Raw genomic sequence first — 288,358 nt, 5'->3', positions numbered from 1 at the left:
CTTGAACAATTTTTTTTATATACAGGAATATGGTAATCTTATTAGGCGCAGACTGAAACTTGACTATGGAGTGGTACAGACAAATGTAGACTGTTACAGACTGGTGCAGACAAATGCAGACTGACTAATCGGAGGTCTGTACACTCGTTATAATACCTCGCGCGTTCAGGTATCACTGCATGAGTGTGATCCGCGAGGAGAAAAAGATCTACTTTAGCAGCAATCTCATTGGCTGCATTACATATTAATACGCGGATCGGCAGAAGCAGAATTTGGTCCGTCTCTATTGCAGCGCCATCTCGTAGTGCGGAGACGGACGAGCGCTGTGCCTGCGCTGTTGTGCTTAGCGGGACGCACTCTATTGGGAAAGTCGTGTACACGCTGACTACGCGGAACTATGTACACAACACTAAGTCTTTGGGGTGAAGTATGAGGAGGGCGTATGACAGAACTTCAGACGTATTGTGGAGGATCTGCTGAATTCTCAGTTCTCTTGGGAGATAGCGAGGGATGGCAAACCCCGCCAAGGTTCAGTAACAATATCAGAAACGTACTGGGAAACCGGAGGCATCTGAATACGAGATTCAGACGAAGCCGAGTCCTAACTAGGAAACAAAAGCTAAACGATCAAAACAGGACAGCTATAATAAAAGCATTCACTGAATTCGAAAGTTAGAGTTTACGTGCTTACTTGTCGAAAAGCTAAAACAGTTTTGCTCCTACGTAAAATCAGTCAGTGGAAGAAATTCGTCCGGCCGAGCGGTTCTAGGGGCTTCAGTCTGAAACCGAGCGACCGCTACTGTCGCAGGTTCGAATCCTGACTCGGGGATGGATGTGTGTGATGTCCTTAGGTTAGTTAGGTTTAAGTAGTTCTAAGTTCTATGGGACTGATGACCTCAGATGTTAAGTCCCGCAGTGCTCAGAGCCATTTGAACCATTTGAAGGAAGTCGCTTCCCCAAATGTACGTTGACCACGGTGGAACCGAAATCATAGATGTTGAAATAGATGCGAAAAGGATAAAATTTTGTCTTCCGAAACTGCTTGAGCGAAGAAGACGCAACGCAGTTTCTGCGTTCGACTATCGCATGCGTGCGAAAGTGACAGATATATAAAAATGAAAAACAGCTCAAATCGATCGACGGAGGATAGGGCACACAAGCTGACTCGGGGATCAGTAAGATTGTGAACTTTTTACCTGTAGGAGCTGATGCCACTTCTATCAGCGTACCGTATGCCTCTGGAACGGCGCAGTGTGCATTCCTCGCGACTGGAGAAGCCGTTGCTGTCTCATGGAAGCCAGTTCTCCTTATGTCCGCCATGACGACTATTCTAGAGACCCAACAATTCCTGTGTAGTGATCAACGTGTGTTCCGCAAGCACCAGTGGCGTCAAAGCCAGGCTGCTCCGTTCGCTCATGAACCCAAAAGGCAACAGACAGCGGTGGTCGGGTTAATGCCGTGTCTGTTGACTTATTGATGACCTTCGCTGCAGTTCCACACCATTGCCTACTAAACAAAAGACGTTCATACCGCACATTCGAACAGATATGCGACTAGACCGACAGCTTCCTAACAGACAGACCTCGGTATCTGTTGTTGGTGATGGCGAGGCGTCAGCAGGACCGTGCACCTCACGGCTCGACATACATTTCGTATAAATGACTGGCCCTGAACTCCGAAGGTCAGCTCCCGGTGTGTGGCGGTGGGGACTTCTGGTCCCGGTGCCATTGTCCCCTTCACCTAATCCATTCAGGTGATGGTTCTTCGCTAGAACTTCCCTGTTTAATTTCTCTGATTTTCTCGCCACGGCCGTATCGTGAGACACACTTGGGAAGAAGTAATATGTTGCCCAACTCTTGTTGGAGCATAGGCTCTCGCCACACCGACATGCCAAACGGCTGTAGAGTTTGTTCAGCATCTTCAAAACGATCTCTCCCTTATGAAACGCTGGCCGGAGTGGCCGTGCGGTTCTGGGCGCTACAGTACGGAGCCGAGCGACCGCTGCGGTCGTAGGTTCATATCCTGCCTCGGGCATGGATGTGTGTGATGTCCTTAGGTTAGTTAGGTTTAAGTAGTTCTAAGTTCTACGGTACTGATGACCTCAGAAGCTAAGTCGCATAGTGCCCAGAGCCATTTGAACCTTATGAAACGGTCGTCTCACTCTTCACTGGATCTTCTCTATCTCTGCTATTTTACAGCAATAAGGATCCCAGGTTAATGAGCAGTAATAAAAATTAGGTCCAAGATATGGTATTTACGCCACGTCTATCGTGCATGAATTACATTTCTTTAAGATTCATCCAATGGTTCTTAGCCTGACACCTGCTTTCCTACAATCTGTTTTACGTAGGTCGCTCCGGACGGTTAGTTCTAGCTTTTTAGAGTTGTGACTTACCGCCTGTTGTGTACCTGCACCTGCTACGATCACCGATCCCCTGCAGTTCGCTGAAATGTTCCGGCGTTCCAGTCTTGTTACTTTTCTCATAATCTGCGAACTGAATCACGGTGATTATCCAATAGATAATTTTGTAACTAGTAATGCTCCCGTCACACTGTCTGAAGGTCGGGACACACATGTCCGGACCGTGTCCGTGCCGAGACACGTCCGAGTATCGGCCGTCACCCGGACAACGAAATACGTCATTAAAACAAATGCAGCGCGGCGGGCCCCACTTGACCGGGCCGTGCACGGGGAACGTCAACGGGCCGGGCGGGATCCGCCGTGTTTAATTTATCACGTGATGGACACGGCCTGACGGCAGAATTGTCTTGTGAGCTGTGCAACTGCGCAAGACTGTTCTGTGTACAAAACATGGATGTGGAACGACTAATAGAAGAAGTTCGTAAGTTTCCTGTTCTTTACGATCAGGGAAGTGAAAACTACAGGAGTATCGAGTACAAATACAGAGTTTGGAAGACAATTGCAACAGATCTACAAGCCAAATGTAAGATAAAAACTATACAAGTTTTAATACCCGAAAGATATTTATTTACTTTTTATTTTACAAACAGGTGTTTGGTTTATGTCATCGTTACATCGCCAAGGCGATCTTGCCATTCCACAGCCCCTTGTGGAGAATTCAGGAATTTTTTGAGTTGTTGTCGTACAGCAAATGCAGCATCTGTTGATCTCCCACGAATTCGAGGTAGGTTTCGAAGATTTGATGATCTTCCAGATCCCTCAGCAGTTTCCTTTTGATCCATCCTCTGTTAGGGCACTCTATAACCTTCCATTTTTAGAATAAAGTTGTACAGTACACACGCAGCCGTCACAATCATTGTAAGGTTATTAGGATCTTCCTGAAGGATTCTTCTAAATATTTGAAATTTCTGTTGCAATATACCGAATGCATTTTCGGATATTCTTATTGCCCGACCCAAACGATAACTAAATATAGCCTTGTCATTTGTTAAGTTCCTGCCAGGATATGGTTGCATCAAGTATTTTTCGAGAGGAAAACCTTCATCGCCTACAATTAGGAAGTTCAACATCAGTTCCGGGTAAAGTTTTACTCTTTGGGACGCTAAGCGTATTGTTTTCCAATGACTTTCCAAGGTCTGAATTTACTAGAATGCCTCCATCAGAGTTTTTTCCGTACGGTCCCACATCTATTGCAGCAAAATTATAACAAGGGTCAACCAGAGCAAGAAGCACAATGGAATGTTTTTTTGTAATTCCAATAGAGACTTCCTGAGTTGTTTGGAGCCTGTATTGTTACGTGGTTTCCATCTAAAGATCCAATGCAGTTTGGAAACTGCCATTTTGTCCAAAACTCCTCAGCTATAGCATTCCATTTTTCTTCATTCGGCACAGGCATCACCTCTTCTAACAATAAATCAATAACTGCTCTAGAGGTGTCATGGATGATAGCTCCAACTGTGGATTTTCCCAACCTGTAGGTGAAGGAAATAGTTTTAAAGGAATCTCCTGTAGCAAGGAACCTGAAAAAAATTGAACTGTATAAGATGAGAAATACTGTATAATCTATAAAATATTTGCAGCATTTTAAACCTTGTAATATAAATACGCGATTTAAAATATTTTTGCTACAGGTGGAATAGAGGAATGCAAAAAAAAAAAAAACAGTTTCCAATGATCCTTACACGCAAGACAATAATGAGCATAAACAAGAATCAAATACAGATTCCCAAGAGGAGTAGTCTATTGTTGAAAACGAAAAAGAGTCTAAACAAGAAGACATTGCAGATGAAGAATGGATCATTAAAACCCAGCGTAGTGAAACAGAGAATTTGATAGAGCACACTCGGCATTCCCAGACGTCCTCAGCTCATTCGTCCGTCATTTCAAATAAGAACACGTTTATGAAACCACCACTGAAACGAAAATTTCAGCGTACAGTTAAACCACAAGAATCTGCATCAAGCCGGCTCATGGTATTACATGTTGGCAGAAAAAAAGCTGAAAAACCGAGAGAAATATAACACCCAGTTGATGCTTTTTTGGCTGGTATAGCACCAGCCCTAAAATCGTTGCATCCACTACTTTTTCATCAAGCTAAAAGTAGGATGTTTTCAATTGTACAAGACTTTGAACTGAAGCAACTCATGAATGACGTATCAGTCCATCAATTCACTCCATCATCCTCCAATTCCTCAGCAAAATCTGTTTCAAAACCATATCCTTCACCTGTGGAAAACGAGTCAACAGAACCTACACAGCAACATTTGGATATGCAAAGGGATTCCCACAATTCGCATATAAATAACCAAAGCCACCATCCTCCAAGTTCCCCTACATCCTCATCAGCTTCAGAAACCAATTCACTGAATAGTCCTCATTTGTTTTTCTTAGGGTAGTAGAACTTTAACTGTATTATTTACTAACTTATGTATTTATCTTTCAATTACTGAAGTAATAAAATAAAAATGCTGTCCTTAAAACTTCTTATTTATTTGTGTTCTGTGTACTTTTCTTTAACCTATCTTAAAAAAACAGCCAGTCGTTCTTTGGGTGAAACTGATACTCTCCAGAAAGTGTCGTTTTTTCTCAGTCTTGGTTCTAGTTTCTTTAAAAGTTCACAGAAGGTGTACTGCGTCATCCTAAAATATTCATAAAACTTAGTCTCATGATCTATGAGATGAGAAAATATTTTCGAAACTCTCCCTGTACTGGTCTTGCTTTCCAGGCACTGTGGATCCATAATTTTCTTCTTCTTGTTTGCCTTCGTTCTTTTTCCTCTTCGTCTAAATCAAGTGCTATAAGTCTTAATTCACTATTACGAAAATTAGTGAACATGTTTTACAGCTTTCACAAACAGAAACACAGATCACCGCGTCCGAGTCACTACAAGGAACGACAAAGACACGGACGTGCCCCGGTCATGTATGGCCCCTGCAGGAACGGACCGGAGTACGGCCGTCACTCGTTCGACGCTCGGCCCTGACACGGCCCGGACGTGTGTGTCCCGACCTTTAGAGAGTTCCCGACGTTACTATTACATCTGTCGATGTCGATTTCGCTCCTTCGAGAACGAAGGATGACTTGAATTCTGTCTGCAAGAAAGTCCTGAATATAGCCATATGTAGGCCTACGGTCCGATCGCTGCTAAACTTGTATTTTGTTGATTTAACTACAACGAATGCCTCCCGGAAGTCAAGGTACGACGTATGATGGCGGTCACCGATGACTGTGGCCGTCGGCGTCTCTTGGACGAACAGAAACTTCGCAGGATATCATTTTTGGAATGCGATTAGATTTTTTCAGAGCAGAGCAGTTACCAAAAAGGTCATCATGCTCGAGCAACATGTTAGATGACGTCTGTAGTCTCATGAAGCAATTCGTACACGAAGCAGCTGAGTCCTACGCGGAGCGAACTTTGTAAACTTACATAGGTTAACAGCGCTTTATTATACATTTGGAACGCAATACAGCAGCGATTCTGCGTGGTACGCATTGGACAGTCTCCTGGAAGGCTTCCGGAGGCGTGTGGCACCAGATGTCTCCGCGCAGTGCTCGTAAATTATGGGACGAAGGCTAGTGGGCGCAGGGCTGCCGCTCCGTAGCGTTGTGGGTGCGCCCTTTCGCTTTCAGGTCAGGCGAATTTCGTGGCCGAAACATCAGCGTGAGTTCACTATCATGCTTCTCAAAACACTGCAGCACCATTCTAGCCTTGATACACGGACATCTATGCTGTTGGAAGATGCTATCTGCGTCGGGGAAGACATCGAGGATAAGGGTTTCTACGATAATGTTCACGTAGTCCACACGTGTGAGGGCACCTTCACAGGTCCTGTGGAAGGCCACGTGAATGTTCGTCCAGTAAACGAAGGCAAATTAGGGAGAAAATTCAAGTAGTAGCAAAGTTTTCTCCAGCCGTATGCAGGCCAGGAACAGCATACTAAAAACCCTGACTGGTGGGAGCGTGTACATGGGGGGCGTTTAGAATGTCACTTACCAGTTTTTCTTCAGTACCTCGAAAACCAGTATTTTCCAGTATAACATTAAGCCGCTTTCCTACAAAGAAGTAGGTATTCATTTTTTCTGCAGAACAATAAACATTAACTGTATACCAGTAACAGACTACTTTTAATAATTGCGATTTTTCTATAGCGTCCAACGCGGAAACTATTAGTTCTAGCGCAAAAATGAATATATTGTATTTTTGTAGGAAACTTGATATAGTTTAATTTTGTCCTGGGAAATATTTTCGCTAGAGGATGCGGTTTCCGACTTACTACAGAAAAATTTAAAACAGTGACATTCGGACGGCTTTCCACTTCAATGCTCCCATCACACCAGTCAGGACTTCTAGTACGTTGTTCTTGGCGCTCCCGTCTACCACTCACTAAAACTTATGACTACACGAGTTTTTTCGCTAGTTAGACGTGTTTTTGGTCTTCGTTGATTGGGCTATGTACCCCACAGCATAACACTGCCCCGCGGGTCCACGAACTTGACACGGTGCTTGTTTCGTGTAGCCGTCGCCTAGATGACATCTACATCTACATTTATACTCCGCAAGCCACCCAACGGTGTGTGGCGGAGGGCACTTTACGTGCCACTGTCATTACCTCCCTTTCCTGTTCCAGTCGCGTATGGTTCGCGGGAAGAACGACTGTCTGAAAACCTCCGTGCGCGCTCTAATCTCTCTAATTTTACATTCGTGATCTCCTCGGGAGATATAAGTAGGGGGAAGCATTATATTCGATACCTCATCCAGAAACGCACCCTCTCGAAACCTGGCGAGCAAGTTACATCGCGATGCAGAGCGCCTCTCTTGCAGAGTCTGCCACTTGAGTTTGTTAAACATCTCCGTAACGCTATCACGGTTACCAAATAACCCTGTGACGAAACGCGCCGCTCTTCTTTGGATCTTCTCTATCTCCTCCGTCAACCCGATCTGGTACGGATCCCACACTGATGAGCAATACTCAAGTATAGGTCGAACGAGTGTTTTGTAAGCCACCTCCTTTGTTGATGGATTACATTTTCTAAGGACCCTCCCAATGAATCTCAACCTGGTACCCGCCTTACCAACAATTAATTTTATATGATCGTTCCACTTCAAATCGTTCTGCACGCATACTCCCAGATATTTTACAGAAGTAACTGCTACCAGTGTTTGTTCCGCTATCATATAATCATACAATAAAGGATCCTTCTTTCTATGTATTCGCAATACATTACATTTGTCTATGTTAAGGGTCAGTTGCCACTCCCTGCACCAAGTGCCTATCCGCTGCAGATCTTCCTGCATTTCGCTACAATTTTCTAATGCTGTAACTTCTCTGTATACTACAGCATCATCCGCGAAAAGCCGTATGGGACTTCCGACACTATCTACTAGGTCATTTATATATATTGTGAAAAGCAATGGTTCCATGACAATCCCCTGTGGCACGACAGAGGTTACTTTAACGTCTGTAGACGTCTCTCCATTGAGAACAACATGCTGTGTTTTGTTTGCTAAAAACTCTTCAATCCAGCCACACAGCTGGTCTGATATTCCGTAGGCTCTTACTTTGTTTATCAGGCGACAGTGCGGAACTGTATCGAACGCCTTCCGGAAGTCAAGAAAAATAGCATCTACCTGGGAGCCTGTATCTAATATTTTCTGGGTCTCATGAACAAATGAAGCGAGTTGGGTCTCGCACGATTCGACCTGATGTAACAAGATACGTGATTTATCGCTCCACAAGGAGCTGTTGTATCATGCACGGTCCAGTCTCGGTGACCCTGAGCCCACTATAATCGGAACGGACGGTGTCGTTGGGCCAGCGTTGGAACATGTAGGGTTGTCTTCTTCGGAGCCCGATGTTAGACGCCCGCTGCACCAGCATCGCCAGCTACCCTGCTTTACAGAGCATCTAAGCGCGAATCCTGCACGCTCTGTCACATGAACGTCCGAAGTATTGTCCGTACTTCTGCATTCACCCTCCTTCAGTCACTTTCTGTAGGTGGTGACACAGTAGGACGCCAACAGCTTCCCAGCGTTGCGGTTACCGACCTGCTCGTCCCCGGGCGCTGGGTCGATACAGTGTGCTGAGGCGCTTCTGTTCCCATTTGCAGCTCGGATCGCCACTATATAGAATGATTCGCCATTCTTCTCTGCTCCGCTTACATAGATGTTGGGCAAAGCAAAACTCGCCTGCAAAGTCTGTGAAGACTGACGCGGAATTAACTCTTGTTGATGAACGGGAGAACTGCCCATCGCACAAAACGCTATAAACCTTGGTTTCGCTGCATCATCGAGTTAATGCCACATTGCGCATGCGCACCTCCCACATACTCTGTCCTGAATACTTGGATGAGTCATTACGTCTGAGTGAGTAAGCGGAGCAGAGGTGTCAACTGACGGATCGAGGAAACACTGACTGGATGGTGCTCGCGATAAAAGAGCGCGTGTTCGCTGTCCAGTGTTACGCGAAGCGCTGTATGTGAATTGTTTGTGCAATAGATTAACACTGCAAGTTTATTCTTAAAGTCTTCAGCAAAGTCTGCCATGCAAAATGGTGCGGATTGGGCTCTTGAGGAAATAAAAACCAAAATTATCCGAAAAGAGTTGTAACACGAGAAAATGTTTCTCGAGTGAAAGAAAGGCCGGAACAAAGTACGAAGAAATGTAAACCCCGTATATCTGCGCGAATGCGAATTATGAGGTCTTTCTGTCGATACGTTATCAAAAACGAGCTGCATCTGCATCCTTACAAATTCGGTACTGTCCACGAGTTACGCATTCGCAAACTTTGGCGTATTGAGTGCTGAAAATGGTTTTTCAGTGAATTGGAATCGGGACATTTGGATCCACAGTGTCCCATTTCTTTATATGTGGTCGGGTTCAGCCTGTATCACAAAATTGTCATAGTACTTTGAGTAATTGCTGCATAATCTGCAGAGTGGCGCTTCGTATCGTAACACGGCTCTTGCAGCAAAGTGTTAATGCCAACTGGTCTGTCCGCAAACCGTTCCGTCCGTATTTGGATCAACTCAGGGAAGATGGACGACTGACGGGACACTAGCACACACCGCCTTCACGACCTAGTCTCGAGCACGCGACGTGTCCGGTGAGGAGAGGACTTTAATCAGAGGCAGTCCAATCTGCTGGCCGCCTCGCTCGCCTGGTTTTTATCTGGCGCTAAATATAAAAATGCAGTAAATGAAGCAGGCAAAAAGGAATACAAATGTCTCAAAAATCCACAGGAAGTGCAAAATGGCTAAGCAGGGATGGCTAGAGGACAATTGTAAGGATTTAAGGGCTTATCTCACTAGGGGTAAGATAGATACTGCCTACAGGAAAATTAAAGAGACCTTTGGAGAAATGAGAACCACTTGTATGAACATCAAGAGCTCAGATGGAAACCCAGTTCTAAGCATAGAAGGGAAAGCAGAAAGGTGGAAGGAGTATATACAAGGGCGATGTACTTGAGGACAATATTATGGAAATGGAAGAGGATGTAGATGAAGATGAAATGGGAGATATGATACTGCGTGAAGAGTTTGACAGAGCACTGAAAGACCTGAGTCGAAGCGAGGCCCCGGGAGTAGACAACATTCCATTAGAACTACTGACAGCCTTGGGAGAGCCAGTCCTGACAAAACTCTACCATCTGGTGAGCAAGATGTTCGAGACAGGCGAAATACCCTCAGACTTCAAGAAGAATATAATAATTCCAGTCCCAAAGAAAGCAGGTGTTGACAGATGTCAAAATTACCGAACTATCAGTTTAATAACTCGCAGCTGCAAAATACTAACACGAATTCTTTACAGATGAATGGAAAAACTGGTAGAATCCGACCTCGGGGAAGATTCGTTTGGATTCCGTAGAAATGTTGCAACACGTGAGGCAATACTGACCTTACGACTTATCTTAGAAGCCAGATTAAGGAAAGGCAAACCTACGTTTCTAGCATTTGTAGACTTAGAGAAAGCTTTTGACAATGTTGACCGGAATACTCTCTTTCAAATTCTAAAGGTGGCAGGGGTAAAATACAGGGAGCGAAAGGCTGTTTACAATTTGTACAGAAAGCAGATGGCAGTTATAAGAGTCGAGGGGCATGAAAGGGAAGCAGTGGTTGGGAAGGGAGTGAGACAGGGCTGTAGCCTCTCCCCGACGTTATTCAATCTGTATACTGAGCAAGCAGTAAAGGAAACAAAGGAAAAATTCGTAGTAGGAATTAAAATCCATGGAGAAGAAATAAAGACTTTGAGGTTCGCTGATAACATTGTAATTCTGTCAGAGACAGCAAAGGACTTGGAAGAGCAGTTGAACGGAATGGACAGTGTCTTGAAAGGAGGATATAAGATGGACATCAACAAAAGCAAAACGAGGATAATGAAATGTAGTTGAATTAAATCAGATGATGCTGAAGGGATTAGCTTAGGAAATAAGACATTTAAAGTAGTAGACGAGTTTGCTATTTGGGGAGCAAAATAACTGATGATGGTCGAAGCAGAGAGGATATAAAATGTAGACTGGCAATGGCAAGGAAAGTGTTTCTGAAGAAGAGAAATTTGTTAACATCGAGTATTGATTTAAGTGTCAGAAGTTGTTTCTGAAAGTATTTGTATGGAGTGTAGCCATGTATGGAAGTGAAACATGGACGATAAATAGTTTGGACAAGAAGAGAATAGAAGCTTTCGAAATGTGGTGCTACAGAAGAATGCTGAAGATTAGATGGGTAGATCACTTAACTAATGAGGAGGTATTGCATAGAATTAGGGAGAAGAGAAATTTGTGGCACAATTTGACAAGAAGAAGGGACCGGTTGGTAGGACATGTTTTGAGGCATCAAGGGATCACAACTTTAGCATTGGAGGGCAGCGTGGAGGGTAAAAATCGTAGAGGGAGGCCAAGAGATGAATACAGTAAACAGATTCAGAAGGATGTAGGTTGCAGTAGGTACCGGGAGATGAAGAAGCTTGCACAGGATAGAGTAGCATGGAGAGCTGCATCGAACCAGTCTCTGGACTGAAGACCACAATAACAACAACAAATCGAAGAGTCACGCGTGCTCAAATAATCCTCACACACTGGAACACCTGGAGTAGAGCACCGAAAATGCGGTTCTCACTACCTCTCACGCAGAGCTGCTACGTGTGTGTCACCGTTCCAAAAATCGATGACGGTGCTGCATCGAGGTCAGCAGTGGCCATTTCCAACATGTTCTGTGATGTTCATTAACGAACGCGAAACACGTGTCAGACTCATTAAAAATAAGTTTTATTTCGCTCTCCGTGTACAGTGATTACGGTGTTACGCGGCCGCGACGGCAGCAGGCGCCGTCCACTGCGGCGGGTCGGTGGCTGTACACTTTGGGAGAACTCGTCCAGAGGCGGTGGCGGCGCTCGCCGCTGGTGGCCGTGGTGAACGGCGTCGTGGCGGAGGCGGGAGGCGGCCGCGCCTGCCCAAAGCCGGTGCGTGGGCGGAGGAGGCCACTGTGCCCCTCACGCGGCAGCGGTCCGCCCACCGCGGCCCGGGCCCGGGCCACCAGCCGACCTTGACGCTCTCTTTCTCCGTCCGCAGCCCGCAGCGGCAGCGGAACTGTTTGTCGGAGCGATAGCGCCGCCACCGCCCACTGGAACGGCGGACTCGCACGCACCGCTCAGCGCCCTCCAGCGGCCCGCTATTGGTGGCTGACGTGTGGGAGCGCGCCGATGTAGTATTTTCACTCAAAGACTGGCTCGTTCCCCTCTCTTCTCTAACTGTCGGTACTGACGATGTGTGTCGCCCTGCGTCGGAAGAGATTCTCTCTAATTCCTACATCTACATCTATACTCCGCAAGCCACCTGACGGTGTGTGCCGGAGGGTACCTTGAGTACCTCTATCGGTTATCCCTTATATTCCATTCTCGTACTGTTCGTGGAAAGATTGTTGCTGTGCCTCTGTGTGGCCTCTAATCTCTCTGATTTTATCCTCGTGGTCTCTTCGCGAGATATACGTAGGAGGGAGCAATATACTGCCTGACTCCTCGGTGAAGGTATATTCTCAAGACTTCAACAGAAGCCCGTACCGAGCTACTGAGCGTCTCTCCTGCAGAGTCTTCCACTGGAGTTTATCTGTCATCTCCGTAACGCTTTCGCGATTACTAAATGATCCTGTAACAAAGCGCGCTGCTCTTCGTTGGATCTTCTCTATCTCTCCCTTAACAACCCCATCTGGTACGGATCGCACACCGGTCAGCAGTATTCAAGTTGTCAGTGCACAAATGTACTGCAACCTACTTCCTTTGTTTTCGGACTGCATTTACTTAGGATTCTTCCAATGAATCTGAGTCTGGCATCTGCTTTACCGACGATAAATTTTATATGGTCATTCCATTTTAGATCACTCGTAAAGCCTAATCCCAGATAATTTATGGAATTAACTGCTTCCAGTTGCTGACCTGCTATATTGTAGCTAAATGATAAAGGATCTTTCTTTCTATGTATTCGCAGCACATTGCTCTTGTCTACATTGAGATTCAATTGCCATTCCCTGCACCATGCGTCAATTCGTTGCAGATCCTCCTGAATTACAGTAGAATTTTACATTGTTATAACCTCTCGATATACTACAACATAATCCGCAAAAAGCCTCAGTGCACTTCTGATGTTATCCCCAACGTCATTTATATATCGTGAACAGCAACGATCCTACGACACTCCTCTGCGGCACACCTGAAATCACTCTTACTTCGGAAGACTTCACTCCATTGAGAATGACATGCTGCGTTCTGTTATCTAGGAACTCTTCAATCCAATCACACAATTGGTCTGATAGTCCATATGCTCGTACTTTGTTCATTAAACGACTGTGGGGAACTCTATCAAACGCCTTGCGGAAGTCAAGAAACACAGCATCTCTCTGGGAACCCGTGTCTATGGCCCTCTGAGTCTCGAGGACGAATAGCGCAAATTGGGTTTCAGACGATCGTCTTTTTCGAAACCCATGCTGATTTCTACAGAGTAGATTTCTAGTGTCCAGAAAAGTCATTACACTCGAACATAATACGTGTTCCAAAATTCTACAACTGATTGACGTTAGAGATATAGGTCTATAGTTCTGCACATCTGTTCGACGTCCCTTCTTTAAAACGGGGATCACCTGTGTCCTTTTCCAATCTTTTGGAACGCTACGCTCTTCTAGAGACCTACGGTACACCGCTGCAAGAAGTGGGGCAAGTTCCTTCGCGTACTCTGTGTAAAATCGAACTGGTATCCCATCAGGTCCAGCGGACTTGCCTTTTGAGAGATTTTAATTGTTTTTCTATCCCTCTGTCATCTATTTCGATCTCTACCATTTTGTCATCTACGCGACAATCTAGAGAAAGAACTACAGTGCAGTCTTCCTCTGTGAATCAGCTTTGGAAAAAGACATTTAGTATTCACGGAGGATATCTGCCATAAAGACAGCCGGTCTTCCTTGCCGTATAAAGGCAGAGCTCAGCATCTGTAGCATCATCGACAGGACCGACTGTGGTCCTTCGGTACACAACCGAGTAGGCTGCAGATCCTCAACTTCCCTTTAATAGGTCAGCGGTCCATCAGACACAGGACACGGCTACATGGGTTGTGCGGAATGGACTGGGTGGGTCCTTAGGTTAGGTCGTCGGGAAAGTACAAAATCAGCTTCACAGTCTCGAACAGTGCACGGCAAACAGGACGAGATTAGACAAGCAACAATCGGTATTATAATTGTAAGTTGTCGTGGATGCGTAGGCGAAGAACCAGAGATTCAACCGCTCACGGAAAGCGCTGAAGCAGAAATCGTTACATGCACCGAAAGCCTTCAAATCGTGTTCATCAAGGACCTGAGGGTGTACAGAAAGAATAAATTAAATATAATTGGTGGTGTTGCTTCTGTTGCTGTTAGAACTAGTTTTATCTTCCAGTGAAATTGAAGTAGATAGTTCCTGTGAGTTAGTACGGGTAGAAGCTGTAAGCACGAATTTCCACAAAGTTTTGTCTGTCGTCCTTTGTGCGTTCTGTTTTGAATCGAGACCGCAACAGTCTCTGATTCCTCAGCAATTTCCGCATTTCGCATTAAAAGACGGTGAGTCTTTTCCGTACTTAATTCACTTATTCGGCACTTGCTTCTCAGGAGCACCATTTATAATCAGTTTACACTTCCCACTTAACTCCTCTACATCCGTCATATTGGATCTAAATCAAGTCCGTTCATTGTCTACGTGGAATGTTAACACTGTTTTTCTGCTCTTTCTTACAGTAATCTCTAGCCTTCTACATGAATTGATTTAACCCTAGTAACCATCGCCGCTATGACTGCACCACTCTCACTAACCCTTGTCTCTATAATGACACTGTCGATGATGTCGTCCCTCTTTGTAGCCACCAGGCCTAAAATATTTCTACTGCGTGTGAGTAGATAAACACTGGGAGATGCATCACAACCAGTGATAAGTTAAGGGTGGTGTCATTTTACATAAGGGGCAATTGGGCTTACCATCTCCTAGGTGCCCTCGTCCCCCACTCCAGCCGGCCCACGCAACCGAAGCATTAGTGTGACATAAGAATGAGGAGAGAACCCTTCACTTCCCCCGGACCAATAAGAATCGAATTCCTCCTCCCCCTATTCCTTATATTACACTGTTGGCCATTAAAATTGCTACACCAAAAAGAAATGCAGCTGATAAACGGGTATTCATTGCACAAATATATTATACTAGAACTGACATGTGATTACATTTTCACGCAATTTGGGTGCACAGATCCTGAGAAATCAGTACCCAGAACAACCACCTCTGGCCGTAATAACGCCTTGATACGCCTGGGCATTGAGTCAGAGCTTGGATGGCGTGTACAGGTACAGCTGTCCACGCACCTTCAACACGATACCACAGTTCATCAGGAATAGTGACTGGCGTATTGTGACGAGCCATTTGCTAGGTCACCATTGACCAGACGTTTTCAATTGGTGAGAGATCTGGAGAAAGTGCTGGCCAGGGCAGCAGTCGAACATTTTCTGTATCCAGAAAGGCCCGTACAGGACCTGCAACATGCGGTCGTGCATTATCCTGCTGAAATGTAGGGTTTCGCAGGGATCGAGTGAAGGGTAGAGCCACGGGTCGTAACACATCTGAAATGTAACGTCCACTGTTCAAACTGCCGTCAATGTGAACAAGAGGTGACCGAGACGTGTAACCAATGGCACCCCATTGTCAAATGTTATCCCCAGTGCAGTTCCAGGTTGTCGTGAATGCAGATGGCCATCAGGTTGAACAGCATTTGTATTATGGAACGTAAACATGGTACACTGTGAACAAATGCATCCCTGCAATTATTTTACTACACTACTGGCCATTAAAATTGCTGCACCACGAAGATGACGTGCTACAGACGCGATATTTAACCGACAGGAAGAAGATGCTGTGATATGCAAATGATTAGCTTTTCAGAGCATTCACACAAGGTTGGCAAACCTACAACGTGCTGACATGAGCAAAGTTTCCAACCGATTTCTCATACACAAACAGCAGTTGACCGGCGTTGCCTAGAAACGTTGTTGTGATGCCTCGTGTAAGGAGGAGAAATGCGTACCATCACGTTTCCGACTTTGATAAAGGTCGGATTGTAGCCTATCGCGATTGCGGTTTATCGTATCGCGACATTGCTGCTCGCGTTGGTCGAGATCCGATGACTGTTGGGAGAAAATGGAATCGGTGGGTTCAGGAGGGTAATACGGAACGCCGTGCTGGATCCCAACGGCCTCGTATCACTAGCAGTCGAGATGACAGGCATCTTATCCACATGGCTGTAACGGATCGTACAGCCACGTCTCGATCCCTGAGTCAACAGATGGGGACGTTTGCAAGACGACAACCATCTGCTCGAACAGTTTCTCCGACGTTTGCAGTATCATGGACTGTCAGCTCGGAGACCATGACTGCGGCTACCCTAGACGCTGCATCACAGACAGGAGCGCCTGCGATGGTGTACTCAACGACGAACCTGGATGCACGAATGGCAAAACGTCATTTTTTCGGATGAATCCAGGTTCCGTTTACAGCATCATGATGGTCGCATCCGTGTTTGGCGACATCACGGTGAACGCACATTGGAAGCGTGTATTCGTCATCCCCATACTGGCGTATCACTCGGCGTGATGGTATGGGGTGCCACTGGTTACACGTCTCGGTCACCTCTTGTTCGCATTGACGGCACTTTGAAGAGTGGACGTTACATTTCAGATGTATTACGACCCGTGGCTCTAACCTTCATTCGATCCCGGCGAAACCCTACATTTCAGCAGGATAATGCACGACCGCATCTTGTAGGTCCTGTACGGGCCTTTCTGGATACAGAGAATGTTCGACTGCTGCCCTGGCCAGCACATTCTCCAGATCTCTCACCAATTTGACAACGTCTGATCAATGGTGGCCGAGCAACTGGCTCGTCACAATAGGCCAGTCACTACTCTTTATGAGCTGTGGTACCTTGTTGAAGCTGCATGGGCAGCTGTACCTGTACACGCCATCCAAGCTGTGTTTGACTCAATGCGCAGGCGTATCAAGGCCGTTATTACGGCCAGAGGTGGTTGTTCTGGGTACTGATTTATGAGGATCCATGCACCCCAGTTGCGTGAAAATGTAATCACATGTCAGTTCTAGTATAATATATTTGTCCAATGAATACCCGTGTACCATCTGCATTTCTTCTTGTTGTAGCAATTTTAATGGCCAGTAGTGCAAGAAGGATAAAACAACGGACCAATATCGCTAACTTGTATTTGTTGCAGAATCCTTATACATATTCTCAGTACGAATATAATAAATTTTCTTGAGAGTGAGAAGCTTATGTCCATCAATCAGCATGGTTCTAGAAGTCATCGCTAGTGCTATACTCAGCTTGCCCATTTCTCGCATTTACACTGAGAACTATTGATGAAGGGCATCGGGCAGATTCCATATTTCAATATTTCCAGAAAGCATTTGATATGGTAATCCATTGCAGGCTGTTAATGAAAGTACGAGCATATGGAATAAGTCCACAGATATGTGAGTGGTTCGAAGACTTCTTAAATAGTAGAATCCAGTATGTTGTACTCGACGCCGAGTGTCCATCAGAGGCAAGGGTACCGTCAGCTGTGCCCCAGGGAAGTGTGACAGGACGCTACGGTAAGGAGTTGAAGTTGAGTGACTGTAGAAAGATACAAGACGAGTTAGACAAAACTTTCAGTTGGTGTGATGAATGGCAGCTAGTCCTAAATGCGGAAAAGTAGGAAGAACAAACCTCTAATGTTCGGATACAGTATTATTAGTGTCCCGTTTGACACAGCCAAGTCGTTTAAATATCTGAGCGTATCGTTGTAAAGCGATATGAGGTGGAACGAGCGTGTGAAAACTGTGTTACAGAAGGCAAATGGTCGACTTCGGTTTATTGGGCGAGTTTTTTTTAGGAAAGAGTGGTTCACCTGTAAAGGAGACCGCATGTAGGACGCTGTTCCGACCTATTCTTAAGTACTGCTCGAGTGTTTGGGATCCGTACCAGGTCGGATTGCAGGAAGACATCGAAGAAATTCAGAGGAGGTCTGCTAGGTTTAGTACCGGTAAGTTCGAACAAAACGTAAGTGTTACAGAGATGCTTTGGGAACTCAAATGGGAATCCCTGGAAGGAAGGCGGCGTTCCTTTCGGGAAACATTATTGAGAAAATTTAGAGAACCGGCATTTGATGCTGACTACCTAACGATTCTGTTGCCGCCAACATACATCGCGCATAAGGACGACGAAGATAAGATACGAGAAATTAGGGCTACCGCGGATGTGTACAGACAGTGTTTTTTCCCTCGCTCTGTTTGCGAGTGGAAATGTGGAAATGACAAGTAGTTGTACAGAATACCCTCCGCCACGCACCTCACGGGAGCTTAGTTGCTGTGTGGTGTTTGACAACGTTCTGCTGTTTGTCGGCTGAGGTAATAAGAATACTCGTAAAAAGACGTGTACAAGTAAGTCTGCCAGATTCTCAGCATGGATAAAAAGCTTACAAGTTGTGTTATGTCTGCATACAGTTTTAATTGTCTAACTGTAAACTATGTGGAGAGTCTTAACACTCACTTCAACAAAGATGATATAAGTGTTACACTGAAGTGTTATATGAAAACAGGAGAAACTTATGTCCCAAAATCTAGAACATTTTTTTCCACACTACCATCAAATATAGACCTTGCCGAATTGGCTCTGGCTCCCACAGACAATGTTATTTCATAGGTTTTAAGGAAAAGACCCAACGTGTCAAACAGATTTAAGGCATTCCCTATGAAGGAAATCACTACCCTAAGTGCAGTCAAATGGCTCTGAGAACTATGGGACTTAACATCTGAGGTCATCAGTCCCCTAGAACTTAGAACTACTTAAACCTAACCTAACCTAAGGACATCACACACATCCATGCGCGAGGCAGGATTCGAGCCTGCGACCGTAGCGGTTTTGCGGTTCCAGACTGAAGCGCCTAGAACCGCTCGGCCACTCCGGCCGGCTGAGTGCAGTCAACGTGCTGTGTGCATGAAAACGAAAATAGAGAATAGAGGACATCAATGTCAAGAAACAAAAACTGAAGTATAAGGTGAAGACTACCGTCATAAAAGAAGAATATAAACTGCAACTGGAAAAATAAACAGCTATTGCAGGTATGCAAGCAAGGTTTAAACAAAGTGTATGGAGAAATCTGGCTATGACTGGGGAATATAAAGTATCTGCATTTACAGTAAACAGAAGTGGAAATTGGCTATGTGTTGGAATGCTACCCGAAATCTGTGGAATCGAGAATGTTTACTACATTAAAAGATAGACGAAATTTTGCTTATAAACCTCTATTCCCACTTGGACTGGCTTAAAAAAAAGTGGTTATGTTATAGCTAAATGTGGCAGACTGTATGTTGTGCATCTATCAAGATAACAGCCACTTACGGATCTAAGACCGATGGAATATTTACATTTAATGAACACACATTTGCAAAAGTTATAAACCTTAAGTTTCATATAGAAACTCAGCAATAATGTGTAGGAGAACAGCTGTTCATGTACACATAGGAAGATGTAGACTGCTCTAACAATAGTGCCATGAAGGAAATAAGAAGTAAAGGTAAAATCCCTACATTCTTTCGTCTAGAACAACTGCAAAAGGAACGGAGGTAACTGTTAAAGCCACAAAAGAAATATTTTACAGGAACAAAAATAGGTATGTATTAGAAGTTGAGAACAAACATTCCTTGTACCTGTCAAATTAATGGCTGGAGGAATAAATACCTGCTTCAGATGTGGATTTTAGTTGTAAGTTAAAAATTAAGCTAGATTTTATTAAGACTACAACCAAGAGACTTAAGGAAAGGGTTGTCTTCCGTGTATAAATGTATATGTCGAAATTGCTCTAGATTTCGTACAGGAGTATCTGCGTGTCTTATTCATTAACCTGCCAAAAATTCTAAGGTATCGACCCCCTTTTCTTACCTAGAATTGAACTGAGGAGGGGTGGCAGAAAAGAAGTGTCATTTTCCCAGGGAGGCGGGTGAGGAAGAGGGGGGGGGGGTTGTTCTCAGAAGGATTGATTGTCCCCAGGGCGTCATGAATCAACCCTCAGAGGGTTGTATGCAAATTGTCCACGCAAACCATGCCTGTAAAAAAAGTTTTTACACTTCTCACACACAGTATTGTTACTTACGGAGTGTACGATGAGATGGGTTCACGTGTGCTGCCTCATGGCATACTACTACTGTCTCGTGTATGCAGATGTGAGATCTTGCTCCCACCACATTGTAGCACAGCGAGATGATATCTCTAAATTTATCCGCAATGTCAGGGGACTCCCCTCCATGGCTTGGCTTTATAACACAGAAGTTAAATGTCCGCTAGAGGAAGAGAATGCAAGCTGTATTAAACACTCTAAAATGTTTTATTACATTTCTCTCTAATTCTTGAGAATATTTTCCAGGAATGAATAGTTCTTAACATTCCGTGTATTGGCAAATTTCACCTGTCCAGTAACAATATTTTTATTTAATTCAACTATATTAAAAATCTTCTGGGACTTGAGCAAGGGCAATTACACAGTGAGGTATTTCATGGTGAAAGGCTGTTTACCGTGAAGTGGCCATTAAATTTGAGATTTTTATGTATCGGTGGTGACCTATGTACAAGAAACTAAAACACTATCGAAAGTTAAAGGTAGATAAGAATGGTTTCTTATTCAGTGTCACTATGTATTTGCATATTGTTTTGCGTGACAAACGAATAGACGCCTTCATATTAATACGACAGTGCTAGAACTCAGTCATAGATGTCTGAAGTAACATTCCATTTTATTAATTTCAGCATTTTGTCAAATAACAGAGAGGGAAGAGAAAAATGTCTGAATCATTGTATGAACACTGACATTGGGTGCTGTTTGGAGGGGTAAATAAAAAAAGAAGGAAGGAAGGCTTTAGGATAATGTCCATGCATGAGAGTGTCACTAAAGACAAAGCACAAATCAACTAATACGCTTGTTGTAGGGACGAAACTAAATCTATTCAGTGCATTACATCATTTTCTTAAAAACTGTGGAATAACGAGATGCACATTCAGATTAATACTTTCCGCCAATTTTTGCAGATTATGTAACGAGGTCATTAAATTAGAGTAATTCAGCCTCACACTGTCACGTCAAAAGATCTTACCTCTTAAATTACGTTAATATTAAAGGCCTTGTACAACATATGCCGAAAGTGTGCATCACTTTGCTGCTAATTATATTAATTAAGATACAATACTTGAAGACAGTCGCTGTGGACCGTTCATTACACTAATATTATCTACCATTTTAAGCAGTATAACATCTGTCAGACAATTCGCCAAGTGGACTTATATTTTCCGTCATTTTTGCAGAATATGCTGTAATGTCACTAATTGTAGTAATTTAGCCACACACTGTTACGTGAAAGTGCCTTGCCTCGTAAATTATGGTAATATTTGCCGCCATTTTTCAATAATATAATTCTACTGCTGCTTATTCTCTCACTATAGTGCACAGACCTCAAATGATTAGTTCCATGGTATTGCTCCAGTAATAGAAAGAGGAGGAGTAGGAGCTTGAATCTTACTGGTACTCGGGGAGGCGTGGGTTTCCCAGCATTTTTACACCACGCTCTTGTCTCCGGTGCGAGGACAGGGCAGGGGTTCCTCGAGGGGAGGGGGTGGGAGTGACGTTGGCGGTAACAGGCTCAATTGCGTCGAATGTAACATGACACCACTGTTACCTTATCACTGGAAGTGATGCGTTGCCTAGTGTTATCTTGCTCTGAACTGGCACAGCTACTTTACTCGTGTGGGCTGTCAAACTACACGACTGGCCAGTAAAATTGCTACACCAAGAAGAAATGCAAGTGATAAAGGGGTATTCATTGGACAAATATAGTATACTAGAACTGCCATGTGATTGCATTTTCACGCAACTTGGGTGCATAGATCCTGAGAAAATCAGTACCCAGAACAACCACCTCTGGCCGTAATAACGGCCTTGATACGTCTGGGCATTGAGTCAAACAGAGCTTGGATGGCGTGTACAGGTACAGCTGCCCATGCAGCTTCAACACGATACCACGGTTCATCACGAGTAGTGACTGGCGTAATGTGACGAGCCATTTGCTAGGTCACCATTGACCAGACGTTTTCAATTGGTGAGAGATCTGGAGAATATGCTGGCCAGGGCAGCAGTCGAACATTTTCTGTATCCAGAAAGGCCCGTACAGGACCTGCAACATGCGGTCGTGCATTATCCTGCTGATATGTAGGGTTTCGCAGGGATCGAATGAGGGGTAGAGCCACGGGTCGTAACACATCTGAAATGTAACGTCCACTGTTCGACGTGCTGTCAATGCGAATGTGACCGAGACGTGTAATCAATGGCACCCCATATCATCAAATGGCTCTGAGCACTATGGGACTCAACTTCTAAGGTCATTAGTCCCCTAGAACTTAGAACTAGTTAAACCTAACTAACCTAAGGACATCACACAGATCCATGCCCAAGGCAGGATTCGAACCTGCGACCGTAGCGGTCTCGCGGTTCCAGACAGCAGCGCCTAGAACCGCACGGCCACTTCGGCCGGCCCCATATCATCACGCAGGGCGATACGCCAGTATGGCGATGACGAATACACGCTTCCGATGTGCGTTCACCGCGATGTCGCCAAACACGGATGCGACCATCATGATGCTGTAAACAGAACCTGGATTGATCCGAAAAAATGACGTTTTGCCATTCGTGCACCCAGGTTCGTCGTTGAGTACACCATCGCAGGCGCTGCTGTCTGTGATGCAGCCATGGTCTTCGAGCTGATAGTCCATGCTGCTGCGAACGCCGTCGAACTGTTCGTGCAAATGGTTGCTGTCTTGCAAACGTCCCCATCTGTTGACTAAGGGATGGAGACGTGGCTGCACGATCCGTTACAGCCATGCGGATAAGATGCCTGTCATCTCGACTGGTAGTGATACGAGGCCGTTAGTATCCAGCACGGCGTTCCGTATTACCCTCCTGAACCCACCGTTTCCGTATTCTGCTAACAGTCATTGGATCTCGACCAGCGCGAGCAGCAATGTTGCGATTCGATAAACCGCAATCGCGATAGGCTACAATCCGACCTTTATCAAAGTCGGAAACGTGATGGTACGTGTATTTCCTCCTTACACGAGTCATTACAACAACGTTTCACCGGGCAACGCGGGTCAACTGCTGTTTGTGTATGAGAAATCGGTTGGAAACTCCTCACGTCAGCACGTTGTAGGTGTCGCCACCGGCGCCGACCTTGTGTGAATGCTTTGAAAAGCCAATCATTTGCATATCACAGCATCTTGTTCCTGTCAGTTAAATTTCGCGTCTGTAGCATGTCATCTTCGTGGTGTAGCAATTTTAATGGCCAGTAGTGTACTTCACAAGATGGTCTGTCCGTATTATGTGCAATCAATTCATAGACGTGCCTTAATGTCCCCTCCATATAATACTGGATGCACTGGGTATTTCCGTGTTAATCAGAATAGACTTTGTTTGACTGATTCTAAAACTGTCATGGCAGAATCAGGTGGCCGCTAAAAACATGCGATAATTAACGTGACCACACCTAGACCTGTTGCTCACTTCCAGATAACTTCGCAGTTCTACTCAATTTTAATCTCCACAAACACAATACTCTTGTCGACTCCAATGAGCATTCCCTCTCCCGTGGCATCTTTTCTGTCTGTTCGGCATACATTCCATGCCTCATGAATATTTCTGCTTCAAGTTACAGCGGGCTCGCAGTTCTGAGAACAATATGAGTGCGAGAAATTTCCAAAAGGGTAGAAAATTCAGTACTTTGTTTGTTAAAAATACTTTGACAGTTAACTGTTAAAATTTTGAGAGTCGAAGTGTGTCTACTTTGTACACGGTCTGATTTCACTCTCCATATATTGACTGGAGAGTGTGCATTAGAGGATTTCAAACAACTGCCCAGCCTAAAAAAAGGCACTTCACAAGTACACTGATACTCAAGCATCTGCTTCCTTTGTGTAGTGCACCTCTGACCTACTAAGATGAATCCTATAATTCTTCACGCCAACAACGGGAGTCCAGAAATCTGCAGCCAAGACTATGACAGAATCGGTGAATCCTTTGTCTGAGACCCTCCATTCAGCTCCAAACCCAGCGACTACAGTCAGTTCTGTGAACGTTGCTGCAAACTGTGAACTCTGCTTGCACCCTGTTTGTGAGGCCAGCACTCCTCACCACTTCCGGCAGTTGCCTGTACAAACTGAGGATGGCCTCAGAACCCAAGCAATAGACGTCACTGGGGCCGATGTGGGCCACAGCTTGCAGACGACTGCGCCATGCACACTTGACAGCTACAGCCAAAGCCTCTTTCACATCTTGGCTGAGGCATCCCAGCAGACACATCCAGCACACACTGAATTTCTTTCCATCCCTGGACGCTACTTCCCAGAGGGGTTCCATAATATGCCTACCGTTGGAGTTCCCAATAACTCTTAAACTCCTCCCTGTGCCTGATCAGACCCTGCTGAAGCAGTGGCCATCTGTCCACTCACAGGATGAATGGGAGAGGTCAGACGTCCAGCCTCCATTTTGACTCTCCAACTCGAGTTACATGAACGCATTACCACTCACCACTCACCGTGCGGTGAGGGCAGGCCACCTGCATTGGGTTCGCTGCAAGGTGCCTTGGAAGAAGGGCCTGTAGCCGAAACAAACGACATCTGAGGTGTGGCATGTGACGCATCAGATTTTCCCACGCCGCTACATTCTCAAGCAGCACCATGAAGATAGTTGAAAACGGCCAAAATCTTCGACTGGGGAACTGCGTCCAGCTCCTGTGTCCACACACAGCAAGCACACACAGTATCTACCGTTGTAAAATTTTTTTTTATCGCATGGCTAGGGCCCCCCATCGGGCAGGCCGTTCGCCGGGTACCTGTCTTTCAATTTGACGCCACTTCTTGGACCTGCAGTCGATGGAGGATGAAAGGATGATGATGAGGAGAAAATTCCCCGACCCAGCTGGGAATCGAACGCAGGCCCAGAGAATTCACAATCCGTCACGCTGACCATTCAGCTACCGGGGGCGGACGCTTGTAAATTAAGAATTAACTATAAAAACACACTGAAAAAGCTAAATATGTAACTTGCTATTGCCTTTGTGTGTCATCAACAGTGGATCATGCCTTCCTGAGCTGTGCAGCTGACCATTCAAAAGAAGTGATAATTACATGAATCTATACTTTAAAGTTATTAAAATGTAAGACTACCATTCTTAAGTACAAATCATGCAAAGAATTTAAGAACTGAACTATGAAAACACACAGAAAAAGCTAACATCATTTTCACGGGTCATTTTAATACCACAGAAAAAGTTAATGTCATTTTTAAACATCATTTTACAGGGTGTTTATATAAATGAATATCGGGGTCTTAACGCTTTATAATATTTATTATATTAAACTCTCAGTTATAAATGATATGTCAAATGAAAGAGCAACTCAAACAGTTTTAGCAAGAACCTTATAAATGTTCAATGTGAGCACCATTTGTCACTCATCAAGTCTATAGCCGAGTTCCTCCCAAATGTTGATAAGTGTGTCTTCAGTGAATGTAGCAACAGCTGCTTCAAACTGGTTTTTTAATTCAGGGAGGTGTAGCATATACCATCGTAACAAGTATCCAAATTGCTCACGTACTGACGCCATAAACGTGCCGGGCCGAGACAGTACTCTTTGAACTCCTAGCACCTTGCTGTCCAAACTGCAGCACTCTGTAGGACAACGAATCTCCTTCCTATAGTAAGAAGTAGCTTAACAGGGAAGTCAACAGAGCCTCCACACTTTACACAGCGATAAACTCTGTGTGCGCAACGATAAGAGGAAACGTGTGACGCTTGGAGGACGGTCTTCGTGCTGCGACGTGCCCTAGAAACGCTACTGAAAATGTAGCGTTGACGACGATATTGCCACCGCCAACTTCTAGGAGTCTTTGTTCAGTAGAAGCAGGTAGCCTGGAAAATGTTCAACTGACGTTTATGCAGTCATCAGCCTTCAACTCGTGTTCATTTGGCTATGTTTTCCGTATTCAAGACCTGATCTCCCTCTACAACTTTTGAACCACACACTTCCCTTCATTACCAAATTAAATGTCTACCTGAAAGTCTTTTCTAGCAGCCTATCCCTTCTTTTAGTCACGTTTTACGTGAAGCTCTTCACTTGTGCTGTTCTTTCGTATGTTCAGGTTCGACTGCCAACTTCTGCAAGAAACGTCGATCCTGTACAGGTCTTCCTGCATTTCGCCACAGTTCCCCAGCGTTGCGATTTCTCTGCAAACAACAGCGTCAGTCGGCAAAAGCGTCTTGGAGCTTCTGACGTTAACAATTTGTCTTTTAAACACGGCGCGAAAAATAAAACTGGCCCGTATATTACTGATAACACTGACGCAAAATTTACCATCGGTAATGAACAGCAGAACTGCCCATCACGAAAAACCGGCCAGAGTGGCCGAGCGGTTCTAGGCGCTACAGTCTGGAACCGCGCGACCGCTACGGTCGCAGGTTCGAATCCTGCCTCGGGCATGGATGTGTGTGATATCCTTAGGTTAGTTAGGTTTAAGTAGTTCTAAGTTCTAGGGGACTGATGACCTCAGCAGTTAAGTCCCATAGTGCTCAGAGCCATTTTTTGAACCATCACGGAAAATGCTGGAAAGCACGATTTCGAGGCATCAATCGGTTGGTGTCACGTGCCTGCACAAGCTGACCTCTGCCGATTGCTCTCTGAGTGGGCGAGGGACGAAGCTCTTCAGTGACTAGTCGAATCGAACACAATGGCGGTTACGATACAACTGCGTGTTCACTGCCGAGTGTTATGCAATAAAAATTCGTGAGAAACGTGTGCGTAACTGTTTTCACAAGACTTCAACACTGGAAGCATTTTGGTGAAGCCTCCACCAAAGTCAGCTGTGCAAAACGTAACATAAATTGGCACTAAACGGGCTCTGCAGCGAATAAAAACCAAAAGAGTTGTAACACCAGAGAATAACGCTCGCGTGAAGGAACACCTAGAAGAAAGTACGACAAAATGTTAACGCCGCTAATCTGCATGAGTGGGAGTGGAGAGCTCTTCGTGTCGAAACGTCGTCAAAGAGGACCTGCGTCAGCTTCCGAACGAATAACAGAGTAGGACTGTTCTTGCGCCATAGTCTAGATGATGCTACAGGCAAATACAGCAGCACAGGTGCTTATAAAATAACGTGCGCGTCTTGTAACAGTTTCTACACTACTGGCCATTAAAATTGCTACACCAAGAAAAAGGCAGATGATAAACGGGTATTCATTGGACAAATACATTATACTAGAACTGACAAGTGATTACATTTTCACGCAATTTGGGTGCATAGATCCGAGAAATCAAGACCCAGAACAACCACCTCTGGCCGTAATAAGGGCCTTGATACGCCTGGGCATTGGATGGCGTGTACAGGTACAGCTGCCCATGCAGCTTCAACACGATACCACAGTTCGTCAAGAGTAGTGACTGGCGTATTGTGACGAGCCAGTTGATCGACCACCATTGACCATACGTTTTCAATAGGTGAGAGATCTGGAGAACGTGCTGGCCAGGGCAGCAGTCGAACGTTTTCTGTATCCAGAAAGGCCCGCACAGGACGCGCAACATGCGGTCGTGCATTATCCTGCTGAAATGTAGGGTTTCGCAGGTATCGAATGAAGGGTAGAGCCACGGGTCGTAATACATCTGAAATGTAACGTCCACTCTTCAAAGTGGCGTCAATGCGAACAAGAGGTAATAGAGACGTGTTACCAATGGCACCCCATACCATCACCCCGAGTGATACGCCAGTATGGCGATGACGAATACACGGTTCCAATGTGTGTTCACCGCGATGTCGCCAAACACGGATGCGACCATCATGATGCTGTAAACAGAACCTGGATTCATCCGAAAAAAAAATGTCGTTTTGCCATTCGTGCACCCAGGTTCGTCGTTGAGTACACCATCGCAGGCGCTCCTGTCTGTGACGCAGCGTCAAGGGTAACCGCAGCCATGGTCTCCGAGCTGATAGTCCATGCTGCAGCAAACGTCGTCGAACTGTTCGTGCAGATGGTTGTTGTCTTGCAAACGTCCCCATCTGTTGACTCAGGGATCGAGACGTGTCTGCACGATCCGTTACAGCCATGCGGATAAGATGCCTGTCATCTGGACTGCTAGTGACACGAGGCCGTTGGGATCCAGCACGGCGTTCCGCATTACCCTCCTGAACCCACCGATTCCATATTCTGCTAACAGTCATTGGATCTCGACCAACGCGAGCAGCAATGTGGCGATACGATAAACCGCAATCGCGATAGGCTACAATCCGACCTTTATCAAAGTCGGAAACGTGATGGTACGCATTTCTCCTCGTTACACGAGGCATCACAACAATGTTTCACCAGGCAACGCCGGTCAACTGCTGTTTGTGTATGAGAAATCGGTTGGAAACTTTCCTCATGTCAGCACGTTGTAGGTGTCGCCACCGGCGCCAACCTTGTGTGAATTCTCTGAAAAGCTAATCATTTTCATATCACAGCATCTTGTTCTTGTCGGTTAAATTTCGCGTCTGTAGCAGCAACAACAGCGCCGTTGGTTGTCACCTGAGAGAACAAAATCATTGTTTACAGTCAATCGAAGATATCCTAAGTATTGTACATTCGAAACGAAAACGGTAGAACGCTAGATATCCTGGAAGAGATTGTAATTTACACCAACAGCCGTTCAACCCCAAATCTAATAATTAGTGTACAGATCACCAGCAGCAGACAATGTTCTTTACTATTTTTTGACGAGGCGTTGCTGAACAACTAAAACTCGGGATGTCTTTTAAATTTGTCTTTGGCTGAGGTTGGCCTTAACTTTTATCTACAGTGTAAGAAAAAATATGCATAAATTTTTTGATAATAGATAAAGTTACTACGACTTGCATTCACGCACATGCAGTGGTCGGCACGCCGGACTCACATTCGGGTGGACGACGGCTCAATCCCGCGTCCGGCCATCCTGATTTAGGTTTTCCGCGATTCCTCTAAATCGCTCCAGGCAAAGGCCGGGTTCCTTTGAAAGGGCACGGCCGACTTCTCCATCCTTCCACAGTCCGATGGGACCGATCAACCCGCTGTTCGGCCCTCTCTCCCAGAATCAACCAACTGGTCATTTGCGGCGGCTCCACAGAACCCCCGCCATCCAGCGTCAACAAGCTCTTTCTAAGCGGGACTGTCAGCCTGCCACACCACTACTCAGATAGCAGCGCACATGTTAAGCCAAACACTTATTTGCTGATTGGACTGGGAAACTTTTATGTTTCTTTCGATGTTAATTGATATTCTTATTCAAGTTGCATTTTGATTCTGTACTAAATGGTATTCATTTTGCTTTAAATGTGTGTTATTCAGTCACGTTTTACAACAAGTCCTCTTTTAAGACACTTGTGTAGATTTGCAAAAGTGAAAAAAAAATCTGTTACTAATTTGTCACCAGCTCATCTGAAGACGGGTAGAGCCCGAAACGTGTCATAAATAATAAATGGGTCCAGAAACATACTGTGACTATTATTTTGCACAGTAGACGGCCAGGGGGAAAGTTCCCACTGGGCCGTTTGTGACAAATTCCGACGCACCTCTCCGATTTCCCCAGCCCACTAGCTGTGGTTACGTGGACCGTGCCAAAAGGTGCGGTTTCTCTTATGTAAATGTTTCCTTCGATTGCCGAGCACTTATGAGTGGGCGGTGAAAACTCGGAACGCTTCCCCTCTGGGACGTGACGCTGGGAAGAGTTTCTCTTGGCTCGTAAACGACCACGAATACCATAGACTTCGCTTCGAAAGCCGGTGCAACCGCAGTGTATTGTCAGAGCGGAAAGCCTCTAGTAAGCGTTGCCGAACTACGCAAAAGCACTCATATTGTGAAGTCATACCCTCAAAGGATGACCATAAAACTTTAGAGGTAATCAAAGAAAATAAATCACTTGAAGCTAAAATCTAGTTGAGAAACATGAGTAGACGAATCTTCGTATCGGTTTTTATATGTGGTGCGAGGGCAGCGGACAAATGTAAATGGCTAATGATGATAGATACATATAGACGTCTTTTCCCAGTTTCGTGAGTCTCATAACCTAGTTACATTAAAAAGTTACTAATTATCGGCAAGATGACGATATCGGTAAAAAAAAAAAAATCTTTTACTCTTCCCCACCTGTAAGATGAAATTGGCTGTCACGGGGACGCTACTGCATGACAACTTAACGTCTCAGAGTCGTCCAAGTGATGCAAAAGACACAGTTAGGTTGCCCATAAAAACTAGTTCCACTTTGTCTACTGTTTTCAAAAAAAATGGTTCAAATGGCTCTGAGCACTATGGGACTCAACTGCTGTGGTCATAAGTCCCCTAGAACTTAGAACTACTTAAACCTAACTAACCTAAGGACAGCACACAACACCCAGCCATCACGAGGCAGAGAAAATCCCTGACCCCGCCGGGAATCGAACCCGGGAACCCGGGCGTGGGAAGCGAGAACGCTACCGCACGACCACGAGATGCGGGCTGTCTACTGTTTTCCTTGGGAGCCAGTGCGTAGAGCAAGCAGTGGATCTCATTTATCAGTTTCTGGGCCGTTATGAAGCAGTCGACACGTGTTTCCATGACAGGTATGGTCGGCCTTCGAGCCACACGGATCTGCAATGTGGCCATTTCCAGAGGGCCAAAGCCTCAGATTTTTTTTTTTTTTTTTTTTTTTTTTTTACACGTCTAGTTCCATAGGACGAAATTGAGGAGCAAATCCCCAAACGTCATGGAACGTGTCAGTACACGAAATTACAACATAAGAGTAATAACAGATAAAATAGAATGTTTATGAACTCAGAAAAAGCCATAAGCTTAGGTAAATGCAGTCAACAATATAACGAAGGAAACAGCTTAATTGTTTAACGAACTCCTCGACAGAATAGAAGGAGTGGTCCGTGAGGGAACTCTTCAGTTTCTATTTGAAAGCGCGTGAGTTACTACTAAGAATTGCTGTGGTAGCTTATTGAAAATGGATACAATAATATACTGCACGCCTTTCTGCACAAGGGTCAAGGAAGTGCGATCAAAATGCAGATCGGTTTTCTGCCTAGCAACTGAGTGAAAGCTGCTAACTCTTGGGAATAAGCTGATAGTTTTGACAGAAACGACAGTAAAGAATATGTATATTGAGAGGCTGTACCAGAACACCCAGGCTAACGAAAAAGAGTCGACAAGAGGATCGCGAACTTACACCGCTTATTGCCCGAACCGCCCGTTTCTTAGCCAAAAATATCCTTTGAGAATGGGAAGAGTTACTCCAAAATGTAGTAACACACGTCATAAACGAATGAAAATAAGCAAATTAGGCTACTTTTCGTGTCGAACTACCACTTACTTCAGATACCGGTCGAATAGAAAAAATGGCAGCATTGTGTCTTTGAACAATATCCTGAACGTGGGCTTTCCATGACAGTTTACTATCTCTCTGGACACCTAGAAACTTGAGCTGTTCAGTTTTACTAATCATAAGCCCATTCTATGACATTAAAACGTCGAATTTTGTTCAATTGTGTGTTAGAAACTGTAAAAACTGAGTCTTTCTATGATATAGCGTTAGTTTATTTCCTACAACCCATGAGCTTACATATTCCACTGCACTATTTGAAACACTGCCAACGTTGGACACGACATTCTTTACTATCAAACTAGTTTCGCATCAGCAGACAGAAATATTTTAGAATCACCTATAATACTAGAGGGAATATCATTCACATCAATAAGGAACAGGAGTGGCCCCAGCAATTATCCATTAGGCACCACCCATTTAACTGCGCCCCACTCAGACCTCATACCATAGCCATTCTCAACGCTGTGGAGAAAGACCTTTTGCTGTCTGTTATTAAAGTAAGAGGTGAACAAATTGTGAGCTACTCCCCGTATTACGTAATAGTCCAACTTCTGGAGCAATATTTTGTGATCAGCACAATCAAACGCCTTAGTTAAATAAAAAATATGCCTAGCGTTCGAAACCTTTTGTGTACCCCACCCAGTACCAAACAGGGGAAAGAGAATATAGCATTTTCAGTTGTTAAACGACTTCTAAAGCCTAACTGTACATTTGATAGCAAATCGTGTGATATCAAATGATCAATTATCTTTACGTACACAGCCTTTATAACTTTAGCAAACACTGATGGTATAGGAATAGGTCTAAATTGTCTAAATTATCCCTTTCTTCCTTTTTATAAAGCGGTTTACTACTACTTTAATTGACTCAATCTCCCCCTTGTTAGTATCACAGAGGAGTATCTAGACATAAGTCTCGGAAAGCCTTTCTTCCTAGAGAGTTATATGATTCTCTGTAGAAACTAAGCTTTTATTTAATTCACCAGCAATGCTCAGAAAATGATTGTTAAATACTGCACACGTATCTGGCCTATCAGTAAAAGAAACATTCTTACTTCAAACTGACTTTATATCGTCGACCTTGTGCTGCTGACCAGACACTTCCTTCACGACTGACCATATAATTTTAATTTTATCCTGTGAATCAGCAATTCTATTTGCGTACCACATACTCTTTGCCTTTCTAATAACATTTTTATGCACCTTACGATACTGTTAGTAATGGACTACTGTAGGTGGATTGTGACTACTTCTAACATTTTGATGGAAAGCAGCTTTCAAAGAGCATGAGAAATGTGTTAAGGAAAGCATTATGTTCGTCATCTTTGCTATCGGCACTACAAACATCCTGCCACTCTTGTTCCTTAACGAGATTTAAAAAACTCTCTACTGCTGTTGGATTAGCTTTTCTACATAGTTTGTAAGTATATACAGGGTGAGGCAACTAAGTCATAACACCCCTTGTATCTCCCCAACCGTTATAGATACCAAGATGCCGTTTGGACAGTGAATTGCAAGGACAAGGGCTACTTGAATGCATTACATTTCATGTTTGTACTATTTTTATTACAGAGATATGAGGCCATCTTTGTTTCTTTTAAATGGAATCCTATGTTAAATTTTAGCTAACATGATGGGCTTAAATATGTTTATATCATAATATTTAGGCGCATAGTTTTTGAGGCACAGATATGTTCTCGTATCGTGTTGTCCTTCAAAGCGGCGTTGTCCAATGCGACTTCCTGTTGACCACTGAGGAACTTAACAGGGAATGCGTTGTTTTCCTGATTCTCGATAACGCCACAAGGTGACGCATGAGGTAGCTGGAGAAAGGGGTATAAATCTGCTGCTGGGGTAATGAGACATCGCATTTCTGTCACAGTTTCTTGGGGCAGACAAGTACACCAACGAAGAACAGTTAGATATGCTTCTACTGTATGCTGAAAGCAGAAGAAATGCTGTTAGAGCAATAAAGCGATATGGAGAGCTGTATCCTGATCGTGAGCGTCCTACGCGCCAGCTTCTTGCACGTATTTGCAAGAAACTGCTTGAATCGGGATCATGGAACGCCATACAGAGGACAAGGCAGAAAACTGCATCTGGCGAGGTACATGCAGAGGGCGTTCTAGCGTTGGCGCATAACGACTCTACGCCGGCCATTGTGGCCGAGCGGTTCTAGGAACTTCAGTCCGGAACCGCGCTGCTGGAACGGTCGCAGGTTCGAATCTTGCCTCGGGCATGGATGTGTGTGATGTGCTTAGGTTAGTTAGGTTTAAATAGTTCTAAGTCTAGGGGACTGACGACATCAGATGTTAAGTCCCACAGTGCTTAGAGCAATTTGGACCATAACGACCCTACTGTTTCGTCGCGACGTAACGCCTCGGAATGTGGCATAAGTCAGAGAAGTGTTCTACGCATATTGCACCGGCGTAGATTTCACCCGTTTCACCTCTTATTACATCAAGCACTCTCCGGTGTGGATTTCGAACGGCGTCAGGAATTTTGCCGGTTTGCTCTGCAGCGCCTACAAGATGATCCAACGTTTTTTCAACGGGTGCTTTTTACTGATGAAGCGACTTTCACCAAACACGGTAATGTGAATTTGGATAATATGCATTACTGGTCAATAGAGAACGCTCATTGGCTTCGGCAGGCACAGCGTCAGCAACTGTGGAGTGTTAACGTGTGGTGCGGCATCGTCGGAAATGTCATTGTGGAGCCGTACGTCATTCCGGGTATAATAAATAGCAATAACTATGCACAGTTACTGCGAAACGGTCCTCCCATTTTCCTGGAAGGGGTACCAATAACTACGCGTCTGTGCATGTGGTTCCAACACGACAGCTGTCCCGCTCACTCTTCCCGCGTGGCTACAGAGCTGTTAAATGGAAAGTTCCCGGATTGTTGGAAAGGACGACGTGCTGAAGTGAAGTGGCTAGCCCGGTCTCCTGATTTGACCCCTCTTGATTTTTTTCTGTGGGGACCAATCAAACATAAAGCGTATGCTCAAATACCAACGACGCCAAGCGTGCGCTGATATCTCACGTGAAACTCTCGCAGCCGTTCACAAATTATTCGAACGGCGACTATAAATGTGCAATGCAGCAGAGGGGAAGCATTTTGAGCACATGCTTTAGTAATGGTTCAAATGGCTCTGAGCACTATGGGACTTAACATCTGAGGTCATCAGTCCCTTAGAACTTAGAACTACTTAAACCTAACTAACCTAAGGACATCACACACATCCATGACCGAGGCAGGATTCGAACCTGCGATCGTAGCAGTCGCGCGGTTCCCGACTGAAGCGCCTACAACCGCTTGGCCACCGCGGCCGGCTGCTTTAGTAATGTTTTCTATCATGTACAGTTACGTATTTTGCATCTTTGCGTGTATTTGCTTCGCATTGTGATCAATAGTTAATATTTTCAAATAAAAAAAATAAAAAACAAATACATACGAAATAGTTGTAACCAATAAGGGCCTCCTCATTTACATTTGTATTTCTGTTACTTAAAATATATTAACATCTTGTAGTATTTTAATACTGTATGTTGTCTACTATTTTGGTATCACATTTGTCAAATAACTGAATAATATTTGCGTGACATCATCAGTTAATTTTTGCGCAGAATATCGCAGTATGTATTACTATTGTCGGGTAAATGGGCGTGTTTGTGTAAGGACGGACGTTTACTATGTACTCTTCACAACAGGAAAGGTCGCATTGGACAACGCCGCTTCGAAGGACGGACACGATACGAGAACATATCTGTGTCTCAAAAACTATTCACCTAAATATTATGATATACACATATTTGAAACTGTCTTTTTAAACCCATCATTTTACGCTAAAATTTAACATAGGGTTCCATTTAAAAAAACCAAAGATGGTCTCATATCTCTAAAATAAAAAATAGCACAAACATGAGATGTGATGTATTCAAGTAGCCCTTGTCCCTGCAATTTACTGTCCAAACGGCATCTTTGTATCTGTTACGGTTGCGTAGATACAAGGGGTGTTATGACTTAGCTGCGTCACCCTGTATAACATGTTTGTTTGTTTAAAAAAACCTTTCAGTGCTAAAATTTTTGCATCATCGTCTGAAAGGCCTTTCACCATTTTATTGACAGAATACCCACCTAGTAATGAAGAATGGATGAAAATGTTGTCTATGGTTGTGCTACTGTTCTCCTGCTCGCTGGTTAGAAAAAACACAGTTTGCATCACATCATATGAATTTACGAGATTTCCAACATTCTTTTTCTTGCACAGCCACATACAAAATGAATACTGAAGTCACCACATAAAACTAATTTTTGGTACTTGCTATAAAGTGAACCAAGAACCCTCTCTAGTTTGAGTAGGAATGCTCTGAAGTCAGAGTTAGGGGTCCTACAAATAACAACAATTAAAAATTTCGTTTCACTAAATTCAATTCCCCTTGCACAACATTCGAATACCTGTTCAATGCAGTCTCCTGATACGTCTACGGACTCAAACGAAATACTTTTTTTTTTTTTTTTTTTTTTTTTTTCGCAACCGAAACTCGGTGCCGCGCTGCCGCATATATGATGCTGAACTTTGTATTGTCGCCGTAGCATCATTAGACTGAATCTCTGTCTCTCTCGCCCTTATTTCTCGTAACTTCATCCTGTACTGTGTACGTTAATTTTTCCTGTTGATGGAGTTGTGATCGCTGGTCAGATAAGCTGTGCAAGCTGTACCGTCTGAGCACACTTTGCCAGTTCAGTACCGTCACGTCAACTAAGATTCTTGTTCGACCCGCCGCTTTGTAATCTCCCGACCTGTCCGTAGTTTTTGTAGGCAAATATAAGCATGTGCATTTTCAACTTCTCGCGGCGTAATAAATAACCCATTAAATTTCGGGCATGCAGCCGCGCAAATAAAATTTCCTCCACTGATATTTCGGCCGCGTATCGTCAGGCCATCCTCAGAGTGGCTGCATGCCCGAAATTTAATGGATTAAATATAAGCATGTTTGCTTGAATCTTATTCTCTCGATCTTGTCTAGAAGTGCCCAGTTAATTCTCTAGCGCCCTTCAAAATAGTAAGGAGTTGCTTGGTGGAAGTATTTGAGGATTTCTGAATTCGAGCCTGAGAGAATTTTTATTTGTAGAGTTTTTAGATACATCTGTTGGACGAGAATGAGATTTTCACTCTGCAGCGAAGTGTGCGCCGATATGAAACTTCCTTGCAGCTTAAAACTGTGTGCCGTACCGAGACTCGAACTCGGGACCTATGCCTTTCGCGGGCAAGTGCTCTACCATCTGAGCTACCCAAGCACGACTTACGACCTGTCCTCACGGCTTCAATTCTGCCAGTACCTCGTCTCCTACCTTCCAAGCCTCACAAAAGATCCTCTGCGAACCTTGCAAAACTGTCAGCGCACACTCCGTTGCAGAGTGAAAATCTCATTCTGAAAATATCCGCCAGGCTGTGGCTATGCCGAGTCTCCACAATATCCTTTCTTCCAGGAGTGCTAGTTCTGCAAGGTTCGCAGAAGAGCTCCTGTGGGGCTTGGAAGGCAGGAGACGAGGTACTGGCAGAATTGAAGCTGTGACGACGGGTCGTGAGTTGTGCTTGGGTAGCTCAGATGGTAGAGCAGTTGCTCGCAGAAGGCAAAGGTCCCGAGTTCGAGTCTCGGTCAGGCACACAGTTTTAATCTGCCAGGAAGTTTCACATGCTCTCTCTCTCTCTTTCACGTGGGCACGTCCTGTCGTGAACCACAGCCAGATCTGCGATCAGTCGCAATTAGACCGAACCACAAACAAAGCAACGTATACCTGGTAAACTCCAGCTGTTGATGTCTTGGAAGTATTCCCTCGCCCTATCAGATTGACTGACTAATTAGTTAAATCGATAACCTTTGTGTGGAACAATTTTTCCTTGCCTCCTATTGGTGAGTACCAGGACTGGTATACTTGGTGGGATTTGATCCTGCAACCTGCCGGTTTTCAAAAGGTACTTCATTTCCCACCCCTCCATCCTACTGGTCGATACTTACACATTTAGGTCATTTGGTAAGAAATCCATGACGTTGGTCCGGCAGACAGTTTTAATCTGCCAGGTAGTTTCATCTGTTGGACGTCGTGCTCTATTCTTTGACTACTGCCCGTAATCATCTTACATCGAGCGTTGTATTTGGTATGACGCGGAGTTGCAGAAGCGACAGAAGTGCTTCTAGATCATACGGGAGCGCGGTAAGCCTCAACAGTACACTCATCCGATTGTGGTGTCGTACGGAAGTTGTTTGTTGCGCTCCCCAGCTTGTTCCAGACCGCTTTCTGATAATGTAGTTTCTCCTTTTAGCTCATCCTCTTCTCTTCGGGTATTTCCTGAATAGAATATAAGAAAGCGATCGAATATTACTTGTAGTTAAAATGCGAGCCGCGGTTTAAGTGTGCTGTAGTTCTCCTTACGGGCTGCAGTACCATACAGATTGGTCCGTAGATAGCCTCATCCGACAAACTGCGACTGTTCATCAGCTGGCGACAGCAGGACAAACTAGGACTAACTGAAACGTCACCCATTGGGAAGTGCTCGCTGCTTGCTACAAGAACCGTCTCGAGAGAGAGACAGAGCGAGAGCTGGAGATTTCTGGCGGGGCCCCTGCTCAGAGGCAGCAGACTTGCTCGTTTCGCGAGCAGCCACTCCCTCACCCTGAGGCCGCCCCAGCAGTGGTCTGGCCCGAACCGGGCCCTCCAGCGTGCCCCACCCTTACATGCGAAGTCTCTCCCATCAATGGAGTAGCGCCGGTGCAACGGAACGGAGCGGTCACGGTGTGCTCAGACAGTCTAATGGTAATGCGACTGCTAGTGCGAAGCAGGAGATCCAAAACGGAAGTACTAAGTAATCCAGTTTTTCCGTCCCGTCGACGAGGAGATCTTTAGAGGTGGAGAAGAAATTCGGCAAATCCAAAGCTAGATCAACAGGCGGGGATCTGGACATCCGTCCTCCCAAATGCAAATCCGGGGTGAGTTACAACCACCTCGCTCGGTGCCGGCCACGAATTTTCACTTCACGCTTCAAATATCAACGCGGATACTGTGGCCAAAAAAACGGAATTCACACACACACAGAACCGTTCGAACTAAACTTATTTGAAGCACCTTGGAGCATTTTATTCTTCTGCCGTGGTTCTGCAATAGTATGAGCTACTAATAAATTTCCAGAATGAGATTTTCACTCTGCAGCGGAGCGTGCGCTGATATGAAACTTCCTGGCAGATTAAAACTATGTGCCGGACCGAGACTCGAACTCGGGACCTTTGCCTTTCGCGGGCAAGTGCACTACCAACTGAGCTACCCAAGCACGAGTCACGCCCCGTCCTCACAGGTTTACTTCTGCCAGTACCTCGTCTCCTACCTTCCAAACTTTACAGAAGCTCTCCTGCGAAACTTGCAGAACTAGCACTCCTGAAAGAAAGGATATTGCGGAGACATGGCTTAGCCACAGCCTGGGGGATGTTTCCAGAACGAGATTTTCACTCTGCAGCGGAGTGTGCGCTGATATGAAACTTCCTGCAAGTTTCGCAGGAGAGCTTCTGTTAAGTTTGGAAGGTAGGAGATAGGGACTGGCAGAAGTAAAGTTGTGAGGACAGGGCGTGAGTCGTGCTTGGGTAGCTCAGTTGGTAGAGCACTTGCCCGCGAAAAGCAAAGTTCCCGAGTTCGAGTCTCGGTCCGGCACACAGTTTTAATCTGCCAGGAAGTTTTTTACTAATAAATTGTATTTGTTAAATACAATTCATTCAATCTGAGCCATATTAAAAGAACGACAACAACTGGCTAATGACTATGCGATATGATATCAAGTACAACAATCAGACAAGAACTAGAACTGAAAAGCACAAAAGAACAGATGAAGGAATATAAAAATAAACGGAAAGATAATGTCAAAAGAATGTATGAAAGCAGAATGCCTAAAATAGGAATGAATTATCGACCGATAGGAAGATCAACAAGTAGAGCGAGAAAGATATGTAGAGATCAAATAATAACTAACGAAAGACGACAGAGGCACTGGGCAAGATGACTTTACGGCAATTGCCGCAGACTTTAGGAGAGGAGGAGGAGAAAAAGAGAAGGGAGAAGATAAACGTATTGCACACGCGCTACCAAAATATCAAACGTTACACAGGGTGATTCAAATGACCCTACCGCTGTCACTTTATGCAGCCCGAAGTGTTACAGCTGGCATTCATAAACCACGCGCGAGTTTTTCATATTCTCTCGCTCGCTACGCTCAAACTATTAGTCCGACAGAAAAAATGAACAGGACCTCTGTGTTGGAAATTTAATGAAGTTAAGTTTTTCATTAGGATACGTTTTTGCTACAGGCCGTAGTTTTCCAGTTTTTTAAGTACAAACGTGACCTTCAGACGCACTCCTATTCCCACACTCAGCCCGCACCAGTCAAGGTTCCTTAGTATGTTGTTCATAGTACTCCCGACTTCCACTGTACAAAAATCTCTGACTGCACTAGTTATTCGACCTTTTTGGTTTTCGATGTCTGGCCTTTTTACGCCATTCGCTTACTCGCACACTTAGAAATTGTAAAATCGACGTTTGTGTAAACATTACTTAGCAAATTTGTGAATTTTAACAGCATAAAATAAAAAATCACATCATTCTGTTCGACAGGCCTTCTGACGACAAAAGTACTGTGCTTGTAGGGATTAATTTTGGATAGAACTGTTACCGTAATTAGTCCTAGCGTAACGTTTACAAAATCGTTTTTCGATGATTACCGTCACAGGCACGTTTAAATTAATAAAGTTAAGGAACTAGCCGACTATGCTGATGGTGTAATAGCCCAATCAATACAGACCAAAAAATGTTGAATATCGGGCATAGTTCGTGTAGTCGAAAATTTTTGTCGACTAGTAAGAAAGAGTGCCGCGATGATAGAAAGTCTGACTGGTGACGTCTGAAGATAACTTTTGTACGTTTGTTTTTTTAAAAAAAAATAACTTGACAAACGTGGCCTCCGGCGAAAATGTGTTCCAGTACAAATTTAAGTACATTAAATTTCCTACAAAAAGATCCTGCTCGTTTTCTCTGTAGGACTAACAGTTCGCACCAAGCGAGCAGGAGAGAATATGAAAATCTCGCGCGTGGCTACAGTTACCTATAAGATTGCGAACTGCATGAAACGAAACGGTTAGCACTGTACGAAGCTACAGATGGCTGAATTCCGTGTCGGTTCCGTATTTCGTCTAGAATCTTAACTAATCCTGTTAGCGTCTCTTGCTCAATCACCTTTCTTTTAGGGTCGGTAATATTCACCTTTAAAGAGCACGATGTACATGTAACTCTGAAGAGCAAGACCAACACTATGCGAGTGCAAAGAGGCACTTTACACTCGAAGCTATTCTGTGTTTATTTCGCATGCTCTGAGGTCCTTGTAACTCAATGTTTGCGTGGAGCGCTTCCCAAGCGCCTCGGACATCTCTGTGGATTGCAAATAAAACACAAACTGCAATGTCACTTTACCACTTTTATTGCTAACTTTTGGCTCCGATATTTAGTGATCCAAAAGGCTGATTGACACATCTTTCCATTCAAGCTGAAATTTGTTTTTGTTTAAATCTCCAGTCCATGACATCGATGACGTTCATCAGTCTGCAGAGACTTTTTCTTCCCACTGTATTTGAGGCTAGTCAGTTGGGAAAAGAGCAATCGGGTTTGGTTTATCCCAAGCGTACAGTATGGTTTTCTTTACACATTATTGCCAAGAAGTTATTTTACCATACAAAAACCTATTCGACGCCAATGGCCCTGCAACACTGGTAACACAATTTGCCGTCGGATCACCAAAGTTAGGCAAGTGGACTGAATCCAGACCTTGTGGGGCCAATTGAGGAGCTGATTTACTGACAAGAAGTGCCTCTGATCACGAAAACTGAGAACAGCCGAGAGAGCGGTGTGCTGACCACGTGCCCCTCCATAAGCGAATCCAGTGATGAGGGTGACACGGCGGTCGGTCGATGCCGTTGGGCCTTCCGAGGCCTGTTCGGACAGAGTTTAGTTTTAGTAACAAGCTAATCCTACACTGTTCATTTACTACTCATCACCAGCCACTGCACACACCAAACATAACACTCTCAGCTGACATCAGACCATGTCAGTGATGTTTGGTTTCCATTTTGTGTATTCAGACTTAGCAGTTACTTGCCTGGAAAACTGAAGCAGCATCTCACCATAATGAGTTGGATATCGACCTCAGAAAGAAGATAAGATGTTAGTATTATCCACTGCAGTGGTTTGTTGGAATATTCCGCAAGCAGAAAGACAATGTGCAGAAGGGTATTGTGAACAACATAAGTGTTTCATTATTACTTACTTGTGTTGCATTTTTGTTACACCTCTACTTTGTGTTGTCTCAGCAATCCTTCACTGTACAGGAAGTATCGCTTAGCTTCACTCTTTGGTAGAAAATGCTATTTTGAGCTTTTGATTATTCTTTCTTGATAAATGTAATTTCAGTCTAGATGTTGTTCCGGCCATGGCTGTGGAGTAACCTGCTTTTGCACTAATTATTAGTAATATTTTTGATGTGCTTGATTGATTGGTATATTTAATTTTTTAAGAAATAAAATTGTTACTATTTATGGTAAATGTGATTTAAAAAGAAATAAAACCAATTACTATTTACTTTTAAAAGTGGTTTTCCAAAAACTTTCATCAAAATTCATAATATACATATTTTCAGTGTTTATAGCAAAGGTGGCACTGTCTTCTTACGACAGTACTTCCACAGAACAGAAAAAAAAACATTATTGGTTGCACAAGATAGGTTTACTTAATCTTCACATGTGACGATCGTTGGTGCCTAGGACAGCCGAAACACGTTAAATGTAATGATTAAATAAACCTATTTTATGCAACCAAGACTGCTTTTTCTGTTCTAAAGACCTATTACGGTTGCTATACCAGTGCCACTGCGGCAGTTATGGAGTATATTTCCATAGCTTCTCTAGCTTCATTATTCGACTGTGTGTCTGAAATTTGATAAAACGTGTTTTTCTATTTTTTTGTTTACAGTAGCTATTGCTTCTCTGTGGCAACGATAGTGCTCTATTGTCGATGTAGGCACACAAGTGATCTTTTGAAAGATTCTCATATAATTAACAACGAAAGGTGATCTAGATCACACGCAGTTTTCCATATTAACTGTTACAATGTATTTCAGTACACTGCCGCCATCAGATTCCAGAAGAGAGGAATAACCAATGAAAGATAACTCTAGCAAAATATCTTGCCGTAATTATTTCTATCTTCTGTAAGCTGATGATGGCAGAATGCCAAAAAGCTTATAATAGCTGATGCTAAAAAATAAGTGTTGTTCAGACAGTTCTTTCGTTGAGTAAATCCGCTGTCATTGCTGATCGCGTTCCAGATATTCTGCCTCTTATAACAGTGGTAACTACATCATTTATTTTGTGTATTTCAGAATCCTTTATTATTTAAAGTTTTATTTTTGTGGGTGTCTGTAGCTTCAATGTGTTTTGAGAATGAAAACGTGGCCCAAGCAGGCTGTATTCTGTTTATTATCTGTGCAAGTGCCCAATTTCAACCGTGGGTCATTTTCAAGCACCTATTTTAAGCCTCCGCTTCATTTCACATTTTAATATATTGCTGGTACATGCGGCCAGGTAAAAGTCGTACTTCGGGGCGTATGTGGCAGATAAGAAATAGAATAGTGTACACGATTACATCAGTTCGCTAATGCATACAGAAAGGCTCTTATGGTATGACTAAAGATGTTGAGAGCCCTACAAATTACATCCTCTAAATGAAACTACTTTCCCCAAATCTGTAATTACTATTTCCATTTCACATCAGCTTGTACCTTGTACAATGCATAAGTCGGGCACAATGCACAAGACACACGCAATGGTTGAACTTGACACTAGATCTGTTCCACATGGCTTACTGTCGCAAGCAGGAGAAGAGCTCCACCAGCGGATCTCCCCTTAGGATGCATCACGCTCACCTCAGTGGCACTAGTAGGGTAAAGACAGTTCTGGGGCTCTCTTGATATCAAATTGATGTGCTAATTTTTAATTAAATTGAACAAATAGACCACGTCTCCCCCTCCCCTACCCATTAATCTGTAGCTATGCTAATTGTTTTATGACGTCCTGGGGATAATCCATTTGTCTGAGAAATCTTGCAACCCTCCCACTCCCCTCCGGCAAAAGGGACATATGTTTTTGGTATCCCTTCTAGTTCAGTTCTGAGACTCTTTTGCCCCTCCTGGGAAATCTCCCAGACCTCCCCTCCCCTCCCTCAGTCCCCTTGCCACATGGAAATTAGTGGGAAAAGGACTACCTGTGCTGAGCTGCTGGAGAGGACACAAGACTGAAATCAGTGCAATTATATTGTTCAAATCAATTTGCATATTCTTTATTTAATCAGTTTTTGGGTAACAGGGCTCCTTCTCTCCCCTCCCCCACTTCCCATGATGTAATACCTACTAAATACCACTGACAGCGGACCAGAAGTCGCCATCCTTTGGTATTTGATACCCAGGAACTACCTCTGCTCTCTCCCTCTCTCTCTCTCTCTGTTTGTCTGAAGTGGCTGCTTCCTGTTGTAACACTTACACCTCAAACCCGTAGACAAAGGTGACAACTCTACCTACCCGATGAAACTCGATTTGTTTTTGTGGCCCTGAGCAAAGCATCAGGTGGTGGCATTCCTTTGTCAGGAAATTCCAGGCCCGTTTCCTGTCTCTCTCAATTGGCTACTTCCTGTTAATGTGTGAATCAATGTGTTCAAACACATAGATATAGGTTTTCGTCCCTCCACAGAATACTGCACTCCTGTTAGCTAATGCTGGGGACAAAGGGACAGCTTGGGAAATTGCTATATCAAAAATCGCTGGAAATAGTCCATTTGCAGTATCCTATCAAATTAATTGTTTCATAATGCACAGGAGTAAAATAGAATCTATTTAATTTATGAAAAAATGAATGAGCTGTTACGTTTCACATTTTATGTTTCGAAAAAAATCAAATTTTGTAGTTAATTATCTCAATTTTTACCACAGTTTTTAATAGATTTGGAAAATTCTAGAGTATCATTCACCTGTAGGTATGGTTTGTATGCTGTGCAAAATTCATCAAAGAATCTCTCTTACTTGTGAAGAAAAATGTACCTATAGCAACCAATGTAGCCAATAGTAAGCGATAAAATAATGAAATTTCACATGTAAAAAAAATTATTTTGTTATGTTTTTGAACTTCCACTGCTATGAGTGTGAATCCCGAATCCTTCCTGGTCATACTGACAAAGTTTTATGAATTTATTTGTAAAAGTATAGACAGTGGAAATTAAAATGTCCTGTGGTGCCTCTCCTGCTCCAAGTCGCCCCGTTTGACGTCCTAACCCCCTTAAAGTTCCATCAAATAATAGGCTGAAGCACTAAATATATTTGAGATCTTGTATTCACTGACAATTGATAACAGAAACACCCTCTTCCCCCACAACGACTCCACCTTACACTAAACATATCTGATGGAAAACAAACCTGCCTGCACACACTAGTGATCCGGCAGCACACGCTGTCTGCTGACTTGTGGTTAGCAGTGCTTTCACCGTCTGGAGATGTCCGTAGCGGTGCCAGCAGGCCGGCACCCTATTCCCCAGCATCCACATGTCGGCCATATCAGACATTCAGAGGTCGGAGAGATTGTCACCATGACCACCAAGCAGCCAATCTCTTAATATACATTGGGGGGAGGGGACTGCAGGAAAAAAATTACTCACAATGCAAAGAGGCTCTCAGAATCACTTTAACTGATTAGCCAATAAATTTGGTTTCAATATCGTGCTTCCAGGCGGGTGGAAGTGAGGGCGAGAGTACGATGGATATGATTTGCTAGTTGGAGCAGTAATCAGGTGTTTTCTCGCTGTGGGAAGATGTTTCAACAAAGTTTCAATCTGCCACCTACACAGGGAGAGATGGCCATCACAATAAAATCTTACCGAATTTATAAAGTGATACATAGTATTAGCCTGATATGAAACTTTCTGGCAGATTAAAACTGCGTGCCCGACCGAGACTCGAACTCGGGACCTTTGCCTTTCGCGGGCAAGTGCTTCTTTCGGGAGTGCTATTTCTGCAAGGTTCGCAGGAGAGCTTCTGTAAAGTTTGGAAGGTAGGAGACGAGGTACTAGCAGAAGTAATGCTGTGAGTACCGGGCGTGAGTCGTGCTTCGGTAGCTGAGTTGGTAGAGCACTTGCCCGCGAAAGGCAAAGGCCCCGAGTTCGGGTCTCGGTCGGGCACACAGTTTTAATCTGCCAGAAAGTTTCATATCAGCGCACACTCCGCTGCAGAGTGAAAATCTCATTCTGGATTAGCCTGATATTTACCACTCCTCTGTGCTGGTACCTTAAGACTTTTCAGGTAATGAGCCATTGGGCTACTTCAAGTGACTTTGAAAGAGAGGAGGTTTCATGTGACAGGGATAGAACATGTTCTTAGCACTCCATCAAGATCCAAAAGTGAGTTTAACATTATAGTCATGTGATGGAAGACATAAAAAATATTAAGTTGATAAGAAGAGATTTTTTTACCTGGTGAGAAAATACTTAGAGCAAATATAGTCTAAGTCATACTGTTATATAGGATTTTCACAACAAGTAACTATACTTTAGCAATGTAAAAACGTGTCTATGTCGTGATTTCCTCCATAGTCAAAAACAACTCGCATAAAAGGGAGGAATACACATTTTGCATGAGAAATTCGAGGTGTATGGACAACAAAATCCCTGTTTCGGATTGGGTAAAATGGAATTTTTAAACTGCAGTGAGTATGTTGTGGGGCAGGGGGTAAAACTATAATTCCAAGTCGCACCTGCTGGTCTCACAATGTGCTGTGTCAGTTGCAGGAGAGGGCATGGGCACAAGGGTTCGTTCGACCAGAGGCCGCAGCTTAGCCTGTGATGACCGGTTAGCTACAAAGAATGCTCTGAGCTGTCAGCTTTTGCCCACAGACATAAGGACAAATCGCAGTGGCAGCGCCCTATACATGGGTGAATAGCTAAGTAACGAGTATGTTGAGTGAGCGGCGACTGAAACGAATGTGTGTATTGCATGAGAAGATTCAATATGACGAGTGTTTGCATTGGACAATTATTCCCCCCCCCCCCCTTGTAAATTGATTGGTTGACTGCTTGGCAGTCATTCTCTCCAACTTCTGAGTATTCAGTACAGCTGGTGGGAACAGAGGAGCAGAGGGGATGGGGGGCTTCTCAGTAGGAAGTATTGTCCTCAAGGAGTCATAAATCAATTACCATAACGATAGGTATCCCCATTAAAATCCATGGAGAAGAAATTAAAACTTTGAGGTTTGCCAATGACATTGTAATTCTGTCAGAGACAGCAAAGGACTTGGAAGAGCTGTTGAACGGAATGGACAGTGCGTTGAAAGGAGATATAAGATAAACATCAACAAAAGCAAAATGAGGATAATGGAATGTAGTCGAATTAAGTCGGGTGATTCTGAGGCAATTAGATTAGGAAATGAGACACTTAAAGAAGTAAAGGAGTTTTGCTATTTGGGGAGCAAAATAACTGATGATGGTCGAAGTAAAGAGGATATAAAATGTAGACTGGCAGTGGCAAGGAAAGCGTTTCGGAACAAGAGAAATTTGTTAACATCGAGTGTAGATTTAAGTGTCAAGAAGTCGTTTCTGAAAGTATTTGTATGGAGTGTAGCCATGTATGGAAGTGAAACAAGCACGATAAATAGTTAGGGTGCTACAGAAGAATGCTTAAGATTAGATGGGTTGATCACATAACAAATGATGAGGTATTGAATAGAATTGGGGAGAAGAGGAGTTTGTGGCACATCTTGACTAGAAGAAGGGACTGGTTGGTAGGACATATTCCGAGGCACCAAGGGCTCACCAATTTAGTATTGTAGGGCAGCGTGGAGGGTAAAAATCGTAGAGGGATACCAAGAGATGAATACACTAAGCAGATTCAGAAGGATGTAGGCTGCAGTAAGTACTGGGAGATGAAGAAGCTTGCACAGGATAGAGTAGCATGGAGATCCGCATCAAACCAGTCTCAGGACTGAAGACCACAACAACAGTAAGGATTACTGTAAGGAGTACTACCAACAATATAAGGAAGCCCACAACTTCTAACAACTTCCTCATCATCACACATTGACGCCAAATAACTCTGACTCATTATAGAAAACTGTAACACGAACAATAACGGATCGTACTTTCACTCTTATCAATATCCACTCCAAAAATCTACTACCTTTAATTACTACAAAAGTCACTACTAACATTTCAAAAAAATTATTTCTAACAGCTGATTCCAACTCTTTAATGTCAACGTCACACACCTCCCCAGGGAGGCATAAACAACTTACCAGAACAATAGGTTAATGGATGTGGGAGAGATGGTTTAATGGTTCAATTTAAATTATTAGCATATGTATGATATCATAGAAGCGCCAGGACTCTCTTTGCCCTACTACTTGTGGCAGCTGTCCTTTAGACTCCCCAAACCAGTTCATCTGCCTCTATCATGATGTCTGCTGGTGGAGCTATAAGTCTGTTCCCTCTGAAAAGGCGACGTAGGCCAAAAATGGTCAAGCTCTGGTCGTGGCATCCAACACAAAGCCAAGCAGAGCACTAGAGACTTGGGCAGCCTGACACTGCTAGCTCTGCTGGAGGGTCCAAACGCTGTGGCAACGGTCGGTCCATTGGCAGAGGCGAGGCCACAGCCACGAGCAGATGGGGATTGGAGGGATCAAAATCTATGAACCGCACATTAATGGGTGTGATAGCAGCTGGGGTCCAAGCCTGCAGGCAAAGGGACAGCAGCAACAGGGAAACAAATCGCTACAAGTGGGAGCCTGCAGCTAGACAACATCGTGATCAGCCATGCAGCCCAGTTGACTGGAAGACCACAGTGACAATGACACAATGTGGCAGGGGCACAACTGATTTGCATGACAGGTCAGCTACTCTATACCAACAACCACCACAAACAACTGCTGTACTTTTTTGCTATCATTTTACCAGCAGCCCCTACTACTGCTGGCCAAAAGACTGTGCCCAAACAGAAGTTGTTGGGGGAAAATACAGCAGGCCACAATGGTCTAGCGCAGGTGGCTCAGGGTGCAACATGTCCAAGAGACCATCCAACTGGTGCTAATACATACAGTCTACCACACTGCATCCACTGACTGGCGTTCCCCAGTAAATTACCAGAGAACTCGACCACATATGGTATGGGAAGAGGTAGACACTACTTGTTCATTTGGGTCTGGAACATACACATGAGCTGGTCCACCTCTGAGTTTGAAGCTGTTTGAAACATAATGGTAGTTAGTTGCTGCATACCACTGCAAATGCAAAAGTCGTCAAACTAGCACAATACAAACTGCCAGCTGTTATCAGACTGAGGGTCCTGGGGCATTCTTTGATTACAAAAATGACCAATCATGTGCAAATAGTGACAGCTGATGTGCAGACAGCTTGAAGATGTGCGAGGAACTTGGTAATGGCAGCGTATCCTGTTTCTGCACACAGGCTCTGAAAGCCTGCGTCTGATGTTCAAAGTTGCGATTATTTCCTGACCAGTAGAAATGACTTTGCGCCAGCTCCTTCATATGAGTCATACTGCAACATGACGTGTGGAGCACCTGGAGTATGCAGTACACAAAACTGCTAGGGAGACAACCACCCAACACTTTTGCTCCTCTGCGGCCAGCAAGACGACCCCCTGGACAATGGCGAGTTGATCAAGGGAAGAGAAAAAAGTACTGTGCCACCACGTTGGGTCAGCACCTGAAGCGAAGCGCTCTGGCCAGTGCACCTGGACAGGTGAAACGATTTTCGGGAAAAGTAGGTTGATGGCCTGGCAATCGTGGCCCCTCGCACTGTCAACAGAAAATACAAGGCTTGTTTTAAGGTATTGTCCTATGTGAACACTGGAACCACTTGATAATTGAACTCTCGATTGAGCCACACCAGCAACTGCAATACGTGATCAGCATTTGCATGCTGGATGGTAACAAATATCAAAGCAATAGCTGTTGAGAAAGAGGGCCCACATCAACATCAGTGAGCCGTCTTATATGGCACCTTGGAATGCTGGCCAAATAAGGAAACCATTGCCATGTGGTTCATGATGATGAACCTGGCCTCATACAGAAAAATGGGAAAGTTTTCAATACAGGAAACGAAAGCGAGGGGCCCCTTCACCAGCTGTGAATAATTACGCTATGCAGTGGATGCACTTTTGATGCATAAGTGATGGCTGTTAGTTGCCATCTCGGCTCTGATAGGACAGAACCACACTGTACCATACTCTGACACATCACAGACCAAGGTTAAGGGTTTAACTGATGTGCCACGCAGGGAGCAGAGCACAAACACTGCTTGAGGGGACTTATCTGAAAAGGTTCATATTGATCACACAAATTGTACATTTCACAATTACTGGTTTCGACCATTGCCATCTTCAGATTGTTACAAACAGAAAGCAGTGGTGCAACCAACTAAGTCGTTTGATAAAGGTCGGATTGTAGCCTATCGCGATTGCGGTTTATCGTATCGCGACGTTGCTGTTCGCGTTGGTCGAGAACAAGTGACTGTTAGCAGAATATGGAATCGGTGGCTTCAGGAGGGTAATAGGAACCCCGTGCTGGATCGCAACCGTCTCGAATCACTAGCAGTCGAGATGAACAGGCATCATATCCGCACGTCTGTAACGGATCGTGCAGCCACGTCTCGATCCTTGACTCAACAGATGGGGACGTTTGCAAGACAATAACAATCTGCACGAACAGTTCGACGACGTTTGCAGCAGCATGGACTATGAGCTCTGTCCTATGTTACCGTTGACGCTGCATCACAGACAGGAGCGCCTGCGATGGTGCACTCAACGACGAACCTGGGTGCACGAATGGCAAAACGTCATTTTTTCGGATGAATCCAGGTTATGTTTACAGCATCATGACGGTCGCATCCGTGTTTGGCGACATCGCGGTGAACGCACATCGGAACCGTGTATTAGTCATCGCCATACTGGCGTATCACCCGGCGTGAAGGTATGGGGTGCCATTGGTTGCACATCTCGGTCACCTCTTTTTCCAATGTCGTCACTTTGAACAGTGGACGTTGCATTTGAGATGTGTTATGACCCGTGGCTCTACCCTTCATTCAATCCCTGCGAAACCCTACATTTCAGCAGGATAATGCACGACTGGATGTTGTAGGTCCTGTACGGGCCTTTCTGGATATAGAAAATGTTCGACTGCTGCCCTGACCAGCACATTCTCCAGATCTCTCACCAACTGAAAACGTCTAGTCAATGGTGGCCGAGCAACTGGCTCGTCACAATACGCCAGTCACTACTCTTGATGAAGTGTGGTATCGTGTTGAAGCTGCATGGGCAGCTGTACCTGTACACGCCGTCCAAGCTCTGTATGACTCAATGCCCAGGCGTATGAAGGCCGTTATTACGGCCAGAGGTGCTTGTTCTGGGTACTGATTTCTCAGGATGTATGCACCCAAATTACGTAAAAATGTAATCACATGTCAGTTCTAGTATAATATATTTGTCCAATGAATACCCGTTTATCATCTGCATTTCTTCTCGGTGTAGCAATAATAATGGCCAGTAGTGTAGTTGTACTTTGAGAAAGTAGTGCTTAAGGTGATGAGATATCGTTGTATGAGCCGTGGCCCTGTGTTGCAGCGGGCGAGGCGGGCAGCGGTCAGCGGCAGGTGAGCGGCGGCGGCCCGCCGCCATGCGGCAGCGCCGGCCCCGGCGGTCGTGTCCCCGGCCATGCTGAAGCACACGGCGCAGGCGCAGGGCCCGCCCACGGCCACCAACACGACCAGCTCGGGGACGCCGGCGTCGCTGCTGCTGGCCGACCTGCCGCGCGCCGTGGGCCCGGCCGCCGGCGCCGCCGTGGCCCCGCAGCAGGCGGCCGCTGCTCTGCGCGCCGCCCACCACCACCACCACCACCAGCACCAGCACCACCACGCGCACCCGGCCGCCAACCTCAGCCTCAACCTGTCGCAGCGCCTCAACCACTCGCACCTCTCCACGCTCAGCACCTCCAAGCACTCCCTCGGCAATGCCAGCAGCGTCAGCCCCGGAGGCGGTCAGTATACCTACACTTTCAACTTTTGTCTCGCATCTCCTACTTGTGGAATCTTCCCGTCTCCTCTATATCTCTTTTGTTAAGCATTCTTCCCTTCTACAATGACCTATGAAACCTTCCCTTACGATTTCTATCTCTTGCTTAATAATAACAAATGAAATCTTCCCACTGAAACTGATTCTCTTTATCAGTAATAGTAAGTGCAATCTTCGCATACAAATTTAAATGCTGCTTATTAAAATTGATTTTCGGATTACTTCGACGAAACATAGAATGTGTCGTCGTCGTGGCCCCAGTCGTTACCTGCAATAACCCAAAACTGTTCCTCACCTTTTTTACTGTTACTGGATCCCCATCTGACTGCTACATCGAACTGCGACATGAATATACGAGGGCTATCCACAAAGTACATTACGTTTTGGAATTAAAAGTAAATAAAGTATTGGAAATTTTTTTTTTATTATATACAGATGAAAGCCACACTTAAATACTACTTTTCTGCATAGTTGCCATTTAAATTAAGGCACTTATCGTAGCGATGGACGAGCTTGGAAATTCCTTCGTCGTAAAATTCGGCCACCTGCGCCTTCAACCACGTAATGACTGTCTTTTGGGACAGAAAAGGTGTGATTTTTGTGGATTTCCTGGAAAGAGCCACTACAATAAACTCTCAAAGGTATTGCCAAACTCTGCACAACCTCAGAAGAGCAATACAAAACAAGCGCAGGGAAAAGTTGGGCTCAAAGCTCTTGCTGATTCACGACAACGCCCGGGCCCACACGGCAAATGCCACTCGTGAAGTTCTCGAACCTTTTAAGTGGGAGTTGTTTCCTCATCCGCCGTACAGTCCCGACCTGGCACCGAGCGACTTCCACTTATTCCCAACAATGAAGAAGTGGTTGGCTATGCAGCGTTTTGATGACGACGCACAGCTTCAAGAAGAGGTAACCACGTGGTTGAAGGCGCAGGCGGCCGAATTTTACGACGAAGGAATTTCCAAGGTCGTCCATCGCTACGACAAGTGCCTTAATTTAAAAGGCAACTATGTAGAAAAATAGAATTTAAGTGTGGCTTTCATCTGCATATAATAAAAAAGTTTTCCAATATTTTATTTATTTTTAATTCCAAAACGTAATGTACTTTGTGGATAGCCCTCGTACTTACTCTGTTTCACTATACTCTATTAGCTGCTGGTGGGCTGTCATAATAAGTTGCTGTATTTATTACCAAAGATGACGTTATTCTTTAATTAATTTGACTGAAGTTACGTAATTCACAGTTAAACTTTTTCTTGACAACAATAAAAACTTTCAAAGTTTTACGTTGATGGTTTTTGGGATGGATTATAATCAGTAATGCAATATTGTTGGCAAAAATTAATTATATTCTGAATGAAATGATTTTACAAACGTTCAAATGGGACTTACTTTTTACAATAATCTTACAACTAGCATTGCGCAAACATACCTTCAGTAGTCTTGAGTTTCTTAAAAAAAAATCAATAATATTAGTTCCTCTTATGATAATAGTTAGCTGACGCTTCACATCTCCCTTGCTACTGACTTCCTACGAACGCTAAAGTGCGGTCTCTCCCGCCAACAATGCTTTCTGGTGCAGAAAATCCCTGCTACCATTACAAAATGTATCAATGCGCGGTCTTTCCCGCTCGTTTCTCAACATGTATCCATACGCGATCTCTCCCGCCCTTTATAAAATTATATCAATGTGCGGTCTCTTGCGCCAACAATACCTTGGTGCAGACATTCCCTGCTACCACAATTATTTCCAAAATGGCAAATATTAATTCTTCCTACTTAATCCTATTAATAAAATATAAACATCTCTCATAAATTGGGCTTTCATAATAGACAACAGAACTATACACGTCTTACGCTTGTAACCTGCTATTCACTCGGCTCCAACTTTTCTGAAGCAGTAGTGGGAGTCGGCGCCTATCCCAATGCCTCGGCACTCGTCTGCAGAATAAGTCATCGCGGGGAGGGACGGAGGAGAGAGGTAGTTTCGCTCTGCCACTCCATTCCCCAGGTTGCATATTGCCTGAGAGTCTCCGTGAACTGACATTAACGACCGGGACACTTAGTGGTGTTTGACAATATTACCTTGCTCGACGGAACCCCTTTCTCCGTCCCCCTGCACAGGATGACGTGAGAAAGTTCCCCACCTGTTTTCTGGGCAGAAAGGAAAGCACACAAACCAGAGGTTTCATCAAACCTGACGTTTCACATGCTGCTTGGGTCACTTCCTACGTTAAACCACAGTTAAAATACAGGAAAACAAAGTGATGTCATACAAAGAAACAGATGTCTTAATCACTCCCGTCAATGTGAAAATTACATTGTCAGTGACTTTACAGAGTTTTGACAAGTGTTTATGGGAGTTCAGAAGATGATTACATGAAAACTACAAGACTTACAGAATATTAATACATATTAGTGGACAGAGCACCTCTCCAAATTTACATTCATAAGACTTATATTTGATGTAGTTGCACTAGTGGGTAGGCATGTCAGAACAGGTAGACAAATTATCCCCTTGATCTTGTCGCATCGAATTAATTTTCACCTCCAGTAGGCAAAAGAATGAACAGATTTGAAGCGGGCTGTTGTCTCGCCTTTGGGGGTGATGTGTCAGCAAATTCTGTGAATTGCATACACGTGTTGACATTTTCTGCATCACAAATGCTGCCCATACAGAGCATCTGTAATGTGAATTACAAACTTAGTGAGATGCGATATCCACTGGTATCTATCTATTTTCTGCACACTTCATAATTTTCAAGGAGACATCTTCTGTAAAATTGGATATACTTACGAATAACACCGTACAGGAGGAAGATCATGTACATAAAAGCTGATTCCCTGGTGGGCTATTCACTAATCATTCATGTTCTCTCGATATATTTCAAGAAAAATGTACACGAGGTAACTTCAATCAAAATAAATTACATGTTTTATGACTCAGATGTGATACATCTGTAATAAACAGGCACATTATGAGAAATGGTAAAATAGTATGCTAATACATTGAAACCATTTTAATTTTTTTATAAACAGAGTCTTTAAAAATTGTTGTGAAATTCTTGTTATTGTGCCACACAATAAATTATTTTCATCAAAAAGTGGATATACTGTAGACACCACACGCCTGAAGAAACGTGCTGACTTCCCTTCTCACAAAAATGTGACCATTTAGAGGGTAAAGGCAGCGGCAGTATTCGCACGATGTCTACCAGAGGTGACTGATTTTTTGTCCACTTTGCTTGGGTCTGGATGCCAGACATAGAAGCTAAATTACGAACAGCCTGATGTGGCAACAGATTGGTTGTGTTGTATGGTGTGTGTAAGCAGGTATGGATAATGTTGTGTACCTGTTGTATGCCAGCAGGTGAGAGTAGCTGACTGTACCAGTAGTGCAAGTGCTTTGCGTGGCTGCAGGTATGAGTAGCCTTGTGTTCTGCTAGTATGGGTGCACAGTGTGCATGCAGGTATGAGTAGCCTCGTATTCCCTCTGTATGAGTGCAATGAGTAGCCTGGAGTGTCAGTTGCATGGGTATGTAGTGCACCTACAGGTATGGGTAGCTTGGGGTGTCAGTGGTATGGGTGTACAGTGTGCATGCAGGTATGTATGGGTGCAATGGGTGTGCCTACAGGTATGAGTAGCCTGGAGTGTCAGTTGTATGGGTATGTAGTGCACCTACAGGTATGGGTAGTTTGGGGTGTCAGTAGTATGGGTGTACAGTGTGCATGCAGGTATGAGTAGCCTCGCATTCCCTCTGTATGGGTGCAATGGGTGTGCCTACAGGTATGAGTAGCCTGGAGTGTCAGTTGTATGGGTATGTAGTGCACCTACAGGTATGGGTAGCTTGGGGTGTCAGTAGTATGGGTGTACAGTGTGCATGCAGGTATGAGTAGCCTCGTCTTCCCTCTGTATGGGTGCAATGGGTGTCCCTACAGGTATGAGTAGCCTGGAGTGTCAGTTGTATGGGTATGTAGTGCACCTACAGGTATGGGTAGCTTGGGGTGTCAGTAGTATGGGTGTACAGTGTGCATGCAGGTATGAGTAGCCTCGTATTCCCTCTGTATGGGTGCAATGGGTGTGCCCACAGGTATGAGTAGCCTGGAGTGTCAGTTGTATGGGTATGTTGTGCACCTACAGGTATGGGTAGCTTGGGGTGTCAGTAGTATGGGTGTACAGTGTGCATGCAGGTATGAGTAGCCTCGCATTCCCTCTGTATGGGTGCAATGGGTGTGCCTACAGGTATGAGTAGCCTGGAGTGTCAGTTGTATGGGTATGTAGTGCACCTACAGGTATGGGTAGCTTGGGGTGTCAGTAGTATGGGTGTACAGTGTGCATGCAGGTATGAGTAGCCTCGTCTTCCCTCTGTATGGGTGCAATGGGTGTCCCTACAGGTATGAGTAGCCTGGAGTGTCAGTTGTATGGGTATGTAGTGCACCTACAGGTATGGGTAGCTTGGGGTGTCAGTAGTATGGGTGTACAGTGTGCATGCAGGTATGAGTAGCCTCGTATTCCCTCTGTATGGGTGCAATGGGTGTGCCCACAGGTATGAGTAGCCTGGAGTGTCAGTTGTATGGGTATGTTGTGCACCTACAGGTATGGGTAGCTTGGGGTGTCAGTAGTATGGGTGTACAGTGTGCTCGCAGGTACGAGTACACTGGGTTGCAGTGTGCTGGCAGGTTTGAGTAGTCTAGTGTGCCAATGATGTGTGTGTTGTGTGCCATCAAGTATGAGTAGCCCGGTGTACCAGTAGTGTGTGTTGCTGTGTGATGTCAGGTACGTGTAGCGTGGTGTGCCAGTAGTGTGGGTGTGCTTTGTGCCAGCAGATGAGTAGCCTCAGTTGGTTTCTGCTGGTAGGTATGAGTAGACTCGTTTGCCAACAGTATGGCTGCACCATGTGCCTGCAGGTATGAGTAGCTTGTGGTGCCAGTAGAATGAGTGCACTGTGTGCAGGCGGGTATGAGTGCCTGGGTTGCTGTGCACTGGGAGCTGTGAGTAGTTTGGTGTGACAGTAGTATAGGAGCATTGTGTGCCTGTGGTATGAGTGGCCTGATGTACCAGTAGTGTGCATGCACAGTGTGCCAGCAGGTATCAGTATGTGTGTCGTATGTTGGCAGGTGGCGGCATCGTGGTGGCCAATGGCGGGCCGGGCAGTACAGCGGCACTGCCCAAGATGGCAAATGGTGGCCTCCACATCTCACGGTCGTCGGCCCACCACACACAGGGAGCACATACTATCTCGGGCCGGCACCACACCTCCGGACATGCCTCACCCACTGGTACGTACCTCCTGCTATCTCTTGTTCTCTTATGCCCAGATCACACTTGTCCAGCAGTTGTTTATATGGTACCTACCGTGTACATAGCAGGTGTATGGAAAAGCATATAACGGCTTTCACATGTACAGGGTGCTGGCCGGTACCATCTAAATGGCAAGCAGTGGCCATGGAGCTGCTGAGCTCTCTTAATCAGTCTGGCATTAGTGTAAACACTGGCGTGTTCACAACTTTCAGAAATGACTTTGCATAGCGATCCTTGAGGCTACAATAGCGTGTAAATCATGTCATACATTCAATTATTATTTGCTTTTCTTTTTGTTTTAGTAATTTCTCCTTGTACAGCTGCAAATAGCTTGGGAAATAGATGGATGGTTAATTTCCTTTGTAGAGGACAAAAGAAAATTGAGGAAGTAGCAGCAGTTGCCAGAGGAAGATAGAGGACCAACAATGTCCTCGTGAATGTGGGCAAAGCATTGTGTGACACCTGGGAAAGTGGTGATGAGGGTGCGTACGTGGTAGCCAACACCGGCCTGCTGACAGGTGTGGGCTCAGGTCCTGCAGACCCTATGAGTACCTGGGTACAGATACTCCTTTCTCAGCTGGGAGCCCACGTACAATGAAGGTGGAGTCGGAAAGTGGCATCCAGGGCGAGCTCTGGGTGGTGCTAAGCACCTCATAGTTCAGGAATGAAGTGATGGTGCAGGTGCACCTGGAATAGTCAGCAACAACGTTGTCAATGCTGGCGACATTACATATGTCAGTAGTAAATTCAGACACGAACAACAGCTGCCCCAAAATTGACATGGGTAGCACTGGTCAGTGTCTTTCGAGTGGGAAAATGTTACAGGCTCATGATTCGTTAAGACTGTTACATGATGGGCCTCCTCTGATAGCCAAAAGTATTTCATTGCATATGTGCTCTAGCAGTCTTGTGAAACCCCAGAGGTAACTGTGAATAAACCTGTGCTCATCAACATTTATTAACACCAGTATGAACAACTACATTTTTTTAAAAGAAGGCATATAATTGAGGTTTATATTTATATGATTTCCAATTTTAAAAATAATGTTGTAGGGGCGATGTGAACTAATTTTTAGGGTTGTTTTCAGTTGGTATTACGAGGTGCATTCAAGTTCTAAGGCCTCCGATTTTTTTTCTAATTAACTACTCACCTGAAATCGATGAAACTGGCGTTACTTCTCGACGTAATCGCCCTGCAGGCGTACACAGTTTTCACAACGCTGACGCCATGATTCCATGGCAGCGGCGAAGGCTTCTTTAGGAGTCTGTTTTGACCACTGGAAAATCGATGAGGCAATAGCAGCACGGCTGGTGAATGTGCGCCCACGGAGAGTGTCTCTCATTGTTGGAAAAAGCCAAAAGTCACTAGGAGCCAGATCAGGTGAGTAGGGAGCATGATGAATCACTTCAAAGTTGTTATCACGAAGAAACTGTTGCGTAACGTTAGCTCGATGTGCGGGTGCGTTGTATTGGTGAAACAGCACACACGCAGCTCTTCCCGGTCGTTTTTGTTGCAGTGCAGGAAGGAATTTGTCCTTCAAAACATTTTCGTAGGATGCACCTGTTACCGTAGTGCCCTTTGGAACGCAATGGATAAGGATTACGCCCTCGCTGTCCCAGAACACGGACACCATCATTTTTTCAGCACTGGTGGTTACCCGAAATTTTTTTGGTGGCGGTGAATCTGTGTGCTTCCATTGAGCTGACTGGCGCTTTGTTTCTGGATTGAAAAATGGCATCCACGTCTCATCCATTGTCACAACCGACGAAAAGAAAGTCCCATTCATGCTGTTGTTGCGCATCAACATTGGTTGGCAACATGCCACACGAGTAGCCGTGTGGTCGTCCGTCAGCATTCGTGGCACCAACCTGGATGACACTTTTCGCATTTTCAGGTCGTCATGCAGGATTGTGTGCACAGAACCCACAGAAATGTTAACTCTGGAGGCGATCAGTTCAACAGTCATTCGGGGATCCCCCAAAACAATTCTCTCCACTTTCTCGATCATGTCGTCAGACCGGCTTGTGCAAGACCGAGGTTGTTTCAGCTTGTTGTCACACAATGTTCTGCCTTCATTAAACTGTCGCACCCACGAATGCACTTTTGACACATCCATAACTCCATCACCACATGTCTCCTTAAACTGTCAATGAATTTCAATTGGTTTCACACCACGCAAATTCAGAAAACGAGTGATTGCACGCTGTTCAAGTAAGGAAAACGTCGCCATTTTAAGTATTTAAAACAGTTCTCATTCTCGCCGCTGGCGGTAAAATTCCATCTGCCATACGGTGCTGCCATCTCTGGGACGTATTGACAATGAACGCGGCCTCATTTTAAAACAATGTGCATGTTTCTATCTCTTTCCAGCCCGGAGAAAAAAAAATCGGAGGCCTTAGAACTTGAATGCACCTCGTAGTTACTTACCACAACCAAAAAATATGTTTTTGCTGGAGCAGAAAGTGAGTGGCTGCCAGGAGTTGGTAACATGCTGCTGCAGGAAAGCACCAATGACCGTCTGGCTGGCATCAACCATGACAGCGAGCAGGGCAGTGGGATGGGGTGTTGCAGCATCCATGGCACCAGCTTGTTCCCCTTTATTTTGGCGCTCTGAAGGGCAGCAGTGAGCGACTCTTGCGTAGCAGTGGCATTCCTCGGTTGACGGTGGAAGAAGTTTAGGCATGCGGAGGAATCGGCAGAGATACTTGAATGTGTCGTGGTGTGTAAAATCAGACATTTCTATGCCATGCTGGATGGGAACAATAGCCAGTGACATGATGTGGTGAAGGGGCAGCTTCATTGCAGAGGTGAAAGGTCATAGAGCAGCTCTCATAGAGTCTAAACGGCATGATGTTGGTGGTCTTCTGGATGTCCTCAGGTGCAACTGGAATCTGGATGAAAGCACTGGTGCAGTCGTTCATGCTGAAGATTGTAGACTCGGCCAGCATGCTGTTTTAGCTACATAGGAGTGGCACTGGCTACCACTCAGGGGTGGTACAGGCATTTAGCTTCCAGTAATCTTGGCATGGGCGCCAGGAGCCAAACTTCTTATTAGCAAGGTGAAGGGCGGATGCCCACAGGCTCTTCAAATGAAGCAGGATTCCAGTAGCGAGCAGCTCGTCAAACTCAGCCTTTGTGATCTTGACTTTGTGCTGTGGTAAGAGAATCGCAGACATCCAGAAGTTCGCTGGACAGGTGTGAGAGAGCAGAAAATTTCGCCAGGAGGTCTACATATGGGCCAGAATATGCCACCTACTTTACATCGAAAAGAACAGCTAAACAAGTGGTGCACATTTTTGATTTCCTGGTGTCATTAAGGTGCCAGCTGGCAACATCAGATAGCAGTTGGTAATGTCTGATGTGGTCCACCCTGTTGAAGGGGTCAGTGACATCGAAGATGGTGAAGGTCAAGGAGAGGTTATGATGAAGGCTGAGGTCGAGGGCATGATGATGTATGGCAAAGGTGTCGATGGTAGAGTTATTAACTGGCCTCAGTAGGATGGCTAAGGCATTGCTAAGGCACTGTATGAGCTCCTATGGGAAGACAGAAAACTCAGAGTTGGTGTCTAGCAGGAGTGGCGTGGCAGAATGAAGGCCACAGATGAATAGGTGCTGGGAGACCGAGCAACAGGTGTTTGCCCAATCCTGATTGCCTGTGGCGTTTGGGTGCTAAGAGCAGGGCTCCCTGCGGTTCACAGTGTCCAGTATCAAAACACTTGTGGTACCAGAAGAGGCCACCCATGTCTCAAAAGGTGTTGGCAAGGTGCTACAGCTACAGCACTGGTCGCTGTCATTGCACTGGCGATTGGGGCTGCTCAGGCAGCAGTGATCGGAATCAAGGCAGGCCACTGCCGCCTGCCATGTTGGAAAGGATTCATGTATAGTCCCACCTGCTTTGTGCTTTTCTGAGGGCTGGTGAGGATAGGACTGGCCAGTGATGTCATCAGCAGCACACTGGTTGACGAGGGGGAGCTCATAGTGGGGTGGCTGGCAAAGTGATGGCCACCTGACTGCAGAGGACATGGGTGAGGTTGGCACGTCGTGGTGACAGTTGCAGGCAGTGTGGCCAGAGTCACACACACCCTGCCTGCAAGGCTGGCAGTGTCAGAGAGAGATGCTACAGGTATCAGAGGTGGGAGGCTAGCCAGCCCGATAGCACATGTGGCCCCATCAGGCTTCATAAGTGCTGTTGTAATTGCGACGATTGCCAGTTCCAACACTGCTCGAGGGAAAGGGGCGCCTGGATGTGCTGCATTTTGGGCAATGTGAGTTACATCACGAGGTGGCACTGGGAGGTCTCATAGCAGTCTGTGGCTGGGGGTGACAAGATGATGTCATGGACCATCGAGATGGCTGATCACAAGAGGGAACTTGGTGGCATTCTGGGTGATGCCACAACTGATGAAGTTGGTGTCTGCTGAGGAAAACAATGAGTGGGGGTCCCGTGGGTTGAAGGGCGGCAGGTGAGCCACAACAAGGCCAGATGGAGTGGTGGCAGGATGTAGGGGATCAGCTATCAAAGTGTTGAGAATGGGAGGAATGGCGGTATTGGGGGTGGCAAATGCAGCACTGGTGCAGACGTCGGCGTGGAGTCTGGCATCAGGGATTGGGCAGCGTCACTGCAAGTTGTGCACACAGTTCAGCATTGCAGCGTTCCAGTTCTAGGAGCCTTGTGGTCAGCTTGGTGTTGATGTTGTGTGGAATTGGAGTGGCAGTCACATTTGGCAAAGTGTTAGTTGGGCTGATGGTAGAAACCGTGGTCGCTGATGGGGTGGCAAAACACACACAAGAAAGAAAGCCCATGATGTGAACTAGTGTCTGTAGCACAAAAATGGCAGTTACTGGTGGGGTGTGCAAGAGTCAAAATGTGCACAAATAGGATGAGGCAGCCACAAACATGCCGAAAAAGAAAACAAAGTTGACTGAGTTATGATCGGGGTCACTGTTGTAGGAAGGTTTCCCTACCTAACTTGCTAAATTAATAACGAAATCAAGAACGAAGGCATGATGGTACTGCAAAAAATTCAATGTCCACCCATAATTAAGAATTAAAACATTTATTGAAATGAGTAAACTACTATAAAAACACATGAAATGTTCTCAAAAATAGCAGTCAAAGAATGTCACTTGTAGAGGTGATTCACTAGATAAAATCACGGCACGGGTGAGAATAGCGAACACCAAACAAAGTCACTTCTTCGTCCCAGAGCTTCCACCATCACCTCACTGAATTTTACTGACACAAGACGTGGAGTTAATTGTCTCTCACAGGACACAATGCCTGGGCAAGATAAGAATGGAAGGCACACGGTTAACACTCAAGCAAGACTGCAGTGAGACTTTTGAAAGAATTGTTAAAGGAGTTTTTGGAATTTTGCAGTGAGTTTGATTTCACCTTGCAGTAAATGTACGCGATATCTTAAGATGCATAGCAACCGACAGATAGGTTACTGATTGTTGATATTATGAAAGGTTGCATGATAGTGTGAATGTATTGGTGCGAAATTCAAAATTCAAATGAACAAATGAGTTTTAACAGTTACGAAAGTATTTTTATAAAAAATATACTTTTTTGGTTGTGGTAAGTAACTAATACCAACTGAAAACAACCCTAAAAATTAGTTCACATCGGCCTTACAAGATTATTTTTAAAATTGGAAATCACATAAATATAAACCTCAATTATATGCCTTTTTTAAAAAAAAAAAAACCTAGTTGCTCATACTGGTGTAAATAAATGTTGCTGAACACAGGTTTATTCACAGTTACCTCTGGGGTTTCACAAGACTGCATGAAAGCTACAAGACATACGAAAAACTGACACACATCAGTGGGCAAAGTGTTTATCTAAGTTTTGACTTGTAATGTCTGCAGTGCTGTAGTTGCACTAGTGGCATCCATTTCAGAATCATCCCTTCCATATTGCCGCATCGAATTAGTTCGCGCCTGCAGTTAGACAACCCAATGAACAATTTCCAAAGTGTGCTGTTGTCGCGCTTTCCCAGGCAGCTCAATCAGTGACCTGTGCCGTGTCACATGTTGTGCCCATATTGTGCACCTGTGATGTCAGCTAAAGGAGAGCTGCTCTATTCTCTCCTTATGTCCTGTAGCTGTCATGCAGTTATCTTCCGAAATCCATTATGTACTTATGAAAACCCCTGTACTTCGGTGATTTCATTTGTTATCTTTTTTTTTAATTTCTGTAGTTCGTTTAATCAAAATTTTATATTAAAATTCTATACAATTAAATTATAAGCTGTCTATGTTGCATTGTAGCTCAGTGGTAAAGTGGCAGGCTACAGATGCAAAGGCCTTGCATTGGATTCCTTCTTAGTTTTCGGATTTTTACCTGACATTTATCAATTCTTTAGCCTCTGTAAATGTTTGCTGAAAAGTGTTGAGCTGCACCATGGTTTGGAGACCATGTCAAACTGTAGTTAATCCTATAACTGGCTGGGTGAGTCAGTTCAAAGGTCGAAAGAAGGCAACAATACTCCACCTTCAACAGAATTACGCCTGGTAAAGGGCTATAGTGTCGAAGCCAACCGCAGATTCAATGACAGCTGTAAAATTTCTCATGGTAGCGACTGAACTGTTGCTTCAGCCTAGGAATCTATATCTATAGAGCCTAAATATGGGATTGCACTTATGGATTAGGTTCATAGTTCGAGTCCTGGTCCAACATTCAGTTTTAATCTGTCAGCAAGCGTCAAAATAGAGTGCCCACCACTAAAAAGTGAAAAATACATTCTGGGTGATTTACCTGTATTTGTACAAACATGTTAGTTTTCCATCTTCTATGACAAAACACGAAACCATGAAAAAGACAGCAGCGTCTCAGAAAGAAAAGCAGCAATATGTTTAGTTTCTTGTAGAACATAATGGTATTCCATATGGTCGGTCATTGTTTCTTCCAGGACTCCACAGTATTTTAAATTGTTTAATTATATCATCGAGTTTAGGATGATTATAGAGGTGAGACTTCTCAAAGTCCCACCAGTATGCTCTCATTCACTGCGAATGCAATGGGTGTCTCAGAGCACATGCTGTAAACTGACACACCCTCTAGTGCCCCCACCACATGATACAGAGGCACTTTACTGTGAGAGAATTCTTGCAGTAGCTTATCAGTGCCAGTTTGGGCCAAGATTCCAGGAACTAATAAAGGAGACAGTTGATAAGGAGGTGTCAGATGGCACACCCAGTGGACGACTTAAAATCAAGGACAAGCTCCCACTCTCAACACCCTCCCCCCCGCCCCCCTCTCCCAGGGAACCACTGGGAACTGATCAAGAACACACAGATCAATCTCCTCCCCTTCGCCTTTCATCTCGCTGCTCCACTGAAACTGAAGCACATTGCTCCACCTTCGTCTTGTAGCACGGGAACACAGAGTGGGTGGGATTCACTATGGAGCTGGATACAGTAATCGATTTTATGATTCTGATGCTTCCAGCAGAAGATATTATGTGTGTAAGAAATAAGATAGCACTGCAAAAATATGTCCCTATAGAGAGAGCTGACCGGTATCTGCAATCACCCCAGTGAAAAGTATGTCGCGTGGTGAGTAGCCCACCTCTCTAAAGACTATGTTTGGAATATAGTTATGAACACCGCTCCAACCCACCAGTTACCAAGAAACTTCCATTATGCATGTGTAATCGCCTCCGGCCTGGTGGCTGGGACAAAAGGACTGTGACGGAATGAGTCATACAGGGAAGGGACATCTCGCCACAGCAGACCAGTCGTAACTCGCAGATGCCTAAATGTTCAATAGTGGAAATCTGTGGACGACTTTGCGGATAACCGTTGTTGACAAGTTAAACGCCAAACACTCTCTTCCGTCCCCTCCCCCCTTCTCTCTGAAGCAATAAGAAACAAACTCTCCCTCCTCCACAGCCATCATTATTTTAAAACTGGCAGTTATGCGTGGGCGACCCCATTTTCAGACAGACTGCAATCCCAGGTCGAATGAAGACATGTAATTATAATTATATCTAAAAAATAAACTGTACAGTATTAGTAGTTCAAATGGTTCAAATGGCTCTGAACACTATGGGACTTAACTTCTAAGGTCATCAGTCCCCTAGAACTTAGAACTACTTAAACCTAACTAACCTAAGGACATCACACACATCCATGCCCGAGGCAGGATTCGAACCTGCGACCGTAGCGGCCGCGCGAGTATTAGTAGTATATACAATATTACTCGTTTATTAACTACAGGAAAATCGGAGTATGCCCATCACTATTAACGTAATTTCGACTGCTCCATACAATTTCAAAGACAGATGCCAGATAGCTAGCACACTGCACAAAAAAGAGAATACTACTAAAACTTAATATGTGCATTAATACTGAGTGACATCGCGTGCGCGTACGCACACACACACACACATACACGAGATGTATCAGGACTCCCAGGCAGAATTAAAAGACATGTAACTCTCGCAATACAAGTGTGCGACGTAGCTATAAGACTCGTAAATCGATACAGAAATAACAGAAGTACTGTGAGTAATACCCACAGAGCAGCAAAAATAAACTACACTCCTGGAAATGGAAAAAAGAACACATTGACACCGGTGTGTCAGACCCACCATACTTGCTCCGGACACTGCGAGAGGGCTGTACAAGCAATGATCACACGCACGGCACAGCAGACACACCAGGAACCGCGGTGTTGGCCGTCGAATGGCGCTAGCTGCGCAGCATTTGTGCACCGCCGCCGTCAGTGTCAGCCAGTTTGCCGTGGCATACGGAGCTCCATCGAAGTTTTTAACACTGGTAGCATGCCGCGACAGCGTGGACGTGAACCGTATGTGCAGTTGACGGACTTTGAGCGAGGGCGTATAGTGGGCATGCGGAAGGCCGGGTGGACGTACCGCCGAATTGCTCAACACGTGGGGCGTGAGGTCTCCACAGTACATCGATGTTGTCGCCAGTGGTCGGCGGAAGGTGCACGTGCCCGTCGACCTGGGACCGGACCGCAGCGACGCACGGATGCACGCCAAGACCGTAGGATCCTACGCAGTGCCGTAGGGGACCGCACCGCCACTTCCCAGCAAATTAGGGACACTGTTGCTCCTGGGGTATCGGCGAGGACCATTCGCAACCGTCTCCATGAAGCTGGGCTACGGTCCCGCACACCGTTAGGCCGTCTTCCGCTCACGCCCCAACATCGTGCAGCCCGCCTCCAGTGGTGTCGCGACAGGCGTGAATGGTGGGACGAATGGAGACGTGTCGTCTTCAGCGATGAGAGTCGCTTTTGCCTTGGTGCCAATGATGGTCGTATGCGTGTTTGGCGCCGTGCAGGTGAGCGCCACAATCAGGACTGCATATGACCGAGGCACACAGGGCCAACACCCGGCATCATGGTGTGGGGAGCGATCTCCTACACTGGCCGTACACCACTGGTGATCGTCGAGGGGACACTGAATAGTGCACGGTACATCCAAACCATCATCGAACCCATCGTTCTACCATTCCTAGACCGGCAAGGGAACTTGCTGTTCCAACAGGACAATGCACGTCCGCATGTATCCCGTGCCACCCAACGTGCTCTAGAAGGTGTAAGTCAACTACCCTGGCCAGCAAGATCTCCGGATCTGTCCCCCATTGAGCATGTTTGGGACTGGATGAAGCGTCGTCTCACGCGGTCTGCACGTCCAGCACGAACGCTGGTCCAACTGAGGCGCCAGGTGGAAATGACATGGCAAGCCGTTCCACAGGACTACATCCAGCATCTCTACGATCGTCTCCATGGGAGAATAGCAGCCTGCATTGCTGCGAAAGGTGGATATACACTGCACTAGTGCCGACATTGTGCATGCTCTGTTGCCTGTGTCTATGTGCCTGTGGTTCTGTCAGTGTGATCATGTGATGTATCTGACCCCAGGAATGTGTCAATAAAGTTTCCCCTTCCTGGGACAATGAATTCACGGTGTTCTTATTTCAATTTCCAGGAGTGTACTTCCACATACAGTCATAGACTCACAGAGGTCACAATGCCACTCTCGCTATACGATAAAATGCAACCATAGAAAGAGAGAACTGCAGGGTTCGTGCACCACCTGATAATAAGTCGATTCTCCAAAGATGAACAATTAACCTACCACCAAAATTATTCAAATTGTGAACAACATACACAGAATTACTGTTGGAAAAAATGGCAAATACCTGATAACAGCAGAATCACTGCCATTTCTTCTCGATTCCTGCAGATGCCTCCTCTGCTGCAAGCCTCCAGGTAGCTCGGAGATGTCGTCACAACAGAACTCCCCACGTAAATGAAACGCCTAGTCCCAGAGAAGAATCACCGCTGCCTCAACATGCGAATACTAGCTGATGTTAACTGATGGATAACGTCCTGCGTGTCAGAGAACCGCTGCACTGTGTGTCCATCTTGTTCTTGGTCCAGAATTCCTTTCCCCCCACCCACAATCCCCGCCTTCAGAACAGAGATGCTGTTCTGCGACCAGCAGTGAAACATATCTGAGGAAAGCCCACGCATTCTGGCGCGTCGTGCGCGCTTTGGGGCCTCTGTAGGGGACAGTTCGCTGATATGTTGCAGTCTAATGTCTTAATGATGGTTCGAAAGGATTCTTACATCCAATGGGTGTTTGTGCACTGCTTTATTTTCGGCTGTTTTAAGTGTCGTGAGCGTGTTTGCAGAGCGTTATACATGCATTATTTTTTGACAGTTTTAGTGTATTGAATGTGTCTGTGTATCAGTGTTCTGCATTATTCTGTGAACACGTCTGTAGGCTGTGCTATGCATTGTTTCGACAGTTTGCAATAAGTGAGTGTGTTTGCAGAACCTTTTAAATGCAATATTTTGACAATGTAGGAGTTGTTTGAGTGTCTGTACATCAGCGTACTGCATTATTTCAGTGATTTACGAGTAGTTTGCAGGTCTGTAGGCTGTGCAATACATTATTTCGACAGTTTACAGTTAATGGAAATGGAAATTTGTGGTAAGTTCCTATGGTACCAAACTGCTGAGGAAATCGGTGCCTAGGCTTACACACTACTTAATCTAATTTACGCTAAAGGCAATACACGCACCCATGTCTGAGGGAGGACTCGAACCTCTGGCGGGGGGAGCCACGCTAACTGTGAAGGACGTCTCAGACTGCACGACTATCCCACGCAGCTTTACAGTTAGTGAGTGTGTTTTTAGAGAGCATTTTACATGCATTATTTTGACAATTTACCAGTTGTTTGCGTGTGTATACATGAGTGTACTGCATTATTTTGGTAATTTACGAGCAGTTTGCATGTCTGTGGGCTATTTATTGTGATCCCAAGCAAGTCAGGGCGAGAGTTTTGTATCAGCGTAATCAATAAATAGACTACGTGAAATCCACCCTAAATAAATTGTTCTAGTTTCCCACTGGAAATAAATAATGTACACTCCTTCCTCTCTTCCGCAGCTGGACACAAATTGACTTCTTTTCCCCATTTTTCCCCAGACCGTTATCTCGGATTACATCATGGGAGGGAAAAGAGTGACCTGTGTTGGGAGTACTGAGTACTAGGTATATTGGACTCCAGACCTCGTGAACACATTGGTTGGAGCTACTACCTATGATGACTCAAATTGCTTAAATAAATAATGTATGCAGAATAAAGACTTATGTCCATCCTATTCAGCAGCTCAACACAGGCTGAGTCCTTTTTCCGCCAATTCGAGGGAAGAGGTGTTGGTTGGATGACTTCGGTTAGTGGGGATAGCCCAAAGGACCTATTTTCCCGCCAAAATTTTCCTACTATTTTCTTAGGTTAGTGGAGGTAGCTCGAGTGACCTATTTTCCCGCTAAAATTTTAACTTCCCACCATGGCGTCATCGTGACATTGCCATATCTACCGCCGCCATCTTGGATCCACCATTTTGAACAAATTTTATTACAATGCAGTGTGGAGTGGTGCTGTCTTTGCCCCACTACTCAGATCCCCATACTGGCAACCGACAAAAGCTCCCCTGTGTCAGACAATTTCCTGCAATTCCTTTCCTACTATTCCTCTGACTTCGCAGTCCACTTCTGCATACAATTCTATAGACCTAGTCTTATTGGGAATGTCCATAGGTGGACCTCAGGTTCCCTTTGGCGTTTAACGTCTGTGGCTTTGCCGGTCCCCTGCCTCTGGAACTACAGTGATATCTGCCTCTACTCTGACATTTCCAAGACTGGCGACGTTGCCTCCTCACATGCTCCATTTGTCCACACCTATAGCACGTTATACTGGCTGAAGACACCATCCGTCTAATCTGCACCCAGTCGACATGTCAGTTTCTTTACATTCTATTGCTAATTTGACAGCTGCATGCAGATCAGTCGGACATCCTGTCCGTACCCTTTCTGACACCTCTGAAAGGTGTCCTCTTAAAAATGTGTCATGCGCCATATGCTCAGCCTCTCGTAATATCACCTCATTCACCATGGAACTGTATCCCAACTAGTATGTACACCCATCGATCTTCCTTACTCTGTCTGCAAATTCTTCTTTCAATTCTGCGTGCTTCTTCGTTACCGTGCCCAACTGTTCGCTAAAGTTTCACAAGCTCCGTCATCGTCACGAAAAAACAGTGACCTGTATGTGTAATAAGTTTCCTTTAATCTACGTCTGTGGTCACAAACTGTTTGATAATGGATTACCAGTTTCGGTCTTTAATGACCATCATCAGATCTGTTTCATAAACACATTAGGACTTTGTTTTTATGAAATAGATCTGATGATGTTCGTTAAAGACCAAAACCAGTAATCTGTTATCAAACAGTTTGTGACCATAGACGTAAATTAAAGGGAACTTGTTCGCTAAAGTGTCTGGCAATATTCTGCTATGTATAAGACTGGACTAAACCATTCGTAAATTCCTTCAAACTTTCTGGGTCTCTTGAGAGAGTCCATATACCCCGCCAAGTTTTTGCTTCTCCTGTTAATCTCAACTTTGCTACCCTCGAAAGTTCCTTTCATCTCTGCCAAGTTTTTATGATCTTCCACAAATGCTTGCACATCCTCTGTTGATTTCCCTCAGAAGGGTGCAACTGAACTTGTTGCTAACAAATTTATACCTCGCTGTGGTGTCTGTGTCTCCACTAGACCATGTAGTTCTGTATTGCCTGTCGTCAACTGTGCTAGCTTTTCCAATAACGTACTCTATTCAGTTCTGACACACCTTGCGTCCTCTGGCTTTTCTAGAAGCCTTGTCCTTTCTGACACTCATTTTGATACATTAACAATTACAGATACACACAATAAAATATTGGGTGAAGAAAAAATGCCACACCTGCATGCAGTACCTCATCCAGATTAAAGACAAAAGTTTATGTAGCAAAATCAGATACTATGTATTTTGATAACAAATGTATGGAAACAAAGAGCTGGCAACACTGCCACATCTCACAGCGCGTCAGAATGTACAGAGGAATGCGTGTCACCTCACAGCACTGGGCCAGTCATCGCAGTTCACTGTGCAGACCGCTGGGACATCAAACCCATATACTGCAAGGAGTTGTGGTTCGATCCTTGCCAGGTTCCTTTTTTATTTTTTAGCCATCCGTTCTCATTACTCAGTTAGTTGCATGTTCCATAGATAATTTGAACGATTCTTTTATCGAAATGTTGTGGGACAAGTCAGTTTACAGGATGTGTATATGAGGTGCATTCAAGTTCTAAGGCCTCCGATTTTTTTTCTCCGGACTGGAAAGAGACAGAAACATTCACATTGTTTTAAAATGAGGCCGCGTTCATTGTCAATACATCCCAGAGATGGCAGCACCGTACGGCAGATGGAATTTTACCGCAAGCGGCGAGAATGAGAACTGTTTTAAATACCTAAAATGGCGACGTTTTCCTTACTTGAACAGCGTGCAATCATTGGTTTTCTGAATTTGCTTGGTGTGACACCAATTGAAATTCATCGACAGTCGAAGGAGACACGTGGTGATGGAGTTATGGATGTGTCGAAAGTGTGGTTGTGGGTGCGACAGTTTAATGAAGGCAGAACATCATGTGACAACAAGCTGAAAACAACCTCGGGCTCGCACAAGCCGGTCTGACGACATGATCGAGAAAGTGGAGAGAATTATTGTGGGGGATCGCCGAATGACTGTTGAACAGATCGCCTCCAGAATTGGAATTTCTGTGGGTTCTGTGCACACAATCCTGCATGACGACCTGAAAATGCGAAAAGTGTCATCCAGGTGGGTGCCACGAATGCTGATGGACGGCCACACGGCTGCCCATGTGGCATGTTGCGAAGCAATGTTGATGCGCAACAACAGCATGAATGGGACTTTCTTTTCGTCGGTTGTGACAATGGATGAGACGTGGATGCCATTTTTCAATCCAGAAACAAAGCGCCAGTCAGCTCAATGGAAGCACCATGAACACATCGATATGCTTTTGGTGTTGGGTGCAACCAATAACCAAGCTGCCACTGCAGCACATACATATGCTGCACAGCACCCTAATAGGCCCCAGCCCGATAGGAATGCTTTTCGTCACTTGAAGCAATGCCGTCACGAAACCGGTATTGCCAGTCCACAAGTAACTGACAGGGGTCGTCCAAAGGCTGGATGAACTCGACAAACAGAGGACGCGATTCTTGAAACCGTTCTTCAGTCACCTCAGTGAAGTTCGCACGACATTGCAAGGCAGTTTCAGACGTCTCAAAGACTAGCTGTTGAAGCGTTGCACGATGAACAACTGCATCAGTATCATTACACGTTAAGTCAACAGTAGGGACCAGAAGACTGCGTTTAACGAGCAGTTTCACGTCAAGTGGAAAACAACGAACATTTTATAAATAATGTCATATGGACTGACGAATCTACCTTCACTTGTGAAGGTATTTTCAACTTCTACGACAACCATACTTGGTTGGAACACAACGCACGTCAACCGTGAAAGCGACTTTCCGGCACACTTTGGTAGAAAACTATGGGCTGGACCGTGGGAGGAGAGCTTTTGGGCCCTTACCTAATGGCGGACAAGTTGAATGCGCGGCTGTGTCATACATTTCTTCCAATACGAGGTGCATTCAAGTTCTAAGGCCTCCGATTTTTTTTCTAATTAACTACTCACCCGAAATCGATGAAACTGGCGTTACTTCTCGACGTAATCGCCCTGCAGACGTACACATTTTTCACAACGCTGACGCCATGATTCCATGGCAGCGGCGAAGGCTTCTTTAGGAGTCTGTTTTGACCACTGGAAAATCGCTGAGGCAATAGCAGCACGGCTGGTGAATGTGCGGCCACGGAGAGTGTCTTTCATTGTTGAAAAAACCAAAAGTCACTAGGAGCCAGGTAAGGTGAATAGGGAGCATGAGGAATCACTTCAAAGTTGTTATCACGAAGAAACTGTTGCGTAACGTTAGCTCGATGTGCGGGTGCGTTGTCTTGGTGAAACAGAACATGCGCAGCCCTTCCCGGACGTTTTTGTTCCGGTGCAGGAAGAAATTTGTTCTTCAAAACATTTTCGTAGGATGCACCTGTTACCGTAGTGGCCTTTGGAACGCAATGGGTAAGGATTACGCCCTCGCTGTCCCAGAACATGGACACCATCACTTTTTCAGCACTGACGGTTACCCGAAATTTTCTTGGTGGCGGTGAATCTGTGTGCTTCCATTGAGCTGACTGGCGCTTTGTTTCTGGATTGAAAAATGGCATCCATGTCTCATCCATTGTCACAACCGACGAAAAGAAAGTCCCATTCATGCTGTCGTTGCTTGGCAAAATGCCACACGGGCAGCCATGTAGTCGTCCGTCAGCATTCGTGGCACCCACCTGGATGACACTTTTCGCGTTTTCAGGTCGTCATGCAGGATTGTGTGCACAGAACCCACAGAAATGCCAACTCTGGAGGCGATCTGTTCAACAGTCATTCGGCGATCCCCCAAAACAATTTTCTCCACTTTCTGGATCATGTCGTCAGACCGGCTTGTGCGAGCCCGAGGTTGCTTCGGTTTGTTGTCACACGATGTTCTGCCTTCATTAAACTGTCGCACCCACGAACGCACTTTCGACACATCCATAACTCCATCACCACATGTCTCCTTCAACTATCGATGAATTTCAATTGGGGTCACACCACGCAAATTCAGAAAACGAATGATTGCACGCTGTCCAAGTAAGGAAAACGTCGCCATTTTAAGTATTTAAAATAGTTCTCATTCTCGCCGCTGGCGGTAAAATTCCATCTGCCATACGGTGCTGCCATCTCTGGGACGTATTGACAATGAACGCGGCCTCATTTTAAAACAATGCACATGTTTCTATCTCTTTCCAGTCCGGAGAAAAAAAATCGGAAGCCTTAGAACTTGAATGCGCCTCGTACTTTGCCTGACGCATTAGAAAACGTTTCACTTGGTGTTCGGTGCCAGCTAAGGTTTCAGCATGAATGAATGTGTGTATGTATGTATCCAGAGAAATGGATTTGTCATGTTGGTCCAATATTCTGATCTACACGTTCCTGGGCCTTAACCCACTAGTGACTGGTGTCACTGCAAGGAGCAAGTTTATAGTACTCCACCAACGGATGTACACGATCTAATAGCTAGCCTGCATGCAGTCGTAGACGCAAGTATGTTGTGTAGGGTCCAGTACAAATGTACTGTCTCTTTCTTGTAACAAGAAGTGCAGTAGTCAAGCTTCTTTTCCATGACTAAACACTGGACAGCAATTAAATGACTCACTGCATCACAACCTGAAGGTTCAGATGAAGAAGGTGACGTCAGTATACTGGCACCAGTGGCAGGAGACTAGTTCTTTGCTTTTCAAATTCTTTTGTTATGGCTCTCCGCTGTGATTAATTACAAGCAGCGGCAGTATTGTTGAAGCATCCAGCTGCCTCCCATGTGTGTATGTGCGTGATGTCCCGCAATGCTGTCAGAGTGCGGTGTGGCTGATCAGGGAGCTGCTGTCGGCGACGTCCCCGGACTCGACAGATAAGGCACCAGTGGCCGAGGCAGGGTTGACGTTTCCAGCGCTCTGGGTGGCGCGCTATATTCCTCGGATACCCCCGCGGCAACGACGTTGCGTTTTGTGTCTCAGGGTGGGCTGCCCTGTCGCAAGGTCAAACTGAGGACTCCGTTCAGCACTCCGGATGATTCCCCAACCATCACAGTCCAATGGTGGTGGTATTGCTGCGATACTAACACAAGATGTTTTCAGTACAAAAGTGGCTATGTATTTATACTGCCACTGGCTGCATTCGCTTCGGATTTTCTGTGCCTTGCGGCATGTATACTAGACACTTCCACGTTTTCTGGTGTGGAAAGGCTTCCACCGTCTTCGATTAGGTCCTGTTGTGTCAACAAATTCCACGCTTCACCTGGCCGATTCGCCTTGCAATGTGCAGTGGTTGTGTAGTGGTTTGTAAGGCATAACATCTGTGCTAACCTACGGTTTATCTGGTGTAATCTATTTCCTACGTCGCGCATTTCTGACCAAATACGGGCCATGCGCTACATTGTGATAGCAATTACCACTCAGCTGGACATGCAATAATGAGTCAAAGTTACGTATTTAAAGCTATACAGGGTTATTACAAATGATTGAAGCGATTTCACAGCTCTGCAATAACTTTATTATTTGAGATATTTTCACAATGCTTTGCACACACATACAGAAACTCAAAAAGTTTTTTTAGGCATTCCCAAATGTTCGATATGTGCCCCTTTAGTGATTCGGCAGACATCAAGCCGATAATCAAGTTCCTCCCACACTCGGCGCACCATGTCCCCATCAATCAATTCGAAAGCATCGTTGATGCGAGCTCGCAGATCTGGCATGTTTCTTGGCAGAGGAGGTTTAAACACTGAATCTTTCACATAACCCCACAGAAAGAAATCGCATTGAGTTAAGTCGGGAGAGCGTGGAGGCCATGACATGAATTGCTGATCATGATCTCCACCACGACCGATCCATCGGTTTTCCAATCTCCTGTTTAAGAAATGCCGAACATCATGATGGAAGTGCGGTGGAGCACCATCCTGTTGAAAGATGAAGTCGGCGCTGTCGGTCTCCAGTTGTGGCATGAGCCAATTTTCCAGCATGTCCAGATACACGTGTCCTGTAACGTTTTTTTCGCAGAAGAAAAAGGGGCCGTAAACTTTAAACCGTGAGATTGCACAAAACACGTTAACTTTTGGTGAATTGCGAATTTGCTGCACGAATGCGTGAGGATTCTCTACCGCCCAGATTCGCACATTGTGTCTGTTCACTTCACCATTAAGGAAAAATGTTGCTTCATCACTGAAAACAAGTTTCGCACTGAACGCATCCTCTTCCATGAGCTGTTGCAACCGCGGCGAAAATTCAAAGCGTTTGACTTTGTCATCGGGTGGCATACCACACCATCGCCGAATGGAGTTAGTAGTTGGTGGATCTTTGTTGAACTTCATCCTGAAGTGTCGTTGCACTGTTATGACTGACTGATGTGAGTGCATTTCAAGCGCGACATACGCTTTCTCGGCTCCTGTCGCCATTTTGTCTCACTGCGCTCTCGAGCGCTCTGGCGGCAGAAACCTGAAGTGTGGCTTCAGCCAAACAAAACTTTATGAGTTTTTCTACGTACCTGTAGTGTGTCGTGACCATATGTCAATGAATGGAGCTACAGTGAATTTATGAAATCGCTTCAATCATTTGTAATAGCCTTGTATTTGTAGCAACCAAGGTGTGAGCAACAAATTGTAGGAGGAGAGCATGGCACACATCTGACGACACTTTTTCTCATTGCCTGCTTTTACGATTTCATAGAGTAGCTACCTTGTAAAGGGAAGTGCGTGCGAGGCCGTTAACTTCAAAGTCAGTCAAGAAGGCAAAAGTTGGTGTCATTCAAAGGCCTCACGCAGAAATTGATCTTATTAGGCAACCGCACAGTGACAGATTTCTGTGTGATTTGCGTGTTAAACTCGAGGTAGGAGCGAGCCTATAGAACTCGAAGACTTACATCGAGAAGCAAAATCACAACTCGGTGCATCACACTATAGACTTTAGGTCAGCTACTATCCAGTTTCTGTGCTATTTGGCTCATCGGAGTCATGCAGTTTAATGAGCTGCCACAAGCAACTATAATTTCTGTAGTACATGATTCCAAATGTCTATTGCACGCAGTTCCTACCATAATGTTCACTCTGAAACAAGCTAAATGGGTGTGCATTGACCGACAGCAGCAATTCGTGTTGCGTTTGAAACTGATTGTCAGGTTGCTGTCGGTTAGGATCTTTTTACAACCACTTTAGTTATACTGTGTTACATGTATGCGAGTCGTACACTATTCCTAACAGACACGCCCAAGGCCGGCCGCGGTGGTCTCGCGGTTCTAGGCGCTCAGTCCGGAACCGTGCGACTGTTACGGTCGCAGGTTCGAATGCTGCCTCGGGCATGGGTGTGTGATGTCCTTAGGTTAGTTAGGTTTAAGTAGTTCTAAGTTCTAGGGGACTGATGACCACAGATGTTGAGTCCCATAGTGCTCAGAGCCATTTGAACCATTTTTTGACACGCCCAACAATCCTGTCTGAATCAGCATCAAATCTGGCAATTTCATCCATGGTGTGGTCACAGGCAGATCAAAATCCATTGCTTTCTGCCAGTCTGTCAAGTCTCCAAGTCGTTCCATGTGATTGTGCTGGTCCCGTCAAATGTCTGGCAGATAGGGGCCACTTTACTGCCCGAGTTCATGCTAGAGGGTCACATGACCGTCTGATACCAGCTGCACACGAAGTATAGCGTTCCAAAACGACCTGTTCTAATGGCTGACTGCATTTTGTCTAGTGGGCTTATTGTGTTTAACGCGGACGTTATTCCTGCTGAGGAATCGACGAGTAATGTTAGTTTAGTTTAGTTTAGTTAGTTTTGTGTTCCATTGATCAATAGCATGGAAAATCGTTATGATGTGGAACGTGTCAAATGTACAAGAAATGCGCACAGGAAACAAGTTCTTTAATTTTTCTTTACATTATAGTGTTATACCTAAATATTTCTATTATCTATCCCATTCCCTTAAATGGCCCAAAATGCATATATTATATCTCCAGATTTATTTACTCATATTCAAGAATTCATCTATGGTATAGAAGGAGTTGTCAAGGAGGTATGATTTCAATTTATTTTTGAAACTATTACTGCTGTCTGTCAGACATTTTATTTCATCTGGTAATTTATCAGAAAGTTTTATAGCAGCATATTTTACCCCTTTCTGTGCCAAAGATAGGTTAAGTAAAGGATAGTGTAGGTCTTTCTTTTTTCTTGTATTGTATTCATGAATGTCACTGATGATTTTAAACTGGTCCATGTTCTTGAGAAAAAATTTCATTACTGAGTAACTGTACTGTAAAGCAGTTGTAAGAATTCCTAACCTTTTAAACAGATGCCTACAAGATTTGTGACTATGAACCCCACACATTATTCTAACTACTTTCCTTTGAGCGGTCAATACCTTTTGCCTAAGTGTTGAGTTGCCCCAGAATATTATTCCGTATAACATCAGAGAGTGGAAGTATGCAAAGTATGTTAGCTTAGTAATTTCTACATCCTCAAAACTGGCAATTATTCTGATTGCAAAATTTGCTGAACTTAGTCGCTTTAGGAGATCCAAAATATGAATTTTCCAATTGAGATTCTCATCTATATGTACACCCAAAAACTTAGTATGTTCTACCCGGGCTACTGACTTCTTTTGATGTGTTATGTTTACTGAAGGAATTAAACTTTTTGCAGCAGATAATTGGATGTACTGTGTTTTTTCAAAGTTCAGAGCAAGCCCATTCGCAGAAAACCAATTAATAACTTTTCCAAAGACCTTAGTTGTATCATTTTTATCACACTTTCTTTTACTAGATTAATAATTATGGTTGTATCATCAGCAAACAGTGTCAGTTCAGCATCTTGATTCACATAAGAAGGGAGGTCATAAACGTATATCAAGAACAGGAGGGGACCCATGATGGAACCTTGTGGAACACCTAATGTAATTTCTCCCCAGTTAGATGAAGTGGCAAACTCCTTTGAATCACCTGAAGCATATAAACAGACTTTTTGCTTCCTATTCTGTAGATATGAGTTAATCCACTCATATGCTGTTCCATTTATACCATAGAATTGTAATTTCTCTAACATAATGTCATGGTTCACACAATAAAATGCTTTGGATAAGTCACAGAATATTCCTACTGGTGACATTTTACTATTTAAAGACTCTATTATGTGGACAGTGAAATTGTATATTGCTGTCTCAGTGGAACAGCATTTATGATCCGAACTGTGATTTACTAAGTATCCCATTACTGTTGAGATGGCTAACAACTCTTGAGTACATTACTTTCTCAAAGATTTTTGAAAATGCTGTAAGCAAGGATACTGGCCAGTAATTATTGACATCTGTGGTTTCCCCCTTTTTGTAGAGAGGCCTGACAATGGCATATTTTAACCTGTCTGCAAAAATACCCTGAGTCAGTGATGCATTACATATGGACTCAAAACATCAGCTGTAATTGCTCCACATTGTTTTAACAACTTGTTAGAGATGTCATCTGTTCCAACAGAACATTTATTTTTCAAAGATTTAATAATTTTCCTTATTTCACAAGAGGTTGTTAGATGAGACTTCATCTGGAGAGTGCTTGTCATACATTTATGTCAGTGTGCCACAGAGGAGCAGTAATTCAAAGTACTCAGTGGACCATGGGCTATGAATTAAACTCAAGTGGAGAGTGATGGGAGGGGACCTCCACACGTGCAGCAAGTGTTGATCTCAGTTGGAAGATGACAATGAGCTCGAATGAAGGAAACCTTTACAACATGGCGGATGGACCCACTCGAGGCGTTCTCCCGACCAACCGTGACTCACGACTCGACTTCTGTGGCTGTTCCTGAGATGGGCATGTGCTGTTGTCTTGTGGCAGGAGGCAGCCGGTTCTCGTGGCGCAGCTACTACCACGGGCAGCTGGGCCCGCCGCGAGAGGCGCTGGGGTCGCTGGGCCTGCTGTGCCTGGCCAGCCTGCTGCTGGCGCTGCTGTCGCTCATTTTCCTGCTGCGGTTGGCGCCCCTGCCCGCGGGGGAGCCCCCCTCGGACGAGTACGTGCTGGTGCACGACGCCACGCTGGCGCTGTGTGCGCTCGCGCTGTCGCTCAACCTGTGCTGCCTGCTCGTCTGCGCCGTGCAGGTGCTCTTCGCCGTCCGCCTCGTGCGGTCGCCGCACGGCGCCGAGAGGTGAGTAACCACACTGCACCCTACCACTCTGTGACTCGAGTAAAATGTTGTAGTTTCGTTCGTACAATATAAGCTTCCGTGGCTGGCACTGAAAGCACTTAAAACTTCTGGGCTATTAGGCCGTGGTCCATATACACTACTGGCCATTAAAACAGCTACACCCCACGAAGATGACGTGCTACAGACGCGAAATTTAACGAACAGAAAGAAGATGCTGTGGTATGCAAATGATTATTTTTCAGAGCATTTACACAAGGTTGGCGCCAGTGGCGACACCTACAACGTGCTGACATCAGGAAAGTTTCCAACCGATTTCTCATACACAAACAGCAGTTGACCGGCGCTGCCTGATGAAACGTTGTTGTGATGCCTCCTGTAAGGAGGAGAAATGCGTACCATCACGATTCCGACTTTGATAAAGGTCGGATTGTAGCCTATCGCGACAGCGTTTTATCGTATCGCGACATTGCTGCTCGCGTTGGTCGAGACCCAATGACTGTTAGCAGAGTATGGACTCGGTGGGTTCAGGAGGGTAATACGGAACGCCATGCTGGATCCCAACGGCTTTGTATCACTAGCAGTCGAGACGACAGGCATCTTATCCGCATGGCTGTAACGGGTCGTGCAGCCACGTCTCGATCCGTGAGTCAACAGCTGGGGAACTTTGCAAGACAACAACGATCTGCGCGAACAGTTCGACGACGTTTGCAGCAGCATGGACTATAATTTAGGAGACCACGGCTGCGGTTGCCCTTGACGCTGCATCACAGACAGGAGCGCCTGCGATGTTGTACTCAACGACGAACCTGGGTGCACGAATGGCAAAACGTCATTTTTTCGCATGACTCCAGGTTCTGTTTACAGCATCATGATGGTCGCATCCGGGTTTGGCGACATCGCGTTGAACGCGCATTGAAAGCGTGTATTCGTCATCGCCATACTGGCGTATCACCCGGCGTGATGGTATGGGGTGCCATTGGTTACACGTCTCGGTCACCTCTTGTTCGCATTGACGGCACTTTGAACAGTGGACGTTACATTTCAGATGTGTTACGACAAGTGGCTCTACCCTTCATTCGATCCCTCGAAACGCTACATTTCAGCAGAATAATGCACGACCGCATGTTTCAGGTCCTGTACGTGCCTTTCTGGATACAGAAAATGTTCGACTGCTGCCCTAGCCAGTACATTCTCCAGATCTCTCACCAATTGAGAACGTGTGGTCAATGGTGGCCCAGCAACTGGCTCGTCACAATATGCCAGTCACTACTCTTGATGAACTGTGGTATCGTGTTGAAGCCGCATAGGCTCCCACATATTCATCGCTGCTGGTTCGTGACTATTGCACAAAAAACTAAATCACGCCATCCAAGCTCTGATTGACTCAATGCCCAGGCATATCACGGCTGTTATTACAGCCAGAGGTGGTTGTTCTGGGAACTGATTTCTCAGGATCTATGCACCCAAATAGCGTGAAAATGTAATCACATGTCAGTTCTAGTATAATATATTTGTCCAATGAATACCCATTTATCATCTGCATTTCTTCTTGGTGTAGCAATTTTAATGGCCAGTAGTGTATCAAACTTTCTACTTCCGTTTCCTCTCCAACTGTGGGAGACACCTTCGGATATAAAATGTCAAACTGCAACCAGAACTCGACGGAGCGCCGAAGATATGGGCAGGGTAGAGGGCACCACAGTCCATCATTTGACGTCGGCTACGAGATTATCTCTGCTAGTGCCAACATTCTTGATTGAAAGTAATGGATCGTCATTCTTTGCAGTGTTGACATCCAAATATCCATCACGATAATGACATCCAAATATCCATCACGATAATGCACCCACATATTCATCGCTGCTGGTTCGTGACTATTGCACAAAAAACTAAATCACTGTGCTTCCTAATCCTCCATACACTCCAGACCTGGCCCTCGTGGATTTTTTTTTATTTCGAAAGTTGAAAACTGCATTGAAAGGACAAAGATTTGCAACGATAGACGAGATAAAATTCGCAGAACAACGCTTTGCGCGATCCAGTAAGAGACGTACCAAGATTGCTTCTGTCTATGGAAATGATGTTGAAAGTGGTGTACCAATTGTGGAGGAGAGTATTCCGAAGTAGGTCATGCATAATAAGTAAAAGATAAGAGTAGAATAATTTTGTGGATAAAGTTCTGGAATTTTTTGAACAGACCTCGTAACAGTACTCGCAGTTGCCTTTTCGAGGCGCCAGTGCTCTTGCTATTTTTTAACGATTTTTGGAACAGCTTACAGCATCTCTGCTGGGTTGTGCAAACTGTTTGAATGAAATTGTAGTTTCTGGTGCCTCCACTGAGCAACATTTACAAAATCTCCATACTCTTTTTTTCTGTTGGTTGGGTGGGGTTGTTCGGGGAAAGACACCAGACACCGAGGTCATCGGTCTCATTGGATTAGGCAAGGAAGGGGAAGGAAATCGGCCGTGCCCTTTCAAAGGAACCATCCTGACATTTGCCTGGAGTGATTCAGGGAAATCACGGAAAACCTAAATCAGGATGGCCGGATGCGGGATTGAACCGTCGTCCTCCCGAATGCGAGTCCAGTGTCTAACCACTGCGCCACCTCGCTCGGTTTTTTTTTTTTCTGTCCTCTAAGCGGCTGCGTTGAAGTGTAATTTAGAAAAACATCATTTTTTTCAACCTTTTATCGTTTATCGTGCGTTTTCTCACGAGGGTCTGAAACCCTTGCATCAACATGTTTCTGGTATTGTGTTGCTTCCACACACTATGTCTGTCAAAGAACTGTAGGCTGTTCTCAGCAAAGTCGCCTACTACGATAAATTTTCATCTGCAACTGCGACAATTGCTCGTTATTTACATGCATTGCTGCATAAAGGGACTCAGTTTCACTGGTCGCAGACTTGTGAAACCGCGTTTTCCACCAGTAAGGCCATGTTGCACTCTCCGTCCTGCTTAGTGACGCACCATCCAGCCCTCCACTTGGCCCTTGCAACGGACGCTTCACAGTATAGATCTTTGTTTTAGTACCTGTATATGTGCAGTGCCGAAGTCTTGTGCTATTCCTCGAATAGGTGTCGAAAATGTTGAACTCAAATTTATTGATGGAATACCAGACTATTGCAATGCGTCGATAATATTTCGAGATATACGTGCTGAATGTGAGGGATACAAGAATCAGCTATTTTCCAAATACTGTACTGCTGTTGCACTGATTAAAAAAAATCAAGTAATTTTTTTCGATGTTGATGATAATTGTAGATGGTGAATAAATAAATATACACTCCTGGAAATGGAAAAAAGAACACATTGACACCGGTGTGTCAGACCCACCATACTTGCTCCGGACACTGCGAGAGGGCTGTACAAGCAATGATCACACGCACGGCACAGCGGACACACCAGGAACCGCGGTGTTGGCCGTCGAATGGCGCTAGCTGCGCAGCATTTGTGCACCGCCGCCGTCAGTGTCAGCCAGTTTGCCGTGGCATACGGAGCTCCATCGCAGTCTTTAACACTGGTAGCATGCCGCGACAGCGTGGACGTGAACCGTATGTGCAGTTGACGGACTTTGAGCGAGGGCGTATAGTGGGCATGCGGGAGGCCGGGTGGACGTACCGCCGAATTGCTCAACACGTGGGGCGTGAGGTCTCCACAGTACATCGATGTTGTCGCCAGTGGTCGGTGGAAGGTGCACGTGCCCGTCGACCTGGGACTGGACCGCAGCGACGCACGGATGCACGCCAAGACCGTAGGATCCTACGCAGTGCTGTAGGGGACCGCACCGCCACTTCCCAGCAAATTAGGGACACTGTTGCTCCTGGGGTATCGGCGAGGACCATTCGCAACCGTCTCCATGAAGCTGGGCTACGGTCCCGCACACCGTTAGGCCGTCTTCCGCTCACCCCCCAACATCGTGCAGCCCGCCTCCAGTGGTGTCGCGACAGGCGTGAATGGAGGGACGAATGGAGACGTGTCGTCTTCAGCGATGAGAGTCGCTTCTGCCTTGGTGCCAATGATGGTCGTATGCGTGTTTGGCGCCGTGCAGGTGAGCGCCACAATCAGGACTGCATACGACCGAGGCACACAGGGCCAACACCCGGCATCATGGTGTGGGGAGCGATCTCCTACACTGGCCGTACACCACTGGTGATCGCCGAGGGGACACTGAATAGTGCACGGTACATCCAAACCGTCATCGAACCCATCGTTCTACCATTCCTAGACCGGCAAGGGAACTTGCTGTTCCAACAGGACAATGCACGTCCGCATGTATCCCGTGCCACCCAACGTGCTCTAGAAGGTGTAAGTCAACTACCCTGGCCAGCAAGATCTCCGGATCTGTCCCCCATTGAGCATGTTTGGGACTGGATGAAGCGTCGTCTCACGCGGTCTGCACGTCCAGCACGAACGCTGGTCCAACTGAGGCGCCAGGTGGAAATGGCATGGCAAGCCGTTCCACAGGACTACATCCAGCATCTCTACGATCGTCTCCATGGGAGAATAGCAGCCTGCATTGCTGCGAAAGGTGGATATACACTGTACTAGTGCCGACATTGTGCATGCTCTGTTGCCTGTGTCTATGTGCCTGTAGTTCTGTCAGTGTGATCATGTGATGTATCTGACCCCAGGAATGTGTCAATAAAGTTTCCCCTTCCTGGGACAATGAATTCACGGTGTTCTTATTTCAATTTCCAGGAGTTTATTTACACTCTTAAGTCTGTGTTTGTGTTTTTATTTCTCTAGGCAAAATGTCACATACGTTATTACACGTTAGTGCACATTTATGTACGTTAATGTATGTGACACTCTTCCCTTGAAATATACCACTTGGAGTTCATTCTATCGTGTAGCCTATTGCTCGCCAGTACCTAACACAGTAGGTATCATGGCAGGCTGGGTGAAGCACCCTCGCCGCAAGGACTTTGTTGTGGGTGACTGGTCCTGTGATGATGACCAAGACCAGAAGACCAATAAGAAGAATGGAGCACTCCTTCCTGACAGCATACGAGCGATAATTGTAGGTCCTTCCAACTGTGGTAAGACAAATGTCCTCATGGCTCCTGTTAACGCACATAGACGGAGTCCGCTTCGAGTACCTTTTGGTTTTCTTCAAAACACTCTTTCAACCCAAGTACCAGTTACTGCAGAAAATATTAGATGGAGTAGATGGTGTAGCGTACAGAGCATTCAGTGAAAGCGACGACATCCGCCCACCTGAAGTGGTAAAGCCTAACACTGTCTTCATATTTGACAATGTTACTGTTGAAAAGCAGGATCAAATCCGTAGATATTGCTGCTTTGGTAGTGATATGGGTATTGACGTATTTTATCTGAGTCAGACATATTCCAGGATCCCAAAACAGTTGAGGGATAACGCCAACCTCATTATAACCTTCAAACAAGACAATCTCAATGTAAAACACATTTACCAGGCTCATGTAGGGACCGACATGTCATACAATGAATTTGTAAAGATATGTGCGGATTGCTGGAATCATTCACAATACGGATTTCTCGTTATTGATAAACTCGAAAATTGAGTGACGGTAGGTACAGCTGGAACTTACAGTTGTTTCCCCATATATAAATGTACAAAATAGGTGAGTGTATCAGTAGACACTGCAACACGGACAAATTTGCATGCATGGCGGACGCCCAGTCTGAATGCTCGCATGTACACAAATATGAAATTTAAAAATCTGGAGGGAGGAATCGGTAAGGCTGTAAGGGAATTAAAGTACACTCAGAAACTTCTTGCGCTTCACCAAAACCGGCTATAGAACAGAATTAGCGCAATTGAGGGGGAAGATACAAGCTGAGGTTGTTATTGAAGAAGGGGATGCAGGAAAGAAGAAGAACAAAGCATATATAAAACCATGTGATATACAGAGCTCAGCTTAGTATGTGCTGAAATGTCGACAAAGGTGCGCAAAGCAGGTCGAGAGAAATTACGCTTCTTGAGGTTGGGACATATGAATCGGGAGCAACCACTGAGAGAAACTTTTATACCTGTTACCGAATCTATCAGGAAGATGGCTTCATGTGATAATGATCCAATCACTGAATTCACTAACCGGTATGCGGTGGGTAGGATAGATAGAATATTTGGTTGGTGTCAGGAGGGAGATATCGAACATGCTAGGCTCTCAAACTATAAGTTTAACCAATAGCACAATACGGATTGGGGATAAAGAGTTTAAAATAACACCTGGCTTAATGAATCTAATCTTCCTAAGGCCATCAAAAAACTTAAAATACTCTACCAATGATCGCAGAGTCTATGGTGAAATCCTGCAGTTGACAGAGGTGCATAAAAATCCTGACAGAACACTGAGAAACCCGCAAAACTCTAAATACACAACCATTATACAATCTTTACTGAATGAGCAACCTGTGAGTGTGTAGACATTCAGCGTAAAGGAGTGAGCAATCAACTCCCGCAGTATGTATATTACGATGAGCCGGATGAACTAATAGACAGACTTCGACTGTTGATGGCTTTGGCTGTTGCGGGCAATACAGCAAACTCGAATGAGGTTACCTCAGTAATTTCAGAACTTAGAGAGGAATCATTGAATAATAATAGCGAATATGGAAACAGTGGTTCAGCAGCTGCACAAACTGGAAGAACATACCTGCGCAGACATGTAATGATTAAAGGACTAGACGACTTATGGCTGGCAGATCTTGTGGATATGGGTCTCTACTCCCGTAAGAATAAAGGTTTCAAGTATATTTTAATGGTAGTTGATACATACTCTAAATTCACATGGGCATTTCCTGTGAAAACCAAAACAGGCATAGATGTTGCTGTGTTGTTTGACCATTTGCTGCAGACAGGAACGAATCGATGCCTGGACAATCTTCAAACCGATGATGATGGCGAGTTTTACAATGAACACTTCAAGACTGTGATGGAGCGGTGCGGGATACACCATTACTCCACATTTACCCACCTGAAAGCTAGCATCGTGGAGCGTTTGAACAGAACAGTCAAAGCTCAAATGTGGATGCGAATTAATCTTCGTTGTTCATACAAGTGGACAGATATTCTCCCACAGATAATTGCATGGTATAATCGAGCCAAACGTAGTACAACAAAAATGAGACCAATCGATGTTTGCGATAATTCACTCATGGACACAGTATATTTCCGCATTAAAATGCTGGACCCATGCAAGCTGAGTTTCAATGTAGGCGACTTAGTATGTATTTCAAAACATAAGACAGCTTTCGAGAAATCGCTCTTACCAGACTGGTCAGCGGAGATATTCACAGTATCCAAAGTGCAGAGAACGAACCCTAGGACATATATCTTAAAGGATGGCAAGAGTGATGAAATTGCAGGATCCTTTTACACGGAGGAATTGCAGAAGAGTTCTGAACCAGATGTATTTCTCATCGAATGCATCATAAGACATCGTGGGAATAGAGCGCTAGTTAAATGGTTGGGATTTCCATCATCAGAAAACTGTTGGATTGCCACTGATGAGTTAGTTTATAACAGGGGGAATAGACCTCTATCTCCTCAGTAGCGTACCATGCATGATAGGAAGCACACCATAATAAGAGGTGGAGGTGCTATTCTCGACAAATTTCCTGTGGAATTGCACATTCCAGGATATAACTTCTGTGGACTTGGAACAAAGCTTCAGAAACGCCTGGCACGTGGTTATAAAGGTATTAACCTACTAGACTGCCTAGAGCATGACATTGCATATGCTGCAAATAAGGATCTCCCAGCATGCCACGTCACAGACCGAATATTAGCCGATAAAGCAAAGAAAATAAGATGAAGAAAAGATCTCAGAATAGGTCAGCGCATTGCTGCATTCATAGTTGATAAAACCATGCATGGAAAAAACTAAGTTAGGCTTGAGGGTGATGAATTTCAAACGAATTATGAATGCAGCGTGGACAGCTTTGGAGGCGAAGAAGAAGAAACCCGGTTGTTTGAAAAGCTGTATTCTCACTTCGATGTGTGCAGCTAAATATATGTTGAAGGGCGAGAAGAAGAAGAAGGAGAAGAAGAAGGCTGCAATTAAACCACCTAGGGTCCTACCACTACCAAAGACGTCAGGTGGAATTATTCCATTCCTCATTCCAGCTCTTGCAGCTTTTGTCAGCAGTAGGTTCACTTACAGGCGGAGCTGCAGCTATTGCCAAAACGGTCAAAAACGCGCCGAATGCGCAGGCGCAACTAGAGGAAACAAGACGACATAATCAGGCTGTGGAAGCAGCAGCTATCGGAAAGGGTCTCTACTTGAATCCATACAAGAGAGGACGAGGTCTCTTCATATATAAAAAAAAGTCCGTCAGTTATCCTAACTGATCGAGCGCTCATGAATAAAGATCTGGTTAAGCTTGTTAAAGAAAAACTTCACATTCCCGGATTCCGTGGCGTCTTTGTGCGGGATACTTTACCAAAGACCATGTGGCGAACTAATGAGTGCGGAATTGTAAGTTTAGATGTTGCTGGGGGTCCAGGGACCCATTGGGTGGCATAAGTTAAGAAAAGTGCAAATACAGTTCAGTATTTCGATTCATTTGCAGATTTACAGCCGCCTGAAGAATTACAACGCTACTTCACCAGCAAAAGACGTGTCTTCTACAATTCCTGGCGATATCAGGGCTTTAACACATACCTGTGTGGACATCTCTGTGTTATATTCCTCCTCACATTCATGACAAATTAGCGTGCACCTGCAGCAGCGGACCTCTGGAATGAGTGCTATATTTAGACCAGGCGGATGGATGTCTGGAATGCACACTTTCTCCTCCTCAAAGCAGGTGAGCCAACATCCACACATATAAAAGAGCCATCACTGAACACACGCCCATCATTTGAGGTTTAGATGCAATGTCGTACACTCTGACTTTAAAAGAGCGAGGATCAGTATTACGTGCAAATTTCTTTCCACCAATTGATTTAAGTGCAGGCGGCTGGAGTACTGTGCTGATTGGCCTGGAGACGTGTAACAGCATTCCAAATTTCACAAAGAGTAACAATAAACTGCATCTGGAAATTAAAAGTTGGAAGGAGATTCTAGAAATACAACCAGGTGCCTACAATACTAATGATTCAAATGAAGTCTTAAAACAGTCTGGGAAAGGTATTGAACTATTGGCAAACATCAATACGCTTAAATCTGAAATACGGGCAGAGAGTGCTATGATCAGCGTTAGGCGGAGATATTCAATAGGTCCACTGCTAGGTCATGTTTTGGTGAAGGACCCCAGTAAATTTTACGCATCAGATCGGGCTGTGGACATACTTCCAGTCATACCTCAATGATAAATTGATTCACTCAATTTACAGATTCTTCTCTACAGTCGGTACTGGGTATAAAATAGTTCAAGCCCCCACAAACGCTATATATCTCCCAGTGACAGTTCAGACATTCGACTATCTAGAACTGTATGTTGTGGACCAGAATAATCAACTTGTTAACTTTCGAGTAGAAGAGATCATTGTATACGAGGTGCATTCAAGTTCTAAGGCCTGCGATTTTTTTTCTAATTAACTACTCACCCGAAATAGATGAAACTGGAGTTACTTCTCGACGTAATCGCCCTGCAGACGTACACATTTTTCACAACGCTGACGCCATGATTCCATGGCAGCGGCGAAGGCTTCTTTAGGAGTCTGTTTTGACCACTGGAAAATCACTGAGGCAATAGCAGCACGGCTGGTGAATGTGCTGCCACGGAGAGTGTCTTTCATTGTTGGAAAAAGCCAAAAGTCACTAGGAGCCAGGTCAGGTGAGTAGGGAGCATGAGGAATCACTTCAAAGTTGTTATCACGAAGAAACTGTTGCGTAACGTTAGCTCGCTGTGCAGGTGCGTTGTCTTGGTGAAACAGCACACGCACAGCCCTTCCCGGACGTTTTTGTTGCAGAGCAGGAAGGAATTTGTTCTTCAAAACATTTTCGTAGGATGCACCTGTTACCGTAGTGGCCTTTGGAACGCAATGGGTAAGGATTACGCCCTCGCTGTCCCAGAACATGGACACCATAATTTTTTCAGCACTGGCGGTTACCCGAAATTTTTTTGGTGGCGGTGAATCTGTGTGCTTCCATTGAGCTGACTGGCGCTTTGTTTCTGGATTGAAAAATGGCATCCATGTCTCATCCATTGTCACAACCGACGAAAAGAAAGTCCCATTCATGCTGTCGTTGCTTGGCAAAATGCCACACGGGCAGCCATGTGGTCGTCCGTCAGCATTCGTGGCACCCACCTGGATGACACTTTTCGCATTTTCAGGTCGTCATGCAGGATTGTGTGCACAGAAATTCCAACTCTGGAGGCGATCTGTTCAACAGTCATTTGGCGATCCTCCAAAACAATTGTCTCCACTTTCTCGATCATGTCGTCAGACCGGCTTGTGTGAGCCCGAGGTTGTTTCGGTTTGTTGTCACACGATGTTCTGCCTTCATTAAACTGTCGCACCCACGAACGCACTTTCGACACATCCATAACTCCATCACCACATGTCTCCTTCAGCTGTCGATGAATTTCAATTGATTTCACACCACGCAAATTCAGAAAACGAATGATTGCACGCTGTTCAAGTAAGGAAAACGTCGCCATTTTAAGTATTTAAAACAGTTCTCATTCTCGCCGCAGGCGGTAAAATTCCATCTGCCGTACAGTGCTGCCATCTCAGGGACGTATTGACAATGAATGCGGCCTCATTTTAAAACAATGCGCATGTTTCTATCTCTTTCCAGTCCGGGGAAAAAGATCGGAGGCCTTAGAACTTGAATGCACCTCGTACTTGCATCTAAGGCACGATGGGGCTAAAGTATAAAGCTAGCACACCGAGCTCACAACCCGTTAGTGCAATGCAGAAATGCAAGGTAATAAAAAGTCTTAATTATAAATACCTTATCTCAGCAGGTTTCAAACCGCGAATCGACATCGCTCAATGTAACTCAGTCGGTAGAGTATGATGATGGAATTGTATGTCATGAATACCACTCATACAAACCCTACACTTCAACCATATTTAATAAAAATGATGAAATTAGGATTGTTATCCAGCATCAGGGCCAGCCGGGGTGGCCGAGCGGTTCTAGGCGCTACAGTCTGGAACTACACGACCTCTACAGTCGCAGGTTCGAATCCTGCCTCGGGCATGGATGTGTGTGACGTCCTTAGGTTAGTTAGGTTTAAGTAGTTCTAAGTTCTAGGGGACTGATGACCTCAGAAGTTAAGTCCTATAGTGCTCAGAGCCATTTGAACCAACCAGCATCAGGACGCTGTAGCAATGCCTTGCAAGAGCTTCCCGTATCTGGACTGCACATTTAAGAAAGCTGACGGCACTGTGGTAATGCTCTCAAAGCTGATGCATAATGCTCTAGTATTCCTGTTTCAGGAGATACGTTATGAACTTAATGGTATCTAAATCGACCACACATGTTATGTTGGTCTAGCATCAACCCTTAAGACATACATTTCAGCCTCAGCGTCTGATTCAAACAGCTTGGAAAATGTGGATTGGTTCATAGATACCCCAGATGGTGAGGGGGGATACAACCGATTTACCGCATGTATTCCACTAAAAATGCTTATGGGGTACTTTGAGGACATGCAGCGAATTATTATGAGCGCTAACAGGAACTTATTTTGGTGCAGAGTGCAAATGACGCGAATTCATTCTTTCAAGCAGCTGCAGAGAATTTTCAAATTAAAATTAATAGTATAGTGTGGAAAATACCTCACATCAGTTTTGCTGACGAGGAACGCTAGAGGCTCTTAACTAACCTTTGGCTCATCGGAGCTTTTTGAATACCCAGCCCTACCTACAGCATCCAAATATATGTGGGCTATTAAAACATCAGTGCAGTTGGCAGTACCTCAATTCATCATACTCGCAATTCAAACTCAAAGGTGTGGGAATGTGTCAAAGGACTCAACTGAATTTGACCACTGCAAGTTAACTAACGCCAGAGTCTGCTTGAATTCCGAATACTACCCATATGAGAATCCACATCTACAGTGGGGAGCAATGTATGCAGTCTGGCATTTGACATGTTTGAGAGATTCGGAGCATCTTACTACGAAGGTGTTGAAAATGAAGGATGCCTACTCAGTCCACAGAATTTCAAGAAGTTAGCACCAATAACCGTGATTGACTGTTCAAAACAGAATGAGATTATTAAATCAGAGCCTGTAGATGTGCGGTTTGAAATTGAATCTTCAACAAAATTCCAGATCACACTTCAGCATATGCTCTAGTTCCGCATGATTGTGTTGTTAACTACTGCCCACTCACTGGTGTAGTGCAACGAGTTGTATGAATTAATAGGTGCTCTGATAGCTCTAAGGCAGATCATGATGTTACCCCAAGGTGTGAGGATCGTAGCTGACGTTCAAGGATTTTACTACAATGAACGCAGGCGATTCATATTTAAAGACTGTGCATTAATAGCATTCACACAAAGTGATGGAATAATAGGAACATTTGCATCAAGCATTGCATCGAGGAAACCATTCAATGATGTGAAGTGCATTAAAACATGTAGAAGTACAATGTGGTTAACACACTTCTATCATGGAATTCACTGGGATGACCCAGGCATCTCTTATAAAGATTTGGTGCGAGTGCTCTGAGTATTTAATTGCAAGGAGACAATCATCGACATTAAAGGTGATGAGAAGATTACCTGCCTGAGTAGAATCTACAAGTATGCTGCTATTCAAAACCTGGAATACTACGGATGTCCACCCCTCCATCAACTTAGACGGCGAACATGTGAAGAAGAAAATACCGTTGTGTCTACATATGAAAATGTAAAATTACTTTTAAGTTGGATGATGATGTCCAAATAAATGAAATTTTATTGAAATAATTTGTGTTGTTCTTTAACCTTCCATTAAATTCACAACTCTCTCTAATTGAAATAGTGTTTAAAGCAACAGACCTTACAGACATGTGCAGTGCAATGCAGATGTAACCACCCATTGTACTGGAAATACATTTATGATAAATTCACAACTGTCTCTCTCTCTCTTTGAAATAGTGTTTAAAGCAACAGACCTTATAGACCTATTCGGTGCAATGTGGATGTAACTGCCCATTGTACAGAAATACATTTATGATTTTAATCAAAATAATGGTGATTGAGGTTTGAAATAACAAGATTCTGCATTTTTACAAAAAAATAAGTGAATTTATTATTAAACTCAGATTTACTTGTGAATATGTGATTCAGCTTTAACAATGTTTCGCGAAATATAAGTTTACAGATACGTGATTCAGATTTAACAATGTTTTGAGAAATATCAGTTTACAGGTATGTGATTCAGATTTACATTTTTTTGAGAAATATCAACATTCTGCTGTATACAGATACATGATTCAGATTTACATTTTTTGAGAAATATCAACATTCTGCTGTTTACATATATGTGATTCAGATTTACATTATATCAGTTTACAACTAATGCAGAGGTACTATTACAAACTAATTACACTATCTTACAGGATAAATATTACCACTAGTGAAATTCCACGAGAAACAGAAAAGACTTTGAGGTAAAGCTGAACATATCTTTCTTCCAATACAACAAGCAGGTGAACATATTTCTTTGAAGTGCGTTGCTCTAAACATTTTCCACTACCACAAGCAAGTGAACATGTATATAAATATAAACAATTAACTGTGTGGAACTCACATACTTAAAACTAGTTCTGACTGGATGGCTAGCGGCAGTTGAAACTTAGAAACTAAAATCTAATCTATAACCACTCACACACATGCACATATGAAGTCCGAAAACTTTCATGACACTTAAAATAATGAATAATATACCTCTGCTTATCTCCAACAGTATCCAACAGTTTAGGGATGGTGCTTCCTCACGTAATTTGTTGCTCTGGACATAATGGCAAATCGCTTGTCTCTCCATGCAAATTATTAGGATATGTGATGTCTGCCTTAAGCACATATCCTACATCAGAATCTGCCGCAAGACCCATTATTTTCCACCTAACCCCTTCAATTCGTTTTCGGGCGCCCATCGAAACCCACCAACTGGCAGTGGCTGCACTGTGGCACGCCGGTATAAGTTGTTCACATCTAAGTACATAATGTAACTCGAATCAAGGGATGCATTAAACCCGACATCCATCCATAGGTTATTTGCCTTGTCATGCCTGTGGACACATTGACAAACTTCCCCACGGATCCCGTGCTCAAAAAATAGAAGCATTGCAGCATCAGTCAAAAGTTCGATGCTGCGCCCCAATTTTTTGAGCATAGCATCCCAGGACAACCCAGGTGCTGTGTAATAAAAGGTGGGGTTCAGAGGGTATGTGGCCATACATACACTCTGTAACTTTTCGAAAACACCTGCAAGCAAATGCATGTCTGTGTCCATGTATAGTCTTGCATATTCCCCCAAACTGGGGATGTTGAATTCCCGCCAGACATTCACGGCATGCTCATAATTTGCTATAGTTACAGCATCGCCTGTGAGAGTACTGGTAAATGCAGATATGTTGGCAAGCTTGGTTTCATTGAGTTTTGCCACACTATTAACTTATTCGTATGGGAAAACTCCTTTCCTAGTCGCAAGTTGGAACTCTTCCTCATCAGGAAATGCAGATCGAGTGATATGCGTATCATTCTGAGGTAAAGTTTCAACGAGTTTCTGGAGTGAAGTGCATAAAGCGTAAATAGTCAAGGAAGTGGAGCGTAATTTTTGGCGTCATTCGTTTTGAGAAAGAAATGTACTTCTCAACAGTTTCAGGGAGGACACTGACCTGATCATTCTTCATACCGAAATTAGCCAGGTACTCAATGAGAACCGGCCGCGGTGGCCGTGCAGTTCTAGGCGCTGCAGTCCGGAACCGCGGGACTGCTACGGTCGCAGGTTCGAATCCTGCCTCGGGCATGGATGTGTATGATATCTTTAGGTTAGTTAGGGTTAAGTAGTTCTAAGTTCAAGGGGACTGATGACCTAAGATGTTAAGTCAGTGCTCAGAGCCATTTTTGAACTCAATGAGAAAATGAGCGTCATACCCATTCAAGTTATGAAAAAAGACAGGTGCATGGCATGGTAACTTGTACTTCAAATTGCATGCCTTATGAGCTGCACTGTGGAGCTTCCCCGTAAGATGGTAATGATCTCTACGGAGAGTTTCCACTTTTCTATCTAACGGCGGCCCACAAATATGGCAATTAACCGCCTTTTCATACAATTCATCACCTTCTTTTGATATGGTCATGGGCATGTTGGTGATGTAGAGCTTATCAACTTCCCATGAACGGTTTTCAAGCTCAGTGAGGAGCCAAACTACAAGATCATCTCCAACATAAGACTTGTAGTGTTTAAGTTTAAAATCATATCCACATACAAGTTGGAACGCTGCTGCATAAGGTACGTGTTTTTGTGTGAAGGTTGCATGTGAGGCCAAGGGGTTCCCTTCACAATGAGCCAGCAGGCATTCAAAGTTGGCGTACACAACTAAAGGACATCACTGCTGGTGGTGAGCATTTTGAAATTTAATGAAGTTATTTTCCTCTGTGGGCATAATAACACATATCAGGTCCTTGGAAGCACAATCTAATAGATGTATTGCTAATAACTTTTCTGATGAAAAATAATTCAGACACCTTAAACAAATATGCTTTTTACACCAGTTGTTACTTAACTGGGAATAAAGGAAGCAGGACATGTCTTTCATCCAAACTTAGTGATAATTATCACTCTCTGAGAAGAGCATCATGTTTACATGCAGCTCTCACACCCCTGCAAATTTTGAGAAATGGAGGGGGCCGACAATGGTGTGCTTGTCTTGCTCATTGACTTGTCGTTATTCTTATCCAGACCATAAACGGTATTCTGCACCTCAAATTTAGGTATGCCCTGGGTCTTAAATTTATAATATGTCTTAATATCACTGACTTTGTAACTGTTTGGATGCTGTGAATCTTTCTTGTAATTTCTCTCGCAAGCCAGAATTGTCCATGCAAAACAAGCTTGATCCTTTGTATTTTGGACATTAATGCATGCCTTCTTGTTAGCTATATCCTTAGGGAGCTTAATATCACTGGACCCTCCATTTACCGGTTCATATACATGTATATGGATGTCAAGGTGTGGTATATGGCAGAGCACTTTAGCAGACCCATGTACTTCCATTGCGGAAAATCGGCCCATAATAGCACTCAAGGTGGATTCGCGATAAAACGCAGCAGTGGATGTGCTCCGGGAAATAACTCCATTATCACCCCATATATAGTGCAGAGTTGTAGCCTCTGCATCACCTAGATGTTTAGGCGGGTGATTCAACTCGCAGCATAGTACTGCACTGCATTTAATGGCGTTAAATCTCGGATCGTCTAGGACTTTGAGGAGCTCGGTCTCCAAGACAGGGAGGCACGCCTCTAAAAACCCGACCGGATCGCAATACCTCCCTCCTGGATTCTCAATCCTTGTGAATGAGATGCGCCCTCAAAAGCCCTAGCAACTGCTGAATATTCCAGAGGGGTCATTATACCGTTATTCTGATGTCCTTCACTATCAATAGGACTGGGGAGAGCACTACCACTAGCCACAGGATAATCAATATTACTACTACTGCTACTACTACAGCTAGGAGTCCATCCCATCGATAACAGGGCTGGTGAGGGTGCACCAGCTATAGGGAGGGGTATGCATCTTGGTACACACACCTTTCGTTGACTGTGGGGGCGAGCTGTCTGAGGAAGCAGAGGCAGTGATGCTTGGTGGGAACAGCCGGGCTGCGGCTATGGCCCCCAGGGTCTGGTGTCCACATTACCAACCACTGAGGTGGGAGGCAGATGCCCATGCTCTTCTTCTTCTGCCGGCTGAGTTGCCCATGGGTACCAGAGGACTAGTGGTGGGGCGGGGGCAGGTGCTGTTCCTGCCTCTCACGCAGCTGTGATCGGCGCTATACATGGCGCAACGTGTCTCTTTGGTGTGCGGCTGATGCCCACACCCACAACCACTGCTCTAGGTACACGATGCACTTCGTGTGATAAGCCTGTAACATAAATAACAATAAATAAGTTTAATGATCTAGATTTAAAACAATAAATAATAACACTAAATAAGGGTAATTATTTGCTGTAATGATAAAGTTCAAAACTATTCACCTTCTCCACTCTGGCTCCACGGCTTGAGCAACTCATCAGCACATTCAGCGAAGTCTCCCAACCACTGTGGTATATCTGCCGCCTCATCTAAAAGGGCCATGAGCTTGCGCCTTTCGGATTCTTCTTTTTCATCTGCAGCGGCCGCCATCTTGTGAACCCAATCATGGATTTCACCCCCGCCTTACACAACTCCCTCGGCATCCCCCTGCCTATTCACAGAATCGTCTAGAAAGAAAAGAAAAGAATATGTCTCAGCTCAATCTAGGCACTTGGGAAACCAATACATATTACACGAAATTATTCTATCTAAGAACTACGTTTTACAAATGTACTTACATTCGCACTGTGCCCCAGCCCTCTCGACCTCTAGCTGATGGGTTAGCTCAGACAACATGCGAGGGATGAATTCTAGAAAGACGGAAAAGACTGAGTATAATATCCAGTATGGAAAAAAAATCTCTGTAGCCCACACATACACATACATACACACAACCTGTTAAAGGGTGCAGGAGTCTGTGTATACTACAGTCCAAAACAGATATAACACACACAGTCCATTACAGGAGGCAGCAGTCTGTGTGTACTACGGTCCAAAACAGATATAACACACACAGTCCATTACAGGAGGCAGCAGTCTGTGTAGACTACGGTCCAAAACAGATATAACACACACAGTCCATTACAGGAGGCAGCAGTCTGTGTAGACTACGGTCCAAAACAGATATAACACACACAGTCCATTACAGGAGGCAGCAGTCTGTGTAGACTACGGTCCAAAACAGATATAACACACACAGTCCATTACAGGAGGCAGCAGTCTGTGTAGACTACGGTCCAAAACAGATATAACACACACAGTCCATTACAGGAGGCAGCAGTCTGTGTAGACTACGGTCCAAAACAGATATAACACACATACAATCTGTTAGAGGTCGCAGCAGCCTGTGTAGACTGTGGTCCAAAACAGATATAACACACATACAGTCCGTTAAAGGACGCAGCAGTCTGTGGACTATGGCTCAAACAGATATTTGAGCACCGAAAAAGTACTTACCAGGTAATTGGTCTTCATCTCCTCAGTGGCACTTGCCGCTGCTGTTTCTGTTGTCACTGCTGGTGCTGTTGGTACGCTTCATGATGAGGACGAAAGTACAGGGATTGATCTCTGTGTGAAGTACGTAAGCAGACTGAGGGCGAGTTCGGTTGTGGTATGGCTTATATAGCTTCTATGACGTCGAATCACGTCACTAATGCAGTAGCCAATAGGAATGCAGCATTGTAGGGGTGGGGGGTGCTACGTCATGAGAGAAAGAATGATGACTGCGCTCCCAGTGGGAAAACCTCCAACTTCTCATTTGATCATTGAATCTCCAAGTGATACATTCAGTTATCGAATATAATTAAAATTGGAATAGAATTAAATACTTAGGTAATTCATATGTTAGATGTGCTCCATTACAATCGTTAGCATATTTATAGAAGACGATCAGTGGCGTCAGTGTGAGCGTGCGGGCTGGAGGCCATGACGTCAGCATTCGCGCGCTCGTGGGCTATACATGTGGCGCATGCCCTTTTAGAAACGCATGAGAGAGAAAGCATTGCAGCATCTCTCTCTCAGCACTTGACTACAGGTCTGGTTTTTTAAAAAAAGGGCTTTTTTTAGTATTATCCATTCCGTGTGCACCTTCGTCAACGGAACGTATGGTCAGTCGCAGGTGAAGCAGATGGCAGACTTTGGTTAAGGAGTAATAGAGTAGGACAATGCAATGAGTCTACCTAAGAGACAGCTTATAAAATACATGCGACTCGTCCTAGAATGCAGCTGAAGTGTGTGGGATTCGTACCAACTGGTCTAGCAGGGATACTGAATGACAGAAAGCAGGACAGCACCAGTGGTCACAGGTCTGCTGACTTGCAGTAGGGCCGTCACGTGGATTCAAATGGTTCAAATGGCTCTCAGCACTATGGGACTTAAGTTCTCAGGTCATCAGTCCCCTAGAACTTAGAACTACTTAAACCTAACTAACACACATCTATGCCCGAGACAGGATTCGAACCTGCGACCGTAGCTGTCGCGCGGTTCCAGATTGTAGCGACTAGAACCGCTCGGCCACCGCGGCCGGCCGATAACCTAGACTGGCAGACACCGTAAGACAGACGCCAACTTCTAGGGAAGGACTACTTACAAGTTTGAACAATCATTACTTAATGGGCAATCTAGGAATTTACTACGGCGTCCTGCGTATACCTCTCCAAGAGCGACAAAGACAAGCTTTGGCTAGTTGTAGCGCGCACAGAGGCGTTTAATCTGTCGCTTTTCTCACGTCACACACGCGAGTGGAACGGGGATAAACTCTGATGTATAGTGTTACGGGAGGTACACTCCATAGCGCTTTGCAAAGCACGGATGTAGATATAAGGATACAGGTAGTAAAGCACGTCTTTCCTCTCCAGCGTTTGTCCAGCAGACAAGTTGCGAGTACGGCTCACTATAGCTCTACGACGTTATTGGGCAAGTACAGCATTATAGAGTGCGGCCCGAGGTACCGCAAATGAGGCTATTGTGACTCATTACTCGACGCGAGTCCAACTAAAGTCGGCAGTATTGAAGAATGACACTGGCTGCAGTAGACAACAGATTTTCTCACAGGTAGTACTGTCCTCTTCTTAGAAGCTCTGGTGTCTGCGTCACGAACTGTACGTTCCCGCGGTGTTAGCGCGAGCAGCGGAGTTCGAACCGGTGACCTTTGGCGAGGCGCTCCGGGACGCTGGTCGTTACCTGCAAGCCACGGCGGGAGCTGATGGAATGCGGCAGATTAGGCGCCGCCGCTAACGTCTCGTCCGCCGTCCATTCATGTCCTCTCCAGCTGCCCAGGAGCTCGTGCGCCAGGCGTGTCCGGCGCGGTGTGGGCCATCCGTCCCGTATTCGTCGCGTCCGCCTTCTGCTTATAATCACGGCGTATTCAGATTTTATGCACTCTGAACTACCGCTTCGGAATGTGTGTCAACAAACGTGAAGGTCGATAGCTGGAAGGACTTGAGACACTGGCCGTTTTGTTCAGGTCCGGCCTTGCGCGTGCGTGGCTGCCGGCGTATTTGAAGAAGGGCGAGCGCCTCTTGTGTTAGTAGCTCTCACTGCAATCTACTTAGTATACTAAGCAAACAGTGTCGAGAGAATTTAATACAACCGTAACATGATTCAAATTTATTCATCGACCGTGTAAGAAACGTCTACATCCGCTGGGATTTATTGAGGCACTTTTCTACGCTGGAGAAGAAGAACACATGAACCACATGATGCTAGGATGTCCCGAGCCGAAAACGGAAACTAAATCAACCGAACGCTATACGGTACAAAGACACCCCCCCTCCCTCCCCCCCTCCGTTCCCCCACCATTGCGTTACCGGCCAGCTGGACACGAGAGACATCGGAGTTTAGAAGCTTCTGTACAGAATTGTCAAAAGATTTATTCTCTGCAGGAGACATCGCTAGGAATATACACTACTGGCCATTAAAATTGCTACACCACGAAGATGACGTGCTACAGACGCGAAATTCAACCGACAGGAAGAACATGCTGTGATATGCAAATGATAAGCTTTTCAGAGTGTTCACACAAGGTTGGCGCCGGTGACGACACCAACAACGTGCTGACACGAGGGTAGTTTCCAACCGATTTCTCATACACAAACAGCAGTTGACCGGCGTTGCCTGGTGAAACGTTGTTGTGATGCCTCCTGTAAGGAGGAGAAATGCGTACCATCACGTTTCCGACTTTGATAAAGGTCGGATTGTAGCCTATCGCGATTGCGGTTTATCGTATCGCGACATTGCTACTCGCTTTGGTCGAGATCCAATGACTGTCAGCAGAATATGGAACCGGTGGATGCAGGAGGGTAATACGGAACGCCGTGCTGGATCCCAACGGCCCCGTATGACTAGCAGTCGAGATGACAGGCATCTTATCCGCATGGCTGTAACGGATCGTGCAGCCACGTCTCGATCCCTGAGTCAACAGATTGGGACGTTTGCAACACAACCATCTGCACGAACAGTTCGACGACGTTTGCAGCAGCATGGACTATCAGCTCGGAGACCATGACTGCGGTTACCCTTGACGCTGCATCAAAGACAGGAGCGCCTGCGATGGTGTACTCAACGACGAACCTGCGTGAACGAATGGCAAAACGTCATTTTTTCGGATGAATCCAGGTTCTGTTTACAGCATCATGATGGTGGCATCCGTGTTTGGCGACATCGCGGTGAACGCACATTGGAAGCGTGTAATCGTCATCGCCATACTGGCGTATCATCCGGCAAGATGGTATGGGGTGCCATTGGTTACACGTCTCGGTCACCTCTTGTTCACACTGACGGCACTTTGAAAAGTGGACGTTACATTTCATATGTGTTACGACCCGTGGCTCTACCCATCATTCGATCCCTGCGAAACCCTACATTTTAGCACGGTAATGCACGACCGCATGTTGCAAGTCCTGTCACGCCTTTCTGGATACAGAAAATGGTTTGATGACTGCTGCCCTGGCCAGCACATTCTCCAGATCTCTCACCAATTGAAAATATCTGGTCAATGGTGGCCGAGCAATTGGCTCGTCTCAATACGTCAGTCACTACTCTTGATGAACAGCCGGCCTGCGGTGGTCTCGCGGTTCTAGGCTCTCAGTCCGAAACCGCGCGCCGCTACGGTCGCAGGTTCGAATTCTGCCTCGGGCATGGATGTGTGTGATGTCCTTAGGTTAGTTAGGTTTAAGTAGTTCTAAGTTCTAGGGGACTGATGAGCACAGATGTTAAGTCCCATAGTGCTCAGAGCCATTTGAACCACTCTTGATGAACTGTGGTATTGTGTTGAAGCTGCATGGGCTGCTGTACCTGTACACGCCATCCAAGCTCTGTTTGACTCAATGCCCAGGCGTATCAAGGCCGTTATTACGGCCAGAGGTGGTTGTTCTGGGTACTGATTTCTGAGGATCTATGCACCCAAATTGCGCGAAAATGTAATCACATGTCACTTCTAGTATAATATATTTGTCCAATGAATACCCGTTTATCATCTGCATTACTTGATGGTGTAGCAATTTTAATGGCCAGTAGTGTACTTTGGACCGAGAAAAAGCCGGACAAGCTCTGCGGTAGCTACAGTAAATGCGGATATGGGGAGTCCGAGCTGTCAACATCAGGAGGGATAACAACTTAAACGAGAAAGACATCGCTTGCAAGCGGCACTCCAACTGTCCTAAATGACACAAGACCAAACGGCCGTACACATAATAGTAGGGCATACATGCAGCTAATGTTACTATATCAAATTGTACTACTTATTATTTTCTTTCCTCTTTAACTGCAGGAATTAAAACTTCATTATACATCGCATACCATCTAAAGGTATGTGGCGTGGAAAACGTCTCCTACCACCAACTGATCCCCCTTCCCTGTTCGACCCCCTCAGAAATGGAGCCTGGCAAGAATGAATGTCGGCAAGCCTCTGTATTGGTTCTAATTACTCCAATTTTCTCGTCATGGTCATTTTGTGAGATGCATGTGGGACGAAGTAACCTATTGTCCGACTTTCACCGGAATGTACTGAACAGCAAATCTCTCCTTGATGCGCAACGCTCTTGTTAACGTCTGCCACTGAATGTTGTTGAGCGCCTCCGTACGGCTCCCGCGCCGCCTAAACGGACCCGAGACGAAACGCGCCTCTCTTCGTTGGATCTTATCTCTTGTATCAGGACTACCTGCTAAGGACCCCACATTGATGAACAGCACTCAATAATCGGTCCACCAAACGCCTTGTAAGCAACTTCGTTCGTGGATGAATTACACTTCCTTCAGATTGTAACCTCCCCGTCACTTATCGACCTTAATGACAGCGAAAAATTAAACTGCGTGTACCTAATGGAAATTTCGGAAAAGCAATTGTCACCGAAGTTAATCTGTCGGTAAAGAGGGAGGAAGGGTTACATCTAAATGAAAGGAAAAATGCAAACGAAATTGGTGGAAATTAATTTTGAAAAAGGGTAAAGTTAATAAAGAAAGTAAATGTGCGGTCGTTACGTTAACAATTAACTGGCGTTAGTTAGATATTTGATATTTGGGGAAAATTAAGGTCGCCAGTCCTATGGACAACTGCTATAATAACTGAAAAAGAAAGGTTAATGCACATATAATTAGCACTAAAAGCGTGGCAACTGAAGGTTGACACGTGTTGTGTGAAAACTGAATGTTTGTCAGAAGTAATAAATTTCGCTACACTCTGACTTCATTTAGCAAAATAATTATTAAAACCGAAAAATTGAAAGTTCATTTAGTGACTGAAATTAATAGTGAACTTTGTTCCTGAAGCACTATGAAATTAAATAAAATAAGGTTAGTCTTGGGCTACCTCAACAATGATCTCAAAAGCAACGTGAATCTACGCAATTTAGAAATAAGAGATTTAACTTTGAACTTGAATTAAATGATTCTGAACAATTAGCAATAGTAAAACTTAGTACGTACCAAGCTGAGCTGTAGTCACAGGTAAGCTAAAATATGGTAACAAAACTCGCACTTTTAATTTGTGCTTGTGTAATCTAAAAAAAAATTTAGTTTGGTTATTGTAGCCAGCTATGAACACCTTAACTGAACTTTGAAATTAAAGCAGTGAAATGGACTGACATTACTTTAATGCTGGCGTTTGAATTTCAACGACACTCGGGTTCATTTCGGAAAAGGAAGGGACCCTGCTTGGTAATGCAATTGGGACAATGAGCAACAAAGATTCATGCTAAGTTGCTGTGTTTTAGTGATGCAAATGGAACAGTTTGAAAAGCTGAGATCTGCCATATAGTTCTAAAACTTTACGTTTTTTCAGTCTTCCTTGCTGGTTGATTGAAGGTTTGAAGTCGTCGATCGAGGAGGTGGCGACAGTCACTTATTGTCGGCTGTCGCTGTTACGGAAGCTGGATGCTGGCGCGCCTTCTTCCCGACACGGTCACCAGGCGATACGGGCTCTTGATGTGTGCGAGCTAATGCTTCCCGTCCGCGACACCGTGCCAGAAACTATCATAGCAAGTCGAGCGCAATGACATGCTGCCAAACCCCAAAAGCGCGGCAACTCGCGGGAGCGTCACTCAACACACCTGCTCCACCGCCCTACTCCATAGAGATGGGGGATCCGCTCCTGAACTAATTCATAGAGTTGAATCTTTCAAAGGAGTGAACAATCAGTGATTCAGAAAAAAAGAACGGTAGCTCCAAACGTTTCCCACAGCAGAGAGAGAGAGAGAGAGAGAGAGAGAGAGAGAGAGAGAGAGAGAGAGAGTCGGAGCAGACCAGTGGGGCCTCTGCTGGTCAGAGCACACTGCACGCCACACAATACAGCCAGCGCCGGCCTCTACCCTGCTTCTTTGGGCCTCTGCTGGTCAGAGCACACTGCACGCCACACAATACAGCCAGCGCCGGCCTCTACCCTGCTTCTGCCTTGGCTGCCTGCATTGTGCAGTGCCCCATTGGATTTTGTGTTTCACATATGCCGTGCCCTCTCTGTGCTTCCTCTGCCGTGTGCAGTGTCTGGCGCACCTTAGCATAGCGCTCCGTCGGCTATCGTTTCATTCGCACCTCCTGCCCTCTGGGCAGTTGATGCGAGCAACAGGACAGAGAGCCTCCTCGCGGAGAACATAAGAACTACTTGCAACAACCTGCTCGCAAGAGAACGGACGATTTGTCTCCGAGCGGGTGAGTGGTGGCCGCTCACCGCTCCCCCCACCCTCGGAACTCGCCCGCTCAACGCTCACCCCACCGTTCTCGACTCTGCCAGAGCGTCGAGCAAAGCAACTCAGGTGTCACTCTGGTCTCTGGGGTCTTAGCTCGCGCAGTAATACAGCTCGCGGCTCGACCTGCTTGACTCAGCGCCTCTGCATCGGAGTTAGTCTCTACTGGATATTGTTCTTCGTAGTAATACCGCTATGTATATTACATTATTATGTTATGTATACATCATTTGTTTTTATTTTATTTTTATTTGTTTAAACTGATCAGATTAGGTTCCTGATGGCTCCTCTTACTATAGGGTTTTTTATTATGGTCACTCGAATTTACACTTCAATTACGAGCGAACCGATAAACGTATAGCAAAAGTGATACACCAATTTTTCCTTGTTCTATTCTGCGGAAGGCTATATGCAGCACTTTGGTCTTACAGTCAAATTTATATATTTTTTTCTTATTGTAGTACGGATTTTGCGATTTTCGGTGTCTTTGGAAGGAAATGTTCACTTTAAAAATATATGGCTTGCAATGTATTTGTATGAGGTTAATGAAATTTTAATACATTATAGCCAAATATATTGTTAATGTAAATCTCAAGTTACAACATTTTCTGATCACCCAAAAAACCACGATAGTGCAAAATAAATCAATAATCAAAAACTTTGTCATATCGTGAAAATTTCAATAAACAATACAAAATTCTTACTCATTATCTGTGTTACTTCAAAATAGGATCAAATAAGATCAAAATACAGGTATAGTACTGGAATAAACCAAGTTTAAAGGGCAATGTGCCTTCCATTTATTTTCTGTTGTGAATGAGTGGTGAGTCATGAAAAAGAGCTAATTCATTTCAGGGAGTGAACAGTTCTGATCCGATCTCTGAAAAGAACAGTTTTGCCCATCTCTACTACTCCAGCCAGACTCCGCTCTGCCCGCGCTCCACGCGGCAGTGTTAACACTACCAAAGATCCTAAACACTTTGGTTCTCCACACGTCCTATCGATGTAACCGTTCGGTAGCATAGTTTTCCCTAGGCAAGACCCAGCGTAAAAATACAAATAATATTTACAAAACAAACCAATTATACATCGACATATATATATATATATACAAACGGTAAAACAATTACAATATATAAAGACACAGAAATGTCATATTTTTAGATAGCAAAACAAGGAAAAAATTTATAGTACAATAGATGGGAATCGAAGGATACACATTTCCAGCGTCACAGGATTCTTTCTATGAAACTCAGTCTAGCATCCGCTTTTCCTGCTATTTGTTTTATGTGGTCATTCCATTCGTAATGGATTGTTACTCCTAGATATTTTACTCTGGATTCTGTTCCAGAAATCTGTCATCAATAGCGTAGTTGTACAGTAGTGGATTTATTTACCTATGTACGCGCAATATGTTACATTTACTTACGTTCAGGGTCGACAGCCACAATCCGCACCATTTATCAATCCTCTGCACGTTATGCTACACATCGATACTGTCTTCTCGCATAGCTAGTTTCTCATAGATAACCACATCATCTGCGAACAGTCTCAAAGAGCTTCCGACGCTTTCTGCTAGATCATTTACATACGTTGCAAGCAGCAGGGGTCCTGTCGTACTCCCTCGGGGGACTCCGCAAATTACCTTTACATCTGAAACTTCTTGGCAGATTAAAACTGTGTGCCCGACCGAGACTCGAACTCGGGACCTTTGCCTTTCGCGGGCAAGCGCTCTACCATCTGAGCTACCGAAGCACGACTCACGGCCGGTACTCACAGCTTTACTTCTGCCAGTATCTCGTCTCCTACCTTCCAAACTTTACAGAAGCTCTCCTGCGAACCTTGCAGAACTAGCACTCCTGAAAGAAAGGATACAGCGGAGACATGGCTTAGCCACAGCCTGGGGGATGTTTCCAGGCTGTGGCTAAGCCATGTCTCCGCTGTATCCTTTCTTTCAGGAGTGCTAGTTCTGCAAGGTTCGCAGGAGAGCTTCTGTAAAGTTTGGAAGGTAGGAGACGAGATACTGGCAGAAGTAAAGCTGTGAGGAGGGGCCGTGAGTCGTGCTTGGGTAGCTCACATGGTAGAGCGCTTGCCCGCGAAAGGCAAAGGTCCCGAGTTCGAGTCTCGGTCGGGCACACAGTTTTAATCTGCCAGGAAGTTTCATATCAGCGCACACTCCGCTGCAGAGTGAAAATCTCATTCTGGATACCTTTACATCTATCCATTTTGTTACGTTAAGAGCAACGTATTGAGTTGTGTCTGCAAGGTGGTGTTGAATCCAGTCGCAAATCTGATACGATACTCGGTAAACTCATTTTTTTTTTCACTAGAAGGCAGTACGGCACGTTGTCAAAGACCTTCCTGAAGTCAAAGAACACGGCATAAACCTTACCCTTGTTGCTCCAGCGATCTACGATAAACTGCTGCTAGAAGGGAAGAAAGTTGTTTCGCATATATATATATTTTAAGAATATTCTAGGTATCTCATTTGATCCTGATGCCTTTCCACTACTAGGCAATTGTAGTTGCTTTTCTATTCCATTGTCGGTTATCTTAATATCTGCCATTTCGATGTCCGTACGATACTTGAAAGGAAGGACAGTGTTACGTTCTTCCGTGGTGAAACAGCTTCGGAAGACCGAATTCAATATTTCGGCCTTCTGTCTGGTGTCTTCTGTTTCGGTGCCAGTATGATCACTGAGTGAGTGAATAGAGTATTTCGAACCGCATGTTCATTGTACGTAAGGCCAAAACGGCTAAGGATTCTCGCTCACATAGCTTGACATAGTTTACTTTCAAAGTCATCGAATGCTGCTCTCATTGCTTTCTTTACGCTCATTTTCGCTTCGATTAGCTTTTCTTTATTAGCTAGATGTCTGCTTCTGTTGAATCTGTGATGCAGCTCTCTTTGTGTACATAGCAGTTTCCTAACACGGCCGTTAAACTACGGTGGTCTTTACCATCCCTTAAGACCTTGCTCGGAACATACTTGTCTAAGGCATACTGAACGATGCGTCTGAATTTTTTTTCCATATGCGCTCCACATCTTCGCCTTCAGCACTGAATACAGGGTTATTACAAATGATTGAAGCGATTTCACAGCTCTACAATAACTTTATTATTTGAGATATTTTCACAATGCTTTGCACACACATACAAAAACTCAAAAAGTTTTTTTAGGCATTCACAAATGTTCGATATGTGTCCCTTTAGTGATTCGGCAGACATCAAGTTCCTCCCACACTCGGCGCAGCATGTCCCCATCAATGAGTTCGAAAGCATCGTTGATGCGAGCTCGCAGTTCTGGCACGTTTCTTGGTAGAGGAGGTTTAAACACTGAATCTTTCACATAACCCCACAGAAAGAAATCGTATGGGGTTAAGTCGGGAGAGCGTGGAGGCCATGACATGAATTGCTGATCATGATCTCCACCACGACCGATCCATCGGTTTTCCAATCTCCTGTTTAAGAAGTGCCGAACATCATGATGGAAGTGCGGTGGAGCACCATCCTGTTAAAAGATGAAGTCGGCGCTGTCGGTCTCCAGTTGTGGCATGAGCCAATTTTCCAGCATGTCCGCGGGCTACGCGTGAAACTTGCACGCACGCGTTCAACCGTTTCTTCGCTCACTGCAGGCCGAGTTAGCAGTTGGTGGATCTTTGTTGAACTTCGTCCTGAAGTGTCGTTGCACTGTTATGACTGACTGATGTGAGTGCATTTCAAGCACGACATACGCTTTCTCGGCTCCTGTCGCCATTTTGTCTCACTGCGCTCTCGAGCGGTCTGGCGGCAGAAACCTGTAGTACGTATCTGTAGTGTGTCGTGACCATATGTCAATGAATGGAGCTACAGTGAATTTATGAAATCGCTTCAATCATTTGTTATAGCCCTGTATTTGATACTGGCTACTCATATACTTTGCAATATGCATCATGTCACTCTTCTTAAGCAGAAATATTTTCCGACTTGTTTCAACTTTCCTTGTAAAGCTGTAGTCCTAGTTGCTGTCACAGCCTTAGATTCACTGCTACCTTCCTCTACATTAACTGATAACTTTGTTATTAGTGTGTCTATACAGGGTGTTCCAGGAGGAATTGCCAGCATTCAGGGATATGACAGGAACGACCATTTGAAGGAAAAATTTCATAAGGGGCCATGCCCCATTCTACATCTAAGTGAGTACTCTGCAATACAGACCTAACTGCCTGGGAGAGGGCTCATGGAACCGCCTTCAACCTATTTCTCTAACGTTCCACTCTCAAACAGCGCGGGGGAGAAACGAACCCTTAAATCTTTCCGTGCAACCTCTGATTTACTTTATTGTGACAACCATTCCTCTCTGTGTAGATGGGCGCCAACACAGTATCTTCGCATTCGGAGCAGAAGTTGGTGAGTGAAATTTGATGAGGAGATCCTGCTGCAACGAACACTTTGTTTTAATGATTCCAGTCCAATTCGCGTATCATCGCCGTGGCACTTTCACCCCTATTTCGCGATAGATGTAGAATGATACCGAATGATCTCCGAGTCAGAACAATTTCACTGTACATTGTTATTTATTTTCTGTATTGATGTATAGACTGGCTGGTTTACTGCATGTACCACAGTTAATAAACAATACAACATCCGTTTTAGAATCGTCAGTTGAAAAATGCACATTTTTAACACATTCACCTCTAAACATTAACGTACACGTCACATGACCGGCGCTGTACAGTTCACAATAAATGTTGGAGTGTCTCACTGCCAGCTTCAGTGCAGTTGTGCGGTCTTGAGAGAACACGTTGTGTTGCTTGTCTGAATGCCTCTGCACCTTCCCTAATGACAGCAGCAGCCCCCATGATGTGTCTAAGCAGTTCATTTCGCGCATTCACCTTTTATTTTTACTCCTCAGACTTCATCCAACCCCATGAACAAAAATCTAAATCGTAAGGTCTGGCGAACTTGGCCATGAGTTGATTGTACTACCGCGACCAAACCAGCGATTAGGGTAAGTACACTTGAGACGTTGCCTTACACGTCTGGTAAAATGTGTTCTGTCTCGGAAACCTTTCGGAATAGGGAATATGTCCATATGAAGATTTTTGCTTCAAATCAGCGTTTCTGTCATTTCCCTGAGTACTGACCATTGATAACACTCACATCTGACTCCTGTTAATGTGTATAAACTGTAGATTCTTGTATGGTAATGGAACTATAGGCCAAAATAACACATAGATTTAGTAAGCAACAAAGGAAACTGGGAAGAAATCTGGAAACGCAGTTAAAATTCAAGGAAACTTTAAGGTTTGCCAGTGACATTATGATTCTGGCAGAGACAACAAGGACTTGTGTGACAGGCTGAACGGAATGGATTAGTGTTTTGAAAGGAGGTTGTAAGATGAAAGCAGTAGACGTGTTTTGCTATCTGAGCAACAAAACAACTAACGACGTGCTTCAGCCCGTCGTGACGTTCAGTCCCGCTTAAGGCCGGTTCCCACTAGAGCGCGGCAGCGCGGCGTGCGGCAACGGCAGCGGCAAGCGTTTTCCGCGTTGACGCGGCGGCTCGCGGAATTGGCGTTCCCATCTGGAAGCGGCAGACGTTAGCGGTAGCCAATGACGGACAGCCACTGAGGTACGGGGTGGGACCCACCGAAACGCGCGGTGCGTTTGATTAACTATATCTTACACCTACATGAAGGAAAGACGAAGTTGGGTGAAGACATACCAATTTTTCATTTTCTGTACAATGTACTCCTTCACATATTTCATTATTCATGTTTTCTCATTTCACCATAAACAGATTTCATGACTACCGTTCACGATTGTTCACTATCTCCTAACACATTGAAACAATGTACGACAAAAGAAATTATTCAGATAGTTAAGCGAGACAAAAATTTAAAATGTGATACGGTAGCAGATACACGAAACAGTAAGAACACAAAGGCTAGGGGGAAGGGATGAAAGTGGAAGCCACCTGATAGAATTTCCCACAGAGCATAATGTAATCATCGCCAGCACCTTGCTTAAGAATCACGAAAGAATAATATATATTTCGAACAGTTTTCGAAACCAGATTTTAAATTGTAAGGCATTTCCTGATGCAGACGCAAACCTGACTGAAGACTGTCAATAGCAAGAAAAGCGTTCTGAAAAAGAAAATTTGTTCATGCCGAATATAAATTCTAATGGTTGGATACTATTTTACAAAGGTATTTGTGTGGAGTGCGGCCTTGTACGTAAGTGAAACGTGGATGATGAACAGTTCTGTCAAAAAGACAATAGACGCTTTCAAAACGTGGTGATTCATAAGAATGCTGAACATTAGATACGAGGATCGTGTGACTAAAGAAGAGGTACGGAATTAAATAGAGGAGGAAGAGGAAATTATGGCACAACTTTGACAACAATAGGAGTTAGTTGACAGGACGTATTATGGGGCATCAAAGAGTGAGGACAAAGGGGTTGGTTGATACTATTCTGATAATAATCATCTGTTGAAATACTATTCTACTATTTTATCTGTTAATGTAAGCAGTGAATTTACTCTTCCATGCACTCCTCCACAAAACATTTAAACCAAAACTGAAATCAGCTGAACACCAAATCTTTCAACCACTGTCTGACAACTACTGGATTCACTTTCAACTTTCTATAACTATCACCGGCTAGCCACACACACATACAGATATAAGGAGAACGAAAATAAACAAACATTAGTTTTCAGCATATAATTCTGCAGTTTGGCAACATGTACATAAACAAACCAGACAGGAAGGGACATGAGGTGAACACACTGTAGTTACGACGTCAAATCAGAGTTTTCAGTAAAACGTCTACTGCTAGTGACAGAAGAAAAAAGAGCGAACATGAAAATGTGCTTATGTTCCATAATCTAAGTTTTAGTTCAACCTCCAGCATGTGATCAGGTGAGGGGAAACGTATATGTCCGCCAAAAATTCGATTCACTGAAAGTAATCAGTCATTCACGTAAAAAAAGATGTGAACTGTTTTATAATCTCCAAGTATCACATATCAAAACAAAACTGAATCATTCTAGATTCCACCGAAGATGCCTTAAAGTAAAAGGCGAAACGCGTCTTGAATCAGTAAAGTACACTGGATAAAGAAAAAAGAAAGGAAATAATCAATAGCTCTACATATTTAGTAAATTGCATCTTACGACATACCAGCAAATTAGTTTCGGTTTAACTTCTCATTCGACATGCTATTAATGCCGTTTAAAAAAATTCATCTATCCCTTCTGAAAAACTGTAGTTACTTTCATATCTTGGTAGATAAACAGATTTAGAATATTTATCATGCGACGAAATACATGACTTTTCACAAGTTATCGTTTGCAAAAAAAAAAAAAAAAAAAAACCATTTCGATTTCTTGAACCGTTTACGAAATATTTGCAGTTGATACAACCACATGGTTTACGACGAGCAGGACGAAGTACCGGTCGCGTCGCCGAGCAACCCGCGCGCGGTCACGGCATAGCCCGTCCGCCGACATATCAGACAATATCTCGAGAACGGTGATAGCTATCGATCTGCTCTCAGCTTTAAAAACAATTTCGATATGTTGACTAAATTTCATACGCAATAATGTATTACCTAAAATGGACTGTACGCAAAGTCCACGCAATGTGTTTTTACCTCTGCACACTCATTAAAATTTCGTGTAAAGGTTTACGTAAATGCGATACAGCAAGTAACCACGACGAATAACGAAAAGAAATTCGGTCCTTTATCGAGAGAAGATATCAGGCTGTAACATGCCCAAGAATCAAATTTTTCTACCGAATAGTTTCCTTGGAATCGGATGATAAGTATTTCATAGCTGCCGCCGCGTCCGCGCCAGCGGTTCGGCGAACGTTCGTGTGGCCCGGGAGTTCGTACCTGACGTCACGCTCAGCGCGTTCTGTGATTGGCGGCGCGCACTTGGAGCGCGGCACGCGGCAGCGGAAGCGGTTCGACATGGTCAAACCGCGACGCAGAGCCCGCCGCGCCTTGCCGCTGACGCCATTTCCATGGCAACCACGCCGCTGACGCGCCGTTTTGACGCGCGGCAGCCCTAGTGGGAACCGGCCTTTACTGTGTAGCCATTTGCAGTTCTCCAGGCGTACACAGGCCCACGCTGTGTTCAGTCCTACGGCGCACCGGTGCAGACACACACACACACACACACACACACACACACACACACCGACGCTACTGGGGGGCGTCACTCGCAGAGTGGGTGGGGCCAGTCGCTCAGCAGTCTGAATATGTTCAGAACTCTGTGGTGCCTGTTCGCATTTCTTTCTAACGACGCCACATAACATACAGTATGCTTCCTATACCTGCACCTACCTTTCAAAAAGCCTCGTATGTGATCGACGTATATCACTGTGACGCTTTGGTATGGATTGTTCCCACGATCCTAGCAGTGCGCTTCCGAACTTCTTCAATGCCCACTGCCTTGCGTAATTAATAAAGATTCCAAACGCTGGAACAACTTGTGACACCCCCAAAGCACAGTCTTTAAATTACAATGTCCGCGTGATCCTGAGGCAAACAGTTCGAAAATAAGGCAATCGATTCAGAAACACAACCTTAATGAGATTGGTGGTGGTGGTGGTTAGTGTTTAACGTCCCGTCGACAACGGGGTCATTAGAGACGGAGCGCAAGCTCGGGTTAGGGAAGGATTGGGAAGGAAATCGGCCGTGCCCTTTCAAAGGAACCATCCCGGCATTTGCCTGAAGCGATTTAGGGAAATCACGGAAAACCTAAATCAGGATGGCCGGAGACGGGATTGAACCGTCGTCCTCCCGAATGCGAGTCCAGTGTGCTAACCACTGCGCCACCTCGCTCGGTAATGAGACTGGAAAAAGCACATGTACGCCTCATTTTCTCAGCTTAAAATAAATATACAAGCCGATTTTGATAAATGTAATGCACATCACTATGACTTCCAAGCCCAAAAGTGCTGTCTAACCACAAGAATAGAAAAGAAGAAAATATTTATTGTACAATAACACGGTCGCCGATCCATGATCAACAATTAACTACTTTGTTTTCCCGGCAGAGGTTCTCGTTATTACAGGATGATTGAAAAAGAAAGAATTGCTTTCAGTTGTTTATTACAAATTGTGAGAAAAAGAAACACACTGCGCATGTCACTGGATAGAGGAGAGTTCACAGTGTTATGTTCGCACTGATGCTATTTCATACACTCATTATGACTGTCATGCGTTGCTCGAGAAGCATCGAAACGGTAGTCCATTTTATTCCACACACGAATCTTGAGATCCCTGTTTATTCGGCCGACAGCTTCGGCGACTGGATTTCTAAGCTCTTGAAGAATATCTGCTCGGATGTAGGAGCCTCTACATAACGGCGAGAACGTTTACCATTTCTGAGACGTATGTTGAAAGCAGAACATCGCGATTTCCAGGAGGGTTAACACATGACGGACAGGGTGCCTCGTTAAAACCATCAGGAAGAATGCAATCGGTGTTATTCTGGGATATTTTTCTAAACAGCACCTATTAGCACAAGAATTGCCATACATACAGGATGAGACATCACAAAATCTCCTACAAAAGCAGCACTTCACTTGGCTTTTATTTACACTACTGGCCATTAAAATTGCTACACCAAGAAGAAATGCAGATGATAATCGGGTATTCATTAGACAAATATATTATACTAGAAGTGACATGTGATTACATTTTCACGCAATTTGAGTGCATAGATCCTGAGAAATCAGTACCCAGAACAACCCCCTCTGGCCGTAATAACGGCCTTGATACGCCTGGGCATTGAGCCAAACAGAGCTTGGATGGCGTGTACATGTACAGCTGCCCATGCAGCTTCAACACGATACCACAGTTCATCAAGAGTAGTGACTGGCGTATTGTGACGAGCCAGTTGCTCGGTCACCATTGACCAGACGTTTTCAGTTGGTGAGAGATCTGGAGAATGTGCTGGCCAGGACAACAGTCGAACATTTTCTATATCCAGAAATGCCCGTACAGGACCTGCAACATGCGGTCGTGCATTATCCTGCTGAAATGTAGGGTTTCGCAGGGATCGAATGAAGGGTAGAGCGACGGGTCGTAACACATCTGAAATGTAAGGTCCACTGTTCAAAGTGCCGTCAATGCCAACAAGAGGTGACCGAGACCTGTAACCAATGGCACCCCATACCATCATGCCGAGTGATACGCCAGTATGGCGGTGACGAATACACGCTTCCATTGTGCGTTCACCGCGATGTCGCCAAACACGGATGGGACCGTCATGATCTGTAAACAGAACCTGGATCCATCCGAAAAAATGACGTTTTGCCATTCGTGCAATCAGGTCCGTCGATGAGTACACCATCGCAGGCGCTCCTGTCTGTAATGCAGCGTCAAGGGTAACCGCAGCCATGGTCTCCGAGCTGATAGTCCATAGTGCTGCAAACGTCGTCGAACTGTTCGTTCAGATGGTTATTGTCTTGCAAACGTCCCCATCTGTTGACTCAGGGATCGAGACGTGGCTGCACGATCCGTTACAGCCATGCGGATAAGATGCCTGTCATCTCGACTGCTAGTGATACGAGGCCGCTGGGATCCAGCACGGCGTTCCGTATTACACTCCTGAACCCACCGATTCCATATTCTGCTAACAGTCATTGGATCTCGACCAACGCGAGCAGCAATGTCGCGATACGATAAACCGCAATCGCGATAGGCTACAATCCGACCTTTATCAAAGTCGGAAACGTGATGGTACGCATTTCTCCTCCTTACAGGAGGCATCACAACAACGTTTCACCAGGCAACGCCGGTCAACTGCTGTTTGTGTATGAGAAATCGGTTGGAAACTTTCCTCATGTCAGCACGTTGTAGGTGTCGTCACCGGCGCCAACCTTGTGTGAATACTATGAAATGCTAATCATTTGCATATCACAGCATCTTCTTCCTGTCGGTTAAATTTCGCGTCTGTAGCACGTCATCTTCGTGGTGTAGCAGTTTTAATGGCCAGTAGTGTACATAGACAAGTGACATCAGTATAGCACTGAGGACCTTTTAGCTGCTCCTGCATGGATGAGCTGCTATGCAGACATCTCTCGCTTGACACTGGACTTGCAGGTAGACGTCAGTCACAGTAAACATGTGCGCAGCCGGCGGCGTCTCACATGTCCCGTTGGGATCGCTAGGAACATTGTACCCTCTGCTATTCTGGTAAACATTGCAACAGATTTCTATAGTGCGATCCGTGACGTCAGTACAGTATTGAGAACCTCTTAGCTTTGGCTGCAATGGTCAGTCACTCGGCGATTACGTCTTCGCAGTACCACAGGTAAAGAGGCATTGTGCCAGCAAAGGTAAACACGTGCGTGTCCAAAGGGTGCTCTTAGATCCCTGTCTGACTGCTCTCGGAAATCGCTACGTATTCCGAAAAAAAATGGTGTTTTATTAGTGACAAGAAGAAGTATAAATGTCACTGTCAGTTGTTTGACGCACAATAATTTCATCTTTCATTTCTTGAACGTATGGAAGTCACGAAATCGGAGATACTCTTTGCTGAGAAAGCGCTCTCTTAAGTGTAAATTACAACGAATATTTCAGAAAAATGCTTAACTTTGAAGATTAACGAAGCCTCAGAATGCGTTGCAAACACGAAGAGGCAATAAAATATTTTCCCATCGAGCAGTATACGAACCTACGTTCTTTGCCACGGCATTTCGTCGCTTTAACAACTTCACTATAACAGCTCGCGTACTGCTGCCTCCTTACTGTTTGTATTTCGAGTCGAGAAAGACGAAGTCACTAGTAATTTCAGGTGACAGTCATGTAATAATATACGTAATCATTTGATATTTAATGATCTTTAAACTCATAACTCTCATAACTGCAAAAAATAACAGGTATTTTGAGTTAATATTGATCGAAAACTTTTTTTATGTTGTAATCATTCACAGTAACAACCTAACCTAACCATATTTCTAACAAAGAAAAATAGTCTATATGAAATCAATTTCCAACCGACGCGTCCTATGGTGATTCTTTAGTAACACAATCACTGAATCCAAAGCTACAATCGCTCAGTATGTTTAAAATAACAAATTATTGGTGTAAATAAACCACAGGTAACCGATCGACAGCGCCATACCGAAATCCAAAACCTCTCGGTACAGTTGTGGAAAAATCGGCGGGAGGACTATTCGGTAACAGGTCTCCGAAGCTTACTGAACAGGATATTCGGATAAAGTACCGAAAATGACGTCACTAGCGAGACTAACCCACTGCACCGATCGGTATGAAGGAGATAGAACAGAGTCCCAGGGCGACACAAACGGCAGTAGCACCGGAGGTTCAGCCTCTTCGGCTCCTACCGGGATCTGTTTAGGAGGATCAGGGAAACGCGATCCCGTCATTTGGAGGTCGAGCAACAGAGCCCTTCGCCCTGTAAACAGATACTGTGTCTTTCAATCACGAAAAGGAACAGTACTTGCACACGGGACACAGGGCCGGCCAAATATGATATGTCGTCCTCGTAGTTTTATCTTCTTTTACTACTTTATGCCTTGACAGGTTCCAGGATTCACATGTTTGTACACATTTTACAAATTTGAAAACAGACTGGAAAGTTGCACAGGTCACACCAATATTCAAGAAAGGTAGTAGGAGTAATCCACTAAATTAAAGGCCCATATCGTTAACGTCGATATGCAGCAGGATTTTAGAACATATATTGTGTTCGAACATTATTTATTACTTCGAAGGAAACGGGCTATTGACACACAGTCAGCGTGGGTTTAGAAAACATCATTCTTGTGAAACACATCCAGCTCTTTATTCACATGAAGTGCTGAGTGCTATTGACAAGGGATTTCAGATCGATTCCGTATTCCTGGATTTCCGGGAGTCTTTTGACACTGTACCACACAAGCGTTTCGTAGTGAAATTGCGTGCTTATGGAATATCGTCTCAGTTATGTGACTGGATATGTGATTTCCTGTCAGAGAGATCACAGTTCGTAGTAAGTGACGGGAAGTCATCGAGTAAAACAGAAGTGATTTCTGGCGTTCCCCAAGGTAGTGTTATAGGCCCTTTGCTGTTCCTTATCTGTATAAACGATGTGGGAGACAATCTGAGCAGCCGTGTTAGGTTATTTGCAGATGACGCTGTCGTTTATCGACTAGTAAAGTCATCAGAAGATCAAAACAAACTGGAAAACGATTTAGAAAAAACATCTGAATGGTGCGAAAAGTGGCAGTTGACTCTAAATAACGAAAAGTGTGAGGTTATCCACGTGAGTGCTGAAAGGAACTCGTTAAACTTCGGTTACACGATAAATCAGTCTAATCTAAAAGTCGTAAATTTAACTAAATACCTAGGTATTACAATTACGAACAACTTAAATTGGAAAGAACACACAGAAAATGTTGTGGGGAAGGCCAACCAAAGACTGCGTATTATTGGCAGGACACTTAGAAAATGTAGCAGACCTATTAAGGAGACTGCCTACACTACGCTTGTCCGTCCTTTTTTAGAATGGTGCTGCGCGGTGTGGGAACCTTACCAGTTGGGACTGACAGAATACATCGAAAAAGTTCAAAGAAAGGCAGCACGTTTTGTATTATCGCGATATATGGGAGAGAGTGTCACAGAAATGATACAGGATTTGGGCTGGAAATCATTGAAATAAAGGCGTTTTTCGTTGCGACGGAATCTTCTCACGAAATTCCAATCACCAAGTTTCTCCTCCGAATGCGAAAATATTTTGTTGACACCGACCTACTTAGGGAGCAACGATCACCTCGATAAAATAAGGGAAATCAGAGCTCGTACGGAAAGATATAGGTGTTCATTCTTTCCGCGCGCTATACGAGATTGGAATAATAGAGAATTGTGAAGGTGGTTCGATGAACCCTCTGGCAGGCACTTAAATGTGATTTGCAGAGTATCCATGTAGATGTATTAGATAATCAAAATTACAACATTTGTATAAAAACATTATTTACAGATAGAATATACTTGAGAAAATTGAAAAAAAAGTTCTTTTTGTGTTATAACTGTGTTGATGCCTTGCAAGTTTTCTATAGCTTGTGAGACAGTGTACGTGATCTCCCCTGCACGTGCAGTGGACTCTCACAGAGCTCTTCCAACAAATCCAAACGAGCGCGGTGGCGCAGTAGTTACCACACTGGACCCGCACTCGGAAGGCCGACAGTTCAAATCCCCTTCCGGCATCCAGATCTAGGTTTGCCGTGATTACCCTAAAGCGCTACAGGCAAATGCCGGGGTGGAGTTGGTCCTCCGTATCTTAACGAGCTCGCTGTCGACGTGTCGTTAACCTCTGATCCTCCATCCTTCCGATAAATCTGCTCTTCCACTAAGAGTCCCTGAAACTGATGTTGCGTGTAGGTCCTGTTAGAGGCTGCTCCTCTTTGTTATCCTCTTAATACGAGGCGTGTTTTTTTTAAGTAAGTACCGTTTTGAAATTAAAAAAAGACGTGGTAAGATATCTCAATAATTTTATTTTTACATGAAAGCATGTACCCTAATCTACTTTTCCACATAATTTCCGTCAATATTGAGGCACTTGTCATAACGTTGTACCAGTTTTTGAATACCCTCCTCACCTCCTCAAAGAAGTCTGCCGCCTGACTTGTTAACCACTGCATCACCACTGTTTTGACTTCGTCATCGTCTTGAAGACGCTGACCGCCCAGGTGTTTCCTCAAGTGCAGGAACAGACGGTAGTCACTGGGCGCAAGATCGGGGCTGTACGGAGGATGATCTAGAGTTTCCCATCGAAAAGACGTGACGAGATCTTTGGTCTGATTCACCACATGCGGACGGGCATTGTCTTGCAGCAAAACGACGCCCTTGCTCAACTTCCATGGACTGTTGCTTTGATGCTGGTGTGACGTAGGCCACCCATGTTTCAGCGCCCGTGACAATTTGGCTTAAGAAATCATCACCGTCGTTGTCGTACCACTCAAGGAAAGTCAATGCACTGTCTAAACGTTTGGTTTTTTGCACATACGTCAACATTTTTGGTACCCAACGTGCGCACAATTTTTGGTAACTGAAGTGCTCGGTCACAATACCATACAAAACACTATGAGAAACATTAGGAAAGTCATCTCGCAAGGAGGAAATCGTAAAGCGTCTGTTTTCTCACGCCTTATTGTCCACTTCCTGCACCAAACTTTCATTAACGACCGAAGGACGCCCACTCCGTTGTTCATCATGCACATTCGTGCGGCCATCTTTAAATACTCTCAGCCACTTTCTTACCATTCCATCACTCATGATGTTTTCTCCGAAAACTGGACAGATCTCACGATGAAATTCGATCGCCTTTAGGCCTTTAGCACTAACAAATCTTATAACTGCACGTACTTCACAGTCGGCGGGACTCACGATTATCGGAGGCATCTTAAACACTCAGTACACAACGTAAGCCGGCCGCGGTGGCCGAGCGGTTCTAGGCGCTACAGTCTGCAACCGCGCGACAGCTACGGTCGCAGGTTCGAATCCTGCCTCGGGCATGGATGTGTGTGATGTCCTTAGGTTAGTTAGCTTTAAGTAGTTCTGAGTTCTACGTGACTGGTGACCTCAGAAGTTAAGTCCCATAGTGCTCAGAGCCATTTGAACCGTTTGAACACAACTTATACAAGGAAGAATCAGACTGTAACAGCGTCAGTGCGTAGATTAAAGTACAGGCTTTCATGTAAAAATAAAATTATTGAGATATCTTAGCACGACTTTTTTTAAATTTCAAAACAGTACTTACTGAAAAAACACGCCTCGTATTTCAACAATACGTGCTCCAGGTGTAGGCAAGTGATCTTGTAATCTGACAGACCCGGATTCTTCCTCTTAGATATACACATCATCTTACGTTCAAAGAGAGCGGCCCTTAAGTACACGTAGTGGGTACCTGGTGGATGCCTCCGTGCGTCCGTCGACGATACTTTCCTGCAGATGGCACCACCAGAGCGATCGGTGGGACAGTGCTCCTAAGTCAGCGCGACAAACTGTTTACGTGTACTCATACGAGCTACAACTACATTTACATCTACATCTACATCCATACTCCTCAAGCCACCTGACGGTGTGTGGCGGAGGGTACCTTGAGTACCTCTATCGGTTCTCCCTTCTATTCCAGTCTCGTATTGTTCGTGGAAAGAAGGATTGTCGGTATGCCTCTGTGTGGGCTCTAATCTCTCTGATTTTATCCTCATGGTCTCTTCACGAGATATACGTAGGAGGGAGCAATATACTGCTTGACTCTTCGGTGAAGGTATGTTCTCGAAACTTTGACAAAAGCCCGTACCGAGCTACTGAGCGTCTCTCCTGCAGAGTCTTCCACTGGAGTTTATCTATCATCTCCGTAACGCTTTCGCGATTATTAAATGATCCTGTAACGAAGCGCGCTGCTCTCCGTTGGATCTTCTCTATATCTTCTATCAACCCTATCTGGTACGGATCCCACACTTCTGAACAGTATTCAAGCAGTTGGCGAACAAGCGTACTGTAACCTACTTCCTTTGTTTTCGGATTGGATTTCCTTAGGATTCTTCCAATGAATCTCAGTCTGGCATCTGCTTTACCGACGATCAACATTATATGATCATTCCATTTTAAATCACTCCTAATGCGTACTCCCAGATAATTTATGGTATTAACTGCTTCCAGTTGCTGACCTGCTATTTTGTAGCTAAATGATAAAGGATCTATCTTTCTGTGTATTCGCAGCAATGTTAACTTTTGTTTCTGTCCGACATCATAGGCCAGTACAACGTACTGGGTGCTACAGTAAGATTAGATTAGATTAGATTAGATTAATTATTCATTCCATAGACCCATAAAAGAGGGAATCCTCCTGGGTGTGGAACATGTCAGATAAACTAATTACAAAAATGTAATTGGAAAAACTTGAGTTTCATTAATTTTAATGTTCCTCATTCAATAAACAGTAAAATTTTGTACATGAATTAAATTTAAACTTCTAATATTTACAGGTTGAATACTCACATCTGCTTGCATTAAATCCGTCATTCAGACATTTGCTAGTTTCTTGGCTGTTACAACCAAGTTTAAAAAATGGTTCAAATGGTTGTGAGCACTATGGGACTTAACATCTTAGGTCATCAGTCCCCTAGAACTTAGAACTACTTAAACCTAACTAACCTAAGGACATCACACACATCCATGCCCGAGGCAGGATTCTAACCTGCGAGCGTAGCAGTCGCGCGGTTCCGGACTGAGCGCCTAGAACTGCGAGACCACCGCGGCCGGCTACAACCAAGTATTGTCAAAAATTAAAGTAGATTATTCATTTCAGTGATCCTCAGTTAAGAACAGTCAGGTTATGTACAAGATTTAAAATTAAACTTCCACTATTTACAGACTTAAGACTTTCAATTGTTTTCCATACATCCATCATTCACACAGTAGGCAGTTACTTGGCTGTTACAACCAAGTATTGTGAAAAATTAAAGTATAATAAATTTTCGTTATAATGATCTACCGATGAGAAACTCATGGATGGAATAGAAGGAGTTGGCCACCAAAAATTCTTTTAAATTATGTTTAAATTGTGCCTTGTCTGAAACTAAACTCTTAATGGTTGCTGGTAACTTATTGAAAATATGCGTTGCTGTATACTGGACTCCTTTCTGGGCAAGAGTAAGTGATTTTAAATCTTTATGTATATTGTTCTTATTCCTAGTATTGATACTGTGTACTATGCAGTTAGTTGGAAAAAGAGATGTATTATTTACAACAAACTTCATTAAGGAATAAATATACTGAGAAGCCCAATTCTTTGAATAGGTTTCGACATGATGTTCTTGGATTTACACTACTCATTACTCTTATTATACGATTCTGTACTCTAAAAATATTTTCTCTGTTTATGGAGTTACCCCAAAATATGATACCGTATGACACAATGGAGTGAAAATAAGCAAAATATGCCGGTTTTTTTTATGTTTATATCTCCTGTGTCTGACATCATTCGCATTGCAAACAGAGACTTGTTTAGGCGCTTTATCAGTTCGTTAATATGTTGCTCCCAACTGAATTTATTATCAAGTTCTAATCCCAAGAATTTTACACTCTCAACTTCTCCTATTTGCATGTCGTCATATTTTATACACACAACAGAAGGAAATCTCTTGGAAGTTCTGAACTGCATATAGTGGGTCTTTTCAAAGTTTAATGACGGTGAATTGGCTATGAACCACTTATTAATGTCAGTAAAAATTTGATTAGCTGCCCTTTCTAAATTTATATTTACTATTTATTGCAATGTTTGTATCATCTGCGAATAAGACAAACTTGGCATCTGGTAATGTAACAGATGACAGGTCATTAATATACACAAGAAACAGTAGTGGACCTAGTATGGAACCTTGGGGAACACCACATGTAATTTCTTCCCAGTCAGATGATGTCTGATTGCCTACTTCTGAAGTGTTACGTAATGACACCCTTTGTTTTCTATTAGTAAGTTATGACTGAAACCACTTTGCAGCACTATCAGTGACACCATAATATTTTAATTTACTTAAAAGAATGCTGTGATTTACACTGTCAGACGCCTTTGACAGGTCACAGAATATGCCAGTTGCCTCTAATTTGTTGTCCAATGAATTAAGGACATTTTCGTTGTAAGTGTAAATAGCTTTCTCAATATCAGAACGCTTAAGAAACCCAAACTGTTACTTTGACAGTATGTTATTTTCACTAAGGTGCGTAAGTAGACGCTTGAACATAACCGTTTCAAAGATTTTTGAAAAAGCTGGCAAAAGTGAGATCGGTCGGTAATTTGACGGCATTTCTTTGTCCCCTTTCTCGTGGAGAGGTATAACTTCAGCATATTTAAGCCAGTCCGGGAATGTTCCTGTGACAAGTGAATGATTACACAAATAACTTAAGATATGAGTAAGCTCACATGAACACTGTTTTATTAAACTCGAGCAGTCCACGGGTATACTGCCGGTTCATAGTGTCCAACGGGCACAATATTTCGGCGATCAGACACGTCGCCATCGTCAGGTGCGTCGGTGGCGCAGCTTGTCGACTTTCTTCACACTGCGGTACATCTCCTCCCCGTAAGGTATATGATGTGACGATGACGACATGTCTGATCGCCGAAATATTGTGCCCGTTGGACACTATGAACCGGCAGTATACCCGTGGACTGTTCGAGAAACAAATACGCCGGGAGAAACTGAAGAATCACATCAGTCTTTTATTAACTTTGTAAAAGTTGGCTGCTAATCAGGTTGTGGCACAGTGAAGAACTTGTCAACGTCTCTGTTAGTTTCAAACTCAGGTGGACTGTTTATAGCAAATTTCGTTAAGTGATCTTCGCTTGAAGACATGACGACCTGCCGCTTTAATTCGCCCGCTACAGTGGCTACTGGCTCGTTGGATGACGGTACTAGAGATGGGTAGTTCGCGAACGAACGGGTGCAAAGGAACGGTTCACCAAGATGAACGAAAGGACCGAGGAACGAATTCCAAGGAACGATCGGTTCATAGTTCACTTCGGTCGCGGCGGTCTACTAATATTTCCCGGGAACGATGAACGATCGGTTCATAGTTCACTTCCGTCGCGGCGGTCTACTTACATTTCCCGGGAACGAGGAACGATTGGTTCATAGTTCACTAGTTCACTTCGGTCGCGGCGGTCACTTCGGCAGTTCTCGGTCGCGCGCTCGTCTCAGTCTTGGTCTCCCTCCGCCGCACTCGTCGTTCTTCGCATGACCACCTGGCTCAGTTCCACTGCCGACTGCTCCTAGTTAGTTAAGTATCCAGTTGTTCGTTTCGTTCACTGCGCTCGCCCATTTTACATGTGTTCCAAACTGTTCTTGCACTTGGGTCTGGCTATTCAGCGTCCACGACCGGTAATCAAAAAGTATTTTATAGTTACGTAAATTACATAAAAATTACGTTGTATGTAATAGGTACGTCTTTTCAGGTAACAAAAGGGCATATCAGCTCACTTCATTATATCGATGAACAGCGGAAAACATACTTATAACACAGCAGGTTTTTCTGTTATTCATATATTTTTTGGTTTCATCGACTTGATTTAGCAACTAACTTTCAATAATTTGGTTAATTTTTAGTGTAAGAAAATTCATATAAAACGATTTTCGTGTATCTTACATATGCAAAACATTACATTTAGGAAGGCTCTAATTATTTTTATGTTTGGTTGTTTCCAATTTGCATTACCTGCTAGTTTGGTTTCTTTGAAAAAAAAAAAAAAGAAAAAAAGTGGGTTGTGGGTCATTTTGGCTCAGTAGCAAAAGCGGTGCCTCTCCGTTTGAAAAGACATAGTGTGCCATAAAATCTTATTTACTTATTATCTCAAAAACATTTGTTCAGAAGGAGGTTTCAAACCAAAAACTTTACTACTGCGAACTTAATTGTTATTATTATTGCTGCATTAACTTTAATAATGCAACATAAAAACATAATTTTTACTAAGCGTGTGACTTAAGTATGATGAGAAAACCACATATTAGTTTATGCTTCCATAAAGTCTACTTCGCCTACGAACTCAGAGACAACGTGAAGTATATATAGGGTGTAAACGATTATTGTTTACAACGTAGCATAGCTATGTAGTGGAAGTCGAAGCGAAGAATTTCATACAAGACACTTGTGGTCTATTAAGTTGGGAAACCCCTATATTATTTCCCTGCGATCAGCCACACAACGCTACAGTTGGCTAAACGAGAGGTTCTGCAGAATCACAGAAATTACTTCTAAAAGTGTGTAAGAATTCAGTAATGAATAAAAACTCTATACTCCAGGGGGGGAGGCAAGTGCCCCCTCTTGGTGCCCTCCATCCTTCAGTCACCTACACTGCTAGTTTTCAGTTTTTCATAAGAACCATATACCAAGCACAAATGAACGGTGGACGAGTAAAAATGAACGGTTCCCAAAAGAGAACGATCAGCAGTGAACTAGTTCCCAAGGATGAACGCGTTTGCCCCTCTCTAGACGGTACCGCAACAGCAGAGAGTGTCGGGACCCCCCCGCCAGCGCCGCCGCGCCGCACGTGTCCCTCCGCCAAGTGTCCGGCGTGTGGTTTGGCCCTGGCCGCCCCTCTCTGTGGAATGCGCCGCACCGCGCCGCTCCCACAGGACGCTGCCGTGCCCTGCCCTGCCCCTTCCTGTTCCTGTTTCTCTCCCTCTCTCTCTCTCTCTCTCTCTCTCTCTCTCTCTCTTCCTGCCTCGTCCACTTCTAGACGAGGATAATTCCTTGTACCGTTGCGGCCCGCCCGGCGCGTCCCAGCCTAATGAATGGAATTACTAAACAAACTTATTACAGGCCCTTTTGCCGCCAGCAGCGCCGCTCCCACACGCTTCCTGCGCGCCCTGCACCAGATGGGACGGTGCGCGTCCCCTCCTGCGGCTCCTGTCGGGCTCATCGACGTCACGTCGCCTACTCGTAGCGTTGCAGATACTTCATCTATTTTTGTTTACCGCTGTGGCTTTTCTCTTCTGGGAAGGTGGGCAGAGATATATTCAATATCGGCCTCTATCTGTTCGCGCACTCCAAATCCTGACCGCCAAAGACTTCTGCACTCCGACAGAGCTAAAACTACCATCAACACGGGCCTAAAGTTTAAAGTCCCACACTACGACCAACATATTATTAATTTGAGATTATCAGTCACTGTGCCTGGTATCTGCATTTGACGGCGTGCTAAAATCACTTTTTCCGTACGCGAATCTGAAATTCAAGTCCGTCAACATTATACACTACCGCCCATTAAAATTGCTGCACCAAGCAGAAATGCAGGTGATAAACAGGTATTCATTGGACAAATATATTATACTAGAACTGACATGTGATTACATTTTCACGCAATGTGGGTGCATAGATCCTGAGAAATCAGTACCCAGAACAACCACCTCTGGCCGTAATAACAGCCTCGATACACCTGGGCACTGACTAAAACAGAGCTTGGATGGCGTGTATAGGTACAGCTGCCCATGCAGCTTCAACACGATACAACAGTTCATCAAGAGTAGTGACTGGCGTATCGTGACGAGCCAGTTGCTCGGCCACCATTGCCCAGACGTTTTCAATTGGTGAGAGATCTGGAGAATGTGCTGGCCAGGGCAGTCGTCCAACTGTTCGTGCAGATGGTTGTCTTGCAAACGTCCCCATCTGTTGACTCAGGGATCGAGACGTGGCTGCACGATCCGTTACAGCCATGCGGGTAAGATGCCTGTCACCCCTACTGCTAGTGATACGAGGCCGTTGGGATCCAGCATGGCGTTCCGTATTACCCTCCTGAACCCACCGATTCCATATTCTGCAAACAGTCATTGGATCTCGACCAACGCGAGCAGCAATGTCGCGATACGATAAACTGCAATCGCGATAGGCTACAATCCGACCTTTATCAAAGTCGGAAACGTGATGGTACGGATTTCTCCTCCTTACACGGGGCATCACAACAACGTTTCACCAGGCAACGCCGGTCAACTGCTGTTTGTGTATGAGAAATCGGTTGGAAACTTTCCTCATGTCAGCACGTTGTAGGTGTCGTCACCGGCGCCAACCTTGTGTGAATGCTCTGAAAGCTAATCGTTTGCATATCATAGCATCTTCTTCGTGTCGGTTAAATTTCGCGTCTGTAGCACGTTATCTTCATGGTGTAGCAATTTTAATGGCCAGTAGTGTAGCTCTAGTCTAGAAACAGATGTTTTTCTCTACTCGTCATTATTTTCCCACATTAAATGAATCTGTTTCCCATATGATGCTCCGTTGGTCGCGTGGGATCACACTCGTCATCCACATGATTTTCCCGCTCTTTTTTGTCTGACTGAGTTCGCGCCATTTTCAGTACCTTTCCGTTAATTCTCCATTCGTCAGCTTCAGCCACCATTGGCTTCGGTTACGCAGGGTTGTTTGGTTCGTGAAACATTATTGTAGCCTGGAGGACATTGGTCATCCGCATGAGCTCTAATGCTACAATGTGAGAGAAAGTGTATGTCACTTTACTGGTTTTCTAGACTGAATCCAACTTTCATGTGCGTGGTTTTAGGTTATCGAAACTGATTACAGTCAATATGTTTTTACCTAGACTACTTACCTACGAAAAATATTCTGTCCGCCTTTAGTTTGTGGAATAAACGTCAAAGTTAAAAAAAAAAATCTTGGACAGATTGTTGCAGAGATTTTGATGTATGGTTGCAATCGTTCCATAGCTGAGAGATGAAGGTCTTGAGAGAACGTATTTCTTTTAGGAAAAAAATGCAAAGCTAAATGGAGGGAAACTAAATATCCCACCAATGTCAGAACAAGATCTTGTAACATTATTACGCATTTAACTGGGCCCAAAAATAACGCTCGTAGACAGGGTGACATTTATTGAGCCATATGAAAAAAAAAAAAATCGTCGTAAATTCTGAACGGTTTGCGTCAGGACATTCAATCTGCACGGTTGGCCGCGGGGCATGATGGGAATTATTATGCACTGTACAGTTTGGTATAGCGACGAAGCCCACTTTCATTTGGATGGGTTCGTCAATAAATAAAATTGGCGTATTTGGGGGACTGAGAATCCGCATTTCGCAATCGAGAAGTCTCTTCACCCTCAACAGGTGACTGTGTGGCGTGCAATGTGCAGCCAAGAAATAATCGGTGTTGTGTGATGTCCTTAGGTTAGTTAGGTTTAAGTAGTTCTAAGTTGTAGGGGACTGATGACCATAGATGTTAAGTCCCATAGTGCTCAGAGCCATTTGAACCAAATAATCGGTGTTATATTCCTTGACGGCGCGGTGACTACTGAACGGTGCGTGAAGGTTTTGGAAGATTTCATCCCCATTATCCAAAGTGACCCTGAGTTCGACAGGATGTGGTTCATGCATGACGGGGCTCGACCCCTTCGAAGCAGGAGAGTGTTTGATGTTCTGGAGGAGTACTTTGGGGACCGCATTCTATCTCCGGGGTACCCAGAGGCCACTGGTATGGGCCTCGATTGGTCACCATCTTCTCCGTATCTGAACACATGCGACTCCTTTTTATGGGGCTGTATTAAACCACAAGGTGTACAGCAATAACCCCAAAACCATTGATGAGTCAGCAGGTCATTCAAAATTTCGCTATTCGTCTGGACCATATCATCGCCAATGATGGCAGGTATACCGAACATGTAACCCAAATGCGAATATCTGTAGTGACGTTTACATGTTGAATAAAGTGTGTGCACGCCGTAGTTTGTAACTATTTTACGTTTTTTTCATATAGTTCAACAGTTGTCGCCCTGTACGAAATCGATATTATGAAGTTATTTTTGCATGGAACTATAATAGCCCTTACTGAAAAATGTGCTATTGTTCACATCAATGAAGTTCGTGATATCTTTTCTAGGGAAAGGAATTCTAAACAAACAGATGTTATGGAGATCACAACTTTCGTTGGTCTGTAATATCAGTGTGGACCTCTGAGATGTTCTGGAAAGAATTTATCAAAAGGGCAACGGACTCAAACCATGCTACTTATGCATGTGTGAAAACCGATTCAGATTGCACTTGAAATGTCTGGGGTTTTATAATATTCTTGATAGACGCGTTCGCAGAGACGATGACAAGTTGGCTCCTATCAGAGAGATACTGGAGCTATTTACGAACAATCGGCAAAAATATTATCACCTAGTGTATACCTTACTGTATTTGATAAGTGTATTACATTTAGATTCAAATAAAGTACTCCTAGAATCATTCATTTTGACCGTTCAAAGGGTCCAAGCACACCATTTATGTTGTGGATGACACCTACCATCTGGGCGAGTGACCGTGTCAGAACTTATCGCGCGAGTAACAAAGGGTTAAACATCACATCTAGAATTACACAACAGTACTCTACGCGGGCCTCTTCAAGCTACTAATAAGAACGGAGCCAGCTGTTTTTACACAGTTTTAAATATATTCCCCGAAAAAAGTTATACGCACTGAGCATTATTTATTTATTTTGCGTGGCGATCATTTAAGAATTCAGACATTAACAGTTTCGTTTACAATAGTGTGGCCTGGTGCATGCTACAGTAGTGCACATCATGACGCATTAAGGAATCGTCAATTTGCTACTGGAGGGAAGCGTGAGACGTAAAAACTGTAGGGGGACAGGGAGCCTGGAATACAGTGAGCACGTTCAAATGAATGTAGGCTGCACACGATACACTAGCGTGGGCAATTATACCAAACCCGCGTTCTGACTGGGTGGGGGCAGATGCGAGGTTTTAAACTGCGGGGACAGGGTGGTTATCGTTGGCGCGTATCCAGCCGCATGCGACCCCACCTCCTTTGCCCTCTTTTACCCTGTTTTAATCGTTTTTAGATGCAGTTTGCCCTGTTTTTCGTTTCAGCGGGAGCACCCCGATGAACAGGCGGGTGCTGTTCCCAACTTAACATCTCGATTATAAAGGAAAGGGGGTGGGAGGCGTGGCCCCACCCACCTGCTGTCTCGGTTATTCCTCTCACCCCAGTCCCATTCACTTCCTGTCCACTGGTAACCCTATGCACCAATCTGTTAGTCAACACTCTCCAGTAGCACCCCGTTTCAAAAGCTTCTATCCCTTTTCTTTCTGAACTGTTTACCGCCCACGCTTCGCTTCTGTAGAAGGCAACATTCCACACGAATAACTTCAGAAACAACTTCCTAACTTTTCAATTTATATTGAATGTTAAGAAAATTTCTCCCTTCCAGAAACACTTGTCTAGCTGTTGTCATTGTGCCGGCCGGTGTGGCCGAGCGGTTCTAGGCGCTTCAGTGTGGAACCGCGAGACCGCTACAGTCGCAGGTTCGAATCCTGCCTCGGGCATGGATGTGTGTGATGTCCCTAGGTTAGTTAGGTTTAAGTAGATCTAAGTTCTAGGGGACTGATGACCTCAGATGTGAAGTCCCATAGTGCTCAGAGCCATTTGAACCATTTGTTGTCATTGTGTAATTTGCGTCTTTTCTACTACATCTACATCTACATCTACATCTATACTCCGCGAGCCACCTTACGGTGTGTGGCGGAGGGTACTTATTGTACCACTATCTGATCCCCCCTTCCCTGTTCCATCCACGAATTGTGCGTGGAAAGAACGACTGCTTGTAAGTCTCCGTATTTGCTCTAATTTCTCGGATCTTTTCGTTGTGATCATTACGCGAGATATATGTGGGCGGTAGTAATATGTTGCCCATCTCTTCCCGGAATGTGCTCTCTCGTAATTTCGATAATAAACCTCTCCGTATTGCGTAACGCCTTTCTTGAAGTGTCCGCCACTGGAGCTTGTTCAGCATCTCCGTAACGCTCTCGCGCTGACTAAATGTCCCCATGACGAATCGCGCTGCTTTTCGCTGGATCATGTCTATCTCTTCTATTAATCCAACCTGGTAAGGGTCCCATACTGATGAGCAATACTCAAGAATCGGACGAACAAGCGTTTTGTAAGCTACTTCTTTCGTCGATGAGTCACATTTTCTTAGAATTCTTCCTATGAATCTCAACCTGGCGCCTGCTTTTCCCACTATTTGTTTTATGTGATCATTCCACTTCAGATCGCTCCGGATAGTAACTCCTAAGTATTTTACGGTCGTTACCGCTTCCAATGATTTACCACCTATGGCATAATCGTACTGGAATGGATTTCTGCCCCTATGTATGCGCATTATATTACATTTATCTACGTTTAGGGAAAGCTGCCAGCTGTCGCACCATGGATTAATCCTCTGCAGGTCCTCCTGGAGTACGTACGAGTCTTCTGATGTTGCTACGTTCTTGTAGACAACCGTGTCATCTGCAAATAGCCTCACGGAGCTACCGATGTTGTCAACTAAGTCATTTATGTATATTGTAAACAATAAAGGTCCTATCACGCTTCCCTGCGGTACTCCCGAAATTACCTCTACATCTGCAGATTTTGAACCGTTAAGAATGACATGTTGTGTTCTTTCTTCTAGGAAATCCTGAATTCAATCACAAACCTGGTCCGATATTCCGTAAGCTCGTATTTTTTTCACTAAACGTAAGTGCGGAACCGTATCAAATGCCTTCCTGAAGTCCAGGAATACGGCATCAATCTGCTCGCCAGTGTCTACGGCACTGTGAATTTCTTGGGCAAATAGGGCGAGCTGAGTTTCACATGATCTCTGTTTGCGGAATCCATGTTGGTTATGATGAAGGAGATTTGTATTATCTAAGAACGTTATAATACGAGAACACAAAACATGTTCCATTATTCTACAACAGATTGACGTAAGCGAAATAGGCCTATAATTATTCGCATCTGATTTATGACCCTTCTTGAAAATGGGAACGACCTGCGCTTTCTTCCAGTCGCTAGGTACTTTACGTTCTTCCAGCGATCTACGATAAATTGCTGATAGAAAGGGGGCAAGTTCTTTAGCATAATCACTGTAGAATCTTAAGGGTATCTCGTCTGGTCCGGATGCTTTTCCGCTACTAAGTGATAGCAGTTGTTTTTCAATTCCGATATCGTTTATTTCAATATTTTCCATTTTGGCGTCCGTGCGACGGCTGAAGTCAGGGACCGTGTTACGATTTTCCGCAGTGAAACAGTTTCGGAACACTGAATTCAGTATTTCTGCCTTTCTTCGGTCGTCCTCTGTTTCGGTGCCATCGTGGTCAACGAGTGACTGAATAGGGGATTTAGATCCGCTTACCGATATGACCAAAACTTTTTAGGGTTCTTGTTTAGATTGTTTGCCAATGTTTTATGTTCGAATTCGTTGAATGCTTCTCTCATTGCTCTCTTTACGCTCTTTTTCGCTTCGTTCAGCTTTTCCTTATCAGCTATGATTCGACTACTCTTAAACCTATGATGAAGCTTTCTTTGTTTCCGTAGTACCTTTCGTACATGATTGTTATACCACGGTGGATCTTTCACCTCGCTTTGGACCTTAGTCGGTACGAACTTATCTAAGGCGTACTGGACGATGTTTCTGAATTTTTTCCATTTTTATTCCACATCCTCTTCCTCAGAAATGAACGTTTGATGGTGGTCACTCAGATATTCTGCGATTTGTGCCCTATCACTAGGGACATAGTGAGTTGGTTTGCTGTCCAAATTGCGAGACTCGTGTACTGCTTTAGGCTCTCATTTGCTAATCTAAGTCGTTAAGCACCTTCTGACTTGCTTCCACTGCTTTCGATTTTTCTTGTTTTACGATGCTGATTTCATGCTGTAATCTCTTTTCAAGAAACTGTCCATTACCAGGAAACTAATAGGTGTAGTATTCGCCAATAGAAGGGTATCATGGGGTGTGTTTTTAAGTAAATAATAAAAGTACAACAAGTAGACTTTTGTAGACAATTTTATTTTTTACGTGAAAGCCTGTACATTAATATACTTTTCTATGTAATTCCCATCAATATTGTGGCACTTACCGCATCGTAAAATCAGCTCTCGAATACCATCTTCGTACAAATTAAGCAACAGTTGCATAAAGCGCACTTCTTGACACTTGAGGAAACTCATGACAAAACGTTGAAATCATAAAGCACTTCATCGTCAGGCCACGACTGGCCTACCGGGACCATCCGACCGCCGTGTCATCCTCATGGAGGATGCGGATAGGAGGGGCGTGGGGTCAGCACACCGCTCTCCCGATCGTTGTGATGGTATTCTTGACCGAAGCCGCTACTATTCGGTCGAGTGGCTCCTCAATTGGCATCACGAGGCTGAGTGCACCCCGAAAAATGGCAACAGTGCATGTCGGCCTGGATGGTCACCCATCCAAGTGCCGATAACGCCCGACAGTGCTTCGGTGATCTCACGGGAACCGGTGTATCCACTGCGGCAAGGCCGTTGCCTAACGTTGAAATCACAAAGCGTATGTTTTCTCTCTGTTTTTCATCTACTTTCTGCACCAAATCGTCAGTAATGACTGAAGGGCGTAGGGAGTCCACTTCGTTCCCCATTATGCGCGTTCGTACGGTCACCTTTAAATTTACCAATTTCAGTACCATCCATACTTCACAAGTGTCAAGAAGTGTGCTTTATACAATTGTTACAGAACGCTTAAATTATCGTAGATTATGCTGAGGCGTCAGATATCTACGAAGGTGGTATTCAAAAGTTGATTATACGATACTGTGTTTGTCGTGAGTAGTTACAGTGAATCGGTTATTGACAGGGTTATGGGACTTTTTTCATTTTTATTTATTTCAGTTCGTTTATTTTGTTTTGATCCCGACGGTACGCCTTATGAGAAACAGTGGCCGTGTGCGGGTCGGCGCAGCAGCGGGTGCTGCCAGACACACACCTGCCTACGCTCAGTTCGCGTGGACAGCGTTCCAGATCGGGCACTGCTGGAAAGGGGGAAGCTATTGCGAAAGCACTGCTAACAGCGGGGAGCGTCGAGGTGCCCCACTGCCAGCCAATCGGAGGGCCAGAAACGGTCACGTAGGGGACATGTTTCCGAGCTCCTCTTATAGGGCATAGAAGTTCCATGCGGCTTTTCGCGGATGATGCTGTAGTATAGAGAGAAGTTGCAGCATTAGAAAATTGCAGCGAAATGCAGGAAGATCTGCAGCGGATAGGCACTTGGTGCAGGGAGTGACAACTGACACTTAACGTAGACAAATGTAGTGTATTGCGCATACATACAAAGAAGGATCCTTTATTGTATGATTATATGATAGCGGAACAAACACTGGTAGCAGTTACTTCTGTAAAATATCTGGGAGTATGCGTACGGAACGATTTGAAGTGGAATGATCATATAAAATTAATTGTTGGTAAGGCGGGTGCCAGGTTGAGATTCATTGCGAGAGTCCTTAGAAAATGTAGTTCATCAACAAAGGAGGTGGCTTACAAGACACTCGTTCGACCTGTACTCGAGTGTGGGATCCGTACCAGATCGGGTTGACGCAGGATATAGAGAAGATCCAAAGAAGAGCGGCGCGTTTCGTCTCAGGGTTATTTGGTAAGCGTGATAGCGTTACGGAGATGTTTAGCAAATTCAAGTGGCAGACTCTGCAAGAGAGGCGCTCTGCAGCGCGGTGCAGCTTGCTGTCCAGGTTTCGAGAGGGTGCGTTTCTGGGTCAGGTATGGAATATATTGCTTCCGCCTACTTATACCTCCCAAGGAGATCACGAATGTAAAATTAGAGAGATTCGAGCGCGCACGGAGGCTTTCCGGCAGTCGTTCTTCCCGCGAACCACACGCGACTGGAACAGGAAAGGGAGGTAATGACACTGGCACGTAAAGTGCCCTCCGCCACACACCGTTGGGTGGCTTGCGGAGTATAAATGTAGTTGTAGATGTAGATCGTGCGCCCTGTCTGCTGCAGCAGCCTCCTTACGTCACAGGACGCGTAATTTTCATCCCTTACCAGTAAGGTCTGGAGGCAAAACCCCTCTTGTGACAGGCATTCGTTTGGTCACGGTCTTCATTTTAAAAAGCTGCTGAAAAACTCAGATGACCACATCCCGCCTCAATCCCAACTCAGCTGTACCTGCACAGTGATAAATGCCTTAATATTGGTGGGAATTATGTGGAAAAGTGGATTAAAGTATAGGTTTTCATGTAAAAATAATACTATGTCCATTATAGTTACCCGGGCTGTTATGCCGTGGTCGGTTGATGAATTCTGTGTTAATTCCCAACGTTTCGTCCCCGTCTGCGGGGGACATGTTCAAAGGAGTCTGTAGCTCGATGGAAGGTCCAACACACCCACTGGTTCGCTACTGACTGCCGCAAAATTCCTTGTCCGCGCGCTCCCACGCAAGGCGTGACGTCACGTGTTTTGAAAACGTCTGTGGTTGGTTCAAATGGCTCTGAGCCTGCCAGAGGCAGGATTCGAACCTGCGACCGTAGCGGTCGCGCGGTTCCGGACTGTAGCGCCTAGAACCGCTCGGCCACTATGGCCGGGAAACTTCAGTGCAATTGGCCGCTGTCCGCTGCCGTCGATCGCCATTGCCATCACCGAGTAGTGGACGGGTGGTACACATCTTCTTTAACACAGGCATCCATATACCGTTTAATTTCACGCCCTCCTCCTTTCGATTGAAATTATTAGGGTGTTTGGCGATTTCGATTGCCTCCCTATAGAGCCTTTCGTAATATCCTGTCGTGGCCGCTAGTACTTGCGTCTCCTCGAAACGAATATGGTGGTTACTTGGCTGGAAAGCATGCTCCGCAACAGCTGATCGTTCCGTTTCCCCTCTTCTACATTTGCCCTTGTGCTCTTCCAAACGTTTTGAAACAGTTGTTTTAGTGGTACCCACATAAACATCTCCACAGCTGCATGGGATCCTATAGACTCCAGCTTTTTCCAATGTTTTGCGAGCATCCCTGGCAGGCTTAAGGTATTTCTGTACCTTCCTGCTGGACTAGTAAATTACGGTATTATTCCGCTTCGTTAAGATCCTGCCTATCGTTTCCGTTACATTTTTAACGATCGGCAGAAAAACCTTAGATTTTGCAGTACCGTGTACGTCACTACAGACCCCCTTGAAGATGTCCCCCGCAAACGGGGACGAAACGTCGGGCATTGAAACAGAATTCATCAACCGACCACGGCATAACAGCCCGGATAATTATAATGGACTTGACATTTCCGGCCGTGAAAGTCTACATTTTAGTAAAAATAATACTAGAATGAGATTTTCACTCTGCAGCGGAGTGTACGCTGATAAGAAACTTCCTGGTAGATTAAAACTGTGTGCCGGACCGAGACTCGAACTCGGGATCTTTGCGTTTCGCGGGCAAGTGCTCTACCAACTGAGCTACCCAAGCACGACTCACGCCCCCTCGTCACAGCTTGCCGGCACACAGTTTTAATCTGCCAGGAAGTTTCATATCAGCGCACACTCCGCTGCAGAGTGAAAATATCATTCTGGAAACATCCCCCAGGCTGTGGCTAAGCCATGTCTCCGCAATATCCTTTCTTTCAGGAGTGCTATTTCTGCAAGGTTCGCAGGAGAGCTTCTGTAAAGTTTGGAAGGTAGGAGACGAGGTACTGGCAGATGTAAAGCTGTGAGGATGGGGCGTGAGTCGTGCTTGGGTAGCTCAGTTGATAGAGTACTTGCCCGCGAAAGGCAAAGGTCCCGAGTTCGAGTCTCGGTCCGGCACACAGTTCTAATCTGCCAGGAAGTTTCAAAAATAATACTGTGGAAAGCAGGCGACATGTTTTATTTTTATTTCAAACGATACCTTTTACCAAACACACCTCGTTTTATTGTAGTTTTGGCGTCAAGCGAGGACTTTGAGCCGAGACCACAGAGCGCGCGACCCCAATTGCCGGTGGCGGGGCAGGGGCAGGGAGCCCGGTGTGTCTGGCTGGCTGGCTGGCTGGGCCCTGCGAGGGCGGCGCCGCAAAGCCTCGCTGCGGTCTGCCGTGCCCTGCGCTGCCCTGCTGTGTGGTGCGCCCTCTGACACACACACACACACACACACACACACACGTGCGGCGCAGCAGAGCGGCTAATCCGCGCCGCGCAGCCACCGAGCCGCCTCTGACGTCTGCCTCCCGTGTGCGCCCCGCCACAGAGTTCAAACGCCACAAAACACAAGCCAGCTCCCGGCCGCTGCTGGGCCTTGCCCCTCAGTAAAGGCATCTTCAGCACTTTTGCCCAACTCGTTGGACCGCACGCAAGGATTAACCACCTTCTCTCACAACGCAATCTCGGTTTAAAACAAACATTTCGCCGAAATATATTTATTTTCCTCACATTACAGTCATGCTAATTAACCACCTTCTCTAAGAACGCAACCGCTGTTGAAATAAACATTTCACCGAAATACACTACTGGCCATTAAAATTGCTACACCAAGAAGAAATGCATATGATAAACGGGTATTCATTGGACAAATATATAATACTAGAACTGACATGTGTTTACATTTTCACGCAATTTGGGTGCATAGATCCTGACAAATCAGTACCCAGAACAACCACCTCTGGCCGTAATAACGGCCTTGATACGCCTGGGCATTGAATCAAACAGAGCTTGGATGGCGTGTACAGGTACAGCTGCCCATGCAGCTTCAACACGATACCACAGTTCATCAAGAGTAGTGACTGGCGTGTTGTGACGAGCCAGTTGCTCGGCCACAATTGACCAGACGTTTTCGATTGGTGAGAGATCTGGAGAATGTGCTGGCCAGGGCAGCAGTCGAACATTTTCTGTATCCGGAAAGGCCCGTATAGGAGCTTCAACATGCGGTCGTACATTATCCTGCTGAAATGTAGGGTTTCGCAGGGATCGAATGAAGGGTAGAGCCACAGGTCGTAACACATCTGAATAGTAATGTCCACTGTTCAAAGTGCCGTCAATGCGAACAGGAGGTGACCGACACGTGTAACCAATGGCACCCCATATCAAGACGCTGGGTGATACGCCAGTATGGCGTTGACGAATACACGCTTCCAATATGCGTTCACCGCGATGTCGCAAAACATGGATGCGACCATCATGACTCTGGAAACAGAACCTGGATTCATCCGAAAAAATGACGTTTTGCCATTCGTGCACCCAGGTTCGTCGTCGGGTACACCATCGCAGGCTCTCCTGTTTGTGATGCAGCTTCAAGGGTAATTGCAGCCATGGTCTCCGAGCTGGTAGTCCATGCTGCTGCAAACGTTGTCGACCTGTTCCTGCAAATGGTTGATGTCTTGAAAACGTCCCCATCTGTTGACTCACGGATCGAGACGTGGCTGCACGATCCGTTACAGCCATGCGGATAAGATGCCTGTCATCTCGACTGCTAGTGATACGAAGCCGTTGGGATCCAGCACGGCGTTCCGTATTACCCTCCTGAACCCACCGATTCCATATGCTGCTAACGGTCATTGGATCTCGACCAACGCGAGCAGCAATGTCGCGATACGATAAACCGCAATCGCGATAAGCTACAATCCGACCTTTATCAAAGCCGGAAACCTGATGGTACGCATTTCTCCTCCTTACATGAGGCATCACAACAACGTTTCGCCATGCGACGCCGGTCAACTGCTGTTTGTGTATGAGATATCGGTTGGAAACTTTGTCAGCACGTTGTAGGTGTCACCACCGGCGCCAACCTTGTGTGAATGGTCTGGAAAGCTAATGATTTGCATATCACAGCACCTTCTTCCTGTCGGTTAAATTTCGCGTCTGTAGCACGTCATCTTCATGGTGTAGCAATTTTAATGGCAAGTAGTATATATAAAGTCATCGCTTCTGTTCAAACACACAAATGACCAATGAAACGGCAACATAAGAATTTAGCTTCCAACAAACGCCAAACTGACACGAAATGTAGTACATGCTCCGATTGAAACGATTACGACATTAGCTAGACGGCAGACAATAGGTGTCTACGCTCTGCATGTGCCTCGTGTAAGGAGGTGGAACGCCTTCAGTTTGTGTCCCATCGAGAGTGAGATTCACCGTTCTGCGTTATTGATGTTGGCGTTGTTCGGGATCCCACGACTGTCACGCGAATATGGAATCGATGGCTTCAAGGGTCCAAAGACGTAATCCTCGATCGGCCGTGCAGGTTCGTACACCAACGTCACCTAAATTGAGTCGGAAAATTGGCTTGTCTGCAGCGAGACAATTATGCATCCAAAGGGGCAGTGTGGTGATGTGTGGAGAGCCGCGAGCTGTCAGCACGGCAAATGTTGTTGCAGCTTCTCTCGACACGTCAGCACCGACAGCGGCAGTCCCAACGACACTGCACACACAGGGGTGGCATCACGTCTCTTCAGAGGACTCACAGTTCTGCGTATAGGTTTGCGACGGACGCATCCGCTCGGTTGGACAAAAGTGTGCAAACATCAACGACACAACACATTACCGTGCGTAGTAATGTGTAGGAAACATGTTAGCATTTAAAACAGCTTCCAGTCTTGGAACAGATGAAAACAGGTCCTGTACAGTTATCAAGGAAAGCTTATACCATTCGTCCTGCAAAATAGTGGCAAGATCGGGTATTGGTGCATGCTGTGGACATGTGCAAAAGACGATGGGTGCCGGACTGAGGAAGCAACGAAGAGAAATGAAAGAAAAGTTGCTATCTGAGGGAAAATCTTTGTCTGGCCGAGGCAGATTGACAGAAACTGAAATAGACCTTCTTCAGAGCTATTATGAACTAGCCATTAGACGAACTGCACCTCTGAATGATGTTACAGCAATGGGAAAAGCTGTATGGGCCACCTACTTTCATAAGTTGTCCACAGATGACCACCGTGTTCACAGACTTTGCCCTAAAGAAGCAGATTCTTTGGTGTGGTTACCAAAAATCGAAAGAAAGTGGTCAAATATACCACCATAAGCATTCTCTTCCCGAGCCTGTTATGAATGAAATAAAACCAATTTTTAGAGACCTGGGTGACCCTGTTTTGCTGACTAAATGTCTTCATGGGGGCACTCAGAATACAAATGGAAGTTTCAACCATTGTATATGGGAAAGGTTACCCAAGAATGTTTTTGTAGGGCTAGATACATTAAAAGTTGGTGTACTAGATGCAGTAATATGTTTCAATGATGGAGTGATAGGGAGGCTGGAAGTCCTGAGAAATTTAGGCATAAAATGTCGCTCAAATATGGAAGATTAGTTGCTTGCGTGTGACAGACAGCGGGTGCATGAAGCTGAAAGATTCGCTCTTCAAGTTACAAAAGAAGCAAGAAGTGATAAAAGGAATGGCAAGAGGAAGCTTGAAGGTGAAGAAATGCTTCAGGATGAAGACTATGCTTCAGGAATGTTCTGAGGCACAGTGTAATTGGACTCATATCTTCATTCGCAATTTCCTGCAAGTTTTATTTTTCAGAATTCAGGTATAAATATTTCCTATAGTTTAAGCATTGCTCTAATTTTTTTTCTGTAACTTGCAATAGTGCACACTTATGTAGTAGACTTAAGCTTTATTGCACAAACAACTAAATTATAGAAAAAATAACATTTTTATTAGCAAAAAAATATAAAAATTAAAATGTACGCTGTGATATCTCTCTTATCCTTGTAATATACATAATAGGTGGAATTAAATAGGTCTAGTACCTCAGTCATCATGTCATGCATATGTGGCAAAAATTTGGTCTCCTTTAAATGTAATGGTACCTCAATTTGAGGAAGCATTTTGGAAAAAAATGGTATCAAATTCTTTGTAATTTTTTAAGAACCTTGAGCAGGTTCAAAAATATTCAAAATATTTCTAATTTGTTTTGAAAGTGTGCTGCATTACCTGATATCAACAAAAGTCTGTAAAACATATACATTATAAACAATGCCTGAAAGAAATAGGTGTCGATTTTACATAATATTGAGCCGGAAAAGTACCCTGTGTCCTTAAGGTGAAGGCCGCAATTGAGCTACCCGAACTGGTCGTTGGAGAGCTGGGTGCGTTTTACCTAACCGTGTCGCACTGTGGGTGGGCGAATAGCTGACTGTGTGTGTAGCAAGTATTCTCCGACTTCTATGTGGAAATTTGAGAAGATTCAATATGGCGAATGTTTACGCTCGATGATTATTCCCCACGTATGTAAATTGATCAGTTGACTGCCTGTACTACCATTCTACACATTTCCCATCTTTATTTGGTTGAGATAACATGACTGTAATGTGTTGTTTGCAATGAGATGGTGGAACATAGATGGAAGAGACATTTACTGGTTCTCTAGACATGAGAAACTCATACGATTACGAGCATCAAATGCTTAGTTGACTTTGTAAAGTACGAGGATAATGTGGAATGCGTTATATCATTGGCATCAATATTTGTAAGAAAGAAAAACAAAAAAAGGGAGTGGAACTTCCCCTTTCCCCTATTTTCAAGTTTTCGCATAAAAATCTTCACAGACAAGATAAATTTCTAGTTACTCAGTGGTTTGCAGGTCGTCCCACATAATGACCTCGCTAAAGTTTGGGCCTTCTAGAGATATAATTTCCACTCTATATCTTCGGAATTATACTGTTCAATCGATCGGTTGCGTACTGCCGTGTGGTTGGCATCGAGAACAGTCGCGTAATTGGAATGATATTTTGGAAAATCATGTGAAAACACATGAAGTTGTGGACATTTTCATGTGCTACTTGATGATATCAGCATAAATGATCACAGATATGTGGTTTTCTGGCGTGTAAAATCGGATACTGCAGCTGATATCGGTTTCGAGATCGGTAAATTAATACGCAATTGGCGAAGCATATCTCATTGAGAGAGATCAGAAAGTAAAAGTTGTTGTAATCCCAGAGTCTGGAGATGGTCGCAGATCGTCGCAGAAACCATGGGAGCAAGCGGGCTAGACCACGCGAACAGTACTGTTGGCGGATGCCTTTGTGCGGTGAGGGGGGGGGGACCAGCCCAGCCATAGTACACCACTTTGGTGAGTGATCGCTGTCCGCGAAGCGTGCTCTGATCGCATTTCAGGCCAGCATGTGCGCGGGGAAGTTGCCTCGTGACCATTGGCCGCAGTGGCTAACCGACCGACCTAATAGGGGGTATCTAGTACTGCGGCTATATATGGTGCCTGTGCTTATGTTTTTCGGATCTGTGTGTCTTTGCGGTATACGTATGAGTGTGCCGTGTTCGACAACTATGTGAAGGATGCAGAGGTGATGATTTCCTATGGTGCAGGATACGAATGGTGTTTGCGGCAACAATATGGTAAGGGGTACAATCGTTTGTGGTGATGTTGCCTGTTTGGATATCGGTTTCGCGCCGAAAAATTCAAGCTTTCCATGACAGTAGCACAGCAGTGTAACTGACGAAATGTCCTTGGCGATAGTTTCTTTATTTTATGATCTGTAGACCACTTTTGCATGGTTTACTGTCGGTGCAATATGACTGCTGTGTTTTTCGCTCCGTACAAAATAGTTTGCCACTGAAATTCTCGTAATTTGTCCATCTGCAGATAGTGGCGGAGAGTGCTCCACAGCAGCAACAGCAATTTGGCGGGTAAACTCAATAAGAACCAATCAGAATGCTGAAACCACAGGAAGTTCCGCGTCAGAGCGTCAGAAAACATTCTGCGTGGGGGGAGAGGGGGGGGGCATAGGAGTCTCTAGAGACTGGTTCGAACAAGAAAGGGTCAGAACAAGGCGTCCACGGAATGTTCGTTGATGTCATTGAATCACATGTCTTCTTTTTTCGAGTGTTCAAATAAAAAATGGCTCTGAGCACTATGGGACTTAACAGCTATGGTCATCAGTCCTCTAGAACTTAGAACTACTTAAACCTAACTAACCTAAGGACATCACACAACACCCAGTCATCACGAGGCACAGAAAATCCCTGACCCCGCCGGGAATCGAACCCGGGAACCCGGGCGCGGGAAGCGAGAACGCTACCGCACGACCACGAGCTGCGGACTTCGAGTGTTCAGAGGCAAGTCTAGGCAGACCAGCCCCCGCTGATTCAGACAGGTTGGATACTGTCCGCCCCCCCACCCCCTCTGCCCCACCCACTGCCATTGTGGCTTTAGAACATCTCCAAACAAGCAGTTGTAGTACATAGAAAATTCACCGAAAATTCCTGCCATTTTTCTCATCTGTAGGACAGTGCTTCGAATTATAGGAAAATCCTTTAGACATCGCATCTGTGATGTGCTGTTTTTTTTTTCACTATCTTTTGTGGGATTCGAAGTATGTCATGAACTTATTGACTTGTAATTGTTCTGATTTTCCCGTCTGTGCTGAGACACCAGTGTGCTTGGAAACTAAAAGATTAGTGCCTTAACGTCCCCAACTCCAGCTCAAAATATAATCTTAACCCACTCATCATTTTAGAAAAGTAATGAACACAACATCAGCTGTAGGACTCACAAGTATTTTTCTCTCTGATAGTGCTTTCAAACAAGCAGCTAAAACTCGAAAAGTGGTGAACATTCTATTTAGAATTACATATTAAATATTTATTTATTTACTTCGAGTTGTAGGTCAAGGGAGCGCTCTATGTAGAGATTGAGTCTGCCTGCTACTAGTTTCTAGTGATAATGTGACTTTTTTTAACACCAGTTGTGTGACATTGTCAATTTCAAGTTGTATTGTGATCTTTAGAAACAAATATATAAACTGTGTGAAACCCATCTCTGCAATTTTTTGAAATAAACAATATCTGCACTGCCTTGTCTTCTGCAAATTGTTTGAACAATATTACAATGTCTTAAATAGTTCAGTGCAGTGTGTTTGTGATATATTAACCTACTATCATAAGATCCTCCCAGAGACTGAGTGATTTTTCCCATTATTTTGTTCTGGGAGGGGTGGGCAGGGATGGGTTCAAGAAAATGGCTCTGAGCACTGTAGGACTTAACATCTGAGGTCATCAGCCCCTAGAACTTAAAACTACTTAAACCTAACCAACCTAAGGACATCACACACATCCATGCCGGAGGCAGGATTCGAACCTGCGACCGTAACGGTCGCGCGGTTCCAGACTGTAGCGCTTAGAACCGCTCGGCCACCCTGCCCGGCCGGCAGGGATGGGGCGATATGTGGGACATCCTCTGGTGGTGCCATTCCTATTTGTTTAAATAAATTAATTAATAAACAGAGTGAAATTGTTTAAATAAATACTATATTGATCCTACCAGTCTGGTAGCTCAACACAGAGTAAGCACATTTCCTGTCCTCTCCAGGAGAAGGGGGAGGGGGTGATGGGAGGGATGGGCAGGGATTTCCCAGTGGGATGGTGGTGGAAGGTGACACGTGCCTGCCACTGAAAAGCCATGATGTCATCAAGGAATGAGGTAATTAATTGACCAATTAATTCATTTGCATAACTAATTTGATATAAATTTGACACCAAAAGTGTCCCAGAACCTGCTTTGCCCCAGTACTTAGGTATGCATTCGACCAGCTTCGCCATTTTCGAGATACTCGTTCATATGCTCCCCGCCATAATAATCTGCTCTTTGACAAAGTCGCTTATCTCAGTGGACTTCTCCATTTGAAGCGCATATCTACACCAGGATAATGCCCCTATCTGTCTCTGATCAGCTTGCTCACTTTCCTGACTGCGTCATGTGCCTGCAACGCCATCAGGGGGCATGCAACCTTGCAGTGGGCAGTGGTCATAATGTTTGACCTATCAGTGTATTTCAAATGCTGACTACGCCGATATGGTATTTGTTTACGGGTTTTGTACTGAAAACGCGAATTCTTCTGGTTTAGTATAAAATAAACCATTTGCTAACCACAGAGTACCATATTCAAGTGTGCTTACCCGTGTTTCCAGTAAACTGCGTGAGACTGCTGCAGTGTCCAGCGATCATATCCCTTCTGAACGTGCGAGCGAACAGTGTGTGGATGATGTGGAAGACATTATTAAGTTGGCAGAACGTTGGCCTTTGACAAAAACACACACAATTTCCATACGTATCGGTGTTACGTGACTGAAATTTTGCTGTTGACTATTTGCAAATCGCCAACTATCCCCATTAACATTCTTGACGCACACATATTTTCAAGAAAGCTTCTCTATAAACAAGTGTTGTACTGGGACCGACAAGCTGTCGATTGGGCCAGTTGTAAAACTGCTTCGTCTTACAGGGCTTATTATGTAGACTTTTAGGAAAACTTACTTCCAGCTCCTTTGGCTACAGGGATGAGTATATTTTTCCAGCATGATTGGACCCCTGCATATTCTAGTCGTCATAAGGCACACGGTCTAACCTAACAGTTAATGGAAGATGAACCAGCAGATATTGTCACATTAGTGATGAGGCAAGTTGCGTGCTGAAACAATTTGTTAGTGTGGTTGCATACATTCAGGGGCAAACTTGATTGATTTATGACCTTAACCTATTGTTTTGTTCATTGATTTATCATCACTTTAAGGTTGATTTATGATCCCCAGGGGATAAAATGGTACAAATGGTTCTGAGCACTATGGGACTTAACATCTGTGGTCATCAGTCCCCTAGAACTTAGAACTACTTAAACCTAACTAACCTAAGGACATCACACACATCCATGCCCGAGGCAGGATTCGAACCTGCGACCGTAGCAGTCGCGCGGTTCCGGACTGAGCGCCTAGAACCGCTAGACCACGGCGGCCGGCCCCAGGGCATAATCAGACCCCTTTTATCACCTTACAGTTTGTCGCCATAGTTTATCGGAGACAAACTTGCAGCGAGTATGTACGTCATGTACTGGAAATATATCTCCTTTGGAATATTAACAGCATTGCATTCCTCTTGGCAAATAGGTCGGAAACCGGGCAGATCTAAGCATTATAGTGTGTTTAAGTGCAAAACCGTGTAGGCCTTGGACTGTGTGTTTATATTTTAACATCATTTCTCTCTTTCCAATAACTTTTTAGTAAAGACTCCAGGCACTAGAACAATACTCGTGAATTGATAAGATAAGTGATTTACATAAAGTGGTTCAATCTCCGTCCATGTGGATCCCCATCACGCATAAGGCACACATTTCTTCTTCGTCTTAAGCATCAGTTATATCACCACAGCACTGTCAAATTTTTTGGACTTGTAAATGTTACACACAAATAGAGTGTGCTAGCCTCCAGAGTAAGCAAGCATCTAGTGAGATCATGTGGACTTGGATGCGTACTGTGAGTAAGATTGGTACAGAACAGTCTTCACTGAATGGTAGTTACAATTCTGGGATGAGAATGTCGGTCTATTTCACTGGTGTTAGTCGGTTGTGCCAATGTGGAGCAAGTATTATGCTCTTTCAAAAGCAGAATATCAGAGTGTATTGAATACCTCTTTCAGTTTCCATATGTTGCAATGTCTTCTACATTTTTTCAATAAGCAAACATCGCCTGTGCCTTTTTTTTTTTCTTCCTACCTGTGTAAATGTTGTGGGAGCAGCTTACCACTGTGCAGTGTCAACTTGGTGAGATAGCCAATCCATCAAAACGTTTTAATATCGGTTTAGCTTCTGACACAGACCTGAAAGTCATGGTAGAAAATAAAATAAAATGTATGGCACTATATACAGATGATGTCATACACAGCATGTCTGTGATACAGTGAAAAAACAATTTGTGAAACTGCTTAAGAAGCTGTAAGACAAGAAACTTCTATTGTGTATTATAGCATGAGGTATATGGTCTCGTTCCAGTACAGGCTATGACACTTTACACAAGTTTATCGTAGAGAAACCAGGAAGAATGATGTATGTCATGCACCTGAAAAATAATTCTCACAATGAAATATTAACAATGCTACATTCCATACAACTGATAGGTCGGAAATGCAGGTGATCTAACATTATAGCCCGTTTTAAGTGCAGAACATAGGTCGGAAATGCAGCCGATCTAACATTATAGCCCGTTTTAAGTGCAGAACGTAGGTCGGAAACGCAGGCGATCTAACATTATAGCCCGTTTTAAGTGCAGAACGTAGGCCGGAAATGCAGGCGATCTAACATTATAGCCCGTTTTAAGTGCAGAACGTAGGCCGGAAATGCAGCCGATCTAACATTAAAGCCCGTTTTAAGTGCAGAACGTAGGCCGGAAATGCAGGCGATCTAACATTATAGCCCGTTTTAAGTGCAGAACGTAGGCCGGAAATGCAGGCGATCTAACATTATAGCCCGTTTTAAGTGCAGAACGTAGGCCGGAAATGCAGGCGATCTAACATTATAGCCCGTTTTAAGTGCAGAACGTAGGCCGGAAATGCAGGCGATCTAACATTATAGCCCGTTTTAAGTGCAGAACGTAGGCCGGAAATGCAAGCGATCTAACATTATAGCCCGTTTTAAGTGCAGAACGTAGGCCGGAAATGCAGGCGATCTAACATTATAGCCCGTTTTAAGTGCAGAACGTAGGCCGGAAATGCAGACGATCTAACATTAAAGCCCGTTTTAAGTGCAGAACGTAGGCCGGAAATGCAGGCGATCTAACATTATAGCCCGTTTTAAGTGCAGAACGTAGGCCGGAAATGCAGGCGATCTAACATTATAGCCCGTTTTAAGTGCAGAACGTAGGCCGGAAATGCAGACGATCTAACATTAAAGCCCGTTTTAAGTGCAGAACGTAGGCCGGAAATGCAGGCGATCTAACATTATAGCCCGTTTTAAGTGCAGAACGTAGGCCGGAAATGCAGACGATCTAACATTAAAGCCCGTTTTATGTGCAGAACGTAGGCCGGAAATGCAGGCGATCTAACATTATAGCCCGTTTTAAGTGCAGAACGTAGGCCGGAAATGCAGGCGATCTAACATTATAGCCCGTTTTAAGTGCAGAACGTAGGCCGGAAATGCAGGCGATCTAACATTATAGCCCGTTTTAAGTGCAGAACGTAGGCCAGAAATGCAGGCGATCTAACATTATAGCCCGTTTTAAGTGCAGAACGTAGGCCGGAAATGCAGACGATCTAACATTATAGCCCGTTTTAAGTGCAGAACGTAGGCCGGAAATGCAGGCGATCTAACATTATAGCCCGTTTTAAGTGCAGAACGTAGGCCGGAAATGCAAGCAATCTAACATTATAGCCCGTTTTAAGTGCAGAACGTAGGCCGGAAATGCAGGCGATCTAACATTATAGCCCGTTTTAAGTGCAGAACGTAGGCCGGAAATGCAGACGATCTAACATTAAAGCCCGTTTTAAGTGCAGAACGTAGGCCGGAAATGCAGGCGATCTAACATTATAGCCCGTTTTAAGTGCAGAACGTAGGCCGGAAATGCAGGCGATCTAACATTATAGCCCGTTTTAAGTGCAGAACGTAGGCCGGAAATGCAGGCGATCTAACATTATAGCCCGTTTTAAGTGCAGAACGTAGGCCGGAAATGCAGGCGATCTAACATTATAGCCCGTTTTAAGTGCAGAACGTAGGCCGGAAATGCAAGCGATCTAACATTATAGCCCGTTTTAAGTGCAGAACGTAGGCCGGAAATGCAGGCGATCTAACATTATAGCCCGTTTTAAGTGCAGAACGTAGGCCGGAAATGCAGACGATCTAACATTAAAGCCCGTTTTAAGTGCAGAACGTAGGCCGGAAATGCAGGCGATCTAACATTATAGCCCGTTTTAAGTGCAGAACGTAGGCCGGAAATGCAGGCGATCTAACATTATAGCCCGTTTTAAGTGCAGAACGTAGGCCGGAAATGCAGACGATCTAACATTAAAGCCCGTTTTAAGTGCAGAACGTAGGCCGGAAATGCAGGCGATCTAACATTATAGCCCGTTTTAAGTGCAGAACGTAGGCCGGAAATGCAGACGATCTAACATTAAAGCCCGTTTTATGTGCAGAACGTAGGCCGGAAATGCAGGCGATCTAACATTATAGCCCGTTTTAAGTGCAGAACGTAGGCCGGAAATGCAGGCGATCTAACATTATAGCCCGTTTTAAGTGCAGAACGTAGGCCGGAAATGCAGGCGATCTAACATTATAGCCCGTTTTAAGTGCAGAACGTAGGCCAGAAATGCAGGCGATCTAACATTATAGCCCGTTTTAAGTGCAGAACGTAGGCCGGAAATGCAGACGATCTAACATTATAGCCCGTTTTAAGTGCAGAACGTAGGCCGGAAATGCAGGCGATCTAACATTATAGCCCGTTTTAAGTGCAGAACGTAGGCCGGAAATGCAAGCAATCTAACATTATAGCCCGTTTTAAGTGCAGAACGTAGGCCGGAAATGCAGGCGATCTAACATTATAGCCCGTTTTAAGTGCAGAACGTAGGCCGGAAATGCAGACGATCTAACATTAAAGCCCGTTTTAAGTGCAGAACGTAGGCCGGAAATGCAGGCGATCTAACATTATAGCCCGTTTTAAGTGCAGAACGTAGGCCGGAAATGCAGGCGATCTAACATTATAGCCCGTTTTAAGTGCAGAACGTAGGCCGGAAATGCAGGCGATCTAACATTATAGCCCGTTTTAAGTGCAGAACGTAGGCCGGAAATGCAGGCGATCTAACATTATAGCCCGTTTTAAGTGCAGAACGTAGGCCGGAAATGCAGGCGATCTAACATTATAGCCCGTTTTAAGTGTAGAACGTAGGCCGGAAATGCAGGCGATCTAACATTAAAGCCCGTTTTAAGTGCAGAACGTAGGCCGGAAATGCAGGCGATCTAACATTATAGCCCGTTTTAAGTGCAGAACGTAGGCCGGAAATGCAGGCGATCTAACATTATAGCCCGTTTTAAGTGCAGAACGTAGGCCGGAAATGCAGGCGATCTAACATTATAGCCCGTTTTAAGTGCAGAACGTAGGCCGGAAATGCAAGCGATCTAACATTATAGCCCGTTTTAAGTGCAGAACGTAGGCCGGAAATGCAGGCGATCTAACATTATAGCCCGTTTTAAGTGCAGAACGTAGGCCGGAAATGCAGACGATCTAACATTATAGCCCGTTTTAAGTGCAGAACGTAGGCCGGAAATGCAGGCGATCTAACATTATAGCCCGTTTTAAGTGCAGAACGTAGGCCGGAAATGCAGGCGATCTAACATTATAGCCCGTTTTAAGTGCAGAACGTAGGCCGGAAATGCAAGCGATCTAACATTATAGCCCGTTTTAAGTGCAGAACGTAGGCCGGAAATGCAGGCAATCTAACATTATAGCCTGTTTTAAGTGCAGAACGTAGGCCGGAAATGCAGGCGATCTAACATTAAAGCCCGTTTTAAGTGCAGAACGTAGGCCGGAAATGCAGGCGATCTAACATTATAGCCCGTTTTAAGTGCAGAACGTAGGCCGGAAATGCAGGCGATCTAACATTATAGCCCGTTTTAAGTGCAGAACGTAGGCCGGAAATGCAGGCGATCTAACATTATGGCCCGTTTTAAGTGCAGAACGTAGGCCGGAAATGCAGGCGATCTAATATTATAGCCCGTTTTAAGTGCAGAACGTAGGCCGGAAATGCAGGCGATCTAACATTAAAGCCCGTTTTAAGTGCAGAACGTAGGCCGGAAATGCAGACGATCTAACATTATAGCCTGTTTTAAGTGCAGAACGTAGGCCGGAAATGCAGGCGATCTAACATTATAGCCCGTTTTAAGTGCAGAACGTAGGTCGGAAATGCAGCCGATCTAACATCATAGCACGTTTTAAGTGCAGAACGTTGTAGCCCTAGGAGTGCACGTGTTTATGTTCTCTCGTCGCAATACCTTCCAGGTACCGATCCTAGACTCTATAACAATACTTTAGAGTTAATAGATTGGTTGATTTACGTAAAAATGTGTCGAACTCCATCCATCTGGAGCTAGATTGCGCATAAAAATAATTCGTTTCTTGTTCTTCTTAACTGTCTGCTATTACATTGTGGCGCTTTGGAATCTGTTACTATACATCTATTGTGTCTCAATGTTTAGAGGCACAAAACGCGTGGGTGTTTTCTGTGGTGTCACCGCCAGACACCACACTTGCTAGGTGGTAGCCTTTAAATCAGCCGCGGTCCGTTAGTATACGTCGGACCCGCGTGTCGCCACTGTCAGTGATTTCAGACCGAGCGCCACCACACGGCAGGTCTAGAGAGACGTCCTGTCACTCGCCCCAGTTGTACAGCCGACTTTGCTAGCCAAGCTACACTGACCAATACGCTCTCATTTGCCGAGACGATAGTTAGCTTAGCCTTCAGCTACGTCATTTGCTACGACCTAGCAAGGCGCCATTATCAGTTTATATTCAGTGTAATAATGTCTAAACAAGAGCGATGTTCTCCAATTGTGGATTAAAGTTAAGTATTCCAAGAACTACATTCTTTTCTTTATAGGATAATTACTTTACCTTGTTCCAGACCTCACGCCAATCTGCGTGAGCTTAACGCTTGGCTGTCTTGCCACGCCACTACGTTTTCAGCTCGTTAGTAAATGCAAATAAGTAGGAGGCCGAGTTGACAGGAGCTGAAGGAGTCTAGGTTGCAATAATATGCGGTACGGCACACTGTTAGAGAGAAGGATTATTATTCAAGAAACACATGGTACAATGAAAATTACTTATCTTCAGTATTTTGCAGGACTGCAGCTGTGGCTATGAACTAACAATCTCAAAACATGGAATACCATGAACTAATACAACATATTCTCAGAGACTAAGCCTGATTGAGTGCCGATTATGAAAGTGCGTCTTCTTGGGTTGAAATCTAGCTAAGAAGTGAACGAGGCACACTCCAGTTCCGTCGAGCTGCACAGCTCGCTAGAGTGCGCTGTGCTCGGCAGGCGACGGGCTGCCAACCTTGCGTTGGCGCGGCGTTGTAGTAGTATGTGTGGCAATGATACTACACCCCTCCCCCTCCCCCCCCCCCCCAAAACGTCGCGGCGTCGTGGAATAAGGCTTGCGACGTCGGAAGGAGGGACCCGGTCGCGCCAGAACTGGGGGGGGGGGGGGGGGGCGGACGGAGGGACTGCCCGGGATGACTGCCCGCCCGCGGTCCCGCATTCAAGCGAGGGGAAAACCCGGTACAAAAACCTCCTCAGACCGCGCACCTCCCCCAGGTAGGCCCGAAGGGGACGGGCAGAGCTCGACGTCCATGGGCGACGGGGGCGACGCCGCGGCGGCGGAGAGACCGGCGAGGCTGAAGCCCAAGCCGGCGGCGGACCCAACGCCGCTGGCGGAGGTGGCGGGGGCGGCGTTCGTCATCTTGAATAACTGTAGTCGCGTCTTCAGACGACGTCATGGACGACAGCGCTCTCTCGTGCCGGTTCTGTGTACTAAGTCAGTTGGAGTCTGGAGCCCTTGGTGAACACATTGTATGCCACCATCTTGGATAACGCTACTTGCGTCATCACCTGATGTGATGGCAGCGCCCTCTGGAGCCAGTACTGTGTACTAGGTCCAAACCTCGTGGTGAACGCAGTGTTTGCCGCCATCTTGGATTACGTCACAGATGAGAGCGCCCTCCAGTGGTGGCGCTTTGTACTAAGTCAATTGGAGTCCGGATCTCGTGGTGAACACACCGGATGGCCGTACTGCTTGAAATTGTTTCAATATAGTCTTATGTCGAAGTCCTTTTCCCACGAATCCTTAGCAGGAGGTGGCGGTCAGGTGACTGAGGCTAGTGCACGTGTCCTTTCTTTCGCGCCATTTTCTTAGCTTAGTAGAGACACGTGAATTGACCTTTGTTTACTGCCAAACTTCAAACTTGGCACCAGTTCATAGTAGGAGGTGGCAGTCGGGTGACTTAGGTTAGTGGAGGTAGGCCAAGTGACCTTTCTTCCTGCAATTTTCTTAGCTTAGTAGAGATGAATGCAGTGTGATGCATTATTTTGTTGGAATTACAACTTTGTGCCATTTGTCTGGGGGAGGTTGCAGTCAGGTGACTGAGGATAGTACAAGTGTCCTTTCTTTCGCTCCATTTTCTTAGGTTGGTCGCGAAACCCCAAGTGACCTTTCTTTACTGCCAAAATTCAAACTTGGTGCCAGTTCCTAGGAAGAGGTGGCGGTCAGGTGACTTAGGTTAGTATAGATAAATGTGGTGTGATGCATTATCCTGTTGGAATTTGAACTTGCCGCCATTTTTCTGGGGAAGGGGAGGGGTGGATGGCTTGACACTTTCGCACCAAAATTCAAACTTCCCGCCAAAATCCGCCATCTTTCGTGATGTCATGTGCTGTTGCCAAGTATACAAGCCGCCATCTTGGATGACGTCATCGCCGCCATCTTGGATCCATCTGGCGACAATGTAGAGTGTGCCAGCACCTGATTTGTTTCAATATTGATGGAAGATGACTTTCTCCCTTGCTAAACCTGGCATTTTTTCACATATCATTTGTGCAATCTGACCAGGATGTTAGCATAGTATTTTCCAGTAACTGGGGGGATAATCTACAAACAGATTCCCCTTCGCATCCCAGAACACTGATGCCCATGGCCTTTTTCGCTAAAGGAATTGCCTTTGCTTTCTTTGGTGGCGGAGAATGAGCATGTTTCCATCGCTTTGACTGGTGTTTTGTATCAGGGGTATAGTAGTTCACCCAAGTTTCATCTGTGGTCACAAACCGGCGCAAAAAAATCTTGCTCGTTTCTCCTAAAACGGCGTAAACATTGTTCCGATGTGTCGATTCTCATGCGTTTTTGATCCAGTGTCAAAGTGTCGCAGTATCTTGCAGATAGTTTTTTCATTTCTAATTCTTCATTTAAAATGTGATATACCCTTTCAGATGAGTTCTGGCAAGCGTGAGCAGTTTCACGCACTTCCCTGCGCGGATCATCCTCTAAGCTCTGCCGACCACATTGAAGTTCATCTGTCCACTTGGCAACAGTTGAATATGAAGGAGCAGAGTCCCCCAGTGTATTCTGGAAATCGGCATGAATGTCTTTTGCTTTCATACCTCTCTTTAGGAAGTACTTAATCACTGCTCGAGTCTCGATTTTTTCCATCTTCGCAAATCACTACGCGGGAAGACCACCACAGCCACGTGACCGCCACAGCTCTCTTCCAAGAGCACTGAAGTGGCACGTCTTTACATGCAGCGGTCCAACGAATATTCCGAAAAGAACTCGTTGTGATACCGCTGACCTATCGTGGTGATTCCTCCAACTTTTCAAACCACCCTCGTAGAAGCCACACTTTTAACTAGCGCTCCCGTTTTTGTTCTTGCACAACTGTGCTTGGAGTCTATTTTCGAATCAGGAAACGTTTTCTTGAAGAAACGTTCTACATTGTCACTACATGTTAAAGGCAAGTTGTGCTCGAAAAGGAATGTCGTAAATAACTCTGCGTTTGTTACCAAACTTTCACCTTCCGAGGATTTAGTAAGAATTATTAAATTCATGTTCGTGTCCCTCAGCTTGACTGTATCTGAATGAATTTTTCTGTCCACGTGTTTGCGGCAATCGTTTCTTCCACCATGCGCAACTGAAAAATCCTGGCTACACACACTACAAAACAAGTGTGAATCAGATTTGAGGAGAGCAGTGAAGAGGGCCATGCTTTCGAATGTTCCTTCCCATTTTTTTTTTATTTTTTATTTTTTTTCTTAACAGTGTCACTAGTCCCGATACCGTCACCATACACATTTTTGCTGCATCACAAAACACTTCATCGTTTATTTCAAAATCTTTGGAACATATTTTCTCGTCGCACGCTTAGTATGAACTAAAGGAGGATTGTATGTTAATTTGTTTACGATAAATGCAATAGCCGCTTATTAATATGTCAGACACGCAAGCACATACACACACACACACACACACACACACGCACACACACACACACACACACACACACACACACACACACACACACACACACATTATTCACTAAACAGAGGTTGACTCTAGTTTGTCGTCACAACAAAATGCAGACTCCTGCGCCGGAACTCGCCAGGAAAAGTCATCATGTGACTAGCAAAAAAGAACAACCACTTCATACTTAGTTATTCGTTACGATGAGTGAAGTAATCGACCGTATAAGATATTTGGTGTAATCAAAATACAAATATACGAATTGTTTACGAAAAATGTGGAAAGAAATATTGTTGAGAATTTAAGTTGTAAAGAATGGTTTTATCGTTTGCATCCTTTGGAGTATTTTATATGCTTACACCAAAAATCGAAAAGAAATACGATTTTTGCCATGTCATTCGTGAAGTTGTAGCTACTGTAGTAAATTCGTAATTATTACGGTTGATTCGTAATAGTTGGTATGTCTGTGTGTACCGTTTTTCAACAGGACATGCGTCACGGTTGATGGGGGTCATTGCCAAATAATGATCATGAGAAACTGGGGTCGCCTACGTGTTCCCTGTCGCGACTGCAACGTGGAGATCCACTAGACAGTCATTTTAGCACATTTTAGCAGGATCGTTTGCGAACGAAAACTGTGTACTATTAGAAGGATTAAAGCAAAGCTACGTCCAAAAAACTGTTACTTACTTCGTGACGTATCTTTTCCAGGCCTGTAGGAACGAGATGTTGGAGGTGAAATTATCATCATTTCTCCTAATAAAGTGCAAGCAACTCCACCACATAAACAGCAGCTTAGTGGAGTTATTTTGTCTACTCACGTAAGAGAATTGATTCGCATTTTAACCCGGATAGTAATTTTAGTTTTGTGAAGTGCAGTGCGACAGAATTCTGTACTAAAAATCTGAGCAATGTGAGGCGCTTGGGAAAACCTTTAATGCACGATGATTATTTCGTTCACTGACGAGGTGAACACAGCAAGTACCATAACTTGATTTCCCAGATATTTCGCTCAGTGGAATAAGCGAGCACGTGTCTCAACCGTTTCTGAGAAAACAACCGTCCAAGTTTTAGAGGCACTTTTATTCCAGTGAGGAAATAATTCAACCGAAGCGATGGCACAGTAGCTAGCGTTGCGGTTTCACACTCTTCGAACCCCGATTATCATTTTTGTTTTTATCTTTCATTTATCTACAAATATCCGTAGAAGATACTAAACGAATGTTTTCCAATGTACATTGAAACAAGTTGTCCTTATTCATCTACTAATTGTATGTCTAGTGAATGAATTAAAAAAATAAAGAACAATAAATGAATGGGAAAATTATTTGAAATTGTCTTCGGTGGAATACCTGCGGTGTATCTTGATACATAATCAATTGCAAGCTACATTTTTGGGTAAAGTAATCCGTCATGTGTGGTTTGCCGCGAAGTTATTGCCAATGCGTGGAATCTTTAGCAATGTTAACGATCTTTCTTTGCCGAATCAGATTCATACGAAGAATTGTCTCTGTGGCAAATCAGCCTTCGTGCGATGCTCGTGGTGTTCAGAATTCCTATGATCGGTGATTCAAATGGCTCTGAGCACTATGGGACTTAACATCTGTGGTCATCAGTCCCCTAGAACTCAGAACTACTTAAACCTAACTAACCTAAGGACATCACACACAACCATGCCCGAGGCAGGATTCGAACCTGCGACCGTAGCAGTCGCGCGGCTGCGGACTGAGCGCCTTAACCGCGAGACCACTCCGGCCGGCTATTGATCGGTATAGTCCAAGGAAATGCACCTATTCTTCCTGAAGAATAAACATAAGAATAAAATTATTTATATAAGAACCCCCCCGCACCATGAACCATGGACCTTGCCATTGGTGGGGAGGCTTGCGTGCCTCAGCGATACAGATAGCCGTACCCCACAACGGAGGGGTATCTGTTGAGAGGCCAGAAAAACGTGTGGTTCCTGAAGAGGGGCAGCAGCCTTTTCACTAGTTGCAGGGTCAACAGTCTGGATGATTGACTGATCTGGCCTTGTAACACTAACCAAAATAGCCTTGCTGTGCTGCTACTGTGAACTGCTGAAACCAAGGGGAAACTACGGCCGTAATTTTTCCCGAGGGCATGCAACTTTACTGTATGGTTAAATGATGATGGTGTCCTCTTGGGTAAAACATTCCGGAGGTAAAATAGTCCCCCATTCGGATCTCCGGGCGGGGACTACTCAAGAGGATGTCGTTATCAGGAGAAAGAAAACTGGCGCTCTACGGATCGGAGGTTGGAATGCCAGATCCCTTAATCGGGCAGGTAGGTTAGAATATTTAAAAAGGGAAATGGATAGGTTAAAGTTAGATATAGTGGGAATTAGTGAAGTTCGGTGGCAGGAGGAACAAGACTTCTGGTCAGGTGACTACAAGGTTATAAACACAAAATCAAATAGGGGTAATGCAGGAGTAGGTTTAATAATGAATAGGAAAATAGGAGTACGGGTAAGCTACTACAAACAGCATAGTAAACACATTATTGTGGCCAAGATAGATACGAAGTCCACGCCTACCACAGCAGTACAAGTTTATATGCCTACTAGCTCTGCAGATGACGAAGAAATTGAAGAAATGTATGATGAAATAAAAGAAATTATTCAGATAGTGAAGGGAGATGAAAATTTAATAGTCATGGGTGACTGGAATTCGTCAGTAGGAAAAGGGAGAGAAGGAAACATAGTAGGTGAATATGGATTGGGAGTAAGAAACGAAAGAGGAAGCCGCCTGGTGGAATTTTGCACAGAGCGCAACCTAATCATAGCTAACACTTGGTTCAAGAATCATAAAAGAAGATTGTATACATGGAAGAAACCTAGAGATACTGACAGGTTTCAGATAGATTATATAATGGTAAGACAGAGATTTAGGAAACAGGTTTTAAATTGTAAGACTTTTCCAGGGGCAAACGTGGACTCAGACCACAATCTATTGGTTATGAACTGTAGATTAAAACTGAAGAAACTGCAAAAAGGTGGGAATTTTAGGAGATGGGACCTGGATAAACTGACTAAACCAGAGGTTGTACAGAGTTTCAGGGAGAGCATAAGGGAACAATTGGCAAGAATGGGGGAAAGAAATACAGTAGAAGAAGAATGGGTAGCTTTGAGGGATGAAGTGGTGAAGGCGCACAGGATCAAGTAGGTAAAAAGACGAGAGCTAGTGTAAATCCTTGGGTAACAGAAGAAATATTGAATTTAATTGATGAAAGGAGAAAATATAAAATTGCAGTAAATGAAACACGCAAAAAGGAATACAAACGTCTCAAAAATGAGATCGACAGGAAGGACAAAATGGCTAAGCAGGGATGGCTAGAGGACAAATGTAAGGATGTAGAGGCTTATCTCACTAGGGGTAAGATAGATACTACCTACAGGAAAATTAAAGAGACCTTTGGAGAAAAGAGAACCACTTGTATGAATATCAATAGCTCAGATGGAAATCCAGTTCTAAGCAAAGAGGGGGCAGCAGAAAGGTGGAAGGAGTATATAGAGGGTCTATACAAGGGCGATGTACTTGAGGACCATATTATGGAAATGGAAGAGGATGTAGATGAAGATGAAATGGGAGATGTGATACTGCGTGAAGAGTTTGACAGAGCACTGAGAGACCTGAGTCGCAACAAAGCTCCGGGAGTAGACAACATTCCATTAGAACTACTGACAGCCTTGGGAAAGTCAGTCCTGACAAAACTCTACCATCTGGTGAGCAAGATGTACGAGACAGACAAAATGCCCTCAGACTTCAAGAAGAATATAATAATTCCAATCCCAAAGAAAGCAGGTGTTGACAGATGTGAAAATTACCGAACTATCAGTTTAATAAGTCACAGCTGCAAAATACTAACGCGAATTCTTTCAGACGAACGGAAAAACTGGTAGAAGCCGACCTCGGGGAAGATCAGTTTGGATTCCGTAGAAATATCGTAAAACGTGAGGCAACACTGACCCTACGACTTATCTTAGAAGCCAGATTAAGGAAAGGCAAACCTACGTTCCTAGCATTTGTAGACTTAGAAAAAGCTTTTGACAATGTTGACTGGAATACTCTCTTTCAAATTCTAAAGGTGGCAGGGGTAAAATACAGGGAGCGAAAGGCTATTTACAATTTGTACAGAAACCAGATGGCAGTTATAAGAGTCGAGGGGTATGAAAGGGAAGCACTGGTTGGAATGGGAGTGAGAAAGGGTTGTACCCTCTCCCCGATGTTATTCAATCTCTATATTGAACAAGCAGTGAAGGGAACAAAAGAAAAATTCGGAGTAGGTATTAAATAAAATCCATGGAGAAGAAATAAAAACTTTGAGGTTCGCCGATGACATTGTAATTCTGTCAGAGACAGCAAAGGACTTGGAAGAGCAGTTGAACGGAATGGATAGTGTCTTGAAAGGAGGATGTAAGATGAACATCAACAAAAGCAAAACAAGGATAATGGAATGTAGTCGAATTAAGTCGGCTGATGCTGAGGGAATTAGATTAGGAAATGAGACACGTAAAGTAGTAAAGGAGTTTTGCTATTTGGGGAGCAAAATAACTGATGATGGTCGAAGTAGAGAGGATATAAAATGTAGACTGGCAATGGCAAGGAAAGCATTTCTGAAGAAGAGAAATTTGTTAACATCGAGTATAGGTTTAAATGTCGGGAAGTCGTTTCTGAAAGTATTTGTATGGAGTGTAGCCATGTATGGAAGTGAAACGTGGACGATAAATAGTTTAGACAAGAAGAGAATAGAAGCTTTCGGAATGTGGTGCTGCAGAAGAATGGTGAAATTAGATGGGTAGATGACATAACTAATGAGGAAATATTGAATAGGATTGGAGAGAAGAGAAGTTTGTGGCACAACTTGACTAGAAAAAGGGATCGGCTGGTAGGACATGTCCTGAGGCGTCAAGGGATCACCAGTTTAGTATTGGAGGGCAGCGTGGAGGGTAAGAATCGTAGAGGGAGACCAAGAGATGAATACACCAAGCAGATTCAGAAGGATGTAGGTTGCAGTAGGTACTGAGATATGAAGAAGCTTGCACAGGATACAGTAGCATGGAGAGCTGCATCAAACCAGTCTCAGGACTGAAGACCACAACAACAACAACATATAAGAATTGATAGAAAAGAGGAATATAAGAATATGAGAATTTAAAAAGACCGTAACCTCTGAGAATATCGTACACACCTATATTATATAACAAATGTATGACACTTATTGGGAAACCCAGTGCAGTTTTACAATTAATACAGCGTTGTTGTACCCCTAACTTGATAAGAAACATTCGTTAAGTAAGCACGTAAACGAAAAAATAAAATAAATAAAAACAATAATCGTTTTTTGAACACGAGGTGCAAACGTGAAAGACAGCTACGCTAGTCACTATGCCACCATCTCGGCTGATATTATAACGCGCTAAAGGCAACCGAAGTATATTGTTTTCTCAGAAACGGTGTAGTATCTACGGGTAAACCGAGACGCGAACTCCTCTTCCACCGAGCAGAGTTTCCGGGAAATCAGGTTATGGCAGTTGCCATGTTCTCGTGAGCTGCTGTTGCCGGAGAACCAGACTTCGCTGTGTTGTCATCTGGAAGTCGTGTCCAGTGGGCTAACTGCTTGGGATTAGGAACACTGAGTACCAAACGTTCAGCTACACTGGTCCAAGAACTTCTTGTTCAGCCCCTTGGGTAATCTCCGCCAATACGAGACCAAATGGCACGCACAGAGCCTCGGAGATTTATTGCCATAGGAGTGCCTCGATGTGTATTCGTCGGAACAAAAGACGACTTTTGACTAGTTCCACACTGTCCTCTCACCTTTTCCCATCTGCGTTGATCTTTTGGCTGCTATGTAACTAATGCCCCGCAACATGGCCCGTAATCTGTTCCGCATGTTCCAGAGTCTGCTTGGATGTCTCATACAGTTGTCCCTCGTCCCAACCAGTGTCTTCCACAGCCCCTCTTCCTCACCGATTTTTTTTAGTACTCCATTAGTACTCCTGTATTTCTGTATTTTATCTATCACCTTAATTCTTAATTAAAAAAAACGAAAGCGTCACATTTGAGCTCACCCAGTTCGTTAACAACGGAGAATTTCACGCTTAAACGTCACTGGCAGTTGTACCTTCGACACTGCACCGAGAGATATATTTTTTCCGCTCGCCAGCTGCAACTCATTAGGGTCGTTGTGCTTGGCGCTCTACCGTGAACAGTGAGCTGTGTGCCCGGCGGCGTGTGAAATGAACGCGAGAGACTACGCCCGCCGTTGCGCCAGCCTGAATCCTGTGGCATGCTCTTCGCTCATTGCTTTGAATGGAAATCGTGTACGAATTTGCGACTGAAATTTGGAACGTTTGCTAGCTGAAGTGACACGCTGTATATGCTACAGAAAACTTGCGTGCGAGATATCAAGAACATGAAGGGAACAGGGTAGTGGGAGAAAGTGCCCTCAAACAGAGCAGAGACTGACATTATTCGTGCTTTTCACGAATCTGGACAGGTTCACCTGGCGAACGGTAGTTCGAAGCCCCACTTCAACTGCTGGGGTGTGACTTAAAAAATGAGAGCTCCAGCGGAACTTCTGCAGTCGATTCGAAACAACCTTGGCAAATTATAGCTCAAAAGAGGAAAGGCCGCTGGACCTGACGGGATACCAGTTCGATTTTGTACAGAGTAAGCGAAGAAACTTGACCCTCTTCTTGCAGCGGTTCTCTAGAAGAGCTTAGCGTTCCAAAAGATTGGAAAAGGGCACATGTTATGCCCGTTTTCAAGAAGGGACGTCGAACAGATGTGCAGAACTATAGACCTATATCTGTAACGTCGATCAGTTGTAGAATTTTGGAACACGTATAATGTTCGAGTATAATGACTTTTCTGGACACTAGAAATCTGCTCTGTAGGAATCAGCATGGGTTCTGAAAAAGACGATCGTGTGAAACCCAGTTTGCTCTATTCATCCACGAGACTCAGAGGGCCATAGACACGGGTTCCCAGGTAGATGCCGTGTTTCAGGACTTCCGCAAGGCGTTTGATACAGTTCCCCACAATCGTTTAATGAACAAAGTAAGAGCATGTGGACTATCAGACCAATTGGGTGATTGGATTGAAGAGTTCCTAGATAACAGAACGAAGCATGTCATTCTCAATGGAGAGAAGTCTTCCGATGTAAGACTGATTACAGTTGTGCCGCAGGGGAGTGCCGTAGGACCCTTGCTATTCACAATATATATATATAAATGACTTTGTGGATAACATCGGAAGTTCACTGCGGCTATTTGCGGATGCTGTATTATATCGAGAGGTTGTAACAATGTAAAATTGTACTGAAATGCAGGAGGATCGGCAACGAATTGACGCATGGTGCAGGGAATGGCAATTGAATCTCAATGTAGACAAGTGTAATGTGCTGCGAATACATAGAAAGAAAGAGCCTTTATCATTTAGCTACAATATAGCAGGTCACCAACTGGAAGCAGTTAATTCCATAAATTATCTGGGAGTAGGCATCAGGAGTTCAAAAAAAAAAAAAAAAACGGCTGGGACTTAACATCTATGGTCATCAGTCCCTTAGAACTTAGAACTACTTAAACCTAACTAACCTAAGGACAGCACACAACACCCAGTCATCACGAGGCAGAGAAAATCCCTGGCCCCGCCGGGAATCGAACCTGGGAATCCGGGCGTGGGAAGCGAGAACGCTACCGCACGACCACGAGCTACGGACAGGCATAAGGAGTGATTTAAAATGGAATGACCATATAAAGTTGATCGTCGGTAAAGCAGATGCCAGACTGAGATTCATTGGAAGAATCCTTACAGTACACTTGTTCGCCCACTGCTTGAATACTGCTCACTGATGTGGGATCCGTACATGATAGGATTGATACAAGACATAGAGAAGATCCAACGGAGAGCAGCGCACTTCGTTACAGGATCATTTAGTAATCGCGAAAGCGTTACGGAGATGATAGATAATCTCCAGTGGAAGACTTCGCAAGAGAGACGCTCAGTAGCTCGGTACGGGCTTTTCTCGAAGTTCCGAGAACATACCTTCACCAAGAAGTCAAGCAGTGTATTGCTTCCTCCTACGTATATCTCGCGAAGAGACCATGACGATAAAATCAGAGAAATTAGAGCCCACACAGAGGCATACCAACAATCTTGCTTTCCACGAACAATACGAGACTGGAACAGAAGGGAGAACCGATAGAGGTACTCAAAGTACTGTCCGCCACACACCATCAGGTGGCTTGCGGATTGTGGATGTAGATGTAGATGGAGAACATACGAGCCTGCTCGCCTGTGCACTGACTGTACCTCCCCAGCATTTCTTGTCCAGTTCTCTTATGTCAGCAGACAAAATAACTCAGCTAAGCTGGTGTTTATATGGTGAAGTTGTTTGCACTTTATTAAGTTAGGACTCAACTTGCAGCTGTTAAGATCTTTTATGTAAAATACGTTTCTATAAACAATGACTGAGAGGTGGATAACTGCGTGCCGTTGTCAGTGAGCTTGTAATGTTGGTGGGAAAGAAACTGCATTGGTAAATGTGGCACCTTTCTGCTATCACTGACAGCATATTGTAAAGCCATAAAATTGATCGTAATCACATGGTAGAGAATTAATGAATGGCCAGAAGGTTACTACACTTCTCTCAGCATTAACAGTGTTACTGGCAGATTGCAGAAATCTCTTCCATTCACGAATTGCTAGTAGTAGGGCAACGGCGCTGTGGCCCCACTCTGCATTGTTGTCAAATTTATTCAAGATGGCGGCAATACATGTGGCAATATCGCAGTGATGTCACTGTGAGAAGATCAAATTTTGGACAGAGAATAGGGCAATTGGGTTATCTCCACTAACCTAAACCACCACCCCCCCCCCCCCCCCCCCAATTGTAAATACAGTTTGTTAGGGTTTCAAACACCTAATCAGTTTCGCAGAGGGTCAATAAAGCGATCAATTCTGTAGTTGTATATTGCAGTCCAACAGCTGGTAATACAACAGTGTCCCGCAGTTCATCGCCCGCCTGGTAATATGCGTTGGCTGCTGGGCCGTGTTACAGCCGCCACACCGGCTGGGCCTCAGCGGTGCATTAATCCCCTCCCCAAATAAAAGCACACTTCCTGCAGCGCAGGAAGTACCTCAGCCTTCTTTCTTTGGGACCACGTGAAGCCGGCAGCAGACGAGAATCCACACTGTCTTCCTCTCTGAACCATCCGCCACAGATACAATGTTTAACGTGGTTCACCACAAAAGGGATAGTAAGAAATTCATCTGTATGTCGGATCACAAGCCCAGGTGTGACCCTAAAGTTATAGGCAACCATCTTATAGATTTTGATAAAGTGTCCTTAGCTAAAGAGCGCTGGATTACCAGCTCTGAGACTGCATTACGTTACTACAGAATGAATCACTTGTTTGATCCTGTGCAAGACTGATTGTGTGTTTTAAGTCCTAAGAAACAGTATTTACAATGTGCTTCTCTGTATTCTCCACCAATCGCAACCTTGCGGTATCACCTAAACAGTTGCTGTATGGCAACGTTCTACTTTATGTCTACTGAGGTAATGTTGAGGTAACAGGGAGCTGAACACTGTTTTTGATGCTTTCCTGGAAAAGAGAGAACCGTCTGCCTCTAAACTGACTCGCATCTGCGATAAAGGATGACAGAGAGTGGATGGAGTGATAAGTTGAGAAGGGTACGGATTAATGGTAGACTGATGATGCATTTTAGAGAGAGAGAGAGAGAGGGATGTTGCTGCAGGTCATTTGACCACTGTTTTCCATTGTTCTGTCAGGCTGCATCAGTTGTGTGACATACATTGCGTTCCAATTATATACAACTGCATGTTCTGTATGTAACTTGGAGCACTATCTACCTGTAATTGTTGACAGCAAACGTCTCAGTCTTCAGAGAACTTCCAACTTATGTGTAATGATGATGAAACATATCTATTCTGTTTCAGCACCGTCCTGTAGATGAACAAATATTTGTGCAGTGTATTCCATTCTGTTGTTGCGTAGCCGGCCAGAGTGGCCGTGCGGTTCTGGGCGCTACAGTCTGGAACCGAGCGTCCGCTACGGTCGCAGTTTCGAATCCTGCCTCGGGCATGGATGTGTGTGATATCCTTAGGTTAGTTAGGTTTAATTAGTTCTAAGTTCTAGGCGACTGATGACCTCAGAAGTTAAGTCGCATAGTGCTCAGAGCCATTTTGTTGTTGCGTCATGGCCATAAAATCGAGTCATCAGTTTCATAACTATGGTGATTTTAAGTTAGTGACACTTGTTTCTGAGATACTGCAATTCTTGTGTATACATCTGCTTGCCAGATGTCCTGTTTGTGGGGTTAGTGGGAGTTGTGACATGTAATTTCACATGTCAAATACCGCTGCTACGCGTTTGTTCCCTTGTGAGAGGCATTCTCCATTACTAACAATAATTTTTTTATTGTACTGATGCGAGCACAGTATTATTTCTCAGTCATGATTGCATATGAATGGTGGACGCTATCACCTCTGGAAAGTTATATTGAGGATGTATCACAAAGCCTCTACTTTTTTATACTTTGTTGTAGAAGCTATCTTCTTGAAGTTTGTCACTATAGTGAGTGGGATAGAAAACTTGCAGGTTGATGTAAGTCAGATAATGGACATGTATGACCTGCATTAGAACGCGTGTGTTTATGTTCTACGATAATTTCTCTCTTAACAATACTTTCTTGGTACTGACTCCAGAAACTAGAACAATGCTTTAGAATTGATAGCGCAGTTGATATACGTTAAATGCTTCAAATTTTGCCCATCTGGAACTCCATCATGCATAAAAACCACACGCTTCTTCTTCTTAACCGTCTGCTATATCATCACAACATTTTCATATCTACTATTCACCGATAAGGGGTGATTATCTCCTTGACACGCTCGCACCTGGAGAGATTTTGTGCACCTGGATGGGTGCCATGCATAAGATTGGTGTGAAACAGTCTTCGTTGAACATCAAGTATAGACTTGCCTCGCTGTGCTCGTTCATTAGACCTGGAATGTAGCGGTCTAATTCTGGTCAACACAAATTAAATCAGTAACAGTGTTGCAGGGAGGGTTGGTCAAAGACAATGTGATTGGTCAAAGACAATGTGAGCAGATCTTTCAATCTCTAACTTTATTCTAAGGATGCGAGAATGCTCTGCGGGTCTGATGTGTATAGGAAAAGATGGGCAGTCATAATCGTAAGTTACACACCATGGTCGAGGTGCTTGAAATATGTAGATAAGTGTAGGATGCTGTCGGGTGTGTGTGTGTATGTGTGTGTGTGTGTGTGTGTGTGTGTGTGTGTATACCAGTGTTTGAGAGTTAACAATGAAACGACGTACTGCACAGTCACCTAGCTACATTCGCAATGGTACTCGCAAAGTAGTGGAGGGGTGGTTTAGCGATGGTACAGAAACTGAGAAGCATGATGATGTTGGTGTTGAAATTATGCAAAAATAGGTAAAATTGCAAAAATTTGTCACACTATCAGCTGTGATGTTTATTACGGTACATCAGTGGTTTCTTTTCCATCCCATCTGTCCATGGGTACACTATTGATTACCACATAATGATTGACTGACATCACTTGTTTGAGATGGAGAAACAGTCTTAGTGGAGGGGCAACACCTGGGGTGATGGCTAGCACCACAACAGTGATCATATACATGACCGCAAAATGAGAAATCAATCAAAATGAAGCATTGAGCTTCTAATAATTTCCGGGTATGCAGCCGGATCCCGTCGACATACTGCCACGATATTTCGGCCCAGAGACGGCCGGCCATCATCAGGTGAGTACACAACTACTGAAAAGTCCAGGTGCAGTCGCGGTATTTATACCGAATCTCGCGAATGCGAAATGTACTCGCATCCTACAGCGCATGCGTCAGGTGTTGACATGCGCGGCATAGCCGAGTTGTACGTGCTGCCCTCGGTGGTGAAAATAAAAGATCATCTAGTCATTGAGTATCGAATGACGCTGTCGATTTCGCTGTGATTGTATCATTTTAATAACAGAATTCCAATTTTTATCCAGCTGAAAGCCGTTGTCACGATTTATAAGATTATTGGCAAGACGTATTTCCACTGATTCCTTGATTACGGAATCCCAAAAACCGGAAACCGGGGATAAAATTTTTGTTACATTGTATTCCATTGAATGTCCCAATGAAATACAGTGCTCTGCTACTGTCGATTTTGACGGTTGCCGCAGACGGGTGTATCTCTCATGCTCTATACATCGTTCATGGACAGTTCTTGTCGTCTGGCCAATATATGCAGCGCCACATTCACAGGGAATTTTGTAGACGCCTGCCTTCTTCAGTTGTAAATCGTCTTTAACGGATCCAACCAGGGCCCGGTTCTTTGCTGGTGGACGGAAGATAACCTTGATTTTATTTTTCTTCAGTAATCGGCCTATTTTCGACGACACATTCCCGGCGTATGGAAGGAACGCAGTTGATTTAAAGTCTCCATCTGCGTCCTCAGTGCGTTGCTTCTTGTTATGACAGTTGCGCATGGCCTTCCTTATTTGCCGTGAAGTGTAGCCATTCTCTTTAGAAACCTTCTCCAAGTGTTCTAATTCTGCGTGGAGGTTTTCATCATCCGATATTATATGCGCTCGATGTATTAAGGTGTTGAGAACACCGGCTGTTTGTGCTGGGTGATGGCAGCTTGACGCCTGGAGATACAGATCTGTGTGAGTCGGTTTCCTGTACACAGAATGTCCTAATGACCCATCATTTTTACGGCGTACTAGCACGTCTAGAAATGGTAAAGTGCCATCTTTTTCAATCTCCATCGTGAATTTGATGTTGTCATGTGATGAGTTCAAGTGATGGAGGAATTTCTCCAGTTCGTGTCTGCCATGAGGCCATACAACAAAAGTATCATCTACGCACCGCTAGAAGACCGTAGGCTTTAAAACAGCAGACTCAAGTGCTTTCTCCTCAAAGTCCTCCAAAAAGAGATTAGCTACCACAGGGGACAAAGGACTCCCCATGGCGACACCGTCTGTTTGTTCAAAGAATTCGTCATTGAATAAAAAGTACGTTGAGGAGAGTATATGTTCAAACAAGGCCGTCATTTCTGCACTGAATAAGTTACCAATAAGATGTAACGATTCCATTAAAGGCACAGCGTCATTCGATACTCAATGACTAGATGATCTTTTATTTTAACCACCGAGGGCAGCACGTACAACTCGGCTATGCCGCGCATGTCAACACCTGACGCATGCTCTGTAGGATGCCAGTACATTTCGCATGCGCAAGATTCGGCATAATATGGGAGCAGCAGCATAATTTGCACTGTGCAATGCCCAGATTTCTGTGAGAGGCAATGGATCTAAATGTGTTAATGTGAGTTTATAACATGACACAGACCGCAAAGTAATGGTGGAAAAACCAAAATGTATGGCGGTTGACAAAGCTGTAGTCATACAGTGCTTGGATGCGTTACAGCAGAAAAAACAGCAAAACGGGGACCCTGTCTTGCTACTGACAGCCTGTGGAATATGGTCCTCATACAGTACAGGTGATGAAACTTTACTCCAGTTTGTGCAGCAGGTGACTGAGTGGATCAATACACGTATATTTAATAGGATCACCACATATGCACGATGCTAGTGTGCACACGGTATTTGCTTTCGAAGAGAAAGATGCCGTCAAAAACTTATCGAGATCTCTATCGGATGACATCAACAGAGTTTTTACATTTCGTAGTTTTTTTTTCTCTGTTGGAGAGTACAAAATAACGATGATAGAGAGAATGTTCGGGTGACAGACATGAATGCAGCCTGAGGGATGCAGATCTCCTTCAGACTGCAGTACCTCAATGTATTTGGAAGTACAATTCACCGCAGCAGCAAAATCTTTGTCCTCCCAGTTCCCATAACTGCTCATACTGTCTTTAATAGTACCTCATGTTGCATGAGAAAGCTTTGTTTGGCACTGGCCTTACACACTATACAAGGTTGGTGGGGCTACAGCATGTTCTCATTTCCACTGAGTGATCAAAACCACATGGTCCTGTTGTATTAACTCAGCTCACCCTGTTTCTAAACAGTTTGCAGGAGGTAGATATATCACTCTCCAACTTCTGCTCATTGCAGACATATACGAGGTGCATTCAAGTTCTAAGGCCTCCGATTTTTTTTCTAATTAACTACTCACCCGAAATCGATGAAACTGGCGTTACTTCTCGACGTAATCGCCCTGCAGACGTACACATTTTTCACAACGCTGTCACCATGATTCCATGGCAGCGGCGAAGGCTTCTTTAGGAGTCTGTTTTGACCACTGGAAAATCGCTGAGGCAGTAGCAGCACGGCTGGTGAATGTGCGGCCACGGAGAGTGTCTTTCATTAATGGAAAAAGCCAAAAGTCACTAGGAGCCGGGTCAGGTGAGTAGGGAGCATGAGGAATCACTTCAAAGTTGTTATCACGAAGAAACTGTTGCGTAACGTTAGCTCGATGTGCGGGTGCGTTGTCTTGGTGAAACAGCACACGCGCAGCCCTTCCCGGACGTTTTTGTTGCAGTGCAGGAAGGAATTTGTTCTTCAAAACATTTTCGTAGGATGCACCTGTTAGCGTAGTGCCCTTTGGAGCGCAATGGGTAAGGATTACGCCCTCGCTGTCCCAGAACATGGACACCATCATTTTTTCAGCACTGGCGGTTACCCGAAATTATTTTGGTGGCGGTGATCTGTGTGCTTCCATTGAGCTGACTGGCGCTTTGTTTCTGGATTGAAAAATGGCATCCACGTCTCATCCATTGTCACAACCGACGAAAAGAAAGTCCCATTCGTGCTGTTGTTGCGCGTCAACATTGCTTGGCAACATGCCACACGGGCAGCCACGTGGTCATCCGTCAGCATTCGTGGCACCCACCTGGATGACACTTTTCGCATTTTCAGGTCGTCATGTAGGATTGTGTGCACAGAACCCACAGAAATGCCAACTCTGGAGGCGATCTGTTCAACAGTCATTCGGTGATCCCCCAAAACAATTCTCTGCACTTTCTCGATCGTGTCGTCAGACCGGCTTGTGCGAGCCCGAGGTTGTTTCGGTTTGTTGTCACACGATGTTCTGCCTTCATTAAACTGTCGCACCCACGACCGCACTTTCGACACATCCATAACTCCATCACCATATGTCTCCTTCAACTGTCGATGAATTTCAGTTGGTTTCACACCACGCAAATTCAGAAAACGAGTGATTGCACGCTGTTCACCATTTTAAGTATTTAAAACAGTTCTCATTCTCGCCGCTGGCGGTAAAATTCCATCTGCCGTACGGTGCTGCCATCTCTGGGACGTATTGACAATGAACGCGGCCTCATTTTAAAACAATGCGCATGTTTCTATCTCTTTCCAGTCCAGAGAAAAAAAATCGGAGGCCTCAGAACTTGACTGCACCTCGTATTGGGATGATCAAATGCACAAAGCTGTAGGGAGGGCAGGGCAGAGACTGAGGGAGAGCTACAAGATGCAGAGGGACTGTCTACAACCCATGTAGGAGTTCTGCTCTATTCGATCTTAGCAGATAGGTTCGAAAAAGTTGACTGAGAATATGATCTCTAGCGGCTATAATGACTAAAAACATCTCCATAGGATCCAATGAATTTGGCTGAATGGAATCGCGGAGATGATTACTGTCGAAATTCGGTGCGTTTATGTTCCAAGCAGAGTCGCGACTCATACTGCCTCCCCCATTACATGACGACGATGGGTGTATGTTATACGAAGGCTTGCCCACAGGCATCCACCAATCGCACTTTGAACAGGAAATGGGGGATGTAATAATAATAACGATGATTGCGAGGAGGTCAGCGGTCTGGTGCAAGGCTTTCCCTCCGACGGCTCCTTGGCGACTTACTATCCCAGTAATACTAAAGGAAGCGTTCCAGATTGGGTGCCTTTGGTAGACTAGATCCTCTCGGTTTTTGTGCACTTCAAACAGTGAGAAAATAATGAAGGAATATCTGGCCACACATGAACGTTAGGTGCAGTAGTGAAGAAAGAACTTCTTATTGTTGCTAAGATTTGCAGACTCGGATGCAAGCACAGTTAAATCGTAGAAGAACTGCAAGTACTGGAGTAGCTCGGCAGCGAGCTGCGTGGAACTGACTCACCTGGCGAAGTTCCTGTTTACAAATCACTCACAGTGGAGCTTTGAACTTCTGATGAGGATGACAGAATTCTTGTCGAGACTGGCAACAACCCTGTAGCTCTACTAGCCACCAGGAAACACCGAAGACACACAGAGGAAGAAGACACTGCACATGTAATGATTCGTGACCTGGATTCCCCTTACTGCCGCCCCGATCCGGCATTGGGAGATGTAGGGAAGAAAATTACCAGAGCCGGGACAGTCTCGTAGAGAATAATTACTCGTTCTATCTCACTACTCTTTTTTTTGCTTCACACTGATGCTGAAAGAATAGAGTGTTAGATAGTATGCATAATTTTCGAATTTTTCATTGGTCGATTTAGGATAAAGGCATTATAACATTCTATTGTGAAAAAATTGATGTTTCGAACATTCAAATGTTCATATAGGTATTTTCAGTGTTTGAACACCTACTGGCGTGTACTGAGACATGAAAACTACTTCTAGCAGTGCTGGAGACTGAGAAATTTGGTAAGTATGCAGGTGCTTGAAGAGGAACAACTTGAATACACTGCGGCTAATGAAATTCTGTTGTTCACTGGGGCTAGAACGCGGATTTGTTGTATCACAGAGCACATGCCTTAACCATTATGGCCGGCCGAAGTGGCCGTGCGGTTAAAGGCGCTGCAGTCTGGAACCGCAAGACCGCTACGGTCGCAGGTTCGAATCCTGCCTCGGGCATGGATGTTTGTGATGTCCTTAGGTTAGTTAGGTTTAAGTAGTTCTAAGTTCTAGGGGACTGATGACCACAGCAGTTGAGTCCCATAGTGCTCAGAGCAATTTGAACCATTTTTAACCATTATGCCGTCTGAGCTAGTTTACAAGCTCATACTTCCTTTACCACTGATGGCACATGTTTTAAATTGTTATTACATACCCGTTATTGATTATGAATGGTAAAATTCACTACACTGGTAGAATATTATACAATACTGTAGCATATTACACCAGTGTCGCGTGTTTTTTTATCCATAACGTGTAAAATATTTTACGAAGAACGAACGAAACATTCAGTTAATGCAAATACTCATTACGGGTTCCGATTTACTTTTGGAGCCATCTCCAGATCTTTCAATGCGTCAGTAGTAGGTCTAATTAATAAGTAGGTCGCTTTGCCACAGTTTAGCAAAACTACACTACTGGCCATTAAAATTGCTACACCAAGAAGAAATGCAGACGATAAAAGGGTATTCATTGGACAAATATATTATACTAGAACTGACATGTGATTACATTTTTACGCAATTTGGGATCATAGATCCTGCGAAATCAGTACCCAGAACAACGACCTCTGGCCGTAATAACGGCCTTGATACGCCTGGGCATTGAGTCAAACAGAGCTTGGATGGCGTGTACAGGTACAGCTGCCCACGCAGCTTCAACACAATACCACAGTTCATCACTGGCGTATTGTGACGAGCCAGTTGTTCGGCCACTACTGACCACACGTTTTCAATTGGTGACAGATCTGGAGAATGTGCTGGCCAGGGCAGCAGTCGAACATTTTCTGTATCCAGAAAGGCCCGTACAGGACCTGCAACATGCGGCCGTGCATTATCCTGCTGAAATGTAGGGTTTCGCAGGGATCGAATGAAGGGTAGAGATACGGGTCGTAACACCTCTGAAATGTAACGTCCACTGTTCAAAGTACCGTCAATGCGAACAAGAGGTGACCGAGACGTGTAACCAATGACACCCCATACCGTCACGCCGGGTGATACGCCAGTATGACGACGACGAATACACGCTTCCAATCTGCGTTCACCGCGATGTCGCCAAACACGGATGCGACCATCATGATGCTGTAAACACAACCTGGATTCATCCGAAAAAATGACGTTTTGCCATTCGCGCACCCAGGTTCGTCGTCGAGTACACCATCGCAGGCGCTCCTGTCTGTGATGCAGCGTCAAGGGTAACCGCAGCCATGGTCTCGGAGCTGATAGTCCATGCTGCTACAAACGTCGTCGAACTGTTCGTGCAGATGGTTGTTGTCTTGCAAACGTCTCCATCTGTTGATTCAGGGATTGAGACGTGGCTGGACGATCCGTTACAGCCGTATGGATAAGATGCCTGTCATCTCGACTGCTAGTGATACGAGGCCGTTGGGATCCAGCACGGCGTTCCTTATTACCCTCCTGAACCCACCGCTTCCATATTCTGCTAACAGTCATTGGATCTCGACCAACGCGAACAGCAATGTCGCGATAGGATAAACGGCAATCGCGATAGGCTACAATCCGACCTTTATCAAAGTAGGAAACGTGATGGTACGCATTTCTCCTCCTTACACGAGGCATCACAACGTTTCACCAGGCAATGCCAGTCAACTGCAGTTTGTTTTATGAGAAATTTATTGGAAACTTTCCTCATGTCAGCACGTTGTAGGTGTCGTCACCGGCGCCAACGTTCTGTGAATGCTCTGAAAAGCTAATCATTTGCATATCACAGCATGTTCTTCCTGCCGGCCGAAGTGGCCGTGCGGTTCTAGGCGCTACAGTCTGGAATCGAGCGACCGTTACGATCGCAGGTTCGAATCCTGCCTCGGGCATTAATGTGTGTGATGTCCTTAGGTTAGTTAGGTTTAATTAGTTCTAAGTTCTAGGTGAGTGATGACCTCAGAAGTTAAGTCGCATAGTGCTCAGAGCCATTTGAACCAGCCATCTTCTTCCTGTCGGTTAAATTTCGCGTTTGTAGCACGTCTTCTTCATGGTGTAGCAATTTTAATGGCCAGTAGTGTATATTTGTGATAATATTTGAATAATTTTCGATCCAACCTGATTTCGCTCATTTCCAGTCAAATATGGCTGTGTTAAATAATCTAGATGGATTTAACCCCAATAACGGAGACTGTTGGTGAGTGGGCGCCGTAGTTGGCTGACATGCGGAGGACTCGGGCTCGATTGCCGGTACCGCCAAAGATTTTTCCTGAGGAGCTGGCTGGCCGAGTAGTAGCGGCTTCACGGGCTGCAGAGACGGAAACCGACCGAGGGTGGCTGTGTGCTGAGCGCACGACAATCCCCTCCCCCCCCAATACCACAGTCGCGTGACTGCGCAAGGCAGAGAATGACACGGCGGCCCGTCGGCGTCCACTGGGCCTTCACTGTCTTGAAGAGGAGCTCGTTTAATGGAGAGTATTCCTGTTGGATATTGGGTTACTGGTCACAAATTTTCCTTCGAGGAAGACAAAAACGGGCGCTTTTGTTTTATTTGCCGCTGGACGACCGGCGACCGGCAACTTGGTAACTTTCGCAGCGCGCAGTCGTTTCAGTGCAGGGGGGCAACGAGGTTTGCCGACGGTTACTGCGAGAGGAAAATTCTTTGGTATGTTGTGCTCCACACAAAGCATCCGTTATCAACCCTATCACAGCTCTCGGAAGTGATGAAATTAGAACTATTTCGCGTTCAGTTCTATTCTAAACAATCTAGGCAAGATCGTGACGTAACGCACGATGTACTCGCAAATGGAACAGTAGAGTTTAGAGCTAGGGACAACGGAGAACCCGTAGTCTCCAGCAGTGGCCAATTTTTTTATAGAACATTTTGTAGAACTTGCAGTAAATTTGGCTGCCCTTCGTCCATCTTCATTTTATCGTTATGCTGTCGACACGTATACAGCTTGGCCACACGGCGTAGAAGCTCTTGAGCACTTTCTGTAACGTGTGAACAGCATCGACCCAAACATCCAATTCACCGTCGTGACAGAGAAAGAGGTAAGACTGCCATTTTTAGATGTTTTAGTACAACGAAAGTTAGCTGGATGTTTCGGCCACTCAGTGTACCGCAAGCCGACGCACATTGATTTTTATCTTAGCGCCCGCAGTTTTCACTATCCAGTCCATAAGAGAGCAGCTTTAAATGCGCTGGTACACAGAGAAAAAACCGTTTCTGGCGAGGACCACATGGATTCCGAAATTAATCATCTCCATCTACATCTACATTTATACTTCGCAAGCCATCCAACGATATGTGGCGGAGGGCACCTTACGTGCCACTGTCATTACCTCCCTTTCCTGTTCCAGTCGCCTATGGTTCGCGGGAATAACGACTGTTGCAAAGCCTCCGTGCGCGCTCGAATCTCTCAAATTTTACATTCGTGATCTCCCTCGGGAGGTATAAGTAGGGGGAAGAAATATATTCGATACCTCATCCAGAAACGCAGACTCTCGAAACCTGGACAGCAAGCTACACCGCGATGCAGAGTGCCTCTCTTGCAGAGTCTGCCACTTGAGTTTGCTAAACATCTCCGTAACGCTATCACGCTTACCAAATAGCCCTGTGACGAAACGCGCCACTCTTCTTTGGATCTTCTCTATCTCCTCTGTCAACCGGACCTGGTACAGATCCCACACTGATGAGCAATACTCAAGTATAGGTCGAACGAGTGTTTTGTAAGCCACCTCCTTTGTTGATGGACTACATTTTCTAAGGACTCTCCCAATGAATCTCAACCTGGCACCCGCCTTATCAACAATTAATTTTATATATGATCATTCCACTTCAAATCGTTCCGTACGCGTACTCCCAGATATTTTACAGAAGTAACTGCTACCAATGTTTGTTCTGCTATCTTATAATCATACAATAAAGGATCCTTCTTTCTATGTATTCGCAATACATTACGTTTGTCTACGTTAAGGGTCAGTTGCCACTCCCTGCACCAAGTGCCTATCCGCTGCAGATCTTCCTGCATTTCGCTGCAATTTTCTAATGCTTCAACTTCTCTGTATACTGCAGCATCATCCACGAAAAGCCGCATGGAATTTCCGACACTATGTACTAGATCATTTATATACATTATGAAAAGCAATGGTCCCATAATACTCCCCTGTGGCACGCCAGAGGTTACTTTAACGTCTGTAGACGTCTCTCCATTGAGAACAACATACTGTGTTCTGTTTGCTAAAAACTCTTCAATCCAGCCACACAGCTGGTCTGATATTCCGTAGGCTCTTATTTGTTAATCAGGTGACAGTGCGGAACTGTATCGAACGCCTTCCGGAAGTCAAGGAAAATGGCATCTACCTGGGAGCCTGTATCCAATATTTTCTGGGTCTCATGAACAAATAAAGCGAGTTGGGTCTCACACGATCGCTGTTTCCGGAATCCGTGTTGATTCCTACAGAGTAGATTCTGGGTTTCCAGAAATGACATGATACGCGAGCGGAAAGGTATGTGTTCCGAAATAACGGCTATGGGTCAGGTGACATGAAGTTAGCATTCTCCACAAAAAGGAAACGTGAAAATGTCGAAAATTTACATAACGAGTCACCGGTTGCATTCCCGACCTCCGAAGACCATAAAGTAGATGCTACGCCCTGTTTAGATCAGTCTCGGCGGCAGGATTCCTGGAATTTACGACGTATCTTGTGATTGTGGAAGCAATTAAATCGGTCAGTCCATTCGTACCGCTTCCAACCGCTGTGCACCACGTCAGCGGCATATTAAAAACAGATAACTGGAGAAATGTGCTGTTACGGAGCACAGCCTCACAAACAAACATAAAATACTGTTTGGCGAAACAAAAGTTTTGCTCCAGGCTGTCGAAATAAAAAAGCATGAGAAAATCTTCAACCGTGACAGCGGACATAATCTTAGCGATGCGTGGAAGCGAGCTCTCGATGCAGAGAGGACCAAAGATATTCGTCGCAATATTTACGCTGCGGTGGAAGCGGTGGCGCAGACGTTGACACTATCTGCGACAGCATGACGTAATTACCGACCAATCAGTAGCCGTCTTTGGGCTATGAAGGTCACCACAGCAGCACTTATAGCTATCAGTTGCTCCAGACGAAGACGATGGAGGTAATCGTCGAAAGCTGGAGGTTTTACCCTGAACTGACTCGGCAAGAAGCCCGAGAGCGCTGCTTTTGGAATGTTCGAAAACAATGGCTGAAAACGAAAAATGACGTGGCCGAACGATTTAGATATTTTTATTTTGACTGACAAGGGTCTAGGTAGCCATCAAATGTTTTTAAGCTAGAGAGTGCTGCATTTCCCAGATGTTTTTGGCAGAATATCGACTTTTATCTGCGTTATTGCACTATCCCCAAAGTGTGAAAACAGTAGTCCTGAGCAATAAGGCTACAGCGAAGGCAGCCGACGTACGCAGATCCTTGTCAGCGGCCAGAGCCCACTCTCTTTGGGAAACTCATTGTGTGTATCGCCTGCATTGTACTCCACAATGGACCGCACAGTGGTGGCGGAATGCCTCGCCCTCTCTCGGCCATTTCCCAGCATTGTGTTATGGCAGAAAGCTTGAGAAAGGTGTTCACTGGAACCCGTAACTTCGCTCACTGCAGCCCTTTCATCTTGCTTCTGCTTGGGTTGTGTGAACAGTTCCTATTTGTGACGCGTTCATGCCTGTTCGTAAACATAATCTTTAAAAAAAAAATTTTTTTCCCTTGTGTACCTCATACAGGAAGCTATGAACATGGAGCGGGCTCAAAAATGTTCGACGAGAGGAAGTGTGACAGGGAGAATCACAAAAATATACGAACGTGGGCAGTAGCTGAAGACAAAAAACTGAGAAGTATTATAAGGAACATTAACAGTACACTGATGAAGCAAAACATGAGCACCAGCCCACCAACAGAGTTTCGCACATTGCCAAAAGTTTCGAGTGCCTGGTCGCTGGTAACAAAGCTTTGATAGATTGTTTCAGAACATCAATATGTTTCTCGGAACTGCTAAAGAAACTTCAGATGGATTGTACTGTCTCTATTCAATTTCTGATAGCATTCAGAGAACACGAATCAGATCAAATGGTTCAAATGACTCTGAGCACTATGGGACTTAACATCTGAGGTCATCAGTCCCCTAGAGCTTAGAACTACTTAAACCTAACTAACCTAAGGACATCACACACATCCATGCCCGAGGCAGGGTTCGAACCTGCGACCGTAGCGGTCTCGCGGTTCCAGACTGAAGCGCCTAGAATCGCTCGTCCACTTCGGCCGGCCGAATCAGATCAGATACGGCTAGGCTTAAAGGGTGGCCGTAGCAATGTACACTAACAGCCATTGGGCATTTTTTTTTGTTTCTAACGAAGGATAGTGTGCTCCGTAAATGGCCGTTCATTGCGGCTACTCTGTGGTCTCTCTGATCCACCGAAAATTCACACTTATCACCGATTTGTTTCAAATTGTATAATGTTAAGTTCGCCAGCCCATGCCTACTTAAGTTTGTAACAGGTATAAACATCAAGGTAGCTTCACGAACGACATTTCACTCTAAAATTTCATACCGAGCGCACAAAGACAGATGTTCAGTTCTTGCAGTGTTGTCGTTTAGTCAGCAAGAACGGCGAAGCACTTAGAACTGTTCACTCTGTGGACAATCTGCTTTTTTCTAATATCACCACAAATTTCTATTACCTGGTTTTCTTAGGACCATTTTGAAAATGCCTTTGCGGAAGTAAATCGGTAGCTTCAGTTCGGAACTTCAGGGGAGATCGAAATCCCAATCATTTAACTCACCGTCATGAGACATTAAATTTCTCGAATCGTGTTTGGCACAATAATCCTGTTCCTGCCTGATATTTCAACAACTGTTCTTTACAGGTGCCATCAATATGAGCTTCTTTCACATTTCGTCCGATATCTGGTTTACTACAGCTAATTACTGTGTTCATTGTAACGTCACTTGCGTCAGAATTAATTTGGAGGCTGCTGCTATCAACAGAATTTGCGGTATGCAACTACTTCAGAATGTTCGTTTTTGGCTACGAAATCCAATACAAGTAACTGCTTGTCACCCATCCCCTTCACTGAACTCATTGCATTAAACGCGTTGGTTGGTCACATCCAAAAGTTGAACTTGCAACACTTGCGGAAATCCGACACATACGTATACAGGAAGCGCACTATCTTTCTTCCGCGCCACTCAGTGTTAATAGGATGAACCGTTACACACATCTACCTAGGCAATGCTGTGTGTGACGTAGGTATATGCATTGACGATTAGGAAGCTGTAAGATTCGTGTTGGTGGCCCACGGTGGGAAGGTGTCCCCAGTCGTCCGCATGCACGCACACTGCAGGTCATTTCCCGATAACAAACGCTGTGAAATTCCAGAATAACAGTAGTTAACTCCTGTACGTTTCAGTCCTATAGCTGAAGTAATTTCAGAGAGATTCAAAATTACCTAAAACCTGAATTTTAGAGCTTTCTATCAAAAGCAACATTCTGACTCGTTAATACTTTTTTGTGAATAGATCAGAGGATGAATTAAACGCAATGCCTTTTCGCTAAATAGTTAATTAAGGGTATTATGTTCATAAGAGTATAACATACGTAATGTTTTCAGCTTTCAAGCGTAATTATATTCCATTTTTTGATATAATTATTTTTATTTACTTTGTTATCAGAGTCAGAAAGGTGATGAATACAGCGTATATGTGACATATAAATCTTGAAATTTTTTCATAATTACACTACTGGCCATTAAAATTGCTACACCAAGAAGAAATGCAGATGATAAACGGGTATTCATTGGACAAATATATTATACTAGAACTGACATGTGATTACATTTTCACGCAATTTGGGTGCATAGATCCTGAGAAATCAGTACCCAGAACAACCAGCTCTGGCTGTAATAACGGCCTTGATACGCCTGGGCATTGAGTCAAACAGAGCTTCAACACGATACCACAGTTCATCAAAAGTAGTGACTGACGTATTGTGACGAGCCAGTTGCTCGGCCACCATTGACCAGACGATTTCAGTTGGTGAGAGATCTGGAGAATGTGCTGGCCAGGGCAGCAGTCGAACATTTTCTGTATCCAGAAAGGCCCATACAGGACCTGCAACATGCGGTCGTGCATTATCCTGCTGAAATGTAGGGTTTCGTAGAGATCGAATGAAGGGTAGAGCCACGGGTCATAACACATCTGAAATGTAAGGTCCACTGTTCAAAGTGCCGTCAATGCGAACAAGAGGTGACCGAGACGTGTAACCAATGGCACCCCATACCATCATGCCGGATGATACTCCAGCATGGCGATGAGGAATACACGCTTCCAATGTGCGTTCACGGCGACATCGCCAAACACGGATGCGACCATCATAATGCTGTAAACAGAACCTAGATTCATCCGAAAAAAGGACGTTTTGCCATTCGTGCATCCAGGTTCGTCGTTGAGTACACCATCGCAGGCGCTCCTGTCTGTGATGCAGCGTCAAGAGTAACCGCAGCCATGGTCTGCGAGCTGATAGTCCAAGTTGCTGCAAACGTCATCGAACTGTTCATGCGGATGGCTGTTGTCTTGCAAACGTCCCCATCTGTTGACTCAGGGATCGAGGCGTGGCTGCACGATCCATTACAGCCACGTGGATAAGATGCCTGTCATCTCGACTGCTAATGATACGAGGCCTTTGGGATCCAGCACGGCGTTCCGTATTACCCTCCTGAACCCACCGATTCCATATTGTGCTAACAGTCATTGGATCTCGCCCAACGCGAGCAGCAATGTCGCGATACGATAAACGGCAATCGCGATAGGTTACAATCCGACCTTATCAAAGTCGGAAACGTGATGGTACGCATTTCTCCTCCTTACACCAGGCATCACAACAACGTTTCACCAGGCAACGCCGGTCAACTGCTGTTTGTGTATGAGAAATCGGTTGGAAAGTTCCCTATATCAGCACGTTGTGGGTGTCGCCACCGGCGCCAACCTTGTGTTAATGCTCTGAAAAGCTAATCATTTGTATATCACAGCATCTTCTTCTCGTCAGTTAAATTTCGCGTCTGTAGCACGTCGTCTTCGTGGTGTAGCAATTTTAATGGTCAGTAGTGTAGTAATGAATGAGCGTGCGAATCACATTGTGTAAACATGGCGTGAGTTAAGTGGCATGAAACGCTTATTGTAGAACAAGCAGTTCAAGAATTACAAAAACGAAACCTTTACTTCTGTCTTTAAATACAAATAAAGATGACGTTGCCTGGAGTTTTTTTACTTTTAGAGAGATACAAAGTTTGGGAAATAATTAGATGAAATTCAGAGTTGGTGACTGACCAAGGAAGGAAATTACCGTGCTGCGAGTGAAAAAGTATTAAATTATTAAATGGATTAGCTATATTACATTCCAGCCAATCAGAGAGGAGAACGGGTGTGTGTTCTGGAAGCTGGCGAGATTTGCACTCGCTGCTCGCGAGTAGTGATTGAGATTTAGTTGGGCGATGACGTTTTGTTCCGTACTCTAATGATGTTGCGCCCCCACCTAATGTGTCTCTTCTCGAATCGTGTCCAGCCACATCTTTCTTGGACGTCTAACTGCTCTTCAGCTGGGCTGCATCCATTCCACATGACCAGACCACTTTAGTCTCACGGTCACTTCGACATGAAGATCTCTCCTGTTTCTGCTCTTGCCCCGCCCCCCCCCCCCCCCCTGTCTTTTGAGGAGCGCACCTAAGGAATCTCATTTGTAAGCTTGTAGTTGACTTGAGTGTCTTTTCGTTACAACACAGATCTCCAAACTATAGGATATGATGAGTAGCAATGCTGGCCTCTAGGGAGATACTTGTCGTTCGATGAGATTTCGGGATTGCAGCCGGATCACGTCGACTTCTTGCTACGATATTTCGGCTTGCAATGGTCCAGCCATCTTCATGCGAGTGCCCGTCACGGGAGATTGCAAGTTCCTGGAGTCAAGTTTATAGCAAAAAATTCGCTCACAGGAGCGTCCTCTATCGAAATCCGCGCTCTCTGGAGCTACTGTTCTCTCAGTGAAGCGCAGGCGCATGCCTAAAGGTGAAAACTACATGTCCGCCCACTGTCGAAATGCGCGCCCACGTCGCTAAAAACGGACGTCAGATGTCGCCAGACGTGTCATTATGAATAAACTGTGTTCTCTCAGAGGAAATTAGAGAGATCACCGGGTCCCAAATCTTGTCCAGTTGAAAACCGCTATCACGATTTATAAGATTTTGCGCTAGGCGTATATCCACAGATACTTTAATTACTGAATCCCAGAAAGTTTTCGCTGGGGCCGAGATTTTCGTGGCAGAAAAATCCATAGCGTGTCCTGTGGTAATACAGTGCTCAGCTACGGCAACTTACTGGGCTGCGAGAGGCGAGTGTGGCGTTCGTGTTCAACGCACCTGTCACGTACTGTGCGTGTCGTCTGACCGATGTAAGATTTGCCACACTGGCAAGGAATTTTATAGATCCCGGCCTCCCGCAGACCCAGATCGTCCTTTACTGAACCGATAAGGGCACTAATCTTCGCCGGTGGCCAGAAGACTACTTTAACTTGATGTTTCCTTAGGATCCTGCCTATTTTAGATGAAAGGTTGCCGGCGTGTGGAAGGAACGCCCTGGAATTGAATAGCTCCTTATCTTCTTGATGTTGTGGGTGGTCTCGCTTCTTCTTTCTTAGCGCTGTTATAATCTGATGTGGAGGGTAACCATTACCTCTGAACACCGGCTCTAAATGTTCCAGCTACTTTGTAAGGCTGTCTCCATCAGAAACAATATGAGCCCGGTGCACCAACGTTCTAAGGACGCCGATAGTTTGCGAAGGATGACGGCAACTCGACACTTGCAGATAAAGGTCCGTATGTGTTGGCTAACGGTAGACAGAATGCCCTAATGAACCATCCACTCTCTTAGTAACCAAGATGTCCAAAAACGGCAAGCAAACATCCTTCTCTATTTCCATCGTAAACTGGATGTTCTTGTGGATTGCATTCATATGTTGTAAGAACCGTGACAGTTCTTCTTTACCGTGGGGCCACAATACAAAAGTGTCATCTACATGTCGCCAGAAAACTCTCGGTTTAAGTTGTGCCGAATCTAGTGCCCTTTCCTCAAAGTCTTCCATGAAAAAGGCGAGAGAGGACTGCCCATGGCAACACCGACAGTCTGCTCAAAATATTCGCTGTTAAATAAAACGTAGGTTGAGGAAAGGACGTGATGGGAAAGTGCTGTTATGTCGTCCGTGAGCTTATTGCTGATGAGCGCAAGAATCACATGAGATACTTGTCGTTAGATTAACAACCTGATTGGCTCTTTGTATTAGGAATGCGTTAGGCACTCTGACAAATACACTAAGTGTGAAAACACGTCGGATCCAGAGATGTAACGTGCCGATACCGTGCGAAGGCCGAAACAGATAGCTGCGGTAATGTGGAATCCATGAGTCGCTTAGAATGCCTGAGGCTCTACTGCTGAACCGCCAATCCCTCTGCCCCTTCCGAACGACCACGGTATGTGTCACCCAACTGGTGCCGACTTTCTTCAACTACCAGCGGCACCTTCGAAAAATCTTCTCAGCGTAGTCAAATTACAACTAAGGATCCCTATCCCCGAGTGACTTGGCAGCCTCTGCGATGTTGAATCTGATTTGTTGTTACAAATTGTTCACGGATGGCTCTGCAAAGGGTCGTGTGTCTCTGTAAGGGTCTGTTTTTTAATGATTAAACGGGGTGCGGGCAATGTTTCTTGATACTTAGAGAAACACACGTATTAACCGATGAGTTTTTTGCCCATTCATCAATCTGTTCTTTTATCCAGCCGATTTACAAATCAACAAAGTTTTCGTTTGGCGGGCATGTAACTTCAGTTAGTGCGCAGTCTGTTTGGCTTTCATACTGGCCACAGGCAGGAACTTGCATATTTAATGTTCACTTTGGCTTTACTACTTTTCGACGTGGTTTCGTTATGTATTTCAATGTTTCGATTGAATTAGACTGCCACAAGCACTCCTGAAGTTGAAACTGTATAATTTTGAAATCGATCATGTGAATTAAATATCATCAATAAAACAACTGAATGGATTATCCAGTAACAGTATATTACTTTTTTTAACGCTACTGTAAACTTATATGTTCAAAACTGGTTTTTTTTTTATTACGTGTAGTGCCTTGTATTCTACTGGTGAAGTCCGACAAATGTTGCGTTTAGGTACGGAGTTGTATACAGTACAACTGTATACAACATCCAATTAAGCTCAGCATGTAATTTAACGCCGTATCTAGTCGAATGAGATTTTCCCGAAACCAAAAAATTAAATTCATCCATTCATCCAAATTGTTGACATGGGCGCAGGGGCTTCGTCGAAACGCTTACAATATTACCTGCTGGCATGGTCCTCTGTATTCCGCGAACTCCATTGAGTTGGAGAGACGTGTATTATTATTTACGCGTGTTTATGTACGCTTTGCCTTTTTTGAAAGAGCCGACGTGACGTATTTTAGCCGTGCTGTATGACTCTGACTGAACACAAATTCACTCTCCAGCCGGGCTCCAGACGAGGCAAGTACGGACAGTTTCATTAAGTCCTTTCACGTACTCGTCAGTTGCCATTACCGGTGAGGCAATTTTTCTCCCTTTTCTGGTTGATATAATAGGAACCTAACGGTTCGTGTTCGTAAATATGCAAGACCCATGTATTATTAACTTGGACGACGTTTATCGCTAATACCTTCCGCACCCAGCTGCCCCCCTCCCCCCACCCTCCCCCCATCCTTACCACCACCTTGTAACTAGCCACGAGAGCTCGTCTGTTTTTGCAGGTATGAAGCCTGCCCCCCGATCTTTCGCAGTCGCGCACAAATTTTTCTTCTCTGCCGGAAGGAATGCAGACCATCTTGAATCGCTTGTACGCCAAGGAGATCTGATTCGAGATAAGAGAGCAAAACGAGATGTAAAATACTGCCGGTGAAGTGATTCGTGCTTCTTTAACGAAGAACCGTACCTTCCATATATAGCGTTTTTCGAGGTCGGTTAATAGCTGTGCAATAAAGCAACATTTTCAGCGATGCCTCTATCTATATATTACAGTGAGGCCGTTTAGCGAACAACGGCCGGTCGATTACCGTAATGATATGCCTATGACCGTATATCTTGCCGGATAATTGCGTATAATACCCAAGCGGGAGGGCGTTACAGATTTTTCAACAGATCATCGAACAGTCTACTAGAAAGATGGAATATTAAATCAAGATTAATTACTCAGCGCGAGCGTTACCGTAATGACGTCGACGGTGGGTAACACACGATGGAAAATCCCTGAATTGAATAAGTTCCCGATCTCCGTATGTTAAAACACGCCTCTCCCATGATAATACTCGAGCACGTGCCCTAGTAATGTATTCGTCTGTCTTTACTACAACTGGATTTACGGTCGTTTCTGTACTCTTATATACGGCAAGTTTACTTTTTTGAATGTCGGATAATACACGGCCACGCAACAGTGTCTGATGTACACAAACGGAACGGGACAGCTCGTATTTCTAAGAAAGCACAGTCCAGTAGATTGCATGTGCCATTTATGCCGAGACTCGCTTTACTTTTACTAAAAGACAGCTGAGGATGCACCAAAACAAGTCTACAAGTTCCAGGAGACAGGAAATGTGTCAGACGCGGCCAAAAGTGGTCGATTGAAAGTGCTGACACCAGAAAAGGTAATCGACGTGTAAGAGGCATGCCTGAGACTCCAACGAAGTCGCCTATCCAGCCAGTTTGCACTTTTCGTTCGTAGTGCACACAACGCATCCCAAAGAATTCGTGCTGTTACTGTATTTTTGCCCTAAATCAATATAAGACGTGTAGCTTTCTGTCAGTGTTTCACTTCTCTGTAAAGCCCAGATGGGGAAGGAAGATTTCGATGTTTGCTATAGGCCCAGGGGCGAATACAGTAAGGACTTGGGGGGGGGGGGGGGGAGGGGGAGACGACGAATGACCCTTTTGCCCCCTCCTCCCCCGGACCTGCCTATGTTTTAGTTTGATATTGATGGATAGATGAATTTACGCATTTGGTCTAGGAAAAAACACTAGTTGCTTGAGGTCTCTGCACACGCCATAAGAAGGTGGAACTACAGCTGCGCTCAAAATTACTGTTCCGTTCATCAGAAACGCCAACTTTAGGTTCCCAATAAAAAATTATTTTGTCTTTCTGACATCTATGATCCACAAGCTCGTCTATAAAATATCTTAATACAAAAAACTAGGAGTTTAATATGAAGAAACGAGAGCAAAATAAAGAATTGTATACTTTGCATTTCTTAAGAAAACAGAATAACAAGGTGGGGTAAACAATTACCACAGTCCAAGTAATTTGTTATCCTATTTTGGTACTATTGGCTTCTTGGGTGGGAGTGTTTGTTTACCTTCCCATTCAGTATTATAGTTCACGTTCGGCATGTTATAATCTCTCAGGCTTCATTCTCCGTTATCCTTTAACAGGGGAATTAGGAAATTTTCCGTCGGGGTAAAAAAAAATCACCCTGCATTGTCACTTACATATATATATATATATATATAATACAAAGTAGGCGGTACCTTTGTTTGAAGACGTAGAAAATCTCTTCTGTCAAACTAATAAGTACCACGGAGGAAATGATACGAGAATTTAAACGTCAGGAGGCCTCAAATGAATATTATAGTGACTCAAAGAAGATGTGAACGAACCTGAAGATGGTCATATCACCGACGACATGGAGGATGATGAATTCGATCTAACACCTTTTGAGACTGATTCATCAGATGAAGATGATCAGCAGGTAATGGAAATTTTGTATGGCATAAATGGGTGCTGTTTTAACACACACTCTTTCCATAAAAATGCGTCCAAAGTGCTAGCAAGGAATATAGTGGTACGAATACCTCATGGTAAAGCAAGAAAGTAAACATCGCCTCGAATTTGAATTGTTGTTTACTGATCACATGGTTTCACCGTTAGTTACGTATTCAACAAAATTAGTGATGCAAGGACAAAATTTACATCGTCCTAATGATATACTGTATATACCAGCCAAAAAGAAATAAAAGCATTATTTGGCAATTTGGCATACTTTTTACGAGTGAGGCTCTAAGGAATGCGCATGGCAGCTGAGTTGATGCGTGGTCTGTGGTATACGGGTCCCCGTTTTTCCGAGGTGTTATGACGAAAAACCATATCGAATTTTTGATCAATAATCTAAGATTTGATGACCAAGAGCCACGATTGCAAAGAAGAACAGCAGACAAATTCACCGCATTCCGTAATTTATGGCGTGTGTTTGTCAAGCGCAGTCAAGAACTGCACACTCTCTTCAGCTCTGCCGGCCGAAGTGGCCGTGCGGTTAAAGGCGCTGCAGTCTGGAACCGCAAGACCGCTACGGTCGCAGGTTCGAATCCTGCCGCGGGCATGGATGTTTGTGATGTCCTTAGGTTAGTTAGGTTTAACTAGTTCTAAGTTCTAGGGGACTAATGACCTCAGCAGTTGAGTCCCATAGTGCTCAGAGCCATTTGAACCAACTTCAGCTCTCCTAACCACTGACGAGGCACTCCTTAGCTTCCGAAGTAAATGCCCATTCAAAATATATCTGGGAAGCAAACCAAACAAATATGGACTAAAGATAATTTATTTATGTGATGTGAAGGCGTATTATTATTAAGGGGCCGCCCCATATTGGGGAAAAGAAACTAGGGATAAAGATGTTTCGATTCCTGCATATTATGTGATCATATTTATGGAATCAGCCGGAACAATGGAATCAGCCGGAACACTGCGATGGACAATTAGTTTGCTTCTTGTAAAGCAGGCGACAAAAATTTGACAGTGGTGGTACCTTGAGCAAAAAAAAAAAAAAAAAAACCCGAATCCCAGCATGCTTCAAAGCAAGAGCAGGTCTGTTTCTTCGTCTACATTCATATGCAGGAAAGAGGAAATGCTACAATCATAAGTTAAGAACAGAATGTTATTCTACTGTCAGCGTTGCATGAGATAGGTAAGTAGATGAGGAGGCACAGAAATCGAACATAGTACTTTTCTACAACGATAACTATACCACAATAAGACCATGCCACGAAAAACCAGGCGCTGCCTGTGCTATATATGTGTGGTCTTTTAGATACGGTAGGGATAATCGCCTGTGTGTTGTACAAGGGGAACGGCGGCACAAACAACCGAAGCAATTTTCTCCAAGTCCTTGGCGGTTGGTCTGGTCGAAGGAGAAATGAAAGACAGACTCATGAAAAAAGAAGAGCCAAAAATGCCTAAAGAGCTTCGCATACCGTTGGAACAGATTTTGACGATTTTGCGAGCGCTATTCCAGCATAGTGAACGCATTATTGTGGTCAATGTAGACACGAAGCCCACGCCCAACACAGTGGTATATAATAAGTTCACATCCCACCTAGCACTGCACGTGATGATGATATTGAAGGAATGTATGACGAGATAAAAGAAATTATTAGATAGTTAACGGAGATGAAAATTCAATTGATTGGGGACTGAAATTCGATAGTACGTAAAACAAGAGAAAGAAAAATAGCAGGTGAATATGGCCTGGGAGAAAGAACGAAAGAGGACGGCGCCTGTTAGAGTTTTGCACAGAGCATAATTTAATCATCGCTAAGATTTGTTTTAAGAATCATGAAAGAAAGCTGAATATGTGAAAGAGACCTGGAGACGATGGAAGATTTCAGATAAGACAGAGATTTCGGAACCAGATTTTAAAATACAAGACATTTCCAGGGGCAGATTTGGATTCTGATCACAATTTATTCGTTAGATTAAAACTAAAGAAATTGGGAACAGCGGAAAGAAATTCAGCAGAAGACGAACGGGTAGCTTTGAGACATGAAATAATGAAAGCAGCAGAGGATCAAAAGATAAAAAGACAAGGCCTGATAAGAATCCATAGATAAAACCAGAGATGCTGAATTTAACTTCTGAAAGGAGAAAATATCAAAACGCAGCAAATGAAGCAGAAAAAAGGGATTACAAACGTCTAAAAAAATGAGACTGACGGGAAGTACAAAATGGCTAAGCAGGAATGGCTAGAGGACAAATACATGGATTTAGAACCATATTTCACTAGGGGAAAGATGCAGTTCTAGGGGAAAGATGCACTGAAGCACCAAAGAAACTGGTATAGGCATGCGTATTCAATCACAGAGATATGTTCAACAGGCAGACTATCGCGCTGCGGTCTGCAACGCCTATATAAGACAACAAGTGTCTGGCGCAGTTGTAAGATCGGTTACTACTACTACACTGGCAGCTTATCAAGATTTAAGTGAGTTTGAACGTGGTGTTATAGTCGGCGCACAATCGATGGGGCACAGCATCTCCGAGCTAGCGATGAAGCGGAAATTTTCTCATTCGACCATTTCACGAGTGTACCGTGAATATCAGGAATCCGGTAAAACACCAATCTCCGACATCGCTCAGGCCGGAAAAAGATCCTGCACGAACGAGACCAATGACGACTGAAGAAAATCGTTCAAAGTGACAGATGTACAACCTTTCCGCAAATTGCTGCAGATTTCAATTCTGGGCCATCAACAAGTGTCAGCGTGCGAACCATTCAACGAAACATCATCGATATGGGATTTCGGAGCCGAAAGCCCACTCGTGTACCCTTGATGACTGCACGATAAAAAGCTTTACGCCTCGCCTGGGCCAGTCAACGCCGACATTGGACCGTTGACGACAGGAACCATGTTGCCTGGTCGGACGAGTCTCGTTTCAAATGGTATCGAGCGAATGGACGTGTACGGGTATGGAGACAACCTCATGAATCCAAGGACCCTGCATGGAAGCAGGGGACTGTTCAAGCTAGTGGAGACTCTGTAATGGTGCTGGGCGTGTGCAGTTGGAGTGATGTAGGACCCCTGTTACGTCTAGACAAGACTGACAGGTGACACGCCACCTGCATCTATTCATGTCCATTGTGCATTCTGACGGACTTGGGCAATTCCAGGAGGACAGTGCGACAACCCGCACGTCTAGAATTGCTACAGAGTGGCTCCAGCAACACTCTTCTGAGTTTAAACACTTCCACCGACCACACAAGTCGCCAGAGATGAACATTATTGAGCATATCTGGGATGCCTTGCAACTTACGGATTTATGGAAAGCCCTGCAGGATTCATGGTGTCAGTTCCCTCCATCATTACTTCAGACATTAGTCGAGTCCATGCCACGTCGTGCTGCGGCACTTCTGCGTGATCGCGGGGGCCCTACACGATATTAGGCAGGTGCACCAGTTTCTTTGGCTCTCCAGTGTATAATAAGAATACAATAATCAGATTCAGAAGGGTGTAGGTTGCAGAAGTTATTCGGAGATGATGAGGCGTGCACAGGATAGAGTAGCATGGAGAGCTGTATCAAACCAGTCTTCGGAAACTGAAGACCCCAACAACATTCCAGGATCAGCAACAAGAGAACCAATTTAAAAAAATAAATACTGTGTCTGTTCGAAGCCAGTGTGCAAATTTTTGTCAAAAATGTTGTAACAGTTTGGTTGAAAATATTTTGAATGTATAAAATTTCATCAAATTTTGAAAATAATTTATTTGCATTCGAAGTTGTTAGCTTTATTTGTTTCTACCGATATACAAATTACTGTGCTAAATAATACTTTTTTTGATTCAGTGACTCTCCTTGTGTTTTATGATATATTCTCCTGTGTTTTGTAGTGTTATAATAAAACGATTAATTTATTGCAAAAGATAAGTACTATCTCATAGCTCCAAAGATTGGAACAATGCTATAATAAAACACATTGACATTATAATTATTATTGGCTTTGTCATATTGTAAAAACTAACAATACCTTGTAATAATTGTTGCATACTGCTCGTTTATGACTTTATTTCACTCCAGAACCTTTTTTTTAACAGAAGTAATTTAGAAAATCATGGGTTAAATTTTTATCACATTTTGTTATTCATGTCCCGGAATTTGTACCTTGTTATTCTAGGGGTACTATACTGAGGAACCAAAACGTTATGACCACCTGCTTAATAGCTTAATAGCTCTTTGGAACGAAATACATAACTGATTCTGCGTATCAGCGATCCGACAGTTGGTAGATTTGTGGAGGTACGTAGCATTAGATGTACACATACAGGTCATGTAATTCGCGGGAAAAACGTACCGCTGATTTGCGTACGCGGTGATGGCGCCCTATAGCTACCCAGATGGGTTCCATAGGATTTACATCAGGCAAATTTGGTCGCCGAGACAGCAGCGTGAGTTCACTGTAATGCTTCTCAAACCACTGTAGCACAGTTCTGCCTCCGAGACACGGACACTTTTACATCCTGTGAGCCGGTGTAAAATCAAGTGTAGCTACATACTGTGTTTATTTGTGTACATAGCGTACAAATGCACGTTATAAGAAGCAATCTGATGTGAATACCACAAGGCAGTGCAGTCCACACCAGCACCGCATCTTGGTCCACTAGACAATGTTTCTCTAACACCGCCATCTGAAGATGAGCCTGCAGTGGCTCGAAAACATGAATAAATCGTTAAAAAAGAAACTGGTTGCATATTTATTAACAGATAAACGCCAATTTAAATCACAGTCACAGTTCATCATCCACAATGGATATACTGAAATTAAGAGGAGTAAATCCAGATGCAGTGAAACATTATAAAAACTACTGCACTGTATTAATAAAAGTTATTAAAAGTCCAGAAGTATGTGTATTATGTCTGAGATTAGTACATCTGTAAAATTAAAACAATTTGGAATATAGATGAAAGAGAAATGGGGCAACCTAGAGCACAGGAAGCTGTATTTCTATCAAACCCAATGAAAAGTTTGTTAACAAGAACTCAGAAGTAGAAAACATTTTTATAATCATTTTTAAGTGTTGTAGAGAAAATATTATCCAGCTATTCATTAGAAACTGCGAGGCAGTATATGGAAGAGGCAATACCTATCCAATTTGATTCAAGTGAAATTCAACCCACTTCTCCTACTGAAATTAGGAAAATAGTAAATTCACTCAAAGGTAAAAGCTCACATGGAATTGATAGCATTTCCAACAAAGTACTAAAAGCTTGTTCCCTACAGATAAGAACGATTCTCAGCCAAATATGTAGTAGCTCACTGAAACAGGGCATTTTTCCAGATAGACTGATATATGTTATTATTAAACCATTGCATAAAAAAGAGAATAGCTCAGATGCTAACAACTACTGCCCAAACTCACTTCTAACAGCTTTATCCAAAATTCTTGAAAAAGTAATGTATTCAAGAGTAGCATCACACCTTTGTAAAAATGAAGTACTAACAAAATGTCAAATTGGTTGTTCAGCAAGGCTTTTCAATAGAAAATAATATATATGATTTCACTGTTCAAATATTAAATGCATTGGATAACCTAACATCACTCATTAGAATATTTTGTGATCTCTCAAAGACTTTTGATTGTGTGAATCATGAAATTCTTCTAGATAAGCTTAAGTTTTGTGATATGAGTGCGACAGTGCACAAATGATTTAATTCATATTTAACTGGAAGAATGCAGAAGGTTGAAATTAACAGTACAGATAGTCTGCAAAAATCAAGAGAGTCCTCTAACTGGGGAAATGTCAAGAACAGTGTCCCATAGGGTTCAGTTTTGGTCCCTTATTGTTCTTAATATATGTTAATGACTTGCCACTTTATATTCATGAATAAGCAAAGCTAGTTCTTTTTGCAGATGATACAAGTACAGCAATCACGCCTAACACACAAGAATCAGCTGAGGAAATTTTAAATAATATCTTTCAGAAAATTATTAATTGGTTCGTTGCAAATGGACTCACACTAAATTTTGAGGAAACACAGTATATACAATTCTGTACAGTGAATGGCATAACACCATTGATAAATGACTATGAACAGAAGTCAGCTGCTAAGGCAGAATATACACAATTTCTGGGTGTGTGTGTTGATGAGAAATTGAATTGGAAGAAACACATCAACGATCTGCTGAAATGTTTAGGTTCAGTTATGCAATTAGGGTCATAACAAATTTTGGTGATAAACATATCAATAAATCAGCCTTCTGTGCCTATTTTCATTCACTGCTTTTGTATCGCATCATATTTTGGGGTAATTCATCATTAAGAGAAAAAGTATTCATTGCACAAAAGCGTGTAATCAGAATAATAGCTGGAGCCCACCCAAGATCAGTTTGCAGACATTTATTTAAGAAACTCGGGATATTCGCAGTAGCTTTTCAATACATATATTCACTTACGAAATTTGTTATTAATAACCCATCCCAATTCAAAAATAATAGAGAAGTGCATAGCTACAACACTAGCAGAAAGGGTGATTTCACTATTCTGGGTTAAATCTGACTTAGGCACAGAAAGGGTTGAATTATGCTGCCACAAAAATCTTTGGTCATTCGCCAAATAGCATTAAAAGTGTGACAGAGAGCCAACCAACATTTAAAACAAGTTAAAAGAATTCCTGAATGACAACTCCTTCAACACAATAAATGAATTTTTAAATATAAAGTAGTAGCTTGAGAAAAACTGTTTTGTGCACAGAAAACTTATGTTTATAGCGACATGTTCCACATCATTATGAAACGCCGGCCGCGCGGAATTAGCTGAGCGGTCTTAGGCGCTGCAGTCATTGACAGTGCGGCTGGTTCCGGCGGAGGTTCGACTCCTCCCTCGGACATGGGTGTTTGTGTTTGTCCTTAGGGTAATTTAGGTTAAGTAGTGTGTAAGCTTAGGGACTGATGACCTCAGCAGTTAAGTCCCATAAGATTTCACACGCATTTGAACATTTTTTGAACGAAATGTCGTATTCATGATCTATGGAACATGCATAAATATATGTATGTATTTATGTATGTAGGGGAAGGCGTAATAATACTATTTCTCAATAGCAATATAACTTTGGCCGATTCGTTTTTTATGATAATCACGAATATAAACGCATTCCTCGTATGGCAAGTTAGTATGTATAAATGACATCATGTTTATTTGGTATAGTCTAATGTGCATGATCCGTTGAAATGGATGTGTGGGAGGATGGGAGGTTAAATTGCAGTCCCATCTTAAATAAATCATTAGAATTGGCTGCAGCAACATCGTTGACAGTTTAGGATTTTTCACATCATATACAGTTTCTAATTCTATAATGGAAACATTGAATTAAACAGAAAAACATTGTTGCAGACAACAATTCACAAATCAGTTGCCCATTAAAGCAAAATTTCCTCTAACTTGGCAACCCTGCCGGAACGCAATTCTTTTAGCACCCGCCACCCCCCCCCCCCCCCCCCCTCTTTTGTTCAACCCAGTGTTTAATATCCAAAATTTTTACTGCAGGAACACACTTCTTCAACCATACAATCTCCAGCCATAAAAATCATCGTTAAGATTTTTGGAAACTAGCGATAAAACGTAAAATGAGAAATCCTTTTTTTTTTTTTTTTTTTACAAAATGGTGTTCTAAAATTCAGTTTTCTTATAATCAAAACAATAAAACCATAATAATTGATACAAACAACAGGCGCCACCATCTGTTCTCGTGACAGTGTCACTTTGCTCCTTGGTTATGCTCCATACCATCTTCATAAGGGGAGGGACCTTCCCCAAGGTATACATTCACTGCAAAGAAACTTCTAAAGAAACGGAGAGTACTGCATAATACAAAGTCTAGGGCTACAGATACAGACATGCTGAATGAAACGCGTTTGGCTGTCACGAAAGCAATGCATGACGCCTTCTGTGACTACGGTAGCAGAATATTGTCAAATGATCTTCCACATTACCCAAAGAAATTCTGGACGAACGGAAAGGTTAACAGTGGTACCAAAGTTGGCGCCCAGTTCCTAGCGAATGAGACAGGAACTGAAACTAAGGGTAGCAAAGCAAATGCTGAAATGCTTAACTGCGTTCCCAAATGTTCTTGTACAAAGGGAAACGCAGGAGCATTGCCCCAATTTAATCCTCGTACCACTGAGAAGATGAATGAAATAAGTGTTAGCGTTAGTGGTGTTGAGAAACAGCTGAAATAGTTAAAACTTAACAAAGCTCTAGGGCCCGATGGAATCCCTGTCAGATTCTATACTGAATTTGCGGCTGAGTTAGCCCCTCTTCTAACTATAATCTATCCTAGATCCCTCGAGCAAAAAACCGTGCCCAGTTCTCGGAAAAAAGCACAAGTCACACCCATCTACAAGAAGAGTAGTAGAAGTGATCCACAAAACTACCGTCCTATATCCTTGGCATCGATTTATTATAGAATCTTAGAACATATTCTGAGATCAAACATAATGAGGTATTTTGAACAGAATGACCTCCTTAATGCCATCCAGCATGGATTCCGAAAACGTCGATGATGTGAAACCCTACTCGCATTTTTCTCGCGTGACATACCGAAAGCTTTGGATCAAGGCAGTCAGGTAGATGCAGTATTGCTTGATTTCCGAAAAGCATTTGACTCAGTCCCACACCTACGCTTATATTCAAAAGCACGATTATATGGGGTATCAAGTGAAACTTCTGACTGGATTGAGGACTTTTTGGTAGGGAGGACGCAGCGTGTTGTCTTGGATGGAGAGTGATCGTCAGCTGCAGAAGTAATTTCAGGTGTGTCCCAGGGGAATGTGTTGGGACCGTTGCTGTTCACGCTGTATATCAATGACCTTGCAAGACAATATTAATACTAACCTCAGACTTTTTTGCAGATGATGAAATACCGTTTGAAAGAAGCTAGCTGCATAAATATTCAGCCTGAACTTGACAAGATTTCAAAGTGGTGCAAAGATTGGCAACTGCTTTACATGTTCAGAAATGTAAAATTATGCACTTCAGGAAACGTAAAAACGTAGTATCGTATGACTATAATATCAATGAGTCACTATTGGTGTCGGCCAACTCATACAAATACCTGGTTGTAATACATTGTAGGGATGTGAAATGGAGTGGTCACATAGGCTCAGTTGTGAATAAAGCACGTGGTAGACTTCGGTATATTGGTGGATCTGGGGAAGTGCAAACAGTCTACAAAGGAGATTACTTACAAATCACTCGTGCGACCGGTTCTAGAATATTGCTCAAGTGTGTCGAACCCGTACCAAATAGGACAACAGGAGATACTGAACGTAAAAGAGAAGGGCAGCACAAATGGTCAGACGTTTGTTTGATCTGTGGCAGAGTGTCACAGAGATACTGATGGTACTGAACTAGAAGACTCTTGACGACAGACGTAAATTATCCCGAGAAAGTCTATTAACAAAGTTTCAACAACCGACTTTAAATGATGATTTTCGGAATATATTACAGTCCCATACGTATCGCTCACATAGAGATTGAAAAGATAAGATTAGATTAATTACTGCAGGTACAGAGGCATTCATACAATCTTTCTTTCCGCAGTCCACATGTGAATGGAACGGAAAGAAACGCTAATATCTGGTACAAAGGGACGTACCCTCTGTCACACACCTCGCGGTGGTTTGCAGGTATTGTCGTAAATGTAGATCTTGGTTATACTACAGATACCTGAGGTTGCTGGCAGTCGTAAGCTAAAGACAGTCGACACGAAGATTACCGGTACGTTCCGATCACAACTTCGGAACTAAGCTCAACTTATCTTGCGTATGCTGTACACACACAGCACCTCGCCTTACACCCCTGCCCATCGCATCACGCTGGGCCGCCCACTGCCACGTTCACTGCTGCAAATTATAGTTACGTGCACTATTTCAAATCTGCGGAGCCGACTTGTTCCAGTTAGTTCAAAAAAAGGTTCCTGGACGTTGCCAGCCGAAAGTAAGTCCTGGTTCAACCTGCGGATTGAACAGCATGGGAGATAACTTGTCCCACTCCTTTCTCAGCTGCTAGTTCCCTTTCATATCTTTTTACTTATCTGCAATTTGGTTTCTGCACAAGTTGTAAATAATCTTTCGTTCCCAGTGTTTCATCCTTGCTTACCTTCAGAAATCGAAATGGTATGTTGCAGTTCTACATGGTCGTAAGTAGGCCTGTTCTCTGAACTCACAAATGCTTTAAGTGTAGGTTTGCCTTTATTTAATCCATCTTACAAGATAAGTGGTAGTGTCAGTACAGCCTTACGTGTTACATTTCTCTGGAACCTACAATGATCTTCCCTGTGGTCAGCTTCTACCAGACTTTCGATCTTTTGCAAAATAATTCGCGTTAATATTTTACAATCATAACTATCAAACCAATCGTTTGATAACATTCGCACGTGTTCTTTGGAATTGCAGTTGTTACAGTTGAAATGATAAATTGTACTGTTGATTTACTAATAATTTCAAATGAATCATTTATAAAACTTTATACAGAATACTATCTGCTGTCTGTATATTGACCAAGTCAAGATTTGATGATACAAACATTGGAGTTAAGCAGAATTTACATCCCTGAGCCCAGTTCTTCTGATAAATTATGGGAGTCGTTACTTTGTAGTTGAACGTAAGGCGATTATTAATTTCCCGCCTGATGCCCATCGGCAATCTATTATATTTTCAACAAAACACAAATCATCATTCTGAACTACACATAGGGTTGTATAGATTATATATTTTTACAGATACCGTTATTACTTCATGTTAACAAAACAGCAAAGGAAAATTAGCTGCAGTGGGCAGTCCAATTCATTTCAATAGCAGCAGCGTGTTTCACTACATATTTCTGGAAAAAAACTCAGTGTAAAAAAACCGAGGCTATGTGACTAGGGACATGACAGAAGCCGTTAGGAAGGGCTTGTAAGAGACAAATTCCTGATGAGTCATGTTATTTGCTCCGTATTTGTTGCTCTAGACTTCTTCAGATGCTGTCTGGTAGGATTTCATGCAAACATACGAGGGTCACTCCAAAGGAAATGCACACTATTTTTTTTAATCAATCTTTTATTCTACATGTTTGAAAGTTTTACGGTGTGTAGATACATAATTTAGGAACAATATTTTCATTTCTCCACATAATTTCCATCCTTCTTAATTGCCTTGCGCCATCTTGGAACCAGCGCCTGAATACCCGCATGGTAAAATTCTGGACCAACCTGTTGGAGCCACTGTTTGGCAGCGTGCACAAGGGAGTCATCATCTTCAAACCTTGTTCCACAAAGAGTCTCTTTCAGTTTCCCAAAGAGATGAGTCACATGGAGCCAGGTCAGGACTGTAAGGCGGGTATTTCAGTGTTGTCCATCCGAGTTTTGTGATCGCTTCCATGGTTTTTTGACTGACATGTGGCTGTGCATTGTCGTGCAACAGCAAAACATCCTGCTTTTGCCGATGTGGTCGAACACGACTCAGTTGAGCTTGAATTTTCTTCAGTGTCGTCACATATGCATCAAAATTTATGGTGGTTCCACTTGCCATGGTGTCCACAAGCAAGAGTCCTTCAGAATCGAAAAACACCATAGCCATAACTTTTCTAGCAGAAGGTGTGGTTTTGAATTTTTTTTTCGTGGGTGAATTTGCATGATGCCACTCCACTGATTGCCTCTTCGTCTCTGGTGAAAAATGATGGAGCCATGTTTCATCGCCTGTCACAATTCTTCCAAGAAATTCATCTCCACCATTCTCGTACTGTTCCAAAAGTTCGCTGCATACCGTTTTTCTTGTTCCTTTGTGAGCCACTGTCAACATCCTGGGAACCCACCTGGCGCAAACCTTTTTTAACGCCAACACTTTCAATATTCTGCAAACACTTCCTTCCCCTATCCCAACGTAGCGTGACAATTCGTTCACTGTGATGCGTCTGTCAGCAGTCACCAATTCGTTAACTCTCTGCAAATTGTGTGGAGTGTGTGCAGTACGAGGCCTGCCGCTGCGAGGACAATCCTCAGTATTGCCGTGCCCGCTTTCGTCACGTAACCTGCTTGCCCGCCGACTAACTGTACTGCGATCGACAGCAGAATTTCCATACACCTTTTTCAACCTCTTGTGGATGTTTCCCACTGTCTCGTTTTCACAGCACAGGAATTCTATGACAGCACGTTGCATCTGACGAACGTCAAGTGTAGCAGCCATCTTGAAGACGTGCTGTGATGGCGCCACTCACGGGAACAGGTTGAACTAAGTTTGAAAACAAGCGGGAAGGATGTATCTACACACTAAAACTTTCACACATGCAGAATGAAAACTGTATTTTTACAAAAATAGTGTGCATTTCCGTTGGAGTGACCCTCGTATATTAGCAGTCATTGCTCCTGGCATGTATTCAAAAATTGTATGAAGAACAGTAAATGGTGCAATATTAACTGCACAGACATGAGACATGACATTATGTAATGCAGGTGACACAGAAACTATCTTTTATGTTTTTCTTTCCTTTCGGCGATAATTCTCGTTAACTTTGTTTTAGTGAAGCATTGAAAATGTATGTCCATTTTGTAAACATATTGGATGACTTTACACTCTAACACAAAAAAAGCAACGATGCACCACGAACGTTATCCGAATGGGGCAGAAATCAGTAGATGTGGTATACTTGTACAGATACATGATTTCAATATCAGAAAGAATTGATTATTTATTCAGCAGAAAGTGCTTCACAAATTGACCAATTCAATACCGCATTGGTATTCAAGCAGTTACTTGGCTTGGCACTGAGTGATCGAGTTGTTGAATGGCCTCGAGCCAAATTCTGCCCAATTGGGGCGTTACTTTGTCAAAATCCCGAGCCCGTTGAAGAGCCCTGCCTGTAATACTCCAAACGCTCTCAACTGGGGAGAGATTCGGCGACTTTAATTGCCAAGGTAGGGCTTGACAGGCACGAGGCCACGCAGTAGAAACTCACACTATATGCAGGCGGACATTATTTTGCTGAAATGTAATCTTAGGATGGCTTGCCATGTAGAGCAACAAAACGGGGAGTAGAATATCGTTGATGCATCACTATGCTGTAAGGGTGCCGTGGATGACAACCGCAGGGGTCTTACTATGAAATGAGATGGCGCCCCAGACCAATCACTCCTGGTTGTCAGGCCATATGGCGATCTACAGTCTGGTTGGTATCCAACCGCTGCTCGGAGAATCTCGAGACGACACGTCTTTGCTGGTCTTCGGAGCTGGACTCATCACTGAAGATAATTCCACTCCAGTCAGTGAGATTCCAGGCCGAACATCGCGGCACTACTGCAAACGTGCTTGTTGGTGTTCAGAGGTCAATGTGGTCAGTGCCAGGGGCGCTGTGGGCTCAACCCCCTTTCTGTGAGCTGCTCGTTAATGGTCCTTGTGGTGACTGAAACACCAGTTGCACATCGGATCGACGATAACGATGACCAGGGCTCCGAATGCCTCTCTGACGATTCCCGTCTTCACATTCTACGTCGACTGCTGTGTTCGGCACGGTTCACCCATTCCTGCCAACACAGTTGAATAGTGGCATCGCTGCTATTCAGATTGTGCTGATTACTACTCCTTTCAGCCCAACTACAGATCCTCTCTCAAATCTGCATATAACGCTCACACAACTGTATGTGAGGCATAGTTGCTGTCCAGCTGAGTACATGGAACAAAATTTATAATGACTTTGTGCCCTGATATCGAGATGTCCCCTGTTAACTATTCTTGCCAGCTGTGCAGTGAAATTGCATTGCAGCATCACACATTCGTCTGTCAGCCGCAAAAACATGCAGTTTTGCATTTTCTGTTGATGCCTGTATGAATATTAATTTGTGGCCAATTTACTTAACACCTTAGTGAGACATCATTTCTTTTTTTGTCTTGGTGTGTACGTTATGTTGTGTTAATTTCTCTTATTAACAGAAGATGTAATTTTTGTTCCAGAACTAACAAGTACCTGCAAAAATCATCAATAACAAGAATGTGCGCAGTAAGCGGATTCTTCATTTCCATTCCTGTTTTCCTCACAGGTAAGGGAGTCAATTATATATATCTTCTGATCTTGACCGTACTATTTTTGTAAAGGAAGCATTTTAACTCACCTTATTGTTTATCTTTCTGATAATGTGTTTCTTCACCATACACACTGTCCCAGCTAAGCCTCGGTACATCTGTGTATGTCTTGCAATAGTTAACTCTCAAGAATGACTTTGTCTCTAAGCTCAGCAATATTTTCGGTGGTGTTTATGTGTCAGATGACTGTTCGGTGCCTCAACTTTACAGTGAGTGGTTGCCCTTACACCTTCCATTATTTACGCCCCACTCAGGACTGTCCAGCATCATATTAATGACTATTTATTACATAATGACGAGTTGCTCTTTTTTAATTGTAGCCCAATGACTTGTGGTAGCATCTTTTTCTTGTCTGTTATTTCTTTTCATAATCTTTCATGCCAAAGTATGCCACTGCTACACAACATCTCTTCTGGTGTACTCTACTTTAAATGTAGGCAATCAGCTTAGATTCTGAAAAAAATGTCTGCAAACATAATTTGCACTTTTTCACATGATATCCACAAAGTTATGGATCAATCCTGAAAGAATCCAGATAGCTGGGTGGATGCAGGTTTCCTTCACTTCTGAACAGAAGTAAATTTGTGTCTAGATTAAGGATAGGTGCAGCACATTATCTGAGATGGAGAGTCATTGACAAATGTGGAAGTAATTTCATAAATGCCCTGGGAAGTATGTTGTGACACTTGCTGTTATCATTACACGGTGTATTAATCATCTTTGTGATAACTTTTAGTAGATGGTGCAGTTATCTGTAATAAAGCACTGTCTGAGAAAACTTCATAAATATTCCATCACTGTTCATAAGGTTTCAAAGTTCTGCCAATTTTGACAACTTGTTTAAAATGTTCACAAATGTAAAATTGTACATTGCACAAAATGAGAAAGGTAATATTCTATGACTGCGATGTTAGTATGTCACATCTGGAATTGGCAAACTCACACAAATAGCGAGGTGTAACATTTTGAAGGGTTATGAAATCAAATGGTCACATACGCTCAGTCATAGGTAAAGCAGGTGGCAGACTTTGGTTCACTGGTAAGGTATTAAGAAAATGTTATCTACACAGTAAATTGCTTACAAAATACTCATGTGACCCATCCTAGAACATTGCTCAAGTGTATGAGACCTGTGTCAGGTAGTACTAATGGGATATTGAAAATACATACACATAGGGTCATCAGAAACTTCCACATATTTTTTTAATCCATGCAAGAGCGTCATGCGACACGATGCATACATTGCAGCGACATGATGCATGCCCAATTCTTCAGTCAACATTCGTTGATATTTCTCATAACCAATACCCACTTCATCCTCAAGGTCTTGAATGGTTTGAAGCCAATCTGCATGAACCAATTGTTGAAATTTGGCAACAATGTCTGGCATTGTGTGGGTAACAGTCCTTCCAGTTTGAGCATCATGTTCGACGTCTGTACGGCCGGCCCTGAACCGAGCATGCCACTCAAACACATGCGTACGACTCAGTCTCTGTCCTCCAAACACTTGTTGAATGATTGAAAGGGTCTCCATATCACTTTTACCGAGATTCGCACAGAATTTGATACACATGCTCTGTTCTGTTCGCGGATCCATCATAAAATCGCCAACCACCAAACACAGAGTATTATGGAAATCACTGTGGACACACAACATGTCCTCCCAGCTGAATGCCACTCCACACACTGACTCATCAGATACGCAGCTCTCGCCACCTAGTGGTGCAAATATCTACTACTCATACTTTCCAGATGGCAACACCAGTCATGAAAATTTGGATTCCACCTCGTATCTAATTTTTGCCATGAACTTTTACAGTGTATCTTTGTGGCATGTTAGTCATAGCCCAAGCCACACAACAGCACTTTATGTACTGTGCTTAGCCTTTAGAAGACAGTAATTGAAATTATCTTCATACAAGCTTAAGCAGAAGTAACTACATAACTTTCACATTTGAAGGTCTTACCATTATGGTTTGAAGGGCAATAAAAATCAACAGATACAAGGGCTCCTGCCCATTTATATGAGGAACTGCCAAATTACATACATATGTCTGTCTGTATGTATGTGTGTAAATGTGTATGCATGCACTTGTGTATGTGGATTAAAACAACATATGCTGGAAGGATGATAAAGGCTTAGTGTTTCATTGAAAAATAAATCATTAGAGTTGAGGACATGTATATGTACACTGCCTAGGTAAAACAATTACATGGAGTTGTATTCTGAATTTATACTAGCAGCACTAAATAAAAAAATAAATGATATACAAATAAAGGCATTGTGAGCACAACATTTTTTTGGGGGGGGGGGGAGGAGATATAAAAATAGCTGGGGTTAACATTTGTGTGCAAAAAAGTGATAAACTAGCCACTAGACAAAGAAGTGTAATTCATAATTCTTTATGAATGCATCTGCAAATGACATATGACATCAAGGGATCACCAATTTAGTATTGGAGGGCAGCGTGGAGGGTAAAAATCGTAGAGGGAGACCAAGAGATGAATACACTAAGCAGATTCAGAAGGATGTAGGTTGCAGTAGGTACTGGGAGATGAAGAGGCTTGCACAGGATAGAGTAGCATGGAGAGCTGCATCAAACCAGTCTCAGGACTGAAGACCACAACAACAACAACAACAACAATGTCCAAAATAGAAAGAGGCTTAAGAATGAGAAAACTTAATCTACTGATAAAATAATAAATTTTTAAACTTGAAAAGAAGAGGTTCTGGGATATTTGGGTATGTTTTAGAAGTCTGAAGCAAAAATGAAGGAATACAATTGCACCTGGAGGTGATAGTGGACATGTGTCAATGATAGGATTTCAAGTTGTGGGTGCTGAATTCAAAAATGAAATCAGGTTTTGTGGACTTAATTTTCTCTTGGCAACCTACCCTCTGTGTATTAACATCCTTGATAATACTACACAATGGTTGTTCTTCTGTGGCATAACGTAAATATTCCACTAATTTAACTGTTGCAAAATAATAAAAATATGTACAAGGGATTTCCACACATGACCCTCAGTTCAGAAGTCAACCTTCAGGAAATTTGGGTGTTTTGGCAGCACTGCCACTGAGTCATGTAGAATCATGTTGCATTTGTTAGCATTTTCATTTCAGCATTTCGAATTCTGACAATTGCTGGAAGTGAATGCTTGCTATTTTAAGCACATGAAGGTTGTGTTCATCTGATAGGAAGAAATGCTTTGTATCAGAGTAAATAATACAAATTCTTTCTGTTACATCTGTAGGGAGTTAACTTTGAAATCGCAAAAGAAGAATCTTAATCTTCTTGTTAAGAATTACTGTGAATTTTATTTCAGGTGGAAGGTTGGTGCTCAGGACAAGAACTGTCATCCTGCTGCCCCCCCCCCTTTCCCACCTCATATGCTTTTAGTCATGTTATACACTACTGACAAGCTGGGTAAAAAGGTAATGTCACATGATCTCTGCTGTTCCCATCATTTGGAAGAGATTGGATTAGATAAGTACTTGTTCCATAGATCATGAATACGACACTTCATAATGATGTGGAACATGTCAGGTTAATTAAAGATGCCTATCCAAGATATTACATTACACAAAATATTACATGACATTTAATTTTTTTTTTTTTTTTTTTTTTTTTTTTTTTTTTTTTTTTTTTTTTGTGGGGCATGGGGAAATTACCCACTTACTATATCCAAAAATTCATCAAATGAGTAGAAGGAGTTGCCATTCAGAAATTCTTTAAATTTCCTTTTAAATGCTATATGGCTATCTGTCAGACTTTTGATGCTATTAAGTAAGTGACCAAAGACTTTTGTGGCAGCATAATTTACCCCCTTCTGAGCCACAGTTACATTTATCCTTGAGTAATGAAAATCATCCTTTCTCCTAGTGCTGTAGCCATGTACACTGCTATTAGTTTTGAATTCGTTCGGATTGTTAATAACAAATTTCATAAGTGAATATATATATAATGTGAGACTATAGTGAAGATCCCTAGCTCTTTAAATAAGTGTCTGCAGGATGATCTTGGATGAGCTCCACCAATTATTCTGATAACACGCTTTTGTGCAATGAACACTCTTTTACTCAATGATGAGTTACCCCAGAATATGACGCCATACGAAAGCAGAGAATGAAAATAAGCGTGGTAAGCTAATTTACTGAGATGTATATGGCCAAAATTTGCAATGACCCTAATAGCATAAGTAGCTGAACTCAAACGCTTCAGCAGATCTTCAGTGTGTTTTGTCCAGTTCAATCCCTCATCAATGCATACACCTAGAAAATTTGAATATTCTACCTTAGCTACCGATTTCTGATCGAAGTCTATATTTATTAATGGTGTCATTCCATTTACTGTGTGGAACTGTATATTCCGTGCTTTGTCAAAGTTTAACAGACCACACAAAATACTCACATTTGTCTGACAGAAATAGATGGCATCCCCTCAAAAACAAGGAAAATTGTACAATATTCTAACTAACCATTTGCTATAAAGTCTGTGTCTCACTGTGAAGAACTGCCAATACCAGTGTCCTCTGCAGAAGTCAGAGATAGAGATATGTATGCTGAGCCAACAGTTCGCGGCCACTGTGAATCATATGAGCAACACTTTTTGTTTGAAGGGATTTCAGTGATATTATTCTTGATTTAAATATGTCAATGCAACAGGCTGAGCTTCTATCTTCGTGATTAAAAGGATGGAATCTTCTTTGTTTTATAAAAGTGAGTTTTTATCATGACTGTCGTGCTGTTGTTTTTCTGAACATTTCTCCAATGAAGGTGCCATGGTTTTTCAGAAAGATATTAAGTCCATCATCCGACTCTTCATCATGATTTTTGTGTAAATGAATTGTGCTTGTTCATAGATTCCAGCAAAGTTTGTCTGAAAACAATAATTCTCCACAATGAGAACAAGTTTTCTTCTTTCTGAATTACTTATGAAGTTAATCTGATGAGTACAAAAGAGAAATTTAAATTGCCACTGGTGGGGAGGCTTGCGTGCCTCAGCGATACAGATAGCCATACCGTAGGTGCAACCACAAGGGTGGGGTATCTGTTGAGAGGCCAGACAAACATGTGGTTCCAGAAGAGGGGCAGCAGCCTTTTCAGTAGTTGCAGGAACAACAGTCTGGATGATTGACTGATCTGGTCTTGTAACATTAACCAAAACAGCCTTGCTGTGCTGCTACTGTGGACGGCTGAAAGCAAGGGGAAACTACAGCTGTAATTTTTCCCAAGGGCATGCAGCTATGTTGTATGGTTCAACGATGATGGCATCCTCTTGGATAAAACATTCCGGAGGTAAAATAGTCCCCCCATTCAGATCTCCAGGCGGGAACAACTCAGGAGGACATCGTTATCAGGAGAAAGAAAACTGGCGTTCTATGGATCGGAGCATAGAATATCAGATCCCTTAATCGGTTAGGTAGGTTAAAAAATTTAAAAAGGGAAATGGACAGGTTAAAGTTAGATATAGTGGGAATTAGTAAAGTTTGGTGGCAGGAGGAACAAGACTTTTGGTCAGGTGAATACAGGGTTATATAAATACAAAATCGAATAGGGGTAATGCAGGAGTAGGTTTACTAATGAATAAAAAGTAGCAGTGTGAGTAAGCTACTACAAACAGCGTAGTCAAGGCATTATTGTAGCCAAGATAGACCATAAGCCCATGCCTACCACAATAGTACAAGTTTATATGCCAACTAGCTCTGCAGACGACGAATAAATTGAAGAAATGTATGATGAGATAAAATAAATTATTCAGTTAGTGAAGGGAGACGAAAATTTGATAGTCATGGGTGAATGGAATTCGATAGTAGGAAAAGGAAGAGAAGGAAACGTAGTAAGTGAATATGGATTGGGGGTAAGAAATGAAAGAGGAAGCCACCTGGTAGAATTTTGTACAGGGCATAACTTAATCATAGCTAACACTTGGTTTAAACATCACGAAAGAAGGTTGTATACCTGGAAGAGGCCTGGAGACACTGGAAGGTTTCAGATAGGTTGTATAATGGTAAGACAGAAATTTAGAAACCAGTTTTTAAATTGTAAGACATTTCAGGGGCAGATGTGGACTCTGACCACAAAAATATTGGTTATGAACTGTAGATTAAAACTGAAGAAACTGCGTAAAGGTGGGAATTTAAGGAGATGGGATCTGGATAAACTGAAAGAACCAGAGGTTGTAGAGAGTTTCAGAGAGAGCATTAGGGAACGATTGACAAGAGTGGTGAAAAGAAATACAGCAGAAGAAGAATGGATAGCTTTGAGGGATGAAATAGTGAAGGCAGCAGAGGATCAAGTAGGTAAAAAGATGAGGGCTAGTAGAAATCCTTGGGTAACAGAAGAGATATTGAACTTAATTGAGGAAAGGAGAAAATATAAAAATGCAGTAAATGAAGTAGGCAGAAAGGAATACAAACATCTCAAAAATGAGATTGACAGGAAGTGCAAACTGGCTAAACGGGGATGGTTAGAGGACAAATCCAAAGATGTAGAGGCATATATAGATACTGCCTACAGGAAAATTAAAGAGACCTTTGGAGAAAACAGAACCACCTGTATGAATATCAAGAACTCAGAACCTAGATGAAGATGAAATGGAAGACATGATACTGCATGAAGAATTTGACAGAGCACTGAAAGACCTAAGTCGAAACAGTACCTCAGGAGTAGACAACATTCCATTAGAGCTACCGATAGCCTTGGGAGAGCCACCCCTGACAAAATTCTACTATCTGGTGAGAAAGATGTATCAGACAGGCGAAGTACCCTCATAATACCCTCACACTTCAAGAAGAATAAAATAATTCCAGTCCCAAAGAATGAAGGCGTTGACAGGTGAAAATTCCTGAAGTATCAGTTTAATAAGTCACAGCTGCAAAATACTAACACGAATCCTTTACAGAAGAATGGATAAAATGGTAGAAGCCGATCTTGGGGAAGATCAGTTTGGATTCAGGAGAAATGTAATGCGAGGCAATGCTGACCCTACGACATCTCATAGAAAATAGGTTGAGGAAAGGCAAACCTACATTTATAGCATCTGTAGATTTAGAGAAGGCTTTTGACAATGTTGATTGGAATATTCTCTTTCAAATTCTGAAGGTGGCAGGGGTAAAATACAGGGAGCGAAAGGCTATTTACAATTTTTACAGAAACCATATGGCAGTTATAAGAGTCAAGGGGCATGAAAGGGAAGCAGTGGTTGGGAAGGGAGTGAGACAGGGTTGTAGCATATCCCTGATGTTATTCGATCTGTATACTGAGCAAGCAGTGAAGGAAACAAAAGAAAAATTTGGAGTAAGAATTAAAATCCAGGGAGGAAGAAATAAAAACTTTGAGGTTTGCCGATGGCATTGTGTCTTGAAAGGAGAATATAAGATGAAAAGCAAAATGAGGATAATGGAATGTAGTCTAATTAAATCAGGAGGTGCTTAGGGAATTAGATTAGGAAATGAGACACTTAAAGTAGTAGGTGACTTTTGCTATTTGGGCAGAAAAATAACTGATGATGGTCAAAGCAGAGAGGGTATAAAATGTAGACTGGCAATGGCAAGGAAAGCGTTTTTGAAGAAGAGAAATTTGTTAACATAGAGTATAGATTTAAGTGTTAGGAAGTCTTTTCTGAAAGTATTTGTATGGAGTGTAGCCATGTGTGGAAGTGAAACATTGACGATAACTTGTTTAGACAAGAAGAGAATAGAAGCTTTCGAAATGTGGTGCTGCAGAAGAATGCTGAAGATTAGATGGGTAGATGACATAACTAATGAGAAGGTACTGAATAGAATTGGGAAGAAGAGGAATTTGTGGCACAACTTAACTACAAGAAGGGATCGGTTGGTAGGACATGTTCTGAGGCATCAAGGGATCACCAATTTAGTATTGGAGGGAAGTGTGGAGGGTAAAAATCATTCAGGGAGACCAAGAGATGAATACACTAAACAGATTCAGAAGGATTTAGGTTGCAATAGTTACTCGGAGATGGAGAAGCTTGTGCAGGATAGAGTAGCATGGAGGGCTTCATCAAACCAATCTTGGGACTGAAGACCACAACTCAACACACTTACACTTATCCTTACCAAATATGAAAAATACAAACAGTGTGTATGTGGAGAACTCAAGGTAGTTATAACTCTTCTCGGCATGCACATCAGAACACAAAACATGGATGCTTTCTAAGCGAGTAGTGCGGTAGAGAGAGAGGAAAAACACACACACACACACACACACACACACACACACACACACACACACACACACAATTATGGAAAAATGGCCTACTAGGAACGAACTACTGCCTGGACAGATCAATGTAGTGTACACTTCTCTTGTTGTATCTACTTCCACAGAACATTAAATTGGCACTCGTAAAGACTTTGTGAAGCCGTGAAAAAAAACTTCACTTGGATTGACATACTGGTGAGGGAAGGTTCCAAGAATCAATGGAGCAAAAATAAATGGAGGAATGTTTGTAGGACCCCATATTAAATAAAGGACATCTGCTGAACATTGATTTGTCGAGTTATTTTAAGTGAATGGCATGAATGTCTTTCACAAGTGTCCTCAAGACAATTTTCGACAACCATAGGGTGCAGAACTGACTCAATACTGGCAAGAACTACTGAGATTATGCCACCTTATATGATGTGATTTGTCAATTAAAATACATTTTTTGAGCGATCATTTTGACTACTTCCCAGATAATCTTGGTGCCATTAGTGACAAACATGGAGAAAAGTACCACCAGGGCTTTCCTCAAATGAAAAAGCATTATCAAGGCAAATGGAGAACCACTATGTTGTCCATCTAGTACTGGTCCTTATAAAGTGACGCGCCTGAGGCAAACTATCACAAGAAATAGTCTTAGATATGATTCTTTATGTTTCTTTACTCTTACTGTAGATTTCATTTCATTCCTTTGCATACTGACAGATTATTTGCTGTTCGCATATAGAAATCTTGTCGAAAGACTGAGTCATTTTGTCAGATATGTATAATTACAGGCTGCCATAAACATTTACAAAAACTATTATTACCTAAAAGCTGTGGCTAGTGCAGAAAATCTGAAATTAGATCTGAATTCAGAGATCGAATAACAGTTTATATGGTTCTTGTAACTAGATTTTTTTAGGAAATTTCAATGTTTTGGTTGATCTATTTAATTAGCATGTATAGGATCATTGTTGCACTCTTCCATCCAGGTATTTATTTCCTGTAGTTAGCCAACAGCCATCCCCATGTGATGTGTGTTCTGCAGCCCTTTGAGTTGCAGGAGCCAGAAGCAGGATTATCTGCCACACAAATAATATTGCGACCACTCCTCAAGTCTGTGTCCACATAGTTGGAGTGGCAGGATATTTGAAATAACAGATCAGTTGGCCTTATATCCTAGGAACATCAATTCTTTTTTTACCAAGATGTTTTCTTTATCTTCACTTCTATAGTTACACACATTTTTGTCTCTGTAATTCTTGATATATATTTTGCTGGTGGCTCCAATTGATATTCAATCAGTTTTATTCTTAAGTCTAGCAGCAGTAATTCATAATTAATAATCAATAATTAATGTTATTTCACTATATGCTAATTACTAAGCAAATTTCTCTCTTTCCAGGAATCATCTTGTACACATTCATCCAATTCCATTCAACTCCAGCCATAATAACCAGCGTATTTATTGGTGTTGGTATTGTGTTCTGTGGTTGTGCCATGGTTCACAATGTTTTCGTGTGGCAAAGGGTAAGTTTTACAAGGTATTTCATCATTGATTGAGTCAAATACGAAAGATATCCAAAAAGTAATCCTCCATTTTCTTGTAGCATAGGAAGTAATGTGGGGGTACAGAACAGCTGCTACAATCATGCAGTAGATCAGTAAGCTTAGAGCTGCAACATTGATTCTTTATGGCTCCAACGTTTATTTGAAACAAAACTAGCAATTAAATATCCCTCCAAATGTGATACACATTGAGTAATAGTGAGTTTGCGGTTCGATGTGAAATCTGTGCTGCATACATCTACCAGTACAAAAAATTCAAGAAATTCATAAATTTATGTAATCATGAGAATGATTCTGGAAGCAAAGCTGAATGGAACTTCTTCGTGATGAGCCATGGTAAATCACCACATGATGGAGTTACTGGAAAAGCAAAACGACTTATAGCACGTGCAGGCTTTGGCAGCCTAAGGAAAAACAAATTTTGATACTGTTTGACTCGTTCACATTTTATGATGAGAATGTGCATGGGATCAAGTTTTGGAAATGACTAAATCACTTGTGAAACGAGAGATATTCACCAAACTGTGCCAATTGATGGTAACCAAATTCAGATCAGCAAAGTTTAAAATGATACAGCTTTTGTATCCATTCCATGACAAGCTGTTTTGGGGAAAAGATTTTCAGTCTCCAATCTGGACAATATATAACCTGTATTCATGATGATAAATGGTGGATTTCCTCCACAACTGAACTGACCAGAATGAGAAACAAGGCTGGAAGTGACAGGTTATGTGAAATGTGTAACAAGATTGTAAAACACACGGACGTAAGTGTGATTTGTGGACTGTGGTGTAGGAACTTCTTTCACAGTGTTTGTGTTAACCTTACTAACAGCAAAGTTCACTTGGTAAATTGTTCAAAAGAAAATTAAGTTCTGCTGTGATGCATGTGAAGCTAAGTAGTAGTAGTAGTAGTAGTAGTAGTAGTAGCTTTATTCATCCATAGATCTCTTTTTACTAGGAGATAGGACATGTCAAAGAAATTACAAGTTTAGACCAAATTAAAATAAGTTAAACCATATACATTTACAGACTTCTAGTTGGAGACAATCATTAGATTTACTCCTGGTATACAATACTTTTTTTACAAATAAATTATTAAATAATGTAATGCTACACTGTTCACTCATATCTCACTATGTCACTACACACACAAACACACCCTGGTAATCTCTGGGCCATTTTCTGTACCACAACTTCTCATTTGCTATCCTGAAAAACTGAGTCAGCATCCCTCTATAATAAGTGGTATGTTGCACTCAGAAAGAGGAAGAGGTGTTAGTATTGTGCAATGCATAGCTTGGGGACAAGCTTTTTTATAAAAGGAAGAAAGAAGGGAAAAAACATAGTGTGAAGGTGTTATGTGGAACATTGGATGTTTTATAATCATTATTATTATTTATTTGTGTAACACTATTTTACCAAACCCCTACTCTGTTTTATCTAAGTAATCCTTCAATCAATAAAATGTATTGCACAACAGGTACTTTTTATCTGCCTGTTTAAATAAGTGTATTTTTGCAATTTTTTATCTCTTTTGGGAGTTTTTTGTACAGTTTTATTTCTCGGTAAAAAATGCTGTTTTGAGTTTTATGTTTATTTTTTCTTGGCAAATGTAAGTTGAGTCTTGTTCCATGGCCATGGACAGAACAGTAATTACCAATGTTATTTTTGATGTGTACAACTGACTGGTAAATCTTTTCACACGGAGCTCTTAAAATACCCAGTGTTTTGAACACATCTTTACAATGAGCTTAACTACCATTTTTGGTTATGATTCTTATGGCTCTTTTCTGGAGTTTGAAAATTGTGTTCATATTTTGTGGATTTGTTCCCCAAAAAAGTAATGCCATAGCTAAGAATTGAGTGTACATATGAATAGAATGTAACTAAAAGACACTGCATGTTACACACTGATAAGAGGATTCTAAAGGCATAACATGCTGATGATATTGTGTTAGCAAGTACCTTTGTGTGTTCACACCACTTCTACTGAGAATAAATATTCATTCCTAGAAATTTTGCATTTATTACACAGTCTATAGAGGTGCCATCTACATTTAATTTAACATTGTCATTTTCCCTCTTCAAACTGAAATTCATGGCATTAGTTTTCTTTATGTTCAATGTCACTTTATTGCTTATTGACCAATCATAAACTTCCCTGCGAGCTTCATTTGCTTTCTCTGCAAGGAGTTCTTTTGTTTTCTCAGTGACTATAATATTGCTGTCATCAGCAAAGAGAATTTTCTCACCATGTGTAACACTACCGGAAAAGTCATTGATGTATATCAGGAATAGTATTGGTCCTAATATGCTACATTGTGGAACTCCTATATTAATGTATTTTGGTTCTGATAAGTGTTTTCCTAATGCTGAGATCTATTTGAAGTATGTGTTATCTCTACTCTTTGTACCCTATCTGCTAGATATGACCAAAACCAGTCATTGGCCACCCCTCTTATTCCTAATGACTCTAATTTATTCAATAGAATCTTGTGGTCACTGTATCAAAGGCCTTAGAAAGATCCAAAAATATGCCTGTGACACACTGTTGGAATTGTAATACATTTATATCGGATATCGAGTATGTTCGAGAAATATCGATTGTGGTGACAGATGTTTGTGTATATATGTGTGTGTGTTGAGGCGCATTAGTCAGTCTTCGTGCGCCTATTTTAATAAAGTCAACATGTGTATATTTTAAATAAAGTGTTTTAAAAGTAAAAGTGAGAACTTGATTTGAAACATGGTAGCAGAGCGTGGTTCTTGAAAAGAAAAGTAGAAGTTAAATATTATATTGTGGCCGTCGCGTGTTATTCAGAAAGTTCGACATGGCTGATATAACTATTCCTGTATTTGATGGCGAAGACTATGGGAACTGGAAGCAGCGGATAATCATGTACCTAAAAATGAAGAAATGCTATACAGTGACTACGAGGGCAAAAGTGAGTTCAGACAACGAAACGTGGGATGAAGAGGACTTGAAGGCTATCAACTATATTTATGGTGCAATCACAAATAAGCAACTAGAATTCGTGAGTGACAGAGAAAGTGCTTTCGAGATCATGAAGAAATTTGATGAATTATATTCGAAAGAGTCTACAGCCCTTCAAATATTATGCAGAAACAAGTTGGACAAATTGAGGTTAAGTGATTACAGTGATACGGGGACATTTTTCAGTGCATTTGAAAAAACTGTAAATGAGCTGAAATCTGCAGGCGCCAAAGTAACGGAAAAGGAGAAGTTAAATTATATGCTGCGAACGTTACCAGAGTCAATGAGCTATATTGGGGACTTAGTGGACGTCTTGAAGGAAGAGGACCAGACAGTTGAATACGTTAAAAGTAAGATTCAATTATTGAATGCAAAAACTGGAAATGAAGAGGTAAAATCAAATGCATTTCACACAGAAAGAAAATTGAATTCAAGAAATCAGGAGCAAGTATGTTATCGATGCAGCAAAGCAGGTCACTTCAAACGTGATTGTACCCAGGGAAGAACAAGTAACAGAGGCACATGGCATCGTGGAGTACATTTTCAAAGCAGCGACAGAGGTAATGGAAATATGCAGCGTGGAGGCTATAGCAATGTACAGCGTGGATATTACGGCAACATGCAGCGTGGAGGTTATGGCAGCAGGCAACGTGGTCGAGGAGAGCAGCATGGTTTTAGCAGCGGTCGGCATCACAGCAAGCAAGGTTACCATCAGAGTGATCATGGTATGAGTAGTTTTATAACAGAGGTTAATTCTATGATAGGTCAAAATAGAACAGTAGAGTCAAGTAATAACAATCAAATTCAAATCAATTGGTTATTAGACAGTGGCTGTACTGATCATGTTATTAATAATGAGGAATATTTTTCTAAGAGTATAACTTTAAAACAACCTATAAATGTAAAAATTGCTGATGGAAAAATTTTGCAAGCTACTAAAGTTGGTAATGTAATTAGTAATTTTCCTGTCTATGATCAAATGGTTCCAATTAATATGCGAAATGTTTTCTTTGTAAAAGACATAGACAAAAACTTGATCAGTTATGCTAAAATTACAGATAATCACAAAATTGTATCGGTAGGGAATAATGCAAAAATTTTTGATAAAGCTAATGGATTGATTGCGATTGCATGGAAAGAGGGTCGGTTGTATAAAATGAGTAGTACTATTAATAAAGGAGAAGTTAATGTTAATGTTATGAGTAAAGATAATAATATGACAGCAAAGGAAAAATGGCACCGCATTTTGGGACATGTTAATTTCAATTATCTAAATACTTTATGTAAACATCAATTGTTAGATGGGGTTCCTTCAGAACTAGAATCAGAATTTATGAAATGTAAAATCTGTATCGAAAACAAAATGCATAATGTTCCTTTTAAAAATAATAGAACCAAAGCAAAAGAAATCTTAGAAATTGTTCACACAGATCTAAATGGGCCTCACTCAACTACTGGAATGCATGGGGAAAGATATTTTCTTTCTTTCATTGATGATTACAGTAAGGCAGCTCGTGTTTACACCATAAAATCTAAAGATCAAGTATACAAATGTTTTGTAGAGTATATTAATGAAGTTGAGAATCTCACTGGGAAAACTGTTAAAAAGATAAGATGTGACAATGGGAAGGAATATTTAAATGAAAATGTCTATGAATTTGTGAGACAAAAAGGAATTGTATTGAATGCTTGTCCACCTTATGTGCATGAGCTTAATGGTACTGCTGAAAGGTATAACAGATCCATCATGGACATGTCACGGTGTCTGCTAGCCGAAGCGCGAGTAGACAAGAGATTTTGGCCTGAAGTGGTTTGTGCAGCAGCATACCTCAAAAACAGAACTTTAGCTAACACCATTGAAAAGAAAACTCCTTATGAGATATTACTGGGAAAAAAACCTAATGTTAATCATTTGAAGTTGTATGGGAGTAGAGTTTTTGTAAGAGTACCTGAGCAACTGAGAAAGTCGAAATGGGATAGGAAAGCCGATTTGGGGGTTTTAATGGGTTATTGTGAAGTAGGCTACAGAGTGCTAATAAATAATAAGATAGTTGTTGCTAGACATGTGGACATTGTTGAAAGTGGTGTTAAATGTATTGGGTTTAAAGATTATGATTCAGTAAGTGAATATTCTAGTGATTCTGAACACGAAAGTATAGAAAATGAAACTGAACTAATAGAAAAACAGAAGGAAATTGAGAAAAATGAAAAGCTTTCTGATAATCATGAATCAGAGAAAGTACTTGAGTTGAGGAGATCATCTAGAGAAAGAAAACCAAAAATATTAAATGATTATGTTTACAGCAATTTTATTTATGTAAACTTTTGCAGTGCAAATAGTCCGGAAAGCTTTGAGGAGGCGATTAACAGTGCCGAATCAAATTATTGGGAAAAAGCGATGAATAAGGAAATTGATTGTTTGAACAAAAACAAAACATGGGAATTAGTAGATAAACCAGTTGATAAAGAAGCCATTGATGTAAAGTGGGTTTTCACAAAGAAATCAGAGGGTGTTTACAAAGCAAGATTAGTTGTCAGGGGGTTTCAACAAAAAAGAAATCGTTGAGGATATTTATTCTCCAGTAACCAATATGCAAACATTAAAGATTTTGTTGTCATACTGTTGTCAAGAAGGTTTGGTTATAGAACAAATGGACGTAGAGACTGCGTTTCTAAATTGTAAAGTTTTATCTGAAGTTTATGTAAAGCAGCCAAGAGGATATGATGATGGTACGGGTAGAGTCTGTAAATTGTATAAAGCATTGTATGGTTTGCGAGAAAGCTCACGAGCTTGGTACAATTGTCTTGACGAGTTTTTAAGAAGTTTAGGTTTTAAAAGGAGTAAATATGATTATTGTCTTTATGTATTGAGAGATGGAGATGTCTTGATTTATTTGATTATTTTTGTCGACGATTTGCTCATTTGCTGTGTGAGAAAAGAAAAAATTGTTAAGATTAAGAACTTATTGTCAAAGCGATTTAATATGAAAGATTTAGGTGAGGTAAAAAGATATCTTGGCATCGATATTAATTATGATTATGAAACAAGAGTTATGAGTTTGAGTCAAGAAAAATACATTGATTCGTTAGCTGCGAAATATAAAATTGAAGATTCGATCTTGTACAAAACTCCAATGGAAGTAAATTTAAAGTTAGAACCAGCGTATGAAGATTGTAATGACGTTAGATATAGAAACTTGATAGGTGCACTCTTGTACATAAGTTCGGGTACTAGACCAGATATTAGCTATAGTGTGAATTACTTGAGCAGATTCCAAAGTTGTTACAGTAGTACTCATTTTAAATATGCTTTGAGAATTTTGAAATATTTATATTTAACTAAAGATTTGAAATTAAACTATTGTAGGAATGAAGGTGCTGAGATATTAGATTGTTTTGTGGATTCAGATTGGGCAGGTGATAGTGTGGATAGAAAGTCAACTTCTGGTTATGTAATTAGATTATTTAGTAATGTTGTATTTTGGAAGTCAAGAAAACAAGCGAGTGTCACAAAGGCTTCAACTTTTGCAGAATATGTAGCATTGTCTGAAGCTGTTAGCGAGGTGAAACTTGTACATGATATTTTAGACATTTTTAATGTTAAATTTGAAAAACCTATTGTCATATATGAAGATAATTCAGGAGCATTAAATATAGCGAAGTTTGGTAATTTCACAAAGAATTCAAAATATATAGAAGTACATTACCATTTTGTGCATGAGTATTATTTACAGGGACTCATTGATATTGTTAAAGTAGATTCGAATGAAAATGTTGCAGATATATTCACAAAGTCGTTATGTAAAGAAAAATTCATTAAAATTAGGAATATGTTAAACATCGCGATATAAATGTAAGGAGGCGTGTTGGAATTGTAATACATTTATATCGGATATCGAGTATGTTCGAGAAATATCGATTGTGGTGACAGATGTTTGTGTATATATGTGTGTGTGTTGAGGCGCATTAGTCAGTCTTCGTGCGCCTATTTTAATAAAGTCAACATGTGTATATTTTAAATAAAGTGTTTTAAAAGTAAAAGTGAGAACTTGATTTGAAACACACACTAATCTTTGTCAAGAACAACAAATACAACCTTTGTGAGTTCTACTATGGGTGGCTCTGTATTTTTTGCCACTTCGGAAACCAAACTGTGATTCACTTAAAAGATTGTAATTATTCAGGTAATTCATTAATCTGTCTTTCATTACTGCTTCTGTTATTTTTGAGAATGGTGACAGCAGGGAAATGGGCCAGTAGCTTTCTGTCTTCTGTATTACCTTTCTTAAGCAAAGACACAACTCTTACCTGTTTTAACTGCTCTGGAAATGTCCCTGATGTGAAGGATTCATTTATTATATTTGTTAAGGGGTCTTGCATAATCTCTATGCATTGTTTCAGTACACACATTGGTACTTCATCTAAGCCTACTGACTTTTTATTTTTTAAACAGTTTTATTGACTTCATTCTCTGTGGTCGGAAGTAACATCATTGTATTTAGTGCAACATTATGTGCAGGTGTTATATTTGTTTTGGGGAATTTTTGCTGGAACTTCTCTGCAATACTTGAAAAATGCTCATTTACATCGTTTGCTAAGTGTTGTGGATCATTTATTACCTTATCCCCCTCCCTTAGCAGTATGTTATTCTGCATTTCTTTGACTCTCCCCATTTCCTTTCCTTATAACTTCCCAGACTGTTTTGCTTTTATTCTCTGAATTATATATTATTTTGTCATTAAATGACTTTTTTGCAGCAATCAGCACCTTTCTATAGATATTTTTGTACCTATGACAGAAATTTAAGAATTCTGGATCATTGCGACTCTTTTTCATAGAACTGAGTTATTTAAGTGTTTGGGAGGACTTCTTAATACCTGCTGTTATCCATCTGTTTTTGTGAGTTGTTGATACAGACATGCATACTTTTGGAAATGCCTTTTCAAAGTTCAATTTAAATAATGTGGAGAATTTAGAGAATCTCATATTCACTTGGTTTCCTTATACACTTCATCCCAGCTTTGTTTTGCTAGTTCCTTTGAAAAATCTTTTATTTTTATTTCTGACAGATGTTGTTTGTAGGCTTGTAGTTTAGGGAATGATTCGATGCCTGGTTTTACTGTTCTTATTTGACAGAAATGGTCTGATAGTCCGAGATCTTTTACAGCTACGTCATATTTTTACCTGTCCATATTTGTGGCCACATGGTCAATTACTGATGCAGTCACTGTAGTAACACTTGTTGCACTATTGACCAATGACATGCCAAAACTTTGAAGAATATTTATGAGGGTGCTGCTGGATTCATTTATGATATTAGTGTTGATGTTAATGTCCCCACACAGAATTATGTTGACCTTTGTACTTGGGACTTTATCTAGAACTTCTATTAATTTATTGAAAGAAGTGTCCACACTATCACAGGAATGATTTCTTGGTGATATCAAGCCCTGTGAATTCAATAGCTGATATTTGAAAGTGTTTGTCTTCACTTGCTTTACTGAGGTCATGTCTTGATTTGAACTGCATTCCTTTTCTGATATAAATGCATGATCTTCCACCCCTTGAACCAGTTCTGCAGTAAGAGTTTGCCCTTTCATATGATGATAACACTACATGCTGGATTTCTGTCTCTCTGCACAAGTGCTCAGTAACACAAACTACTAGACTGGAACTCAACTTCTAATAGTTGTATTTTATTTTTTATTGATTGCATGATGTTTTAATGGATGATTGTTAAGTCGGTGAAATGCCCCATTTTATTCTTTCCAATTGTTTGTTTTTCTTTGTGTCATCTGGTATGTGTGATATTTGGAGTTATAAAATCTGTCTTGTGAGTGATTGTTTCAGTATTTTTTAAACTACTGGAGATACTCTTTAGGTGGGGGAACCTGTTGTCTGGATTTATCCTAAAAAAGACTTACTTTTCCTATCCATGACAATAGGTATTTGGCCCTGTGTGGCCCGAGATCCACCGCCTATACCTGTGTGTATCAACTGTACCAATCTTCCCTTCCCAGCCCTGTTTAGGTGTAGGCCATGCCTAGTGAAACCCCACCTGTTGATAGTTCCGACGGGCACCAGAGAAACTTGAGCAAAGTTGGCTCCCCTCAGAGCCATCCCTAACCCCACACTGATTCGCCTCACAGCTCCATCATGGTGTGGTTGATTATGATGCTGGAACAGCTCAAGAAAGTGTGTGTTGGTGCAGTGAGTCAGGGAAGCTATCTTGTCCAGGTCACCACCTGTGTCATATGCCCCATCCTTGTCCAAACTTTTTCCCACCCCACCCACCATCGCTATCACCCACTTTTATAATGTCCTTACATAAAGACCGTAAGTCCTCTATCACATGACTTAGCCCTGCATTTGGTTTGGAGATACTGGTGGCCTGGTACACTGCCCCTAAACTTTCCTGTAACTGAGGGCCTTCACCTCACCCACAGCTACTATCTACCAGCAGCACTTTTTTCTTCCTAACACTTTGTACACGCCTAGGGCTCTTGGCCTCGGTTGAAGTGTGCAGCACATTTTCTGCTATGAGTTCCTTCCTCGCTTCCTCTTCCCAACCTAGATGCAGTTCCAGGAGAGAACCTTTTCTGTTCTCCCAACATTCTCCCCACTGAACCACCCCCCCACCCCCCAATGAAAATATTTCCTACGAGACTAGCAACAAATCCTTCTACTCACTAATCTATAAAAGCTCCCACATTTCTCACTCATGGTCAGTTTCGAAAGAATACTTAAAGAATGTTTTAAATGTAAGTTTAAAGAATGTTTTAAATTTGTCAAGGATGCAAGATTGGATGTATGTAAACAAAAAACGACACAAAGGTCTTATGTGCCGCAGTTGTTGTTTTTGTACTGATTTAGAGATACAATGACAGAAGAATGAATTAGTAATTACCTTTGCGTTTAGAGAATTTACGTATCAAGCGTGTATGGTTAGGTTTTTAAACGTTTATAACTTGAAAAATGTACGTCTAGATCGCATCTATCTAACTAGTAAACAGTACGAAATGAGTTAGTAAAATGTGATTTAGAAACGTTTAATTACACTTTTATTGCGACGAAAGACACTGATGAAAGTAGAGCTGTCCTTTTTTTTTTTTTTTTTTTTTTTTTTTTTAGCGAAAGTTGCACTATCCAGAAAACTTGAATAGAATATTTTGTGTTTATTGATGTCACGCAAAATTTCGTGTCATGTCGCGATTATCGGGACTTCAGATAACCCTACGTTTTTTCAAGAACAAGCTCTGCTTGGACGTTAATACTCAGCTGTGCGGCAAGAACGGACACTACAGCAAGTATACGAAACAAAGAAAATTTAAAATTTACAAATTTACACTATTTCCTCTTAAATAAGTTATTTTAGCTGACGAAGAAAATACTTGTGATCTCACTCGTAGGCCATCTTGGAATTTGCCTTAAATTTCTATATTCCTGATATCTTCAATCAGTACTTCGTTAGGATAGTGAAAAATACTGTCAGTGGAATTCCCGACACTGGCTTAGATTGTACAGCTCATATACAAAATTCCAGTTGTTGCACTATTCAAAACTGGAATTTAATGCATCCGATGGACATTGTAAAGATAGTGAATTCATACGCGCATTAAGAGAGTGCAGATAGCTGTGGCATGCGTTGCTCAGTCCTAAAGAAAATTATGCTGCAGCTTGCTCAGCCACCAACCATATAAATCGACAAATGTTTACCGTTTGGCGTCTTGCATGAATTTCCGAAACTGGTACAGACTGTACCAGTCTACAACAAAGGTGAGCCATGTGAAGTAAACACTCTTAGACCGATTTCAATAATCCCAAATTTAGCTAAAGTTATGGAATCTGTGATGAAATACCATTCACTAAGTTACTTTCGAGACAATAGACTCTTCCTGGACACACGGCATAAAGTCAACAGTTACAGCAGCATTGGATTTAATTACAAAGAAAAGTAGGGTTTTGAGGACAGAGAAAATATGGTACTGACACTCTGTGACCTTAGCAAGGCATTTGACTGCATCTCGTACAAGATGCAGCTTACTAAGTGAAAGATGTTGTTCTGGCAACTCTTCAATCTTACCTTGCAAATTGAAGGCAAGTAGTATCAGTCCATGGAGCAATCTCCCAAGAACAAAAATTGGAGCTCGGCATACACTAGGGATCTTTCGTGCTTCTTATTCATGTCAACGACATAGGCCTTAACAACCACATGTTAGTTTCCTGATGACACCACCCTCTTTGCCACAGGAGAAACTGCTGCACAGGTTCTAGAAGTAACAGATGTGCTTTTTAAAAACGTCAAAGAGTGGTTTGTGAAAAATAAAATTAAAATGAATGAAGAAAAAAATGCACCATCTGATATGCAGCCTCAGCATTGTTGCATGCCAGAATAATGTGGAGGCTGCCAAACTGCTGGGCTCCATGACTGACAACAAACTATCAGTGAATGAGCAAAAAGATTATGTGTGCTGCACGCTGTCCCAATGGGGAGACCAATGGTTGTATTAACTGACCAGTACCTTACATCATTGTATTATGCACTATTTCACAGCCACATTAATTGTGGCCTGCTGTTACAGGGACACTCCTCATGTTGCAAGGGCGTGTTAATGCTAAAAAAAAAAAAAATGCTGTAAGGATCATCACTTCAAGCAAAAGATTGGAGTATTGCAAGCCTGTATTCATGCGGATACAAATAATGACCATTTTCAGCCAGTATGTGTTGTTTTCCAATGGTTGCTCACAAAAATGTTCAGCAGGCTGCCTCGAGAAGTGCAACGTCTGGCACCAGAATTTTTCAAAAGGAAAATTGCGTATGACTTGAAACAGCATCTAATCTACTCTATTGGAGAATTTTTCAACAGTGAGCAAAATGACTAACAAAAATAAAGTTATTTTATCTGTTATATGTCCTTATGGTGAACAATTTTCTATAAACATCTTATAAAAAACAAAAAAACTCATATGTGTGTACGTAATCTTGACACAGTCCATCCAGTTGTGACTGGAAAATGAAGCAAATCTGGGATTAAAGTAATATTTAGTCAGTTGTTTCAAATGAGTATCATGAGAGCACTATATGCTACTTAAGCAATTTCTGCACACACTGTACCAGCCAATCTGATGAAAATAGGGAATAAGAATTTGGGTAAACTTTTGAAGGACCCAACCTGGCAATGGCCAGGTAAACACTGAACACAACAATGGAAGTAGCTGACAGAATATTTGAACCCTGTTGTCGTATCAGCAGTGCTGCATTCCAGTACTTTTATTCTCAATTCACTCCTTGTAAGAGAGTGACTTTCTATATCATAGTGTGGCCACCTTTCTTGTTTTTTATTTACTTTTCATTGATATTTAAGACAATTATACCTTTTTTAAGGTTGTGTTCCATTTCCTGTATACATAATCATTTGAGTCAGTAGATATTTCAATGTCTACTTACACTGATGTGCAAAAACATTATAATCACTATGCTTAACAAAGAAACTACACCACAACTGGTGAATCAACAATATTTTATTGCATACATGGCCACTTTTGGAACACTTAAAAAAGTTCCATCATCCGGTATAAACTGTGACAATGAAAATATTATGTTACAAGGCATTGGGAGGGCACCCTAAAGTTTTTAAAAGTTCCATATAAGGGACAAGCTAATGGACACTGTTCTGTTTTCCAAAATGATGTAATAAGGCCTCTTTTATTCTGGAGAGCAACCAATTACCCCATAAAATACAGTCTGAAAGTGAAAATAAGGGCCTTGGATTATCACACAAAAAGGATGTTAGTAGGGCATCCCAAAGTTTCTAAAACATCCATGTAAAGGACGAGCTAGTGGACACTGTTCTGTTTTCCAAGATGATGTAATAATATTAACAGAATCTTCCGTCGGTTCTTGGTAGAACAACATTGTAATAAATGAAAAGCACCAGTTTGCTTTTGTTCTACAATACTACATTTATTGTAAGCCGAAAACTGGTTTACAACAAAAGTAATATTGTAGAACAAAAGCAAGCTGGTGCTTTTCATTTATTATGATGTAATAAGATAGATAGACAGATATTCAGCGATCACAGGCTCTGCAGGCCACGCACTGCTTCCACAAACTGTCTCCACTCCTTCCTGTTTTGTGCCCGGCTCCTCCAGGTGTCTGCAGTTCCCAGGGCTGCTAGGTCCTTCACCAGGTCGTCCATCCAGCTCTGCCTTGCTTGTCCAACGGGGCGTTTGGTGTTTGGTTTACCGGCAAGTGCCATCTTTGCCTGTCTGGCATATGGGCTACATGGCCCACCCATTGTATTCTTTTGCTCTGTATCTTCTGTAGGATAGTTGGTTGTCACATCAGAAGGTAGATTTCCTCATTTTTCCTCCTCCTCCATTCTCCCTTATCTAAAACTGGTCCCCATATCTTCCTCATTACTCTTCTTTCAAATGTTAATAGTTTTTCCCTTTCTTGCTTAGTCATGCTCCATGTTTCTGAACCATGCATTACTGCTTGGCATATCACTGTGTAGTAGATTTTCATCTTACTGTTCACTGAGATCAATTTAGAGCCAAGCATCTCTCTGAGGGAATGCACGCATTTCGTTCCCACTGCTATTCTTTCCTTGATGCCCATTTTTATGTTGTCTGTGGTAAACAAAGATCCCAAGTATTTGAACTGGTGTACTCTCTTGAACCTCTTGCCATCTGTCTCAAGAAGTTCTACCTGCTCTTGTCTTCTTCCTAATTGCACGAACTCTGTTTTGTCTCGATTCACTTTGAGCCCTACCTTCTGTGCATTATTGTCCATTTTCTGCTACATTTCTTTCAACTTGTGCTTTGATTCACTTAACAGTACTATGTCATTTGCATATGTGAGACAATTGAATTTACCGTCCATCTCTACTCCAGCCCACTCCTATTGCCTACACTCCTTTATTACTTTCTCTAAGATGACATTGAAAAGAACACATGACAGAGCATCCCCTTGTCTGAGGCCTGTCTCAATCTTGAAAGTTTCTGATGTGGCTCCTCGGAAACATACTGCTGCCTTTGACCCTTCCATACAAGCTTGCACCATTTTCACTAGCTTCTCAGGGATTCTGAAGTCCCACACTGCATTGTGTAGGCTATTCCTGTGGATGCTGTCATATGCACATTGAAAATCAACACACAGGCTGTAGATATCTTTATCGTATTCCCAATGTTTTTCAAACAATTGTCTTAGTGTGAAAATGTGATCTGTTGTCGATCAGTTTGGTCGAAAGCCAGTGTAGTACTCTTGTATGTTGTTGTTTATGAATGGTTGCAATTTTCTGACGATAATGATGGACAGTACCTTATACATTACATTCAACAAGCTGATTCCTCTGTAGTTACCGCATTCCATTTTGCTTCCCTTCTTGTGTATTGGGCATATTACAGCCAATTTCCATTCTTCTGGCAGTGTCTCCTTCTCCCATATCAACTGGATCAGTTCATATATCTCTATTTGTAAGCTCTCACCTCCCTCCTTGATTAATTCTGATGTTATTCCACACTCCCCTGGGGCTTTGTTGTTTCTGAGTCCTTTGATTGTGGTTTTCAGGTCTTCTTCACTAACTTCCCAATCTTTTTCATCTTTCCTTTCTTCCGTAGTGTTCACACTAAGGCCTTCTTTATTCTGGAGAGCAATTAATGACCCCCTAAAATAGAGTCTGAGACTGAAAATAAGGGCCTCGGATTATCACACAAAAAGGATATTAGTGCTGACAGTAACACACCTTTCGTTGTAGAAAGTGTTTAAGTTATAAAACCAAGTTCAACCTTTTATCATTCTTTACAGAAGAAGTGAAACCAGATGTTTGATATATCTATGAGCAGTGGTTGACTGGAGCAGAAGGTGACTATTACAGAGTTGTTGAATATTTGGATATTGAACTACTACAACTAATGGTGGCCTGTCAATGTACACGAACTTTTGGTGCAAAGGAAATCAAATCAGTTGAATCTGGTGGTCAAACATCAACATGAGTTTGCTATCATGCTCTGCAAAGCTCTGTAGCATGTTTCTGGCTTTGTGACATGGACAGTTATCCTTCTGAAAAACGGCATCACCATCAGCGAAAACATCAAGCATGAAGGGATGCGCAGTAATGTTTGTGCAGTCCACAGCTGTCATTGTGGCTCCAATTACTACCCCAAGTCCCACAGAAAACCATGTGACTCCCCCACTGGCTGGTGTGAACAACATGGTGCATTATTCAAGCAGCCATTTGCTTGGATTATGGTGTGCCCAGATACAACCACTGACCTGGTATTACAAGAAATGTGATTCATCCGACCTAGTGACACATTTCCACTGATCCACGTTTGAAACTTGATGATATGGCTCCTAGTGCAATCATTACTGATTATGGTGATGATGATGTGTTGTTGGGCCAAAATGGAAAATGTAGCGATCACCTGCTGTGGAGCTCCTGGTGAACAGTGTCCTCTGAAACACTTGTGCCTGCACTAGTGTTATACTGTCATAAAATCTGCTTTACAGGACGGGCGAGCCTCCGCCCTCCACATGCAGTGATGAGGCACGGGTGTCCAGCAACTTGACAGCTACTAACAGTTTTGCCATCCATCACCCACTTTCTGTAGACTCTCACAACTGTACCGTGCGAACAGCCAGCCAACTGTGCCATTAACGAGTTGTTCATCCCCAGGTGCAGGACCGTAACAATCTGCCCTTTGTCAGTGGATTTCTCCATTTGTGGCTAGTGCTATCACAAGAATGCCTCCCCATTCGCCTCAGCTCAGCTCTTATAATTCCCTTACTGTGCCACATGTCCACAGTGCCAACAGGCGTGACTCAGTCTCTGGTGGGCCATGGTCATCAAGTTTTGGCTCATCAGTTTATTCCCATTGACTAAGACAACATCAAAACGTAAGTTATCTTCCATCTCTTCAGTTCTCAGTACATTCTTCAGTCCTCTTTCTAGTTGCATATTATTCAGAATGCTAATTTTCAATGAATTACGAGTAACCTACAACAGCACATTGTATAGCTTACCGGTGCTACAAAAATGGAAAACACATTACAAATTTAATGAGACATACTTATCCAGTGACGGCAATAGGAATTGATTACAACAAGTGAAACATATTAAAATATTTAATGAAGTACAATGAGTGTTATTCCTGTAGTTTTTTGCCAGCTTTATCTGCATGTCGGCAGTAATTTCTCAATCTGTATGTCAGCTTGTCCAAAGACAGCACTTTTTGCAGCAGTTTGAGACAATAGAGGGATTTATATTGACATGAAATCTAGAAAACCGCAAATTTCATGTACCTGAGACAATAATTCATACATCTTATCTCACTATTATGTCTTTGCACTTACTTCTCTACAATGTTTCAGCAAGGCAACATTTATTGTGATGAAAAAGAATTGACCATTCAACCAAGCAACAGTTTGGAGCTCTTGATGAACCAAGAGAACAGCGTACCTTGTGCCCCCATGCTTTTCTGCGGCAATGTATATTCTGCTGGGGGGCCCACTGTCAACAGCCAAAATCTCTGTCCAAAGATGACAAACTGTTGTTGAAGGACTGTGATTCCAGTGATGCAATCTGACGTGGTACCTCACAGTCTCACAGGCATTTATTATGTTTGAAAAACCTTTGGCCACAGCAAACAGTTGAAAGTTTGAACACACATAAATCCATCGTATTGGAATTAATAAAATGATTTACAGGAATTTGTCCACTTACTGGATAAAAACTCAGTGTATAATTGTATAGAGCCCAGACAGACAGTGAATAGAAATGAAATCAACACACAATTATGCTGATCAGCCTCATTTGCATTTGATCTATCTCTTGTCATAATCGGTTGACAATGATTTTCACATACTTTCACTCCATGCCATATAATGGGATAATCGTTATGAGCAGTCAAAGGTATTTATTGCACACAAACAACAAAAATGTCACAAGAAGTAAATAATTGTGTACCTTGCAAAGGTTCCTTCAAGGACCACGGGACACCTGTATTTACATGACAGTAGAGTTATACTTTAATGTTATTTATGGAAAATTATAAAATTTAGTTGCAAATAAAATGTGATGTGTAGGGGAAACAAAATGAAACTACTGATTGTCGAATCGCATCATGGTGGCTAATGGGAGTAGCTTGTTCAGCAGGCATCGGATGGTCTCAGTTGGTGCTGACAGCTTTTTCTGTGCTGGCAACTTGTCAATCTTATCTAGCAGACAACACCGAGTTCAGTGTGTCTACATACTCATAAATGAAAAGAGACAAATTGTAAGAGATACAAATTGCTACAGTTCCTACTGTAAAGTAACAACTCAGGGCAGCGAAGTTGACATAGAACCAGTATGGTTACAAAAATGTCAGCGTGCTACTACACAGTACTGAAAACTAAGACTGGTAGTGACTGGAAACAAATCAATATTGGGTTCAACTCATAACCATCTTCTATCAGGACAGCTATTTCTGTCATCCACCACATCACGAATGATTAAATAGTCTGAAAAGTGTTTTCATCATTTTGTGATAATGTAATCTAAATGACAAAGAGAGTATCAGAATTATGATAGACATGATTAAGTGTGATAATTCTGTGAAGAACAGTTTTCCTGTTATTAATTAGTTTCACACTTCACCTCAAATTAATAAACATGTTTCAAGCCACTGATATTATCGCCACTCTGTACACGACTACAATACAAGATGCAAGAGTAGTTTCTAAATAAGTTCTGGCTCCCTGCATAGGGTCCAAGATGGAGTCTGTCCACCCTTTACTTCTGTAAATACTTTCTTGATTATTCAATAATGATTGTTACTTTCCAATAATACTTCGCAGGTTTGCATAATTTTTGCCAAACATGAAGTATCTGGTGAAAAATAGGGTGGACAGCATTAGTAAAGCAACAATTCTATAAGATGCTGATGTACTTGTTAATTGTGTAAAACGCTGATTTGTAGTCTTTCTTGATGTGGGGTAAGGTGCCCTCAATAAGTAACACATCCCACTTATTGTAAATGATTAAAAGATGTTATAATAAACCATTAGAAGCAGGCCATTAAAGGCGCACTGTTATTGTATACTGTATTTTAAGTCATTCTTTATGCCTGAGTGTGTTCATTTATGATGTGGAAAGTCACATATGAATGACACAGTGATTGAATGACTCAGTGACGTGATTGCACTTTCGATCATTCTGATTAGTAATGGTACTTACCTTGCCAACAGCTTCCTCAAACCCAAATATTTATGGAGGGTTTCATATACCCATTTACTTCAAATGTATACTCAGATCTGGTCACTTTCTAATCTGTACTCAGCCATTTTCCAACACAGTATCATAGATTTTTACCCATTTCCTCACTTGTCACTTTCAGTTTTTTTTTCAGTTTGTTGAACATTTTCTTCATGCAAGAAGCAGTATTTTGGCATCATTCAAAACCTACTTTTCCTCATGCCTACAAGATATAATACGCTCTTATGCCACAATTTTTTTCACATAAAATTCTGTCAAATGAACTGATCCAAATTTACGTAATTATGCAAAAAAAAATACATAATGTACCATCAAAGACAAAGTGAACATTCACTTTGTGTGTGTGTGTGATTTTACCCAAAAGTCTTTCACATTCAGAGACTGGAATACTGTTTAATGCATATTAATTAAAATTGTTACCCATTTCACTCGAAACTGGTTGTACAATTTATTTTTTAAACATTTTTTTTAAACTAGTCTAAATAAAAGGTAGCAAGATACGAATATCACAGTTGCACATTTGTAAGTTCAAATGTAAGAAATAAAAATTCTGTTTTGAAAATTCCACCTGTTAGTGTAACATTTCATTTCTATTCATGTTTATAGGAGAAGACAAATGCAGTTCGTGCCTTGGCACTACAGCAACAGCAACAGCACCAACACCAACCGTCGCTTCGCCAGCCGACGTCCCCCACACCGTCGGTGGATCTTTCCAAGGTTGCCTCTGGCCTGCCTCGTGAAGCAAGTGGTAGTGTGAGTCCGGGTGTTCCTGTGGCTACTCTAGACCTCAGCACAGCTGTGTCACCACACGAATTATCGACACTTGTGTGAAATGTCAGTTTCATAAATTTACTTGTGTAACTGGTGTTTGGTGATTTTTTTTGGCCTGCTCACAAACATGTTTTACAAATAGATATCACAGGATGAAATGTGTCAGTGCCAGTGTTATTTACAAGGTGAACATTAAATCCAAGGAACTGATTTGCTTGCACTTTGGGTTCCTGTGCAATGTAAGCTGCCCCCGCTCGTGTGGTCGTGCAGTGAGAGGCAGGCTGCTGGGAGGCTAAACGTGGGTAGTCTCTGATATGTGAGGGGAATTCTGAAGTCCACTAGATGGTACCTAGTGATGTCTGATGTACCTGGGGCTTGTGTCGTACAAGTTCAGAGTCCACCTTTGTGTTTGCTTTTGGCATTTTGAACACACATATACCCTTTGTGGTCCTTCAAGAGTATGAAACAACACTTTGACCTTACACATGCACTATTCCCAACATTTTGTTGCATTTATGATACATATTAACTAAATGTAAAAAGACATAATATATTCTGTGTGAGAGTTATAGCATTCCATTCATATTGCAAACCAGACAAAGGAATTTTTTTCTGGAAAATTAACTCACTGTCAGTATTGTGCTCAACATTTATATCTCACATAGGCAGAAATTCATCACAAAGATAAAAACGGATATATAATTTATCATCTTGAACCAGGTTGTAGTAAATCTCCAAAAAATGTCATTCTATTCCTACATCCATAAGATGTATACAATCTTTTTTAAATGATGCTCCACAGCTTTTATAAAAGACACTTGGATTATACCAGTGCAAATCTGTCAGGACCATTATTATACTGCATCTAGTTTGGACAGATGATGATGTAAACTATTCGGACAGATGGTGTAAACTGTTGAAACAGGTTGCAGTACAACAATGATTTTAGCAGCTTTGTGACAGTATACATAACACTGCCATAAAATCCAGGTACCTATCACAATATTAATTACTCACCCAGTAAAAACAATTAAGTATTAGCAAAATCAAAGATAAAATAATTACAAATAATTTGTGCTCTTCTCTGTTCTGTTACTTTTGTGTTTATTCAGTTATGTTGTTATTCCAGACAGTCTGTATAACAGTTATTGTGAAACACTTGTTGAATGAGATCACGTGGCAGATTAAAAAGATCTAAGAACTGAACGTTATGTGGAAACTGTAAGAAGTATTTTAAAGAAACAATGAAATGAATGAATTAATTAATTTTATATGAAATGATTGTTGGGTCCTTTAATGTTGTGGAATATTTAGAACTGATAAAGTTCTATGCCACAACCAGTTACATATCAGATGCTCTGAAGGATAACTTGATAGCTTTGTTTTTTCAAAATGAAAAAGTTGCACATCTTTATATGGCAATAAATAAATCTCTATTTATTTGAAATGTGCCACTTAAAGCAAGTGAAATATAACAAAGTGATATAAGTTGTATGTTCTCATTTGCATGGAGAGCAACAACAAGAGATGCTAGTCATTTTTCCATAATAGTTGTGTATTATGAGGGAGCAGAGTAGCTATAAGTATGTGACACATCACTTACAAAATAAGCCCCCAAGAAAAAAGATAGTTGTTATGAATATTAGATCACAGGACTCTATTGAACGTAAATATTAGGATTATGAGGTACCATGGGGACATTTTCCAGTATACCTTTTTCTCTTTCCAAAGAAAGTGATACAAAATGGTATGTAATCTTATTGTACAAAGTAAATATGAACATAATAGTGAAGACTCTATTGCAAACAAGAGCTCTTAAAAATACTTGTGTAATATAACCTATTTGTATAAATATCCTTTAGTATATGTAAGTAAATGTAAAAATATCTGAAAGAGGAACAAAATATGGGGTAGCATACATCGTATTGTATCTATTTCTTGTGTAATGCTAAAGGTAACTAGATTACTCATGTTATTTTACTGCAGCAGTTCCAGTCATCAGACACCTATCTTCTTCCCAAAGAACCTAGGAAAGGTTGGTCTCCAGTGAGATACATTATTTATATTGAAGCTGAATGCCTAATGAGTCAAATTTTTTTCTGGTACTAAATTGCATTAAGAAGTAGAAAAAGCCAGTTTTTGCTTTACATTCACATCAGTTTGGACTATGATGAATTAACATGTGTCCATCTCTCTTGGTTTTGTTGTACAAAAGAAGTCATTCAAGCACCATCATCTCCAGACATTTTAGGGAGGGAGATGGGAGGCAGGCAGCCTCTGAAACTTCCATTCTGTGATAAACAAGCTGATCAGTTAAAGACGACATACCACAAGAAGTAAATTTTATAGATGATATAAAGAGCTTCATATCCCATGGAGCTAATGGTTATACACTCAATATATGTTACAGATGGATTTCGTAATGAATAAAAACTCTGTACTTCATATTCTCATATTCTGGCTCTGGGGGGAAGGGCCAGGCAAGCACTCCCTCTTCAACCCCCCCCCCTCCCCCCCCCCCCCCCCACCCAAAAAAAATATCCCTTGAATCCCTTGTAGATGACTACGCAACATGGTCAGTCATTTATGTTTTGTATTCAGAGCTGCAGCAGTACACAACTCAAAAGTGGCCACATTTGCAAACCTGATACATAGAGTTGCCACTGCCTATCAGTGCCCTTTCACTTGTCAGCAATTTTGCCACATATAACATTCAGTTAATTTTACTTCAGAACAAAACTAAATAATGAAAAATGATCGTTTATTGTGGAAAATGATCGTTTATTGGCTTTCAGTATGTTTATGTACTCTTATTTAGCCTGACTACTGGTCTTCTTAAACACAATGAAATTACTTCTCCTTTCCAAATGCTTTTGTTTTGGAGTTTTGAGTTTTATCACCTTTCACTAAAACAGAGTTCTTGTACACAGCTGCAAGCAAAGAGCGAATTCATCTATGTTGCTTTTACTGTTGTAAAATATCTTTGACACATTTTAATATAGAAAAGTGATATCATAACAGTTCCAAGACTCTCTATACAAGTACAAATTTCAATTAATCTGTAACAGATTATATTTGTGTAGCATATAATTCCACCATAGAAGACATACAGTTACCTATTGACACTGCCATATGGCATTTTGGGATGAGTTGTAAGTCCTGCAGTAATGCACTAGTTATGTTTCCACAGCTGATCCCTAGCTGCCCACAGACTGTATCCTCATTCATTCTGAAACTACGTGGACAAAGTAAGAGCAAAAAAATTCATCTTTAATAACATGGTATCCAGAAAAATATGAATGAACTACAGTCCATAACTACATTCACTATTGCTTGCTCTGCTTTCACTTTATTACATTATCAATGCTTCCAATGTCCTAAAGTACATTATATAGTAGATAAAATTCTGTATCAGAAACATTCCTCTCTTTTCATTTCTTCAAATGCACATGGATAAATCATACATCTGTCTGTATTTTCAATCTGCAAATTATTTATAGAAAATTGTTACCAATCTTGTGTTACTTATATCCTACATAATTCATATCCACATTGTGTTTCATATGTCACAGTTTGAAAGATTTTGGAGTCATGGCTTCACTATAATACAGTATTTCCACTATATTCTGGTGACAGTTACAGAGGATCCTATTATTGTTTTTCTGCAACCTGTTTGAGAATGCTATAATGATTTTATTAAGAAAGTGAGAAACAGTAGAAATTTTTATCTGGTAGTATGTTTTCCAAGATTCCTGTGAGAAAATTGAGAAATTATGTTTATGCTATACTGGCTAGGGAATTTATTTAAAATGTCTGGTTATTTAAAAACAATTCCTTTCTTAAAATTTTTGACAGCATATTATATTGCCTGGAACACAGCTAACAACTCAGAGTTTAGTTTATATGAAACAGATTTTAGTCATGTTTTGTTTATATCTTCACAGTTAATGACCATCAGTTCAGTTTGCATAAAATTAATTTTTGTCGTATACCTAGCAGAAAATACTTTGATGACATCTTCTTCTTGACAACTGTCCTCTGTGATACAATCTTTTTGTACACCCTATATTTTGATACTGTTATGTGAATAAAATTCTAGTGGAACAAAGTTTTACAACTTGTATAATGCAAAATGTGAATTTTTGTGTTTTTGTTGTTGACATATTATAAACTGTCATTTACATAAGTGTTATATCCCAAATGAATGTAAACATCAACAAATTTCATTTATTCTTTGAGTTCTGATGTAAATATATAGTCAGATACAATAATACAAATGTATGAAGAAGAGTCACTGAACAACCTGATGATTATGGACTGTATTATGATTTATTTATTATCATAGCTTGCAGATGGAAATAAAAAATGTTACACAATTTAAAACTACTATTTGTTTTTCATTTTATACATTAAAAAACTGATTAGTAATGAAATATCTTCAGCACTAATTCTCCTCCTGTCTGTGTTGCCAGTACATCTTCATGGTGGTCACTTGAGAACTAATGTTTTTGTTGGCCATTAATATTATTTTTTATTGTCTGGTAGAAATCTTTTAACAGCAATCTTAGAGATTTCTGTCTACTCAAAATTGTGAGGATAAAGGCAAAACCACATAATTACAGCAATTCTGTACCCAGTTCCACAACATTCAGTTCAAACTCACTTGAGTGGGCATAAATAAAAATAAATGTAATTTCCCTTCATTCTCATGGCTGTTTTAGAGACTGAAACATATGTTAATTGAGAGCAGATTGCCTTGGAGTGGAGATACTAACACATTAGAGAGGGAAGAAAGAAAGAAGACAGAAAAGCCCAAAGAAAACACACAATTTTCAACTTTTTGTTTATGTACCTATTGTTCATGATCCATGACACACACTGCTGAATTAACATGCTTTAGTTAGGATGTGGCAAGTTTATGGAATGCACAAGGTTATACACAATGGAACTTTAGAGAACAGCAACAAGGTAAAACAAGTTCTCACCGACGGAAAACAAAGAGCTGACACACATCCTCATAGCAATTATTATTGAATTAGCAATTTCAAGAAAAGGTTGTCACTAATAACCAGTAATAAAAGCTTTATCTAACACTGCCTCTAAAACTTCTGGTTACTGACATTAAGAATGTCTACCCTACATCATGCCAGATAAATGACACTAATGTCCCCACTCCTCACACAGTGTGTTTCCGCATCCACCGAACATACACAATATACTTCTCCATCCTTACACAACTCCTGCTTCCAACCCCTTACGTCATGGCTCATACCCCTGTAATAGACCTAGATGCAAGACCTGGCCCATACAAGCCTCCACCACCACTACCTACTCCAGTCTGGTCACAAACATCACCTATCCCATCAAAGGCAGGGCTACCTGTGAAACCAGTCATGTGATTTACAAGCTAAGCTGCAACCACTGTGCTGCATTCAATGTAGGCATGACAACTGACAAGCTGTCTGTCTGCATGAATGGTCACCAACAAACTGTGGCCAAGAAACAAGTGCACCACCCTGTTGCTGAGTGTGCTGCCTAACATGATATCCTTCTTTTCAATGACTGCTTCACAGCCTGTGCCATACAGATCCTTCCCACCAATACCAGCTTTTCTGGATTGCGCAGGTGGGAAATTTCCCTGCAATACATCCTATGTTCCTATAACCCTCCTGGCCTCAACCTTCGTTGGTCATTGACTTCACTCACCCAGACCCTTCCCTGTTCCCATTCCAGCACTACACAGCTGTCATTCCACCACCACACCAAGTCTTTTTACTTCTCCCCTTTGCTGCTACTTCTGCCCCCCCACCCCGTCTCTCCGCTACCCTCTGCCTAACCTGCAGCACTTCACTGTCCACCACCCCTACCATGCTATTGCTCCTCCTGCCCATCCCAGCCTTCTCATTACCTCCACCCAGTCACCACTCCCATCATGCACTGGTGCTGCTGCTTGCAGTGTGGTTTCAGTTCCCTGAGACTACCTATCTGCAACTCAGCACCTCTGCTATATGGCGAGTAGCAACTTTCCTTTTCATAACAGTGTTACACAGAATGGCTTTGCAGAAATGTCTACCACTTGACATTCACTTGATACATGTTCAACGTGCATTTTATCTTCTCGAACTAAGTCTTTCACGCAGCAGAAATGCGCATCAATATGATTTGAGCATTTGCGATATTCACCTTCCCTTGGCAACTGCACAGTGCTTGTAAGTGTCCACTCATATAATGGGTACACCTTTGAATGGTGCAACTTCACTGAAGAGACGAGCCAACCATACAGCATCTTTTCCAGCTTCACTGGCAGCTACAAACTTAGCTTCAGTTGTCAACAGGGACATAGAAACTTCACACTCATTACCCCTTCTTACTGCTCCATTGCTGTAGTTGAAGAAAGTCCAGTTATGGGACAATGAGAGGTTGTTTCAGAGGCATAATCACTGTTACTAAATGTTTCACACTCTCAAGATAGTTGAAAAGCTCTGTGCCTAAGTCCAAGTGACAACATCCCTTAGATATATTTTAAAATACGTTTTACCAATGATCAGTGACTATCTTTTGACTTCTCCGGAAATTAATAGATAATTTACAGGAAGACTGATGTCTGCTTGTGTTGCTACTGCCAAATACATCAAACAATCCATTATTTCTCAATGCGGAGATACCTGAAAATTCTTCCAGCTGCAGATATGTTTCAGTTGGTGTTGAGACAAAATTGGCTTCTGGTGTATTAAACTGATCATGCGTACCATCTGCATAAGCCTTTTTACTGGTAAAAACTGACATACTAACTAACATACTGAACTACTGGACTGAATATTTCATGGTAGTCAATGCCTTCATATTGACTATAGCCCTTTTAATGATAAATTTCCCCATTAGCATCTGTTGTTCTTGTGGTCTTCAGTCCTGAGACTGGTTTGATGCAGCTCTCCATGCTACTCTATCCTGTGCAAGCTTCTTCATCTCCCAGTACCTACTGCAACCTACATCCCTCTGAATCTGCTTAGTGTATTCATCTCTTGGTCTCCCTCTACGATTTTTACCCTCCACGCTGCCCTCCAATACTAAATTGGTGATCCCTTGATGCCTCAGAACATGGCCTACCAACCGATCCCTTCTTCTGGTCAAGTTGTGCCACAAACTTCTCTTCTCCCTAATCCTATTCAATACTTCCTCATTAGTTATGTGATCTACCCATCTAATCTTCAGCATTCTTCTGTAGCACCACATTTCGAAAGCTTCTATTCTCTTCTTGTCCAAACTATTTATCGTCCATGTTTCACTTCCATACATGGCTACACTCCATACAAATACTTTCAGAAATGACTTCCCGACACTTAAATCTATACTCGACGTTAACAAATTTCTCTTCTTCAGAAACACTTTCCTTGCCAATGCCAGTCTACATTTGATATCCTCTCTACTTCGACCATCATCAGTTATTTTGCTCCCCAAATAGCAAATCTCCTTTACTACTTTAAGTGTCTCATTTCCTAATCTAATTCCCTCAGCATCACCCGACTTAATTCAACTACATTCCATTATCCCCGTTTTGATTTTGTTGATGTTCATCTTATATCCTCCTTTCAAGACACTATCCATTCCGTTCAACTGCTCTTCCAAGTCCTCTGCCGTCTCTGACAGAATCACGATGTCATCGGCAAACCTCAAAGTTTTTATTTCTTCTCCATGGATTTTAATACCTACTCCGAATTTTTCTTTTGTTTCCTTCACTGCTTGCTCAATATACAGATTGAATAACATCGGAGAGAGACTACAACCCTGTCTCACTCCCTTCCCAATCACGGCTCCCCTTTCATGTCCCTCGACTCTTATAACTGCCATCTGGTTTCTGTACAAATTGTAAATAGCCTTTCTCTCCCTGTGTTTTACCCCTGCCACCTTCAGAATTTGAAAGAGAATATTCCAGTCAACATTGTCAAAAGCTTTCCCTAAGTCTACAAATGCTAGAAACGTAGGTTTGCCCTTCCTTAATCTTTCTTCTAAGATAAGTTGTAGGGTCAGTATTGCCTCACGTGTTCCAACATTTCTACGGAATCCAAACTGATCTTCCCCAAGGTCGGCTTCTACTAGTTTTTCCATTCGTCTGTAAAGAATTCGCGTTAGTATTTTGCAGCTGTGACTTACTAAACTGATAGTTCGGTAATTTTCACATCTGTCAACACCTGCTTTCTATGGGATTGGAATTATTATATTCTTCTTGAAGTCTGAGGGTATTTTGCCTGTTTCATACATCTTGCTCACCAGATGGTAGAGTTTTGTCAGGACTGGCTCTCCCAAGGCTGTCAGAAGTTCCAATGGAATATTATCTACCCCGGGGGCCTTGTTTCGACTCAGGTCTTTCAGTGCTCTGTCAAACTCTTCATCTACATCCTCTTCCATTTCCATAATATTGTCCTCAAGTACATCGCCCTTGTATAGACTCTCTATATACTCCTTCCACCTTTCTGCTTTCCCTTCTTTGCTTAGAACTCGGTTTCCATCTAAGCTCTTGATGTTCATACAAGTGGTTCTCTTAATTCCAAAGGTGTCTTTAATTTTCCTGTAGGCAGTATCTATCTTACCCCTAGTGAGCTAAGCCTCTACATCCCTACATTTGTCCTCTAGCCATCCCTGCTTAGCCATTATGTACTTCCTGTCGATCTCATTTTTGAGACGTTTGTATTCCTTTTTGCCTGCTTCATTTACTGCATTTTTATATTTTCTCCTTTCATCAATTAAATTCAATATTTCTTCTGTTACCCAAGGATTTCTACTAGCCCTCGTCTTCTTACGTACTTGATCCTCTGCTGCCTTCACTACTTCATCCCTCAAAGTTACCCATTCTTCTTCTACTGTATTTCTTTCCCCCATTCCTGTCAATTGTGCCCTTATGCTCTCCCTGAAACTCGGTACTACCTCTGGTTCTTTCAGTTTATCCAGGTCCCATCTCCTTAAAGTCCCACCTTTTTGCAGTTTCTTCAGTTTTAATCTACAGGTCATAACCAATAGATTGTGGTCAGAGTCCACATCTGCCCCTGGAAATGTCTTACAATTTAAAACCTGGTACCTAAATCTCTGTCTTACCATTATATAATCTATCTGAAACCTGTCAGTATCTCCAGGCTTCTTCCATGTATACAGCCTTCTTTTATGATTCTTGAACCAAGTGTTAGCTATGATTAAGTTGTGCTCTGTGCAAAATTCTACCAGACGGCTTCCTCTTTCATTTCTTAGCCCTAATTCATATTCACCTACTATGTTTCCTTCTCTCCCTTTTCCTACTACCGAATTCCAGTCACCCATGACTATTAAATTTTCGTCAGTCTTCACTATCTGAATAATTTCTTTTATTTCATCATACATTTCTTCAATTTCTTCGTCATCTGCAGAGCTAGTTGGCATATAAACTTGTACTAATGTAGTAGGTGTGGGCTTCGTATCTATCTTGGTCACAATAATGCGTTCACTATGCTGTTTGTAGTAGCTTACCCGCATTCCTATTTTCCTATTCATTATTAAACCTACTCCTGCATTACCCCTATTTGATTTTGTGTTTATAACCCTGTAGTCACCTGACCAGAAGTCTTGTTCCTCCTGCCACCGAACTTGACTAATTCCCACTATATCTAACTTTAACCTATCCATTTCCCTTTTTGAATTTTCTAACCTACCTGCCCGATTAAGGGATCTGACATTCCACACTCCAATCGGTAGAACGCCAGTTTTCTTTCTCCTGATAATGACGTCCTCTTGAGTAGTCCCCACCCGGAGATCCGAATGGGGGACTATTTTACCTCCGGAATATTTTACCCAAGAGGACGCCATCATCATTTAACCATACAGTAAAGCTGCATGCCCTCGGGAAAAATTACGGCCGTAGTTTCCCCTTGCTTTCAGCCGTTCGCAGTACCAGCACAGCAAGGCTATTTTGGTTATTGTTACAAGGCCAGATCAGTCAATCATCCAGACTGTTGCCCTTGCAACTACTGAAAAGGCTGCTGCCCCTCTTCAGGAACCACACGTTTGTCTGGCCTCTCAACAGATACCCCTCCGTTGTGGTTACACCTACGGTACAGCTATCTGTATCGCTGAGGCACACAAGCCTCCCCACCAACGGCAAGGTCCATGGTTCATGGGGGGCATTAGCATCTAATGTGTCACATTAGCATCTAATGTGACACAAAAAACACAATGATTTAGAGACTGCCTTGCACCCTGGTGATACTTTTGTTAAAGTCAAACAAAATTCTTTCTCCAACAATACATTTCCTTTTCCATTGCTGATTTCCAACTCTTAATTTTTCAGAAGAGATCCTTGGCTCATCTACTTCTATTCGCATACGTTCAGTCGCACATTTGGGTTTTTGAATTTGCTCCTTGTTTTGAAGTTGAAAATGTGCTCTTCCAGATCGTTCTGAGTCCACTGTATCATACTGTGATGATTATTTTTTGATAAGCATATCTTATGTGTTGCACGATAGCTTTTTCTTTTCTTTTTTAGCATTTCCAAAAATTGCTTCTGACTGCACAGAGCTCACCAGTGAAGCTACAGTCTTTTTAAAATTTTATTTAGTCTTTCTATTTTTGCAATTCAGCAGGCATCGAAAACATGTTCTATTAGATTATTGAACATAAAAGCACGTAAAACAAATCTATACATGAACCTGATATATATCCAAGGTATTCCATGCCATAAGATAATCATAGCCTTGGTGGAGAAGTTAAATATATCATGTATTTGTGGCCAGTGCAGTTTGTCTAATGGGAGGGACACTGTTGTAAGATAATTGCAGTTGCTTAAGTAGAATGGAAAATGTCCTAGTGAAACACTATCATTGGATAAGTAGTGAATATGCACCACAGCAGTTGTATTTACCATAAATCTCTGTCTGTATTGACATACTATTTTATACCTGAATATAACACTTTTAAAATTGAAGTATTGGAGCTCATTTGAGTAATGAGGGCTTGATGCAGTTCACTGGAGGAGCAAGTAATATTTGTGTCAAAAATTCAACATAAAGTATCAGGAGTAATTTTAACACATTAAAAGCAGCAACTGTGCATGCAAATGTGGCCATTGTTTCATGTTGTGCATAAGCCATAGCTTAACAGTAGTATAAAGTAAATTAATTAGGGACCAAAAATTTTGGTGCCTGGGCCAGTATTCCTCTATCCTTAACAGAGTCTATGTTGTGATTAACAATCAATGACAGATTAAAATAGTGTCCTGGGCCAAGACTCAACTCCACTGGAAGGAAAGAGTGCTGATAGACCATCACTACAGCAAGATCTTCTGTAGAGCTCAGAAAATATGGAGGAAAACAAGAAGCACGTAGAAACTTTGAGTTGGTGCCTAAGACTTGCGTGGATAGTGTACTTAGTAGCATACTGCATGCAAAAGGTGTTGGGGTTCCAGTTTCAAGCTGTGCTCCGGCACACTATTTTAATATGGAAATGTTTTTCAGACACTGCTAACAGTCTCTGAAAAACCTTTTCATGTTTTTGAAACAGTTGTGACAAGTTAACAGTATTATGGCTTTAAAAACACAATTTAAAATTTTTCAGGTTGTAGCTTTGGCTCATGTTATTGTTTTTTGGAAGTTGAAATACACAAAGCATAGATGAATTTTTTTTTAAGAGGGGACAAATATGTTGACAAAGAAGATAATTTGTGCCACGATCACACATAGCAAATTTCACGTTGTTCCACAAGTCAGAGGGGTACCTCTCACACACAAACATCTTCATTTGGATATCTGTTACTAATAGAGATTCCAGTTACTAAATTTCCAAACATGTATAAAAAAATTATATTGAAAAATACATTTTGCACAATACTTCAAATTATTTAAGGTTAAGGGGATGGGTGGGCTGGTTCTCTTGTCTGGTTGAACTGTTTACTGTCAATGTTGTTGTTGCGGGAAGGTATTGTCTCTGGATGATTCTAAGGAAACACACAACTTGAGATAGGTGACTTCTTTATTTTTGATTCCAGAGCCTGTATAAACTTGATAAATGTTAAAACGGTGGTTATGCTGGGACTGTAAGCTTTCGTCAAATTTAAAATTTATTTATAAAAACAAAGATGAGGTGACTTACCGAACAAAAGCGCTGGCAGGTCGATAGATACACAAACAAACATAAACATACACACAAAATTCAAGCTTTCGCAACAAACTGTTGCCTCATCAGGAAAGAGGGAAGGAGAGGGGAAGACGAAAGGAAGTGGGTTTTAAGGGAGAGGGTAAGGAGTCATTCCAATCCCGGGAGCGGAAAGACTTACCTTAGGGGGAAAAAAGGACAGGTATACACTAGCACACACGCACATATCCATCCACACATACAGACACAAGCAGACATATTTAAAGACAAAGAGTTTGGGCAGAGATGTCAGTCGAGGCAGAAGTGTAGAGGCAAAGAAGTTGTTGAAAGACAGGTGAGGTATGAGTGGCGGCAACTTGAAATTAGCGGAGATTGAGGCCTGGCGGATGACGAGAAGAGAGGATATACTGAAGGGCAAGTTCCCATCTCCGGAGTTCGGATAGGTTGGTGTTGGTGGGAAGTATCCAGATAACCCGGACGGTGTAACACTGTGCCAAGATGTGCTGGCTGTGCACCAAGGCATGTTTAGCCACAGGTTACAGTGTTACACCGTCCGGGTTATCTGGATACTTCCCACCAACACCAACCTATCCGAACTCCGGAGATGGGAACTTGCCCTTCAGTATATCCTCTCTTCTCGTCATCCGCCAGGCCTCAATCTCCGCTAATTTCAAGTTGCCGCCACTCATACCTCACCTGTCTTTCAACAACTTCTTTGCCTCTACACTTCTGCCTCGACTGACATCTCTGCCCAAACTCTTTGTCTTTAAATATGTCTGCTTGTGTCTGTATGTGTGGATGGATATGTGCGTGTGTGCTAGTGTATACCTGTCCTTTTTTCCCCCTAAGGTAAGTCTTTCCGCTCCCGGGATTGGAATGACTCCTTACCCTCTCCCTTAAAACCCACTTCCTTTCGTCTTCCCCTCTCCTTCCCTCTTTCCTGATGAGGCAACAGTTTGTTGCGAAAGCTTGAATTTTGTGTGTATGTTTATGTTTGTTTGTGTATCTATCGACCTGCCAGCGCTTTTGTTCGGTAAGTCACCTCATCTTTGTTTTTATATATAATTTTTCCCACGTGGAATGTTTCCTTCCATTATATTAAAATTTATTTATATATCCCAGTTTTTGTTTTAGGGGACACTATCAAGCCTTACAAGAAGCAGACAAATACATCAGTTGTGCAGTGGTCTCATTATAGTACGACCATTACAGAAAGGTGGGGTGTCATTTTTCTCATCATTCAGGATGGTGTAAATGTTCTCCCACCCAAGTGTTGTGAGCTTGATGGGTTGGCAAGGGAGACAGGAGTCTGTTGGAAGTGAGAATTGCCGCATAAAGGTAGTTTGTATTTGGAGCTTATGAAAATTCTTTATTATTATTATTAATCAGTCTGGAGGAAATAGAGGTGCACATCCTCATCTGATGGGCACAGCATGATGTCAGTCCGTGAGTCTTCGTAGTGGTGCAGTAGAGATGGTCATCTCTGAAGGTCATGCACTCTGCTGGGAGGCAGTGCAGTTGCTTGGTGGTGATGGTAGCCACAGAGTGGCCTCACCCCTTTCATTTGATGGACAACAGCCATAAGACTGCACTTGTTGAATGCAGGATGACTTTACCGGCTAAGCAAGGAGTATTTGTACTCCCTCTAGCTGGTTGTGTTGTCACAGGAGGCAGGCTCCCATGACATACATGAGTGTGGAATGCCAGTTTGTGCTACCATGTAGCAATAGGGTCAGAACACAGTGTTTCTGGTTTGGTTGGTTCGATGTCTGCTTGTGCCAGCACTAAGCAGTCTGCGGATGACCTGCATATTATTCAGTAGGTCATGAAGGCCCACTTCCACTTGCAGCTTAGACCAAATCACTACTGGTGCCTTGGAGAATTCGATTATCTGAATTCCAGATTGCTGCTAAACCTGTGCACTGGTTAAAAGGATACAGTACCACTGTGTCTACAGGTTTCCTTGCCCGCTCTCCCACACAACTATTAACATTTTTTACACTTTATTCAATCTTCACTGTACAATACATTACTATACACATGGCAACTGGTACACCTAGATGTTCCATCACTTACCCTTTGTTTTTGGGGCTTTGGGTTAGTAGATAATGGACTGGAAGACTGGGTGGGCAGACGACTCTCAGCTGATGGCAAACAAAAGCCACACAAGCAACGATCAGAATGTCAAAGTTTCCACTATCATGACATCGTGCTGAGACCCACAGCAGTATTACTCGATATGCTGAAATAACTATTCTGCACTAAAGCTCTCATTCTGTGCTGTTATTTGTTTGTCAATGTTAAGTATGCAGTGATCAAGATAGCACTTAGGCAGGACAGGTTCTTGGCTGGCAGTATTTCAAAAGGATTACTGAGTAGATACAGTAGCTTGCACATTAGTTTCAGTGTCTTAGTCCCTATTATTACCAGTGGTAGTTGAAAAGTTGGTCTACAGATGTTACATAGAATTATGTTTAACATTGTAACTATGTTAACTATGACTAATTGTACACTGTGTACACCCAGTATGATCTTTCTGAAAATATGGGTTGGTGTGGGGGGGGGGGGGGGGGGGATGTTCTGTTTTGGGATGTCCTGTGGGCTCCTCCCTAAGTCTGTTCCCCAAAGGAATAGTTCTATTTTGCATGGACCTATGATAGTGGAGGGGAATATGGTACCCACTGCCTTCTGGCAATGAAGCGAAGTTGAAGTAACATCTTCCAATATCTGTCAAACTGATTAACTTACTGGATAATTAATGTTAAAGCTCAAGAGCACCTGCATTTTCCAAAGCAGATTGGGCCATTATACTTACTTGATTCCACAGTTTACTGCTGTATTTTTGTTGTCCTATTTTTTTTCCAAATCAGATGACACTTTTCACTACTCAACTGTGCCATTAATTAAGAGATGCATAAATTTGTGTTGATGATTACAGATCTAAAGGCAGTGCCTGCACTTGTAAAAAGGTTATTCCCAGCATGAATGCACAAAATAGTTCCATGCTCTTTTTCATTTTCCCAAACCACTACATATTTTGCAAACCTGATTACTGACATAACACACAGACCATCCAAATTAGCAAAAACTAACCCAGCTGTTTTTAGAGCAACATGTGTTTTTTCAAAATACTAAAGTGTTCATACAGCAGTCATTATAAGACCAATCCCACACCAAAACTTTCAGTCCAGGTTTGGAAATCTTAGAGGCAATGTATTTGCGGAAGTTTGAGGATTCGTAGACTGTCAGTGTCTGCAACTGATCACTATATGACAAACATCATAAAAATTTGCCATCGCATTCCTGCAATTATCATCTTTGTAGTAACGTGTGCTATATTCAACTCCTCTGAGTCACTCAATGAATGAGATTAATTCTGATAGAGTACTTTTGTCAAAATCATGAACACCTGTCCTTTATTGTCATGTACCTGGAAATTTGGTGTGTTAATGGGGTGTGTATTTGAAAACAAACTTTGACACTGAACTATGAGAATTTATTTGGGAAAGTGCACTGTAGGTGATTTGCCACTGTCATACTGTGTGATGGGGTCATGAAAGTGACTAACTTTAAACAATCTTATGTTAAGGACTGGACCTGGTCACTGTACTGTTTACAGTGATATTGGAAGCTTCCCAATAGTTCCAGTTTTACAGCAATTCAGCAGATGTTCTAAAATGAGACACCAGGGGCAAAATAGAAATTTGCAGGTATATAATGTTTGGACAAGCAGTTTACATGCTCCAGGGATAAACTTTCCAGCCGTGTTGCAGCTTCCCTTACACGGAACAGTGCCCCATCGAGTTCTACCATACACCAGCCATGGAAGTCAATTCTAGTGTGATGTTCAAGCAAGAAATTTAACACCGAGGCTGAACCATAACCACTAATTATAAGAGACAAAACTTCCTGCAAGTCGAAAATTTTTTACTCTGACCTGAAAACTCATCAAGCTGAATTCAGCAAACTTACATTATTTCTACCTGCTTCACTTAAATTACACTGTGAAGCCCAACATCGTATTCCCCATGAGGTCCAAATTTGCCACAGACACCAGCTATCCCCCTCTGGTAGATTTCTCTCTGCATTCCACATTCCGGGTGCCCTATTCATCTGTATTTCCTACATTGCAGTTGACAGCATTCCTGCCCCATGTGGCCTATCTCTCAACATCTGCCACATTTAGCTCCTGTGATGAAAACTCTCATCGTATACCGAACTTGGGACACAGTGTTTATCTCCTCTAATGCTGCCACACTGTCACAATAGCTATGGCTTACACTAAGTTTTTAGAAAGTCTCCCGGTACTTTTCTTGACACATCATGTGATAATCCGTACAAAGATGCATATAATGCCCTCTATTCTGACTTCTACAGGAGGTCCCTGTTGGTATCATTATTCTCCATTAATTTCTGTGTTGAAGTTTAGCTTTGATGACAGACATACCCCTTCAGTACAAAAAGTTTTGAGACTGGATTAATAAAAAAAAGAGAGAAATGTTAAGACAGTGATTTTAATGCTTCAAGTGTTCTACACAGTCTCTCCCCACATGAATACAACCATGTGAAACTTCTGAAATTTTCCTGGCATATTTCTTCTTCCAGTAATTTTCGGTTTTGCGACCAGATCCCATCAACATTCTGCCACGATATTTCAGCCCAGAGACATCCGGCCATCCTCAGATGAGTAGACGAAGTACTGATGAGACCTGATGCAGTCAAGGTATTTATAGTGAGTTCCGCACATGCAAATGAATCGTACTGGCAGTTTATGGCGCATGTGTTAGGGGGTGACATGCGCGAGACAGCCAAGTTGTGTGTGCTGCCCCCAGTGGTGAAGTAAGAACAGACTAATCGCTGAGTATTGACTGAGCATGTCGGTTCCATTGTGACTGCTTGATTGTAATAATAGAATTCCAATTTTTATCAAGCTGAAAGCCATTATCGCAATTCATTAAATTATCAGCAAGACATATTCACACGGATTCTTTAATGACAGAGTCCCTGAAGCTGGAAACTGTTGTTAAAATTTGGTATTATTGTATTCTGTTGAATGTCCTATGGAAATGCAATGTTCTGCCACTGCTGATTTTAAAGGTTGCCGCATACAGGTGTGTCTTTTGTGTTCTACACAGCTTTCCTGGACTGTTCGTGTCATCTGACCTATATATGCAGAGTCATTCTCACAGGGTATTTTATCAACACCCCCTTCCTCAACTGTAAATCGTCTTTAACGAATCCGACTAAGGCCCTGCTCTTTGCTGGTGAATGGAAGATGACATTAATATTATTCTTCCTAAGCAATTTGCCTATTTTGGAAGACACGTTCCCCGCATATGGAAGGAATATAGTTGATTTATAGTCATCATCAGTGTCCTCAGAGCATTCCTTCTTGGTCTATAATTGTGCATGGCCTTACGTATTTGATGTGAAGTATAGCCATTATCTTTAAAAAAACCTTCTCCATATGCACTAATTCTTTGTGAAGGCTATCAGCATCCTAAATTACATGTGCACAATGAATTCAATGAATTAAAGTACTGAGAACACCGGTGGGTTGTGTGGGTTGATGGCAGCTGGACGCCTGAAAAATTCAGATCTGCATGTGTGGGTTTTCTGTACACCAAATGTCTCAAAGACCCATCATTCGTATGGCGTACTAACACATTTAGAAAGGGTAAAGTCCCATCTTTCTCAATCTACATGGTAAACTTGATGTTCTCATGTAAAGAGTTTAGATGACAAAGGAATTTTTCCAGTTCTTGTCTGCCAGGAGACCATAAAACGAAAATATCATCTACATACTGCCAGAAAACCATAGCTTTTAAGATGGCCGACTCAAGAGCTTTCTCCTCAAAGTCTCCCATAAAAAGACTGATCACCACAGGGGACAAGGGACTCCCCATGGTGACACCGTCAGTTTGTTCAAAAAATTCGTTATTAAATAAAAAATAAGTTGAAGAGAGAGTATGTTCAGACAAAGCCATCAAATCATCACTGAACAAGTTACCAATAAGATGTAGCGAGTCAAATAAAGGCCCTTTGGTAAAAAGGGAGACCACATCGAAGCTAACTAGTAAATCCGAGCCTCTCAGCTTAACAGTCTTCAAACGATTGATAAAATCCTTAGAATCATGTATATGGTGTCAGCATTTGCCCTTATACAGCTTGAGTAAGGAGGCAAGATGTTTTGCAGTTGAATAAGTAGAAGCACCAGTATTACTCACTACCAATCGTAGTGGAACCCCATCTTTGTGAATCTTGGCAGCCCATACAGTCTTGGTGGAACAGCATTGTGTTGTTCAGCGTCTTGATAACTAGTTCAGGTAAAGAACTATAATTTACAAGAGCAACAGTTTCTCTGGATGTGTGGCTCGCTGGGTCCTTATCGATTTTGCAGTACATAGAATCACGTAGTTGACTGTATATCTTCTCGTTGTAGGCTCCCCTTGTCAAAAGGACTGTGGCATTACCCTTATCAGCAGGGAGTACGTCTGTACCAATATTTTCATGGAGGTTGCGAAGAGCAGCTCTTTCCCCTGGAGAGATATTACTCCGTTTTGGAGCACATTTCAGCAAGGTACTACATCATTCCTGATGAACTTTGTCTGCAGAATCCACGGGAAGCGGTCTAACAGCATCCTCAATAGAACTGATGAAATCCATTAAAGGAGGTATAGAAGGTGTAGGAGCAAGTTTAAGCCATTCGCAAGCACTGACATTGTTGCACTGTCAAACGCTTTCTCCGTGAGATTCACAATGGATTGTCCAGAAGAGGCTTCTTTTGACGTCTAAACTCTTTATATGAGAACATCAAGTTTACTATGGAGATTGAGAAAGATAGGACTTTACCCTTTCTAGATGTGTTAGTACGCCGTAAGAGTGATGGGTCTTTGGGACATTTGGTGTACAGAAAACCCACACATGCAGATCTATATCCTCAGGCGTCCAGCTGCCATCACCCTGCACAAACTGCCTATATAGTACTAGGGACCAAAAGTTGGCTGAAACCAGACGTAAACAATAACGAAATCCTAAACTCAGATTGGAATGCATACCGCAGAGACAGGCTGGACAGTGAAGGGTGAGGCGTGTCTATAGCGATAAGAAGTGCAATAGTATCGAAGGAAATTGACAGAGATTCGAAATGTGAAATAATTTGGGTTAAGGTCACGGTTAAAGTAGACTCAGACATGGTAATTGGATGTCTCTATAGGCCCCCTGGCTCAGCAGCTGCTGTTTCTGAGCACCTGAAGGATAATTTGTAAAATATTTCGAGTAGATTTCCCCACCATGTTATAGTTCTGGGTGGAGATTTTAATTTGCCGGATACAGACTGGGAGACTCAAACGTTCATAACGGGTGGCAGGGACAAAGAATCCAGTGAAATTTTTTTAAGTGCTTTATCTGAAAACTACCTTGAGCAGTTAAACAGAGAACCGCCTCGTGGCGATAACATATTAGACCTCCTGGTGACAAACAGACCCGAACTATTTGAAACAGTTAACGCAGAACAGGGAATCGGCGATCATAAAGCAGTTACTGCAGCGATGATTTCGGCCGTAAATAGACATATTAAAAAAGGTAGGAAGATTTTTCTGTTTAGCAAAAATGACAAAAAGCAGATTACAGAGTACCTGACGGCTCCAACACAAAAGTTTTGTCTCAAGTACAGATAGTGTTGAGGATCAGTGGACAAGGTACAAAACCATCGTACAACATGCGTTAGATGAGTATGTGCCAAGTCAGATCGTAAGAGATGGAAAAGAGCCACCGTGGTACAACAACCGAGTTAGAAAACTGCTGCGGAAGCAAAGGCAACTTCACAGCAAACATAAACATAGCCAAAGCCTTGCAGACAAACAAAAATTACGCGAAGCGAAATGTAATGTGATGAGGGCTATGCGAGAGGCGTTCAATGAATTAGAAAGTAAAGTTCTATGTACTGACTTGGCAGAAAATCCTAAGAAATTTTTGTCTTATGTCAAAGCGGTAGGTGGATCAAAACAAAATGTCCAGACACTCTGTGACCAAAATGGTACTGAAACAGAGAATGACAGACTAAAGGCCGAAATACTAAACGTCTTTTTCCCAAAGCTGTTTCACAGAGGAAGACTGCACTGTAGTTCCTTCTCTAAATTGTCGTACAGATGACAAAATGGTAGATATCGAAATAGACGACAGAGGGATAAAGAAACAATTAAAATCGCTCAAAAGAGGAAAGGCCGCTGGACCTGATGGGATACCAGTTCCATTTTACACAGAGTACGCGAAGGAACTTGCCCCCTTTCTTGCAGCGGTGTACCGTAGGTCTCTAGAAGAGCGTAGCGTTCCAAAGGATTGGAAAAGGGCACAGGTCATCCACGTTTTCAAGAAGGGGCGTCGAACAGATGTGCACAACTATAGACCTATATCTCTAACGTCGATCAGTTGTAGAATTTTGGAACACGTAATATGTTCGAGTATAATGACTTTTCTGGAGACTAGAAACGTACTCTGTAGGAATCAGCATGGGTTTCGAAAAAGGCGGTCGTGTGAAACCCAGCTAGCGCTATTCGTCCACGAGACTCAGAGGGCCATAGACATGGGTTCACAGGTAGATGCCGTGTTTCTTGACTTCCGCAAGGCGTTCGATACAGTTCCCCACAGTCGTTTAATGAACAAAGTAAGAGCATATGGACTATCAGACCAATTGTGAGATTGGATTGAAGAGTTCCTAGATAACAGAACGCAGCATGCCATTCTCAGTGGAGAGAAGTTTTCCGAAGTAAGAGTGATTTCAGGTGTGCCGCAGGGGAGTGTCATAGGACCGTTGCTATTCACAAAATACATAAATGACCTTGTGGATGACATCGGAAGTTCACTGAGCCTTTTTGCAGATGATGCAGTGGTGTATCGAGAGGTTGTAACAATGGAAAATTGTACTGAAATGCAGGAGGATCTGCAGCGAATTGACGCATGGTGCAGGGAATGGAAATTGAATCTCAATGTAGACAAGTGTAATGTGCTGCGAATACATAGAAAGATAGACCCCTTATCACTTAGCTACAAAATAGCAGGTCAGCAACTGGAAGCAGTTAATTCCATAAATTACCTGGGAGTACGCATTAGGAGTGATTTCAAATGGAATGACTATATAAAATTAATCGTCGGTAAAGCAGATGCTAGACTGAGATTCACTGGAAGAATCCTAAGGAAATGCAGTCTGAAAACAAAGTAAGTAGCTTATAGTATACTTGTTCACCCACTGCTTGAATACTGCTCAGCAGTGTGGGATCCGTGCCAGATGATAGAAGAAATAGAAGAGATAGAGAAGATCCAACGGAGAGCAGCGCTTCGTTACAGGATCATTTAGTAATCGCGAAAGCGTTACGGAGATGATAGATAGACCCCAGTGGAAGACTCTGCAGCAGAAACCCTCAGTAGCTCGGTACGGGCTTTTGTTAAAGTTTCGAGAACATACCTTGACCGAAGAGTCAAGAAGTATATTGCTCCCTCCTACGTATATCTCGCGAAGAGACCATGAGGATAAAATCAGAGAGATTAGAGCCCACACAGAAGCGTACCGACAATCCTTCTTTCCACGAACAATACGAGACTGGAATAGAAGGGAGAACCGATAGAGGTACTCAAGGTACCCTCCGCCACTCACCGTCAGGTGGCTTGCGGAGTATGGATGTAGATGTTCTCAGTACTTTAATTCATTGGGCACTTGTAATTTTGGATGCTGATAGCCTTCACAAAGAATTAGTGCATATGGAGAAGGTTTTTAGATAATGGCTATACTTCACATCAAATACAGAAGGCCATGCACAATTATAATGACAAGAAGCAACACTCTAAGGAGGCTGATGGTGACTACAAATCAACTATATTCCTTCCATATGCGGGGAACGTGTCTTCCAAAATAGGCAAATTGCTTAGGAAGAATATTAATGTCATCTTCCATCCACCAGCACAGAGCAGGGCCTTAGTCGGATTCGTTAAAGACGATTTACAGTTGAGGAAGGCGGGTGTTGATAAAATACCCTGTGAGTGTGACTCTGCATATATAGGTCAGATGACACGAACAGTCCAGGAAAGCTGTGTAGAACACAAAAGACACACCTGTATGCGGCAACCTTTAAAAACAGCAGTGGCAGAACATTGCATTTCCATGGGACATTCAACGGAATACAATAATACCAAAATTTTAACAACAGTTTCCAGCTTCAGGGACTCTGTAATTAAAGAATCCGTGTAAATCTACATCTACATCTACATTGATACTCCGCAAGCCACCCAACGGTGTGTGGCGGAGGGCACTTTACGTGCCATTGTCATTACCTCCCTTTCCTGTTCCAGTCGCGTATGGTTCGCGGGAAGAACGACTGACTGAAAGCCTCCGTGCGCGCTCTAATCTCTCTAATTTTACATTCGTGATCTCCTCGGGAGGCATAAGTAGAGGGAAGCAATATATTCGATACCTCATCCAGAAACGCACCCTCTCGAAACCTGGCGAGCAAGCTACACCGCGATGCAGAGCGCCTCTCTTGCAGAGTCTGCCACTTGAGTTTATTAAACATCTCCGTAACGCTATCACGTTTACCAAATAACCCTGTGACGAAACGCGCCGCTCTTCTTTGGATCTTCTCTACTCCTTCGTCAGACCGATCTGGTACGGATCCCACACTGATGAGCAATACTCAAGTATAGGTCGAACGAGTGTTTTGTAAGCCACCTCCTTTGTTGATGGACTACATTTTCTAAGCACTCTCCCAATGAATCTCAACCTGGTACCCGCCTTACCAACAATTAATTTTATATGATCATTCCACTTCAAATCGTTCCGCACGCATACTCCCAGATATTTTACAGAAGTAACTGCTACCAGTGTTTGTTCCGCTATCATATAATCATACAATAAAGGATCCTTCTTTCTATGTATTCGCAATACATTACATTTGTCTATGTCAAGGGTCAGTTGCCACTCCCTGCACCAAGTGCCTATCCGCTGCAGATCTTCCTGCATTTCGCTACAATTTTCTAATGCTGCAACTTCTCTGTATACTACAGCATCATCCGCGAAAAGCCGCATGGAACTTCCGACACTATCTACTAAGTCATTTATATATATTGTGAAAAGCAATGGTCCCATAACACTCCCCTGTGGCACGCCAGAGGTTACTTTAACGTCTGTAGACGTCTCTCCATTGATAACAACATGCTGTGTTCTGTTTGCTAAAAACTCTTCAATCCAGCCACACAGCTGGTCTGATATTCCGTAGGCTCTTACTTTGTTTATCAGGCGACAGTGCGGAACTGTATCGAACGCCTTCCGGAAGTCAAGAAAAATAGCATCTACCTGGGAGCCTGTATCTAATATTTTCTGGGTCTCATGAACAAATAAGGCGAGTTGGGTCTCACACGATCGCTGTTTCCGGAATCCATGTTGATTCCTACATAGTAGATTCTGGGTTTCCAGAAATGACATGATACGCGAGCAAAAAACATGTTCTAAAATTCTACAAGAGATCGACGTAAGAGATATAGGTCTATAGTTTTGCGCATCTGCTCGACGACCCCTCTTGAAGACTGGGACTATCTGTGCTCTTTTCCAATCATTTGGAACCCTCCGTTCCTCTAGAGACTTGCGGTACACGGCTGTTAGAAGGGGGGGAAGTTCTTTCGCGTACTCTGTGTAGAATCGAATTGGTATCCCGTCAGGTCCAGTGGACTTTCCTCTATTGAGTGATTCCAGTTGCTTTTCTATTCCTTGGACACTTATTTCGATGTCAGCCATTTTTTCGTTTGTGCGAGGATTTAGAGAAGGAACTGCAGTGCGGTCTTCCTCTGTGAAACAGCTTTGGAAAAAGGTGTTTAGTATTTCAGCTTTACGCGTGTCATCCTCTGTTTCAATGCCATCATCATCCCGTAGTGTCTGGATATGCTGTTTCGAGCCACTTACTGATTTAACGTAAGACCAGAACTTCCTAGGATTTTCTGTCAAGTCGGTACATTGAATTTCACTTTCGAATGCAATGAACGCTTCACGCATAGCCCTCCTTACGCTAACTGTGACATCGTTTACCTTCTGTTTGTCTGAGAGGTTTTGGCTGCGTTTAAACTTGGAGTGGAGCTCTCTTTGCTTTCGCAGTAGTTTCCTAACTTTGTTGTTGTACCACGGTGGGTTTTTCCCGTCCCTCACAGTTTTACTCGGCACGTACCTGTTAAAACGCATTTTACGATTGCCTTGAACTTTTTCCATAAACACTCAACATTGTCAGTGTCGGAACAGAAATTTTCGTTTTGATCTGTTAGGTAGTCTGAAATCTGCCTTCTATTTCTATTGCTAAACAGATAAACCTTCCTCCCTTTTTTTTATATTCCTATTAACTTCCATATTCAGGGATGCTGCAACGGCCTTATGATCACTGATTCCCTGTTCTGTACATACAGAGTCGAAAAGTTCGGGTCTGTTTGTTATCAGTAGGTCCAAGATGTTATCTCCACGAGTCGGTTCTCTGTTTAATTGCTCGAGGTAATTTTCGGATAGTGCACTCAGTATAATGTCACTCGATGCTCTGTCCCTACCACCCGTCCTAAACATCTGAGTGTCCCAGTCTATATCTGGTAAATTGAAATCTCCACCTAAGACTATAACATGCTGAGAAAATTTATGTGAAATGTATTCCAAATTTTCTCTCAGTTGTTCTGCCACTAATGCTGCTGAGTCGGGAGGTCGGTAAAAGGAGCCAATTATTAACCTAGTTCGGTTGTTTAGTGTAACCTCCACCCATAATAATTCACAGGAACTATCCACTTCTACTTCACTACAGGATAAACTATTACTAACAGCGACGAACACTCCACCACCGGTTGCATGCAATCTATCCTTCCTAAACACCGTCTGTACCTTTGTAAAAATTTCGGCAGAATTTATCTCTGGCTTAAGCCAGCTTTCTGTACCTATAACGATTTCAGCTTCGGTGCTTTCTATCAGCGCTTGAAGTTCCGGTACTTTACCAACGCAGCTTCGACAGTTGACAATTACAATACCGATTGCTGCTTGGTCCCCGCATGTCCTGACTTTGCCCCGCACCCGTTGAGGCTGTTGCCCTTTCTGTACTTGCCCAAGGCCATCTAACCTAAATGTCTTGCTGATAATTTAATGAATTGTGATAATGGCTTTCAGCTTGATAAAAATTGGAATACAATTATTAAAATTATGCGGTCACAACGAAACCGACATCCTCAGTCGATACTCATCGATTAGTTTGTTCTTACTTCACCACTGAGGGCAGCACACACAACTTGGCTGCATCGTGCATGTCACCTCCTAACGCATGTGCCATAAACCGCCTGTACGATTCGCATGTGCAGAACTTGCTATTAATACCATGACTGCATCAGGTCTCTTTAGTACTTTGTCCACTCACATGAGGATGGCTGGATGTCTCTGGGCTGAACTATCGTGGTAGAATGTTGATGTGATCCGGCTGAAAACCCAAAAATTACTGGAAGGAACATGTGAAACTGCCAGAAAAATCTTTTTTGGGATGTTGTTCAACTTGCACGTTACATTGTTTTGAGTGTCTGTTATATTGTCAAAGTGTTGACCACTCAAGTGAATTTCTGCATGTCGATGTTTCATGGTAGATTTATATCAATAAAATTTTGCATTTCAATCAAGTTGCAGCAGGTGTCCACATGTTGTTTTTGTTCAGGAGTCAGTGTCTGTAGGACAAACATGTCTCACACTTTTCTCTTCTTGCGAATATTCTGAAGAATGTCTTGAACACTTTATTTAGAGATACTGCTCCACTGCAATTAGTGGCACAACAACACTGACACACTAGGGTTGCATGTCCAGTACGTAACACTGCTTGCTCACAACTGACAGCTCAAATACATGTTTTATTTTATTTTATTTTTGTAAACTTCGCCAACAGCTGTATACTTTAAGATATTTTATTTTATTATGAAAGCAACTAGTTTCTGCAATTCATTTTGCCGTCTTCTGGCCCCATATGCTTTTATCCAAATACATGAACGTATCGTATAGCGCCATAAAACACTGGAAATCGTGAATTCCAATCGTTATACAAATGCTTCATTCGAAGATCTGACAGGAACTCAGTTGTGGTAGAAGCAAGAAATTACAACACAAATAATAATCAGTCTAATAATAATAAGATTATTTCTGGAAAATTACGAAAATAATTACTTCTCTAAAACCCAAAAGTTTTCTTAGGTTTGATAATAATTTAAGGAGCTTGCACTGCTGAGACAGCTACTTAATTCACCTATGTATGTACTTCATTTTTTTCACAGAGATTCTGTGTTCCACCTTTTATTCATTAGCAAAGTTTATCTAAACTCTGTACAAAGCAGGTAATGTAATCAGCAAAATGAAGATAATTCACTTTTCATGAAGATATGCTCTCTCCTCTTTTTTTTTACAGTTTAGGGACCTAAAACTTCCTCCTGAGTTGCTGACTATAGTTTTGGAGATATGGACTCTCCTTGCTTCACTCCTCTTTTAATTTTTGATTTATGACTTTCTCTGAATCTTTTTTAGAAGCATTTGTATTGATGTACACGAAATACGTTCAAAAAGAAACTGAACGGTTGCTACAACATCTTTATTGCTTATTGTACAACAATTTTAATCCCCTTTACTGGTGAGACACCATTCCCATTGCCTCTTCCAATTTTTGAGAACCTACTGGAATACGTTTTCTGGGGTGGCACACAGGTCTCTTAATGCCTTTGTAATCAAAGAAACTCAACTAACTTTTTTTTCTTTTTTTTGTGAGGAGACCTTATGCCCATCCACTGTGTTGACTGCATCTTCAGTTCAGTAAGCAATTACAATATCTCTGTGAAAGTTTGTAGCAAAATTACACAGACGCATTATTCTTCAAGCTCTTTCATTATCACTAATCCAATGAGCAGTTTATGCACCTGCTCATTTCAGTGGCTTAAGGTCAGAGTGAAACACAGAAAATGGCAGTTTGTTGTTTAAACCAACCCCTATGTAGGCTCAGTAGCCAGATTACACTCCCTCTACCTGTTAGTGAGCTGTTTGAAAAGTCTGGTTTCCTATTGAACACACCTTGTATGTTCTTCAGTATACTAACATAAGTTGAAGCAATGCCTTGTTTCAGGGTGGTTGGTCCATAAGCGGTCTGTTCAAAAAAGTCCGGAACTTTGTCCACAAAATTTTCCTGTGCTTATCTTTTACCTATTGTGCATGGTCTCCTTCAAAAGACTCTCCTCCACAATTGATACACTGCTCCCAATGCCATTTCCACTTCTGGAAGCAGTCTTGGTACGCCTCTTGCTGGATCACGTGAAGTTCGTTTTTTGTGCGATAGACACTGGCCAACAGAAATGAAAGAGTGAGCGCGTTATTGTGATGCAAGAGCCAGGAATTATCTCGCCACATTTCAGGCCATTACCTTCTCACATTTTCTCACAGGCACTGCAGCACAGTTTGTCCCTGTGGCACGAATTCATGATGAACAAATCCTTCAATGTCAAATAAAACTACGAGCATGGCTTTGACATTTGAGCTGATGAGCTATTTTTGATCTTGGAGAATCTTTCCCGACCCCTTGTGAAGACTGTACCTTGGCCTCAACATCATAACTGTAGATCCACAGCTCATCGCCAGGTACGATTTTCTTAAGGAACAACGCATTCTCATTTGCGCGATCCAAAAGCTCTTCACAGATTGCGAGGCGAAAGTCTTTCTGATCTTGACTCATGAGCCTTGGGACGAACTTGTCGGCAACACAATGCAATCCAAAATACTGTGTCAGGATTTCATGACATTATCCAACTGTATATAAAATTTTTCTGCAATCTGTCAGACAGTCAGTCTTTGATTGGCACACACAGTTTTGTTGACGTTACTGTCATGAGCATCGTCGGTAGATGTCGAAGGGTGTCCTAAACAAGAGTCATCTCTAACTCCCATCCGGCCATTTTTAAACCATGTGAAGCATTTGTAACACCGAGTACAGCTTACCAACTCATCACCATCGCTTCCTGCATCACTTGGTGTGCCCCTGTAAAGGTTTTCTTATGTTACATCCAAAATTTAATGAAGATACGTTGCTCCTGTAACTCTGCTATCCCGGAATTCACAACCTGTACGACACAACATTCTATTCAATACAGCACTGAACAATAACTAGCAGACATGCAACAAAGAAACAAGACTAAAACATCCGGCAGCTACACATCAAACACATTGGCTTTGGCACGAAATTACGAATATTCCGAATTTTTTGAACAGACCTTGTATTTTGCTGAAACTGTCTGAACAGCTGTCTACGAATCCCGTACAGAGTTGTAATCTATACTCACTGCTCTCTTCTACAACTTCATTCACGACTTGAAAATGCAGTTTTTACCTTGTGCTGATTTAAATACAGCGTTTTTCTTAAGTGGTTAGAGATCCATCTAATACAGAACTTATTCATCAAGAAGAACCTACTGTTACATTTAACAATATTGTGAGAAGGAGAGTTGCTACTCACCATATAGCTGAGTTGCAGATAGGCACAACAAAAAGACTCTCACAATTATAGCTTTCGGCCATTAAGGCTTTCATCAACAACAGACAGACATACGCGGGTGCACACACACACACACACACACACACACACACACACGCAACTCACACACAGGACTGCAGTCTCAAGCAACTGAAACCACACTGTGAGCAGCAGCAAAAGTGCATAATGGGAGTGGCGACTGGGTGGGGGTAAGGAGGAGTCTGGAGTGGGGAGGGGGAGGGATAGTATGGTGGGGGTGGCAGAGAGCGAAGTGCTGCATCTTAAGGTGGGGAGCGGGGTTGGGGCAGAAGTAGCGGAAAAGGAGAGAAATAAAAAGACTGGGTGTGGTGGTGGAATCATGGCTGTATAGTGCCAGAATGGGGACAGGGAAGGGGCTGGATGGTTGAGTACAGTGACTAATGAAGGTTGAGACCAGGAGGACTACAGGAACGTAGGATGTATTGCAGGGAAAGTTTCCACCTGTGCAATTCAGAAAAGCTGGTGTTGGTGGGAAGGATTCAAATGGCCCAGGCTTTGAAATGAAGGATATTATGTTTGGCAGCGTGTTCATCAACAGGGTGGTCCACTTGTTTCTTGGCCACAGTTTGTCGATGGCCATTCATGTGGACAAACAGCTTGTTGGTTGTCATGCCTACATAGAATGCAGCACAGTGGTTGCAGCTTAGCTTGTAGACCACATGACTGGTTTCACAGGTAGCCCTGCCTTTGATGGGATGGGTGATGCCAGTGACAGGGTTGGAGTAGATGGTGGTGGGATGATGTATGGGACAGGCCTTGCACCAAGGTATATTACTGGGGTATGAGACACGAGATAAGGGATTGGCAGCAAGGGTTGTGTAAGGATGGACGAGTATATTGTGTAGGTTAAGTGCACGGCGTAATACCATTGTGGGAAAAGTGGGAAGATAGCAACATGCACAACGCCACCTCAAAAATCTCTCCATCCTGCTTACTTCTTACTCCTGCCTTGGATTACCACCGTCCACCATGTCTAAAACAACCACCAAACCTCCCCCATATCCCCTCATAGCTGACAAACCATGTCTCGCAGACCTACTACACTTACCCCACCATCCAAAACTCCCTCCCACCACCACGCAGAATCCAGAACGTAAACAGACCTGCAACACAGTCATGAACCTTTCCTCCAGAAGCCTTAGCACTACAGAAATATCAGGCCTTTCAAAGGGCTTCCCCTTTTGCCCCACTCCCAAATTCAATTTTGCAGGACTTGTTACAGACCTTCTCTCCTTCTTCCGATCCCTACAGTGGAAACACGTTTTGGCCACCAACCCTACCAATTGGACTGAACCAAAGACCAATACTGAACCTTGAATAACTCAGTTCACTCCTCCATCAAACTGTGCTCCACCTCCACAGCCCCCTTGTTAACTTTCCAGAATTTCTTAACCTCGAATCCTACCTCACCATCATAGCGCAAATCCCTCAACATGCAAACTAGCCCAACATCCGCAGAAAGAACTGCAGTCCACCATCCAAAGCCTGATCCTGTCCTTATAATCCTACCTGTGGGCAAAGGCTCCACTACTGTTGTTTTGAACCGCAAAGATTACTGGTGGAGGGACTCCGCCAGCTGTCAGATGCTTCCACTTATAAAGCTTGCCACAGTGACCCCATTCTAGTAATGCAGCAGGATCTCCAGTCACTACTCAAATCCTTAGGCTCACCCCAGAACCTCTCCCCAGAGTCCATTTGCTGCACTCCTACCTTCTACATGCTTCCTAAAGTCCATAAACCTAATCACCCAGAATGCCCTATTGTGGCCAGTTACTGTGCCCCCATTGAAAGAATCTCTGCTCTTGTAGACCAACACCTTCAACCTATTACCTGGGTCCTACCCTCCTATATAAAAGAGACCAACCATTTCCATCACCGACTCTCCACAGTTCCTGTCCCTTTACCACACGGTGCCCTGCTCGTCACTATTGAAGCCACCTCCCTGTACACTAACATCCCAAATGCCCCTGGCCTTACCGCTATTGAACACTACCTTTCCCAAAGCCTGAAAGATTCCAAACCAACAATCCCCTTCCTAGTCGCCATGACCAACTATATCCTCACCTAAAATTACCTCTCCTTTGAAGGAATTACCTACAAACAAATCCAGGATAGTGCTATGGGCACCCACATGGCGCCATCCTATGCCAACCTATTCATGGACCATCTAGAGAAATCCTTCCTAAAAATCCAGAATCTTAAACCCCTCACCTGGTTCAGATTCACTGACGACATCTTTGCTACCTGGATGGAAGGTGAGGACACCCTATCCACAGAACCTCAACAACTTCTCCCCTGATTTCTTCACCTGGTCCTACTCAACCCAACAAGCCACCTTCCTAGATGTAGACCTCCACCTCAAAGATGGCTACATCAGTCCATATCAAACGTACTAACCATCAGCAATACCTCCACTTCGACGGATGCCACCCGTTCCATACCACGAAGTCCCTTCCGTACAGCTTAGCCATCTGTTGTCGTTGCATCTGCAGTGACAAGAGTCCCTCTCGAAATATACCGAGGGTCTCACTGTGAAGCCTTCACTGCCACGTGGGATTAGCCGAGCGGTCTAAGGCGCTGCAGTCGTGGACTGTGCGGCTGGTCCTGGCAGAGGTTCGAGTCCTCCCTCGGGCATGGATGTTTGTACTTAGGATAATTTAGGTTAAATAGTATGTAAGCGTATGGACTGATGACCTTAGCAGTTAAGTCCCATAAGATTTCACACATTTTTAAGCCTTCACTGACCATAATTATCCTCGAAACCTTGCACAAAAACAAATGTCCCGTGCCTTATCTTTCCATGCCCATGTAATAGACCTTAGATGCAATACCTGTCCCATACATCATCCCACCACCATGTACTCCAGCCCGGTCACTAACATCACCTATCCCATCAAAGGCAGGGCCACCTGTGAAACCAGTCATGTGGTCTACAAGCTAAGCTGCAACCACTGTGCTACATCTACATCTACATGGTTACTCTGCAATTCAAACTTAAGTGCCTGGCAGAGGGTTCATCGAACCATTTTCATACAGCTTCTCTACCATTCCACTCTCGAATGGAGCGTGGGAAAAAGGAACACCTAAATCTTTCCATTTGAGCTCTGATTTCTCTTATTTTCTTTATGATGATCATTTCTCCCTACGTATATGGGCGTCAACATAATATTTTCGCATTTGGAAGAGAAAGTTGGTGATTGAAATTTTGTAAATAGATCTCGCCGCAAATGTAGGCATGACAACCAAAAAGCTGTCTGTCCACAGGAATGGCCACTGACAAACTGTGGCCAAGAAAGAAGTGGATCACCTAGTTGCTAAACACGCTGCCAAACATGATCTCCTTCATTTCAATGACTGCTTCACAGCATGTGCTATATGGAACCTTCCCACCAACACTGGCTTTTCCGGGTTGCCCAAGTGGGAACTCTCCCTGCAATATATCCTATGTTCCCATAACCCCTTTTGTCCTCAACCATCCAGCCCCTTCCCTGATCCCATTCCAGCACTACATAGCAATCATTCCACCACCATACTCAGTCCATTTATTTCTCTCCTTTTCTGCTACTTCTCCCCCACCCCCACCCCCTTGCCCTCAGTCTATCCAGCAGCACTTTGTTGTCCGCCACTCCCAGCATACTATCCCTCCCCCTCCCCAATCCAGACTCCTCCTTACCCCCACCCAGTCACCACTCCCATCATGCACTGGTGCTGCTGCTCACACTGTGGTTTCAGTTGCCTGAGAATACAGTAGTGTATGTGAGTTGCGTTCATGTGCATGTGTGCATGTGTGTGTGTGTGTGTGTGACTGGGGAGGGGGGGGGGGTGCATGTCTGTCTATTGTTGAAGGCCTTACCAGCCGAAAGCTATAATTGTGAGAGTCTTTTTGTTGTGCCTATCTGCGACTCAGCATCTCGGCCATATGGTGAGTAGCAACTTTCCTTCTCATAATATTGCTACATTCCATCCTAGACTGTTACATTTATATTTATAGAATATTCTATCAATAGTTGGAGGAACATAGGCATATTAAAAAGGTGAATACATGTATCTTGTGGTATTAAATGTGATGTTCTTCATAGATGAATTAAAAGGCATAAAACTAACACTCTGCAAACATTCTGGCCATTAATAAACACCAATGAAAGAATCTTGACTTGTTCCTTAATGACTGAACACAGTTTCATTATTCATACTTACTAAAGCTGCCAGTTAACATATTTCTCACCTTTAGATAATATGCTCATTATAACAGTTCCTCACCTACATTCCATAGACTCCCTTCTCCTCTCAGCTTCCCCTCCCCGCTCTTTTTTCGGCCTGTTCATCACATTTACCAGTTTCTCCATATAACGTTGAAGTCTGTGCCATTACTCACTTGTACATGTGTTTGGCTATAAAATAATGTAAGATTTATTTTTCGAAGCTTATTTGGGAACCGACATTATGCTTGTGTTTTTGTATTGTTATATATAATTGTAAAATGTCACACGTCTCGGAAAAACAATCTATGTGCAGCTAAACTCCAACTGAATATGTGTGGACTGTTAACCCGCTGAAAGGCGGTTCATAGCGAACTATTAAATAAATAATAGTCTGGAACATCCATACCATGTATAAAAGTTTTTAATGTATCACACTTATATTTCTCTATCTCTTGCCAGTTTCGTATCTTGTAAAGAAAAATAATAACAACATTCTTTTACTCGTGGCAACATCAGCTGCTGAAATTGATGCACACATACAAAATCGACACTAAAAGCAATGAACAGGCATATCTCTTTGTGCTGATTATGGTCTTTGTCTTTCTGTTTCACTACTGTCTTGTTGCGTATGCTTGTGGCTGATGTGTTCATATCTTACTGCATTTGGATCTATGTTAATAAAGTGACGTGGTACATGGCAACAGTATCCACATGTTAATCTGTGTACTCGCCACTAAGAACCTCCCACATTGGTGAGCCATGAGAATTGTATGTGTTCTATGAACTTAGCAAGCACGCAGCACTATCTTCCAGCCAAGACAGTGGACACTGCAGACCATCAAAGATTATTGGGAACTTTCGCCAGTTTTGATTTGCTTCTGATGGACAGCATAGTGCTACGAACAATATGGAGCCACCCAACCCCAAAGCTGTTAGTGAAAGTGACTACAACTCTTTCTCTACCTGTATACATGGACGTGTAGATTCCATGTGGGAACATTCCTCCACATTAGCTCCCATGGATCTGACCTCCAACACAAGAGCAACAAAGGTTTTCTACCGCATCGCAGCCAATCAATGAGGTTACACCTGACAATAACCTCAGATCGACTTGGTGCCATAAGGAAACTTTAACTGCAATGTTTCCAGTGTTTAGAGTGTGTTATCAAAACTGCTTCAGTTCCTACCAGAACAACCACAAACTTGTTTCGCCATTGTAGAATCAGTGTTCTCCACTCACTCCATCATTGAGTATACATCAAAATATTCAGGATTGTACACAGGAGAACATGCTTCTGTCATCTGTGATGTAATACAATCACCACCTGCTTTTAACAAATTTGAAACAGCAAAGACAGCATTACTTCAAAGACAGTGCAAGTCAATCAAGCAAAAGATTCAACAGGCAATTTTCTAGAGCAGTTGAATGGATGAATACCTCACAGTTTTGGTGCCATTTACAAACTCTAGTGGATTGTACATTTACACCAGACCAGTTGCCCCATGGGTTCTGAGTGTCCTTAATTTGTAAAAAAAGGACTTAGACAAGAGATTAAATTACAGGTTAAATTACGGTGTTTCTGCATTACACTATAAGATGCCATTGTTACCCAGCAGCCACTAGTGGAACATGTACTTGACAGCCATATTGTGCTTCGATATGACAGACAGCTACTGAGCAAAGCTGACTGTGTCCAGTGTTTCACAACAGACAACAGGCACCACAGTAACTCTGCCATCCTTATACATATATGATATTATTATATTTTTGTACACCAGACGTGAATGATTTGAGGAAAACCATTTTGTCCATCCACATGATACTAGAAACAAAGAAAATTTTATGCCCCCCATCCACCGCCTCAGACTATATGCCCAGGGACCTCAATAAAATGTTCAAATGTGTGTGAAATCTTATGGTACTTAACTGCTAAGGTCATCAGTCCCTAAGCTTACACACTACTTAACCTAAATTATCCTAAAAAAACACACACACACCCATGCCCGAGGGAGGACTCGAACCTCCGCTGGGATCAGCCACACAGTCCATGACTGCAGCGCCTGAGACCGCTCAGCTAATCCTGCGCGGTGGACCTCAATGCGTGGGAATGAAAATCTGTAATAAATTAAATGGTAACAAGTTGATGCAGATGAATTTAGGTTTACTTAAAAGAAAGCTATATGAGGTACAGACACTGAAGTGTTATTACTCAGTGGATAAATTCATACAGGACAAACTTGAAATTTGAGCTGGATACAATGTGTTACACATTCCAAGTATATCCTTAATGTGTTATTTATTGTAGTGCTATTATTTATTAATGTAAAAATCATTGTAACAGTATTATAAATTTTTGACATATCTCCTGTACGAGAAACCAAATGGACTGCAAATGAATAAAACACAATTCAGAAAATCCTACAGAGTTGTGGCAGTCATCTTCGCCTCCATAGCAGGTGGTGGTCAAGCAGAACCAAACGTATCCAACAATGCTGGATGCTCCCACTACAGGTCAAAGCCTTCCAGCAACAGATTGTGTGATGGTATTGGTTCCACAGTTGGGGATTATACAGCCCTCAAGGCTCAAACAATTCTCAAGCGGTATACCACACCAAACAAACAGGACTTCTCTCCAGAATGAGATTTTCACTCTGAAGTGTGCACTGATATGAAACTTCCCTGGCAGTGTCAGACCGAGACTCGAACTCGGGACCTATGCCTTTCGCGGGCAAGTGCTCTAGCAACTGAGATACCAATGCACGACTCATGCCCCATCCTCACAGCCTTACTTCTGCCAATACCTCATCTCCTACCTTCCAAAAAATGGCTTAAATGGCTCTGAGCACTATGCGACTTAACTTCTGAGGTCATCAGTCGCCTAGAACTTAGAACTACTTAAACCTAACTAACCTAAGGACATCACACACATCCATGCCCGAGGCAGGATTCGAACCTGCGATCGCTACCTTCCAAACTTTACAGAAGCTCTCCTGTGAACCTTGCAGAAATAGCGCTCCTGAAAGAAAGGATATTGCGAAGACATGGCTTAGCCACAGTCTGGGGGATGTTTCCAGAATGAGATTTTCACTCTGCAGCGGAGTGTGCGCTGATATCAAACTTTCTGGCAGATTAAAACTGTGTGCCGCACCGAGACTCGAACTCGGGACCTTCTGCAAAGTTTGGAAGGTAGGAGACGAGGTACTGGCAGAAGTAAAGCTGTGAGGAGGGGGCGTGAGTCGTGCTTGCGCAGCTCAGTTGGTAGAGCACTTGCCCACGAAAGGCAAAGGTCCCGAGTTCGAGTCTCGGTCCGCCAGGAAGTTTCATATCAGCGCACACTCCGCTGCAGAGTGAAAATCTCATTCTGGATACATCAAAGTTGTTGTCGTCACAGTCCAACACATGTTACACTGTGATGAAATTCATTAATGATCAGAAATTTAAATTTTTCTGGACCGAGACTCAAACTCAGAACCTTTGCCTTTCGCGGGCAACTGGTAGAGCACTTGCCCGTGAAAGGCAAAGGTCCCGAGTTTGAGTCTCGGTCTGGCACACAGTTTTAATCTGCCAGGAAATTTCAAGTTTCAGGACTTCTCTCATTCATCATTGGTTGCTTCAATCTCCTCGGCTATAGATGACATTACAAAGATGGCTATAATTACCCCCTTCAGGTTTTTCGAGGTTTTGTACATGCTGTTTGAGTTGAAAAACATGGCACAGACTTGGTAGCACTTCACTGATACCGCTCTGCCTAAGATTCCCTTCTGTTTTCGATAACTTGAGTAGATACTAATTTTTTCATGTTCACCACGAGAACATGAAGAATACCTCCAACAGGTTTGCAGTACTCTGTACCAATTAGCCATGGTGGTGAACAAAGAAAAATGTCAAATATGGTAACAGACAGTGACATATTTGAGTCATTCTCGGTCGGCAGAAAGGATCAGACTGATGGAAGAGAGGTGCTTAGACCTTTAACGTACCAAGAATTTATAAGATTTTTACATATCTAAACCTTCTGTTGGTGACATATTCCACAAGCTGCGTAAATCCATGCTTCACTAACCAACACCCTGACCAGAAAGAATACAAAGAGAAAAGAAACTGTACTGTAGTCGATAGAGATGCTACATGCTTTCAATGTGATGAGATAGGTGTTGTGACCTTCACCCATTCGTCAACCACTGCACATTTGTCTATTATGGCTGATGTGAGCAAGTCTGCTATTCGCGCAGTTTTGCGAGACAGTCGACGGTATCCAGCAAGCCCTATGATTCTTTTCCCGTACACTGAGGAGGATGCAGTGGTTGTGGTTGCCTTATGACCATGAATTGGTAGCATCATATGTTGCGGTGAAATACTTTAAAGAGGATATTATATGATGGGATGATATACATTAAAGAAGCTCTATGGGGTTGGCCCTTCACACTTTTTACAGACCACTACCTATTGCTCTATACTACCTTAATCCAAGTCGTGATGTGTTCCCCTACCGCTTTGGACACCTGGTCTACAATTTACCATCAACATACAGCAAGCAAATTGGAGGGGGGAGGAGGGAAATGTGATAGCAGATTACATGTAATGAATTCATGCCCTTGGTGCTCCGATTGATTTCGGCGAGTTGGCAATGGAGCAAAAGAAAGATGGAGAGTTACGGCACTCTAGGAATACTCCAGCATGACCTTAGAGATGCAACACAAGCGTGCACTTATGGTGTGATATATCACAAGGTGCCAAAATTAATTTTGAACAGTTCTGTGTCATTACGTAAATAATATGATCACTTCAATCTATTATGACAGCAGCAAAATGTCGCAAAGCAGATAAAGAGTAAAAATGCTTTATTTCTTGTAACTAAAATCAGTGTGTGTGTGCATATATATGTTCTAGAAAAACCAATATTGTAACCACAAGTACAAGTGTTCACCCAGAACTGGCGAAGACCATCCATGCAGAGATGGCTGACAGCTGCAACATGCACCACAGATCATCCTGGGCGAGCTGGCTGCTATATTATGAGATGACAGCCACAAGACATTATACGTTGATTGTTAAAGAATAATAGTAGTGCCCTATGTTTGTCTAGATTCATGGTTCAGCTACAGTTTTATGGAAAGAAGCAGTTAGTCACCATCGAGGAGCCGAAGACTACGTGAACTTGACGAAGACTATGTGAACTTGAGTCGGTAAGATGACAGTAGTGTTACTGAATGTAGGTCAAGACATGTTTACATGTGTTCCTATTGGTATTTTCCTAGGAGAATTCGGTATTGATTATCAAGACAGTTAGAGATATTCCATGAATTTTGTTGGAATAGTTTCGGAAGCTTATTATTAGTCGATTTAGATTTTAAATGCAAGATGAGATAATGTAGTGATGACACTAGGGCACAATCAGGGGAATTGTTTGATGAATTTTATTTGAAAGCAGATCCTCATAATTTTCTTTGTATTTGACCTGTAGTCAAGCGATCTTTGAGTGACGGGCTTACTGTAGTTTTGCAGGTATGCTGCGTTAGTTTGAAGACTGGTATTTGTGTGTTGTAGGTATGATAGTAAATGAAAGTTTTAGTGTCAGCAATATTGTCTAACAAGGTCTGGTTTTGTTGCTTGTGATAGTTTGTTGTACATGCCAAACGATCTGGGTGCTGCGTATAGGTTGGAGATTTAGGGATAGGCACACTCTAATGCAGTTGAGTTTAGCTCTTTGTGCAGATTTGTGGACAGCGTTACTATCCAACTGTTAGCGACGTAATTATAGAGAGTCCCTTACCAGCCTGAACCAGTTTAAGATGGAAAATCCTACCATTATCATAGTAGTATGTGGCGAGTGACATTCAATTAGATTTGTAGTGGGTATGCGGGAAGCCAACGCCTGAAGTGACTGAGTTCTTGAAAATTTGATTTTAAGTCGAGTTTGAAACTGTTGGTGGTGCTTAGGTTTTATAATATACTCTGAATCGTTAAAATTAAGAATACTGCCAGAACATCACATAGATCACCTTTCTCTCGGGAAGGTTACATTTATCGGCTGGATATTTATGTCACGTACTCAGGCATCCTGCCTCTTCGTACTGTAGAAAATAGAAGGTTCTAAGTTAATGCAATCAACAAGTAAGCCTTATTACAGTTCAAGTCTTAGTTATCGAAATTTCAATTACTGACCGCTTTAAGTGCCTTGCAGTTGACTAGGATCTTAAAATTTTGCACGAGACGAGGTGTAGAAGCTATATTACACGAGAAAACGCGAGAAGTAATAATTTGTTGTAAAAACGTAAGAAAACCTCTCGTCTTTGTCTTTTGTTTCGTACTACGTAATGGCAAACATCACATCGCTCGCCTTCTCTCGGGAAATATTACATTTATCGGCTGGAAATTTATGTCAAGTACTGAGGTATCCACTCTCTTAGTTCTGTACAAAATAAAAGGTTCTAAGTTAATGCAATCGACAAGTAAGCCGTATTACAGGTAATATTTTAACTATCGAAAATTAAATTACTGAATGCTTGAAGTGCCTTACAGTGGACATAGGATCTTAAGATTTTGCATGACAATAGGTGTAGCATCCACGTTACACGAGAAACCGCAAGAAGTAATAATTTGTACTAAAAGCGAAAGAAAACCTCCCGTTTTTGTCAACTTATTTCGTACTAACGTAATGCCAGAACATCACAGTACTCGCCTTTCTCTCGGGAAAGATTCAATTTATCGGCTGGAAATTTATGTCGCGTACTGAGGTATCCAGTCTCTTCGTTCTGTATAATACACAAGGTTTTAAGTTCATGCAATCGCCTAGTAATTCGTGTTAGTATTTTGCAGCTGTGACTTGTTAAACTGATAGTTCGGTAATTTTCACATCTGTCAACACCTGCTTTCTTTGGGATTGGAATTATTATATTCTTCTTGAAGTCTGAGGGTATTTGGCCTGTCTCGTTCATCTTGCTCACCAGATGGTAGAGTTTTGTCAGGACTGGCTCTCCCAAGGCCGTCAGTAGTTATAATGGAATGTTGTCTACTCCCGGGGCCTTGTTTCGACTCAGGTCTTTCAGTGCTCTGTCAAACTCTTCACGCAGTATCATATCTCCCATTTCATCTTCATCTACATCCTCTTCCATTTCCATAATATGGTCCTCAAGTACATCACCCTTGTATAGACCCTCTATATACTCCTTCCATCTTTCTGCTTTCCCTTCTTTGCTTAGAACTGGGTTTCCATCTGACCTCTTGATATTCATACAAGTGGCTCTCTTTTCTCCAAAGGTCTCCTTAATTTTCCTATAGGCAGTATCTATCTTACCCCTAATGAGATAAGCCTCTACATCCTTACATTTGCCCTCTAGCCATCCCTGCTTAGCCATTTTGCACTTCCTGTCGATATCATTTTTGTGACGTTTGTATTCCTTTTTGCCTGCTTCATTTACTGCATTTTCATATTTTCTCCTTTCACCAATTAAATTCAGTATTTCTTCTGTTACCCAAGGATTTCTACTAGCCCTCGTCTTTTTACCTACTTGATCCTCTGCTGCCTTCACTACTTCATCCCTCAGAGCTACCCATTCGTCTTCTACTGTATTTCTTTCCCCCATTCCTGTCAATTGTTCCCTTATGCTGTTCCTGAAACTCTGTACAACCTCTGGTTTACTCAGTTTATCCAGGTCCCATCTCCTTAAATTCCCACCTTTTTGCAATTTCTTCAGTTTTAATCTACGTGTAAATGTTGAAACACGTGATGCAATACTGACCCTACGACTTATCTTAGAGGAAAGATTAAGGAAAGGCAAACCTACGTTTCTAGTATTTGTAGACTTAGAGAAGCTTTTGACAGTGTTGACTGGAATACTCTCTTTCAAATTCTCAAGGTGGCAGGGGTAAAATACAGGGAGAGAAAGGCTATTTACAATTTGTACACAAAGCAGATGGCAGTTATAAGAGTCGAGGGGCATGAAAGGGAAGCAGTGGTTGGGAAGGGAGTGAGACAGGGTTGTAGCCTCTCCCCGATGTTATTCAATCTGTATATTGAGCAAGCAGTAAAGGAAACAAAAGAAAAATTTGGAGTAGGTATTAAAATCCAGGGAGAAGAAATAAAAACTTTGAGGTTCGCCGATGACATTGTAATCCTGTCAGAGATAGCAAAGGACTTGGAAGAGCAGTTGAACGGACTGGACAGTGTCTTGAAAGGAGGGTATTAAGATGAACATCAACAAAAGCAAGAGGAGGGTAATGGAATGTAGTCGAATTAAGTCGGGTGATGCAGAGGGAACTAGATTAGGAAATGAGACACTTAAAGAAGTAAAGGAGTTTTGCTATTCCGGGAGCAAAATAACTGATGATGGTTGAAGTAGAGAGGATATAAAATGTAGACTGGCAATGGCAAGGAAAGCGTTTCTGAAGAAGTGAAATTTGTTAACATCGAGTATAGATTTAAGTGTCAGGAAGTTGTTTCTGAAAGTATTTGTATGGAGTGTATGGAAGTGAAACATGGACAATAAATAGTTTGGACAAGAAGAGAATAGAAGCTTTCGAAATGTGGTGCTACAGAAGAATGTTGAAGATTAGGTGGGTAGACCACATAACTAATGAGGAGGTATTGAATAGGATTGGGGAGAAGAGAAGTTTGTGGTACAACTTGACTAGAAGAAGGGATCGGTTGGTAGGACATGTCCTGAGGCATCAAGGGATCACAAATTTAGCATTGGAGGGCAGCGTGTGTAGCACCCACATTACGCGAGAAAAAAGGTTGAAGTATTAATTTGAAGTAAAAATGTAAGAAGAACTCTCGTTTTTGTCTTTTTTCCATACTGACGTAATGCCAGAACATCACATTTCTCGTCATTCTACCGGGAAAAATTACATTTATCAGAGGAAATTTATGTGTCGCACTGAGGCAATCAGTCTCTTCGTTCTGTACATAACAGAAGGTTCTAAGTTACTGCAATCGATAAGTAAGCTGCACTCCAGGTCATGTTTTAAATATCGAAAATTAAATTACTGACCGCTTGAAGTGCCTTGCTGTTGACCTAGGACCTTAAGATTTATCACGAGACGAGGTGTAGCAGCCACATTACACAAGAAAACGCAAGAAGTATTAATTTGTAGTAAAAACTTAAGGACACTTCCCGTGTTTCTGCATTTTTTTTTTCGTAGTAACGTAGTGCCAGAACGTCACATTGCTCTATTTCTCTCGGGAAAGATTACATTTAACGGCTGGAAATTTATGTCGCGTACTGAGGTATCCTGTCTCTTATTTCTATACAAAATAGAAGGTATTAAGTTAATGCAATCGACAAGGAAACCGTATTACATGTCATGTTATAGTTGTCAAAAATTCAGTTACTGACTGCTTTAAGTGTCTTGCACTTAACCTAGGATCTCAGGATTTTGCACGAGATGAGGTGTGGCAGCCACGTTACACGAGAATATGCGTGAAGTATTAATTTGTAGTAAAAATGTAAGAAAACCTCCCGATTTTGTCATTTTTTGTTGTTGTACTGACGTAATGCCTTAACATCACATAACTCGCCTTTCTCACGGCAAAGATTACATTTATCGTCTGGAAATTTATGTCACGTACTGAGGTATAGCATCGAAGACTTTAAATAATGCAATCGGCAAGTAGGCCATATTACAGGTCATGTTTTAGTTATCGAAAATTCAATTACTAACCGCTTGAAGGGCCATGCTGTTGACCTAGGACCTTAAGATTTTGCACGAGACTACGTGTAGGAGCCACATTACACGAGAAAACGCGAGAAGTATTAATTTGTAGTAAAAACGTAAGAAAACCTTCGATTTTTGGCATCTGTTTTCTTAGTAACGTAATGCCAGAACATCACACTGCTCGCCTTTCCCTCTGGAAATACTACATTTTAGTTGTGGAAGTCTCTTCGTCCTGAAGAAAATAGAAGGTTCTAAGTTAATGCAATCGACAAGTAAGCCGTATTACACGTCTTCTTTTGGTTATCTAAAATTGAATTACTGACTGCTTGAAGTGCCTTTTAGTTGACCTAGGATCTTAAGATTTTGCACGAGACGACGTGTAGCATCCACATCACGCGAGAAACCACGAGAAGTAATAATTTGTAGCCAAAACGAACGAAAACCTCCCGTTTTTGTAAATTGACTTCGTACTAACGTAATGCCGAAACATCAAATTACTCGTCTTTTTCTCAGGAAAGATTTCATTTATCGGCTGGAAATTTATGTCACGTACTGAGGTATCCAGTCCCTTCTTTCTGTACAAAATAGAAGGTTCTAAGTTAGTACAATCGACAAGTAAGCCGTATTAGGGGTCATGTTTTAGCTATCGAAAATTTAATTATTGTCCGCTTGAAGGGCCTTGCAGTTCACCTAGGATCTTAAGATTTTGCACGAGAGTAGGTGCAGCAGCCACATTACGCAAGAAAACGCGAGAAGTATTAATTTGTAGTAAATTCGTAAGAAAACCTCCTTTTTTCTCATTTTTTCGTACTAACGTAATTCCAGAACAACAAATTGCTTGCCTTTCTCTCTGGAAAGATTACATTTCTCGGTTGGAAAATACATGTTCTAACATTCTGCGTAGTGTCTGTTGTTCTAAGTCGTGTCTCCCTACCACTTTCGCGCAACGACGCTCTGAGCGTGTTTTTTAGGGAATTGACTAGTTTGAACCTGGGACCTGTTGCTGGTAAGGAGACGTCAGACCACACATGACATGTAGAGTTCAGAAGAGTTCAGTGAGACTAGCGATGATATAACCAAATACTTAATGATTTCAGCGTCAGCTCCACTGCACTCCCTGTAAAAGAATCTTAATACTAACTAAATGTAGTGGAAGGACTTCAAGGCTTTCCTATTTTTAGTTAGCTGGTAAAATAACGTCGAAAAAGCAGTTAAGTTTACCATTGGAAATTTTATTCTACTCACAAAACATTGTTTATAAATTGCACTATTGATAAAAGGAAATATTTTAATACAGGTTGATAAAAACCAACTGCATTCAACAAAAATGTGAACGAATATTCCCTGTATGGGTTTCCAAGTTCTACAATGGATCGAAGGATGACCTATGCCAGATCACATCTATAATCTAGGTTTAAACTAAGTTTCACAAAAGAGAAAACTATCAAAATGGTCTACAGTGACCCTCAATTATCTTTAATTACTTATCTAACTTGTCGTGAATTACAGTGGCTGATTATACAACAGAAAAATCATCGCGTTTCAGATTTTAACTTACGTAGCAAATGTGAATACCATGAGCTTTAATTGACGATCGACGCTAGTATTACGCAAAACGGGGGTGTAACAGATGAGACTTCTGCAGTTCTGAGTGAAACCTTATGTGCTCAAAAATGTGGCATCGCGTGCGTTCATTACCTTGTCGGTGTTCGTCAGGGGGCGGCGGCCGGCGCAGCTCCATACAGCTCGCCGTCTCGGAAGCAACTCCTTCCTAACTTCTCCTTATTACAATTTGCCGAAGTTGGTTTAAAAAAAAAAAACTATCTGGCTGTGTTTTCATCTGACCAGTCAGGGTCTCAATGTTAACCTTAAGTTCCGCCTACAAAAATTCTGTCTATCCAATGAGAAACGTTATACTTTTCGTGGTGGGGCAATGTTTTTAACGTTTGCAACGTAACATAGACGCGAAAAAGTCTCACGCTAAAACTTGCGGCTGGTGTGGCCCTTTTAGTGTTATCGTAAGATCTATACTGTTCTTCTGGAGGGCTCTAGCTTTTAACATGGGCTGGGGGGTGGTCCTGGTGGTTAGATGGTGACGTGGGTGTCTGTCCCTTATCGGTGGGCCTTCTAGCTTAACACGGTTCTGGTCTCGACTTCTGTTATCGTTTCTCCCCCTCGGAACTGCGTCTGTCTCACGGTGGGAAGGTATGACATGCATTTAGGCATTCTTGTGTTAGTCTGTGGTATTCCATTTGCGCACTCGTTACTCGTATTACTTTGGTTAATTTAATGTCACGATTTATTCGGAGCTATGTGACATGCTACTGGATTTGCTTATCATGTCAGGGTTTTCATGGAAGTTGTTGGATTTGCCTGACACCTTACAATGTCACGTACTGAGGTATCCAATCTCTTTGTGCTGTACAACATAGAAGGTTCTAAGTTAATGTAATCGACAAGTAAGTCGTATTACAAGTCATATTTTAGCTATCGAAAACTGAAATACTGACCACTGGAAGTGAACTGCATTTGACCTAGGACCTTAAGATTTAGCACGAGACGAGGTGTTGTAGCCACATCACACGAGATAACGCGAGAAGTATTAATTTGTAGTAAAACCGTAAGAATAACTCCCGTTTCTGTAATTTGCTTTCGTACTAACGTAATGCCAGAACACCACACTGCTCGCCTTTCTTTCGGGAAAGATTACATTATCGGCTGGAAATTAATGTCACGTACTGAGGTGCCCAGCCTCTTCGTTTTGCACACAATACAACGTTCTAAGTTAATGCAACCGCCAAATAAGCTATATTACCGATCATGTTTCAGTTATCGAAAATGCAATTACTGAACGCTCGAAGTGCATTGCAGTGGACATAGGATCTTAAGATTCGCACGACCGTAGGGGTAGCCGCAACATTACACGAAAATTCGCGGAAGTATCAGTTTGTTGTGAAAATTAAGTAAAACTCCCGTTTTTGTCATTGGTTTTCGAACTAACGTATTGCCAGAACATCACATTCCTCGCCTTTCTCTCTGGAAAGACTACATTTTAGTTGTGGAAATTTATGTCAAGTACTGAGGTATCCAGTCTCTTCGTCCTGTACAAAATAGAAGGTTCTAAGTCAATGTAATCGACAGGTAAGGCGTATTACAGGACATGATTTAGTTAGCTAAAATTCAATTATTGACCACTTGAAGTCGCTTGCAGTTGACTTAGGATTTTAAGATTTTGCACTAGACGAGGTGTAGTAAGAAAACCTCCCGTTTTGTCATTTTTTTTTCCTACTGACGGAATGCCACAACATCACATTGCTCGCCTTTCTCTCGGGAAAGATTACATTTATCGGCTGGAAGTTTATGTCACTTACTGAGGTATCATGTCTCTTTGTTCTGAACAAAATAGAAGGTTCTAAGTTAATGCAATCGACAAGTAAGCCGTATTACAGGTCATGTTTTACTTATCGAAAATTCTGTTATTAACCCCTGAAGTACCTTGCAGGTGACGTAGGATCTTAAGATGTTGCACGAGATGAGGTGTAGCCGCCACATTGCACGAGAGAACGCGAGAAGTATTAATTTGCTGTAAAAACTAAGAAAACCTCCCGTTTTTGTCATCCGTTTTGGTAGTAACGTAATGCCAGAACATCACCTTGCTCGCCTCTCTCTCGGATAAGTTTACATTTATCGACGGGAAATTGATGTCACTTACTGAGGTATCATGTCTCTTTGTTCTGTACAAAATAGACGGTTCTAAGTTAAAGCAATCGACAAGAAAGTTGTACTACAGGTCTACATCTACATCTACATTTACACTCCGCAAGCCACCCAACGGTGTGTGGCGGAGGGCACTTTACGTGCCACTGTCATTACCTCCCTTTCCAGTTCCAGTCGCGTATGGTTCGCGGGAAGAACGACTGTCTGAAAGCCTCCGTGCGCGCTCTAATCTCTCTAATTTTACATTCGTGATCTCCTCGGGAGGTATAAGTAGGGGGAAGCAATATATTCGATACCTCATCCAGAAACGCACCCTCTCGAAACCTGGCGAGCAATCTACACCGCGATGCAGAGCGCCTCTCTTGCAGAGTCTGCCACTTGAGTTTATTAAACATCTCCGTAACGCTATCACGGTTACCAAATAACCCTGTGACGAAACGCGCCGCTCTTCTTTGGATCTTCTCTATCTCCTCCGTCAAACCGATCTGGTACAGATCCCACACTGATGAGCAATACTCAAGTATAGGTCGAACGAGTGTTTTGTAAGCCACCTCCTTTGTTGATGGACTACATTTTCTAAGCACTCTCCCAATGAATCTCAACCTGGTACCCGCCTTACCAACAATTAATTTTATATGATCATTCCACTTCAAATCGTTCCGCGCGCATACTCCCAGATATTTTACAGAAGTAACTGCTACCAGTGTTTGTTCCGCTATCATGTAATCATACAATAAAGGATCCTTCTTTCTATGTATTCGCAATACATTGCATTTGTCTATGTTAAGGGACAGTTGCCACTCCCTGCACCAAGTGCCTATCCGCTGCAGATCTTCCTGCATTTCGCTACAATTTTCTAATGCTGCAACTCTCTGTATACTACAGCATCATCCGCGAAAAGCCGCGTGGAACTTCCGACACTATCTACTAGGTCATTTATATATATTGTGAAAAGCAATGGTCCCATAACACTCCCCTGTGGCACGCCAGAGGTTACTTTAACGTCTGTAGACGTCTCTCCATTGATAACAACATGCTGTGTTCTGTTTACTAAGAACTCTTCAATCCAGCCACACAGCTGGTCTGATATTCCGTAGGCTCTTACTTTGTTTATCAGGCGACAGTGCGGAACCGTATGGAACGCCTTCCGGAAGTCAAGAAAAATAGCATCTACCTGAGAGCCTGTATCTAATATTTTCTGGGTCTCATGAACAAATAAAGCGAGTTGGGTCTCACACGATCGCTGTTTCCGGAATCCATGTTGATTCCTACATAGTAGATTCTGGGTTTCCAAAAACGACATGATACTCGAGCAAAAAATATGTTCTAAAATTCTACAACAGATCGACGTCAGAGATATAGGTCTATAGTTTTGCGCATCTGCTCGACGGCCCTTCTTGAAGACTGGGACTACCTGTGCTCTTTTCCAATCATTTGGAACCCTCCGTTCCTCTAGAGACTTGCGGTACACGGTTGTTAGAAGGGGGGCAAGTTCTTTCGCGTACTCTGTGTAGAATCGAATTGGTATCCCGTCAGGTCCAGTGGACTTTCCTCTATTGAGTGATTCCAGTTGCTTTTCTATTCCTTGGACACTTATTTTGATGTCGGCCATTTACTCGTTTGTGCGTGGATTTAGAGAAGGAACTGCAGTGCGGTCTTCCTCTGTGAAACAGCTTTGGAAAAAGGTGTTTAGTATTTCAGCTTTACGCGTGTCATCCTCTGTTTCAATGCCATCATCATCCCGGAGTGTCTGGATATGCTGTTTCGAGCCACTTACTGATTTAACGTAAGACCAGAACTTCCTAGGATTTTCTGTCAAGTCAGTACATAGAATTTTGCTTTCGAATTCACTGAACGCTTCACGCATAGCCCTCCTTACGCTAACTTTGACATCGTTTAGCTTCTGTTTGTCTGAGAGGTTTTGGCTGCGTTTAAACTTGGAGTGAAGCTCTCTTTGCTTTCGTTTTAGTTATCGAAAATTCAATTACTGAACGCTTGGAGTGCCTTGCAGTGGACATAGGATTTTGAGATTTGGCATGACACTAGGTATAGCAGCCACGTTACACAAGAATGCGCGAGATTATTAGTTCGTAGTAAAAACGTAAGGAAACCTCGCGTCTTTGTCATTTGTTTTCGTAGTAACGTAGTGCTCGCTTTTTTCTCTGGAAAGATTACATTTGTTAGCAAAAAATTTATGTCACCTACTGTGGTATCCTGTCTCTTCGTCCTGTACAAAGTAGAAGATTCTAATTTAATGCAATCGACAAATAAGCCGTATTACAGGTCATGTTTTAGCTATCGAAAATTTATTTACTGACCGCTTTAAGTGTTTTGTAGATGACCTAGGTTCTTAAGATTTTGCACGAGGCAAGGTGTAGCTGTCACATTACACGAAAAAATGCGAGAAGTATTAATTTGTAGTAAAAACGTAAGAAAACCTCCCGTTTTTGTCTTTTTTTCGTACTGACGTAATGCCAGAACATCACATAACTCGCCTTTCTCTCGGGAAAGATTTCATTTATCGGCTGTAAATTTATGTCACGTACTCAGGTACCCAGTCTCTTCGTTGTATACAAAACAGAAGGATGTAAGTTAATGCAATCGACAAGTAAGCCGTATTACAGGTCATGGTTTAGTTATCGAAAATTAAATTACTGATGGCTGGAAGTGCTTTGCAGTTGACCTAGGACCTTAAGATTTTGCACGTGAGGAACTGTAGCCGCCACATTACACGAGAAAACGCGAGAAGTATTAATTTGAAGTAAAAACGTAAGAAAACCTCCCGCTAATGTCATTTCTTTCGTACTGACGTAATGCCAGAACAACACATTGCTCGCCTTTCTCTCAGGAAATATTACATTTATCGGCTTGTAATTTATGTCACGTACTGAGGTATCCAGTCTCTTAGTTCTGTACAAAATAGAAGGTTCTAAGTTAATGCAATCGACAAGTTAGGCTATTACATGTCATGTTTTAGTTATCGAAAATGACCTAGGATCTTACGACTTCGCACGAGACGAGGTGTAGCCGGCGCATTGCATAAGAAAGCGCGAGAAATATTAAATTGAAGAGCACAAGGCAAAAATGATAGTCAATTTTTTCCCATTTTCAGGTTAGAACAGGAATTTGTAGCTCAAATACGGCCGAATTTGTAGGGGGGTGTACACGGCAAGTTACTAAGTTATTTGCCATTTTATTTTTGTTGTGCACGGTAAAACCAATGAATGTCATCTGTGTTCACTGCACATATGATGAGAGTCATTTCATAAGGTTGGCAAAATCTGCTTGATTAGAAGTTCAACATGCTGTCTTCATTCTTTTGTTTACTTTGTGTTTGTGGTTAGAAAGTTGCCAAAGTTTATAGCTTGTGTTCTTGGTAGTAGTTTCTGTGAAAATGAGAGAATTAAGTGAGTGAAGTGTGGATGAAGATTGTGAAAACGTCAGTAAACCTAGCACAAAGAAGAGAAAATCCCATGGAAGGGTGAGAGATGTGATGAAGAAACTTTGAGTGTGTACTCACAAAACTGGGTCCGATTGCAGATGGAAAAGACTACAGTGTTTTGATAGTTTGTGAAGGTGAAAGAAAAAGATTAATTTCTCATTTTAATAGTTTAGAATCTAATGATGCTTAGTCCACGTACTTGGCTGCGCTTATCAATGTTTATAACGTCAAAAATTGCAGACCAAGAAAGCCTGCAAATTAATCACGTTTTAATGATAAGAGCTACACCTACAAAGTAAGAATAAAGGATGGTGATAATTTTATTGACATCCCTGTGTGTTATAAAGAATTATTGTCTATTTTTGGTGTAACTGGGAGAAGAGTTCAAACTATTCAAACGAGTCGGAATGAAACAGGTGAATCCCCCAACAGACAAGAGAGGAAGGTATGACCACAACCATCGTAGGACCTCAGAAGAAGTTAAGCAAAGTGTCATTGATCACATTGCATCGTTTAAGGGCTGTACAAGCCATTATAGTTTTGATAAAACTAAAAAAAAAAAAACATACTTGCCAGACACTTTAAATTTGAAAAAAATGTACACATTGTACAAGACAGGTAGGCCTAGTGGTAAGATTGTGTCCTATGAATATTATAGACAGATATTCGTATTTAAGTTTAACATAGCTTTCCGATATCCCAGAAGCGACACCTTTAATCACTATCACAAGAAATGCCCATTTGCTACACGACCAATTCGTGAATAAAAATTTTCGAAAGACCATTATAGGTTAGTTGGACACAGATCATCTTACACTGGGTACTTTCTTATGTCACCGATCCTAACACAACACCAAATTACCAAGCTTTCAAGAGACACAGAAGGCCCTGGTGATAATATGTCCTTCTCTTTACCACCAATTCTGCGTGAAGCTAAGAGAGAATGACTCAACACTTTACCTTTGCTTTCACATATCAATAATCTATAGACCATTAATGAGTTATAGAATAATACCTCATAACAATAGTGTAACCTTGAAAGTAATGAAAACTTATCTGTACAGGAAATATTTTTGCCGTTATTGCAAAAGATATTTAGCTAGTTATTAGTTAAATTCACAATACGCTATGTAAGTAGGTGGGTTACTATTATATGACAAAAACCACCAGCAGGTTACCTTGTTTTAGCCCAAAAGTTTGCTTATTTCCAGACCTGATTAAATTAAAACCTGGAAAGTATCAACACCCGCAGCACCTGAAACAGTTTTGCAGTCCATCTGCTCAAAAGTGCTTTGAAGAACTTCCTCATTGACAAAACATAAGTTGTAAGTAACAGTATTAAAATAAAAATCTATCTGGGCCTAATGTGTTAAAATGTAGCATATTATAAATCTTATAAAATAAACACTAAACAGAATCTGTTTACAGGTTACAAGATCCACTGACGAAGCACAGAAAGATAGTGGACTTTCATCGTTTTTACCACGTTTTTTACGACTACCATCACTTTTACCATGTTTTTTGTGTACCTATTTAAGATCTTAATTAATAAAGTACCTTAAAATTAAAAATGTGTTTATTGTATAACATTTATTACCTAAACAAATAGATATAGAACAATAAAAATGTTGTTGTGATAATTATACAGTGAACGTTTATGATATACGAGAGACTAGAGCAGAAAATTCGTCGTCCTGAAAAGTTGCAAAAAAGTGACTATCATCATTTTTGCCTTGTGCTCTTCAATTGTAGTACAAACGTAAGAAAACCTCCAGGTATGACTTTTTTTCCGCACTGTCGTATTGCCAGAACATCACATTACTCTCCTTTCCCTCGGGGAAGATTACATTTATCGGCTGGAAATAAATGTCACGTACTAAGGTATCCAGTCACTTCGTTCTGTACAAAACAGAAGGTTCTAAGTCAATGCATTGGACAAGTAAGCCGTATTACAGGTCAAGTTTTAAACATCGTAAATTCAATTACTGACTGCTTGATGTGCCTTGCTGTCGACCTAGGACCTGAGGATTTTGCACGAGTCGAGGTGTAGCAGCCACATGACACGAGGAAACGCGAGAAGTATTAATTTGTAGAAAAAACTTAAGAAAAACTCCCGTTTTGTCATTTGGTTTCGTTCTGACCTAATGCAAGAATATCACATTGCCCGCCATCATCTTGGGACAATTTCCATTTATCGGATGCAAATTTGTCACTTACTGATGTATCGAGAATCTTCGTTCTGTACAAAAAGAAGCTTCTGAGTTAATGCAATCTTCAAGAAAGCTGTATTACAGATCATGGTTTGGCTATCGAAAATTAAATTATTGACAGGTTTAGGTGCCTTGCTGTTGACTTAGCATCTTAGGATTTTGCACGTGACGAGGTGTAGCAGCCACACTACACGAGGTAACGCAAGGAGTGTTAATTTATAGTAAGAACTTACGTAAACCTGAAGCTTTTTCACTTGTTTTCGTACTGATGTAATGCCAGAACATCACACTGCTAGCCTTTCTCTCGGGAAAGTTTATATTTATCGGCTGGAAATTGACGTCACGTAATGATGTGTCCAGTCTCTTCGTTCTGTACAAAACAGAAGCTTCTAAATAAATGCAATCGACAAGTATCGCGTATTACAAGTCATGTTCCAGTTCTCGAAAATTCAATTATTGACAGATTTAAGTGCCTTTGAGTTGACTTAGGACCTTAAGATTTAGCACAAGAGAAGGTGTAGGAGACACATTGCATCAGAAAAAGTGAGGAGTATTAATTTGTAGAACAAACTTAAGAAAACTTAATGTTTTTGTAATTTTTTTCGTGCTGACGTAATGCCAGAACATCACATTGCTCGCCTTTCTCTTGGGAAAGTTTACATTTATCGGCTGGAATTTATGTCACATCCTGAGGTGACCAGTCTCTTCATTCCGTACAAAATATAAACTTCTAAGTTAATGCAATCGACAAATAAGCCGCATTGTCATGTTTTTGCTATCGAAGATTCAGTTACTGACCCGTTTAAGTGCCTTGCAGTGGCCATAGAATCTTAACAGACGTGCTGTAACATAATAATTACATGAAAAAACGCATGAAGTATTAATTTGTAGTAAAAACTTAAGAAAACCTCCCGTTTTTGTGATTTGTTTTCGTACTGACGTATCACCTGAACATCACTTTGCTCGCATTATATTGGAAATTTGACATTTATTGGCTGGTAAATTATGTCACGTACTGAGGTATGCAGTCTCTTCGTTCTGTACAAAATAGAAGCTTCGAAGTTAATGCAATCAATAAGTAAGCCATGTTACAATTCATGCTTTAGATATCGAAAATTAAATTATTGACGGGCTCAAGTGCCTTGCAGTTCACCTAGAATGTCAGGATTTCACACGAGACAAGTGTTGTGGCGGATTCTGCCACCAAATGTATCAGGATTACCAAATGTAGCGAGAAAACACCAAATGTAGTGGGTGGGTGCCAGGAGGTGCCGTATTAAAACTTTCCAAATGATTTGTTTACACTAAAGTGCTCCATTAACCTCAGTCTGACTCAAAGGGCACTGCAATGCTGAGGAAGCACCCCAGCGGCCTGTGCAACGCAACGCTGTATCGTGCAGCCTTGTCCGGCCCACGGATTTCTGATAATGTCAGGATGACTGCCCCAGCAGCCGACTTAGCAGCCACCATCCTCATTGACTCCAAGCTGCTCCGACAGGAGCCATAGGCCGGCCCAGCTGCTGCTTCTTCCACGCTGGCGTAGCTGAGAACGCAGCGGCAATGACCGCCCACGATCCGGCGTCCGAATATGCGGCCCTCGCCTCGGAAGTCTACGGTGTGTGTCAGGAGCCGAGACGACTGCCCACTGTAGCAAGCTGAAGAGTGGCCCGCCGCTGGCTGGCTGCCGACCCCACGTCGGCCTCAGAGGGGCGAACCAACGACCCACCGAGGACTGGGATGCTGTCTCCCCATCTGTTGCTGTGTGTAGCCCGGCGGTGTGACACGCCTTGCTGTCCAGGAGAGCTGTCACACTTCAATGAATCTCGTTAGAAACCGGCACCTATTTATACTCGGCTGTGCGCCGCTGTTTTGTCAAGAGTGCCGCTTTGCGTCACGTATGCGTAACACTTAGGTTGGCCAGTGGCCCTCTTCTGCATGTGACTTGCACCATGGGAACTGTTGTGTGCGCCCTTTCCGGCAGTTCTATGCCCCTGTGGCCTCTATTTGCCTTGGCAAATGCTGGTATGAGTAACTTACTGCAATGCGGCCTGCACGTGGCTGTAACTCATGCTCTAAATATTGCACAAAACTAACTTTCCCTATCCTAAACGGTGGTGCCGATACATTAGACCCCTCTTCGGAAAGATCCGGTCCCCGGGTCGTCCTTTAACTAACTCTTAAACTTGTTTGGATTGGCACTGATGTCATAACTTACTATTAGAAAACTTTGACGTGGTCTAGTGCTCCTAAGCACATGACATGAGGGGAAAAACAAAAAAAAATCCTTAATTGATGACCACTCCGCTGAACGCTCGTTCAACCCCTTACTTACACCCTAGGTATCCAATCTACTGAGACTTGGACTACCCTTGGTTCCCTCTTGGAATTAGCTCTCCGCCTGATCAGAAAGAAAACAACACATAACAAAGTTAAGGCTGCGATGACACTTGGCACAGAGGTGCTCAAAATGATCATTATTTGCCACTGCCTTTCCCTATACTGAGCGACATGTTGAACAAGTTGTTCAGCTGATAAGCGCCCCTCTTGCTCTAAAACGAACTGGTTTACGGATCTCAACAGACCTGGCTCCAGAGTTTGATTCAACAAGGTCAGATTCTGCCTTGGCAAAAACTCTAAAGTGGCTTCTGGCCAGTACAGCTGTGGCTGAGTCACATTCAATTGCGTGACTCCTGAAATTGACGCTGGCACGTGGAAGGTTGGTACTATTATATTACACTTCGTTCCATTGATTAAAATTCCGCTCCCCTCGAGCCCAGTACGTTTCGCTTCTGCAAATACTCCCTGCTCAAAACAACTTGCTACTACTACCAAACCGAGCGAGGTGGCGCAGTGGCTAGCACACTGGACTCGCATTCGGGAGGACGGGTTCAATGCCGCGTCCGGCCATCCTGATTTAGGTTTTCCGTGATTTCCCTAAATCGCTCCAGGCAAATGCCAGGATGGTTCCTTTGAAAGGGCACAGCCGACTTCCTTCCCCGTCCTTCCCTAACCTGATGAGACAGACCGATGACCTCGCTGTCTGGTCTCCTCCCCCATACAACCCAACCCTTTACCTGAGTCATGTGCCGCACTACTACCAAATACTCTTCAGCGGAGAAGATCCAATGCAATCTCAATTTTGGCTCCATGAAGTCCCTTGAACAGTCTATTCCTTTCCCCCGGGCTAAAAAGAACTGCTCCGTGCATGTTTCCCATATTTGTAGCTTCACAATTTTCCTCCAACATTCACTATTTTTGATCCAAACTCAACACCGATTGTGAGACTACATTCATCCTTCAATTACATTATATGAACTGGTGCAATAAACACGACTTTCCTGACCCAGCACTGTCGATAACTAACAATTTAATTAGGAAATCGTACGACTCTGACATCGTTCACTACATATTTATTACGACTTCGCCGCAAAATTTACTCTGACACATTTTTTCTCCATAACTGCGTTTGATTTGTCCTCCAACAACACTCAGCATACGTCAGACGCTACACTTCCCTTTCCAGTGACCTGAGGACAGGGATCACCATCATCCTTCCTCCCCCTTCAAAAGGACTGCTCCCCCAGCAGACTCACAACACTCGAAAACACATGTACGAAAATACAATGCCTAATTACTCTACGCAAACCCAATGATACATGACACAAAAACAAAAAGCTACAAATACTCTACTACTTTCTAGATCGCATACGGTACTTCATGCTGTACTCTATCTTCCTGGTTTTCTCTGTGCTTAGTACCTCCCTTCACTCTCTCTTTCTTCCGCCTCCCTTCCTGTGACACGCCTGGAATCACATCCGGGCAACCCTTAAATGGCCGTAACCGCCCAATGTGTACTATCGTCGTTCTAGTTGGCAGCTGATGCTTAACATTAACGGGAGATGTTGTTTCAAGAACTTGGTATGGCCCTTGATACCCCGTGAGGAACTTCTTTGTTTTCCCTTTTTGCATATAGGGGCTGGACAGCTTTAGCCATTGCCCCACTTCATACTGGGGTTAACTTCCTTTCAGCTTTACTGTGTCTTCCTCCCTTTCCAAAGCCTTTGTAGTCGCCTCTTGTACCTGTTTCCAAACATCCCGAATTGTCCTGGCGAATTGACATACAGATTCACCAGTCCTTCCTTTCTGTAGCTTCACTAAATCAAACGGTGACAGCATTTTTCGCCCGTACACTAACTCATATGGAGACAAACCGGTATTTGTATGGACTTTTGCATTGTATGCACATACAGTATGCTTCAAATACTCGTCCCACTGATGGTGTTGAGAATCCACATAAATACTCAGCATCTTCCTGATTGCTCTGTGTACCCGTTCTGTCCTTCCGTTGGCCTGTGTATGCAATTTGCTCCTCCTCAAATTTTTTACGTTCAACAATTTTCACATTTCCTTCATTAAATCCGACATGAAGTTGGTCCCCTGGTCAGTAATTATTGTCTAGGCTTCACCAAACTGCAAAATCCAGTTGTTTACTAATGCCTGCACGACCATTGCTGCCTGTTGATGTGGCATAGCCACCATCACCACATACCTCGAAAAATGGTCTATTATAGTGAGAACGAATCTGTTCCCTGATGGTGTTCCCCCTGTGGGTCCGGGGGTTAGAATAGGCCCGAGGTATTCCTGCCTGTTGTACAAGTCAACTAAGAGGAGTTTCACACATCTTGGCCTTTATGTGATGGTCCCCTGTAGGGTTTGACCTCCATTCTTCAAAATTTTCCCGAAGAGCGAGCCAATTGGTGAAGCAGTTGCGCACGTCTGATCTGCAGTGGAAGGATACCAGCCTCCACCAGTACGCTGGTCACGAGACTCGTCCTGAAAGCTCCTGTCGCTAATCGAACCCCACAGTGGTGCAAAAGGTCGAGTAAATGCAGTGCTGAAAGAGCTGCCTAACCATAAACCACACTCCCACAGTCAATTCGGGGTTGGACAAGGGCTCCATAGAGCTGCAGCAGTGTACTGCGATCTGCACGCCAATCGGTGTTGCTCAAGCAATGGAGGGCATTGAGGTGCTGCCAGCACTTCTACTTAAGCTGATGAAGATGAGGGAGCCAAGTCAATTGACCATCGAAAACCAGTCCTAGGAATTGATTTATCTCCACTACAGTGAATGGATCATCATTAAGGTAAAGTGCGGGTTCCGGATGAACAGTAAAACGCTGACAGAACTGCATGACACACGACTTTGCTGCTGAAAACTGGAAGCCGTAGGATAGAACCCATGACTGCACCTTGTGGATGGCTCCCTGGAGGCGCCACTCAGCAACAACAGTACTGGAGCAGCAGTACGAAATGCAGAAGTCGTCTGCATACAGAGCAGGGGAGATGGAGGGCCCAACAGCTGCTGCTGTTGAGATCTTTAGCCCACTTTCTCATCGTCGCATTGCAGTCCTGCCCATTCTCCATCTCTTGGGCGAGGACATCTTCCTGGGTACGTTTTCCAACATGCACTATACAGTGTTGATTTCTGCGCCGACGATGACCATGGACTTCTTTGCACCTGATATCCAGCACGGTAACCAGTCCATTGTGGTGGGCCCGTCATGTACACTGTTGGTTGTAGCCCCTTGACCACACAGGGATCGCTCTGTTGATGCCTGCGCCGTTAACTCACCATGTATGCCAAGGGGTAGATGCCCATTCCCCTGGGGCATTGGGACTTCTGGCAATGGCCATCTTGACAGGTGACCTTTGCTGTGGCTGGGTAGGGAGGGAGGGCCCCTGGTCGGAATGGGTGGCATCAGAGCGGATGACACGCGATGAAGCGTAGTATGTCATCTCTTGCTGGTGGTGAAACACCAGCAGTCTCTGAGCGAATGCGAACTCAATTCAGTGCACAGAAGTACGACTCCAAATCATTCCCCTCCCTGGCTACACCATGGGATGAACGTTACGCTAAGGATGGCAGTAGATCTTATTTGCCCCAGTACGTCGTATGTTCGAGAGCTGATGGGGAATCTTTCATGACAATGAAGCCTCAGTTTTTTGTTGAGCATTTAGAAGACAAGTTTGGGGAGGTGGAGGGCTTGTCCAAAATGAGATCTGGGTCAGTCTTTATCAAAACAGCATCCTCTAGCCAGTCACAGGAGTTACTCACTTGTGACAAGCTGGGAGATGTTTCTGTGACCACCATGCCCCATAAGAGCTTAAATATGGTCCAGGGTATCATATTTCACAAAGAACTTCTTTTGCAGTCCGACGATGAGCTGAGCGCCAATTTAGAGCAGTGAAGTGTACATTTCGTCCGGCGTGTCCACCGGAGTCTGAAGGATAATCAGGTTGCCACCAGTGCCTTCATCTTGGCCTTCGGGGGTTATACATTGCCTGAGAAGGTCAAGGTGATGGTCTACTGGTGTGATGTAAAGCCCTATATCCCTCCCCCGATGCAGTGCTTTAAGTGCTGGAAGTTTGGCCATATATCTTCCTGCTGTACTTCCAGCATCACATGCTGAGATTGTGGATGCCCATCACATCCAAATACTCCATGTGCCCCGCCTCCCATTTGTGTCAACTGTTGAGAGCACCATTCACCTTGCTCACCTGACTGCAGGATTCTCCAGAAAGAAAGGAAAATCATGGAGTACAAGACCCTGGACAGACTGATCTACACTGAGGCTAAGAGAAAATTTGAATGCCTGCACCACCTACTTCGAGAGCAACATCCCCCCCTCCAACCATTGGGGACGTCCGTCCCGCCTTCTAAGCCAGAGAAGTGTAAGTCCTCTTTGGATTCTCTCGCTTTGGAAGGGCTCCCTTGGGTCACTCACTTCCCAGGTTTCTTCTAGTGGGAAAGACGACACCCGCCAGTGGCTGAAGAGCCCAAAGGCAGCTGGTTGTAGGGCTTCACGCTCATCCTCAGTTCCAGACGCTGACCCAGAGAAGTCCTCCCAGCCAGGAAAACCCAAGGAGCAGCGAGTGAAATCCAAAAAGAAAACCCCTAAGACCAAGGAAATTGCGGTGGCATCCACACCACCGCTATGTACAGGCTCTGTGGCTGAGCATGGGGTGGAGATTTTGGCGTCCACTGAGGACCTAGATCTCGCCAGACCCTCAGACACAATGGATATAGACTGTTCAGACAATAAATCGGTGGCAGCAGGTGACTCTGAGGCGTAAACTGCCTCATTGGATGTTCCATGCCTTCCCAGTCTCACGATGTCAACCTCCAGTGGAATTGTGGCAGTTTTTCCATCGCCTGGCTGAACTACAGCAACTGTTAAGCTTTACACCTGCTATCCGCGTTGCCCTCCAGGAAACATGGTTCCCGGCAATGTGGACCCCTGCTCTCCAGGGTTATAAGGGATTTACAGTAACCATAGCGACTATAATCGAGTGTCAGGTGGAGTTTGTGTTTATATCCTAAACTCGGTCTGTAGTGAACATGTGCTCCTTCAAACACCTCTTGAAGCTGTGGTTGTCAGAATGATGATGCAGGAAATAGCTGTCTGTAATGTATATCTTCCTCCAGATGGTGCAGTCCCTGAATGTATTAGCTGCAGTGATTGATCAATTGCCTAAGCCTTTCCTACTTCTGGCAGATTTTAATGTCCATAACCCCTTGTGGGGTGGTACCATGCTTACTGGCTGAGGCAGAGATGTCGAAACTTTCCTGTCGCAATTCGATCTCTGCCTCTTAAATACTGGGG

General features: G+C 43.0%; 1 protein-coding gene across 1 annotated transcript; it reads left to right on the top strand.

The window, feature by feature from the left end:
- Window positions 1-51,270: 51,270 nt before the first annotated feature.
- LOC124623141 lies at window positions 51,271-231,297 on the top strand. The gene is made up of 7 exons (XM_047148931.1): window positions 51,271-51,354; window positions 51,406-51,592; window positions 56,746-56,907; window positions 78,844-79,150; window positions 199,834-199,919; window positions 209,577-209,701; window positions 228,604-231,297. The coding sequence occupies exons 1-7, from the start codon at window positions 51,271-51,273 to the stop codon at window positions 228,826-228,828; spliced, it is 1,176 nt and encodes a 391-aa protein (XP_047004887.1). The 3' UTR covers window positions 228,829-231,297.
- The last annotated feature ends 57,061 nt before the right edge of the window (window positions 231,298-288,358 follow it).

This window comes from Schistocerca americana, chromosome 7, assembly GCF_021461395.2.
Source record: "Schistocerca americana isolate TAMUIC-IGC-003095 chromosome 7, iqSchAmer2.1, whole genome shotgun sequence".
NCBI lineage: Eukaryota > Metazoa > Arthropoda > Insecta > Orthoptera > Acrididae > Schistocerca > Schistocerca americana.
Note: the sequence above shows the minus strand (reverse complement) of the source record. Positions and strands in the feature narration are given on the sequence as shown.

What these genes read in the sequence shown, in the direction of transcription:
- LOC124623141 (XM_047148931.1), top strand. Translation starts at nt 51,271, where the DNA reads ATGCTGAAGCACACGGCGCAGGCGCAGGGCCCGCCCACGGCCACCAAC. An exon ending in CAGCGTCAGCCCCGGAGGCG is followed by an intron (nt 51,593 to 56,745) that starts GTCAGTATACCT and finishes GTATGTTGGCAG; the next exon opens with GTGGCGGCATCGTGGTGGCC. An exon ending in CATTCCTGTTTTCCTCACAG is followed by an intron (nt 199,920 to 209,576) that starts GTAAGGGAGTCA and finishes CTCTCTTTCCAG; the next exon opens with GAATCATCTTGTACACATTC.